The sequence below is a fragment of the Rana temporaria genome, chromosome 2, assembly GCF_905171775.1.
Source record: "Rana temporaria chromosome 2, aRanTem1.1, whole genome shotgun sequence".
NCBI classification, from domain to species: domain Eukaryota; kingdom Metazoa; phylum Chordata; class Amphibia; order Anura; family Ranidae; genus Rana; species Rana temporaria.
Genome location: NC_053490.1, coordinates 9000206 through 9288563, shown reverse-complemented (window position 1 = coordinate 9288563; position 288358 = coordinate 9000206). Strand labels below are relative to the sequence as shown.

Below are 288358 nucleotides of genomic sequence, written 5' to 3'. Positions count from 1 at the left end.
CGCCGTCGGATCTTAACTGCATATTTACGCTGGCCGCTAGGGGCGTGTACGCTGATTTACGCCTAGAAATATGTAAATCAGCTAGATACGCGAATTCACGAACGTACGCCCGGCCGACGCAGTACAGATACGCCGTTTACGTTAGGCTTTTCTCGACGTAAAGTTACCCCTGCTATATGAGGCGTACCAATGTTAAGTATGGACGTCGTTCCCGCGTCTAATTTTGAATATTTTACGTCGTTTGCGTAAGTCGTCCGTGAATGGGGCTGGACGTCATTTACGTTCATGTCGAAACCAATACGTCCTTGCGGCGTACTTTGGAGCAATGCACACTGGGATATGTCCACGGACGGCGCATGCGCCGTTCGTGAAAAAAGTCAATCACATCGGGTCACAAGTTATTTACATAAAACACGCCCCCCTGTTCCACATTTGAATTAGGCGCGCTTACGCCGGCCTATTTACGATACGCCGCCGCAAACTTACGGAGCAAGTGCTTTGAGAATACTGCACTTGCCCGTCTAAGTTGCGGAGGCGTAGCGTAAATAGGATACGCTACGCTGGAACAAAGATACGCTCGTCTACGAGAATGTGGCCCATACACTTTATTACCAAAAGTATTGGGACGCCTGCCTTTACACTCACATTACCCTAATGGCATCCCAGTCTTAGTCTGTAGGGTTCAATATTAAGTTGGCCCCGCCCTTTGCAGCTATAACAGTTTCAACTCTTCAGGGAAGGCCGTCCACAAGGTTTAGGAGTGTCTATGGGAATGTTTGACCATTCTTCCAGAAGCGTATTTGTGAGGTCAGGCACTGATGTTGGATGAGAAGGCCTCCGCTCCAATTCATCCCAAGGGTTTTCTATCGGGTTTAGGTCAGAACTCTGTCAGGGAAGCTAGTAGACCAGACTGTGTGACTGCACAGAGGAGACCAAAAAACGCATGTAGGTGAAATATAATAATAATTTATTAAGATAAGTGAACGCCGCAGAGTGAGACCGAGCCGCCGGGACCGAGCTGATCCGGCCCAGACCCGAGCCTTGCCCAATGTGGCCGAGTCCTGCCGACTCGACGAGTTTCATAGCAGGTCCCGCCCTCTGGAGCCTGGGCAACGCCTATGATGTACGTCCCACTGGTCCAATGCCGGGACCGTGGGACCTGTGACGTCCATCATAGACGCTGCAGACTCTAGAAGGCGGGAATTACAATGTGGCCGCCGCGCCACATCCCCTTTCGGCTCTTCTCTCCTCCCCTCACGGAATGACTGTCTGACTGCAATAGTGCCTGCTGTGACACCGCTGAGTGGAGGTAGGTCAGACAGCGCGCACACACAGTGTAATGTGTATGTAAATGTCTGTGTGTGTAGGTCAGGTCAGTGTAGGTCAGGTCAGTGTAGGTCAGGTCAGTGTAGGTCAGGTCTGTGTAGGTCAGGTCTGTGTAGGTCAGGTCTGTGTAGGTCAGGTCTGTGTAGGTCAGGTCTGTGTAGGTCAGGTCTGTGTAGGTCAGGTCTGTGTAGGTAGGTCACTACCGTCAGTGTAGGTAGGTCAGTGTATGTAGGTCACTACCGTCAGTGTAGGTAGGTCACTACCGTCAGTGTAGGTAGGTCAGTGTATGTAGGTCACTACCGTTTGTGTAGGCAGGTCAGTGTATGTAGGTCACTACCATCAGTGTATGTAAATCAGGTAGGTCAGTTTAGGTAGGTCAGGTAGGTCAGTGTAGGTAGGTCACTACCGTCAGTGTATGTAGGTCAGTTAGGTCAGTGTAGGTAGGTCACTACCGTTAGTGTAGGTAGGTCAGTGTATGTAGGTCACTACCTTCAGTGTATTTAAATCAGGTAGGTCAGTTTAGGTAGGTCAGGTAGGTCAGTGTATGTAGGTCACTACCATCAGTGTAGGTAGGTCAGTGTAGGTAGGTCACTACAGTCAGTGTATGTAGGTCAGTTAGGTCAGTGTATGTAGGTCACTACCATCAATGTAGGTAGGTCACTACCGTCAGTGTATGTAGGTCAGTTAGGTCAGTGTATGTAGGTTACTACCATCAGTGTAGGTAGGTCAGTGTAGGTAGATGACTACGGTCAGTGTAGGTAGGTCAGTTAGGTCAGTGTAGGTAGATCACTACGGTCAGTGTAGGTAGGTCAGTGTAGGTAGGTCAGTGTAGGTAGATCACTACGGTCAGTGTAGGTAGGTCAGTTAGGTCAGTGTAGGTAGGTCAGTTAGGTCAGTGTAGGTAGGTCACTACGGTCAGTGTAGGTAGGTCAGTTAGGTCAGTGTAGGTAGGTCACTACGGTCAGTGTACGTAGGTCAATTAGGTCAGTGTAGGTAGGTCACTACCGTCAGTGTAGGTAGGTCAGTTAGGTCAGTGTAGGTAGGTCAATTAGGTCAGTGTAGGTAGGTCACTACCGTCAGTGTATGTAGGTCAGTTAGGTCAGTGTAGGTAGGTCACTACCGTCAGTGTAGGTAGGTCAGTTAGGTCAGTGTAGGTTATCACTACCGTCAGTGTATGTAGGTCAGTTAGGTCAGTGTAGGTAGGTCACTACCGTCAGTGTAGGTAGGTCAGTTAGGTCAGTGTAGGTTATCACTACCGTCAGTGTATGTAGGTCAGTTAGGTCAGTGTAGTTAGGTCACTACCGTCAGTGTATGTAGGTCAGTTAGGTCAGTGTAGGTAGGTCACTACCGTCAGTGTAGGTAGGTCAGTTAGGTCAGTGTAGGTTATCACTACCGTCAGTGTATGTAGGTCAGTTAGGTCAGTGTAGTTAGGTCACTACCGTCAGTGTATGTAGGTCAGTTAGGTCAGTGTAGGTAGGTCACTACCGTCAGTGTAGGTAGGTCAGTTAGGTCAGTGTAGGTTATCACTACCGTCAGTGTATGTAGGTCAGTTAGGTCAGTGTAGTTAGGTCACTACCGTCAGTGTATGTAGGTCAGTTAGGTCAGTGTAGGTAGGTCACTACCGTCAGTGTAGGTAGGTCAGTTAGGTCAGTGTAGGTAGGTCAGTGTAGGTAGATGACTACGGTCAGTGTAGGTAGGTCAGTTAGGTCAGTGTAGGTAGATCACTACGGTCAGTGTATGTAGGTCAGTTAGGTCAGTGTAGGTAGGTCACTACCGTCAGTGTATGTAGGTCACGGGCCAGCCGGAAAAAAACAACAACCGGGTAGCGGTAAAATGAACGTTCTATTTTTCCATGCCGGTACACAGCACAGACAAGCAAACGGTTTTTTGGTAACACATAGATGGTTTTCACAAAAACAAGAATGTCTGTTATTATTGTGGTCGACTTTCCGTGAGCCAATCAGACGAGGACACAGCTGGCCGAACCGCGCATGGCCGCCCGCCACCGCACAGCGCACCGTCTGTAGCACAGAATTGCTGGCAGCAGCTCTCCAGAGCCACCAGTTCAGACAGCAAGATGCCGGAGGGCACAGTGAGGACGCATCTCCGAGATGATGGTACACGGAGAGAGACTCTGTGCAAAGCTCCCTACACACCGGAGGAATGTAATATCAACACATTTGTTCTCTCAACGTTCGTTAGATTTTCTGACGGTTCCTGGGGACACATTGGGCGTCGTTTTACCAGACAGATCAGAAAGATTGAAGGTTCGGAAAGTATTTATTATCCGATCGAACAAAATTCGAATTGTTGTTATTGTGGCCCTCAGTCTGGAAAAATCACTTGTATTGTACTGTAGCCAGGGCTGCCATCGAGGGGGGGGGGTACAGGAATTACACCTGTAAGGGGCCCGATGGTCCCCAGGGGCCCCCCTCCCGCCGCCATCCGGTGCTTCTCCGGGCTCTCCCGTGCCATCGGGGGCCCGGAGAGCGAATCGGTCGCCAGTCATCTCTATGACCGTCGGAGGCTCGGGCGCGACGTTATGATGTCACGCCTGGTCAGGGCAGCCATCAGAAATGTTTGGGCCCCTTACACAGCTTTAGACCTGGTCCCCCCCTGAGCCCGACCAACAAATATGCCCAGGGCTTGCCCACAGGCCATCCCATCTAATCCAGACACCAGCCCCCCCACCTGTACGCACTCAGCCCCCCTCAGTCCTGTATATATGTCACCCCCCCACACACCTGTATATGTCAGCCCCCCACCTGTTTATATGCCAGCCCCCCTCACACCTGTATATATGTCACCCCCCACACACCTGAATATGTCAGCCCCCCACCTGTTTATATGCCAACCCCCCTCACACCTGTATATATGTCACCCCCCCACACACCTGAATATGTCAGCCCCCCACCTGTTTATATGCCAGCCCCCCCCATACCTGTATATATGCCAGCCCCCCACACCTGTATATATCCCCCTACCTAGTCCCAGCTTGTTTTCACAAAGCTGACATGTTGCTGACACAGAGTACACCTTGAAGGAGAGAAAGAAGTGTTTTTCCTTTTCGCTCTTCCATGAACTTTATGTTTTTCTATGAACACTTTTATCACGGGCTTTTGACTCATTTGCATTTATATTTGGATTATTATTATTTATTATTCATCACAGTGTGGATCACACACACTTGAGCGCTGTTTTATATATAATTTTTGGTTTATTGGTTTAAACACGTTATATATACTTTTTCATATTGACACTTTTAGAACAGCAGCTGTGATTTCTACTATTGTTGTTGTCCTGAGCGCAGAGGTGTGAATCAATAGGGCGCCATTGTTTGATCACATTTTTTTCAATACAAATACATTACAACACATGACATCACTTCAGATTTTTTTTTTCTGTCGTACGAGAATTTTCATGACTTTAGTAACCTATTCAATTTCTACTTGTGACTATTAACCACTTAAAACGGGGGTTCACCCTTAGAGGGCACTTTTTCCCCTTAGATTCCTGCTCGTTTTGTCTAGGGGAATCGGCTATTTGTATTAAAATATGATCCGTACTTACCCGTTTTCGAGCTGCATCTTCTTCCGTCGCTTCCGGGTATGGGCTGCGGGAGCGGGCGTTCCTTCTTGATTGACAGTCTTCCGAGAGGCTTCCGACGGTCGCATCCATCGCGTCACGATTTTCCGAAAGAAGCCGAACGTTGGTGCGCAGGCGCAGTATAGAGCCGCACCAACGTTCGGCTTCTTTCGGCTACGAGTGACGCGATGGATGCGACCGTCGGAAGCCTCTCGGAAGAATGTCAATCAAGAAGGAACGCCCAGTCCCGCAGCCCATACCCGGAAGCGACGGAAGAAGATGCATCTCGAAAACGGGTAAGTACGGATCATATTTTAATACAAATAGCCGATTCCCCTAGACCGAACGAGCAGGAATCTAGGGGAAGAAAAAATTTTTTTTTAGAAATGGGTGAACTCCCGCTTTAAGGACCGCCTCCTGCACATATACGTCAGCAGAATGGCACGGCTGGGCACATGCTCGTACAGGTACGTCCTCTTTAAGTGCCCAGCCTCGGGTAGCGGGCACGCGCCTGCGACCCGGTCCGAAGCTCCGTGACCGCGGTACCCGCGGACCCGATCGCCGCTGGAGTCCCGCGGAGCTGAAGAACGGGGAGAGCCGCGTGTAAACACAGCTTCCCCGTTCTTCACTGTGGCGCCGTCATCGATCGCGCGTTCCCTTTTATAGGGAAACACAATCAATGACGTCACACCTACAGCCACACCCCCCTACAGTTAGAATCACAAATGAGGTCACACTTAACCCCTTCAGCGCCCCCTGTGGTTAACTCCCAAACTAAAATTGTCATTTTCACAGTAAGCAATGCATTTTTAATGCATTTTTTGCTGTGATAATGACAATGGTCCCAAAAATTTGTCAAAATTGTCCGATGCGTCCGCCATAATGTCGCAGTCACGAAAAAAATCGCTGATCGCCGCCATTAGTAGTAAAAAAAAAAAAAAAATTATAAAAATGCAATAAAACTATCCCCTATTTTGTAAACGCTATAACTTTTGCGCAAACCAATCGATAAACGCTTATTGCGATTTTTTTTACCAAACATAGGTAGAAGAATACGTATCGGCCTAAATTGAGGAAAAAATATATTTTTTATATATTTTTGGGGGATATTTATTATAGAAAAAAGTAAAAAATATTGGTTTTTTTTTCAAAATTGTCGCTCTATTTTTGTTTATAGCGCAAAAAATAAACCGCAGAGGTGATCAAATACCACCAAAAGAAAGCTCTATTTGTGGGAAAAAAAGGACGCCAATTTTGTTTGGAAGCCATGTCGCAAGACAGCACAATTGTCTGTTAAAGCGACGCAGTGCCAAATCGCAAAAACTGGCCAGGTCCTTTAGCTGCCTAAAGGTCCGGGTCTTAAGTGGTTAAGCGAAAAAAAGTCGTACGATCTTTGGATCGTGTGTACAGGGCATTAGATCTGTATATACTGAGACAGGTTACAGTTACTTGGTACAATCTTTCTAAATGAACCCCAACCTACCTCCTGACAAAGATGATTATCTAACCAAAGATAACAGCCCAAGCATAGTGAGCCCAAGGACACGGCTGTTGTAATACAAGATACTACCTATGAGATGCAGCTCTTTATTTATATTTATCTTGTTTTTATAGAAGCGATATTTTCCTTCATTAATATTAATCATTTCCCTCAGAATTAGATGTCAGGAATTGATGTTTATTGATTCTTTGTGTCAGAGGAGTCCTTTTATTGTTTTCCTGCAAACCTTCCAGACCACCGGCGTCACACCCCACAGGTAGGTCTGACACCTCATCCCTTTAAAACAGAACACATATGAATTACACAGGTTCTGTGGCCAATTAAGGTGGTAATTAGACTCATTTGGTGCCTTACCTGCATTAAATTAGCCTCAGAACCTGTGTAATTCATATGTGTTCTGTTTTAAAGGGATGAGGTGGCAACTCTAACCACAGGTGGCGGCATAGCGCGAGGGAAGCCAATCCCCGGTCACAGCGTGCGGTCAGTGTAACCCAGAGAAAGAGTCCAGGTGATGAGGACCTGCCTTCTGTGACCATCTCCCCATCACCATATTCAGCACCATACCCATCATCACCATATTCATGTGCCGTGTAGTATACACACCGTTACCGCAGAGATTCTCATCCATAAATCATCTGCTGCGGAATATGGAGAGTAATGTAGAGAACTAACAAGGAAATGGATTTGCAGAACACATGGTGTTGACTGAGGCAAACCTGGACTAAGCAAAATAACAACATGTTTAAAAGCGAAACCATGGGAAATTAGCATTTACCTTCTTCCTCCACTTCTTCCCCTCCCCTCCTCCGCTCCTGTCCTCCTTTCCTTACTCGCCTTCACTTCTAGCCCCCCTCTCCTTCCTCCCCTTCTCCTCTCTAGTCCCCACTCTTTCCATCCCTCCTGTCCCCCTCTCCTTCCTCACCTCCCTCCCATTCTGTCCCCCTCACCTCTTTCCCATCCTGTCCCCCTCTCCTTCCTCTACTTCTTCCTTCCTGTCCCCTCCTCACCTCCCTCCCATCCTGTCCCCCTCACCTCCCTCCCCTCCTGTCCCCCTCACCTCCCTCCCATCCTGTCCCCCTCACCTCCCTCCCATCCTGTCCCCCTCACCCCCCTCCCATCCTGTCCCCCTCACCTCCCTCCCCTCCTGTCCCCCTAACCTCCCTCCCCTCCTGTCCCACCTCACCTCCCCCCTCCTTGCCATTCTCAACCCCTCCTGCCCCCCTCTCCTTCCCTCCCCTCCTGCCCCCCTCTCCTTCCCTCTTCTCCTGTCCCCCCTCTCCTTCCCTCCCCTCCTGCCCCCCCTCACCTCCCCTCCTTGTCTCCTCAACCCCTCCTGCCCCCTCTCCTTCCCTCTTCTCCTGTCCCCCCTCTCCTTCCCTCCCCTCCTGTCCCCCCTCACCTCCCCCCTCCTTGTCTCCTCAACCCCTCATGTCCCCCTTACCTCCCTCCCCTCCTGTGCCCCTCTCCTTCCCTCCCTCTTGTCCCACTCATCTCCCTCCCCTCCTGTACCCCTCTCCTTCCCTCCTCTCCCTCCCCTCCTGTACCCGTCTCCTTCCCTCTCCTTCCCTCCCCTCCCTCCCCTCCTAGGGTGACCATGTGTCCCAGATTGCCCGAGACAGTCCCACATTTTGCAGGTCTGTCCCGGGCACCTTCATTCCAGGACAATACAGTGTCCCGGAATGAAACTGACACAGCCACCCCCCCCTCCCCGGGCCAATCTGATTCCCTCAAAAAAAGGCAGCCACATCACTGCTTTACTCACTGACAGTACTTGTCCTGGCCGGGAATGCCTGGAGGAGCACAATCCCCGCCCCCTGCTTGTGATTGGAGAAATCATAAATCCTGCCTCTTGTGTCCAATCACTGTGCTGTGATTCGTTACAGCACAAGCTGATTTTTGGGAAGGGGGGTGTCCCTGAATCCCTCCCTCCTGCCCCCTCACCTCCCTCCTCTTCTGTCCCCCTCTCCTTCCCTCCCTCCTGTCCCACTCATCTCCCTCCCTCCTGTCCCCCCTCACCTCCCTCCCTCCTGTCCCCCTCTCCTTCCCTCCCTTCTGTCCCACTCACCTCCCTCCCTCCTGTCCCCCTCTCCTTCCCTCCCTCCTGTCCCACTCATCTCCCTCCCTCCTGTCCCCCCCTCACCTCCCTCCCCTCCTGTCCCCCTCACATCACTCCCCTCCTGTCCCCTCACATCACTCCCCTCCCATCCCCCTCACATCCCTCCCCTCCCGTCCCCCTCTCCTTCCCTCCCTCCTGTCCCCTTCTCCTCCCCTCCCGTTCTGTCCCCCTCTCCTTCCCTCTCTCCGGTCCCCCTCACCTCCCTCCCCTCCTGTCCCCCTGACCTTTCTCCCCTCCTGTCCCCCTCACATCCCTCCCCTCCCCCTCACATCCCTCCCCTCCCGTCCCCCTCACAACCCTCCCCTCCCGTCCCCCTCTCCTTCCCTCCTGTCCCCTTCTCCTCCCCTCCCCCTCACCTCCCTCCTCTTCTGTCCCACTCATCTCCCTCCCTCCTGTCCCCCCTCACCTCCCTCCCTCCTTTCCCCCTCTCCTTCCCTCCCTTCTGTCCCACTCATCTCCCTCCCTCCTGTCCCCCCCTCACCTCCCTCCCTCCTGTCCCCCTCTCCTTCCCTCCCTCCTGTCCCACTCATCTCCCTCCCTCCTGTCCCCCCCTCACCTCCCTCCCCTCCTGTCCCCCTCACATCACTCCCCTCCTGTCCCCTCACATCACTCCCCTCCCATCCCCCTCACATCCCTCCCCTCCCGTCCCCCTCTCCTTCCCTCCCTCCTGTCCCCTTCTCCTCCCCTCCCCTTCTCTCCCCCTCTCCTTCCCTCTCTCCGGTCCCCCTCACCTCCCTCCCCTCCTGTCCCCCTGACCTTTCTCCCCTCCTGTCCCCCTCACATCCCTCCCCTCCCGTCCCCCTCACAACCCTCCCCTCCCGTCCCCCTCTCCTTCCCTCCTGTCCCCTTCTCCTCCCCTCCCCCTCACCTCCCTCCCCTTCTGTCCCCCTCTCCTTCCCTCCCCTCCGGTCCCCCTCACCTCCCTCCCCCTCACATCTCTCCCCTCCTGTCCCCCTCTCTTTCCCTCCCTCCTGTCCCACTCATCTCCCTCCCTCCTGTCCCTCCTCACCTCCCTCCCTCCTGTCCCCCTCACCTCCCTCCCCTCCTGTCCCCCCCCTCACCTCCCCCCTCCTTGCCTCCTCAACCCCTCCTGTCTCCCCCAATGTCCATTCCATCTTCCTCTCCTTTCTGTCTCCCTTTCCTCCTTTCCCCTCTGTATGAAGGTCTTCTCTCTGTGTTAGACATTTGTACTGCACATAATGAGATCATTTAACACAAATTCTGTCACGAGCATTCTGGGATTTGTAGTTCTACAGACAACAACATTTTCCCAGCTCATGCAATGTAAATGGGTAAATCCATCAGCTTTTCTTCTCTTTACCACTGAGCTCATCAAATATTAAATGTTGCGTTCTGTGACATTTATATATGTCTGGTTATGTCTCCAGCTAGTGGCTGTCTATATACCAGGTAGTGTATTCAGCATCCCTGCTGAACTGCTGAGATAAGATCAGTAAGCCATAAAATGCCCATCGGATAACTCAGCCCTCTGCAGTTACTTTGAAGCCCCATACACACTATCAGTTTTCCTGCTGGTTTTCTCTTCAGGTTTACCAAAACCATCTAATATCAGGTCAAACCTTAAGCGTTTCAATTTGAATGCAATCAGGCAGGCCCTTGTACTACATGGTTTTGGTAAACCTGAAGAGAAAACCAGCAGGAAAACTGATAGTGTGTATGGGGCTTAAGGCACACTGAGAGATCCGCAGTGCAAGAAATGACATCCAAAATCATAAAACATGACAAAGATTCCTATTAATGTCCAAAAAATGTACATCCCCCTGGAGAAGGGACCGACCGGATCCTCACCCCTGTGCCTAGGGAATGCGTTCTCTGTGTACACCGTGTCCTTGTTATTCACAGAGCCCGCTGTCTGTTCACCATCTGTCCTCCCCCCCTTCCCAGAATACACAACATCCACAACTGGACAGCTCAGTCATTTCTTTCTTTCTTTTCTCTTTCTTTCTTTCTTTCTTTCTCTCTTACTTTCCTTTCCTTTCTTTTCTCTCCTTCCTTCCTTTTCCTTCCTTTTCTTTCCTTCCTTTTCCTTCCTTCTTTCCTTCCTTCATTCCTTCCCTCCCTTCCTTCCTATCTTTTCCTTACTTCCTTCTTTCCTTCCTTTCTTCCTTCCGTCCTTCCCTTTCCTTCCTTCCCTTTCCTTCCTCTGTTCTCTTTTTTTCTTCCTTCCCTTTCTTTTCTTCTCTTTTCTTTTCCTTATTTTCCTTCCCTTTCTTCCTGTTGTTTCCTTCCCTTTTCTTTCTGTCCTTCCCTTCTTCCTTCCTTTTCTTTCCTTACCTTCCCCTTCCTTAATTGTACTTACTTTCTTTCCTTCCCTCCTTTCTTTCTTTCTTTCTTTCTTTCTTTCTTTCTTTCTTTCTTTCTTTCTTTCTTTCTTTCTTTCTTTCTCTTTCTCTCTTACTTTCCTTTCCTTTCTCTCCTTCCTTCCTTTTCTTTCCTTCCTTTTCCTTCCTTCTTTCCTTCCTTCTTTCCTTCCCTCCTTCCTTCCGTCCTTCCCTTTCCTTCCTTCCCTTTCCTTCCTCTGTTCTCTTTTTTTCTTCCTTCCCTTTCTTTTCTTCTCTTTTCTTTTCCTTATTTTCCTTCCCTTTCTTCCTGTTGTTTCCTTCCCTTTTCTTTCTGTCCTTCCCTTCTTCCTTCCTTTTCTTTCCTTACCTTCCCCTTCCTTAATTGTACTTACTTTCTTTCCTTCCCTCCTTTCTTTCTTTCTTTTTTTTCTTTCTTTCTCTTTCTCTCTTACTTTCCTTTCCTTTCTCTCCTTCCTTCCTTTTCTTTCCTTTTCTTTCCTTCCTTCTTTCCTTCCCTCCTTCCTTCCGTCCTTCCCTTTCCTTCCTCTGTTCTCTTTTTTTCTTCCTTCCCTTTCTTTTCTTTTCCTTATTTTCCTTCCCTTTCTTCCTGTTTCCTTCCCTTTTCTTTCTGTCCTTCCATTCTTCCTTCCTTTTCTTTCCTTACCTTCCCCTTCCTTAATTGTACTTCCTTTCTTTCTTTCCCTTTCTTTCTTTCTTTCTTTCTTTCTTTCTTTCTTTCTTTCTTTCTTTCTTTCTTTCTTTCTTTCTTTCTTTCTTTCTTTCCTTCCTTCCCTTTCCTTCCTTAGACTTCATAGACTGTGGCCATGCTAAAAGAGATGGTCAGAGACTGCAGGCTTGCTACAAGAGATGGTCAGTGACTATAGACATGTGCAATAGGCAGTCATCCATCCTTCTTTCCTTTCTCTCCTTCCTTTTCTTTCCTTTCTTCCCTTTCTTTATTTCCTTCCTTTTTTAGACTTCATAGACTGTGGGCATGCTACAAGAGATGGTCAGAGACTGCAGGCTTGATACAAGAGATGGTCAGAGACTGCAGGCTTGCTACAAGAGATGGTCAGTGACTATAGACATGTGCAATAGGCAGTCATGCATCCTTATTTCCTTTCTTTCCTACCCTCCTTTCTTTCTTTCTTTCTTTCTTTCTTTCTTTCTTTCTTTCTTTCTTTCTTTCTTTCTTTCTTTCTTTCCTTTTCCTCCCTTAGGCTTCATAGACTGTGGCCATGCTACAAGAGATGGTCAGAGACTGCAGGCTTGCTACAAGAGATGGTCAGAGACTGCAGGCTTGCTACAAGAGATGGTCAGAGACTGCATGCTTGCTACAAGAGATGGTCAGAGACTGCAGGCTTGCTACAAGAGATGGTCAGAGACTGCATGCTTGCTACAAGAGATGGTCAGAGACTGCAGGCTTGCTACAAGAGATGGTCAGAGGCGGCAGGCTTGCTACAAGAGATGGTCAGAGACTGCAGGCTTGCTACATGAGATGGTCAGAGACTGCAGGCTTGCTACAAGAGATGGTCAGAGACTGCATGCTTGCTACAAGAGATGGTCAGAGACTGCAGGCTTGCTACAAGAGATGGTCAGAGACTGCAGGCTTGCTACAAGAGATGGTCAGAGGCGGCAGGCTTGCTAAAAGAGATGGTCAGAGACTGCAGGCTTGCTACATGAGATGGTCAGAGACTGCAGGCTTGCTACAAGAGATGGTCAGAGACTGCAGGCTTGCTACAAGAGATGGTCAGAGACTGCAGGCTTGCTACAAGAGATGGTCAGAGACTGCATTCTTGCTACAAGAGATGGTCAGAGACTGCAGGCTTGCTACAAGAGATGGTCAGAGCCTGCAGGCTTGCTACAAGAGATGGTCAGTGACTATAGACATGTGCAATAGGCAGTTATCCATCAACCCTTCTTTCCTTACTTTCCTTCCTTCCTTGTTTAGACTTCATAGACTGTGGCCATGCTACAAGAGATGGTCAGAGACTGCAGGCTTGCTACAAGAAATGGTCAGAGACTGCAGGCTTGCTACAAGAGATGGTCAGAGACTGCAGGCTTGCTACAAGAGATGGTCAGAGCCTGCAGGCTTGCTACAAGAGATGGTCAGTGACTATAGACATGTGCAATAGGCAGTTATCCATCAACCCTTCTTTCCTTACTTTCCTTCCTTCCTTGTTTAGACTTCATAGACTGTGGCCATGCTACAAGAGATGGTCAGAGACTGCAGGCTTGCTACAAGAAATGGTCAGAGACTGCAGGCTTGCTACAAGAGATGGTCAGAGACTGCAGGCTTGCTACAAGAGATGGTCAGAGACTGCAGGCTTGCTACAAGAGATGGTCAGAGACTGCAGGCTTGCTACAAGAGATGGTCAGAGCCTGCAGGCTTGCTACAAGAGATGGTCAGTGACTATAGACATATACAATAGGCAGTTATCCATCAATCCTTCTTTCCTTACTTTCCTTCCTTCCTTGTTTAGACTTCATAGACTGTGGCCATGCTACAAGAGATCGTCAGAGACTGCAGGCTTGCTACAAGAGATGGTCAGTGACTATAGACATGTGCAATAGGCAGTCATGCATCCTTCTTTCCTTTCTTTCCTACCCTCCTTTCCTTCTTTCTTTCTTTCTTTCTTTCTTTCTTTCTTTCTTTCTTTCTTTCTTTCTTTCTTTCTTTCTTTCTTTCTTTCTTTCTTTCCTTCCTTTTCCTTCCTTAGACTTCATAGACTGTGGCCATGCTACACGAGATGGTCAGAGACTGCAGGCTTGCTACAAAAGATGGTCAGTGACTATAGACATGTGCAATAGGCAGTCATGCATCCTTCTTTCCTTTCTTTCCTTCCTTCCTTTCTTTCTTTCTTTCTTTCTTTCCTTCCTTTTCCTTCCTTAGGCCCCGTACACACGAGGGGATCTCCGCTGGAAACGGTCCGCCGGACCGTTTCCAGCGGAGATTCCTCCTCCAGATTTGGATCCGATGGCTTGTACTCACCATCAGATCAAAATCCGCGCGGAATTCTTCCGCGGTGATGTGTCGCGCAGTCGCCGCGATGATGACGCGGCGACGTGCGTGACGCTGGAAGGTAAGTACTTCCACGCATGTGTCGAATCATTACGACGCATGCGAGGGAGGGGAGCGGACGGATTGATCCGGTGAGTCTGTACAGACCACCGGATCAATCCGCTGGACCCGATTCAAGCGGATAGATTTCTTAGCATGCTAAGAAATTTATATCCGCTTGAAATCGATCCGGCCGAGAAATCTCCGCGGATAAATATCCGCTAGGCCGTACAGACGACCGGATTTATCTGCTGGAACTGATCCGCGGATCAATTCCAGCGGATAGATCCAGTGGTGTGTACGAGGCCTAAGACTTCATAGACTGTGGCCATGCTACAAGAGATCGTCAGAGACTGCAGGCTTGATACAAAAGATGGTCAGTGACTATAGAAATATACAACAGGCAGTCATACAACCATCCATCCTTCCTTACTTTCTCTTCTTTTCTTTCTTCCCTTTCCTTCCTTCCTTCCCCTTCTTTTCTTATGCCGCATACACACGATCGGAATTTCCAACAAGAAAAGTTCGATGTGAGCATTTGGTCGGAAATTCCGACCATGTATAGGCTCCATCGGACTTTTTCTGTCGGAATTTCTGACAACAAAAATTTGAGAGCTGAAGAAAACTTCTTGTCGGATATTCCGATCATCTGTATGCAATTCCGCCGCACAAAAAAAACATGCATGCTCAGAATCAAGCAGAAGAGCCGCACTGCCTATTGAACTTCACAGATCTTGTCTCGTCCTATGTCTTGTATGTCACCGCGTTCGTGACGGTCGGAATTTTGTGTGACCGTGTGTATGCAACACAAGTTTGAGCCAACATTCCGTCTGAAAAAAATCCATGGTTTTCTTTTATCGGAATTTCCGATCGTGTGTACCCGGCATTAGACTTTTTTATACTTTACTGTGCTACAAGTGATCATCAGAGACTGCAGGCTTGCTACAAGAGACGGCCAGTGACTATGGATATGCTACAATAGACAGAGAACCAGTGGCGGCTGGTGCATAACATTTTGGGGGGGGCGCAAACGAAAAAAAAAAAAAAACATCTGCAGCCACACTGTGCCCATCAAATGCAGCCACTGTGCCATCAATTGTCACCACTGTGCCATGCCATCAAACGCAGCCACTGTGCTATGCCATCAAACGCAACCACTGTGCCATGCCTTTGAATGCAGTCACTGTGCCATGCCATCAAACGCAGCCACTGTGCCATCAATTGTCACCACTATGCCATGCCATCAATTGTCACCACTGTGCCATCAATTGTCACCACTGTGCCCATCAATTGTCGCCACTGTGCCATCAATTGTTAACAATGTGCCCATCAATTGTTACCACTGTGCCCATCAATTGCTACCACTGTGCCATCAATTGTTACCACTGTGCCATCAATTGTAGCCTCTGTGCCCATCAATTGTAGCCACTGTGCCCCGCAATTGTCACCACTGTACCCCGCAATTGTCGCCACTGTGCCCATGTAAAATGCTGCCACTGTGACCTGTATGTGGCATCAATTGTTACCACCGTGCCCAGCAATTGTAGCCACTGTGCCCCGCAATTGTCGCCACTGTGCACAGTTAAATGCCCCCCCCCCCCCGCCTGGCACTTACCTTTCTCGGGTCAGCCATCCTCCTTCCACGTCCCTTGATGTCTTCTCCCGCCCTCAATGACGCTTTAGCCAATCAGGTTACCAATAACCAGAACTGGTGAACCTGATTGGCTGAGACGCCTTTCAGTCTTATCCAAGGTACGCACCGCCGGTACGTCCCGAGGATAAGCATTCAGGAAGCCAAATACAGCCTGAGGGCTGTACTCGGAAAGCCTATCAGAGCAGCTGGCTCTGAGGCCTCGTACACACGACAGAGTTTCTCGGCAGAATTCGGCGAGAAACTCGGTCAGAGCCTGATTCTGCCGAGAAACTCTGTCGTCTGTACACTTTCGGCCCGATGGAGCCGCCGAGGAACTCGTCGAGAAAATAGAGAACATGTTCTCTATTTTCTCGTTGTTCTATGGGAGAAGGCGGCCCGCCGAGCTCCTCGGCGGCTTCATCCCTGAACTCGACGTGTTTGGCACGTCGAGTTCCTCGGCCGTGTGTACGAGGCCTGATAGGCACTTCCACACAGCCAACCAGCTACCGTTATTCAGATGGCCGGCGTTCAGCATCCAGCCATCTGAATAGTGGGCGGCAGCGGCGAAAATACACAGATTCATGCAATGCATGAATCTATGTATTTCAGTGGCTGTGCGAGAGCCAGAGAGGGTGGCGCTCCGGGCGCCCTCTATGGACGAACCGCCACTGCAGAGAACAGCAAATGACCGTGACTAAACTTTAGAATGGGAAAGCAGCATGATTTCAGTGACTCAAGCCATATGATGATTGTTGGTGACAGTTGTGAAGGAAGGCCATGGGGGATCATGCTGGGGTCTCCCCTGTTAGCTGGACAGATATCACCAAGGACACTTCCAGTACATCCAGGATCACCAAGATCTCTGGGATTTCCAGGATTTCGTCTGGATTTTCCAGGCTTTCCAGGCTTTCTGTTTGTGTGTGCATCGGCATGAGTCTGCATGCATCAGTGCGTGTTGATGATACTGGATGTATTCTGAGTGAGTGAATAACTTTTATAGCACTACAAATGCGAACTGAATCGCCTCATGCGCTTGGTATCCATTTCCTTCTATTTAGCCTTCAGAATAGATGGGTCTTGAGTTTTTTCCTAAAGGCCAGGTGATTCTCTTCTATTCGGATATTAGTCGGTAATGCGTTCCACAGTCGAGGTCCTTGGACTGCAAATCTTCGTTCTCCTTTGGTCTTGTAGCGGGCCTTGGGGATTTGTAGTAAATTTTGGTTAGTGGACCGAAGAACGCGATTGGGGTTGTGGTATTTTATTTTTTCGCATAGATATTGGGGGGCGGTTCCTTGTACATATTTGTGCGTCAGGCAAAGGGTCCTTTACGGCCAGCGAATGGAGGGACCTCAGGGAGGGGGTGATTGATTCCCAGTTTTTTTTTCCTGTTACCAGTCGTGCCGCCGTGTTCTGGACGACTTGTAGACGGGCAATCTCGTATTTTGGGAGACCGAGGTAAAGGGAGTTGGCACAGTCGAGCCTGGAGTTGATTATTGTACCTACCACTACTGCGGTGTCTTTTCTGCAGTGTTCTCTGAAAGAAGAGGGCACCAGCCTTTGTAGTGACCAGATACCCTAGAACTAGATTTCTGTAATACTGAACTTGTCATTGTCTGCCTATTGCCAACCCAGATTTCCTGACCTGACTATTCTCTTCTTCCAGGACACGACCATTCTCTTGCCTGCCACCTTCCTCAGTCTCTGCCTTTACCTGACTTCTCTTGGCTGATGCATGTCTCGACCTCTGCCTGGACCTGACTATTCTCTTGGCTGCTGCCTGCCTCGACTTCTTCCTGGACCTGACTACTCTCTTGGCTGCTGCCTGCCTCGACCTCTGCCTGGACCTGACTACTCTCTTGCCTGCCACATGCTTTAACCTCTGCCTGGACCCGACTATTCTTTATCCTGCCACCTGCTTTGACCTCTGCTTATACCTGACTACTCTCTGGTTTGCCACCTGCCTTGGCTTCTGCCTGGACCTGACTACTCTGTTGTCTTCCACTTGCCTTGACCTTTGTTGGGACCTGACTACTCTCTTGCCTGCTACATGCTTTAACCTCTGCCTGGACCCGACTATTCTTTTGCCTGCCCCCTGCTTTGACCTCTGCTTAGACCTGACTACTCTCTGGTCTGCCACCTGCCTTGGCTTCTGCCTGGACCTGACTACTCTCTTGCCTGAAATGAAGAGGTGATACCGCTCTGAAAAAGCTGCTGATCCCTTGAGTGGCTCCCACCCTACTGAGGCCGACAGGTGCTGGCTCTGCACAAATGCATGGGATGGGAAAAAAATTCTGGACTGCCGCACTCCGTAAAACAACGTCTTTATTGGATAAAATCAAATCAAAACATGATCCAAAAACAGTGCAGTCGAAAATAGAAAGTGAACATTAGGGGAAAAAAATTGGCTAACTTTTCACATTGTGAGATGTTTACTCATGAGTAAGCATCTCACAGTAGTGATGGTTATGACACTTAACCACTGGGTATCGCTGAAGGGGTTAAGTGTGTCCTAGGGAGTGATTCTAACTGTAGGGGGATGGGCTATGTGTGACACGACAGTGATCACCGCTTCCGATTACAGGAAGCGGTGATCAGTGTCCTGTCACTAGGAAGACTGGGGAAATGCTTGTTTACATCAGCATTTCACCATTCTTCCTCTCCGTGAGACGATTGCGGGTAACCCTGAAGACATCGAGTCCGCGGGACCCGTGGTTGGGCTCATGGAGTTCGCGGCAGGCGCGCGTCCACAATGCCGCTTGTTAAAGGGGACATATATATATATATATATATATATATATGTCCTTTTGCCTGCCATGCTGCAGACGTATATCTGCATGCGGCGGTCGGCAAGCGGTTAAGTTACAACACACACAGTGTAGGAATTTAAATCAATGTTAATAATGCCGTACGTCTTACAGAAGATCGGCACGCTGTGAAATACGTTACTGTCAATAGTTACCAGAGGTACGTAGGTATCCATCATCCTGGTATTCCCTAAAGATATCAGTTTGTTTCCTCGCCTGTCCATCACTCAATGTACAGCAATCACTCTCCAGATTCTTCCAATCCTCTTCTCCGCAAGGCCGAGCCATAAATAATTCAAACGTGTCATTCCAGGCAGCTTCTCTCTGCCGTTAATTGATCCCACGCTTAAATATATATTTTTCCCGCAGCGCTGGGCAGATGTGCATTGTTCATGGTTCATCAACCCAACCCGTGACAAGAGCTCTTTAATGTGTCAAAATATGTTACGTTCTTATCCATCATGGAGCAGCGCAATGAGTCTATGTGGTCTGTACCAGGGGGTGAAGGAACCAGGCTGGGTTCAGTTTGCGGGATGTATAGTGAGTCCAGCAGGAAGTCTGCAAACCAGTGGCAGCTGGTGCTCAAAATTTTTGGCGGGGCGCAAACGAAAAAAAAAAAAAGAAAGAAAAATCGCAGCCTCACTGTGCCCATCAAGTGCAGCCACTGTGCCATCAATTGTCACCACTGTGCCATGCCATCAAACGCAGCCACTGTGCCATCAATTATCACCACTGTGCCATGCAATGTAGCCACTGTGCCATCAATTGTCACCACTGTGCCATGCCATCAAACGCAGCCACTGTGCCATCAATTATCACCACTGTGCCATGCCATCAAATGCAGTCACTATGCCATCAATTGTCACCACTGTGCCATGCCAAACTCAGTCAATGTGCCATGCCATCAAACGCAGTCACTGTGCCATGCCATTAAACACAGTCACTGTGCCATGACATCAAACGCAGTCACTGTGCCATGCCATCAAATGCAGTCACTGTACCATGCCATCAAACGCAGCCACTGTGCCATGCCATCAAACACAGCCACTGTGCCATCAATTGTCACCACTGTGCCATGGTATCAAACGCAGCCACTGTGCCCCTCAATTGTCGCCACTGTGCCAATTGTCACCACTGTGCCCTTTAATTGCAACCACTGTGCCCATTGTTGCCACTGTGCATGTCACTGTGCCCTTTAATTGTTGCCACTGTGCCCATTGTCACCACTGTGCCCATTGTCACCACTGTGCCCTTTGTCACCACTGTGCCCATTGATGCCACTGTGCCCATTGATGCCACTTTGCCCTTTGTCGCCTCTGTGCCCATTGTCGCCGCTGTGCCCTGTAAAATGCACTTACCTTACTCCTTCCACGTCCCTCGATGTCCTCCTCTCCCGCCTTGGTGACGCTTCAGCCAATCAGGTTACCGATAACCAGAATTGGGGAACCTGATTGACTGATCCGCGTAACCTATCTGAATCTAGCCCTGTCTGTCTTTGCTCCTTCCCGCTGCCTCTTGTGAAGGTTCTCCTCCAACTTTCTCCTGTGATGGAAGCCTTCTACATAGCTCCCAACTGTCCCTGATTTCGAGGGACTGTCCCTGATTTGGAACAAAGTCCCTCTGTACCTCATTCTACCTCATTTGTCCCTCAGTTTGGTCTGATCTATATACCGTATTTCCCCGAAAATAAGCCTGGGTTTTATATTAATTTTGTCAACAAAGGACACAGTAGGGCTTATTTTTGGGGTAGGTCTTACCATGTAATGTGCTGTCTTCTCTCCCCCCTCCCTCCCTGCCTGCCAGGAACCCCCAGCGTGAACTGAGTTAAAATTGCTCGTAAAATCCTAGAATCCACTCTATTACAGTACTAAATAATGTCCAATGTGTGTGTTTCTCTAATATAATTGTGCCAAATACCTTCGTTATAGCGCCGCTCTGCCCTTCTGTGATCTGCCGGAGCTCTCTTCCCTTCAATTATATTACAGAAACACACACATTGTACATTATATAATACTGTAATAGAGTGGATTATAACATTTTACAAGCATTTTAAACTAGGGCTTATTTTAGGGGTAGGGCTTATATTGGAGCCCTCCTGGAAAATAACGCTAGGTCTTATTTTCAGGGTACAGTGGAATCTCGGTTTAAGAGTAACTAGGTTTGAGAGCGTTTTGATTTGCGAGCAACTTCTTTCTTTTAATTCTGACTCGGTTTACAAATGTTGACTCGCAAGACGAGCAGAATTCAAGCTAAATAGGCCTGCAGTACCTCATTTGGCCTGAGGTACGGGGGCGCAGAAGCCGAGCAGAGCCAAAAATAGGCCTGCAGTACCTCATTTGGCCTGAGGCACGGGGGTGCATGAAATGAGCCGAAGTGTCCTTTGGCCTTTTTGGCCGTTTTCGGTGCTCTCTGGCGCCCCCCACCTCTGGTTGCATTCGGTATTGCATCCCAGAGAAGTCAATGCGCACTAAATTATTTTAGTTTCCATTGACTTCAATGGGGAAACTCACTTTGATATGCAAGTACTTTGGATTACGAGTGTAGCTCTACCCTCGGAGGAGCTGCTGGTTGTTTTGGGTGGCACATTTACCTCTTGGCTCTTCCGAATCCCTAGGGGTGAATGGTGCGTATAGCAATAGTAAAAGAATGTCCGCAACAAGTGTCTTTGCTGTGCTCTTTATTACTCAGCCGGGTAAAAACAATGAACTGGTGATGAAATGGATAGAGTTTGTAAGAAGAAGGAAAACAGCAGATTCAGGTGTAGTATTTGAAACAGTCCTGTTCCCAGAGGCGGCTCTTTAATTAGGCAAATTAGGAGGTCGCCTAAGGTCTCGCACTCAAAGGGGCCTCGCGGCCGCCTAACTTGCCCAATCCATTACCTAAGTTTTGGGGGACAGAGGACGTTAACGCTGCTGTGCTCAGGCAGCGTTAAGAGCCCTGACTCAGGAGCGAAGCTGCCAACATCCCTAACAGCCAGTGAATATAGGTGACCCCTTGTGACGTCAATGACCCAGCATGCCCTCAGTCAATGATGTCACAAGGGGGCGGGTTCACCAGGTGACATCACCGGGTGGCCCCCACCCCTTAGTTATTAAAGAGCAGGATCTGGAGGCCGCCTTGTTAAAGGAGGCTTTTAGATTCCGATAAGCCCCCTGCCCGAAGACCCCCACACCAACCGGCCAGGGTTGTGGGGAAGAGGCTATTGTCCTTGAATTCTGTTTCTCATCATGGGTGTGAGTGGGGCCCCATCTCAAGTTTTGACTAAGGCCTCACAAATCCTAGAGCCGCCTCTGCCTGTTCCCATATGTAAAACTTTCCACACCACTCCGGCCTGAGTGGGTTTAGTGTACCCGGACAGGCCTCTCTCACTGACCTGGCAGCTGGAGTATCATTTGAACATTTGTAGGATAAAGTCTTTGCCACAGGCCCTCTCTGGTTGCAGTTATGGAGGCAATCCTCCTTAGGTGAATTACGCCTGGATATCCTTCTTAACGTCGCCCAGGTACCGACTGACAGGTGATGAATCCTTCAGTGTCCAGCTACCTTGATCCCCGGTGGTTTGTCGAAACCCTTTTGGACCGCCAGCCTCTCATTGGCGCTCCTCAGACGGACTCCCCACGAACAGCTCTACCGCTTGGGATCCTCAAAGGTGGGAACCCAGTCGCGCTCAGAATTTCCGACAACAAATGTTCGATTGGGAACTTTTGGTCGGAAATTCTGACCGTGTGTAGGGTCCATCAGACATTTTCTGTCGGAATTTCCGACAACAAAAATTTGAGAGCTGGTTCTCAAATTTTCCGACAACAAAATCCGTTCTTGTAAATTCCAAACGTGTGTAGACAATTTTGACGTAAAAAAATGTCATGCATGCTCTGAATCAAGTACGAGACGGGAGCGCTCGGTCTGGTAAAACTAGTATTTGTAATGGAGATAGCACATTCGTCACGCTGTAACGGACTGAAAAGCACAAGGCTGAAAAACGCGAATCGTCTCTCACCAAACTTCTACTAACACGAGATTAGCAGGACCCCAAAGGGTGGCGCACTTGGTATGGAACTTCGGTTTTGTTGTGCCGTTGTACGTGTTCTTGACGTTCGCAATTTCCGACAACATTTGTGCGACCGTGTGTATGCAAGACAAGTTTGAGCCGACATCCTTCGGAAATGTATCCATGGGTTTGTTGTCGGAATGTCCGATCGTGTGTATGCGGCTTAACCACTTAAGGACCGCCTCCTTCACATTTACGTCGTCAGAATGGCACGGCTGGGCACATCCACGTACAGGTACGTCCTCTGCTAGTGCCCAGCCGTGGGTCGCGCCCGCGATCCGGAGTCCGCTGGAGTCCCGCGATCGCTCCCCGGAGCTGAAGAACGGGGAGAGCTGTGTGTAAACACAGCTTCCCCATTCTTCACTGTGGCTCCGTCATTGATCGTGTGTTCCCTTTTATAGGGATACACAATCGATGACGTCACACCTACAGCCACACCCCCCTACAGTTAGAAACACAAATGAGGTCACACATAACCCCTTCAGCGCCCCCTTGTGGTTAACTCCCAAACTACAATTGTCATTTTCACAGTAATCAGTGCATTTTAGATGCATTTTTTGCTGTGAAAATGACAATTGTCCCAAAAATGTGTCAAAATTGTCCGAAGTGTCCGCCATAATGTAGCAGTCACGAAAAAAATCACTGATCTCCACCATTAGTAGTAAAAAAAAAAAAATTAATAAAAATGCAATAAAACTATCCCCTATTTTGTAAACGCTATACATTTTGCGCAAACCAACCGATAAGCGCTTATTGCGATTTTTTTTGCCAAAAATATGTAGAAGAATACGTATCGGCCTAAACTGAGGAAAAAGTTGTTTTTATATATTTTTTTTATATATTTTTTTTATTAATAAAGGACTTTTTTCTAGGTGTGTGTGTTTTTTTTTTTAACTATTTACACTTGCTTCGTGAAATGGTAGAGGTACAATGTACCCCATTACCAATTCACATAGGGGGGGCAGGATCTGAGGGACCCCTGTTAAAGGGGTCTTCCAGATTCTGATAAGCCCCCCGCCCGCAGACCCCCACAACCACCGGGCAAGGGTTGTGGGGATGAGGCCCTTGTCCCCATCAACATGGGGACATCCTCCCCATGTTGAGGGCATGGTACGGTTCAGGAGAGGGGGGGGGCGCACTCTGTCCCCCCCTCTTTTCTGTGGCCGGCCAGGTTAACGTGCTCGGATAAGGGGTCTGGTGTGAATTTTTGGGGGAACTCCACGCCATTTTTTTAAAAATTTGGGGTGGAGTTTCCCTTAAAATCCACACCAGACCTGAAGGGCCTGGTAATGGAATTTGGGGGGACCCCCAGGCTTTTTTTTTAATGAATGGATTCGCTCTGAATTGCCAGAGCCGACAATTTATTATAGCAAAGCCGGTTTTAAAATATTTTTTTTCCTTTCAGAAATGACACTTTGTGCAGGGACAGTTCTATGTACTGGAAACATGCGCTATTTCACATGCTGACTTTACACCCCCCCAGGTACGAAATTTAAAGTAATATTACACTTTTATTGTTTCACTTTTAGCATTATTAAATTCACTGCTCCTGAAAAAACGGCCGTTTTTAAAACTTTTTTTGCATTGATACATGTCCCCTGGGACAGGACCCAGGTCGATAGAATCTTAAAAAAAAAAAATTTGACTCTTCATGTCTCTCTATTTCGAATCTTTTCTCTCTATTTCGAATCTTTTCTCTCTATGTCGAATCTTTTCTCTCTATGTCGAATCTTTTCTCTCTATGTAGAACACTATTGGACTAAGGCCTCGTACACACCACCGGATCTATCCGCTGGGATTTATCCGCAGATCAGTTCCAGTGGATAGATCCGGTGGTGTGTACGTCCGAGTGGATATTTTTCCGCGAATATTTTTCCGGCCGATGGATTTCCAGCGGATATAAAGCATGCTAAGAAATCTATCCGCTGGAATCCTGTCTTTATCTTCCAGCGTTGCGCACGTCGCCGCGTCATCATCGTACAACCATCAGATCAAAATCCGCCAGAGGATTTATCCGCGGGAACGGTCCGGAGGACCGTTTCCAGCGGATAATCCTCTCGTGTGTACGGGGCCTAATGGTTAAGGTTAGGCACATTCGACCACAAAACGAAAACGAAAATAAAGCATTTTTTATGTCGGATCTTTCGGTTTTATAACGAAAATACCTGAAATTCGGACGAAAATGCATTCGGACGAAAACTAATGCACATGTCTAATAGCTACGTGATTTCGTGCAGCCGAGCCGACCTGCCGCTGTATAACTGCGGCGGCTGGTCGGCTAGTGGTTAAAGAATGCAAAGCGTGAATGGGGCCTGGGGCTGGGGTATTGACCTATAGTTGAATTCCCCAGAGTGAACTTTCATACATAATCCATAACTTCTATTGTGATCAAGTTACCTTCCGAAAACGTGGTTATTATTGTAGGAGATACGACTTATTATGACTATATTACAAGATCTAGAAGGCTAGTAAGACACGATCTACAAATATTCATAGGCCCAGATTTTCAAAGACTTACGACGGCGTATCTCCAGATACGCCGTCGTAAGTCCGAATGGCCGCCGTCGTATCTATGCGCCTGATTCATAGAATCAGTTACGCATAGATTTGGCCAAGATACGAGCGGCGTAAGTCTCCTACGCCGTCGTATCTTGGGGTGCATATTTACGCTGGCCGCTAGGTGGCGCTTCCCTTGATTTCCGTGTCGAATATGTAAATGAGCAAGATACGCTGATTCACGAACGTACGTACGTACGTACGCCCGTCGCAATTAGTTACGCCGTTTAAGTAAGACATACGCCGGCGTAAAGATAAAGCTGGTCTCTAGGTGGCGCAGCCCATGCAAGGTATGGACGTCGGAACAAGCGTATCTTTTTACGTCGTTTACATAAATTGTACGTGAATGGGGTTACGTTCACGTCACAGGCATTGAGCCGGCGTATCTTTGGGCGTAAATACGGACGTGATACTGAGCATGCGCGCCGTTCGTTCAGGCCGTGCATCTACATGGGGTCACGCCTAATTTAACTACAACACGCCCACGGCCTGCCTACTTTGAATTACGCGCGCTTATGCCGGCCGATTTACGCTACGCCGCCGTAACTTAGGACGCAAGTGCTTTGTGAATACAGCACTTGCCTCTCTAAGTAGCGGCGGCGTAGCTTGAATAAGATACGCTACGCCCGCACAACGTAAAGCTGCCCTACGTGAATCTAGGCCATAGTATCATTCTGATAGATGATGTTGATTTGATTGGGTGTTCTCTGCCATGGACTTGCATCTGACTGGCCATAGAGTCCTCTTGAGATTTGGGGTAGCTAGCTTTGAGTCAGATACAGTATCTATCTCACAAAAGTAAGTACACCCCTCACATTTATGTAAATATTTTCTTCTATCTTTTCATGAGACAACACTGAAGAAATTACACTTTGGCCCAGATTCACGTCCAGCGGCGTATCTCTGCGGCGGTGTAACGTATCCGATTTACGTTACGCCGCCGCAACTTAGACGGGCAAGTGCTGTATTCTCAAAGCACTTGCTCCGTAAGTTGCGGCGGCGTAGTGTAAATCGGCCGGCGTAAGCCGGCCTAATTCAAATTTGGATCAGGGGGGCGTGTTTTATGTAAAACTACTGTGACCCGACGTGAATGACGTTTTTGCGGAACGGCGCATGCGCCGTCCGTGGAATTTCCCAGTGTGCATTGCTCCAAAGTACGCCGCAAGGACGTCATTGGTTTTTACGTGAACGTAAATGACGTCCAGCCCCATTCACGGACGACTTACGCAAACGACATAACTTTTTCAAATTTCGACGCGGGAACGACGGCCATACTTAACATTGGTACGCCGCACTTATGCCTCATATAGCAGGGGCAACTATACGCCGGGAAAAGCCTAATGTAAACGTCGTAACTTTACTGCGTCGGCCGCGTGTATGTTTTGTGTATCTAGCTAATTTGCATACTCAAAGTGGAATTCGACGGAAGCGCCACCTAGCGGCCAAAAAAAATGCAGTTAAGATCCGACGGTGTAAGAGACTTACGCCTGTCGGATCTAATGGATATCTATGCGTAACTGATTCTAAGAGTCAGACGCATAGATACGACGGGTCGGATTAGGACTTACGACAGCGTACATGGCGCTGCGCCGTCGTAAGTCCTTTCAGAATCTGGCCCTGTGTGTCTACAATGTTGTGTAGTGAGTGTACAGCTTGTATAACAGTGTACATTTGCTGTCCCTTCAAAATAAGTCAACACACAGCCATTAATGTCTAAACCGCTGGCAACAAAAGTGAGTACACCCCTAAGTAAAAATGTCCAAATTGGGCCCAATCAGCCATTTTCCCTCCCCGGTGTCATGTGAAGCAGGAACAAAGATCGTCTCTGGACAGCCGCACACTGAACAAATTGTAGCCTTTATTGAAAAAAGGACAGCACTACAAGTCACAGCAAAGTGGAATAAAATAAAACCCAACCTCTGACGCGTTTCGCACTATCACTAGTGCTTAGCACATAAGCACTAGTGTTAGTGCGAAACGCGTCAGTGGTTGGGTTTTATTTTATTTCACTTTGCTGTGACTTGTAGTGCTGTCCTTATTTTCAATAAAGGCTACAATTTGTTCAGTGTGCGGCTGTCCAGAGACGATCTTTGTTCCTGCTTTGCTAAGTGCGTTGCCTGCATCTGAGTTGTCTGCAACGATAGATGTTCGTCCGGGTTCCCACCTGGAGCAGCTATTACCCTTTCCCGGTGCCATGTGACTTGTTAGTTTTTCAAGGTCTGAGGTGTGAATGGGGAGCAGGTGTGTTAAATTTGGTGTCATCGCTCTCACTCTCTCATACTGATCACTGGAAGTTCCACATGGCACCTCAGGATCTGAAAAAAAAAAAAAGAATTGTTGCCCTAAATAAAGATGGCCGAGGCTATAAGAAGATTGCCAAGACCCTGAAACTGAGCTGCAGAACGGCGACCAAGACCATCCAGCGGTATAACAGGACAGGTTCCCCTCCCCCCGCCTCGCCATGGTCCACCAAAGACTTTGAGATCACGTGCTCAGCGTCATATCCAGAGGTCGTCTTTGGGAAATAGACGTATGAGTGCTGCCAGCATTGCTGCAGAGGATGAAGGGGTGGGGGTCAGCCTGTTGGTGCTCAGACCATACGCCGCACACTGAATCAAATTGGTCTGCATGGCTGTCATCCTACCCAGAAAGAAGCCTCTTCTAAAGATGATGCACAAGAAAGACCGCAAACAGTTTGCTGAGGACAGGCAGACTAAGGACATGGATTACAAAATAAATAAGTGATAAGCGCTCCAGGTATGTGATAAATCACAACCAAAGTATATAAGTAAATGAATGAACCACAATCGAAAAAGAATGAGTGACCAAACTCAGAGTGTGCAGTGCGTACCGAAAAATTATTGTGAGAGTATATATTCAGATACTGTGAAACCCTTTGGGGATGTCCAGTCCCCTATGAGTCTAAAAATCACTGTGATGTGCACACATATGAAAAATAAATATATAAAGAATATATATATAAAAATGTATAAAAATGTGAATATATGGATGTGTAATATACAACAATATACTGATAAAACAGTCTATTAATGGAGATGATGAGATGTTTCCATATTAAGATTTCTGTGTATAAGGCAGCAGTACCTCGTACATCCCCTGATGAAGTCACGAGGTACGTGACGTAACGCCGTAGGGAGTCGAAAGTCGAGATCGAGGAAAACACTCGCACAAGCCGGAGGCCATCGGACGTAAGGCGGCATTTTTAAACGCCACGTCTGCACTTTTATACAAACGCTGTTTGTCATTTTAAAGCGCCTTTTGTGCTACCTGCTTTTTGTTACAATAAATACTTTTGGATTCCTAACTTACTACACTATTGGAGGCAATCTTCTTTTCTCCCCACCCCATTGCTTCTCCTATTGGACCATCATTATTTGGATTATTTTGGGGAGAAAGGTGATCGGAGACCCGGAGGGTTATCACTATATGCACACATATAGCACCTTCATGGTAAGGGCACTACAACACCAATGAGGATTTTCAAACTGCTGCCTTATACACAGAAATCTTAATATGGAAACATCTCATCATCTCCATTAATAGACTGTTTTATCAGTATATTGTTGTATATTACACATCCATATATTCACATTTTTATACATTTTTATATATATATTCTTTATATATTTATTTTTCATATGTGTGCACATCACAGTGATTTTTAGACTCATAGGGGACTGGACATCCCCAAAGGGTTTCACAGTATCTGAATATATACTCTCTCACAATAATTTTTCGGTACGCACTGCACACTCTGAGTTTGGTCACTCATTCTTTTTCGATTGTGGTTCATTCATTTACTTATATACTTTGGTTGTGATTTATCACATACCTGGAGCGCTTATCACTTATTTATTTTGTTTTCCCTTTTTTGTGTTATGTGAACACTTTTAGATACAGCTGCCCCAGGTATAATTTATACACTATTTCTTCATATTTTGTTTACTCACAGTAGCGCATTGGAACTTATTATTTATTAAAGTGGGAGTTCACCCATTTCTAAAAAATTTTTTTTTCTTCCCCTAGATTCCTGCTCGTTCGGTCTAGGGGAATCGGCTATTTGTATTAAAATAGGTGCAGTACTTACCCGTTTTCGAGCTGCATCTTCTTCCGTCGCTTCCGGGTATGGTCTTCGGGAGCGGGCGTTCCTTCTTGATTGACAGCCTTCCGAGAGGCTTCCGACGGTCGCATCCATCGCGTCACTCGTAGCCGAAAGAAGCCGAACGTCGGTGCGGCTCTATACTGCGCCTGCGCACCGACGTTCGGCTTCTTTCGGAAAATCGTGACGCGATGGATGCGACCGTCGGAAGCCTCTCGGAAACCTGTCAATCAAGAAGGAACGCCCATTCCCGAAGCCCATACCCGGAAGCGACGGAGAGGATGCGTCTCGTAAACGGGTAAGTACTGCACCTATTTTTAAATAAATAGCCGATTCCCCTAGTAATAACGAGCAGGAATCTAAGGGGGAAAAGTGCCCTCTAAGGGTGAACCCCCGCTTTAAGGACATGGATTCAGGGCCAGATTAAGAACATCATGGGCCTGGTGCTGAGGATTTTGGTGGGGCCTTTTAGGCTGCATTCACACCTCCGCGACAAGTAACGCCGCGTACGCGGCGTATTTTGCCGCGTATAGTGTAACTTTTTTTTTACAAATCCTTCCTATTGCTTTGTATGGCCGAACGCCAATGCCGCCTGAAAAAAAGGGTCCGGGACTTTTTTTCATGCCGCAGGTGTACGGCGTCTATGAGATGTGAACCATCTCATAGACAGCAATGGGAATTCTCCCCTCCAGCGGCACGAGCGGCCGGCGTCGGGCGTTTTGTCGCGGAGGTGTGAATGGGGTGTAATAAATGATAAATAAATGCGTGGGAATGACATGAACGCAGCCCAGCCAAGGCAAGTGACCAAAGGCACAGAACCCAGAAGGAAGACCGGGTGAAGATGGAAGTGCCCGGGCCCCCGCCTGATTGATCACAGTGCAGCACTGGAGGGCTCAGTCTGAAAATTGAAGTGTACACTAATGTGCTAATATGCTGTGTATACTTGTACGTTGTGGCATAACCTACCCCAGGGCCTCTAAAAAGTAGTAATGTCAGGAAAGTTTACTACCGCTTTATTATCACAGGATCCCAGGAGTCTCTCATGGGGCCCCCTACTGACCCGGTGGACGGTGGCCCTTGGGCAGTGCCTAAGTGCACAGTTGCCAACATTTAAAAAATATTTTCAGGGACACTTTTTTATATAAGTGCTATATTTAGAGTAGCTGAGATCCCCGATGTTCCTCTATACATCATAGTAGTAATCACAAAATTAAAGGAGTACTAATAATGGGGCAGAACAAATATGAGAACTGATATTTCCTTTAGTTGAACTAACAAAAGTGTGTCCATTCTAGAGCTGGTAACATTGAGGATATTCAGTATAATTTTAAAGAACTGTTTTTGTGGGTAAGCGACATAGGGGAGGAGTATGGACGGTATATAAGTGGGAAGTATGTGCAGGTGAGGGAGAGGAATGTGAAGGGTCTAACAGTGGGCACTATGTACAGGAGAGGAGTACAAAGGGTACGGAAAAAAGCACTATGTACAGGAGAGGAGTGTGGAGGGTATGACAATGGGCAGTATGTACAGGAAGAGTGAGGGGGTATGACAGAGGGTAGTACGTACCAGAGAGAAGTGTGGAGGGTATGATGGGGCAGTATGTACAGGAGAGGAGTGTGGAGGGTATGACAGTGGGCAGTATGTACAGGAGAGGAATGTAGACGGTATGATAGTGGGCTCTATGTATAGGAGAGGAGTGTGGAGGGTATGACAGTGAACACTATGTATAGGAGAGGAGTGTGGAGGGTATGACAGTGGGCACTATGTATAGGAGAGGAGTGTGGAGGGTATGACAGTGAGCAGTATGTACAGGAGAGGAGTGTGGAGGGTGCGACAGTGGGCACTAAGTACAGGAGAGAAGTGTATGACAGCAGGCACTATGTACAGGAGAGGAGTGTGAAGGGTATGACAGTGGGCGCTATGTACAGGAGAGGAATGTGGAGGGTATGACAGTGGGCACTATGTATAGGAGAGGAGTGTGGAGGGTATGACAGTGAGCAGTATGTACAGGAGAGGAGTGTGGAGGGTGCAACAGTGGGCACTATGTACAGAAGAGAAGTGTATGACAGCAGGCACTATGTACAGGAGAGGAGTGTGAAGGGTATGACAGTGGGCGCTATGTATAGGAGAGGAGTGTGGAGGGTATGACAGTGGGCACTATGTACAGGAGAGGAGTGTGTAGGGTATGACAGTGGGTACTATGTATAGGAGAGAAGTGTGGAGAGTATGACAGTGGGCACTATGTACAGGAGAGGAGTGTGGAGAGTATGACAGTGAGCACTATGTACAGGAGTGGAAGGATATTTAGACTGCGTAGTGGTTAAGCGGGTCATACATGGATTGAAATTACGCCAATTATGCAGAGACCAGCTATAGTCAATCTATGTATGGGCTAGCTGGTTTTACACAAGTCAATCTATTAATCAACTTGAGTACAACTAGCCTGTTTTTTTTTCTTAAAACAATCAGTGCTGCCAGCTAAAGTTAGCAACACTGATCATTGTACGCACTGGCAGAACACAATAACACTGCAGGAGTGATTCCCCCATCCACAGGTCAGCAGGTGAGAGGGTGTGTGGGGACAGGCTGGGGAGAGATACTAGTCAGTGGCTGGGTATGCACTGGTAGTATCAGAGCCAGATACACACAGGTTACATACGCCACGATCGTTAGAGCGAGAACAATAATTCTAGTACTAGACCTCCTCTGTAACTCTAAACATGTAACCTAAAAAAATGTAAAGCATCGCTTAGGATACCAAAAAAAATTGTGCTAACTTAACTAACTAACTGTTTTTTTAATGAATGAAACATTTTTTTCCAAAAAAACATGTTTGAAAAATTGCTGCGCAAATACCGTGCTAGAGCTGCACAATTAATCGTTAAAAAAATCGTGATCTCCATTCAACCCCCCTGACGATCTTCAATGCAGAGTTTGCTGATTCTTTCATATAACAAGTGGAGAGACTTTCAGCTGTCAAAAGAAAATATCCGGGCAGTCTGCCAAGTTTTTAACAGGAAACATTGTAACTAACGCTTCCTTCTTAGATCAAAGAGATAAACTTCTGTGTGTAAAGAAAAAATCTGGGCAGTCTGCGAAGTTTGTAAACAACATGAAACATTGTAACTAAATTTAACCACTTAAAGTCCAACACTTGTTTCTTAAATTAAAAAGAAATATATTTTGCTAGAAAATTACTTGGAACCGCCAAACATTATATATATTTTAGCAGAGACTCTAGGGAATACAATGGCTATTGCTGCAATATGTTATGTCACACTGCATTTTCCCACTTCAATGAATAATAAAAAACATAAAAACAAAACAGTGAAGTTAGCCCATTTTTTTTTTGTTTTGTTTTAATGTGAAAGATGATGTTACGCCGCAACAATCGTGAGAGAATCGTGATCTATCTTCTAAGCAAAAAAATTGCAATTCTCATTTTAGCCAGAATCGTGCAGCTCTGTACCCTGCAACATAAAAAGTGCAAAGACCACCATAGAGTAATTTTCTAGCAAAAAACAAATGATGATTTTTACATGTAGTAGAGAAGTGTCAGAATTGGCCTGGGTGGCAAGGGGTTAATTACCATGAGTAATATACAAATAATTATTATAAGCACTGTGATCCTATCAGTCTGCAGAGTGTGTCAGCTTGTATTTATATTGGCCGCTCTGAATGTAGCTTCTGACAGGCTGTGCAAGCAGGCCCGTATCTCCGGAACCATAAATGATAGCCGTCCCATATTTTAACCAGTTGTGGGGTAGCTCTTCCCATGCCTACCCCCAAATGTAGGGTTTCTGTGACCTCTGGTCATCGAGCTACAACCCCCCAAATTCGATCTTAGAAAAAAAAAAATCTTAAAAAAAAAAAAAAAAAAAAAAAATATTTTTTTTTTTTGTGGGCAAATGGGCCTATCTTGAGAAAGGGGCCTGGAGCTGCAGCTCCATCAGCCCCATTGTTAATCCGGCCCTGCATGGATTACTGGAACCATGTCCTGTGGTCTGATGAGACCAAGATAAAGGTATTTGGTGTCAGATGGTGTCAGGCGTGTGCAGCGGCAACCAAGTGAGGAGGACAAAGACAAGTGTGTCTTCCCTACTCCAATCATGGTGGGGGGGGGGGGTCATGGTCTGGGGCTACATGAGTGCTGCCGGAACTGGGAGGCTACAGATCATTGAGGGAACCATGAATGCCAACATGTACTGTGACATACTGAAGCAGAGCATGATCCCCTCCCTTCAGAGACTGAGCCGCAGGGTAGTATTCCAACATGATAGCGACCCCAAACACACCTCCAAGACCACCACTGCCTTGCTAAAGAAGCTGAGGGTAAAGGTGATGGACTGGCCAAGCATGTCTCCAGACCTAAACCCTATTGATCATCTGTGGGACATCCTCAAATGGAAGGTGGAGGGGGAGGAGCGCAAGGTCTCCAACATCCACCAGCTCTGTGATGTCATCATGGGGGAGGGGAAGAGGACTCCAGTGACAACCTGTGAAGCTCTGGTGACCTCCATGCCCAAGAGGGTTAAGACAGTGCTGGAAAATAATGGTGGCCACACAAAATAATGATACATTGGCCCCAATTTGGACATTTTCTAGGGGGTGTAGGGGTGTACTCATTTTTGTTGCCAGCGGTTTAGACATTATTGGCTGTGTGTTGAGTGATTTTGAGGGGACGGCAAATTTACACTGTTATACAAGCTGTACACTCACTACACAACATTGTAGATACAAAGTGTCATTTCTTCAGTGTTGTCACATGAAAAGATACAAGAAAATAATTACACAAATGTGACGGGTGTACTTACTTTTGTGAGATACTTTATATATATTTGTAGCGTGTATAGTGAGAGTGTGTGTGTACGACACTGTCAGAAGAACAGAGAGGGTGCTGGAAGAAGCGAGCTCCTCTCGGCTCCCCGCTGGCTCCCGCAATCAGCAGCCAAACACACACTAAGCAAACACATTTAGCTGCTTAATGGAGAAATTGGCACCTGTCGCAGCTCTGTAATCTGCCCGCTTATCTCTCTCATTACCGCCTCTTACTGGCTCCACAAAAGCTTTTTATTTAATCATTCCACCTCGGGGGGCTGCGTGTTTGTCTGCCCACCCACCGCGCACAAAACTCCCTTCCCTCAAGCCTCGCGTTAATGTCGCACTCGATTGCTTCGCCGCATCGCTCTGCCAATTCATTTCCGATAAGGAATTAGCATACACTTTATCTGCAATTACCCTTGAAATTGATAGACTCTCCGCTCGGCACCCGGGAGGAGGGGGGAAGGGCTGCCAATGTAGGAGCCTAGCACCGTTAGTCTGGATTGTGCTCCAATCGTAATGTCCCAGTTACAGGCGGGCAGTGGCGGTTCGTCCATAGAGGGCGCTGGAGCGCCGCCCCCTCTGGCTCTCGCCCGCCACTGAGTCTAATAACATACATTCATGCATTGCATTGCATGAATCTATGTTATTGTTGCCGCTGCCGCTGGTCTATTCAGAGATAGCCGGAACTTGAGTGCCGGCCACCTGAATAACGGCGGCTGGTTGGCTGTGCGGAAGTGCCTATCAGAGCCAGCGGCCTTCCGAGTGCAGCCCTCGGCTCCCGGATGTCTTCTCCTCGGAACGTATGGGGGGTGCGTTGCTTGGATAAGACTGACGGCCGTCTCAGCCAATCAGGTTCCCCCGATTCAGGTTATCAGTAACCTGATTGGCTGAAGCGTCACCAAGGCGGGAGAAGACATCGAGGGACGTGGAAGGAGTAAGGTAAGTGCATTTTACAGGGCACAGCGGCGACAATGGGCACAGAGGCGACAAAGGGCACAGTGGCATCAATGGGCACAGTGGTGACAAAGGGCACAGTGGCATCAATGGGCACAGTGGTAACAAAGGGCACAGTGGTGACAATGGGCACAGTGGCAACAATTAAAGGGTACAGTGACATGCACAGTGGCAACAATGGAACAGTTGTGACAATTGGCACAGTGGCGACAATTGAGGGGCACAGTGGCTGCGTTTGATGGCATGGTACAGTGGTGACAATTGACGGCACAGTGGCTGTGTTTGATGGCATGGCACAGTGGTGATAATTGATGGCACAGTGACTGCGTTTGATGGCATGGCACATTGGTGACAATTGATGGTACGTCGTTTTACTAAGTCGTTCTTGAATACGACTTTACGTCAATGACGCACACGTCGGCGTCATTGACGTTTTCCGCCGAGAACTAAAGCATGCGCACTGGGCTTTTTGAAGCCCGGCGCATGCGCAGTTCATTAGAATCGGGGGCGCGCTTAATTTGAATACAAGCCGCCCCCTTGGAGATCCGCCAGGCTACGCCGGGGCATTTACCATCAGTTATCAGTAACCTGATTGGCTGAAGCGTCACCAAGGCGGGAGAAGACATCGAGGGACGTGGAAGGAGTAAGGTAAGTGCATTTTACAGGGCACAGCGGCGACAATGGGCACAGAGGCGACAAAGGGCACAGTGGCATCAATGGGCACAGTGGTGACAAAGGGCACAGTGGCATCAATGGGCACAGTGGTGACAAAGGGCACAGTGGTGACAATGAGCACAGTGGTGACAATGGGCACAGTGGCAACAATTAAAGGGTACAGTGACATGCACAGTGGCAACAATGGAACAGTTGTGACAATTGGCACAGTGGCGACAATTGAGGGGCACAGTGGCTGCGTTTGATGGCATGGTACAGTGGTGACAATTGACGGCACAGTGGCTGTGTTTGATGGCATGGCACAGTGGTGATAATTGATGGCACAGTGACTGCGTTTGATGGCATGGCACATTGGTGACAATTGATGGTACGTCGTTTTACTAAGTCGTTCTTGAATACGACTTTACGTCAATGACGCACACGTCGGCGTCATTGACGTTTTCCGCCGAGAACTGGAGCATGCGCACTGGGCTTTTTGAAGCCCGGCGCATGCGCAGTTCATTAGAATCGGGGGCGCGCTTAATTTGAATACAAGCCGCCCCCTTGGAGATCCGCCAGGCTACGCCGGGACACTTACACTCCGCCATCCCAACTTACGGAGCAAGTGTTTGGGGAATACAACACTTGCTCCTGTAAGTTGGGACAGCGGAGTGTAAGTGCCTTAAAGCGGTCCTCCACCCTAAAGTGGAGTCCCGCTGATCGGAACCCTCCCCCCTCCGGTGTCACTTTTGACACCTTTCAGGGGGGAGGGGGGTGCAGACACCTGTCTAAAGACAGGTATTTGCACCCACTTCCGGCCACACGATACGGGCGAAAGACGGGCATTCCGTCACATCCCGTCTGTCGCCCGTTGTGTGCTGGGAACACTCGGCTCCCAGCACACAGCGTGTGAGCCAATCGGCGGGCGCAGCGCGACTCGCGCATGCGCCGTAGGGAACCGGGCAGTGAAGCCGCAGCGCTTCACTTCCTGGTTCCCTCAGCGTGGATGGCGGGGGGAGCAGCAGAGTGACGAGCGATCGCTCGTGCTCTGCTGCGATCGGCGCTGGACTCCAGGACAGGTAAGTGTCCTAATATTAAAAGTCAGCAGCTGCAGTATTTGTAGCTGCTGACTTTTAATATTTTGTTCCCGTGGCACATCCGCTTTAAGCGCAGCCCACGGATTTTTAGAGAGAATATGGGCCATAGTGAGTCAGGTTGAAAAAAGACACAAGTCCATCCAGTTCAACCATGGCTGCATTTGAGGGGAAAACTGAATGCATTTGAGGGGCAAACTAGATGCATTTGAGGGGCAAACTGGATGCATTTGAGGAGAAAACTGGATGCATTTGAGGGGAAAACTGGCGGGATTTGAGGGGAAAACTGGATGCATTTGAGGGGCAAACTGGGTGCATTTGAGGGGCAAACTGGGTGCATTTGAGGGGCAAACTGGGTGCATTTGAGGGGAAAACTGGATGCATTTGAGGGGAAAACTGGCGGGATTTGAGGGGAAAACTGGCGGGATTTGAGGGGAAAACTGGCGGGATTTGAGGGGAAAACTGGCGGGATTTGAGGGGAAAACTGGCCGCATTTGAGGGGCAAACTTGCTGCAATTGAGGGGCAAACTGGCTGAATTTGAGGGGCAAACTGGCTGCATTTGAGGGGCAAACTGGCTGTATTTGAGGGGCAAACTTGCTGTAATTGAGGGGCAAACTTGCTGCAATTGAGGGGCAAACTGGCAGTGTTTGATGGGCACAGTAGCTATGTTTGATGGGCGCAGTGGCTGCAATTGATGTTTTTTATTTTTCAGTTTGTTTGCGCCCCCCCCAAAAAATTGTGATCACCAGCCGCCACTGCCCCTTATATATTTGTACATGGTGATCATATCCCCCCTTATTCTCCTCTTCTCAGGAGAGAATAAATTCAGTTCTTCTAATCTTTTCTCATAGCTGAGCTCCTCCATGCCTCTTATCAGTTTGGTTGCCCTTCTCTGCACTTTCTCCAGTTCCTGGATTTAGTGAGGTCAAGTTGATGTCCTGCCCCCCCCCCCCCCCCCATATCATACAAATTGACTGTCATAGAATGTAAGCTCAAATTTTTGCTTGGTTTTGGATAAAGTAGGAGAGAATTAAACACAATGTCAGGTATGTGTTCTGATTTCCTTTGGCTTCCTGTCCTGGAGACAAAACAGGAAATAAGAGGAAATCTCTCAAAAATTGTCAGCTGTCCTCAGAACATCCTCCTCTGATGACAACTGTACACATCTTTTTACATTCTTTCCATTTCCCTTTCATCAATTACATTTTTCCCTGTCTCACTAACAATAGTTACCAGAACAAGTAGAAGGGGAATGGGGACTCACACTCATCGGCCACTTTATAAGGTACACCTGTTCAATTGCTTAGTAACACAAATTGCTAATCAGCCAATCACATGGCAGCAACTCAATGCATTTAGGCATCTAGACGTGGTGAAGCATCAGAATGGGGAAGAAAGGGGATTTAAATGACTTTGGGCTAGATTCAGATAGCCCTGCGTAATTTAGTGCGGGCGTAGCGTATCTCCGATACGTTACGCCGCCGTAAATTAGGGCGCAAGTTCCGTATTAATAAAGACCTTGAGCCCTAAGTTACGGCGGCGTAACGTATGTGGGCCGCCGTAAGCCCGCCTAATTCAAATGGGGATGATGTGGGCGTGTTTTATTTAAATTATTGTTGACCCCGCGCATTTTACGTTTTTTTTACGAACGGCGCATGCTCGAAATTCCGCTGCAAATCGTCATTGCTTTCGACGTGAACGTAAATTACGTCCAGCCCTATTCGCGAACGACTTACGCAAACAATGTAAAAAATAAAAAATTTGACGCGGGAACGACGTCCATACTTAATATTGAGTACACCTCATAGAAGCAAGAGCAACGTTACGCCGGAAAAAGCTTTACACAAACGACGTAAAAAATTCCGCCGGGCGCACGTACGATTGTGAATCGGCGTATCTAGGTCATTTGCATATTCTACGCCGAAAACAACGGAAGCGCCACCTAGCGGCCAGCGTAAATATGCACCCTAAGATACGACGGCGTAAGAGACTTACGCCAGTCGGATCTTAGGCTAATGTCGGCGTATCTTGCTTTCTGAATACAGAAAGAAGATACGCCAGCGCAGCTTTGAATTTACGCCGGCGTATCTATAGATACACCGGCGTAAATTCTTGCTGAATATAGCCCTTTGAACGTGGCATGGTTGTTGGTGACAGACGGGCTGGTCTATGTATTTCAAAAACTGCTGATCTGCTGGGATTTTCACACACAACCAAAGAATGGATAGAAAAGGAGAAAATATCCAGTGAGTGGCATATGTGTGGAGGAAAATGCCTTGTTGATGTCAGAGGTCAGAGGGGAATGGGCAGATGATAGAAAGGCAACAGTACACAAGTGCAGAGCATTTTGCTTTTTCCCAGGGGGTTATTTTGATATTTCCACACCATCAATTTATTGTTTGGATAATAGCATGGCTCTGAGTATAGTATACTCCTATGTTTGGGTATAGCATGGCTCTGAGTATAGTATACTCCTATGTTTGGATAATAGCATGGCTCTGAGTATAGTATACTCCTATGTTTGGGTATAGCATGGCTCTGAGTATAGTATACTCCTATGTTTGGGTATAGCATGGTTCTGAGTATAGTATACTCCTATGTTTGGGTATAGCATGGCTCTGAGTATAGTATACTCCTATGTTTGGATAATAGCATGGCTCTGAGTATAGTATACTCCTATGTTTGGATAATAGCATGGCTCTGAGTATAGTATACTCCTATGTTTGGGTATAGCATGGTTCTGAGTATAGTATACTCCTATGTTTGGGTATAGCATGGCTCTGAGTATAGTATACTCCTATGTTTGGGTATAGCATGGTTCTGAGTATAGTATACTCCTATGTTTGGGTATAGCATGGCTCTGAGTATAGTATACTCCTATGTTTGGATAATAGCATGGCTCTGAGTATAGTATACTCCTATGTTTGGGTATAGCATGGCTCTGAGTATAGTATACTCCTATGTTTGGGTATAGCATGGTTCTGAGTATAGTATACTCCTATGTTTGGGTATAGCATGGCTCTGAGTATAGTATACTCCTATGTTTGGGTATAGCATGGCTCTGAGTATAGTATACTCCTATGTTTGGGTATAGCATGGTTCTGAGTATAGTATACTCCTATGTTTGGGTATAGCATGGCTCTGAGTATAGTATACTCCTATGTTTGGATAATAGCATGGCTCTGAGTATAGTATGCTCCTATGTTTGGGTATAGCATGGTTCTGAGTATAGTATACTCCTATGTTTGGGTATAGCATGGCTCTGAGTATAGTATACTCCTATGTTTGGGTATAGCATGGCTCTGAGTATAGTATACTCCTATGTTTGGATAATAGCATGGCTCTGAGTATAGTATACTCCTATGTTTGGGTATAGCATGGCTCTGAGTATAGTATACTCCTATGTTTGGGTATAGCATGGTTCTGAGTATAGTATACTCCTATGTTTGGATAATAGCATGGCTCTGAGTATAGTATGCTCCTATGTTTGGGTATAGCATGGCTCTGAGTATAGTATACTCCTATGTTTGGGTATAGCATGGTTCTGAGTATAGTATACTCCTATGTTTGGATAATAGCGTGGCTCTGAGTATAGTATACTCCTATGTTTGGGTATAGCATGGCTCTGAGTATAGTATACTCCTATGTTTGGGTATAGCATGGTTCTGAGTATAGTATACTCCTATGTTTGGGTATAGCATGGCTCTGAGTATAGTATACTCCTATGTTTGGGTATAGCATGGCTCTGAGTATAGTATACTCCTATGTTTGGATAGTAGCATGGTTCTGAGTATAGTATACTCCTATGTTTGGATAAAAGCATGGCTCTGAGTATAGTATACTCCTATGTTTGGATAAAAGCATGGCTCTGAGTATAGTATACTCCTATGTTTGGATAATAGCATGGCTCTGAGTATAGTATACTCCTATGTTTGGATAATAGCATGGCTCTGAGTATAGTATACTCCTATGTTTGGGTATAGCATGGTTCTGAGTATAGTATACTCCTATGTTTGGGTATAGCATGGTTCTGAGTATAGTACACTCCTATGTTTGGGTATAGCATGGCTCTGAGTATAGTACACTCCTATGTTTGGGTATAGCATGGCTCTGAGTATAGTATACTCCTATGTTTGGGTATAGAATGGCTCTGAGTATAGTATACTCCTATGTTTGGATAATAGCATGGCTCTGAGTATAGTATACTCCTATGTTTGGGTATAGCATGGCTCTGAGAATAGTATACTCCTATGTTTGGGTATAGCATGGCTCTGAGTATAGTATACTCCTATGTTTGGGTATAGCATGGCTCTGAGTATAGTATACTCCTATGTTTGGGTATAGCATGGCTCTGAGTATAGTATACTCCTATGTTTGGATAATAGCATGGTTCTGAGTATAGTATACTCCTATGTTTAGATAATAGCATGGCTCTGAGTATAGTATACTCCTATGTTTGGATAATAGCATGGCTCTGAGTATAGTATACTCCTATGTTTGGATAATAGCATGGCTCTGAGTATAGTATACTCCTATGTTTGGGTATAGCATTGCTCTGAGTATAGTATACTCCTATGTTTGGGTAATAGCATGGCTCTGAGTATAGTATACTCCTATGTTTGGGTATAGCATGGCTCTGAGTATAGTATACTCCTATGTTTCGGTAATAGAATGGCTCTGAGTATAGTATACTCCTATGTTTGGGTATAGCATGGCTCTGAGTATAGTATACTCCTATGTTTGGGTATAGCATGGTTCTGAGTATAGTATACTCCTATGTTTGGGTATAGCATGGCTCTGAGTATAGTATACTCCTATGTTTGGGTATAGCATGGCTCTGAGTATAGTATACTCCTATGTTTGGGTATAGCATGGTTCTGAGTATAGTATACTCCTATGTTTGGGTATAGCATGGCTCTGAGTATAGTATACTCCTATGTTTGGGTATAGCATGGCTCTGAGTATAGTATACTCCTATGTTTGGGTATAGCATGGCTCTGAGTATAGTATACTCCTATGTTTGGATAATAGCATGGTTCTGAGTATAGTATACTCCTATGTTTAGATAATAGCATGGCTCTGAGTATAGTATACTCCTATGTTTGGATAATAGCATGGCTCTGAGTATAGTATACTCCTATGTTTGGATAATAGCATGGCTCTGAGTATAGTATACTCCTATGTTTGGGTATAGCATTGCTCTGAGTATAGTATACTCCTATGTTTGGGTATAGCATGGCTCTGAGTATAGTATACTCCTATGTTTGGGTATAGCATGGCTCTGAGTATAGTATACTCCTATGTTTCGGTAATAGAATGGCTCTGAGTATAGTATACTCCTATGTTTGGGTATAGCATGGCTCTGAGTATAGTATACTCCTATGTTTGGGTATAGCATGGTTCTGAGTATAGTATACTCCTATGTTTGGGTATAGCATGGTTCTGAGTATAGTATACTCCTATGTTTGGGTATAGCATGGCTCTGAGTATAGTATACTCCTATGTTTGGGTATAGCATGGTTCTGAGTATAGTATACTCCTATGTTTGGGTATAGCATGGTTCTGAGTATAGTATACTCCTATGTTTGGGTATAGCATGGCTCTGAGTATAGTATACTCCTATGTTTGGGTATAGCATGGCTCTGGGTATAGTATACTCCTATGTTTGGGTATAGCATGGCTCTGAGTATAGTATACTCCTATGTTTGGGTATAGCATGGCTCTGAGTATAGTATACTCCTATGTTTGGGTATAGCATGGCTCTGAGTATAGTATACTCCTATGTTTGGATAATAGCATGGCTCTGAGTATAGTATACTCCTATGTTTGGGTATAGCATGGCTCTGAGTATAGTATACTCCTATGTTTGGATAATAGCATGGCTCTGAGTATAGTATACTCCTATGTTTGGGTATAGCATGGCTCTGAGTATAGTATACTCCTATGTTTGGGTATAGCATGGCTCTGAGTATAGTATACTCCTATGTTTGGATAATAGCATGGCTCTGAGTATAGTATACTCCTATGTTTGGGTATAGCATGGCTCTGAGTATAGTATACTCCTATGTTTGGGTATAGCATGGCTCTGAGTATAGTATACTCCTATGTTTGGGTATAGCATGGTTCTGAGTATAGTATACTCCTATGTTTGGGTATAGCATGGCTCTGAGTATAGTATACTCCTATGTTTGGGTATAGCATGGTTCTGAGTATAGTATACTCCTATGTTTGGGTATAGCATGGCTCTGAGTATAGTATACTCCTATGTTTGGGTATAGCATGGCTCTGGGTATAGTATACTCCTATGTTTGGGTATAGCATGGTTCTGAGTATAGTATACTCCTATGTTTGGGTATAGCATGGCTCTGAGTATAGTATACTCCTATGTTTGGATAATAGCATGGCTCTGAGTATAGTATACTCCTATGTTTGGGTATAGCATGGCTCTGAGTATAGTATACTCCTATGTTTGGGTATAGCATGGTTCTGAGTATAGTATACTCCTATGTTTGGGTATAGCATGGCTCTGAGTATAGTATACTCCTATGTTTGGGTATAGCATGGCTCTGAGTATAGTATACTCCTATGTTTGGATAATAGCATGGCTCTGAGTATAGTATACTCCTATGTTTGGGTATAGCATGGCTCTGAGTATAGTATACTCCTATGTTTGGGTATAGCATGGTTCTGAGTATAGTATACTCCTATGTTTGGGTATAGCATGGCTCTGAGTATAGTATACTCCTATGTTTGGATAATAGCATGGCTCTGAGTATAGTATACTCCTATGTTTGGGTATAGCATGGCTCTGAGTATAGTATACTCCTATGTTTGGGTATAGCATGGTTCTGAGTATAGTATACTCCTATGTTTGGGTATAGCATGGCTCTGAGTATAGTATACTCCTATGTTTGGGTATAGCATGTCTCTGAGTATAGTATACTCCTATGTTTGGATAGTAGCATGGTTCTGAGTATAGTATACTCCTATGTTTGGGTATAGCATGGCTCTGAGTATAGTATACTCCTATGTTTGGGTATAGCATGGTTCTGAGTATAGTATACTCCTATGTTTGGGTATAGCATGGCTCTGAGTATAGTATACTCCTATGTTTGGATAATAGCATGGCTCTGAGTATAGTATACTCCTATGTTTGGGTATAGCTGAGCTTGCTTGTTTATTGGATATCTCAGATTGGAAGATTATATCTACTTACATTCTGACAACATTTATATGGTTACCTTCTGTTCTTCGCGGGTTATCCGTATGCACCACCCCCTGATTGAGGCTAGAATACGAGGATACTCTAATTTATGAGCCACTGGTTCCTATGACTCCTTGTTACCAGAATTCCTCTCTTTCTGTGAGTCAACTCTTTTCCTACATTGGACAAAATTTCTTCTTTATATGTTGATCAAGACTGACTCTCTTGCAAGATAGTGAGACCCGCTTTCCTTTTTTCTTGTAACCAACGAATCCTGAATGTGTCCTGACGAAGCATAACGGCGAAACGTGTTGACGCACTTGGGCTCACATCGTATACTATGTATTTCTATGTATATGGTTTTTAACCTTTTTTCATGTCCCTTTTTACACCATGTATGTGCTTATGTCTTAATAAATATTACTTTTCTATATCCTTATTGTTTACTGTGCCGTCAAAGTCTGACCTGGGGTTACGGTTACCCTTCGGGTTCCTTCTTTTTGTATTTCCACAATTATTCATGGAGGACGCAATGTGAGTGCTCTCTTTTCTTATTCTTATGCCGCGTACACACGGTCAGAATTTCCGATGGAAAAAGTCAGACAGATTTTATTTCATCGGATATTCTGACCGTGTGTATGCCCCATTGGACTTTTTTCGTCTGAAATTTCGACCGGCTTAGAAAGAGAACATGTTCTCTTTTTTTTGGAAATTCCGTTTGTCTGTATGGAATTCTGATGGAGAAAAAAAACATGCATGCTCAGAAAGAATTTGACGCATGCTCGGAAGCATTAAACTTAGTTTTTCTAGGCCCGTCGTAGTGTTGTACCTCACCGTGTTTTGACGGACGGAATTTGATGTGTCCGTGTGTATGCAAGACAGCTTGAGCGGAATTCCGTCTGAAAAACCCGTCTGAGTTTATTCCGACGGAAGAACCGGTCGTGTGTACGCGGCATTACACTGCAACTTAAATAACCACTCGTTACACCCAAGGTATGCAGAATACCATCTCTGAGGCTACAATTGGCACAGGATCACCAAAATTGGACAACGGAAGATCGGAAAAACGCTGCCTGGTCTGATGAGCGTCGATGTCAGCTGCGACATTCAGATGGTGGGGTTAGAATTTGGTGTAAACAACAGAAATGCATGGATCCATCCTGCCTTGTATCAACGGATCAGGCTGGTGGTGGGGGTGTAATAGTGGGGGGAGGGGATATTTTCTTGGCACACTTTGGGCCCCTTAGTACCAATTGAGCATCGTTTATTCACCATGACCTACCTGAGTATTGTTGGTGACCATGTCCATCCCTTTATGACTCCAGTGTCCCCATCTTCTGATGGCTCCTTCCAGCAGGATAATGTCACCATGTCACAAAGATCAGATCATCTCACCACTGGACAATGAGGTCACTGTCCTCCAATCATCTCACCACTGCACTATGAGGTCACTGTCCTCCAATCATCTCACCACTGGACAATGAGGTCACTGTCCTCCAATCATCTCACCACTGCACTATGAGGTCACTGTACACCAATCATCTTATCACTGCACTATGAGGTCACTGTACTCCAATCATCTCACCACTGGACAATGAGGTCACTGTACACCAATCATCTCACCACTGGACAATGAGGTCACTGTACACCAGGGGTCGACAAATCCCGGGCGCCAGGTCGCCATGGCGACTAGAAATAGGGTCCTGGCGACTTGGCTTGGAAGGGGGGGCAAAAAAAAAAAAAAAAAAAAAAATTTTTTTTTTTTTTTTTTTAGCTGGCACCATCTGGTGGTGAGCCATTGGTATTACAAGTTATTACCACCAGATGTGTAAGCTGGCGCCATCTGGTGGTGGCCGTTGGTATTACAAGTTAAGTATTACAAGTTAAACAGCAATTCTAATGTAATTTTTCACTATTTTCACTGCCATCTTCTTCCCTCTAATTAGAACCCCCAAACATTATATATATTTTTTATCCTAACACCCTAGAGAATAAAATGGCGATCGATGCAATACTTTCTGTCACGCTGTATTTGCGCAGCGGTCTTGCAAGCGCACTTTTTTGGGGACAAAATTACACTTTTTTTAATAAAAAAATAAGACAACAGTAAAGTTATCCCCATTTTTTTTAATATTATGAAAGATAATGTTACGCCGAGTAAATTGATACCCAACATGTCAAGCTTTAAAATTACGTCCGCTCGTGGAATGGCGTCAAACTTTTACCCTTTAAACGTCGCCTATGGAGATTTTAAAAAAACTCTACAGGTTGCATGTTTTGAGTTACAGAGGAGGTCTAGGGCTAGAATTATTGCTCTCACTCTACCAATCGCGGCGATACCTTACATGTGTGGTTTGAACACCGTTTACATATGCGGTCGCTGCTCATGTATGTGTTCGCTTCTGCGCGCAAGCTCGTCGGGACGGGGCGCGTTTTCTGGCTCCTAAGTTTTTTAGCTGGCTCCTAGATTCCAAGCAAATTTGTCAACCCCTAGTGTACACCAATCATCTTATCACTGCACTATGAGGTCACTGTACTCCAATCATCTCACCACTGCACTATGAGGTCACTGCACTCCAATCATCTCACCACTGGACAATGAGGTCACTGTCCTCCAATGGCCTCCACACTCAACAGAACGGGAGATTGGCATCACTTTTTTTTCAATTTAACTTTATTCCTATCCCAAGGGGGCTAACAAGCCGTCTAAGTTTTATCATTGTCAGGTAACAGGTTCTCTTTATGGAGACATCAGCAGAGCAGACAGTTCCTATTTCAGCCACCAGACGGATTTGGGTCGGTGTGTTTACATTCCTTTCTTATTGTAACAGCCAAGCTCGTGGGCCAAGCGTGTCACTAGATAACCCAGACCTTCGTTCACAATGCGGCCGCACCTTGACGGGGATTCTGGGAGATCGCTGTGTCCACCCTGTAATCTTGTTCGGGCTGAAGTCAAACATTGGAGCGTAGAGGACGTTGTGTCCCTCGCATTCTTTCCCAGGCCGCCGGTTGCAGAGCGCAGGTTGTTTGTTTACGGTGAGGGGTGAACCCACTTTAAGCCTGACCTCTGGCTTTCCCTTCAGTCTTGCACAGTTGTACCGGCTCCTCTCCTGGACTGAAATGGCTTTCTCTGATTTCACTGCACACTGTGAGCTTCTCACAATTAGAAGATGCGGCAAGTCAGATAGAGCCTGTAAGCAGCTGTCAGTGATAGGGCAGTCTGGTGCTGCAAGAGCAAGTGGTAAAGTAATCATATGTGTTCATACTGCAGTCAAATTTTTATATTTTTTGTATGTATTGATGTTTAACACTTCTGCCTCTAGAGTGTCTCCATTCCAACACCATTTTGGAGGAGCCCTGTGTTCTGATAGGCCGCACGAGATCTCGAGAGATTTGGGCGACCATCTTTGTGTGGTTTCTTTTTATAGTAAAGCTCAGGCAGGTTTTTTTAGGAGAACACGTGTGGATGTAGATAGGGACAGAGACCCTGCTTGTGAGGGAGAGACAGGAGAAGCCAGGGAGAGTGTTCCGGCCTGTGAGGGATAGTTCAGGGGTCCTACGGAGTCCTGCAGTGGTAACCTTGGTCGGATGAAAGACTCCCAGCTGTGTTTACAGCCTCTTCCAATAAGCATTGTGTGCTGGGGTATATAATATACCATTAAGTGGGAAGTGCCTGTGATACTCAGAAAGCCACATCGCTTAGAACAACAGTATCTGTACTGCATATCTGTGCCTCCATGCCTGGAGAGGAACCATTTGCCGTTTGATTGTAAAGACTGTTACTACTACCGCCTCTCGGTAATAAACGTTACCTTGTTCAAAGAACTTTACGTGTGTCTCCCTCAGTGAATCGCCACACCCCTCACCCCGCTTACATTTCCGTCTCATTTTCTTGCTGCAGGACATCTAGCATCATCTAGAACTTCCCCCCCCAAGCCTGACAGTCCCTGGCCTGCCCCTTTTTTCATTTGAGTTCAATTTTAGTTCCTGACATCACAGGTGGGCGGTCTGTATACAAACATCCCCCATTCTGCACTGGTGGTTTCATCTTTGGCGCCGGGGATGCAGAGCACGTAGTGATCATGTGATCACAGGAAAGGCACGCCCTCCAAATGAAAGATTCTACTCGGCTTTCTCTAGGACAGGTCACCTCCTCTGACCTTCAGGTTTAGATAACAAAGGTCAGCCTGGCTTGCTCTTTGGTACCAAACCTGAGGTATGGGGCACCTGAAGGGCGGGGTTATTGCTTATGCCATACCACCCAACTTTTGAACTTGAGAATGACAAACATGATAGTGGGAGGGGCTTAAGGGCCTTGGTTAAACAAAACCTGCGTGCAGCTGGCCAGCTAAGACCTGTCCTAGGTTACTAATATGACTTACATGCATATACAGCTAGAACTGCTAATAACCTTAATACGTGTAGCGCTCACCCCCGAAGGAGCCTCTGATTAGTTTGGGATCGGTGTACCAAGTTGCCCTCTTAATTTTTGTCTAGGGGTGATACTTGTGAGTGTGGATAAAGAGTGAGTGTCCAGACATTAAATAAGTTTGAACACAGCTGGGCACTTAAAGAGGACATACATGTACGTGCTTGTGCCCAGCCGTGCCATTCTGCCCCCGTAAAATTTGTGCAGGAGGCGGTCCTTAAGTGGTTAAGAGGGCGTGGCAATGGGTGTGGCCTATGCCTGCATACTTTTGACGGTAGGTGTCCTTCATTGTCATCTCATGAAGTTGGGAGGTGTGCTTGATGGGTGGATATCCGTTAGAAGGACCGCCATAGAGGAGGTAACGCCCACATGTTACAGTATGGTGAGCCTCCATGATTGAGAGAACTGTAAACCAATGAGTGAAAGTGGTGGGCCAGGGGAAGTCCGGTTGAGCAGGAAAGGGCTAGATGATGCTGGACGTTCTCCAGCTCAGAAATGATTCTGCTACTATCTGACCTGCTGCAGCTTGTGATGCACATTGTCAGAACGAAGCTCACAGTGTGCAGTGAAATCAGAGTAAGCCATTTCAGTTCAGGAGAGGAGCCGGTACAAAATGTGCTGGAGCCCAGCTGAACATGGCCTGGAAAGGACTGAACGCTATTTCTATTACAAAAAGAACGCAGAATTAGTGGGCTTCGTTACTTGGCGCAGTCCCAGCATATTAACGAAAGGAGAACAGACATGGTTGTTTGGTCCACTTTAACCACTTCAGCCCCAGACCATTTGGCTGGCCAAAGACCAGGCCAGTTTTTGCGATTTCGCACTGCGTCGCTTTAACTGACAATTGCACGGTCGTGCGACGTGGCTCCCGAACAAAATTTACATCCTTTTTTCCCACAAATAGAGCTTTATTTTGGTGGTATTTGATCACCTCTGCGGTTTTTATTTTTTGCGCTATAAACAAAATTAGAGGGACAATTTTGACTTTTTGCCGTAATAAATATCCTCAAAAAATATATAAAAAAACAAAATTTTTCCTCAGTTTAGGCCGATACGTATTCTTCTACCTATTTTTGGTAAAAAAAAATCACAATAAGCGTTTGATTGGTTTGCGCAAACATTATAGCGTCTACAAAATAGGGGATAGTTTTATGCCATTTTTATTAATATTTTTTTTTTTACTAGCAAAGGCGGCGATCAACGATTTTTATTGTGACTGCGACATTACGGCGGACACATCGGACACTTTTGACATCATTTTGGGACAATTGTCATTTTTACAGCGACCAAAGCTATAAAAATGCACTGATTACTGTAAAAATGACACTGGCAGGGAAGAGGTTAACCTGTAGGGGGGCGCTGAAAAGGTTACTTGTGACCTAGGGAGTGCTTCTAACTGTTTAGGGGGTGTGGCTTGCCGTGACACGTCACTGATCGCTGCTCCCGATGACGGGGAATAGACGATCAGTGACTAGGAAGAACGGGGAGATGTTGGCCTGGATTCACATACATTGGCGCATATTTATGCGGGCGTAGCGTATCTAATATACGCTACGCCGGCGCAGCGCACAGATGCAAGCACAGTATTCACAAAGCACTCGCCCCCAGTCGCTGTTAAAGATACGCTGGGTTTCCTCGGCGTAAGCCAGCGTAGGTATAAGTGGGCGTGAGCCATGCTAATGAGGCGTGACCCCATGTAAATGAAGGACTGAGCGTCATAAAGTTACGAATAACGTACGACGCATGTGCCGTCCCGTGGACGCATCTCTGTGCGCATGCTCAGAATCACGTCGGAACTACTCCCTAAGATACGTCGAATCACTGCCTATGACGTGAACGTAACCTACGCCTAGCCCTATTCACGTACTACGTAAACGACGTAAAATACGACGGCTGTGTTCCCTTGTCCATACCTTTGCATGACTTGCGCCTCCTATATGGGGAATAACTTTACGCCGGACATAAGTCTTACGCAGAGCGCATATATTATGCGCCGGGCGCAAGTACGTTCGTGAATCGGCGTATCTCCCTCATTTGCATATGTGCATAGAAAATCTATGGGAGCAGCAAATGCGCCCAGCGTAAATATGCGCCCACGATACGCCGGCGTAGGCAAGTTACGTTGGTCGGATGAAGCCTATTTTCAGGCGTATCTCAGTTTATGGGCATGGCGCATAGATACGACGGCGCATACTTACACTCACGTGGCGTATCTCGAGATACGTTGGCGTAAGTGCTTTGTGAATCTGGGCCGTTGTGTTTACACTGACATCTCCCCCAGTTCTTCAGCTCTGTTACACAATCGCAGGGACACTGGCAGACATCGAGTCCGTGGGTCCCGCGGGCACAGCCACGGAGCTTGCGACAGGTTCTCTGGCGGCACGCGACCATACAGCCGGCAAATTAATGTGGATGTATATATACGCCCATTTGCACAGCCGTGCCATTCTGTCAACGTAAAAGTGCGTGCGGTGGTCGGCAAGCGGTTAAGAGTCACTTGAACATTTAGAAGGTCCCATTGTGTCCCGGAAAGACTGTCCATGTGCAGCTCTGAATCCCAATAATTCCCGGCGGACGGAGCTGGCGCAGAACACCCTCCGGGGAGGCGAGATATGCTCTGCAGGAATCTTACACACAAGCCACATTCTTCTCTCGTCCTTTCGGTTCTCACTTGTGAAATAGCTGGATGAAAACGTTCTGGGTTCGTCCCACTGTTCCCACAGAGACTCCCCCCTGTTCCCACAGAGACTCCCCCCCCCCCCCTCGTTCCTGGCAGCGATTCGCAGAAATTCCAGAGCGACAGATGCCGTTCAGGCCGGTTCGCCTTCCCTCCTTTTCATCTCTCTCATGTCTCTAATTGTTCCCATAATGACAGGCTGCGTCCTAGCGGAGGCTCCACCCTTTTTGCTGGCTGCAAGGATGAAAATCGCAGGGTCTCATTATTACGGGAGTTGTGATATTTTATAGCTGGGACTTTTCCAAGCCGCTTTTTCCAAACTCCGTCCCCACCTCGGAGGAGTAGTATAACCATCCTGCCCATACAGTGGGGATCGAAAGTTTGGGCACCCCAGGTAAAGCTTTATATTAATGTGCATAACAAAGCCAAGGAAAGATGGAAAAATCTCCAAAAGGCATCAAAATACAGATTAGACATTCTTATAATATGTCAAAAAAAGTTAGATTTTATTTCCATCATTTACATTTACTTTCAAAATGACAGAAAACAAAAAAATGGCATCTGCAAAAGTTTGGGCACCCTGCAGAGTTAATATCTTGTACTGCCCCCTTTGGCAAGTATCACAGCTTGTAAACGCTTTTTGTAGCCAGCCAAGAGTCTTTGTTACATACCTGGTTACCAGAGTCTGATGCAGGGTAGCCCCTCTTACGGCTCTGGTTCGCGAGCCACTGAATATGAGAACAGCGGACTCGGAGCACAGAGGGGTAGGAGTGCCGAGGTGGTGAAGAGAAGTCGCAGACGGACGGAACCCTCTTGATAGACGATGCTGAACGCAGGAGCGGAGGATGGGTCAGCGACCCGCGCGGAAGCTGCGACTACAGCGGCACAACAGGAGACAGTTCAGATATATTGGTTAGCAGGAACAGACAAGCCGGGTCACAATGGTTAGGCAGGAAGGAGATGGCTGAAGGGTAGTCGGTAATACAAGCAGGTGGATCTGGCAACGGAGAGGTCCAGCAGGCGGATGGTCGGACGGAGCCGGGTCGGGATTGGAGAGGTAGAGTAGCCGGGTTCAGAGATCAATCAGGATTTCAGGCAGGTAGGAGAACAACAGGTCTCAGGTAGGGATCCAAAGTCAGAACTGCAGATCAGGCAGATAAGACACTGTGCTGCTGAGGTGTTTAAATAGGGCAGCCTGCTGTTAATCACTGAAATCAGTCTGCACCATTAACCCTTAAGTGGCAGATCCATGACAGTCTTTCAATTCTTGTTTGAGGGATCTTTGCCCATTCTTCCTTACAAAAGTCTTCCAGTTCTTTGAGATATCTGGGCTGTCTGTCACGCACTGCTCTTTTAAGGTCTATCTATAGATTTTCAATTATGTTGAGGTCAGGAGATTGTGAAGGCCATGGCAAAACCTTCAGTTTACGCCTCTTGATGTAATCCCCTGTGGATTTTGAGGTGTGTTTAGGATCATTATCCATTTGTAGAAGCCATCCTCTCTTTAACTTCAGCTTTTTCACAGATGGCATCAAGTTACCATCCAAAATTTGCTGAAATTTTATTGAATCCATTTTTCCTTCTACTCGTCAAATGTTCCCTGTGCCACTGGCTGCAATACAACCCCAAAGCATGATTGATCCACCCCCATGCTTCACAGTTGGACAGAGGTTCTTTTCATTAACTTCTGTGCCCTTTCTTCTCCAAACGTACCTTTGCTCATTCCGGCCAAAAAGTTCTATTTTAACCTCATCGGTCCACAGAACTTGTTTCCAAAATGCCTCAGGCTTGTCTATATGTTCATTTGCAAAGTTCAAATGCTGATTTTTGTGGTGAGGACATAGAAGAGGTTTCCTTCTGATGACTCTTCCATGAAGACCATATTTATACAAGTATCTCTTTATAGTGGAATAGTGTACCACAACTCCAGTGTCTGCCAGATCTTTCTGGAGGGATCGTGCCGTCAAACGTGGGTTTTGAATTGCTTTTCTCACAATCCTGCGAGCTGTTCTGTCTGATATTTTTCTTGGGTGACCGGATACTGACAGGTTGTATGCTGCAAACTGTCAGTCGGTGACCACAAACTATCAAGTCTACCTGGGGAAGATTCAGGCAAGATTGTGTTACTGGGAGGATTCGCTCTACTATCCATGCTTTCAAGTACTAGGCCTGTGGCAGAGGTCTCATCACTAAATCCTAATCCTATTAGAGCCAAGTCTGTGGCAGAGACTTGTTCCTTCCCAGAAGTTCTGGTGACGCTCCGGCTGCCAGGCCTGTGAGAGGGACCTGTCCGGGGGCACTACACCCACTTCGGCTGGAGTGGCGACGAAGTAAAAGCTGCTACTAGAAGCAGGACTGCTTCAATCTATCCATAGGCCTGAATATGCAAAGTTCTCTCTTTTCACCAACCTATCCTCTCTACCTCAAGTTGATTGTTGGTCGTGTTGGGCCGCAAATAAAGCATTGAAAACGTCACCCTACTATCTGGACATTCCGTTATTGCTTTCATACCACCATCATCATACCTAGACACATCGTAGAGGTAACGTAATTACGCCCATCCCAAATCTAACCAGCGGCTCCTCCGGGGGTAGCGCTACACTTGTGTAGTGTCCGTAACCAATTGTGGACCTTGGGCGAAGGAGATGCAACAAAAACAAAGCTTTAACAAACTTCATCGGGCAAATGGCCTACGTACCCGCTACCCTTTCCTTGGCCTTCCCCTGAAGATCCAGCAAATTCCTTATGATTAACCACTTGGTTTCCAGCCCATAGTCAAAAGACGTCCTGTTTTTAAAGATGGATATCTCAGTAACGTAAGCTGCTGCCACAACTGAGGTATCCATCTTTAGTGCCGACGGTCCTGTACACGATAACGGCGGTCTCCGCGGCGGATTCGCCGCGAGATCGCCGTTATCGGTGGCGGGAGAGGGCCCCCCCCCCTCCCGCCGCTGTCCCGCGCCCTCCGCCGCTTACCGGAGCCGTCGGTAGCGGCGGAGGCGATCGGGACCATTCGGCAGCTGAGCGGGGACGAGACTGAAGGAAAAATCTCCTTCACCCGTCCTCATAGCTCTGCTGGGCGGAAGTGACGTCAAAACGTCAGTCCCGTCCAGCGTCTTAAAGCAACATTTTGTTTTTTTGTCATTTGAAAAAATGACATTTCCAAATTTTTTTTTTTCTTGCATTTTAGTCTAAATATGAGATCTGAGGTCTTTTTGACCCCAGATCTCATATTTAAGAGGACCTGTCATGCTTTTTTCTATTACAAGGGATGTTTACATTCCTTATAATAGGAATAAAAGTGATCAAATGTTTTTTTTTTTTTTTTTTTTTCAGTGTAAAAATTATTTTTTTTTCAGTGTAAAAAGTAATAAAATAAATAAAAATAAATAAGAAAACAAAAAAATTTTTTTTTAAAGCGACCCATCCCGACGAGCTCGCGCGCAGAAGCGAACGCTTACGCGAGTAGCGCCCGCATATGAAAACGGTGTTCAAATCACACAAGTGAGGTATCGCCGCGATCGTTAGAGCGAGAGCAATAATTATAGCCCTAGGCCTACTCTGTAGCTTAAAAAATGCAACCTGTAGAATTTTTTAAACGTCGCCTATCGAGATTTTTAAGGGTGAAAGTTTGACGCCATGCCACGAGCGGTCATAGCCGCTCACTGTAATAGCCTATCGAAACTTGACTTCCTTCTGACAAGTGGAAGAGCTTTTTCTTATTTTCTTAAACAGAATTCATCGATAAGTGGTCTCTGCCCACTGTAGTCACTTCAGTCGTCATTTAAAAAAATATACCCGTATTTTTCGCCGTATAAGACGCACCTGACCATAAGACGCACCTAGGTTTTAGAGGAGGAAAACAAGAAAAAAAAAAATCTTAACCAAATGATGTACCAACATATTTACCAGTGCCCATGAAATGCAGCCAGACCATTGCCAAAGAAATGCAGCCAGACCATTGCCAAAGAAATGCAGCCAGACCATTGCCAAAGAAATGCAGCCAGACCATTGCCAATATTGCAGCCTTACCTGTGCCATCGCTCGGGCTGCTCTACCCTTTCAGCAAGTGTCAGGACATGTGGGGCTGGCTCCTGTGTGTGGCTGGCTGGTTTGCTGGTGTGGATGGGTCACCCTGGGTGGCTGACTGACACCCTGGCCCTGCTGTGGGTATGTCGCTGTAGGTGGCTCATAGAAAAGGGGGGCATATAAAGAGGGGGGCACTAACAGACAGAGGGGGAGGTGGGCTGAAAGAGAAGGGGTCTGACTGACAGAGTGGGAGAGCGGCAGACAGAGGTGGGCTGACTGATATACCGTAATGGGAGAGGGGCTGACAGTGACAGAGGGAGCCCTCAGGAGACACAGCACGCCAGGCAGAGAAGCGGTACTCACACGTGCAGCGTGCAGCTTGATCGCTCACAGACCAACCCCGCCTCCACATTCGCCGCCGGAGCCAATCACAGACGCCCATGTCGGCCGCCCGGCCAATCACAGGGCGCTCGTCGCTGGGCTTGTGTCAGTCCACCCCTGCAAGTGCCGCTATATCGAGCCGGCCGACGGGGGCTGCATTTGTGCGGGTGGGGGGCTTTTTCCATAGCCCATAACACAGCACTGAGCTGGGGGGAGTTGCTGGCAGTGGTGGGGGCATTGACAGCGGCGGCAGGGGGCGGTGCCTGATGCACATTCGGCCTATAAGTGTCAAATGGTCCACATTTTCCACCATATTTTTGGGGGGAAAAAGTGCGTCTTATATGACGAAAAATACGGTACTACCCAACAGGCTGATGACGTATGAAGAAGCTTAAAGAAGACTTATTACTATCACAACTGATGGGAGCAATAGCAATATTAAAGTTCTTCATACTATTTCTATTCTGGATATGTATCTGGATGCTGGCGAGAGCCGAGGATCACCAGAGTGCTTAGAGCGGCACTCCAAGTTTGTTTATACAGGTTGATGATGTTCTTAGCTTTTACTGACTGGCATTAGGATTTCCTACTTATGTCTCAGTTTGAGTTATCTGAAGTATCTATCTATCCCCTACTGACCGTGACTCAGATTTGGAAATTCATGTCTTTATGGATAAAATCTCCTAATTGTTTGGCCAGGGGAGGGCTGGCAGCCTTAGGCCTGGGGGGCAAGTCCAGTCACGTGGCCCATTGAACCACCAAATCGGCTCACCGTTCATTTACACCACATTCCCCACACAGAGAGAGAGAGGGGGAGAGTGCTCCATATTGCCCCCAAAAGAGAGAGACCATTTGACACTGCCTGCCCAGAGAGAGAAAGAGACACACTGCTTGACACTTCCTGCACAGAGAGAGAGAGAAAGAGAGAGACCACTTGACACTTCCTGCACAGAGAGAGAGAGAGAGAGAGAAAGAGAGAGACTGCTTGACACTTCCTGCACAGAGAGAGAGAGACCGCTTGGCACTTCCTGCACAGAGAGAGAGAGAGACCGCTTGACACTTCCTGCACAGAGAGAGAGAGACCGCTTGGCACTTCCTGCACAGAGAGAGAGAGAGAGAGACCGCTTGACACTTCATGCACAGAGAGAGAGAGACCGCTTGGCACTTCCTGCACAGAGAGAGAGAGAGAGAGACCGCTTGACACTTCATGCACAGAGAGAGAGAGACCGCTTGGCACTTCCTGCACAGAGAGAGAGACCGTTTGGCACTTCCTGCACAGAGAGAGAGAGACCGCTTGGCACTTCCTGCACAGAGAGAGAGAAAGAGAGACCGTTTGGCACTTCCTGCACAGAGAGGGACCGCATGGCACTTCCTGCACAGAGAGAGAGAGAGAGAGAGACTGCTTGGAACTTCCTGCACAAAGAGAGAGACAGCTTGACACTTCCTGCACACAGAGAGAGAGAGAGAGAGAGAGAGAGAGAAAGAGACTGCTCCAACATTGCCCACAGTGCGAAGCGGTCACTCTCTGTGGTGGCAGTGAGAAGGGGTCACTCTCTGTGGGGGTAGTGCGAATCGGTCACTCTCTGTGGGGGCAGTGCGAAGGGGTCACTCTCTGTGGGGGCAGTGCGAAGGGGTCACTCTCTGTGGGGGCAGTGCGAAGGGGTGACTCTCTGTGGGGGTAGTGCGAAGCGGTCACTCTCTGTGGGGGCAGTGCGAAGGGGTCACTCTCTGTGGGGGCAGTGCGAAGGGGTCACTCTCTGTGGGGGCAGTGCGAAGTGGTCACTCTCTGTTGGGATAGTGGGAAGGGGTGACTCTCTGTGGGGGCAGTGCGAAGGGGTGACTCTCTGTGGGGGCAGTGCGAAGGGGTCACTCTCTGTGGGGGCAGTGCGAAGGGGTCACTCTCTGTGGGGGCAGTGCGAAGGGGTCACTCTCTGTGGGGGCAGTGCGAAGGGGTCACTCTCTGTGGGGGCAGTGCGAAGGGGTCACTCTCTGTGGGGGCAGTGCGAAGGGGTCACTCTCTGTGGGGGCAGTGCGAAGGGGTCACTCTCTGTCGGGATAGTGCGAAGGGGTCACTCTCTGTGGGGGCAGTGCGAAGGGGTCACTCTCTGTGGGGGCAGTGCGAAGGGGTCACTCTCTGTGAGGGCAGTGCGAAGCGGTCACTCTCTGTGGGGATAGTGCGAAGGGGTCACTCTCTGTGGGGGCAGTGCTAAAGGGTCACTCTCTGTGGGGGCAGTGCGAAGGGGTCACTCTCTGTGGGGGTAGTGCGAAGGGGTCACTCTCTGTGGGGGCAGTGCGAAGGGGTCACTCTCTGTGGGGGTAGTGCGAAGCGGTCACTCTCTGTGGGGGCAGTGCGAAGGGGTCACTCTCTGTGGGGGCAGTGCGAAGGGGTCACTCTCTGTGGGGGCAGTGCGAAGGGGTCACTCTCTGTGGGGGCAGTGCTAAAGGGTCACTCTCTGTGGGGGCAGTGCGAAGTGGTCACTCTCTGTTGGGATAGTGGGAAGGGGTCACTCTCTGTGGGGGCAGTGCGAAGGGGTCACTCTCTGTGGGGGCAGTGCGAAGGGGTCACTCTCTGTGGGGGCAGTGCGAAGGGGTCACTCTCTGTGGGGGCAGTGCGAAGGGGTCACTCTCTGTCGGGATAGTGCGAAGGGGTCACTCTCTGTGGGGGCAGTGCGAAGGGGTCACTCTCTGTGGGGGCAGTGCGAAGTGGTCACTCTCTGTCGGGATAGTGCGAAGGGGTCACTCTCTGTGGGGGCAGTGCGAAGGGGTCACTCTCTGTGAGGGCAGTGCAAAGCGGTCACTCTCTGTGGGGATAGTGCGAAGGGGTCACTCTCTGTGGGGGCAGTGCTAAAGGGTCACTCTCTGTGGGGGCAGTGCGAAGGGGTCACTCTCTGTGGGGGCAGTGCGAAGGGGTCACTCTCTGTTGGGATAGTGCGAAGGGGTCACTCTCTGTGGGGGCAGTGCAAAGCGGTCACTCTCTGTGGTGGTAGTGTGAAGGGGTCACTCTCTGTGGGGGCAGTGCGGTTTGAGCTGGCAACAAGGCAGCCTTTGCAGAGCATATCAGAGCAGCCCAGGGGACAAAGCACATCCCCGCCCCCTGGCCCAGCCCGCCCCTGCGATTGGCGTCCGCACTATAGCCGAATGGCGGCTACAGTGTGGACCTGCTTTGCCGGGAGGCCGTCAATAGATGTCCTCCCCTTCGCACGCTCCCCGAGTGCCTCTGCAGGGCGCGCGCAGCAAAAAAGTGCCACCTACTAATGCCCACGAGTGCCACCTATCAATGCTCACCAGTGGTGCCAATCAGTGTCTCATCAGTGCCACCTAGCAGTGCTGCCTATCAGTGTCACCTACCAGTGCCGATCAGTGCCCACCATTGCTACCCATCAGTGCCCATCCCTGCCACCTATCAGTGCCACCTATCAGTGCCCACCGGTGCCACCTATCAATGCCCTTCAGTGCCACCTCTCAGTGCCCACCAGTGCAGCCCATGAGTGCCAATCAGTGCAGCCTATCAGTGCAGCCTCATCAGCGTACATCAATGAAGGACAAAAATTACCTGTTTGCTAAATTTTATAACAAAATATAAACAGGTTTTGTATATTTTGTTTTAATTCTGTCATTTTTTAACAAGAAATAAAAACCGCAGAGATGATCAAATACCACCAAAAGAAATCTCTATTTGTGGGGGGGGGAAATCATTTGGGTACAGTGTTGTATGACCGCGCAATTGTCATTCAAAGTGTGAGAGCGCTGAAAGCTGAAAATTGGTCTGGGCAGGAGGGGGATTTAGTGCCCAGCAAGCAAGTGGTTAATTTAGGCTCCTCCATCTCAAGGACAAAACCTTCACTCACGTCCTGGAGCTTTTGAATCAAGTATTTGGAGCCCTGCAGTCCAGCTGTGATGGAAGCATCTAAGCTTGAGACTTGCATGGGTGTAATGTCCTTCAAGATGTGTTGGGCCACTGTAGCTTCATGCCTGGCTTGAAACGGATGTGCTAATAGAAGGAATATTTTTGGTTCTGCCCCAGATACTGATAACTCTGATGTTGGGGTTGTGCACCTGCCTGAATGCGGGAGATCTTGGGATGGGGCGTTGTAACACCATTCTTCATCTGCTTCTACAGAAGTCCCTTATATCACTTATCACTGTCTACTTCCCACTTGAGCCGTAGATCTCAAGGACACAAGTCCTTAATCCAGTGGCGGAACTTCCAGGGTCGCAGCTGTCTCACTTGCGACTGGTATTGAAACAATATATAATCAGCGCAATATTCAATCTAATAATGTGACATAAGTATATAAATGAAACAATCAATGTAATTAGCCTACTAATAGGCTTAACGTGATTGCTGTGTCTTTTTCTGTGCTCTTTATTACCCAGCCGGGTAAAAACATTAAAGCGGAGCTCCACCCTAAAGTGGAACTCACGCTGATCGGAAACCCTCCCCCCCTCCGGTGTCACACTTGACACCTTTCAGGGGGGAGGGGGGTGCAGATACCTGTCTAAAGACAGGTATTTGCACCCACTTCCGGCCACACAGTTTCGGGTTTACTGCGGGCAGAACGTCACCTCCCGTCCTCCCCCCGTTGTGCTCTGGGAACACTCGGCTCCCAGAGCAAAGCGGGAGCCAATCAGCGGCGCAGCGCAACTCGCGCATGCACCGCAGGGAACCGGGTAGTGAAGCCGGAGCGCTTCACTTCCTGGTTCCCTCACTGAGGATGGCGGGGGGAGCAGCAGAGTGACAAGCGATCACTCGTCCTCTGCTGCGGACGGCGCTGGACTCCAGGACAGGTAAGTGTCCTAATATTAAAAGTCAGCAGCTGCAGTATTTGTAGCTGCTGGCTTTTAATATTTTTTTTTTGTGGCAAATCCGCTTTAAGGCCCGGATTCAGATACGAGTTACGACGGCGTATCTCCAGATACGCCGTCTTAACTCTGAGTGTGCAGGGTCGTATCTATGCGCCTGATTCTTAGAATCAGTTACGCATAGATTTCCCTAAGATCCGACCGGCGTAAGTCTCTTACGTCGTTGTATCTTAGTTGCATATTTACGCTGGACGCTAGGTGGCGCTTCCGTATATTTACGCGTAGAATATGTAAATTAGGTAGAAACGCCGTTTCAGAAATGTACGTCTGCCCGGCGCATTTTTTTTTTTCGTAAAAAGCGCCATTTACGTGGGGTCACGAGTAATTAACATAAAACACGCCCACCTCCTCCACATTTGAATTAGGCGGGCTTACGCTGGCCCAGTTACACTACGCCACCGTAACTTACAGCGCAAGTTCTTTCTGAATACGGGACCTGCCGCTGTAAGTTACGGCGGCGTAGTGTATCTGAGATACGCTACGCCCGCCGAAAGATACGCAAATGTATCTGAATCCGGGCCTAAAACTTGTGGTGAAGAGTAGAGGTGAAGCAGAAGGAGAATTAGCAGACTCAGGCGTAACAATAGGGAAACAGTCCTGCTCCCAACAATACTTTGTATTCTTCACCACTCCAGCCAGAGTGGGTATAGTGTACCTGGACAGGCCTCTCTCACTGACCTGGCAGCCGGAGTATCACTCGAACTTGAAGGAAAAACCTCTGCCACAGGCCCTCCCTGTGATTATAGTTACGGAGATGATCCTCCTTGATAGAATTGCTCCAGGATCTCCTTCAGACAGTTTCAGGTACCGACTGACAGGTGACCAGCCTTTCAGTGTCCGGCTACCTTGATCCCCGGTGGTTTGTCGAGACCCTATTGGATCGCCAGCCTCTCATTGGCTCTCCTCAGATGGACTCCCCACCGAATAGCTATTTCGCTTGGGATCCTCAGGATTGGGAACCCAGTCGACCACTGGGCTCCCCGCCACAGCTCAGTTGTCCCGGACCAACATGGTCCCGGAACCAGGAACACCGCGTGGTCCCTTTCTAAATTTAACTAGCACCGGTACTTTTTAAGTAACCAGGCGCTACAAAAAGTACACTCGTGCCCCCTGCCTAGCCCTTCTGACCAAAACTATCCAAATTGCCCCCAACACCAGCCCCTTACTTGTTATGCCAGCTGTAGCCTGCTCCAGTGTATACATCCACTGACCCCCATAGACTTGCATAGTGTCATTGTCTAAGCATTGCAGCACCTGCAACCTGTTGGCTGCTGCCACTCTGCACGCAAGGGCAATTTGGCACTGGTGCCTTGCCCTGAAGCTGGTCCAGCTGCTTGCCACACAACCTGATGGGCCATCAAAAAGCAAGCCAGAGCCCCACATTCAGTCTGCAAGCTGTAGTTTGAGGACCACTGCTCCATAGTATGGAGTAAGCTTCTATGCCAGGTAGGGTTGCCACCTGTTCGGGATTCACCCGGACAGTCCAGGTTTTGAATCATGTGTCCGGGTTTCAGGCAGACTGAAACCCGGACACATTATTCTGACCGGGCTGTGGCTCCCCAAGTAACCAAAATAGTCACACTGTAGGCGGCTATCTGGGGGCACGTTCGGCATCACCGGGGGGGCAGGGCGATGATGTCAGGAAGAGCAATTTTGCCACACCCCCTGTTCGCTACGGCACGCTATGCGCACCACATTATTACTCTACTTGGGGCACCCAAAGGTGTCCCAGGCCGCTAAAGTGTTTGGGTTTGGCTTGAAGAAAAGGTGGCAACCCTAATGCCAGGGGGGCCCAACCTTTTGAAGAGCGAGGGCCACTTAAGTGACTTGGTAACCGGTTGTGGGCCACAATTAGCGGAGCGGGTGGATGGCAGCCCACTCTACTCTATAGAACCCACTCTACTCTATTTTTTTGCGGATCGGATTGGAGGTAGGCATTTGTAAATGGCCGTTTACATCTGCCACTCCTTAGAGGTGAATGGAGGGTCCGATTGGGTCAGACTGTGAAGGAATGTGATAATCAATGTCTATTTTCTTATGTGTTTACATGTTTCTATGCATCTTTTCTATACTATAAAGTCTAAATTTTACTTTGTATATATATAGAACTGCTTTTATAGACTTCCTTACTCAAAATGGCCGCTAGTAACACTCCCTCCCATCGAAACAAGAATGTAGCTGAAAGATGGTGTCTACCCCCCGCTGCCCACGCACTGAAGGAATGAGGAAACACAGGAGAGGACGAGCTCAACCAAACTTGGCACACCAAGTTCCTGCATTTCAGCCAACCAGATGTGCCTTTTAGAATGACCACAGTAGTGACGTATACTCTATTGTTCTTTGTGTATAAAAAGATTGGGCACCGCCCACAATAAACAGAGATGTGAAAGTGATTGAACTCGAGTTGACTCCGTGTGGTTACTTCTTACGTGCACATACATTCTAACTTTACAAATCAGGAGCAGCAGCAGAAATCCATCCTGAGCCCCATTGCGGCTCTAAACCATCACAGGACTGACTGGGTGAAAGGGGCCTAAGGCTGCTTTCACTCTGATGCACTGTTGTTTACCCACACCACAAGTGCACCACAGTTCATTTGTGACTTTCCTGCAGGTTAGCTGCCATAGACTTCTATTATATCCTGTAGGTGTGGTGCACTTTCAGAAAGCTCACCAAACTCACAGGTAATAGAAGTCTATGGCTAAGTGCAGGTAACCCGCAGGTGCACTGTTCTGCACCTGCGGATCAGTTTAAAAGCAGCCCAGTAACCACTGCAGAACAAATATGCCCATACAGTGGAACCTTGGTGTAACGGTCATCACCGTTTACGACCTTCCATCAACTACGACAGCTCATCTGACACACAGACAAACCAGCAGGCCTCCCATTTCCCAGAATAACGAGACTTGCTCTGTGTTCTCTGGTTTCAAATGAAGACAACTTTACTGGTTTCTTCTCAGCTTATATACAGTACAAGGCATGGAAGTATTCAAAGGGACAATGACATCTCCACCCCCCTAATCACACACTAAGGCTAATTACTAAACATTCCTTCATTAACAGCATAACAAACAAAACACCATCACACAATGATCTCCTTCCAATCCACATCCCCAGAAAGACGCTCTGTCTCCGACAAGTACATTCCACACATAAACAGTATTTAGCATACATAATTAGAGGTCTGGGAGCAGACCTGGATTAACACCTTTACACAAGGACAATGGAATGTCTTCCAGGCCCTGACTCAATTAGCATGTCACTAGTCAGGGCTAAGCATAGAAATTAGTCATAGAATATTCTTTGCAGGCATTAAGGAATATACTGTAAATCACTGTCCACGCCAAAACAATCCAACATGTGTACCCTATCTCCTGGCTCAATCTGTGCCCAAAAGTGACTCCTGTTACACTTGGTTTAAGAGTAACTTGGTTTGAGAGCGTTTTGATTTGCAAACAACTTTTTTTTTTTTAATTCTGACTCGGTTTGCGAGTGTTGACTCGCAAGACGAACATAATTCAAGCTAAATAGGCCTGCAGTACCTCATTTGGCCTGAGGCACAGGGGCGCAGAAGCTGACCAGAGCCGATAATAGGCCTGCAGTAGCTCATTTGGCCTGAGGTACAGGGTGCATGAGCCAAGAAAAGCCGAGCATTGGCCTGCAGTACCTCATTTGGCCTGAGGTACAGGGCGCATGAGCCAAGAAAAGCCGAGCATTGGCCTGCAGTACCTCATTTGGCCTGAGGTACGGGGGCACAGGAAACTAGCAGAAGTGTCCTCGAGCCTTTTTCGGCCATTTCGGCGCTCTCTGGCTCCCCCCACCTCTGGCCGCATTCGGTATTGCATCCCATTGAAGTCAATGCGGAAAAAATTTATGGGAAAACTCGCTTTGATATGCGAGTACTTTGCTTTGGATTATGAGCATACTCCTGGAACGGATTATGCTCGTAATCCGAGGTTCAACTGTATATACACTGTGATTTTAGTAATAAACCTACCTTAAATAACAGTATTCTATTCAATTCTATTCCATCCCAGAGCAGGAGGTCGCGGGCCACATCAGAGGGCTCCGCGGGCCACATCAGAGGGCTCCGGGCCACTGGTTGGGCACCCCAGTTCTATGCTAACCCCCACTGGCCAAAATAATATTCTTCTTCTTCTCTTTTTTTCTGCGTTTTTCAACATTTTAAAATGTTGTCTTATTTTTGACTTTGGAAACTTCTATGAGCTGTATGTTCCTCTTAAGAAATTACACCTCTCTCACAAGTTCTGGTGGACAAAAAAAACACATCCATCTGTCATGGGACTAGGAATGAATTGTTTGTCTGCAGCCTGGAAGGTATTTTTCCACTTTGTTCTTATTTAGGAATGTTTATTTATTGAGTAGTGTAAATCTTCCATGGTGGTGGGACAGACCAGGCTGAGATTTCACACACTGGAAAGTTGTTATCTCTTCTCTCCATCTAGAGATTGGGCAGAACTGAATTTTAGTGCCAAAACTTTTTTTTTCTTCATCTGCCTACTGTATGTACATCAGGATAAGTGTAATTACTGCAGTGGTGAACTACGACATGTCCAAACCATGATGGGACATTATAGCACAATGTGACAGAACCCACTGTCACTGTGTGTTTTGGAGGGGGCTGTGGGCTGGCCCCCTACCCAAAGACTTTGGCCCAGAAGAGACTGAGAGACTTGGGGACAAAGTGGCATTGAGATATTGTAATGTAATGTGATGCTAAATCCTAATTTTTTTGATAGAAATGTAGCAAGGTGCCACTTTGCGATGTGGCCGAAAGACTACAGTTTCTATTAAGAAGGAACTCAGCTCCCTCCGGTGGTCAATTGTTATACTGCCACCACTTGTTTGGTTTTATGACATTGCAACAATGCATTGTGGAACTTAAAGTTCAGGGAGATAACGACAGTCCAATGTATGCATTTACACTGTAAACCCTGACAGCAGGGCAGGCAATGGATGTGGCCTATGGTTCTTCCCCAGGTTGGTCACTAGATCCCCCATAGTTGGAGTGTGAGCTTTGACTTTATCAGTCACTGTGATTAAGTGCCAGTATTGCCCCTGTTAGGAGAGGGTCATTATGAGAAGGAAGTGATATATATATATATGTATAGCTTGTTGGGAAGCTAGGATGGTGCCCAGCTCAGCCATTACTGTAAGAAGTGGTCATCTGTACTTCCTGGGTTAAATCATCAAGGCTGGGGGGAAGCCAGGTGGTGCAAGAGGACTTTGCAGTATGAGACTACTCACCATCATACCTCCCAACTGTCCCTGATTTCAAGGAACTGTCCCTGATTTGGAGCAATGTCCCTCATTCCTCCTCATTTGTTCCTCATTTTGGTCTGATCTAAATAGATGTATGTAGCGCCCCCTTACTTTCATTATGGGCACTACGCTAAAGTTAGTGGGGAATGGGAGAGTTATTTTGCTCCCATTCACAATTTGCTAAATTTCCACCCCTGGGCGACAGGTGGCGCTAGAGGGGTTCTGGCAGAGCCACTTTTCCCCAGCAGCCAATTGGAGGAGTTTTCCCTCGCATGGCATGCTGGGGGAGGGTATATCTGTGGCAGACGCCATCTTTATTGGTTCTTCCCGCGGGTTCCAGGTGCGGCATCCACCTTTAGGGTGCGCGCATCCAACGGACCCCGGCGATGGCCTTCCAGGCCGGGGTCAAATGCTACGCGGAGTCCTATGTTGCTGAAAGGGGCCCCAGTGACTTGCTGGGTCCTCCGCTTTACTGAGAAGATCCCAGGCTGGGTGCCGCTCGATTGGGGGATCGGCTTGAGGAGAACCCGGAGGCAGGTGATCCAATAGGGCTTGAACGAACCATCGGGGATCTGGTGACCGGGACATTGACAGGTACACTTCAACTGTCACCCGGTGACCCTATTCTAATCTACTGGGAGGATCAGCTCAATATATTCAGCTCATCTAAATTACTAGGCCTGTGGCAGAGGCCCTAGAGCCAGGCCTGTTCCTCCCAGCAACTTCAAGTGACACTTCGGCTGCCAGCCTCGTGGCAGAGGTCTGTCCGGGGGCACTTCACCCACTCTGGCTAGAGTGGCGACGAACTGTGACTACTACTACTGTGTCACTGAGAGCAGGATTGCTCTAGTTCATATCCAGGCCTGATACCGCAATGTTCTCTATCGCTTCATCAACCTTTCCTTCCTATTCCATGTTGATGTTGGCTATGTTGGGCCTGAAATAAAGCATTTGAAAACCTTTCTTAGTTGACAGGACATTCGCTCACTACTCTGTTCATCAACTACACCCCTAGACAACACTAAGGAAACTTAATACGCCGATCCCAACAAAAACCAGCGGCTCCTTCGGGGGTAGTGCTACATGTATATAAAATGCATGTAGCGCTACAAATTCTATGATCTGATGTTTGAACACCACAAACACCCAGTTGGACCACACATCAATGCCTAGTGTTTTTCAACAGCTTTATTGATTTACACCTTCACATGCTCAAGATATGACCCCCCCCCCGGACATGTTTCACCCAACACTTAAGCTTCACTACCTCTACGATTAAGTCCAGGGGTTGGGTGAAATGTGTCCAGGTGAACTTGCTGGCTATTGGTGTGCGGTGGGGTGTGTTCCTGTCCAGTTTGGACCTTGGGGTGTTCAAGCTTTAACTGCTTGCCGACCAGCCGCCGCAGTTATACGGCGCAGGTCGGCTCGGCTGCGCGAGATCACGTAGCTATACGTAATCTCGCGAATCAGCCAATACGGGCACCCGCGATCGCTCTTTACAGAGCGAGAACCCGGGGAGCTGTGTGTGTGTAAACACACAGCTCCCAGTCCTGTCAGGGGGAGAAATGCTGATCTTCTGTTCATACAATGTATGAACAGCGATCTGTCATTTCCCCAAGTCAGTCTACCCCCCCTACAGTTAGAACCAGGGCTGTGGAGTCGGAGTCGGAGTCTGAGTCGGGGGAAATTTTGGGTACCTGGAGTCGGAGTCGGAAAACAATGCACCGCTCCGACTCCGACTCCTACTAAATTTAGATTGGAATTAAAAAAAAAAAAAGCAAGTTTAAATGTCCCAATTCACAAAAAGTTATAATTAATGACTTCTCTACTGTAAGAATAAAGACCAATGCATGCAGTGCCTCACGTAACCGCAAAACGAACACGTTAAGTGACCGTGAAGAAGCACGCTTTTCATGTGCTTCACTATATGGCACGCAACACACAATTAGGAGCTGCAATACTTATACTTTCCATAGTGTTGTGTTCTGCTTTTACAGGGAACGCATGTTAGAGAACCAGTAAGTGTCCAAATAAAAAAATTCCAACAGGAGTTTTATAAAGCACTAAAAGAAGTTGAAAAGTATGATCGCTCATCAAAACTTACTGTTGAAGAAGCCATCCTTGTTTATCCAGAGATCGTTAGTGATGTGGCCAGAATAGTTACTGCAATGCCACCCACCCAAGTCAGTGTCGAAAGATTATTTTCAGCCCTAAAAATAATAAAGTCTGACTTAAGAGCCTCTATAAAAGAGGATCTGGCAGAGGCAATTCTCTTCCTTAGAACTCTACATTGAATTGATTTGCATTTGCTAAGCCTAGAACTACATTTCAAGATTAATATAAACCATTTCTAGGTTTTACAGATTTTGTTTTTGGTTCATTATAGATAAGCTTTGTTTTTGTTCTAAAACAACCAAATAATGTGGTTTGTATTTTTGAACTGGTAAAAATCCTGTTCCTGATGTTTATGCCTGCCGCTACTATCCAGCCACTTGATTGATTAATATTTTTTTTTTTATAAAACTTTGTTTTCATTGTGTTTTGTCTTTTGCTTAAACTGTGCAATACAGTAGACTGTTGGCTTCCCAGCCAGTAGTCCTGTGGTAGGTTGCGTTTCTTTCCCTCAAGGAATGTATAAAATACATTCGCATATTAATACAGAGGAGTCGGAGTCGGGGAGTCGGAGTCGGAAGTACATAAAACTGAGGAGTCGGAGTCGGAACATTTATCTACCGACTCCACAGCCCTGGTTAGAACACACACAGGGAACATACTTAACCCCTTCCTCGCCCCCTAGTGTTAACCCCTTCCCTGCCAGTGGCATTTTTATGGTAATCAATGCATTTTTATAGCACTGATCGCTATAAAAATGCCAATTGTTCCATTAATGTGTCAAGTGTCCGCCATAAGGTCGCAGTACTGATAAAAATCGCTGATCGCCGCTGTAACGGTATGGCCCGTGATACCCAGAGACTTTTGAAGGATGCGGGGTACTCTTGTGCCAGCTTCACCAATGACTCTTGGGTCTAGGGTCATCCTATGTCCATTATGGGCATAGGATGACTGAGAACTGATATCTCGGATTACATGAGATGGGACATTAATGATAATTCATGTATTGCAGGAGATCTTGAAGTATTAAAAGTTGTTAATTCTGACCCCAACAGGTCAATAGAGTGACTCATTCAATGTGTAACATAGACTGTTGAGATGCTAATTAAGTCCACCTGGCTGTAGTGATGGGGCTTGCTGTGATTGCACTCTGTTGTCCATTGTGCTAATTACGTCTGCTCCTAAGATATTTCATTGTGTATGCTAATAACACTGTTTTGTGTGAAAATACTATTGATAATAGATGTGGAATGTGACTTGTCAGCTATAGTAATTGACTCCTGTCGATTCGGTGCCAGAAAGTCTGACCTTTCAGGTATAGTGAATTAGGATGTCAATTATGTTTAGTAAAGGAATGTGTTTAGTGTAACAGGTGAGGATAACTTGTCGCAGAGCCAGAATGTCTGGGTAATGACTAATAATTAGTGATGTCGCGAACCTAAAATTTCGCGTTCGCGAACGGCGATTGCGAACTTGCGCATATGTTCGCGAATTCGCAAACTGACATAGACTTCAATGGGCAGGCGAATTTTAAAACCCACAGGGACTCTTTCCGGCCACAATAATGATGGAAAAGTTGTTTCAAGGGGACTAACACCTGGACTGTGGCATGCCGGAGGGGGATCCATGGCAAAACTCCCATTTAAAATTACATAGTTGTCGCAGAGTCCGTTTTAATCCATAAAGGGCATAAATCACCCAACATTCATAAATTGTTTGGAATAACGTGCTTCAAAACATCAAGTATGATGTTATATCGACTAGTGTTGCTCACGAATATTCGCATTGCGAATATTCGTTACGAATATGGCATATTCTAATATTCGCGAATAACTCGAATTTCGCGGCCAATATTCGCTATTCCGAATATTCGTATTTTTTCTATTTTATTTTTAAAACAGATCACATCCTAGTGATCTCCATCGACGTCTAAAAGCATTGCTGGTATGATTAGAGACCCTGGGCCGAGTAGCTAAGCTGAGGCGATCCTTTTATGTTGCCGAATATTCGCAATCGCGAATATTCGATTTCCGAATATTCGCGAATACTTTCTCCGCCCTTCTTTTGCATCAGAGCCAATCAGAGTTCTCCTACCACAGTTGTCATAGGAGAGAGTGGAGTGTTTCTGTGCGTTTTTCCAGTGTATCACATCTTCAAAGAATTTTCCATCTTTTGTCCCGTGTCATTAGTGATGAGCCGAACATACCCGGGTTCGGTTCGCATCAGAACGTTCGAACAGACCGCGGGTCCGCACGAACATTTAGAACCCCATTGAAGTCTATGGGACTCGAACGTTCGAATTCAAAAACGATCATTTTAAAGACCAATATTCAATTTAATGTTGGTAAACGTCTTTCAGAACCCGGGTCTTGCCCCAGGGAACATGTATCAATAGAAAAAAATATTTTAAAAACGTCAGTTTTTCCGGAGCAGCGATTTTAATGATGTTTAAAGTGAAAAAAAAAAAATGAAAAATTCCTTCAAATATCACACCTGCTGTGTGTCTCTAGTAGTGGCACGTGTTTAGAAATGTCCCTGCACAACATTAAATTATTATAAGAACAAAGTAATTTAATACTGGTTGCGCACGTGCTGTGTGGGAACAATATCTCGATTATTTTAGGGGTGGTGGGGGGTGGCATTATCTTTTTGGGAAAGCAAAATTGTAGAAAAAAGGGCACCCCTCAAACATACTGTAATTGTAGCGCAACAAAGAGCCACGTGCAAAGTATTGCATCAAAAATTTTTATTAGGCGCCCCTGTTACACAGGGGCATAAAAATGTGTCCGTAGGCGCAACATAACACTGCAACCCCTCCCAATATCTGTAATTGGAGCGCAACAAGGAGCCACGTGCAAAGTATTGCATCAAAAATTGTTATTAGGCGCCCTTGTTACACAGGGGCATAAAAATGTGTCCGTAGGCGCAACATAACACTGCAACCCCTCCCAATATCTGTAATTGGAGCGCAACAAGGAGCCACGTGCAAAGTATTGCATCAAAAATTGTTATTAGGCGCCCCTGTTACACAGGGGCATAAAAATGTGTCCGTAGGCGCAACATAACACTGCAACCCCTCCCAATATCTGCAATTGGAGCGCAACAAGGAGCCACGTGCAAAGTATTGCATCAAAAATTGTTATTAGGCGCCCTTGTTACACAGGGGCATAAAAATGTGTCCGTAGGCGCAACATAACACTGCAACCCCTCCCAATATCTGCAATTGGAGCGCAACAAGGAGCCACGTGCAAAGTATTGCATCAAAAATTGTTATTAGGCGCCCTTGTTACACAGGGGCATAAAAATGTGTCCGTAGGCGCAACATAACACTGCAACCCCTCCCAATATCTGTAATTGGAGCGCAACAAGGAGCCACGTGCAAAGTATTGCATCAAAAATTGTTATTAGGCGCCCTTGTTACACAGGGGCATAAAAATGTGTCCGTAGGCGCAACATAACACTGCAACCCCTCCCAATATCTGTAATTGGAGCGCAACAAGGAGCCACGTGCAAAGTATTGCATCAAAAATTGTTATTAGGCGCCCCTGTTACACAGGGGCACAAAAATTGTGCCTTAGGCCACATGCAAAGTATTGCATCAAAAATTTTTATTAGACGCCCCTGTTACACAGGGGCACAAAAATTAGGCCTTAGGCCACGTGCAAAGTATTGCATCAAAAATTGTTATTAGGCGCCCCTGTTAAACAGGGGCAGAAAAATTAGGCCTTAGGCACTGGTGGCGGAGCACAGAAAAACAAAGTTTCTTACTAGCTAACAGCATGAAAAGTGAGGAGGAGAAGGATATTCCATCAGCAGCACAACAGGACAGTCACTCAGCATCAGCAGTCTCAAAGGGATCTGATATTTCAACACAAAATTCTTATTTAGTAACATCAGCATCAGGTGCTTGGTAGCCGGTGTTGATCCAAGCCTGATTCATTTTGATGAAGGTCAGTCGATCAACAGAGTCGGTGGAGAGGCGTACCCTGTGATCGGTCACAAAGCCTCCAGCAGCACTGAATGTGCGTTCTGAAAGAACACTGGATGCAGGGCAAGCCAGTAGCTCAATTGCGTACTGTGCAAGCTCTGGCCAGTGATCCATCCTCAAGACCCAGTAAGCCAGAGGATTTTTCGTGGGGAAGGTGTCCAAGTCGGATCTTGCCGCTAGGTATTCCCGGACCATGTAAACCAGCCGCTGGCGATGGTTGCTGGAACCGGTCAGACCTTGGGGCTGCGGACTAAAAAATTGTTTGAACGCATCGGTCAGACGGCCACCTTCTCCACCGCTCCTTCTCTGACTCACCGAAGCCTCAGCAAGACGTTGTCCAGGGCCAGGTTTTGGTAATCCCCCCGGTTCTGGGAACGCATTGCACAGACCCTTCTGCAAGGCCTCCCGCAGTAGTTTCATCTTCTGCTCCCTCTGCGATGGCAACATAAGATCCGTTACCTTACTCTTGTAACGTGGATCAAGGAGAGTTGCCAGCCAGTAATGATCCCTCTCCTTGATAGCACGTACACAAGGATCCTTACGCAGGCTTTGCAGGATCAGGGAGGCCATGCAGCGTAGGTTTGCAGAGGCATTCGGGGCACAGTCCTCTGGGTCACTGAGGACGACAGGATCCTCAGCCACCTCATCCCAGCCACGTAAAAGTCCACGTGTTCCTTGGGACTGTAAATGATCCCTTGAAGACTGCTGCTGTTGATGCTGAGTGCTAGGCTCCACCTCCATGCTGCTGATACAATCCTCCTCCTCCTCCTCTTCCTCATCCTCCTCCTCCTCTTCCTGTGTTCCAGGTGGGCAAGCAGGAACAGTATCTGGATAAAGGGGGCCTTGAGAGGTAAGGAAGTCCTCCTCTTCCTCCCTCTGTTCTGCCTCAAGGGCCCTGTCCATTATTCCACGTAGGGTGTGCTCCAACATGTGAATAAGCGGGACAGTCTCACTGATGCATGCACTGTCACTGCTCACCATCCTCGTGGCCTCCTCAAATGGTGACAGGACAGTGCATGCATCCCTGATCAAGGCCCACTGGTGTGGTGAAAAAAACCCAAGCTCCCCTGAGCCAGTTCTGCTGCCATATTGGCACAGGTACTCATTGATGGCCCTCTGCTGCGTGTGCAGCCGCTGCAGCATGGCCAACGTAGAGTTCCATCTGGTGGGCATGTCACAGATTAGGCGGTTCTTGGGCAGGTTGTATTCCCTCTGGAGGTCTGTCAGCCGAGCAGTGGCATTATATGACCTCCGGAAATGCACACAGACTTTCCTGGCCTGCCTCAGGACATCCTGTAAGCCAGGGTACCTGCCCAAGAACCGCTGCACCACCAAATTGAGAACATGCGCAAAACAGGGCACATGGGTGAGTTTTCCACGTCGCAGGGCAGAGAGGAGGTTGGTGCCATTATCGCTGACCACCATTCCAGGCTTCAGCTGGCGTGGCGTCAACCACCTCTGAGCCTGCCCCTGCAGAGCTGAAAGAACCTCTTCCCCAGTGTGGCTCCTGTCTCCCAAGCACACCAGCTCTAGGACCGCATGGCATCTCTTGGCCTGCATTCCTGCGTAGCCCGAAGGGTTCTCAACGAAGGTGAGATTGATTCCCAGGGTTCTTTCCCAGTCACAAGTCTGGCGGCCGTATTCTGAACGACTTGCAGACGGGAGATTTGGTACTTTGGGAGTCCGAGGTACAGGGCGTTAGCATAGTCCAGTCTGGAATTCACGATTGTTCCCACCACGACTGCTACGTCTTCTTTGGGGATAAATGGAATAAGTCTGCGTAGTAGGCGCAACAGATGGTGCGCTCCGCTGACTACTGACCCTATTTGTGCGTCCATTGTCATGAAGGTGTCGAAGATGACCCCGAGACTTTTGACTTTGGAGCTAGGGGTGATGATTTGGCCCAGAATGGGCGGGGGTGTCCAGGTTGTTGCCAGTTGACTCTTTCGGCTGGCGTGAAACATAAGGAGTTCTGTTTTTGAACTGTTGAGTTTAAGATAACTCTTAGTCATCCAGTTTTCTATTGAAGAGAGACATTTCTCTAAACTGGGATGATGATCCTTTTTGTTGCAGATGCGAAAATACAATTGCGTATCGTCTGCATAAGAGTGATAAAGTAGTTCTTGGCTACTGATAATATCAAAGAGAGGGCGAAGATAGATGTTGAAAAGCACCGGTGACAGGGGGGATCCTTGGGGGACTCCACATGACACTGTGCGCTTTTCCGACGTGAAAGAACCCAATTTAACTGTTTGTGATCGGTTTTCAAGAAAGGAAGAAAACCATGGTAAATCACCTTCTGCGACTTCTGCTACCTTGTTTAGTCGCATCAGTAACAGTTTGTGGTCTACCGTGTCAAAGGCTGCGCTTAGGTCCAGCAGAACCAGGAGACAAGATTCTCCTTCGTCTGCGGCCTCGAGGGCATCGTCCCATATTTTGAGTAAGGCCGTTTCTGTCCCGTGTCCGGGACGGAAGCCTGATTGTAATGGATCCAGTAGATTGTGGGTATCTAGATGCTGTTGCAGCTGTTGTACCACTACTTTCTCCATTATCTTGGAGAGAACATTTAGGCCTGTTATGGGACGGCGGTGAGTTGGGTCCTTGGGATCCAGGTTAGGTTTTTTCAAGATGGGCTGGATTGTGCCCTCTTTCAACAGGGATGGCACTGTGCCTTCCTTAAATGACTGGTTTATAAGCTGTGTGATGGGTGGTGCCAGGATGTCGGCACATTTCTTCAGCAGTTTGGTGGGGATTATATCATTGGGCGATGTGCTGTTCCGCAAAGCACCAATGATATTTTTTGTGGTATCGATGGAGATTGGTTCCAGAGGACGCCTTGGCAGCTGCTTTGCCAGACAAACTATAATCAGTCTGTGTGAGAGAGGATGAGGAGGATGAGGACGGCTTGGTCATCCACTCAACTAATTTCTCAGCATGTTGAGGCTCAACACGGCCAGCTCCCGAAAAGAAGGACGAGCGGCCACGGCCACGTGCTGAAGAGGATGCACCACATCCATCACCAGCGTTACCTCTAGATGCAGAGCCTGCTTGCCCTCGTGACTCTCTGCCTCTCTTTGTCCTTCCAGCCATAGTTATGCGTTCAGGTGTTATGTAACAAAATAGTCGCAGTCACACCAACTGCGTTCAGATGGTATTAAACAGCAACCACACAGTAAGAGCGACTTGGCTCAAGTGTTATGTAACAAAATAGTCGCTGTCACACCAACTGCTTTCAGATGGTATTAAACAGCAACCACACAGTAAGAACGACTTGGCTCAAGTGTTATGTAACAAAATAGTCGCTGTCACACCAACTGCGTTCAGATGGTATTAAACAGCAACCACACAGTAAGAGCGACTTGGCTCAAGTGTAAAGTAACAAAATAGTCGCAGTCACACCAACTGCGTTCAGATGGTATTAAACAGCAACCACACAGTAAGAGCGACTTGGCTCAAGTGTTATGTAACAAAATAGTCGCTGTCACACCAACTGCGTTCAGATGGTATTAAACAGCAACCACACAGTAAGAGCGACTTGGCTCAAGTGTAAAGTAACAAAATAGTCGCTGTCACACCAACTGCTTTCAGATGGTATTAAACAGCAACCACACAGTAAGAGCGACTTGGCTCAAGTGTAAAGTAACAAAATAGTCGCTGTCACACCAACTGCGTTCAGATGGTATTAAACAGCAATCACACAGTAAGAGCGACTTGGCTCAAGTGTTATGTAACAAAATAGTCGCTGTCACACCAACTGCTTTCAGATGGTATTAAACAGCAACCACACCTCTGGACCAAGGCCAAGCGAGAGGATTCAGCGAATCTTCCCTCTATTGCAATTAATCCCCCCCCCCGGTGACTGGCAACAATGGTTAAACTGCGATACTCTGCAGAGACTATTTGGGGTCTGAGACCATTCGCAACAGTATTACCAGCCGTCACCAAAAAGGCCTTAAAAATAGACCAACTTTTGAGATTCGATCGACGATCGACCATCAAAAATTTCAACCATTTAACCCAGCTCAAGCACATATCATGTGCTTTGATCAACACAAGATCGGCAGTAAAACACCGATCAGAAATCCACGATTTCTTACTACAAAACGATCTAGACTGCCTCTTTATCACAGAAAGCTGGCTCTCAGACGACTGCAACACCATTCTTGGAGAATTGGTGCCAGAAAATTATCGAATTATAACGGAAAACAGAATAGGGCAAAGAGGAGGAGGCCTGGGGGTGATTCATAAGTTTCATATTGCAATCACTAAGCCGGTCCTTCAAAATCCTCTTCCATTCATGGAAACTCTTACTCTTCAACTTCAAACTAACCCCCAGGAGACTGTTCACATTCTCCTCTGCTATAGGCCACCTGGGCCAAAATCGCAGCTTCTACCATCATTAACGGAGTTCATATCCACTTATACCCTTAACAGCAAACATCTTTTGCTGCTCGGGGACTTCAATCTGTGGGCCAACTCCTCACAGGATCCCATTGCGGATGCCTGCATCGATCACCTGGAAGGATTAGGACTACAGCAACTTATATGCGGACCCACGCATGCTTCAGGTCACACACTCGACCTAATTTTCAGACAAAATCTGAAAATAAACATTTTGGGAAATGAACCTTTGCCATGGACAGACCATGACTATGGTATACCAGAATACACCCTGACCGCTAAGACCCTTTTACAGTTAATACCCCCACATTAACCCTTAATAAATAATGAGACCACCACTTAATGTTGGAGTAAAAACTGGCCGTAGCAGCCTCCTTTATTTTAAATACTCTTTAAATAATAAATAACCAATAACATAACAACAAACACGTAAAATTCCTGAGATAATACCTCTCCTAAATGGTGTTGGACTTTGCAGGACCCACTAACCACTAAACTTATTCACACTTTAACTTTTTTAACCTTGTAACTCTTTATTTGGCACTGCGGTGTCCTAACCTCTGGTCATAGGCCTCAAGCCGAAACTGGCTCAAAGACGACCGTTGACCGCAGTGCCCCCAATTCACCAACCTTCCAGCTACATTAGTAGACTGGGAACTAGAAACCCCTTCAGAAACCATCCACCACTGGGTACTGGTGTCCATCTTTGGGGTAATATCTTCTCCTGCAAAGTCCGAAAAACACCCGCCACCAGCACCCGAAGGTAACACCTTACCTTCGGGCGCACCTCCACACCCTCATTGCTTGTTGTACCCCCTCCTCTAGGCGCAAAGCCCACATGTCAATCCCCACGTCCGTGAGGTGAACACCATCGCTCCTGAGGTAACGCCAAGGGTCAACCTCCAATTCCGGGTGCCGAACCACCAGCCCCCCGTTCCTTAGCACAAAACGCCCCACATTCCTGTTGAGCTTCCTGCGCGCACGATTCACCGCGTCTACCGACCTCGCCATCCTCCACGATGTCCTAGCCACCATGTCCGACCACACCACTACCGTCTCCGGGAAAGACAACCGGAGCCGCTGAAAATCGAATTTAATATCCCGCGCTATCTCCAGCATAGATCTCACCCCAAGATCATTGCCCCCAGCATGAATCACTAGCACATCCGGAGGTCTGTCCAAACGTGCCCATTTGTGTACCTCCGGCACAACTCTGCTCCATAACATCCCGGGGACCCCCAACCACCGTACCCTCGCCTCCTGTCTCGAAATCCCCAGTTGCCGACCGGTCGGGCGCGCCTCCGCCCGTTTTTCCCCCCGAACCACGTAAGAGTGGCCCAAAATCCAGACCAACAAAGGTCCAGTACCTGAAAGACAGTAAACAACAACAATAACTAACACATCCCCCAATACAGCGACCCCACGTTTCAAAACAGTCATCTAACTCATTTCCCCTTATCCCAACAACATCTCCCAATCCCTCAACGCAAATTTGCCACCAGCTGCGGCCTAACATATGAACGAAACCTCCTCGATTCCCACCTTCCTATCCTCTTTATTGCGTCCTCCCCTAGTCCATTCCTTGCCGCCTCCGTAGCAGCCCCAATCCTAAATGAATGAGCCGAGAACTCCCCTGCAACCAGGCCCAATTCCCCCAGACACTTCCTAAACACCGCCACAAACTGATATCTCGACAGCGGGGCCCCATTTTCGTGTACCAAAAAGGTGCCCCCAACCGCCGGGCGGATGTCCATATATTTCCGGACCAGCCCCACTGGGCAAAGTTCCGATCCTTCGATCGGGAACACCTGGACCGCTCTGCCCTTGCCACTCTGGTCCGTTTTGGACCTTCTGAGCCACAACGTGACCCCCTCCGGGGCCCAACTAACGTCCGATGCCCCCATGCCCCCTTGGACGATTTTCGACGGGCTCACCAGCTCGCCTATCCTAAAAGCCCCGAAAAATGCCAGCGCGAATGCCGCGCGAAACAATGTAACTTCAAAAACGGACGAACCCACTGTGCCCATCCTATCCATCAACCCTTTTAAAATGTCGAAAGACACAGGGCGGCGCGTGTCCAGCCGCCGCCCTTGCTTCCTGTACCCTTTCAGAGCCTGGTGCACCCAGAAATCCTTTGTAAAATCTGGCAACCCCTGCCACTTGAATAAAAACGCCAAACCGGCCAACTTCTTATCCAATACCGACTGAGACACTCCTGCCTCGATATTTCTGGACAAAAAGTACCACACCAACGTCCTCACCTCCGGTCCCGAGAGGTGCACCTCAGATTCCATTACCAAGCTACTCCATTCTACCCATACTTTTTCATAGGCCGCCCAAGTACCCGCACTCACCGATTTTTTAATCCAGGTGGAGATGATTCCAATGGAATCTGCCACAGCCACTCCGGACAGGGGACCCCTCGCTCCTCTGCTTCCGGCACCAACTCCCGGAACCTGTCCCACTGGAACCGAGACAAAGCATCAGCCACGACATTTTCAACCCCCGGTAAATGCACCGCATAAACAAACACATTCAGCTGCAGACACCGCAGTACCAAGTGTCTCAGGAGCCGAATCACTGGGGGAGAGGACGCGGTCACGCGATTTATCACCTGCACGACCCCCAGGTTATCCCCATGGAAGCGCACCTTCCGATCCCGGAAAGACGTGCCCCACAACTCAACCGCCAGCACCACTGGAAACAGCTCCAGCAGCACCAAATTTTTTGTAAAACCCGCAGCCAGCCAGGACTGAGGCCAGGGGCCCGCACTCCACTGTCCTTGAAAAAAGGCCCCAAAGCCTGATCCCCCGGCCGCGTCTGTGTACAGCTCTAGGTCAAAATTGCTGACCGGGCCAGACATCCACAAGGCCCTACCGTTAAAGGCCTCTAAAAAAGAGTGCCAGACCCACAGGTCCTCCCTGTGCTCCTTCACCAGCCTTACATAGTGGTTAGGCAAACTAACCCCTGCCGTGCTGGCCGACAGACGCCGACAAAAAATTCTCCCCATCGGGAGGATCCTGCAGGCAAAGTTGAGCTTCCCCAAGAGCGACTGCAGCGCTCTCAGTTGTACTTTACGCATGCCAATCATCCCCCTGACCTCCGCCTTGAGGCCCTCCAACTTGTCCGCCGGCAGCCTGCATTCCATAGCCTCGGAATCGATGACTATGCCCAAGAACTGAATGACCGACCTAGGCCCCTCCGTTTTGTCGGGCGCCAGTGGCACCCCAAAACGCTCCGCTATGTGCTCCAGCGTGGCCAACAAAACCGCGCAAACCTTTGACCCCGCCGGTCCAATGCAGAGAAAGTCATCCAGATAATGGATAACCGAATCCACCCCCGCCACGTCTCGTACCACCCATTCCAAGAAAGAACTGAACTGTTCGAATAATGCGCAGGACACTGAGCAACCCATGGGCAGGCACTTGTCCACATAGAATTCGCCCTCCCAGTGACACCCCAACAACCGAAAGCTGTCCGGGTGCACCGGCAACAGCCGGAAAGCCGCATCGATGTCCGACTTGGCCATCAACGCCCCCCGGCCGTACCGCCTAACCCAACTCACCGCCGCGTCGAATGAAGTGTAGCACACTGAACAATCCTCCGCATTAATCGCATCGTTCACCGACACCCCTTTTGGGAAGGAGAGGTGGTGTATGAGCCTGAACTTGTTTGGTTCTTTCTTCGGTACCACCCCCAACGGGGAAACCACCAGGCCTGCTAACGGAGGGGACTCAAACGGGCCACCCATTCGGCCCAACCCGACCTCCTTACGCAGCTTCTCGGAAACCACTTCCGAGTGTTGCATAGCTGAACGTAAATTTTTGGACATTGGCGGAATCACGGTCAAATTAGCAGGGATACGAAAACCAACTGTAAAACCCTCCTCCAGGAGCTGGGCAGCCGCCCTGTCCGGATACCTACCGAGAAACGGCAGCATCCTTTTCACCATCACCGGCGTGCTCCCTCTTGCCTGAAGGATCTCCGGAACGGCCCTTGCCCTGCTTGAAGCAGCGGGAAGAGGGGTGATTACCCCCACACCCGGAGCATTCATGCTTGTACCGGCACGACCCACCGAATTTGCAGTTTCCTTCGTTAAACTGCCAACAAACCCCCTTTTTCTTTCCGGCCGACTGTCCCAGGGAAGAGGCCCCGCCGGCCCCCCCCTGAAAAAACGGAGCCGACGTCCTCGGAGCCGTCATAAGCCGCATCCAAAGGCTAATGTCCTTCGCGTCCCACCGAATGTCCGGCCTAATCGCCCGGCGTTGCCTAAATTGCTCGTCATAACGAAGCCAACCCGTTCCCCCATAACAACGATAGGCCTCGCTAATCGCCTCCTGGTAGCTGAAGAGCGCCAAACAGTGTTCGGGGTTCTTCTCGCCAATCACGCTGGCCAAAATAGAATAAGCCTGCGACCAATTCGCAAACGTGCGAGGTATGAGCCGATACCTCCGCTTTTCCTCGTCCTCCTTTTTGGAGTCCTCTGGCTTCACCCTGTCCAAGTTGAATTTCTCCAACGGTAACAAAGCGAATATCTCCACATATTCGCTCTTCCAGATTTTTCCCGAACCTCTTGTTTCAAATGTGCCCCCAGCGGCGCATCATAACAAGTGTACACTTGCCCCTTTGCTTCATCCGCTAACCGCACCAAATCCCGCTTCTTGCCTGTGGCCCCTGCCGGCTCGGCAGTCCCTGCCGGCTGCGCCGCCGGTCCTGATCCCAAGCCACCCCCGTTCGCCTCCTTCTCAGTCGCCACTACCGCCGTTGGGGCAGCTGCCGCAGCCGCCGCAGCCCCCCCTCCCGGCCCCCAAGCCGCAGTCGGGCCCGCGGGGGCTCTGTCCCCCCCTTTTAGCTGGCTAACCAACGCCTCTAGCCCCGACAAAAATCTTTGCAACCCCGCATCCACCCCAGGATTCCCCACCTGTGCGTCCGTAACCTGGGAAGATGTCGCACTGCCCCCAGACACCGCAGGCACCACCGACCTATCCCGGGCCACCCCCACCCGGCCCCCAACAATCACATCATCACACCGTGAATTTGAAACAAATGTGGAAAAGGACTTACCGGGCTGCGTGGAAGCAATCCCATCAGCCGATCGTCTGGAATCCCTCGCTGTAGGCACCGTCCTGGGCACGACCTCCTCCTCCGAACCGGACAGCTCCCCATCCGACTGGTCCTCGCACAACCCCTCTTCCCCCGATGACCCCCCGGGCAGCTCGGTCCCGGCGGCCGAAGGCCCAGGGCCGGATTCGCTCTCCCTGCGGGCCCTGGACCCGTTAGCGGATTTTGCCGGCGCTTTCCTGCCAGGCGTAACTCTGCTGCGGTCTTCCTCTTGCCTTCTCCCCCTCGCCGTCTGGGCCTCCTGCAAGTGGCTAGCCGTAGCAGTTGAGGGGCTAGCCACCGTAATCTGGGATCCCTCTCGCCGAGGCCTGCTCACCGGGCCCGTCTCCACCTGCTCCACACGTCGGGCGGGCACGGCCGCCGCACCTGAGCCCCCCGGCCGTCCCCCCCTCTGTCCTAGGGTGCTTCTGGTCCCCCCTGCCGGGCCCTCAATGACCCCTGTAGCCGCCGCCGCCGCGCGTTTTGCGGGGGGGGCCCGATGGGGCCCTGTTCCTGCCGCCTTCCGACCGTACCTGGCAAGGGGATGTGCTGGGTGAATACCTGCGGGGGGGGCGCGACGAGCGCGACCGCGCGGTCCCCCGACCCGTGTGACTGGGCCCCGATGGCGCTGCTTCCCCACCGCTCTGAACAGTGTCCTGGCCCGTGTGACTAGGCCCCGACGCCGCCGCGCCATTAGCCGCCCCGCTCTGAGGGAGAAGTGCCCCCAGCTGACGCTGCAGCCATTCCTCCCCCCGCACCGCTGCTTCTGCCCTGAGCTGTGTAAACAGGGCCTCAATCCCTGCCATCTCGCCGCCCCTACCTGTGTCCCAACGATCGCTGGCAAAAATTATGCTGTTGCAGGCTGTACAGACCTTGCAACTTTGCTCCCCCACGCCTGTCTGCCCGGGAAAAAGGATGGTGGGAGATAGATATAATCTCCCCTCCCACCGCTCCTGCTCCTCCTCCCCCCCAGCTACCAGGGTTCTGTTAACCCTGTCATGGCCGGCCCTACGCTGACTTGCAGTTGGGCTCCGTGCCTCACTCCATGCAATTAGTTTCATAATTTCCAAAATTCCACCAGTTATAAAAGCACCCAAGCCGGTGACAATACACTGGGCTAGATCTCAGAAGAAGCTCCATTCGGAACTCTTCAAATCTACCTTGGGAAACCGAATCAAAACTATTCATCCTCAGTTAACAGCCTCAGATACACTGGATGCCATAAATGCAGCTCTGCTACAATCAGCCGACTTAGTAGCACCGAAACGCAAAGTCCGCATCCGGAAAAAAAAGTCTGGCTGGTTCAACAACCAGCTGTCCCTACTGAAGCAAGAGCGCAGAAGGGCGGAAGCCGCCTGGAAAAGAAGCCCTTCAGAAGATCACCTCATCATCTACAAGGCAATAACAACACAATATCATAAAGAAATCTTCAAAGCCAAGAAACATCATTTTTCTATGACGATTAACAGCGCCATGAACCGCCCCCGAGAACTCTTCAAGATGGTCACCCAGACCATGAATCCGGGATGTCTTGAAGTCCCCAATTCAGACACCCAAGAGTTCTGTAATGAACTATCGGATTTCTTCATCGACAAAATCGAAAGAATCCGGGTAAGTATTCTGCAAAATAATACCCCCCTCAGCCCCCTCTTCAATCAACTACAAAACACCAACAGAAACCTTCTACAATCAACTAAGTTCACTCTGGAACCCATCTCCATCGATACCACCAAAAATATCATTGGTGCGTTGCGGAACAGCACAGCACCCAATGACATCATTCCCACCAAGCTGCTGAAGGAATGCGCCGACATTCTGGCGCCTCCCATCACACAGCTTATAAATCAGTCATTTAAGGAAGGCATAGTGCCATCCCTGCTGAAAGAGGGCACAATCCAGCCCATCTTGAAAAAACCTAACTTGGATCCCAAGGACCCAACTCACCGCCGCCCCATAACAGGCCTAAATATTCTCTCCAAGATAATGGAGAAAATAGTGGTACAACAGCTGCAACAGCATCTGGATACCCACAATCTACTCGATCCATTTCAATCAGGTTTCCGTCCCGGACACGGGACAGAAACGGCCTTACTCAAAATATGGGACGATGCCCTCGAGGCCGCAGACGAGGGAGAATCCTGTCTCCTGGTTCTGCTGGACCTAAGCGCAGCCTTTGACACAGTAGACCACAAAATGTTACTGATGCGACTGGCCGAGGTAGCCAGAATCGCAGAAGGTGATTTACCATGGTTTTCCTCCTTTCTTGAAAACCGATCACAAACAGTGAAACTGGGATCTTTCACGTCGGAAAAACGCACGGTGCCATGTGGAGTCCCCCAAGGATCCCCCCTGTCACCGGTACTGTTCAACATCTATCTTCGCCCTCTCTTTGATATTATCAGTAGCCAAGAACTACTCTATCACTCTTATGCAGACGATACGCAATTGTATTTTCGCATCTGCAACAAAAAGGATCATCATCTCAGTTTAGAGAAATGTCTCTCTTCAATAGAAAACTGGATGACCAATAGCCATCTTAAACTCAACAGTTCCAAAACAGAACTTCTTATGTTTCACGCCAGCCGAAAGAGTCAACTGGCAACAACCTGGACACCGCCGCCCATTCTGGGCCAAATCATTACCCCTAGCTCCAAAGTCAAAAGTCTAGGAGTCATTTTTGACACCTTCATGACAATGGACGCACAAATAGGGTCAGTAGTCAGCGGATCGCACCATTTGTTGCGCCTACTACGCAGACTTATTCCATTTATCCCCAAAGAAGACGTAGCAGTCGTGGTGGGAACAATCGTGAATTCCAGACTGGACTATGCAAATGCCCTTTACCTCGGGCTCCCAAAGTACCAAATCGCTCGTCTGCAAGTCGTACAGAATACGGCCGCCAGACTGGTGACTGGGAAAAGGACATGGGAATCAATCTCACCTTTGCTGAGAACCCTTCACTGGCTGCCAGTAAAAGACAGAATTGTATTTAAAGCACTCTGCCTGACACATAAGTGCATCCATGGGAAGGCTCCGCAATATCTTTGCGACAAGATAGAACCTCACAATTCTAATCGCGTTCTGCGATCCACTGACCAAAATCTGGTCAAGGTGCCAAAAACCAAATACAAGTCCAAAGGAGAAAGAAGGTTTGCTTTTCAAGGTCCGAGACTATGGAACGCTTTACCAACCAGCGTTCGGTTGGAGGAAAACCACCTGACTTTCAGAAGACAGATTAAAACTCTGCTCTTTTGATGTTATGAGACACGAAACATCAAGCGCCCAGAGGCGATTCAGTTCGCATGTGCCGCGCTATATAAGTTTTTCATTCATTCATTCATTCACACAGTAAGAGCGACTTAGCTCAAGTGTAAAGTAACAAAATAGTCGCAGTCACACCAACTGCCTTTAGTTGCTATTAAGCAGCACACACGCAGTAATAGCGACTGCGGTCAAATGCGATTTAACAGCACGCACGCAGTGACACCGACTGCCTTTAGTTGCTATTAAGCAGCACGCACGCAGTAATAGCGACTGCGGTCAAATGCGATTTTACAGCACGCACGCAGTGACACCAACTGCCTTTAGTTGCTATTAAACAGCACGCACGCAGTAATAGCGACTGCGGTCAAATGCGATTTAACAGCACGCACACAGTGACACCAACTGCCTTTAGTTGCTATTAAGCAGCACGCACGCAGTAATAGCGACTGCGGTCAAATGCGATTTAACAGCACGCACGCAGTGACACCAACTGCCTTTAGTTGCTATTAATCAGCACGCACGCAGTAATAGCGACTGCGTTTCTGTGCAATTCAATAGCCCAGTTGCATTAACAGCGACTGCGCTTCTGTCCAAATAAATTGCACACGTGCAGTAACAGGTAATGCGTCTGTGTGTGCAATTAACTAGCACACGTTCAATAACACAGAATAATAATTTTAAAGTAAATCCCTAATGCAGGCAATAAAAAACGTTAGAGCACTGCATGTAGAACAATCTCCTGCCTGACAGATACTAATAGATAAACTAGATGAGCTGTACAGTTTATAAATATATTGACAACGCCTAAGGATGTTAATATATTCTCTACAAACTGTACTTTTAACTATACTTTCTACTCTATCTATCTATCTATCTATCTATCTATCTATCTATCTATCTATCTATCTGGTTAAGACACTGTGTCTCTATCTCTCTATCTCTCTCTGTCTGACTGACTGATCTTCTCTAGAACCGCCAACACACTACACTAGGCAGCCGTGCAGGCTGCCTTTTATAGTGGGGGGCGTGTACTAATCCCCCTGAGCCATAATTGGCCAAAGCCCCCTGGCTTTGGCCAATTATGGCTCTTCGTTTTTTGAGCGCTGTGATTGGCCAAGCATGCGGGACATACAGCATTCTTGGCCAATCATCAGCGCTCAACGCCCCAGTGAATTATGGGACGTTTTGCGTCATTCGCATTTGGCGCGAACGACCCGTTTTGTTCGATTTTCGACGAACAATCGAACGACCGATGTTCGATTCGAACATACGTTCGAATCGAACGCGGAGCTCATCCCTACGTGCAGGGCCGTCTTTAATATGGTTTGGGCCCTGGGCAAACATTTTTTTTGGGCCCCCCTCCAGCTTATTTTGGGCCTGGCTGGTTCACATGTATGTTTTGGCGGCCCTCATTTGTATAGGCACAGCAGCCCATTGATTTGAATGGGCTGCCATGCCTTCGTTTCCTGCAGAAAAAAGGTGCATTCAGCATTTTAAAAATACAGTTGCCTTGAAATCCATTCTGCTTTTGCACCATGCTACTTACCTGCAGTTCTTGCGCACACAAACGCACTGTGTTTTTAAAAGCGTGACCTAAACGTCTAAAAATGCAGAAAGTTTGACAGTGCGGGAACTGCAGATAAGTCACAGCAGACAGCAGAATGGACAGACAGTGCTGTATTTCAGTGCTTGATGGGCATAGGCGTGCCGTGTGTGCAGCCTATTACATGAGGCATGCGCTTTTCTTTGCAGGAAACACAGGCATTGTCGGCCCATTCAAATGAATGGGCTGCTGTGCCTGCGCAAATGTGGGCCGCCAAAACACATACATGTGAACCAGCCAGGCCCAAAATAAGCCCATCAAGCAGTTAAATACAGACAGTAATGCCATGTGCTCTGAGGCCTTACTCAGCCTGGACTGCAGGTCTGGTCTGTGATTTAAAGAGTTCCTCTATTTTACACATGGCATGGCATGGGGTCCCATGGTGCTAAAGCAGAATGGACAGGCGGTGCTGTGACCCCCATGCCATGCCATGTGTAAAATAGAGGAACTTTTTAAAACACTGACCAGACCTGCAGTGAATCATCAAATATTATAAAGACTTTGGGCACACTCTACAGAAAACTTCTATTTACAATATATAGATTAGCAAACAGTGACATACCTTGAGGAGCAGGACATGAAGAAGTCAGCCTCGGGAAGAGCAAACTGGGGATGTTATAAAATCACATTCTAATTCACTTTTATATACAAGCAGCACCCAGTGGCAGGAAGGCAGAAGTGCACGTCTAAAGGGAAGCCAGGGGTGCTGTACATTTTTTAAACACTGGGAAGGGAAGCAGTACTGTCACTGGCTGCCTGCCGCTGATGATTTTCAGCCTGATTTGTGGGCAGCACAGGGGCTTAACGGGCGACAGGGCCGCCATCAGGAATTATGGGGCCACTTACACAGCTTCAGGCATGGGCCCCCTGGAGCAGAGAACCGGGATGGGGGGGTGCTGCCGCCTGAAATTGAGAAGCAGGGGGGGGCTGCCGCGAATTTAGAAGCGGGGGACCCTTTACAAAAAAAGAAAGAAAGAAAGAAATAAAGAAAAATATATATAAAAAAAGGGGTGTAGCCATCCGGGGCCCTGGGGACCTCTGGGCCCTTTAATAAAAAGAAAAAAAGAAATAAAAAATATATATAAGGAATATATTTTAAAAAGAGGGTTGCCATCTGGGGCCCTGGGGACCTCTGGGCCCTTTAATAATGTTTTTTTAATAAAAATAAATTACAAAAAAAATAGGGTTGCCATTCAGGACCTCTGGGCCCTTTAATAAAAAATAAAAAAATATATATAAAAAATAAACATTTATAAAAAAAAGGGGGGTTGCCATCCAGGGCCCTGGGGACCTCTGGGCCCTTTAATAAAAAAAAATATATATAAAGAAAAATAAAAAAATAAACATTTATAAAAAAAATAAAGGGTGTTTGCCACATGGGGCCCTGGGGACCTCTGAGCCCTTTAATAAAAAAAAAAAAAAAATATATATATATATATATATATATATATATATATATATATATATATATATATATATATATATATATGTTTTTTTATAAAAAAAAGGGGGGGTTGCCATCCGGGGCCCTGGGGACCTCTGGGTCCTTTAATAATAATAATAATAATAATAATAACATTTATATAATATATAAAAATAAAAGAAATAAAGAAATATATAAAAAAATATTTTTTTTATAAAAAAAAGGGGGTTGTCATCCGGGGCCCTGGGGAACTACGGGCCCCTGGGGACCCCCAGACCTCTAAAAAAAATTGTCCCTTTAATAAAAAATAAAATAAAAATATATTAAAAAAAATTGTCCCTTTAATAAAAAATAAAATAAAAATATATTAAAAAAAATTGTCCCTTTAATAAAAAATAAAAATATATTAAAAAAAAATATTTTTTTTATTTAAAAATAAATAAAAAAAGGGGGATTGCCATCTGGGGCCCTGTGGGCCTCCGGGCCCCTGGGGACCTCCGAACCCCTAAAAAAAAAAAAAAAAAAAAAAAAATTTTTTTTTTTTTTTTTTTTAAAGGGGGTTGCTTTGGGCCCCCAACAGTGACAGGGCCCAGGGCACCTGCCCCATTTGCCCTGCGGTAAAGACGGCCCTGCCTACGTGTCATCATCATTTGCATTTCACCTCCTTAATGAGAATAATAACTGTTTAACATAAAGACATTTAAGAGATGTCAACGTAAACGGTTTACTTGTATTTTCCAAATCTATGGTTATTCAATATTTATTAAACTAATCAATATACAAATTGGTCAAAGTAAACCCTCAAATCTATATAATAATGTATTTATTTTATTAATACCTTGTTAGTTGCAGGGTCCATTACGTAAAACCACACGTTTTCCAAAGGGCAGGTGAAATTGAATGTTTCAAAATTTCGCAATCAATTTCGCATTCGCATTAGCGAAATTTCTCAAAAAAATTTTTTTGATAAAATATCACGAATATTCGATTTTAGCGAATATTTCACAAATATTCGGCTATATATTCGTGATATATCGCGAAATCGAATATGGCGTATTCCACTCAACACTAATATCGATCAGGTAGTGTAAGGCTTAGGGTTAGGGTTACAGATAGGGTTAGGGTAACAAATAGGGTTAGGGTTACAGATAGGGTTAGGGTTAGGATTAGGGTAACAGATAGGGTTAGGTTAGGGTTACGGTTACAGACAGGTTTAGGGTTAGAGATAGGGTTAAGGTTAGGGTTACAGATAGGGTTAGGGTTAGGATTACAGATAGGGTTAGGGTAACAGGGTTAGGGTAACAAATAGGGTTAGGGTTACAGATAGGGTTAGGGTAACAGATAGGGTAGGGTTAGGGTTACAGACAGGTTTAGGGTTACAGAAATGGTTAGGGTTAGGGTAACAGATAGGGTTAGGGTAACAAATAGGGTTAGGGTTACAGATAGGGTTAGGGTTAAGGTAACAGATAGGGTTAGGGTTACAGATAGGGTTAGGGTTAGGGTTACAGATAGGGTTAGGGTAACAGATAGGGTTAGGGTAACAGATAGGGTTAGGGTTACAGATAGGGTTAGGGTTAGAGTAACAGATAGGGTTAGGATTACAGATAGGGTTAGGGTAACAGATAGGGTTAGGGTAGGGTTAGGGTTACAGACAGGTTTAGAGTTACAGATAGGGTTAGGGTTAGGGTTACAGTCTGTAACCCTAACCCTAACCCTATCTGTAACCCTAACCCTATCTGTAACCCTAACCCTGCCTGTAATAGGGTTAAAATGACGTAGTTGTCACAGAGTCCGTTTTTAATCCTTAAAGGGCATAAATGATGTTATATCGATCAGGTAGTGTAAGGCTTAGGGTTAGGGTTACAGATAGGGTTAGGGTAACAGATAGGGTTAGGGTTAGGGTAACAAATAGGGTTAGGGTTACAGATAGGGTTAGGGTAACAGATAGGGTTACAGATAGGGTTAGGGTTACAGACAGGTTTAGGGTTACAGATAGGGTTAGGGTTACATATAGGGTTAGGGTTATGGTAACAAATAGGGTTAGGGTAACAGATAGGGTTAGGGTTAGGGTAACAAATAGGGTTAGGGTTACAGATAGGGTTAGGGTTACATATAGGGTTAGGGTTAGGGTTACAGATAGGGTTAGGGTAACAGATAGGGTTAGGGTTAGGGTAACAGATAGGGTTAGGGTTAGGGTAACAAATAGGGTTAGGGTTACAGATAGGGTTAGGGTAACAGATAGGGGTAGGGTTAGGGTTACAGACAGGTTTAGGGTTACAGATAGGGTTAGGGTAACAGATAGGGTTAGGGTTTGGGTAACAAATAGGGTTAGGGTTACAGATAGGGTTAGGGTAACAAATGGGTTAGGGTTACAGATAGGGTTAGGGTAACAGATAGGGTTAGGGTTACAGACAGGTTTAGGGTTACAGATAGGGTTAGGGTTAGGGTAACAGATAGGGTTAGGGTTACAGATAGCAAACAGGCGTGGAATGGAGCAGGTTACATCATTGCTTAAATATGACCACTATGATGTTACTACTATCTCGGGTGTCAGTGGTTGCTAAGAAAGCATCAGTTGCTTGCACCAGACTTCATGACTTAATTTCAAGATTGGGTATGGCTAAGGACGAGCTCAGCGTTTGAACATTTATCAGATCACCAAACGTTTAGGGCAAGACAGTGAAGTCAGTGGTTGGTAAGGACACGTCAGGTGCAAGCAGCTGCTGCTACCATAACAACCATTGACAGTCGGAAATTGTCATATTCATACATGCCGGATGCCCTAAACGTTCCACAATCAGGTGAACGTCCTAACACTTAGCTTGTAGGCAGGTATCCTATTGCAGTTTAGTTAGGTGCTGTCCCAGCTGGGAAGATTAGAGGTAATTATGTTTCCCAGGTTTTTCTTGGAGGGCTTCTTGGGTCCGACCCTCTGGTCCTGTGTGAAGGGACAGGGGTCTGGATCCCAAGCTGAGAGTTGGGATACCCTACAAGCTCATCCCTAGCCATAACCAAGCATGGGTCCGTCTCAGTAAACAAAGTCATGAGGTCTGGATGGATTTTCACAGCAATCTCCATGATTGTCTCCAGAAGTTGATCAGGTGTCCCTCGCTTCTCGGCCTTTTGGCTAAGATCAAGTGTAGTATCTGTTTTTATCAGTTGCCAGTAGATGGTGCTATGCTGACTGTCCCCAGTACCCGGCGAGGGGGAAAGGGATGGCAGTTGGCGGACGCTAAGCCTGCTGGCGCACTGCACTTTTAGTGTGATGAGTAAGGTGCTGGTCCTCGCACCGGCTCTGAAAGTGGGAGTGGGTGGACATGGACTTCTGGCTAAGTTCGCCTGCTCTCATGGGATCTCCCTTCGGGGGAGCCTCACCGAGGAGGGTTCTGTTTCGGCAGTCCCTCCGAGGATGTTGGGTCCTTGTGGTTTCGGCTGCTTGGACCATGTTGGGTCCATGTGGCTTTGGCTGCATGAACCACAGACTACTCTTTTCCCTGCCAGGAGCCTAACGCCCCGGGGGATCAGAGCCGGGCCAATTGACGATGCACCCCGTCACAGTTTTTTGTTTCACTCTTTATGTGTGTGAACATTTTTCCTGCACCGGGTGAAGTTTTTGGGTTGTGTTTTGCACGCCACAGGCTTTTCAATAGAAAAAAGGTGTCCCTTGCAAGTACCGAAACACATACATTAACCTGCTATGTTCGTACAACAGCCGGATGGTACAAACATAGCAAATCGTCATTGCAGGTTGCTTGATGATCACTGTGATCTTCTACAGTTTCTTCATAGGTATTATGTCATACATTGGGGGTTACCAAATATACTTGAGTATAAGCCGGCCCGAATATAAGCCAAGGCACCTAATTTTACCACAAAAAACTGGGAAAATGTATTGACTCGAGTATAAGCCTAGGGGGCCAGATTCTCAAAGGCGATACGACGGTGTATCTCCAGATACACCGTCGTATCTCTGTTTCTGAGCCCGGGTATCTATGCAAGTGATTCTTAGAATAATTTACGCATAGATACGGCGTAGATCCGACTGGCGTAAGTCACTTACACTGTCGGATCTTAGATGTAATTCCACGCTGGCCGCTAGATGGCGTTTACGACGATTTCTCATTTGTCTATGCAAATGAGCCTGATACGCCGATTCCCGAACGTTTTTGCGCCGCCTCGTCGTCGTTTACGTAGTTTCCGTAAGCGTAAACTTACCCCTGCTATATAAAGGATACGTTTACGAAGGTCCGTCGTATGCCATGTTAAGTATGGCGTCGGGACAGCGTCGTCTTTTTCCGTCGTTTTACTAAGTCGTTCGCGAATAGGGCTTGACGTAAATGACGCTCACGTCGGCTTCAATGACGTTTTCCGTCGTGAGCTGGAGCATGCGCACTGGGCTATTTTTATGGCCGGCGCATGCGCAGTTCGATCGGCGCGGGGGCGCGCTTAATTTAAATACAAGCCGCCCCCTTTGAATTACGCGGCCTTACGCCGGGCCATTTACACTACGCCGCCGCAAATTACGGAGCAAGTGCTTTGAGAATACGGCACTTGCTCCAGTAAATTGCGGCGACGTGGTGTAAATGGCTTACGCTACGCCGCCGTGGATTCTACGAGAATCTGGCCCAGGGTGTCCATCTGCATGCCTCACTGTGCCTCACTTTGCCGCACTGTGTCCATGCCGCACTGTGCCCATGCCGCACTGTGTCCATGCCTCACTGAGTTCATGACTAGACTGACGTTTAACATGGGAGTCTATGGAAGGGGTTCCCGGGTTTGAAAAATCGGTGCTCCCCAGCCGTAGGTCCCCTAGGCAACAAACTTGTAGAGGAGAAATGGGGATATGTGTGCCAAGATCTGGGTCCAGGGAACCTACGACCGGCCGGTACCGTGTCCCCAAAGTCACCTGAGAAATTACCGTTTAACCACTTGAGACCCACGCTATTGACAAAAGACGTCAACAGCGCGGCTCTCAAGTGCCAAGTGGATGTCTTTGGACGTCTTTTTAAAAGCATTACCCGTGCGCGCCACTGGGTGGCGCGCAGCGGGTAAACACTGTCCCGGCGAATCGCTGAAGAGCCGATGCGTGTACCTGGCGGCCGCGATGTCCGCCGGGTACACGTGATCGGCGGTGACACAGCAGGGACGTGGAGCTCTGTGTGTAAACACAGAGCTCCACGTGCTGTCAGAGGAGAGGAGACCGATCTGTGTCCCTTGTACATAGGGACACAGCATCGGTCACCTCCCCCAGTCAGTCCCCCTTCACACACAGTTAGAACACACCCAGGGAATACATTTAACCCCTTCCTCACCCCCTAGTGTTAACCCCTTTCCTGCCAGTCACATTTATACAGTAATTAGTGCATTTTTATAGCACTGATCGCTGTATAAATGTGAATGGTCCCAAATTTGTGTCAAAAGTGTCCGATATGTCCGCCGCAATATCGCAGTCCCAATAAAAATCGCAGATCGTCGCCATTACTAGTAAAAAAAAAAATCATAATTCTGTCCCCTATTTTGTAGGCGCTATAACTTTTGCGCAAACCAGTCGCTTATTGCGATTTTTTTAGAAAAATACGTAGAAAAATACGTATCGGCCTTAACTGAGAAAATTAAAAAAAAAAAAAAATGGGATATTTATTATAGCAACAAGTAAAAAATATATATTTTTTTTTAAATTGTCGCTCTTTTTTTGTTTATAGCGCAAAAATAAAAACCGCAGAGGTGATCAAATACCACCAAAATAAAGCTCTATTTGTGGGGAAAAAAGGACGTCAATTTTGTTTGGGAGCCACGTCGCACGACCGTGCATTGTCAGTTAAAGCGATGCAGTGCCGGAAGCTGAAATTTCGCCTGGGCACGAAGGGGGTTTATGTGCCCAGTAAGCAAGTGGTTAACATGGGAGTCTATAGAAGGGGTGCCCGTCTTTGAAAAATAGGTCCCCCGGATAACAAACTTTGCACACTTGTAGAGGAAGAGTGAGGCTACAAGTGTGCCAAGTTTGGGGTCCAGGGGACCTACGGCCGGCCGGTACCGGGTCCCCAAAGTCCGGGAGATCAGGCGCAAAAAGGTGACTGGAGTATAAGCCGAGGGAGGCACTTTCAGCACAAAAAAATGTGCTGAAAAACTCGGCTTATACTCGAGTATATACGGTATTTACTAAAGTCAAATCCACTTTGCACTGCAAGTGCACTTGGAAGTGCAGTCGCTGTAGATCTAAGGGGGACATGCAAGGAAAATAAAAAGCAGCATTTTTGCTTGTAAATGATTGGATGATAAATTCAGCAGAGCTTCCCCTCATTTCAGATCTTCTCCTGAGATCTACAGCGACTGCGCTTCCAAGTGCACTTGTAGTGCAAAGTGGATTTGACTTTAGTAAATCAACCCCCTTGTATGTACCTTTGTATCTCTCTCATTCATCCCATTGCATTGCTATTGTATCTTCTCACCTGCCCATAGCAGCTAATCACTCAGAACAGTCAAAACAGTCGATGCATATCTGGAGGTGACCTCAGCGACATGCAGTTATAGCGTGCCTGCCATCACCCTTAGCTAGACCGGGCACTGGAGGGTGCGTAACGGAAGCTGCTCAGTCAAGGTCGGGGTAGGCAGTTGATAGCTGGCTGCAGAAGGGCGCTCGCTGGGTCGTGGGTGGCGTATCGCGGTGTGAGCGGTGCATTGTGGGCTGGGAGGGACGGCTGACCTCGCTGTGAGCAGCAGGTGGCCATCATGTCTAATCTATTCGCTGCCTGGAGAACAAGGACAAGCGTGGAGCAGCGACAATATCTGCCGGCGCTGGTGGGGATTAGCACGCATGGAGGAGCATAAGTCTCTTTATATACATATCCGGAGACAATTCTTCATCCACCAGACTTAAAGGTGAACTCCGGCCTTCCCTTCAGTCTTGCACATGTAGCGCCTGTGTACTTTCTGTACAGGTGCTATTTTAAATTTAAAGGGGGGTGAGAGAGTTAGTTAGCTCTCATCCATTTGATTTGGCTAAATTGGGCCTCTGCTTTAGCTGGGCTGTGCTGTGGGTCCATTCTGTTGTTTCCGGGGTGTGATACCACCCCGGGGCGACGGGTGGCAGCAGTGGAGTCCAGGCTAGGGTGCTTCTTGCCAACAGCCAATAGGGAGGGTTTTTCCCTCGCGGGGCATGCTGAGGGAGGGTACTTCTGGAGTCGTCTTCTGGCTCTGGTGCCGGGTGTGGCGCCCACCTTCGGGGTGACCACACATCGCGGCCCCCGGCGAGATGGCCTACCAGGCCACACTACAATGTGTATTAGAAGCAGCAAGTCAGAAAGAGCCCCGCCTCACTTCCTGACATTTCTAGCGCTTTCCTTCCCAGCCTGAGTGTCCCTGGCCCGCCACTTTCATTCATTGGATTTCAGTTCTTTCAATCATTAAGGTTCAGCATCACATGCAGGTGTTACCTGCAGTAGTCTGCATGCAAATGCAGCCTGCCTAGGAATGCTTACTCATCCAGACGCCTCCAACATCGTCCCCTCCATGACAGCACTGTATATAGAACTTATTATAGGAAACAGTATTCTTACCTGCTTCTGAGCTGGAGTTAATGAGAAAGGCAATTCCAGCACATTTAGTAAAGAGAGGGCTGAGTGGGTGGGTCTAGATGGTCAACACACCCCCCAAAAATATATTGTAATTATAAGTGGTGTCTGGTGGACTGAATCTCCCACTAGCTTCCCCCATCTCTTGGGAACTCCAGCAGAGATCTCCTTGACTTAGCCCCGTGTTCCCACCCACAAGGTAGTTTTGGGTGGTTCCACCCACCAGCTCCTCCTGTTACATTTTCTATAATACAAGAGGGTGGGTCTGAAAGGTCAACTCACCCCCCCAAGAAAATATTTCAGTGATAGGTTGTGTCTGGTGGACTGAATGACCCACTAGCTTCCCCCATCTCTTGGGAACTCCAGCAGAGATCTCCTTGACTTAGTCCCGTGTTCCCACCCACAAGGTAGTTTTGGGTGGTTCCACCCACCAGCTCCTCCTGTTACATTTTCTATAATACAAGAGGGTGGGTCTGAAAGGTCAACACACCCCCCCAAAAAAATATTTCAGTGATAGGTTGTGTCTGATGGACTGAATGACCCACTAGCATCCTCCGTCTCTTGGGAACTCCAGCAAAGATCTCCTTGGCTTAGCCCCGTGTTCCCACCCACAAGGGAGTGTAGCGCCTGGTTACTTTCCGGAACCGGTGCTATGTTAAATTTAGAGGGGGTCAGAGAGTTAGTCGACTCTGACCGAGTTGATTTGTCCAAATTTGGGTCTCTGTCTCAGCTTTGGCTGTGCTGTGGGCTCATTCTGTCATTCTTGGGGTGTTGATTACACCCCAGGTTGACAGGTGGCAGCAGTGGAGTCGAGGATTGGGTGCTCTTACCCAGCAGCCTATCAGGAGGGTTTGGCCTCGCTGTGCATGTTAGGGGAGAGTATTTATGGGACAGACGCCATTGGGCTGGGTCCTTCTTCGTGTGTGGTGCCCAGCTTCAGGGTGACGATACCATGGCGCCCCGGCAAATTGGCCTTCCGGGCAGGGGTGCACGTGCCACACAGTGTTCCTGGTTCCGGGAACACGTTGGTCTGGAACTTCTGAGCTGTGGCCAGGCCCCAGTGATCGACTGGGTCCCTAAATCCAACAAGATCCCAAGCGTTAGTCCTGTTGGGGAAGCTGTTCAGTGGAAGTCTGCCTGAGGAGTGCCAAGAGAGGCTGGCGATCCAAAAGGGTTTCGACCATCCACCGGGGATCAAGGTGTCGTGGACATTACGTTACTACAACTTTCACCAAAACAAACCAGCAGCTCCTTCGGAGGTAGTGCTACAGGAGTTTTGGGTGGTTCCGCCCACCAGCTCCTCCTGTTACATTTTCTGTAATACAAGAGGGTGGGTCTGGAAGGTCAGCAACACCCCCCCCCCCCTAAAAAAAATATTTTAGTTATAAGTGGTGTCTGGTGGACTGAATCACCCAATAGCTTCCCCCATCTATTGGGAACTCCAGCAGAGATCTCTTTGACTTAGCCCCGTGTTCCCACCCACAAGGGAGTTTTGGGTGGTTCCGCCCACCAGCTCCTCCTGTTACATTTTCTATAATACAAGAGGATGGGTCTGAAAGGTCAACACACCCCCCAAAAAAATATTTCAGTGATAGGTTGTGTCTGATGGACTGAATGACCCACTAGCATCCTCCGTCTCTTGGGAACTCCAGCAGAGATCTCCTTGACTTAGCCCCATGTTCCCACCCACAAGGGAGTTTTGGGTGGTTCCGCTCACCAGCTCCTCCTGTTACATTTTTTATAATACAAGAGGGTGGGTCTGAAAGGTCAACACACCCCCCCAAAAAAATATTTCAGTGATAGGTTGTGTCTGATGGACTGAATGACCCACTAGCATCCTCCGTTTCTTGGGAACTTCAGCAGAGATCCCCTTGACTTAGCACGTGTTTCCATCCACAAGGGAGTTTTGGGTGGTTCCGCCCACCGGCTCCTCCTGTTACATTTTCTATAACACAAGAGGGTGGATCTGAAAGGTCAACACACCCCCCAAAAAAATATTTCAGTGATAGGTTGTGTCTGATGGACTGAATGACCCACTAGCATCATCCGTCTCTTGGGAACTCCAGCAGAGATCTCCTTGACTTAGCCCCGTGTTCCCACCCACAAGGGAGTTTTGTGTGGTTCCGCCCACCAGCTCCTCCTGTTACATTTTCTGTAATCCAAAATCCAAAATTGATCAGGGTTGGGGCACTGTGTGCAGACCTGGAAACTCCAGCACCCATAGTCCCCAGCAGTTTTAGGACACTGCTAGATGGTCTCACTCTTGAGCTTCTGCTGAAAATGGAATTTCGATTTTGGATGGAGTGTCCCTTTAATTACCCATATCAACTTCCTGCTAGTTCACAGACTGCCACTTGATTTATTTTTGTATTCATTAGTTACAGGAAATGGAGAGAAACCTTTGATTGGAGCAGCTGTACCCTGACCTTAGGACAAACCATCATCAACTTTTCACTGAAGCAAAATATTCACTTCCACGAGAAAGTCGATTTTGACCCTAATTGATGCCTGAGCAAGAATGGACCCATCCTTCTGGAGAGAAAAGTATATGGCGTTGTCAGGGAGAGTACTGTCAATACACAGTTAAGAACTGCACAGGCACCAAGATTTACATGATTACATTATTTTCTGAGCCAACATCTTAGTCCAGGAAGTAGATGGTGACCCTGGATGATGACTGAAAAAAGATGATGCCATCTGTCCAGGAAGTAGATGGTGACCCTGGATAATGCTTAAAAAAAGATGATGCCATCTGTCTAGGAAGTAGATGGTGACCCTGAATGATGCCTGAACAAAGATGCTCCATCTCAATCCAGGAAGTAGATGGTGTCCATGGACAATGCCTGAACAAAGATGGCCCCATGTCAGTTCAGGAAGTAGATTGTGTCCATGGTTGATGCCTGAAGAAAGATGGCCCCATGTAAGTTCAGGAAGTAGATAGTGTCCATGGACGATGCCTGAACAAAGATGGCCCCATATCAGTTCAGGAAGTAGATGGTATCCATGGACGATGCCTGAACAAAGATGGCCCCATGTCAGTTCAGGAAGTAGATGGTGTCCATGGACGATGCCTGAACAAAGATGGCCCCATGTCAGTTCAGGAAGTAGATGGTGTCCATGGACGATGCCTGAACAAAGATGGCCCCATGTCAGTTCAGGAAGTAGATGGTGTCCATGGACGATGCCTGAACAAAGATGGCCCCATGTCAGTTCAGGAAGTAGATGGTGTCCATGGACGATGCCTGAACAAAGATGGCCCCATGTCAGTTCAGGAAGTAGATGGTGTCCATGGACGATGCCTGAACAAAGATGGCCCCATGTCAGTTCAGGAAGTAGATGGTGTCCATGGCGGTGCCTGATCAAAGATGGTCCCATGTCAGTTCAGGAAGTAGATGGTGTCCATGGACGATGCCTGAACAAAGATGGCCCCATGTCAGTTCAGGAAGTAGATGGTGTCCATGGACGATGCCTGAACAAAGATGGCCCCATGTCAGTTCAGGAAGTAGATGGTGTCCATGGCGGTGCCTGATCAAAGATGGTCCCATGTCAGTTCAGGAAGTAGATGGTGTCCATGGCGGTGCCTGATCAAAGATGGTCCCATGTCAGTTCAGGAAGTAGATGGTGTCCATGGACGATGCCTGAACAAAGATGGCCCCATGTCAGTTCAGGAAGTAGATGGTGTCCATGGACGATGCCTGAACAAAGATGGCCCCATGTCAGTTCAGGAAGTAGATGGTGTCCATGGCGGTGCCTGATCAAAGATGGCCCCATGTCAGTTCAGGAAGTAGATGGTGTCCATGGACGATGCCGGAACAAAGATGCTCCATCTCAATCCAGGTAGTAGATGGTGTCCATGGACGATGCCTGAACAAAGATGGCCCCATGTCAGTTCAGGAAGTAGATGGTGTCCATGGACGTTGCCTGAACAAAGATGGCCCCATGTCAGTTCAGGAAGTAGATGGTGTCCATGGACGAAGCCTGAACAAAGATGACCCCATGTCAGTTCAGGAAGTAGATGGTAACTCTGGTTATATATATATATACGTTTTTTTATTTACCTATATTTTTCATTTTATGCACACTTCTTCATATATATACATTAGCTTATTTTTTTTTGTAGGTTTTGTAGTTTTTTAAATCTCAATTAGGTCTATGTTTTATATGGAACATCACTCCCTTTTTTAGAGGTTTTGTTACACATATGTTCATTAGATCCATATACACATGCCTCATTGTTTTAGGTAATTAGATGTGATTGTGTTATAATGGTGTGCCACCTCTTTTTCTCTGATCATGCACATGTAGCACTACCCCCGGAGGAGCTGCTGGTTTGTTTTGGGATGGCCTGTTACCTCTGTGACTCCGCCATCTAGGGTAGTGGATGAGAGCCGTAGTAATGGATTGTCTTTTCTTGTGCTTTTATTTACCCAACAAGGTAAAACAGTTGAACTTGGTGAAGAATGGAGGAATAGCAGAGATGGAGAACACAGATTCAGGTGTAGATAAAGGAAACAGTCCTGCTTCCAACGACAAACATTTACTTCGCCACTCCAGCCGGAATGGGTACAGCGCACCTGGACAGGCCCCTCCCACAAGCCTGGCAGTGAGAATGTCACTCGAACTTGGGGTTAAGGCCCTCCCAATGGTTGCAGAAAATAATGGTCCGAAGTCCTCCTGACTGGACTCAACACCTGGATCTCCTTCAGGTAGTTTAGATTAGGTTACCGACTGATAGGCGACCAACATCCAGCCTCTCAGTGTCCGGTTCCCCTGGTCCCCGATGGATGGTCAGGCCCCTATTGGAACACCAGCCTCTCTTGGCACTCCTCAGGCAGACTCTCCACCCAACAGCTTCCTCCAGCAGGACGGACAGCCCAGGACCTCTGTAGGCGGGACCCACTCGATTACTGAGTCCCCAGCGGCAGATCAAATGCTCCGGGCCAACATGGTCCCGAAGCCAGGATCTCTGCGTTGCACGCGCACCCCCCGGCCCGGAAGGCCATTATGCCGGGGCGCTGTGTAATGGCTACCCTGAAGGTGGGCGCCACACGAGGAGAAGACCCAGGAAGATGGCGTCTGTCCCATAAATACCCCTCCCCATGCACAACGAGGAAGCCTCCTCCTGATAGGCTGCTGGGAAAAAGTATCCAGTCCTTGACGCCACTGCTGCCACCTGCCGACCTGGGGTGGAATTGCACCCCAGGAACAACAGCATGAGCCCACAGCACAGCCAAGCTGGGACAGAAGCTCCAAATTTGAACTAATTAACAATGGTCAGAGTCACTTAACTCTCTGACCCCCTCTAAATTTCAATAGCACCGGTTCTGAAAAGTAACCAGGCGCCAGTTCTGAAAAGTAACCAGGCGCTACACACGCATGTGATTGTTATTTTCATTTTAATTAGATACAATTCACCATTCGTTGCTTCTTGATCATGTGACCATCATGCTTGAGTATTTATTTTAGCTGTGTGTCCTGTTTATTTTATTTTTTTGCTGTGGATTGTAGTGTATTATTCCTTTTACTAATAAAGACATTTTTCCTGGAGTGCGGCTGTCCAAATATCCTCTCCGTTCTTAACCCTGGTTGATGCCTGAACAAAAAAAGGTGCCATTCTTCTGGAGCGAAAAGTAGAGTACTGTGATCTTGTGAGGAATAATAAATACCTGGAAGTGTTACACTGACACAACATACATGTGCATAACATAAAAAATACAAGATGCTAGGTCTACTTTAAAATTCACCATCTTTGTGTAGCAACCTGAGGTTTAGGCAGGGTTGCTCCTAAATTTACCTGCCAGGAGTGCCTTAGCTAATTGTTAGGGATCAATTGATTTCTCCCTAAGTTTGGCCTTGTTGCATGTCAGAGGACTCTCCTCTGACATAATCCCCAGGCTCCATCACCATTGTGTTCCCTAAACACTCACAGCACAAATTGGCTGTTATCTTGTGGACTTCCCTGGAAGCTTTATCATCAGACTGGGACTGCCCTGCCACTGGAACATCTTCTGGACACACTTACCTGCTACATGCCTGCTTCATCCACCATCTTGTACGTGTTTTTAACCCCTATAGGGGATATCAAAAGTTTTATATTTCTGCACTTAGAGGCGCCTTGTTTGTTTTTCTCTACTCAGGCTGTGCCTGCTTTTTAACCAGTTCCCTACCGGGCCAATTCTGGCACTTCTCTCCTTCATGTAAAAATCATTGCTAGAAAATTAGTCAGAACCCCCAAACATTATTGGCTAGATTCACGTACGGCGGCTTAACTTTCTGCGGGCGTAGCGTATGTTATTTACGCTACGCCGCCGTAATTTAGATGAGCAAGTGCAGTATTCACAAAGCACTTGCTCCGTAAGTTGCGGCGGTGTAAATTGGCCGGCGTAAGCCCGCCTAATTCCAATGTGGAAGAGGTGGGCGTGTTTTATGTAAATGAATCGTGACCTCACGTAAATGACGCTTTGAAAGTACGGCGCATGCGCCGTCCGTGAAAGTATCCCAGTGCACATGCTCCAAATCACGTCGCAAAAAGTCAATGCTTTCGGCGTGAACGTAACTTACGCCCAACCCCATTTACGGACGAGTTACGCAAACAACGTAAAACAGGAAAAATTTGACGGCTGTCCGACGTCCATACTTAACATTGGCTGCACCATGTTTTTGGTGGTTTATCTTTACGCCTGAAAACGCCTTACGTAAACGGCGTATGTTTACTGCGACGGCCGTACGTACGTTCGTGAATAGGCGTATCTTGCTGATTTACATGTTCTAGGCGTAAATCAGCGTACACGCCCCTAGCGGCCAGCATAAATAGACAGCTAAGATACGACGGCATAGGAGACTTACGCCGGTCGTATCTTAGCAACATTTAAGCGTATCTCAATTTGAGCATACGCTTAAATATACGACGGCGCTGATTCGGACTTACGACGGCGTATCTACTGATAAGCCCGTAGTAAGTCTACCTGAATCTAGCCCTATATATATATATTTTATTAGACACCCTAGGGAATAAAGTGGCGGTCATTGCCACTTTTTATCTGGCACGGTATTTGCGCAATATATTTTTTTGGGAAAATAAAAATAACAAAACATTAAAGTAAGCCCAATTTTTTGGTATAATGTGAAAGATGATGTAACTTGTCACGCTTTAAAATTGCACACACTCGTGGAATGGCGCCAAACTTCGGTACTTAAAAATCTCCATAGGCGACGCTTTACATTTTTTTACAGGTTACCAGTTTAGAGTTACAGAGGAGGTCTAGGGCTAGAATTATTGCTCTCGCTCTAACGCACGCGGCGATACCTCACATGTGTAGTTTAAACACCGTTTACATATGTGGGCGGGACTTACGTGTATGTCATAACGTCACGCCCGGGCCTCCGACGGTCATAGAGATGTCACCGGAAATCTCTCCTCATCCGGTGCCCGCCGATTCGTTCTCCGGGCCCCCGATGGCACGGGAGAGCCCAGAGAAGCTCCAGATGGCGGCGGGAGGGGGGGCGCCTATAAGAACGATCAAGCGGCGGAACTGCCACCATGACCGTTCTTATGGTGCGCAGAATCGCCGGCTGAAAAGAAGGATATCTCAATGGTGCCTGTAGCTTCACCCATCATTCAGATATCCCCCCCTAAAGTCCAGGACGTCATATGACGTCCAGCGGTAGAGAAGTGGTTAAAGAAAATGAACTGTAGAACTTTCAGACTAAAGAAGGTGTTCAGTAGTTTAGGCAAGTGACGGGGAATTGTTGTATGCTCAGAAAATGCAGGTATAGTCAGGATTATACTGGTCACAGAGGAGAGAAAGACTGCTGGAGTTTAATTGATAGACCATTTTGGTGGTGGAGGGAGATGTATCCGGGCATGTGGAATCATGCGTGAGACACCGCAGACTCCTGCCCAGGATTGCGATATCTGGGGAAATATCGCCGCCATAAAACCTTTTCTTTCCATTAATAATTCATCACTACCACTTGTGAAATATTTATTGCACACGTTGGTGGGGAACGAGCAATGGCCCAGAATTCAGTGTACAGACAGGCACTGATCCGCCCCATCATCTCACTAACAACACTCAAGTCCAATGAACCCATACACAAGAATGTGTCCTATATACATCACAATCAAACATGACCGCACATCGGCACAAGCAGAGCAGCAGTGGTTGAGCCGGTAGTTCTGGTTGCTCTGGTCTATTGCATTAAATAACACATGGAAATGCTCCCTGGAAAGAACATTCAGGATCTATTGTGCTGTAGAGGGGATTTATTAAACGTGTATAGTTGGGGGGGGGGGTGGGGGGCTCTAAATTATATCTTGGACAGTCTTGTCTTTTTCAAGCTCCAGAGTCAACACAACTTATGGATGGGGTTGAAGGGGGGGGGGTTAAAATATTCCTTGGAGGCTCCTGATCTTCTCCAAGCTCCCGAGACAATCCAACTTATGGAGCGGGTTGGTGAGCTTTAGTATATTCCTTGGACAGTCCAGATCTTCTCCAAGCTTCCGAGACAATACAACTTATGGAGAGGGTTGGTGAGCTTTAGTATATTCCTTGGACAGTCCAGATCTTCTCCAAGCTTCCGAGACAATACAACTTATGGAGCGGATTGGTGAGGTTTAGTATATTCCTTGGAAGGTCCTGATCTTCTCCAAGGTCCCGAGACAATCCAACTTATGGAGCGGGTTGGTGAGGTTTAGTATATTCCTTGGACAGTCCAGATCTTCTCCAAGGTCCCGAGACAATCCAACTTATGGAACGGGTTGGTGAGGTTTAGTATATTCCTTGGACAGTCCTGATCTTCTCCAAGGTCCCGAGACAATCCAACTTATGGAACGGGTTGGTGAGGTTTAGTATATTCCTTGGACAGTCCTGATCTTCTCCAAGCTCCAGAGACAATACAACTTATGGAGCGGGTTGGTGAGGTTTAGTATATTTCTTGGACAGTCCAGAACTTCTCCAAGCTCCCGAGACAATACAACTTATGGAGCGGATTGGTGAGGTTTAGCTATATTCCTTGGACAGTCCTGATCTTCTCCAAACTCCGGAGACAATACAACTTATGGAGCAGGTTGGTGAGGTTTAGTATATTCCTTGGACTGTCCAGATCTTCCTGATTACTTGGACTGTCACAATCTTCTGAGTTAACACAAATTATGTAGGGGATTTGTGAGGTTCAGCAATATTCCTTGGACAGTCCTGATCTTCTTCAAGCTCCTGAGTCAACACAACTTATGGAGGAGGGGTGTTACAATATTCCTTGTACAGCCATGATCGTCTCAAAGCTCCTGAGCTAACAAAACTTAAAGAGTGGCTTGGTGAGGATCAGCAATATTTCTTGGACAGTCCTGATCTTCTCCAAGCTCCTGTGTCGACATAATTTATAGAGAAGGTTGACGAGGTTGGCTTTCGACATTCCTGATATTCTCCACATTCTTGATTCAGCACAGCTTTTGGAGGGGGACGGTACAATATTACTTGGACTGTCACAATCTTCTGAGTTAACACAACTTATGGTGAGTTGGTGAGGTTCAACAAATTTTCCTTGGATAGTCCTGATTTTCTCCAAGCTCCTGGGTCAACACAACTTATGGAGGGGGATGGTACAATATTACAATACTGTCAAGATCTTAACACAACCTATGTAAGGGGTTTGTGAGGTTCAGCAATATTCCTTGAACAGTCCTGATCTTCCTCAAGCTCCTGAGCTAACACAACTTAAAGAGCGGCTTGGTGAGGATCAGTAATATTTCTTGGACAGTCATGATCTTCTCCAAGCTCCTGTGTCGACATAACATATAGAGCAGGTTGACGAGATTGGCTTTGGACATTCCTGATATTTTCCACACTCCTGATTCAGCACAGCTTATGGAGGGGGTTGGGGGCCTACAATATTCCATGAACAGTCCTGATGTTCTCCAAGTTCCCGTGTCAACACAACTTATATAAATGTCTGTCTCTCAATTCAAGTTTTGCCACAAATACTATTCCTGATGCATCTCAACAGACCCTGTAATTTTTAAAAGTGTCCTGTGAATATTTATTTATTTACATTTGGCACCCAAAAAATAGAATGTCTTATATGTACAAAGCAGTGTGGTAATCCCAACGTCGGAATACTCAGGATGCGAGCCATACTGCCTAATGGTTCTGTAACGTCTCCAGTTTATAGTAACACAACACTGAGGGGAGAGACCGCCTGTCGGCATACTTGACTTTCAGTGGCCCTTGCTGTCAGTCCAGAAGATGTTGACTTTGTATAGCAAGAGTCAGACATGGCACTACGCTGAACAAATGGAGAGTTGGTGGTGCTTTAAGGCTTTTGGGGCATTTCTTGTTCCAGTCACCAAAAGATAAACAGTGCATCCAACACTTAGATTTACTAAAGTCAAAGGTCAGGCAATTTTATCCACTCCTTGTACCATCTGTTCAGAGAGCAAGGACCCAGTCCTGTCATCTGGAGCCCCCCCCCCCATACTCAAGGAGGACCCAGACTGCTGACCGTGGTGTAGCTGAATTTGGAAAGAGACGCCCCGGTGGCTATTATATCCTCCTCCGGTTCACGAAAACGCCGGCAAGGCTTGATGCAGCCTGCAAAGGTTCCCAGGAAGGCTTTGCGAAAACGCTTGTTCATGAAGCAGTAGATGATGGGGTTGACACAAGCAGACGTGTAAGACAAGAGGTGAATGAAAGAGATGGGGGCCCCAGAGAGGATTCTAAATGCGGACTCCTCATCGAAGGCCTTCCAGGTGTTGGCGACGTAGACGGGCATCCAGCATATGAAGAACATGGCCACAATGACAATCAGCATGCGGATGACCCTCTTCTTGGCCATGAGTTTGGCCTCCGAATTGTTGGCCCGTGCCCGGTCTATCTTGCTGCAGTTGCTGGGAGTCAATGTGGACATCTCCATGGTGTTGCGGCGTTTGTTCACTTGGATGTAGCAGCCGTCACCCTCGTCACTGTTGGCAGTTGACATTGTTGCTCCTGTCGCCAATCCATTTTTAAGAGCTAAACATAAGAAAAAAATGCATTATTATTAGAGCAAAAGCCTGCCCGTTTTTACAAAGGTAAAAATATAGAATAAGGAAATACTGTATATGTTTCTTTATGATAGCTTTGCGATATGTATGATTTCTGCAATAGGGAAATTGTGGAAAAGACAAAGATGATATGAAAATACTTTTCTGAGGGGATGGGTGTCACACACATTGCCTCCCCAATACAAGGCTAGGTCACCTCTGTGGCTTTCAGCCGCTAACAATTATGGGTTTCCACCCTAAGGTGGACCAAGTGATTGACCACCTTAGGTGGTCAAGTGATTGAGCAGATGGTCACTATGTCTAAGACAAACCCCCTGCTGGACTCCTCCGTGCCTGCTTGTGTCTCCAGCGGCCTTGACTCCAGTGACTCCTGTGTCCTCAGAGACCCAGTTGTGACTACAGCAACCCCTGTGACTCAAGACTCCTTTGTGACTCTGGCAAATCCTATGTCTTCAGCAACTTTTGTGACCTCTGTGTACTGCATCTCTAGTGTCTCTTGTGTCTCCAGTGACCCCAGAATCTTCATTGACCCTTGCTCTTCTGTGTCCCCAGTGATCCCAGCATCTCCAGTGACTTCTACACTATCTCTAGTGACTCCTGTGCCTCCATTGATCCTTGTCACTCCAGTGACCACTATGTTTTCAGTGATCCTTGTGACTCCAGCGACCCCTATGTCTCCAGCAACTCTAGTGTCTCCAGGATCTCCATTGACCCTGCACTCCTGTATCTCCAGTGACTCCTACACTTCTGTATCTCTGGTGACTCCTGTGCCTCCAGTGACCCCTGTGACTCCAGTGACCACTATGTCTTCATTGATCCTTGTGACTCCAGCGACCCCTATTTCTACAGAAACTCTAGTGTCTCCAGTGACCTCAGCGTCTCTGGTGACTTTAGCATCTCTCTTGACCCTGCACTCCTGTACCTCCAGTGACTCGTACACTTTTGTATCTCTAGTGACTCCTGTGCCTCCAGTGACCCTTGTGACTCCAGTGACCAGAGACTCTAGTGTCTCTGGTGACTCCAGCACCCCCATTGACCCTGCATTTCTGTATCTCCAGTGACTCCTGAGCCTCCAATAACCCTTGTGATTCCAGCAACCCCTATGTCTCCAGCGACTCTAGTGTATCCATTGACCCTGCACTCCTGTATCTTCAGTGACTCCTACACTTCTTTATCTCTAGTGACTCCTGTGACCACTATGTTTTCAGTGATCCTTGTGACTCCAGTCACCCCTATGTCTCCAGAGACTCTAGTGTCTCCGGTGACTCCCCATTGACCCTGCTCTCCTGTATCTCTGGTGACTCCTGTGCCTCCAATGACCCTTGTGACTCTATTGACCACTATGTCTTCAGTGACCTATGTGACTCCAGCCACCCCTATGTCTCTAGCAACTCTAGTGTCTCCAGCATCTCCATTGACCCTGCACTCCTGGATCTCCAGTGACTCCTACACTCAGTGCCGGCCCAAGACATTGTGCTGCCTGGTACCAAGAATTAAATGCTCCCCCCCCAAAAAAAATTACACCCACCAAAATGCCCCCACATCCATTATTTTATATCATGATAACTACAGTGGACCCATCATGGCTCTATACATGTATATAGGAGTATAAAAAGGACCTGTTATGGCTCTATTCATGCAATTAGCCCCACAGTGGAGCGGAGAGCAGAACAGGAGGAGCGGTCGGGCGGCAATTAGCCCCACAGTGGAGTGGAGAGCGGAGCTGGCGGAATGGGATGGCGGGCGGGCGCAATTTGCCGCCCCCCTGAAAGTGGTGCCTGGTACAATGGTACCATCGGGTCCCATGGTAGGGCCGGCCCTGCCTACACTTCTGTATCTCTGGTGACTCCTGTGCCTCAAGTGACCCCTGTGACTCCAGTGACCACTATGTCTTCAGTGACTCTAGTGTCTCCAGGATCTCCATTGACCCTGCACTCCTGTATCACCCAGTGACTCCTACACTTCTGTATCTCTAGTGACTCCTGTGCCTCCAGTGACCCCTGTGACTCCAGAAACCCCTATGTCTCCAGAAACTCTAGTGTCTCCAGGATGTCCATTCACCCTGCATTCCTGTATCACCCAATGACTCATGTGCATCCAGTGAACCCTTGTGACTCCAGAGACCCCCATGACTTCAGCAACCCCTATGTCTCCTACAACCCTAGTGTTTCAAGTGATCCCAACAAATTCCAGTGATTCCTGTATCTCCAGTGACTCCTCTTTCTTCAGTGACCCCAAGATCTCCAATGAATCTTCCCCGCCTGTGTCTCAAGGGACCCCTGTGTTTCCAGTGACCCTAGCATCTCCAGTGACTCCTGCTCTCCTGTGTTTCTAGTGATTCCTATTGTATGTCTTGAGTAACCCCAGTGTCTCTAGTGACTCCTGCTGGCCTGTGTCCCCAGTGACTCCTGTGTCCCCAGTGACTCCCGTGTCTCCAGTGACTCCTGTGTCTCCAATAATCCCTGCACTCCTGTGCTTCCACTTACCCCTGTGCTCCTGTATCTACAGTGTCTGCACAGCACTTCCAGTGACTCCACAGGTGTCACTGATTGTGTCTGGTTGATTTACTATAACTGGAGAATGCTAAATCTGGTGCAGGTGTGCATGTTAGCCAATCAGCTTCCAACTTCAGTTCAGATTGGTTTAATTAAGCTTTGACAAAAAAAAAACTGGAAGCTGATTGGTTTCTATTAGGAATGAGCCCAATGTTTGGGTGTTCACCTGTTTGCCGAATAGCGAACAATTTGGGGTGTTTGCGGCAAATTCGAAAGCTGCGGAACACCCTTTATAAGTCTATGGGAGAAATCAAAACTGCTAATTTTTAAAGGCTTATATGCATGGTATTGTCATAAAAAGTGTTTGGGGACCCGGGTCCTGCCCCAGGGGACATGAATCATAAAAAAAAAAAGTTTTAAAAATGTCAGTTTTTTCGGGAGCAGTACTTTTAATAATGCTTAAAGGGAAAAAATAAAAGTGAAATATTCCTTTAAATTTCATACCTGGGGGGTGTCTATAGTATGCCTGTAAAGTGGCACATTTCTCCCGTGTCTCTGCACAAAATGACATTTCTAAAGGAAAAAAAGTAATTTAAAACTACTTGGGGCTATAATGAATTGTCAGGTCCCGGCAATACAGATAAAAGTCATTGAAAAAAACGGCATGGGTTCCCCCACAGTCCATTACCAGGCCCTTTGGGTCTGGTATGAATATTAAGGGGAACCCCAAACCAATATTTTTAAAAATATGCGTGGGGGTCCCCCCAAATTCCATACCAGGCCCTTTAGGTCTGGTATGGATTTTAAGGGGAACCCCGCGCAAAAATAAAAAAAATGGCGTTGGGGTCCCCCCAAAAATCCATACCAGACCCTTATCCGAGCACGCAACCTGGCAGGCTGCAGGAAAAGAGGGGGGGACAAGAGAGCACCCCCCTCCTGAACCGTACCAGGCCACATGCCCTCAACATGAGGATGGGGACAAGGACCTTAATCCCCACAACCCTTTCCCGGTGGTTGTGGGGGTCTGCGGGCTCATCAGAATCTGGAAGCCCTCTTTAACAACGGGGACACCCAGATCCCTTTTTTTCCCTTTAGAAATGTCATTTTGTGCAGGGAAAAATGCGCCACTTTACAGGCATACTATAGACACCCCCAGGTACGCAATTTAAATTAATATTTCACTTTTATTGTTTCACTTTAAGGCTTCATTTCCACTGGCGTTTTTACAGCCACTTTTCTGAGCGTTTTTTACAGCTTAAAAACGCCTGTCCATGTTATTCTATGGCATCATGCCCACATAGGCGTTTTTGAGCTGCAAATGGCATAGGCGTTTTTGAGCTGTAAAAAAAACGCAGGACCAGGGCGTTCTGAAGCTCCAGAGTAGAGCTGTAAAAACGCCAGACGTTAAAAAACGCTCAAAAACGCGCGAAAACGCTCAAAAACGCGACCGCGGCATTTTTAAAGCTGCAGCTCACAAAAAATTTTTTTTTTTTTTTTTTTAACAAAATAAACATGGACAGGCGTTTTTAAGCTGTAAAAAAGGCTAACAACAGTGGCTGTAAAAACGCCAGTGGAAATGAAGCCTAAGCATTATTAAAATCACTGCTCCCGAAAAAAAAAAAATGTTTTTAAACTTTCCTCCTGGGGCAGGACCCGGGTCCCCAAACACTTTTTTTATGACAATAACTTGCATATTAACCTTTAAAACTAGCACTTTTGATTTTTCAAGTTCGTGTCCCATAGACTTTAACGGTGTTCGAACAAATATTTAGCCTGTTCACATGTTCTGCCGCAAACCGAAGGGGGGGGGGGGGGTTCGGCTCATCCCTTGTTTCTATGCAGAGCTGCACCAGATTTTGCACTCTCCAGTTTTAGTATATCAGCCCCCAAGGCCGGGTTCACATATGTGTGGCCCGGTTCCCAGTTAAGGTGCGAATTGGGTCCAATTTTTTTACCTGAATTTTTGCCCCGAACCGGACCCAAACACGCACAGGACCCTTTTGGAATTTGGATTGTGGCCGCTCCAGACCTGTGTGAATCGGCTCCATTAAGAGCCGGTCAGACTTGCATCTCATGTGAATTTGAGGCGGGGAGACTCCAGAGCATCTTGTCCCATGCAGTGACCCCAGAACATCCTGTATCATCCCGTCACTCCTGAGCACCTCCCTATCACCTGTATCTTCATGCAGCCCCTTTACTGTATCACTCCCTGAAGAAACATGACAAAGCACCTTGGAAGGTTCCCTGATGCCATTGGAAAGGGAATTCCATAGGGAGGCGACAACTAGGGTTGTCCCGGTACCACTTTTTTAAGACCGAGTACAAGTACCGATACTTTTTTTTCAAGTACTCGCCGATACCAATTACCGTTTTTTATTTATTTTATTATTTTTCTATTTTTTTTTTATTATTATTTATTGCATTTTTTTTAATTATTTTTTTAAGGGGGGGGGGGTGGACATAGGGTGACCACATTTCCAAACTGCCATTCAGGGACACCCCCCCTCTCTCACCTTCCCCCCAAAAAAGAGGAGGGGGGGCAGGGGGTAATGTAGTCTCGGGGTTGAAGGGGAATTTGTCAGGTGAATGTGCCACTTGCCACCAGATGCAGTGCCACCTATAGCCTGCCACCAGATGCAGTGCTGCTGTCACTCCCTCTGCATGAGCCACGTGTGTAAAAGGAAAGGAGTGGCATCACTATCTGGAGAGTGAAGATCACACCAGTCCCTGCTGGGTGCCAGAGATGGAGGAGGTGCCGGGGTGAGTGGGGACAGCAGTGCTGCACTAGGCGCAGGCCCCGCTCCTGACCTCACTGTCTGAGAGTAAATTGTCACTGGTTGCAAGATGCCAGGCAGCGCCGGCCCTGGCAACCAGTTCCCGAAATGTAGTTATTAGTTAGTAGGGGGTGGCTGTGTCCTCTATTTCATTCCGGGACATTGTATTGTCCCAGAATGAAGGTGCCCGGGACCCGGGACAGACATGTCTATTGCGGGACAGTCCCGGGCAATCCGGGACACGTGGGCACCCTAGGTGGACAGCGTCAGTGTGTTTTGTATTTGTTTTATTATTTTTTCTGTTATTTTATTATTTATTGCAATTTTTTTTTATTATCATCCCATGAAATTAAAAACAGCATTTTAGCTTGCACATGATTGGATGATAAAATCAGCAGAGCTTCCCGTCACTTCAGATCTACCCCTCAGATTTACAGCGACTGCACTTCCAAGTGCACTTTCAGTGCAATTTCAAGTGCACTTGTAGTGCAAAGTAGATTTGCCTTTCGTAAATAACCCCCAATATCTTTAACTTTCTGCTATAATAAATACCCCAATTTAAAAAAAAAAATCGCAATAATCGTTTATTGATTGGTTTGCGTAAAATTTATAGCGTTTACAAAATAGGGGATAGTTTTATTGCATTTTTAATATTTTTTTTTTTTTACTACTAATGGCGGCGATCAGCGTTTTTTTTTTTTTCGTGACTGCGACATTATGGCGGACACATCGGACACATTTTTGAGACCATTGTCATTTTCACAGCAAAAAGTGCTATAAAAAATGCACTGATTACTGTGAAAATGACAATGGCAGTTTAGGAGTTAACCACTAGGGGGCGCTGCAGGGGTTATGTGTGACCTCATATGTTTTTCTAACTGTAGGGGGGCGGGGCTGAACGTGTGACGTCATTGATCGTGTTTCCCTATATTAGGGAACACACGATCAATGAAGCTGCCACAGTGAAGAACGGGGAAGGTGTGTTTACGCACAGCTCTCCCCGTTCTTCAGCTCCGGGGACCGATCGCGGGACTCCGGCGGCGATCGGGTTCGCGGGTCCCGCGGTCATGGAGCTTCGGACCGGGTCGCGTGCACGCGCCGGCGGCGCGAGCGCGCGACCCCACGGCTGGGCTTAAAGGGCCACGTACAGGTACGTGGATGTGCCCAGCCGTGCCATTCTGCCGACGTATATCGGCGTGAAGGGGTCCTTAAGTGGTTAAAGGCGCATTACACAGGAATGGTCCATTGTTGTCACATAGCTCCCAACTGTCCCTGATTTCGAGGGACTGTCCCTGATTTGGAGCAATGTCCCTCTGTCCCTCATTCCCCCTCATTTGTCCCTCATTTTGGTCTGATCTCTATAGTTGTATATAAAATGCACTTTTTATCTTTCAAAAAGTGTTTTCAAGCACTAAACCTTTCATCTGATTTCTAAATTGCTGCATTTGTAAATTCCAAAAGCCAATATAAAGGGATATTAGTGGTAAAAAAAAAAAAAAAAAAAACACTTGAAGGTTTAGCCAATCTTGGCCCAGATTCAAGAAGCAATTGCGTCTGCGTAACCATAGTTACGCAGCGCAATTGCTTACTTGCGCCGGCGTTTCGAATGCTCCTGATTCAGGAACCTCGTTACGCCGACTGCAGCCTAAGATATGCCTGGCATAAGGCTCTTACGCCAGTCATATCTTAGGCTGCATTCTTACGATGGCCGCTAGGGGGCGTTCCCGTAGTGGTCAGCGTATAGTATGCAAATTGCATACTAACGCCGATTCACTACCCTACGCGAGCCCTGCGTACGCAGTTTACGTTGTTTCCGTTCGTCGGGTTTCGCGTAAGGCTCCCCCTGCTATTAGCAGGGGCAGCCAATGCTACGTATACCCGTCGTTCCCGCGTCGCAAAGTTTAAATTTTACGTCGTTTGCGTAAGTGAATCGTGAATGGCGCTGGACGCCATTTACGTTCACTTTGAAGCAAATGACGTCCTTGCGACGTCATTTACCGCAATGCACGTCGGGAAAGTTTCCCGACGGAGCATGCGCACTACGTTCGGCGCGGGAACGCACCTAATTTAAATGATCCACGCCCCCTACGGGATCATTTAAATTACGCGCCCTTACGCCGGGCATTTTTGAGGAGCGCAAACGCAAATTACGTGGCTACTGCTTCGTGAATGGCGCTGGACGCCATTTACGTTCACTTTGAAGCAAATGACGTCCTTGCGACATCATTTGCCGCAATGCACGTCGTGAAAGTTTCCCGACGGAGCATGCGCACTACGTTCGGCGCGGGAACGCACCTAATTTAAATGATCCACGCCCCCTACGGGATCATTTAAATTACGCGCCCTTACGCCGGGCATTTTTGAGGAGCGCCCGCGCAAATTACGTGGCTACTGCTTCGTGAATGAAGCGTAGCGCAGATAATTTGCGGGGGCGCAAGGCAAAAACGGTACGCTGCGTCTCCGTAAGAAGTGCGCAGCGGTACCTAAATCTAGCCCCTTGTTTTTTTTTGTACAATTCTCCTTTAAGGGGGCGTGGCAAGGGGGTGTGTCCTATGCCTGCATACTTTTGCTGATTGGTGTCCCTCATTCCCATCTAAAAAAAAAATTGGGAGGTTATGTTGTCACCATCAGGAAACCCACCCAGCCGCCTCTCAGGAAGGGGCAGCAAAGAGATTGTGGGAGATCAGCGGCACTGAGATGCAATAAAGGATAAAAAAAAAAAAAAAGTGGAAAAAATATTCTAATAAAAAATAAAAATAAATTCTAACGGTGTAATCTGATAACCTGTGATGGGCAATGGACCGGTCCTGGTGATGACAGAAATCTCCCCCCGCCACTTATCACCATAGTAATTTATTAATACGAGTATTGTGACTGAAATGGGTGGGGGGAGGGGCTGCAATCCATCTGTCATTCACCACCTGCTCCTTTCATACTTTGTGAATCTGTTCTTCTAAAATCTGCTTCCCACTGACATCACTCTGTCTCTATACATACTCTGATGGTGGTGGGGAGATCACTGATACATTGTTACGGTGACAGATCACTGATACATTGTTACATTCAGGGCCGCTTTCAGGGGGGTACAGGCAGTACACCTGTAAGGGGCCCAGAGGTCCCCAGGGGCCCGGGTGGCAACCCCCTTAAAAATAAAAAAATATATATATATATATATTTCTTTTTAGGGGTCCGGAGGCCCACAGGGCCCCAGATAGCAAACCCCCTTTTTTTATTTATTTTTTCTAAAATAAATATATATATATTTTTAATATATTTTTATTTTTTTACTAAAGGGCCATTTATTTATTTTTTAGAGGTCCGGAGGCCCCCAGGGCCCCGGATGGCAACCCCCCCCCCCCCTTTTTTTATCTATTTTTAAAAAAAAAAAAAAATTTTAATAAAGGTTTATTTAATTTTTTTTTATATATATATATATATAGATTTTTTGTTAAAGGGCCCAGAGGATTCATTTTTTTATTTTTATTAAAGGGCCCAGAGGTCTCGGATGGAAACCCCCCTTTTTTTGTAATTTCTTTAAAAAAATTATTTGTATATATATATATATCATTAAAGTGCCCCGAGGTCCCCATGGCCCCAGATGGCAACCCCATTTAAAAAAAATATATATATATATATATACATATTTTTTTTTTATTATATTATATATATATTCTTTTATTTCTTCTTTTTTTTGTAAAGGGCCCCCCCGCTTCTCAATTTCAGGCAGCACCCCGCCCCCCCCCCCCCCCCGGTTCTCTGCTCCAGGGGGCCCTTGCCTAAAGCTGTGTAAGGGGCCCCATAATTCCTGATTGCGGCCCTGGTTAGATCACTGACTGATACACTGATACATTGTTACAGTGACAGATCACTGATACATTGTTACAGTGACAGATCACTGATACATTGTTACAGTACACTGACAGATCACTGATACATTGTTACGGTGACAGATCACTGATACATTGTTACACTGACTGATACACTGATACATTGTTACAGTGACAGATCACTGATACATTGTTACGGTGACAGATCACTGATACATTGTTACAGTACACTGACAGATCACTGATACATTGTTACGGTGACAGATCACTGATACATTGTTACAGTACACTGACAGATCACTGATACATTGTTACGGTGACAGATCACTGATACATTGTTACACTGACTGATACACTGATACATTGTTACAGTGACAGATCACTGATACATTGTTACGGTGACAGATCACTGATACATTGTTACAGTACACTGACAGATCACTGATACATTGTTACACTGACTGATACACTGATACATTGTTACAGTACACTCAGTGGCGGTGCGTCCATAGAGGGTGCAGGAGTGCCGCCCCCTCTCTCTCCTGCACCCGTCACTCAAGTCAACAATACACAGATTTGTGCACTGCATGAATCCACGTATTGCAGCTGCCGCCCACTATTCTGATGGCCGGCCCCCTGGTGAGCGCCGGCCCTCCTGAATAACAGCAGTTGGTTGGCTGTGGAAGTGTCTATCAGAGCCAGCGGCTCCTATAGGCTTCCCGATCACAGCCCGTGGGCTGTAATCGGCTTTCAAATAGTTAACCAGGGGACTCACACGCTGTGCGTTCCCAGGTTAACACTGACACTCGTCTCAGCCAATCAGGTTCACCGGTTCTGGTTACCGGTCACCTGATTGGCTGAAACAACATCGAGGGCGGGAGAAGACATCGAGGGACCGTGGAAGGAGGATGTTTGACCCCAAAAAGGTGGTGGTATTTGAGGGGGCAATCTGGCAGCAATTTATGGGCACAGTGGCGACAATTAATAGCATGGCACAGTGGCGACAATTGATGGCACGGCACGGTGGTGACAATTGATGGCATGGCACAGTGGCGACAATTGATGGCACAGTGGCGACAATTGATGGCACGGCACGGTGGTGACAATTGATGGCACGGCACAGGGGCGACAATTGATGGCACGGCACAGGGGCGACAATTGATGGCACGGCACAGTGGCAACAATTGATGGCATGGCACAGTGGCAACAATTGATGGCATGGCACAGTGGCGACAATTGATGGCACAGTGGCAACAATTGATGGCACGGCACAGTGGCGACAATTGATGGCACGGCACAGTGGCGACAATTGATGGCACGGCACAGGGGCGACAATTGAGGGCATGGCACAGTGGCGACAATTGATGGCACGGCACAGTGGCGACAATTGATGGCACGGCACAGTGGCGACAATTAATAGCATGGCACAGTGGCGACAATTGATGGCACGGCACGGTGGTGACAATTGATGGCATGGCACAGTGGCGACAATTGATGGCACAGTGGCGACAATTGATGGCACGGCACAGTGGCGACAATTGATGGCACAGTGGCAACAATTGATGGCACGGCACAGTGGCGACAATTGATGGCACGGCACAGTGGCGACAATTGATGGCACGGCACAGTGGCGACAATTGAGGGCATGGCACAGTGGCGACAATTGATGGCACGGCACAGTGGCGACAATTGATGGCACGGCACAGTGGCGACAATTGATGGCACGGCACAGGGGCGACAATTGATGGCACGGCACGGTGGTGACAATTGATGGCACGGCACAGTGGCGACAATTGATGGCACGGCACAGTGGCGACAATTGATGGCACGGCACAGGGGCGACAATTGATGGCATGGCACAGTGGCGACAATTGATGGCACGGCACAGTGGCAACAATTGATGGCACGGCACGGTGGTGACAATTGATGGCACGGCACAGTGGCGACAATTGATGGCACGGCACAGTGGCGACAATTGATGGCACGGCACAGTGGCGACAATTGATGGCACGGCACAGTGGCGACAATTGATGGCACGGCACAGGGGCAACAATTGATGGCACGGCACAGGGGCGACAATTGATGGCACGGCACAGGGGCAACAATTGATGGCACGGCACAGGGGCGACAATTGATGGCACGGCACAGGGGCAACAATTGATGGCACGGCACAGGGGCAACAATTGATGGCACGGCACAGGGGCGACAATTAATGGCATGGCACAGTGGCAACAATTGATGGCATGGTACAGGGGCGACAATTGATGGCATGGCACAGTGACGACAATTGATGGCACAGTGGCTGCATTTAATAGCATGGCACAGTGGTGACAATTGATGGGCACAGTAGCTGCGTTTGATGGGCACAGTGATTTTTTTTTTTCGGTTGTTTGCACCCCCTTTTAAAATTTGGAGCCCCAGCTGCCACTGGTACACTGACAGATCACTGATACATTGTTAACCACTTGCTGACTGCCTCACGTAGATATACGTTGGCAGAATGGCACGGACAGGTAAAGCAACATACAGGTACTTTGCTTTGAATCTGCCGCCTAGCGGGTGCGCTGTGCCCGCAGGACCCGTGGACTTGATGTCCACCGGTGTCCCGCGATCGTGTCATGGAGAGGCAGAACGGGGAGATGCCTATGTAAACATGGCATGATGATTTCCCTGTTCTGCCTAGTGACAGGACACTGATCTACTGTTCCCTGTCATTGGTAGCAGTGATCTCTGTCGTGTCAATGGTAGCCCAGCCACCCCACAGTTAGAATCACTCCCTAGGACACACTTAACCCCTTCCCCGCCCCCTAGTGTTTAACCCCTTCCCTGCCAGTGTAATTTATACAGTTATCAGTGCATTTTTAAAGGAAAGATCGCTGTATAAATGACAGTGGGGTGGATTCAGGTAGGGGCGCGCACTGATACGGCGGCGCAGCGTATCGTCTTTACGCTACGCTGCTGTAACTTACAGGAGCAAGTGCTGTATTCACGAAGCACTTGCTCCGTAAGTTGCGGCGGCGTAGCGTAAAAGGGGCCGGCGTAAGCGCGCGTAATTAAAATGATCCGGTAGGGGGCGTGGATCATTTAAATTAGGCGCGTTCCCGCGCCGAACGTACTGCGCATGCGCCGTCCCTAAAATTTTCCGACGTGCATTGCGGTAAAAGACGTCGCAAGGACGTCATTGGTTTCGTTGTGAACGTTAATGCCGTCCAGCGCCATTCGCGGACGACTTACGCAAACGACGTAAAATTTTCAAATCGCGACGCGGGAACGACATCCATACTTAACATTGGCTGTGCCTCCTAATAGCAGGAGCAGACTTACGCCGAACAAGCCTTAACGCAAACGACGTAAAAAACGAACGCTGGGCGCACGTACGTTTGTGAATCGGCGAATCTAAGAAATTAGCATATTCTACGCCGACAACAACGGAAGCGCCCCTAGCGGCCAAAGTTATATTGCACACAATTCTACGCCGCCGCAATCAAGTTACGTCGGTGGAGGAAGCCAATTTTTTCAGCGTAACTGCCTTTGTGAATCGGCGTAACCCTACGCGGGCGCGGAATTTAAATTACGGCGGCGTATCTGGAGATACACCGCCGCAAAAGGTACCTGAATCTACCCCAATGATCCCTAAATGGTGTCAAAAGTGTCCGATGTGTCCGCCGCAATATCACGATTAAAATCGCTGATGGCCGCCATTACTAATAAAAAAATTATAATAAAAATGCCATAAAACTATCCCCTATTTTGTAGATGCGAAACCAATCTATAAATCTTATTGTGATTTTTTACCAAAAATATGTAGAATACGTATCGGCCTGAACTGAGGGAAAAAAGTTGTTTTATATATTTTTGGGGGATATTTATTATAGCAAAAAGTAAAAAATATTGCATTTTTTTCAAAATTGTCGCTCTATTTTTTTGTTTATAGCGCAAAGAATAAAAACCGCAGAGGTGATCAAATACCACCAAAAGAAATCTCTATTTGTGGGAAAAAAAGGACGCCGATTTTGTTTGGGAGTCACGTCGCACGACCGCGCAATTGTCAGTTAAAGCGACGCAGTGCCGAATCGCAAAAAGTGGCGCGGTCATTGGGCAGCCAATTTTTCCGGGGCTGAAGTGGTTAAAGTGCACTGATACATTGTTACAGTACACTGGCAGATCACTGATACATTGTTGTAGCGCTCAGCCTGCCGCCTTATAAAAATAGCCACTAATGCCAGCCTTGCCACTTCCATTCCCGGCCGTCTGCCCCGTCCTTGTGCCAATATCAGGTGACAGATTTCCTGGTAGTGAAGATTTACATGCCCAGCGCCAGATGAAGGTGAATAGAGGAGGCGGGATCCAGGAGATCACTTCTTTTTATTAGCAGTAGGCTGAGCGCTCCCACAATGTATCAGAGTGTAGACTGAGCGCCCCAACAATGTATCAGTGTGTAGACTGAGCACCCCCACAATGTATCAGTGTGTAGACTGAGCACCCCCACAATGTATCAGTGTGTAGACTGAGCGCCCCAACAATGTATCAGTGTGTAGACTGAGCACCCCCACAATGTATCAGTGTGTAGACTGAGCACCCCCACAATGTATCAGTGTGTAGACTGAGCGCCCCCACAATGTATCAGTGTGTAGACTGAGCACCCCCACAATGTATCAGTGTGTAGACTGAGCGCCCCCACAATGTATCAGTGTGTAGACTGAGCGCCCCAACAATGTATCAGTGTGTAGACTGAGCACCCCCAACAATGTATCAGTGTGTAGACTGAGCGCCCCCAACAATGTATCAGTGTGTAGACTGAGCACCCCCACAATGTATCAGTGTGTAGACTGAGCGCCCCCACAATGTATCAGTGTGTAGACTGAGCACCCCCACAATGTATCAGTGTGTAGACTGAGCGCCCCAACAATGTATCAGTGTGTAGACTGAGCGCCCCCACAATGTATCAGTGTGTAGACTGAGCGCCCCAACAATGTATCAGTGTGTAGACTGAGCACCCCCAACAATGTATCAGTGTGTAGACTGAGCGCCCCCAACAATGTATCAGTGTGTAGACTGAGCGCCCCCACAATGTATCAGTGTGTAGACTGAGCGCCCCCACAATGTATCAGTGTGTAGACTGAGCACCCCCACAATGTATCAGTGTGTAGACTGAGCACCCCAACAATGTATCAGTGTGTAGACTGAGCACCCCACAATGTATCAGTGTGTAGACTGAGCGCCCCAACAATGTATCAGTGTGTAGACTGAGCACCCCCACAATGTATCAGTGTGTAGACTGAGCACCCCAACAATGTATCAGTGTGTAGACTGAGCACCCCCACAATGTATCAGTGTGTAGACTGAGCGCCCAACAATGTATCAGTGTGTAGACTGAGCACCCCCACAATGTATCAGTGTGTAGACTGAGCGCCCCAACAATGTATCAGTGTGTAGACTGAGCGCCCCAACAATGTATCAGTGTGTAGACTGAGCGCCCCAACAATGTATCAGTGTGTAGACTGAGCGCTCCAACAATGTATCAGTGTGTAGACTGAGCGCCCCAACAATGTATCAGTGTGTAGACTGAGCGCCCCAACAATGTATCAGTGTGTAGACTGAGCACCCCCACAATGTATCAGTGTGTAGACTGAGCGCCCCAACAATGTATCAGTGTGTAGACTGAGCACCCAACAATGTATCAGTGTGTAGACTGAGCGCTCCCACAATGTATCAGTGTGTAGACTGAGCGCCCCAACAATGTATCAGTGTGTAGACTGAGCGCCCCAACAATGTATCAGTGTGTAGACTGAGCACCCCCACAATGTATCAGTGTGTAGACTGAGCGCCCCAACAATGTATCAGTGTGTAGACTGAGCGCCCCAACAATGTATCAGTGTGTAGACTGAGCGCTCCCACAATGTATCAGAGTGTAGACTGAGCGCCCAACAATGTATCAGTGTGTAGACTGAGCGCCCCAACAATGTATCAGTGTGTAGACTGAGCGCCCCAACAATGTATCAGTGTGTAGACTGAGCGCCCCCACAATGTATCAGTGTGTAGACTGAGCACCCCAACAATGTATCAGTGTGTAGACTGAGCGCCCAACAATGTATCAGTGTGTAGACTGAGCACCCCCACAATGTATCAGTGTGTAGACTGAGCGCCCCCACAATGTATCAGTGTGTAGACTGAGCGCCCCCACAATGTATCAGTGTGTAGACTGAGCACCCCCACAATGTATCAGTGTGTAGACTGAGCACCCCAACAATGTATCAGTGTGTAGACTGAGCGCCCCCACAATGTATCAGTGTGTAGACTGAGCGCCCCCACAATGTATCAGTGTGTAGACTGAGCACCCCCACAATGTATCAGTGTGTAGACTGAGCACCCCCACAATGTATCAGTGTGTAGACTGAGCGCCCCCACAATGTATCAGTGTGTAGACTGAGCGCCCCCACAATGTATCAGTGTGTAGACTGAGCACCCCCACAATGTATCAGTGTGTAGACTGAGCGCCCCCACAATGTATCAGTGTGTAGACTGAGCACCCCCACAATGTATCAGTGTGTAGACTGAGCACCCCCACAATGTATCAGTGTGTAGACTGAGCGCCCCCACAATGTATCAGAGTGTAGACTGAGCGCCCCCACAATGTATCAGTGTGTAGACTGAGCGCCCCAACAATGTATCAGTGTGTAGACTGAGCGCCCCAACAATGTATCAGTGTGTAGACTGAGCGCCCCAACAATGTATCAGTGTGTAGACTGAGCGCCCCAACAATGTATCAGTGTGTAGACTGAGCGCCCCAACAATGTATCAGTGTGTAGACTGAGCGCCCCAACAATGTATCAGTGTGTAGACTGAGCACCCCCACAATGTATCAGTGTGTAGACTGAGCACCCCAACAATGTATCAGTGTGTAGACTGAGCGCCCCAACAATGTATCAGTGTGTAGACTGAGCGCCCCAACAATGTATCAGTGTGTAGACTGAGCGCCCCAACAATGTATCAGTGTGTAGACTGAGCGCCCAACAATGTATCAGTGTGTAGACTGAGCGCCCCAACAATGTATCAGTGTGTAGACTGAGCGCCCAACAATGTATCAGAGTGTAGACTGAGCGCCCCCACAATGTATCAGTGTGTAGACTGAGCGTCCCCACAATGTATCTGTGTGTAGACTGAGCGCCCCCACAATGTATCAGTGTGTAGACTGAGCACCCCCACAATGTATCAGTGTGTAGACTGAGCGCCCCCACAATGTATCAGAGTGTAGACTGAGCGCCCCCACAATGTATCAGTGTGTAGACTGAGCGCCCCCACAATGTATCAGAGTGTAGACTGAGCACCCCCACAATGTATCAGTGTGTAGACTGAGCGCCCCCACAATGTATCAGAGTGTAGACTGAGCGCCCCCACAATGTATCAGAGTGTAGACTGAGCGCCCCCACAATGTATCAGTGTGTAGACTGAGCGCCCCCACAATGTATCAGTGTGTAGACTGAGCACCCCCACAATGTATCAGTGTGTAGACTGAGCGCCCCCACAATGTATCAGTGTGTAGACTGAGCACCCCCACAATGTATCAGTGTGTAGACTGAGCACCCCCACAATGTATCAGTGTGTAGACTGAGCGCCCCCACAATGTATCAGAGTGTAGACTGAGCGCCCCCACAATGTATCAGTGTGTAGACTGAGCGCCCCAACAATGTATCAGTGTGTAGACTGAGCGCCCCAACAATGTATCAGTGTGTAGACTGAGCGCCCCAACAATGTATCAGTGTGTAGACTGAGCGCCCCAACAATGTATCAGTGTGTAGACTGAGCGCCCCAACAATGTATCAGTGTGTAGACTGAGCGCCCCAACAATGTATCAGTGTGTAGACTGAGCGCCCCAACAATGTATCAGTGTGTAGACTGAGCGCCCCAACAATGTATCAGTGTGTAGACTGAGCGCCCAACAATGTATCAGTGTGTAGACTGAGCGCCCAACAATGTATCAGTGTGTAGACTGAGCGCCCCAACAATGTATCAGTGTGTAGACTGAGCACCCCCACAATGTATCAGTGTGTAGACTGAGCACCCCAACAATGTATCAGTGTGTAGACTGAGCGCCCCAACAATGTATCAGTGTGTAGACTGAGCGCCCCAACAATGTATCAGTGTGTAGACTGAGCGCCCCAACAATGTATCAGTGTGTAGACTGAGCGCCCAACAATGTATCAGTGTGTAGACTGAGCGCCCCAACAATGTATCAGTGTGTAGACTGAGCGCCCAACAATGTATCAGAGTGTAGACTGAGCGCCCCCACAATGTATCAGTGTGTAGACTGAGCGTCCCCACAATGTATCTGTGTGTAGACTGAGCGCCCCCACAATGTATCAGTGTGTAGACTGAGCACCCCCACAATGTATCAGTGTGTAGACTGAGCGCCCCCACAATGTATCAGAGTGTAGACTGAGCGCCCCCACAATGTATCAGTGTGTAGACTGAGCGCCCCCACAATGTATCAGAGTGTAGACTGAGCACCCCCACAATGTATCAGTGTGTAGACTGAGCGCCCCCACAATGTATCAGAGTGTAGACTGAGCGCCCCCACAATGTATCAGTGTGTAGACTGAGCGCCCCCACAATGTATCAGTGTGTAGACTGTGCGTCCCCACAATGTATCAGTGTGTAGACTGAGCGCCCCAACAATGCATCTTCTGACCTTCCTTCTGCCTCCTTCTCCTCCCTCGGCTTCCTCCTTGATTTTACCTCAACCTCCTTCCTCTCCTCCCTCTGCCTACTTCTTGTCCATCCTTTGACCTCCTTCCTGACTTCACATTTTCCTCCTTCCTGTCCTCCCCTCAGCCTCCTTGCTGTTTTCCCCTCAGCCTCCTCCTTGACCTAACCTCGGCCTCCTTCCTGTCCTCCCTTGACTTCCTCCTTGATCTCACCTCAACCTCCTTCCTCTCCTCCCTCTGCCTACTTCTTGTCTGTCCTTTGACCTCCTTCCTGACTTCACATTTTCCTCCTTCCTGTCCTCCCCTTGGCCTCCTTCCTGTCTTCTCCTCGGCTTCCTCCTTGACTTCAGCTTGGTCTCCTTCCTGTCCTCCCCGGACTCGTTCCTTTTTTGCCCTCTGCCTCCTCCTTGACCTAACCTCTGCCTCCTTCCTGTCCTCTTTCGGCTTCCTCCTTGACCTCACCTCAACCTCCTTCCTGTCCTCCCTTGGGTTCCTCCTTCTCCTAACCTCGGCTCCTTCCTGTCCTCCCTCGGCTTCCTCCTTGACCTCACCTCGACCTCCTTCCCGTCCTCCCTTGGCTTCCTTCTTCTCCTAACCTCGGCTTCCTCCTTGACCTCACCTCACCCTCTTTTCTGTCCTCCCTCGGCTTCCTCCTTGACCTCACCTCAGCCTCCTTCCTGTCTTCCCCTCAGCCTCCTCCTTGACCTAACCTCTACCTCCTTCCTGTCCTCCCCTTGGCCTCCTTCCTGTCTTCTTCTCGGCTTCCTCCTTGACTTCAGCTTGGTCTCCTTCCTGTCCTCCCCGGCCTCATTCCTTTTTTGCCCTCTGCCTCCTCCTTGACCTAACCTCGGCCTCCTTCCTGTCCTCCCTCGACTTCCTCCTTGACCTAACCTTGGCCTCCTTCCTGTCTTCCCTCGGCTTCCTCCTTGACCTCACCTCGGCCTCCTTCCTGTCTTCCCTTGGCTTCCTCCTTGACCTCACCTCGACCTCCTTCCTGTCCTCTCTTGGCTTCCTCCTTCTCCTAACCTCGGTCTCCTTCCTGTCCTCCCTCTGCTTCCTCCTTGACCTCACCTCAGCCTCCTTCCTGTCTTCCCCTCAGCCTCCTCCTTGACCTAACCTCTACCTCCTTCCTGTCCTCCCCTTGGCCTCCTTCCTGTCTTCTTCTCGGCTTCCTCCTTGACTTCAGCTTGGTCTCCTTCCTGTCCTCCCCGGCCTCATTCCTTTTTTGCCCTCTGCCTCCTCCTTGACCTAACCTCGGCCTCCTTCCTGTCCTCCCTCGACTTCCTCCTTGACCTCACCTCAGCCTCCTTCCTGTCTTCCCCTCAGCCTCCTCCTTGACCTAACCTCTACCTCCTTCCTGTCCTCCCCTTGGCCTCCTTCCTGTCTTCTTCTCGGCTTCCTCCTTGACTTCAGCTTGGTCTCCTTCCTGTCCTCCCCGGCCTCATTCCCTTTTTGCCCTCTGCCTCCTCCTTGACCTAACCTCGGCCTCCTTCCTGTCCTCCCTCGACTTCCTCCTTGACCTAACCTTGGCCTCCTTCCTGTCTTCCCTCGGCTTCCTCCTTGACCTCACCTCGGCCTCCTTCCTGTCTTCCCTTGGCTTCCTCCTTGACCTCACCTCGACCTCCTTCCTGTCTTCCCTTGGCTTCCTCCTTCTCCTAACCTCAGTCTCCTTCCTGTCCTCCCTCGGCTTCCTCCTTGACCTCACCTCAGCCTCCTTCCTGTCTTCCCCTCAGCCTCCTCCTTGACCTAACCTCTACCTCCTTCCTGTCCTCCCCTTGGCCTCCTTCCTGTCTTCTTCTCGGCTTCCTCCTTGACTTCAGCTTGGTCTCCTTCCTGTCCTCCCCGGCCTCATTCCTTTTTTGCCCTCTGCCTCCTCCTTGACCTAACCTCGGCCTCCTTCCTGTCCTCCCTCGACTTCCTCCTTGACCTCACCTCAGCCTCCTTCCTGTCTTCCCCTCAGCCTCCTCCTTGACCTAACCTCTACCTCCTTCCTGTCCTCCCCTTGGCCTCCTTCCTGTCTTCTTCTCGGCTTCCTCCTTGACTTCAGCTTGGTCTCCTTCCTGTCCTCCCCGGCCTCATTCCTTTTTTGCCCTCTGCCTCCTCCTTGACCTAACCTCGGCCTCCTTCCTGTCCTCCCTCGACTTCCTCCTTGACCTCACCTCAGCCTCCTTCCTGTCTTCCCCTCAGCCTCCTCCTTGACCTAACCTCTACCTCCTTCCTGTCCTCCCCTTGGCCTCCTTCCTGTCTTCTTCTCGGCTTCCTCCTTGACTTCAGCTTGGTCTCCTTCCTGTCCTCCCCGGCCTCATTCCTTTTTTGCCCTCTGCCTCCTCCTTGACCTAACCTCGGCCTCCTTCCTGTCCTCCCTCGACTTCCTCCTTGACCTCACCTCAGCCTCCTTCCTGTCTTCCCCTCAGCCTCCTCCTTGACCTAACCTCTACCTCCTTCCTGTCCTCCCCTTGGCCTCCTTCCTGTCTTCTTCTCGGCCTCCTCCTTGACCTAACCTCGGCCTCCTTCCTGTCCTCCCTCGACTTCCTCCTTGACCTAACCTTGGCCTCCTTCCTGTCTTCCCTCGGCTTCCTCCTTGACCTCACCTCGGCCTCCTTCCTGTCTTCCCTTGGCTTCCTCCTTGACCTCACCTCGACCTCCTTCCTGTCTTCCCTTGGCTTCCTCCTTGACCTCACCTAGACCTCCTTCCTGTCCTCCCTTGGCTTCCTCCTTCTCCTAACCTCGGTCTCCTTCCTGTCTTCCCCTCAGCCTCCTCCTTGACCTAACCTCTACCTCCTTTCTGTCCTCCCCTCGGCTTCGTCCTTGACCTCACCTCGACCTCCTTCCTGTCCATTCTTCTGCCTCCTTCCTGTCCTCCTCTCGGCCTCCTCCTTGACCTCACCTCAGCCTCCTCCTTGACCTCACCTCAGCCTCCTCCTTGACCTCACCTCAGCCTCCTCCTTGACCTCACCTCAGCCTCCTTTCTGTCTTGCATCCAGTATAATTAAGTATGACCCTTTTGCACCAAGCTCCACCCACAAGTGTCGGTATTCGGGAAGTTACCTTTGGCCTCTTTGTTCAGGTCCATCTCAAACTGGATCCCTCTGTAGAGCTCGTGAGAGATGAGCCCATAGGCCACGGTCATGACCACGCCGGGGATGAAGAAGAGCATGGTCAGCAGGATGACATACCTGAGGACACACAGAAACATATTGATTTACAGGACAGCCAGTCCTAGGTGGAACCCAAAAAATTCAGTCTTAAAGCCGATATAAAAAAAAGTCTCAAATATTGCAGTTGATTAATTCCATTATTAAATGTGTAGATTTAGTAGGAGGAGCCTCTTGCAGTCCCTGTACAATGAGGAGGAGGGGAGGAGAGAGCGCAGCCTGCACCTCCTCCCGACTCTCTCCTCCTCTCCTTGCCACTCCCAGCACTGGGCTGATGCCGTTGTCACTACTCCGGTCAGCCTTGTAGTAGAAGGAGCTTGCAGCGGCCCCATCCCTACAATACACACTGCGCCCAGGGAAGCCCCTCCCTTCGGCCCACCCCTTGTCCTGGCCCTGGTCACAACAGACAACAAATATATACTGGGGTGGATTCAGGTAGGGGCGCGCACTACTACGGAGGCGCAGCGTACCGTTTTAACGGTACGCCTCCGTAAATTACCTGCGCTACGCTTCATTCACGAAGCAGTAGCTACGTAATTTGCGCGGGCGCTCCGGAAAACTGGCCGGCGTAAGCGCGCGTAATTTAAATGATCCCGTAGGGGGCGTGGATCATTTAAATTAGGAGCGTTCCCGCGCCGAACGTAGTGCGCATGCTCCGTCGGGAAACTTTCCCGACGTGCATTGCGGTAAATGACGTCGCAAGGACGTCATTTGCTTTAACGTGAACGTAAATGGCGTCCAGCGCCATTCACGATTCACTTACGCAAACGACGTGATTTTGAAAAATCGCGACACGGGAACGACGGGTATACTTAGCATTGGCTGCCCCTGCTGATAGCAGGGGCAGCCTTACGCAGAAACCGACGAACGCAAACGACGTAAAATGCGAACGCCGGGCGCGCTTACGTTTGTGAATCGGTGTTAGTATGCAATTTGCATACTCTACGCTGACCACTACGGGAACGCCACCTAGCGGCCATCGTAAGAATGCAGCCTACGATACGATGGCATAAGAGCCTTATGCCGCGCAGATCTTAGGCTGCAGTCGGCGTATCCACCTTGCTGAATCAGGAGCAGTCGATACGCCGGCGCAAGTAAGCAATTGCGCTGCGTATCTATGGATACGCAGACGCAATTGCTTACTGAATCTACCCCACTGAAAACATAAGTGTGCACAGCCCTCTGCGTTAGAGTGTGCGCCTCAAAGCTTAAACACATATACTATACTGTCCGCCCTTTGCAGCTATAACAGCTTCACCTCTTCTGGGAAGGCCGTCTACAAGGTTTAGGAGTGTGTCTATGGGAATGTTTGGCCGTTCTTCCAGAAGAGCATTTGTGAGGTCAGGCACTGATGTTGGATAAGAAGGCCTGGCTCCCAGTCTCCACTCTAATTCATCACAAAGGTGTTCTATCAGGTTGAGGTCAGGACTCTGTGCAGGCCAGTCAAGTTCCTCCACCCCAAACTCGCTCATCCGTGTCTTTATAGACTTTGCTTTGTGCACTGGTGTGCAGTCATGTTAGAATAGGAAGGGGCCGTCCCCCAAACTCCTCCCACAAAGTTGAAATAGTCCAAAATGTCTTGGTATGCTGACGACCTAAGAGTTCCCTTCACTGGAACTAAGGGGCCAAGCCCAACCCCTGAAAAAAACAACCCGACACCATAATCCCCCCTCCACCAAATGATTTGGACCAGTGCACAAAGCAAGGTCCATAAAGACAAAGATGAGCGAGTTTGGGGTGGAGGAACTTTGGCTGGCCTGCACAGAGTCCTGACCTCAACCCGATAGAACACCTTTGGGATTAATTGAGTGGAGACTGTGAGGCCCCATACACACGACCAAACATGTCTGCTGAAACTGGTCCGCGGGCCAGTTTCAGCATACATGTTCGGTCGTGTGTAGGCGCGAGCGGGCCGGATTCCAGCAAACATTTGCCCGCCGGGCCTTTTCCCAGCAGACAAATATTCCTGGACTTGTTTTAAAACTGTCCGCTGAAATCCTGTCCGCTCGGACATGTACGGTCGTCAGTACAGACCTACCGTACATGTCCGAGCGCATTCGTCGAATAACTTTGACGCATGCGTGGAAGCATTTAACTGGCAGGCCCGCCCACGTCGCCGCGTCATTGACGCGGCGACACCGCGGACACGCCCCGCGTATTGTTTACGCGCGGATTTCTGTACGATGGTTAGTACAGCCATCGTACAGAAAGCCCCGGGGAGACATGTACGGTGAAAACGGTCCGACGGAACGCTTTCATCGTACATGTTTGCCCGTGTGTACCCGGCCTGAGCCAGGCCTTCTCATTCAACATTTCATGTGCGTGTAAAGGCAGGCGTCTCAATACTTTTGACATTATAGTGTATGTGTTTAGTGTGTATGCATGTGTATATAAACTGACAGTGTCACTAGAGCAGGGGACGGTGTCAGTAGGGCAGTGGGCGGTGTCAGTAGGGCAGAGGACGGTGTCAGTAGGGCAGTGGGCGGTGTCAGTAGGGCAGTGGACGGTGTCAGTAGGGCAGTGGACGGTGTCAGTAGGGCAGAGGACGGTGTCAGTGGAGCAGAGGACGGTGTCAGTAGGGCAGTGGACGGTGTCAGTAGGGCAGAGGACGGTGTCAGTAGGGCAGTGGGCGGTGTCAGTAGGGCAGTGGACGGTGTCAGTAGGGCAGAGGACGGTGTCAGTGGAGCAGAGGACGGTGTCAGTAGGGCAGTGGACGGTGTCAGTAGGGCAGAGGACGGTGTCAGTAGGGCAGAGGACAGTGTCAGTAGGGCAGAGGACAGTGTCAGTAGGGCAGAGGACGGTGTCAGTGGAGCAGAGGACGGTGTCAGTAGGGCAGTGGACGGTGTCAGTAGGGCAGAGGACGGTGTCAGTGGAGCAGAGGACGGTGTCAGTAGGGCAGAGGACAGTGTCAGTAGGGCAGAGGACGGTGTCAGTGGAGCAGAGGACAGTGTCAGTAGGGCAGTGGACGGTGTCAGTAGGGCAGAGGACGGTGTCAGTAAGGCAGAGGACGGTGTCAGTAGGGCAGAGGACGGTGTCAGTGGAGCAGAGGACGGTGTCAGTAGGGCAGTGGACGGTGTCAGTAGGGCAGAGGACGGTGTCAGTGGAGCAGAGGACGGTGTCAGTAGGGCAGAGGACAGTGTCAGTAGGGCAGAGGACGGTGTCAGTGGAGCAGAGGACAGTGTCAGTAGGGCAGTGGACGGTGTCAGTAGGGCAGTGGACGGTGTCAGTAGGGCAGTGGACGGTGTCAGTAGGGCAGAGGACGGTGTCAGTAAGGCAGAGGACGGTGTCAGTAGGGCAGAGGACGGTGTCAGTGGAGCAGAGGACGGTGTCAGTAGGGCAGTGGACGGTGTCAGTAGGGCAGAGGACGGTGTCAGTAGGGCAGAGGACAGTGTCAGTAGGGCAGAGGACGGTGTCAGTGGAGCAGAGGACGGTGTCAGTAGGGCAGTGGACGGTGTCAGTAGGGCAGAGGACGGTGTCGGTAGGGCAGAGGACAGTGTCAGTAGGGCAGAGGACGGTGTCAGTGGAGCAGAGGACGGTGTCAGTGGAGCAGGGGGCGGTGTCAGTAGAGCAGGGGGCGGTGTCGGTAGGGCAGAGGACGGTGTCAGTGAGGCAGAGGACGGTGTCAGTGGAGCAGAGGATGGTGTCAGTAGGGCAGAGGTTGGTGTCAGTAGAGCAGAGGATGGTGTCAGTAGAGCAGAGGATGGTGTCAGTAGAGCAGAGGATGGTGTCAGTAGGGCAGAGGATGGTGTCAGTAGAGCAGAGGACGGTGTCAGTAGAGCAGAGGACGGTGTCGGTAGAGCAGAGGATGGTGTCACAAGGGCAGAGGATGGTGTCGGTAAAGCAGAGGACGGTGTCGGTAGGGCAGAGGACGGTGTCAGTAGAGCAGAGGACGGTGTCAGTAGAGCAGAGGAGGTGTCGGTAGGGCAGAGGACGGTGTCAGTAGAGCAGAGGACGGTGTCAGTAGAGCAGAGGACGGTGTCAGTGGAGCAGAGGACGGTGTCAGTAGAGCAGAGGATGGTGTCAGTAGGGCAGAGGACGGTGTCAGTAGAGCAGAGGACGGTGTCAGTAGAGCAGAGGACGGTGTCAGTAGGGCAGAGGACGGTGTTGGTAGGGCAGAGGACGGTGTCGGTAGAGCAGAGGACGGTGTCAGTAGGGCAGAGGATGGTGTCAGTAGAGCAGAGGATGGTGTCAGTAGGGCAGAGGATGGTGTCAGTAGAGCAGAGGACGGTGTCGGTAGAGCAGAGGACGGTGTCAGTAGGGCAGAGGACAGTGTCAGTAGGGCAGAGGACGGTGTCGGTAGAGCAGAGGACGGTGTCAGTAGGGCAGAGGACGGTGTCAGTGGAGCAGAGGACGGTGTCAGTAGGGCAGTGGACGGTGTCAGTAGGGCAGAGGACGGTGTCAGTGGAGCAGAGGACGGTGTCAGTAGGGCAGTGGACGGTGTCAGTAGGGCAGAGGACGGTGTCGGTAGGGCAGAGGACGGTGTCAGTAAAGCAGAGGACAGTGTCAGTAGGGCAGAGGACGGTGTCAGTGGAGCAGTAGACGGTGTCAGTAGAGCAGGGGGCGGTGTCAGTGAGGCAGAGGACGGTGTCAGTGGAGCAGAGGACGGTGTCAGTAGGGCAGAGGTTGGTGTCAGTAGAGCAGAGGATGGTGTCAGTAGAGCAGAGGATGGTGTCAGTAGAGCAGAGGATGGTGTCAGTAGAGCAGAGGATGGTGTCAGTAGGGCAGAGGATGGTGTCAGTAGAGCAGAGGATGGTGTCAGTAGGGCAGAGGACGGTGACGGTAGGGCAGAGGACGGTGTCGGTAGAGCAGAGGATGGTGTCAGTAGAGCAGAGGATGGTGTCAGTAGAGCAGAGGATGGTGTCAGTAGAGCAGAGGATGGTGTCAGTAGGGCAGAGGACGGTGTCAGTAGGGCAAAGGACGGTGTCAGTAGAGCAGAGGATGGTGTCGGTAGAGCAGAGGAGGTGTCGGTAGAGCAGAGGACGGTGTCAGTAGGGCAGAGGACGGTGTCAGTAGAGCAGAGGACGGTGTCAGTAGAGCAGAGGACGGTGTCAGTAGAGCAGAGGACGGTGTCAGTAGGGCAGAGGACGGTGTCAGTAGGGCAGTGGACGGTGTCAGTAGAGCAGAGGAGGTGTCGGTAGGGCAGAGGACAGTGTCAGTAGGGCAAAGGACGGTGTCAGTAGGGCAGAGGACGGTGTCAGTAGAGCAGAGGATGGTGTCAGTAGAGCAGAGGATGGTGTCAGTAGAGCAGTGGACGGTGTCAGTAGAGCAGAGGATGGTGTCAGTAGAGCAGAGGACGGTGTCAGTAGGGCAGAGGATGGTGTCAGTAGAGCAGAGGATGGTGTCAGTAGGGCAGAGGATGGTGTCAGTAGAGCAGAGGACGGTGTCGGTAGAGCAGAGGACGGTGTCAGTAGGGCAGAGGACAGTGTCAGTAGGGCAGAGGACGGTGTCGGTAGAGCAGAGGACGGTGTCAGTAGGGCAGAGGACGGTGTCAGTGGAGCAGAGGACGGTGTCAGTAGGGCAGTGGACGGTGTCAGTAGGGCAGAGGACGGTGTCAGTGGAGCAGAGGACGGTGTCAGTAGGGCAGTGGACGGTGTCAGTAGGGCAGAGGACGGTGTCGGTAGGGCAGAGGACGGTGTCAGTAAAGCAGAGGACAGTGTCAGTAGGGCAGAGGACGGTGTCAGTGGAGCAGTAGACGGTGTCAGTAGAGCAGGGGGCGGTGTCAGTGAGGCAGAGGACGGTGTCAGTGGAGCAGAGGACGGTGTCAGTAGGGCAGAGGTTGGTGTCAGTAGAGCAGAGGATGGTGTCAGTAGAGCAGAGGATGGTGTCAGTAGAGCAGAGGATGGTGTCAGTAGAGCAGAGGATGGTGTCAGTAGGGCAGAGGATGGTGTCAGTAGAGCAGAGGATGGTGTCAGTAGGGCAGAGGACGGTGACGGTAGGGCAGAGGACGGTGTCGGTAGAGCAGAGGATGGTGTCAGTAGAGCAGAGGATGGTGTCAGTAGAGCAGAGGATGGTGTCAGTAGAGCAGAGGATGGTGTCAGTAGGGCAGAGGACGGTGTCAGTAGGGCAAAGGACGGTGTCAGTAGAGCAGAGGATGGTGTCGGTAGAGCAGAGGAGGTGTCGGTAGAGCAGAGGACGGTGTCAGTAGGGCAGAGGACGGTGTCAGTAGAGCAGAGGACGGTGTCAGTAGAGCAGAGGACGGTGTCAGTAGAGCAGAGGACGGTGTCAGTAGGGCAGAGGACGGTGTCAGTAGGGCAGTGGACGGTGTCAGTAGAGCAGAGGAGGTGTCGGTAGGGCAGAGGACAGTGTCAGTAGGGCAAAGGACGGTGTCAGTAGGGCAGAGGACGGTGTCAGTAGAGCAGAGGATGGTGTCAGTAGAGCAGAGGATGGTGTCAGTAGAGCAGTGGACGGTGTCAGTAGAGCAGAGGATGGTGTCAGTAGAGCAGAGGACGGTGTCAGTAGAGCAGAGGATGGTGTCAGTAGGGCAGAGGACGGTGTCAGTAGGGCAAAGGACGGTGTCAGTAGAGCAGAGGACGGTGTCAGTAGAGCAGAGGATGGTGTCAGTAGGGCAGAGGATGGTGTCAGTAGGGCAGAGGACGGTGTCAGTAGGGCAAAGGACGGTGTCAGTAGAGCAGAGGACGGTGTCAGTAGAGCAGTGGACGGTGTCAGTAGAGCAGAGGATGGTGTCAGTAGGGCAGAGGACGGTGTCGGTAGAGCAGAGGACGGTGTCAGTAGGGCAGAGGATGGTGTCAGTAGGGCAGAGGACGGTGTCGGTAGAGCAGAGGACGGTGTCAGTAGGGCAGAGGATGGTGTCAGTAGGGCAGAGGACGGTGTCGGTAGGGCAGAGGACGGTGTCAGTAGGGCAGAGGATGGTGTCAGTAGGGCAGAGGACGGTGTGAGTAGGGCAGTGGAAAAGGTTTCGGCTATCAAACAATTAAAGAGACCCCGATACTCACCGGAAGGATAGACAATGGCAGAAAAAGTTGTAAGACATTTATAGGCAACATACATACCCGATATCTTGTATGGTTTTCTTTTTAATGTTGTTTTATGTAACTACTTTGTAATTAAATTATATATTTTTTACTATTCCTGTCTGTGTTGCCTATAAAGTCTGACCATTGGTTGCTTTCCTTAAGCAATTTTGTCTTTATCACATGAATAGAGCCATGACAGGTCCTCTTTATACATGTATAAAGCCATGACGTGATTTTTTTTTTTGGGGGGGGGGAGGGGCAGCATTTCATTCTTGGTCCCAGGCAGCACAATGTCTTGGGCCGGCACTGCCCCTGGGCATTCACCCGGCCCTAGGCTCCTGCCTAGCTTGCCTTGTGGGAAATCCAGCTCTGGCTTGCGTTCTCCAGTTATACGTATTTCTACCGTTCCTCTCTTTGTTTACTAAGAGAAGCTTATCTGCCATCCGGTAGAGGTGCTGATGTCCTTGTCCCCACCTCATTCCCCGACCCACCGTCCCCTCCCCCGGGAGACCGCCGCAAAGTACACAACTAGGAGCTTATCAGAGAAGGAAGGAGGAAGGTGTGCAATGTACGATCCTTCACTACTCACCTCTCCCCCGGAAACACCAACCTCTGTAGGTCACACACTATTATTATTATACATTTGTATAGCTCTGACATATACCGCAGTGCAGAGAGGCCCGGAGCAAAAAACCCACAGCATAGGCGCAGGGCCGGCCATGACGGGGTTAAAGGAAAGCCCTGCCATGGTCAGTGGGAGGGGTTGCAGTGAAGGAGAGCGGTGGGAGGGGAGGTTATAAATCACCCTCCCACGCTTCCCGGGCTAAGCAGCACGAGGGGCGAAGTTTGCTGCTGGGGACTCTGTGCTCTGCCAGAAACGTCCGGGGAGAGGTAGGCCGCGACCGGGGACTTTATTTGCGGGCGGGACATAGGCGCTGCTGGGGATCCATTGCTCTGCCAGTAGATACCAGGGAGAGGCAGGCCGCGACCGGGGACTCTATTTTCCGGCGATCGGCGGGTGTTAGGGGCGCTGCTGGGGCCTGTTGTTCTGCCAGAGACTTCCGTTAGAGGCAGGCCGCTACCGGGGGCTATATTTTCGGGCGATCGGCTCCAGGGACAGGCTCTGCTGGTGTGCTGGCTCTGCCTAAAAAAAAAAAAAAAAAAAAAAAAACGAGCGCTGCTAGGCCGCAGCCGGGGGCTCAATTTTTACCCAGCTGCCTGCTACTATGTCTGGGGTTGAGGCTATGCTCGCCCAGCTTAGGGAGGAGACAGATCGCCGCGGTGAGGGGTGGCTCCAGTCCATGCTGGGGCCGCTCCTGCCACAGGGGGATGCCAGGTCGGTTTCACCCGTCCGGGGGGGGGGAGGGGGGCACCTCAGAAACACATGGGCCTCGGCCTGCGGAGCGGGGCAATGTGACTAGATCACCGGGCCGGGGGGGGGGGGGGGGGACACCCCGCGTTCACGGGTGTCCCGGCCCCCTGTGCGTTATTCACCCGGACCATCCACCCGGTCCCATAGGAGGGAGGGCAGCCCCATCCGGGCCCCCTCGGGCCCCCCAGCGAAACGTGCAGCGGCGGGGGGGCGCCAGGAGAAGACCATTGAGCGGCAGCGTGGGGCAGGGAGGGGGCGGCCAGGGGGCTCTTCTGCGGCGGCCAGGTCCGCTCGGCGAGACGATCGGAGGGATGCGGGCTCCAACCCCGGTTTTGCACCGGAGGGCCGAGAGCCTCAGCAACGCACATCGGTCCCTGCGGTGGCTAGCTCCCCAGCATCCGCGGCTAGCCACCTCCAATCCAGCCCCGTGGTGAGGGAGCGTGGGGGAGGGGAAGACGGCAGAATGTACGAGGCACCAAGGAAAGCAACGAGGAAGTCGGTTCACGGGTCCAGGGTGCGCAGCGAGAGCGAGTCCAGCTCTGGGCCCACGGCTCCCAGGCCCGAGTCGCCTGGTGGGCTTTCATCGGGTGAGGAGGGTCACCCTGGAGATCGATCGGAAGGGGAGCTGTCGGAGGAGGAAGTCGTGCCCAGGACGGAGGTCGCAGCGCGGGAGCCAAGCCGGACGGCTGATGGGATTGCTTCCAGACAGCCCGGTGAGTCGTTTTTGGCTTTGTCTTCTAATGTACAGAATGTGGGGGTGTCAGTGGGGGGACGGGGGGGTCCCCGTAGGCGTTTAGGGGTGCCCGCAGGGGCGAGTAGTGGGGGTTCGGGTGCCTTGGGGGAACAGTCGGGAGAGGATGGGGGTTTGCATCGGTTTTTGGTGGGTTTAGAAGCATTGGTGAGCCAGCTGAAGGGGGGGAGCAGCCCCGCCGTTAGCCCCGCGGCAGCATGGGGTCCGGCGGGGGGGTCCGGGGTCACGTCACCTGCAGTGGCGGTCGCCGTGTCGGGGCCAGTGGTGCCTGTGGACAAGGGGCAAGAGGTAGGGGCGGTGGCAGCGGGTAATGGGGTGCCGCCTGCGGATAAAGGAGATGCGGGGGTCGATTCCGCAAAGAAGAGGGATTTGGTCCGGTTGGCGGACGCAGCTAAAGGGGAGGTGTATACCTGTTATGAGGCACCGCTGGGTTCACATTTGAAGCCAGAGGTGCGGGAAAAGATTTGGAAGAGCGAATATGTAGAGATATTTGCGTTGTTACCGCTGGAAAAGTTTAACCTTGATAGGGTTAAGCCGGAGGAGTCCAAAAAAGAGGACGAGGAGAAGAGGAGGTATAGGCTTATACCTAGAACTTTTGCGAACTGGTCGCAGGCATACTCGATCATGGCGAGCGTGATCGGCGAGAAAAACCCCGAACACTGTTCGGCGCTTTTTAGTTACCAGGAGGCGATTAGCGAGGCCTACCGGTGCTACGGGGGCACTGGGTGGCTCCGGTATGATGAGCAGTTCCGGCAACGCCGGGCTATCAGGCCGGATATTAGGTGGGACACTAAAGACATCGGCCTTTGGATGCGGCTTATGTCGGCCCCACGGACGTCCACGCCGTTTTTTCAGGGGGGGGCCGGTGGAACCTCTTCCCCAGGACAGTCGGCCGGAAAGAAAAAGGGGGTCTGCTGGCAGTTCAACGAAGGAAACTGCAAGTTCGGAGGGTCTTGCCGGTTCAAGCACGAGTGCTCCGGCTGTGGTGGCAATCACCCCTCTTCCCGGTGTTTTAAACACGGCAAGGGCCGTTCCGGAGATGCTTCAAGTAAGAGGGAGGACTCCGGTGATGGTGGAAAGGATGCGACCGTTTCTCGGTAGATATCCTGACAGGGCGGCCGCCCTGTTGTTGGAAAGGGGATTCTCCGTGGGTTTCAGCATTCCGTGCAAGTTGGCGGTGGTCCCCCCGGTGGCTAAGAATTTGCGTTCCGCGTTACAACATCCGGAGGTGGTTTCGGAGAAACTGCTGAAGGAAGTGGCGTTGGGCAGGATGGGGGGCCCATTTGTTTCGCCTCCCTTGGACGATTTGGTGGTTTCACCTTTGGGGGTGGTGCCTAAGAAGGAGCCGAACAAATTCCGGCTCATTCATCATTTGTCGTTTCCAAGGGGGGGGTCGGTTAACGACGCTATCAGCATGGAGGAGTGTACGGTGAGCTACACCTCCTTTGACGCTGCGGTGGGCTGGGTTAGGCGGTATGGCCGGGGGGCCTTGATGGCCAAGTCGGACATTGAGGCGGCGTTTCGGCTCCTGCCGGTCCACCCGGATAGTTTTCGGCTTTTGGGTTGCCATTGGGGTGGGGAGTTCTACGTAGACAAGTGCCTACCGATGGGCTGCTCCATTTCCTGCGCGCTGTTTGAACGGTTTAGTTCTTTCCTGGAGTGGGTGGTTCGGGATGTGGCTGGAGTGAGCTCCGTGATCCACTATCTGGACGACTTTCTCTGCGTTGGACCGGCGGGGTCACGGATTTGCGCAGTGTTGTTGGCCACGCTGGAACACATTGCGGAGCGTTTTGGGGTGCCGCTGGCGCCCGAGAAAACGGAGGGTCCGAGATCGGTCATCCAATTTTTGGGCATTGTAATTGATTCAGAGGTGATGGAGTGTAGGTTGCCACTGGACAAGCTGGAAGGCCTCAAGGCTGAGATACAGGAGATGGTTGGTTTGCGGAAAGTGCAACTCCGAGCGCTACAGTCGCTCCTGGGGAAGCTAAACTTTGCGTGCCGCATTCTCCCCATGGGGAGGGTTTTTTGCAGGCGCCTTTCGGCGGCCACAGCGGGGGTCAGGTCACCCAGGCACTATGTGCGCCTGGGGAGAGAACATAGGGAGGATTTGTTGGTGTGGCACTCCTTTTTGGAATCCTTCAATGGCAGGGCATTGTGGATGTCCGGTCCGGTTAGTAACTTTGACATGGAGTTGTTCACGGATGCAGCCGGAGGCGCAGGTTTTGGGGCATACTTTCAGGGGCAATGGAGTGCGGGCCCTTGGCCTCAGGCCTGGTTGGAGGCGGGGTTCACAAAGAACTTGGTGCTGTTGGAATTGTTTCCGGTGGTGCTGGCAGTAGAGTTGTGGGGGGCGGCCTTCCGGGACCGGAAGGTGCGGTTCCATGGGGACAATCTGGGGGTGGTCCAGGTGATCAACAAAGTTACGGCGTCCTCTCCTCCAGTTATTCGGCTATTACGGCACCTTGTGCTGCGCTGTTTGCAGATGAACATATTTGTGTATGCGGTGCATTTACCGGGGGTGGAGAATGTAGTGGCTGACGCTCTGTCTCGCTTTCAGTGGGACCGGTTTCGGGAGCTGGTGCCGGAGGCAGAGGAGCAAGGGGTACCCTGTCCGGAGTGGCTTTGGAGGATTCCGTTGGAATCGTCTCCAGTTGGATCAAAAAGTCGGTAAGTGTGACCACTTGGAGGGCTTATGAGAAGGTTTGGGCAGAATGGCAGGCTCTGGTCAGGGAGGCCGAGGTGGACCCGGCCGGTCCTGAGGTCAAGGGATTGGTGATTTATTTCTTGGCCAGGAACATGGAGGCCGGGGTGTCTCAGTCCATGTTGGACAAAAAATTGGCCGGCTTGGCTTTTCTGTTTAAGTGGCAAGGGTGTCCGGACTTTACGAAGGACTTTTGTGTCCGGCAGGCCCTTAAAGGTTACAGGAAACAGGGGCGTCGGGCGGATTCCCGGCGCCCAGTGTCGTTTGAAATATTGAAGGGTATTATGGGAAAGTTGGGGACAGTTTGTTCATCCCAGTTTGAGGTGTTATTGTTCAGGGTGGCGTTCGCGTTGGCGTTTTTTTGGAGCTTTTCGAATAGGGGAATTGGTTAGCCCCTCGAAGACGGTACAGGGTGGCATGTTGGCCGGTGATGTGGCATGGACGCGAGAAGGGGTGAAAATGTTACTACGTCGGTCCAAGACGGACCAGAAAGGGAAGGGAAAAGTGGTGCGAGTTTTCCCTATTGAGGGGTCGGAATTATGCCCTGTTAGGGTGGTGCAGGAATTTTTGGACGTACGGCCGGAGTTGGGCGGGTCTTTTTTGCTGCATGAGGATGGTACGGCGTTGTCGCGGTATCAATTCGTGACGGTGTTTAGACGGTGCCTGGGGGCTTTGGGCCTTGTGGCTCAGGAGTTCTCGGCGCATTCTTTTCGGATTGGGGCTGCGACGGAAGCGGCCCGTTGTGGCTTGGATGAGGAATTGGTGAAGAAGATTGGCAGATGGGAGTCCAGGAGGTTTCGACTATATGTTAGGCCCCAGCTCCTGGTAGAACTAGGGGTGAGTGGGGGTGCAGGTTAACATACGTCCCAAGAAGGTTAAGGGGCCACTTCCAATGTTGGTGGGAGTGGAACGGGGGTTTTTTGGTTAAGGGAACATGTTGGGGTCGGGGATGGGGTTCGTCTCCCGATGGGACTTATTTGTGATGGTTTTCTTACTTGCTGTCTTTCAGGTGCGGGACAAGGGCTGGTCTGGATAATGGGCCACTCCTTCGTTCATAGGGGGGCGGCAAGAGCAGATAGGCGACCGGACGGTCGACAGCTGGGGATCCCAAGACAGGAAGCGATGGTGCGGTGGTTGGGGTTCCCGGGGATGTTGTGGAGCAGGGTGGTGCCGGAAGTGCACAAGTTTGCACGGTTGGATCGCCCGCCGGATGTTTTATTGATACATGCGGGGGGCAACGACCTTGGGATTCGTACTATGTTGGATGTCGCACGCGACATCAAATTCGATTTTCTGCGAATTCGCATGTCCTACCCGGATACGGTAGTGATATGGTCCGACATTGTGGGCAGGTCAACATGGCGGATGGCCAGATCGTGGGAAGGCGTGAACAGGGCCAGGAGGAAGATCAATCGGGACGTGGCTAAGTTTGTGATCAGGAATGGGGGCTTGGTGGTTAGACACCCTGAGCTGGAGGTGGATATGTGGAGGTATCAGCTGAAAGATGGAGTACATTTGACCGACGTGGGGATTGACATGTGGGTGTTGGGCCTGCAAGACGGGATCCAGCGAGCGTTGAGGGTGTGGAGGGGCGCCCAAAGGTAAGGAGTTACCTTTGGGTGCTGGTGGCGGGTGTTTTGGACTTTGCAGGAGAAGAAAGTACCCTAAAGTGGATGCCATTACCCAGAGGTGGTATGGGTTCTGAAGGGGCTGGTAGTCCAGTCTACCAAGGTGTAGCTGGGAAGGGGTTAATAGGGGCACTGCGGTCAGGTAAGGTCGTCTCTGAGTCAGGTTTTCGGCTTGAGGCCTAAGACCAGTTTTAGGTATCGCAGTGCTCATAAAAGTTTTAGCATGGTTAAAATGGTTTAATGTGCCTGCAAAGTCCAGCACCAGTAGTGTTAATATTGTGTTTCAGGTTTACTTATGTTTATGTGTGGAAATGTTATTTAATGTGCTTTAATATTTAAAAAAGGTTATTTAAAAATAAATGGAGGCTGCTACGGCCAGTTTTTACTCCAAAGATTACAGTGGTGGTCTCAGTTATTTATTTAAGGTAAAAGTTGAGTAAAATGTGGGTCTTAGCAGATAAGGGTGATGTATTTATACCATAGTCAAGAGAGGCCCGGAGCAAAAAACCCACAGCATAGGCGCAGGGCCGGCCATGACGGGGTTAAAGGAAAGCCCTGCCATGGTCAGTGGGAGGGGTTGCAGTGAAGGAGAGCGGTGGGAGGGGAGGTTATAAATCACCCTCCCACGCTTCCCGGGCTAAGCAGCACGAGGGGCGAAGTTTCCCACCCACCCTCCCTTTTTTGCTGGTTGGTTGTAGGGGGCGATTGGTTTACGGGGGTAAAAATGGGGATGTGATATGGTGTTTGTGGTCTGGGGTGCTTTCCTGTTTTTTCTTTTTTCTGTCTCTCCACACAGGTGCGAAGTTATGATGTCGTGGCGGCGGCGGGTGTTTTGGACTTTGCAGGAGAAGAAAGTACCCTAAAGTGGATGCCATTACCCAGAGGTGGTATGGGTTCTGAAGGGGCTGGTAGTCCAGTCTACCAAGGTGTAGCTGGGAAGGGGTTAATAGGGGCACTGCGGTCAGGTAAGGTCGTCTCTGAGTCAGGTTTTCGGCTTGAGGCCTAAGACCAGTTTTAGGTATCGCAGTGCTCATAAAAGTTTTAGCATGGTTAAAATGGTTTAATGTGCCTGCAAAGTCCAGCACCAGTAGTGTTAATATTGTGTTTCAGGTTTACTTATGTTTATGTGTGGAAATGTTATTTAATGTGCTTTAATATTTAAAAAAGGTTATTTAAAAATAAATGGAGGCTGCTACGGCCAGTTTTTACTCCAAAGATTACAGTGGTGGTCTCAGTTATTTATTTAAGGTAAAAGTTGAGTAAAATGTGGGTCTTAGCAGATAAGGGTGATGTATTTATACCATAGTCATGTACAGAGAACACTGAGCCAGACACATCAGTCTCTACCAGAGGAGCTTACACTCTAATGTCCCCTCCCCACAGTCACATCAGTCTCTGTACCAGAGGAGCTTACACTCTAATGTCTCCTCCCCCCACAGTCACATCAGTCTCTGTACCAGAGGAGCTTACACTCTAATGTCCCCACCCCCCTCCCACAGTCACATCAGTCTCTGTACCAGAGGAGCTTACACTATAATGTCCCCTCCCCCCACAGTCACATCAGTCTCTGTACCAGAGGAGCTTACACTCTAAGTCCCCTCCCCCACACAGTCACATCAGTCTCTGTACAGAGGAGCTTACACTCTAATGTCCCCTCCCCCCCACAGTCACATCAGTCTCTGTACAGAGGAGCTTACACTCTAATGTCCCCTCCCCCCACAGTCACATCAGTCTCTGTACCAGAGGAGCTTACACTCTATTTGTCCCTTCCCCCACAGTCACACACTACTATTATTATTATACATCTATATAGCTCTGACATATACCGCAGTGCTGTACAGAGAACACTGAGCCAGTCACATTAGTCTCTACCAGAGGAGCTTACACTCTTAGGCTCCATTCACACCTAGGCGTAGGGCGTACAGGCGTTTTTACAGGCGATTTTTACCGACGTTTTTGTCGCGCGTATATGCGCGTTTGCGCGCGTTTTCGCACAGTGGCGTTCGACGTTTTTGTACTTTGTCTTTTTCCATATTAGCCAATAAGAAAAATGATCATCCCTGACATCACTTGTTGCTCTCCTAGGAATTTTGTATTCCTCTTCCTGGGATTTCAGCAACACAGGCGTCAAAACGCTTGTACAAGCGCGTGTTTACGCGCTAAGGCTCCATTCACACCTAAGGCTCCAGTCTCTACCAGAGGAGCTTACACTCTAATGTCCCCTCCCCACAGTCACATTAGTCTCTGTACAGAGGAGCTTACACTCTAATGTCCCCCCCCCCCCCCCCACAGTCAAATCAGTCTCTGTACCAGAGGAGCTTACACTCTAATGTCCCCTCCGCCACAGTCACACACTATTATTATTATACCTTTATATAGCTCTGACATATACCGTAGTGCTGTACAGAGAACACTGAGCCAATCACATCAGTCCCTGCCCCAGAAGAGCTGAAGAATAGTAGAATAGTATACAACGTAGGTATAGATTGTCTCTGTACACACTATGACCATGAAGGATGCCAGGAATAACTTACCATGCCTGCTGCACTTGGTTATTGGGCCACCTGAGGCGGCACTGGTAGCCCTCGATGTTCTCCTTCTTAGTGAAGGCCACCAGCCTGTTGTAGACCAGGTATGGGATCATGATGATGATGGAAAGGATCCAGGTGGCAGCGATCACCTTGTAGGCGTGGGAGCGGGTCTGCCATACACGGGACTGCAGGGGGTTGCAGATGGCACTGTAGCGTTCAATGGCGATGGCCACGAGGTTGAAAGTGGACACACTGACAGAGATACCTGTACAGAGAGGAAACAAGGGAACTGCTCAGCACTTGAACTGATAGGTAGTTTCACAAACACACGGCCAGTCCTCAGCCAACAATGTATGATTTGGGGCCTGCGTTGATTGGCCTTTGTTTGCATCAGAACTGTTTCTACCACCGTACAAGCCAATGAGAAATGTACGCTGGCTTGAAGCAGCTTGATGCAGGTCATAGATGGTCAACTGCAAAATCGAAATAGGCAAACTGTGCAAACTGCAGGCCATAGGAGGTCAACTGCAGGTCAGAAGGAGGTCAACTGTAGATCGAAAGGAGGTCATAGGAGGTCAACTGTAGGTCATAGGAGGTCAACTGTAGGTCATAGGAGGTCAACTGTAGGTCATAGGAGGTAAACTACTGATTATAGCAGGTAAAGTGCAAGCCATGGAAGGCCATCTGCTGGTCAGAAGGAGGTCAACTGCAGATCGGAAGGGGGCTAACTGCAGGTCATAGGGGTGTCAGTTACATATCACAGCAGTTCGACTACTGGTCATAGTAGGTGAAGTGCAGGCCAGACAGAGGTGGACTGCAGGTCATAGGAGGTCAACTGCACATCGAAATAGGCCACCTGCAGGCCATAGGAGGTCAACTGCAGGTCATAGGAGGTCAACTGCACATCGAAATAGGCCAACTGCAGGCCATAGGAGGTCAACTGCACATCGAAATAGGCCAACTGCAGGCCATAGGAGGTCAACTGCAGGTCATAGGAGGTCAACTGCAGGTCATAGGAGGTCAACTGAACATCGAAATTGGCAAACTACAGGCCATAGGAGGTCAACTGCAGGTCAGAAGGAGAAAAAACTAAATTTGAACAAATATTAATAGATGAACAAAAAACAAAAACGATATAAGATATATGATTTATTACTCCCTTCCGGATCTCTTATGCCCCGTACACACGATCTGAATTTCCGATGGAAAAAGTCAGATGAAAAAATTTCGAACATGCTCTAATTTTTCACAAAGTTTTTAACGTTGCCGTTTTTTCACGTCGTAAAAAATGGTCGTGTGTGGGCTTTAACGACGTGAAAAAACCGCGCATGCTCAGAAGCAAGTTATGAGACGGGAGCGCTCGTTCTGGTAAAACTAGCATTCGTAATGGGGAGATGGCACATTCATCACGCTGTAACAGACAGAAAAGCGTGCATTGTCTTTTACTAACAGGAAATCGGCAAAAGCAGCCCAAAGGGTGGCGTCATCCGAATAGAACTTCCCCTTTATAGTGCCGTTGTACGCGTTGTACGTCACAGCGCTTTGCTAGAGCATTTTTTTTTCCACGATCGTGTGTAGGCAATGCCGTTTTAACGATTGGGTTGAAAAAAAAAACGTCGTTTTTTCTAGACCATTAAAAATGTCATTTTTTTAGAACCCGAAAAACGGTCGTGTGTACGCGGCATCAGAGTTAACAGCAATGAAAAAATGGGAACAGGAAATAGGGAGACCAATATCAGAGATAGAATGGGAGAAAATATTTGCAGCAATACATAAAAAACATCTATAGCAACTAAACATCAAGAGAGACATTATAAAATAGTAATGAGATGGTATTGGAGCCCAGTAGCATTAAATAAAATAAATAACGTTAATACAGAGACTTGCTGGAGATGCATAGCAGGAAAATGAACCATGGACCACATCTGGTACGGCTGTCATCTGGTGAATAGTATTTGGATTAAAATATATGAAATATATCAGAAAGTATCGGGAGTAGAGGGGGCTCCAAGTATAGAGATCTCGGGCCAGATTCACGTAGATCAGCGGATCTATAGATCCGCTCGATCTACGTGATTTTAGATCCGCTCCCGCAAGTTTGAGAGGCAAGTGGCTAATTCACAAACCACTTAACTCCAAACTTGCGGCGGCGGATCCTAAATCCCCCGGCGGAATTCAAATTCCGCGGCTAGGGGGAGTGTACTATTTAAATCAGGCGCGTTCCCGCGCCGATTTAAATGTGCATGCGCCGTCCGGGGAATTTCCCGGCGTGCATTGCTCCCACTGACGTCACTAGGACGTCAATGGTTTCGACGTGAGCGTGGCTTGCGACGCGCGTGTTTGTGAATCGGCGTACGCAAACGACGTTAGAAAATTCAAATTTGACGCGGGAACGCCGGCTATACTTAACATTGGCTGCGCCTGATAAAAGCAGGGGTAAGTATACAACGTTCGTGAATTTGCGTATCTCGCTGATTTACATATTATTCAAGGTAAATCAGCGGGAACGCCCCCGGCGCCATCTTTAAATCGAAAATAAGATCCGACAGTGTAACACATTGTAACACTGTCGGATCTAAGCCCTATCTATGCGTAACTGATTCTATGAATCAGGCGCATAGATAGGACCAGTTTATGTCAGAGATACGATGGTGAATCTGGCCCCTCATTGCTATCCCTAATGACAGAATCAGTATTAAAAATTAAAACGGATATTTTTCACCACATGACAATGGCAGCCAGAAGAACAATAATAATGCCTAAATGGAGAGAAATTAAAAGCCCTACTACAACAGAATGGATATGTGAAATGAACAAAATAGAATATATGGAAAGACAGATAAGAGAAGAAGGATATATAAAGACTCAAATGCCAGGAATATGGCAAAAATAGGATGAATTTCGGTCCTCGAGAAGTATGGTAGAATATCTATAAATGGAAAATAACAAGTGAATAACAAGTGAACCCTTTATGGCAGTGGTTCTCAACCATTCTAGTGCTGTGACCCCTTGATAAAATTTCCCAAGTTGTGGGGACCCCTAACAGTAAAATTATTTTCGTAGCGTGAGTTGTCAGCACCCAAGGCAAGACAAGTAATTTGTGCCTCTAACCCACGGACATTTATCGCTCCCTGAGTCCTTTTAATGTCAAAAATAATCGCAGGCAGTAATACTCACTGTGTCTCCGACTTTGTGGGGTCTCGCAGCAGTGACACCTATGCCGAAATCAGGATAGGGCCTCCTCCAGCCCCTCCCACTTCACATTCCTCACCAGTCAGCTGACCTCTAGTCTTTGCCCCCCAGCCATGCCATGAATTGAATGGGCGCCTACATAGAGCCTGAGTGGGCAGCTGAGGGCTCCAGAAACAGCCCAGCTGGGCGGCCACAGGCTCCAGGCATAGCCCTGCTGGGTGGCTGCAAAAAGGCTGGAAAAGCGGTGCAGGTTTCAGGGACAGCTCAGGATTCGGTGACCCCTGGCAAATCAACATTTGACCCCCAAGGGGGTCCCGAACCCCAGGTTGAGAACCACTGCTTTATGGGGACATAAAATAAAACAGGGTTTGACAAATTTGCTTGGAATCTAGGAGCCAGCTAAAAAAGTTAGGAGCCAGAAAACGCACCCCGTCCCGACGAGCTTGCGCGCAGAAGCGAACACATACGTGAGCAGCGCCCGCATATGTAAACTGCGTTCAAATCACACATGTGAGGTATCGCCGAGATTGGTAGAGCGAGAGCAATAATTCTAGCCCTAGACCTCCCCTGTAACTCAAAACATGCAACCTGTAGATTTTTTTAAACGTCGCCTATGAAGATTTTAAAGGGTAAAAGTTTGTCGGCATTCCATGAGCGGACGCAATTTTGAAGCATGACATGTTGGGTACGAATTTACTCGGCGTAACATTATCTTTCATAATATTAAAAAAAATGGGGATAACTTTACTGTTGTCTTATTTTTTAATTAAAAAAAGTGTTTTTTTTTCCAAAAAAGTGCGCTTGTAAGACCGCTGCGCAAATACGGCGTGACAGAAAGTATTGCAACGATCGCCATTTTATTCTCTAGGGTGTTAGGATAAAAAATATATATAATGTTTGGGGGTTCTAATTAGAGGGAAGAAGATGGCAGTGAAAATAGTGAAAAATGACATTAGAATTGCTGTTTAACTTGTAATGCTTAACTTGTAATACCAAAGGCCACCACCAGATGGCGCCAGCTCACATCTGGTGGTAATAACTTGTAATACCAACGGCTCACCACCAGATGGCGCCAGCTCACAAGCCAAGTCGCCAGGACCCTATTTCTAGTCGCCATGGCAACCTGGCGACCGGGATTTGTCGAGCCCTGAAATAAAAGCTGAAAGAAGAGGATATAGGGAGACATAAAGGGGGAGATAAATGCTCCCCCCCTTTTTTTTGGGGGGGGGGGTGTGAATGGGTATGGTAGAGAATAGGAATATGTGAGTGTGAGTGTAGTAGTTATTTAAGAAAATAAGCTAATAGATAATAATCAAGGTTCTTTTTTAATACAGAATAAGAAGGAATAAACACATATTGTAATGAATCTTGTATAACTGTAAAAATGTTGTATAAACGAATAAAAAAAAGAATAACAGTGAAGTTAATACTACAACATACAAAGACATTGTAGACAATCATGTGCTCCCAGCCTTGTGGTAACAGTTTGGTGAAGGGCCTTTTCTGCTCCAGCATGATTGTGCTCCTGTGTACAAAGCCAGCTCCACAAAGACAGTTGGACCAGTTTGGTTTGAAGGAACTCATGTGTCCCTGACCACAACCCTCCCGAACAGCTTTGGTATGAGTCGGAATGCTGATTGTGAGCCAGGTCTTCTCATCCAACATCAATATCTAACCTCATAAAAGGGTGTCAGCTCCATAAGGACATTGTTTGGTGTGGGGGAACTAGAGCAGCCTTTCTGAACCGCTTCTGAACCGTTTCAGCACAGGGGAACCCTTGAAGTAACTTTCTGGTCTCAGGGAACCCCTGCTAAAAATGACTATATCTACAAATCATTATACATTTGTGTGATGGTCTGTGGGAATAATTCCCCTTACACCTGTGGTCATTGGAAAAGATTATCCCCTTAGGCCCCGTACACACGGTCGGACCGAACCGATGAGAATGAACCGAAGTTCAGTTTCATCGGACCAAACCGACCGTGTGTAGATGGTTAGTACAGAAAAGCATCGGTTCAAAACCCGCGGATGCTCAGAATCAAGTCGACGCGCATGCTTGGAAGCATTGAACTTCGTTTTTTTCAGCACGTCGTGTGTTTTACGTCACCGCTTTCTGACCCGATCGGTTTTTAAACTGATGGTGTGTACACACATCAGACCATCAGGCCACTTCAGCGGTGAACCGATGAAAACGGTCCGGCGGACCATTCTCATCGGTTTTGTCTGACCGTGTTTACGGGGCCTTACAGATAGCTAAAAAGACCAGTGGTGTCAGTGGGAACTTATCTGAGAGGCAGAAATGGCTTATTACTCAAGGAACCCCAAACAACCTCTGGAAGAACCCTAGGCTTCCATGGAACACTGTTTGAGAATAGCTAGAGTATCCTTGACCTCAACCCTACTACATTAACAGCTTTGGGATGAATTGGAATGACCATTGTAAGCAAGGTCTTCACATCCAACATCAGAATCTGACCTCACAAATGGTGGCCAGCTCCATAAAGACATGGGTTGGTGTGGAGGAACTAGAGTATCCTTGACCTCAACCCTACTGAACAGCTTTGGGATGAAGTGGAATAACCATTGTGAGCCAGGTCCTCGCATCCAACATCAGAATCTGACCTCACAAATGGTGGCTAGCTCCATAAAGACATGGGTTGGTGTGGAGGAACTAGAGTATCCCTGACCTCAACCCTACTACCCTAACAGCTTTGGGATGAATTGGAATGACCATTGTAAGCAAGGTCTTCACATCCAACATCAGAATCTGACCTCTCAAATGGTGGCCAGCTCCATAAAGACATGGGTTGGTGTGCAGGAACTAGACTATTCCTGGCCTCAACTCTACTGAACAGCTTTAGGATTAATTGGAATGACCATTGTAAGCAAGGTCTTCGCATCCATCATCAGAATCTGACCTCACAAATGGTGGCCTGCTCCATAAAGACATGGGTTGGTGTGGAGGAACTAGAGTATCCCTGGCCTCAACCCTACCGAACAGCTTTGGGATGAAATGGAATAACCATTGTGAGCCAGGTCTTCGCATCCAACATCAGAATCTGACCTCACAAATGGTGGCCAGCTCCATAAAGACATGGGTTGGTGTGGAGGAACTAGACTATCCCTGACCTCAACCCTACTACCCTAACAGCTTTGGGATGAATTGTAATGACCATTGTAAGCAAGGTCTTCACATCCAACATCAGAATCTGACCTCACAAATGGTGGCCAGCTCCATAAAGACATGGGTTGGTGTGGAGGAACTAGAGTATCCCTGTTCGTAACCCTACTACCCTAACAGCTTTGGGATGAATTGGAATGACCATTGTAAGCAAGGTCTTCACATCCAACATCAGAATCTGACCTCTCAAATGGTGGCCAGCTCCATAAAGACATGGGTTGGTGTGGAGGAACTAGAGTATCCCAGGCCTCAAATCTACTGAACAGCTTTAGGATTAATTGGAATGACCATTGTGAGCCAGGTCTTCACATCCAACATCAGAATCTGACCTCACAAATGGTGGCCAGCTCCATAAAGACATGGGTTGGTGTGGAGGAACTAGAGTATTCCTGACCTCAACCCTACCGAACAGCTTTGGGATGGGTTGGAATGCTAATTGTGAGCCAGATCTTCTCATCCAACATCAGCCCCTGATCTCACAAATAGTGGCCAGCCCCATAAAGACATGGTTTGAGCAGTTTGGCGTGTAGGAACTTGGGAGTCCTGACCTCAACCCTCCTGAACACCTTTCATATGAATTAAAACACCTGATAGGACCTCACAAATGTTCTTTTGGACGAATGGTCTCAAATCCTTAGAGACACACTACAAAATCTTATAGAAAGTTCTCCCAGCAGAGTGGAGGTCACAAAAAGGGCCAACCTCTTTTATTGCCCATGGTTTTGGAATGAGACGTCCGACAAGCTCCTGTAATTGTGATGGCCAGGGGTCCACAACCAGGCCCGGATTTCCCACAAGGCCACCGAGGCCAGGCCTCGGGGCGGCAGGGTGCCAAGGGGCGGCAGCGGCATGGAGTCCCCCGACGCCCGGAACATACAGTTAATGGCAGTAAGTTGCTTTCTAGCAGGACTAAATGTAGTGTGGGGGAATCCGCTCGCTCGTTAACAAGTGATTGCGGCGAGGTCGCCGAAATCACTTGTAAAATGTGTGCTGCCGTCCGTCCCCCCCCCCCCCCCCCACACACACATACCTCTCTCTGCTGGCTCTGTCTTCAGGACTCTGTCCTCCCCCCAGCCGCCGAGTCTGTCTCCTGTCCCCGCCGCCGCCGATGTACACAGTGAGCTGTGCTCCTCCCATCTCAGCTGTGACAGGAGTTCTAGCACAGTGCCAGGACTCCTGTTTTGGAGGTGACATGGTCAATAAAGAGAACCTGTCACCTCCAATTGCTATCACACAGGGAAGTGTTTTCTCCTGTGTGATAGCAATAAAGTTAAGTGGAAAAAATTGATTAAAAAAATTTAAATAAAAAAATACTAAGAAATAATAATTAAATTAATAAAATAAAAAGTAATTAAAAAGTAAAGAATAAGAAAAATAATATTAAAAATAATAAGAAAATTAAACAATAATAAGAGAGTAAATGACAAATAAAAAAAAATAAAAAAAAGGGATTAAAAAGTAAAAAAAAAAGAAACAAAAAAGATTTAAACTAACCATGCTGCCCCTGCCACCCGGTTGCCATTCTCTGTTGATTTGGGGGGGGGGTAGTTTAGTTGGCGGGGAGGGGGTGCATTGCGGAACCTGGCCTTGGGGCGGCAGGGAGAGCAAATCCGGCCCTGTCCACAACCTTTGACTATAAAAATGGCAGAGGATTTGTTCTCACCCATGAAGTAGGCAGCCGTCTTGCAGATGACCTCTCCAAAGATGAAGTCGCCCATGAGGTTGGGGATGAGGGTGAAGGGCATACACAGAAGAGCTACCATGATGTCACTGACAGCTAGAGAGAGCAAGAAGGAGTTGGTGATGGTGCGTAGGCGTTTGTTCATGACCAGAACGATGATGATCAGTGTATTTCCAAAGACGCTGAGAAGGAAGATGATGCAGTAGAGGAGAATCCGCACCCAATTCAGATCTGAAACAACAAAATCTTTCATTAATCCAAAAATATACTAAGATGAAGGAACATTAATTGCCATTTGTTAGGTGGCAATCTGCCACTGAAAGAACTCCATTTCATTGATACACAATAATCGAGAGTCTGCTGAAGAAAAAAACAAAGTCAAGTCTTCTCTTGCTAAAGTCAGATGAAAAAAAAAATGGGGGGGGGGGGGGGGGGGGGGTTGGGCGGGCCCCTGCATTTAGGGCCGGACTGGGAATAAAAACCAGCCCTGGAAAAAAATTCATACCAGCCCCACAGCATTATTATACCAGCGTAACAGCACAGCGTCATTATTTTCTTGTTCATGAAAGGGAAAACCATACATTTTAAAGCACATTTGAAGAGTGTATTATATATAGATGAGACAGATATGAAAACACATAGGGCCAGATCCAGAGAGAGAGTACGCCGGCGTATCTACTGATACGCCGGCCTACTTTCAAATTATCCGCGTCGTATCTTTAGTTTGAATCCTCAAACCAAGATACGACGGCATCTGGGTAAGATCCGACCTCCCTGCCTTCTCTTCCGCCTCCATAATTTCTCTACTTCTCTCAACCTTTCTCCCCTCCTTCTCTCCTTCCTCCATACTTTTTCTTCTTCCTTCCTCTATTCTCTCCTTCCTCCATCCCTTCTCTCCTTCCTCCCTCTCTTCTCTCCTTCCTCCATCCTTTTTCTTCCCTCCCTTCTCTCAATCCATTCCTTTCTTTTTTCCTCCCTTCTCTTCTTCCTCCATTCTTTCTCTTCTTCCTTTATCCCTTCTCTCCTTCCTTCCTTCATTCATTCCTTCTCTCCTTCCTCCATCCTTTCTCTCCTTAATCCCTTCTTTCCCCTTCCTCCATCATTTCACTCCATCATTTCACTCCATCATTTCACTCCCTCCTTCTCTTCCTTCCGGTCTTCTTTCTTACTTCCTCGTTTCCCCTTACTCCACCTTTCTCTCCTTAATCCCTCCTTTCCCTTTCTCCTATAATTTCTCTCCTTCCTCCTTCCCTTCCCTCTGTCTTCTCTCCTTCCTCCCTGTCATTTCCCTTTCCTCCATCCTTTCTCTACTTCATTCATCCCTTCTCTCCTTCCTCCCCCTCTTCTCTCCTTCCTCCATCCTTTTTCTTCCCTCCCTTCTCTGCATCCGTTCCTTTCTTTTTCCCTCCCTTCTCTTCTTCCTCCATTCTTTATCCCCTTCCTTCATTTTTTCTCTCCTTCCTCCATCCCTTCTCTCCTTAATTCCTTCGTTCCCATTCCTCCATCATATCACTCTCTCCTTCTCTTCCCTCCTTCCTCCTTCCTCCCTGTCTTCTCTCCTTCCTTTCTCATTTCCCCTTACTCCACCTTTCTCTCCTTAATCCCTCCTTTCCCCTTCCTCTATCATTTCTCTCCATCCTCCTTCCCTTCCCTTCTTCCTCTGTCTTCTCTCCTTCCTCCCTGTCCTTTCCCCTTCCTCCATCCTTTCTCTACTTTGTTTATCCCCTTTCTCCTTCCTCCATCGTTTCCTTAATCCCTTCTTTCCCCTTCCTCCATCATTTCTCTCCCTCCTTCCTCCCTCTCCTTTCCCTCCTTTCTCCCTGTCTTCTCTCCTTTCTTCCTCATTTCCCCTTCCTCTGTCCTTTCTCTCCTTCCTCCTTCCCTTCCCTCCTTCCTCTCTGTCTTCTCTCCTTTCTTCCTCTGTCCTTTCTCTCCTTCCTTCCTCCTTCCCTTCCCTCCTTCCTCCTTCCCTTCCCTCCTCCCTCTCTCACTTCTCTCCTTCTTCCCTCCTTTCCCCTTCCTTCATCCTTCCTCTCTTTCCTCTGTCCCTTCTCTCCTTAATCACTCATTTCCCCTTCCTTCATCTCCTTCTTCCCTCCCTTCTATCCTTCCACCACCCTTTCCTTCCTCCATGCCTTCTCTCCTTCCTCCATTCTTTCTTTCCTTCCTTAGCACACTCATACTTAGTAGTGCGTTGTTGTACATCATGAGTACCTGAGTTAGATCAGTACCAACTCCCCTCTGAAATCTGTGGACATCCTCACCCCTTCTCAGAACCCTTTTCGATAAAGGAAATGTTTCTACATCATTAAAGTTATTATGTTATACCAATTCCTGATTAGAGAAGTGCGTAGACAGCCCTTTCCCGGTCTCTTCTTGTAGTCCCGTCACGTTCAATGCTCAGGTCACGAGAGGATAAAGAGGAACTGAACCGCTGAAATACCGAGAACTGTTTCATCTACCAACATGTTTGTACTTTTGTTGACCCAGACTGCAGAACCAGGAGGGTAATACCGTAATTCACCATCGCCATGCTTTGTGAAAACACCAACACCAGCCTGCCCAATAGACACCTACTGCTATTTCTAGTCCTTTCTGTAAGGTAGTTAAAGTTAGCAGTAACTTTCCAAATCTACATGAATTTAATTTATGGACACGTCACAATATACAGAAACAGTATCATTTTACAGAAAATCTCCACATTTTGTCATTATAAATCCCCAGTCAGGTACAGACTTTGCCTAGGCTAAGTACTGCAGGCAGGAGGAAGCATTTCCTCAGTCTCCTCTACACCGGTGATCAGACAATACATTATAACTTTGTAGCAAGTCACAAGGTGGAAGGACAAGGCGGGGGCCTGATCCGTGCCGGACATTTGTGAACACAGTCAGGAACTGCACAGGCACCAGGATGTACATGATTGCGTCCTCTCTGAGCTGACATCTCTGTACAGTAAGTAGATAGTGACCTGAGATGGTGCCTGCACAAAGATGGCTCCATCTCAGTGTAGAAAATAGATGGTGACCCTGGACGATGCCTGAACAAAGATGGCTCCATCTCAGTACAGGAAGTAGATGGTGACCCTGGACGATACCTGAACAAAGATGGCTCCATCTCAGTCCAGGAAGTAGATGGTGAACCTGAAAGATGCCTGAGCAAAGATGGTTCCATCTCAGTCCAGGAAGTAGATGGTGAACCTGGACGATACCTGAACAAAGATGTCTCCATCTCAGTCCAGGAAGTAGTGACCTGGCATGGTGCCTGAACAAAGATGGCTGCATCTCAGTCCAGGAAGTAGATGGTGAACCTGGAAGATGCCTGAGCAAAGATGGTTCCATCTCAGTCCAGGAAGTAGATGGTGAACCTGGACGATACCTGAACAAAGATGTCTCCATCTCAGTCCAGGAAGTAGTGACCTGGCATGGTGCCTGAACAAAGATGGCTGCATCTCAGTCCAGGAAGTAGATGGTGAACCTGGAAGATGCCTGAGCAAAGATGGCTCCATCTCAGTCCAGGAAGTAGTGACCTCTCATGGTGCCTGAACAAAAATGGCTCCATCTCAGTCCAGGAAGTAGATGGTGAACCTGGACGATGCCTGAACAAAAATGGCTCCATCTCAGTGCAGGAAGTAGATGGTGAACCTGGAAGATGCCTGAACAAAGATGGCTCAATCTCAGTGCAGGAAGTAGATGGTGAACCTGGAAGATGCCTGAACAAAGATGGCTCCATCTCAGTCCAGGACGTAGATGGTGAACCTGGACAATGCCTGAGCAAAGATGGTTCCATCTCAGTCCAGGAAGTAGATGGTGAACCTGGACGATGCCTGAGCAAAGATGGCTTCATCTCAGTCCAGGAATTAGTGACCTGGCATGGTGCCTGAACAAGGATGGCTCCATCTCAATCCAAGAAGTAGATAGGGACCCTGGATGATGCCTGAACATTAGAGGTGCCACCTCATTCCTTAAAACCCGAACACATATGAATTACACAGGTTCCGAGGCTGATTTAATGCAGATAAGGCACCAAGTGTGTTTAATTACCACCTTAACCAGCCACAGAACCTGTGTAATTAATATGTGTTTGGTTTTAAATGGATGAAGTGGCAACTCTACTGAACATGCTCCATTTCAGTCCAGGAAGTAGATAATGACCCTGGTCAATGCCTGAACATAGATGACTCCATCTCAGTCCAGGAAGAAGATGGTGACCCTGGTCAATGCCTGAACAAAGATGACTCCATCTCAGTCCAGGAAGTAGACAATGACCCTGGTCAATGCCTGAACAAAGATGACTCCATTTCAGTCCAGGAAGTAGATGATGACCCTGGTCAACGCCTGAACAAAGATGACTCCATCTCAGTCCAGGAAGTAGATGATGACCCTGGTAAATGCCTGAACATAGATGACTCCAGCTCAGTCCAGGAAGTAGATGGTGACCCTGGTTAATGCCTGAACATAGATGACTTCATCTCAGTCCAGGAAATAGATGGCGACCCTGGTCAATGCCTGAACAAAGATGACTCCATCTCAGTCCAGGAAGTAGATGGTGACCCTGGTCAATGCCTGAACAAAGATGGCTCCATCTGAGTCCAGGAAATAGACGATGACCCTGGTCAATGCCTGAACAAAGATGGCTCCATCTGAGTCCAGGAAATAGATGATGACCCTGGTCAATGCCTGAACAAAGATGACTCCATCTCAGTCCAGGAAGTAGATGATGACCCTGGTCAATGCCTGAACATAGATGACTCCATCTCAGTCCAGGAAGTAGATTATGACCCTGGTCAATGCCTGAACAAAGATGACTCCATCTCAGTCCAGGAAGTAGATGGTGACCCTGGTCAATGCCTGAACAAAGATGACTCCATCTCAGTCCAGGAAGTAGATGATGACCCTGGTCAATGCCTGAACATAGATGACTCCATCTCAGTCCAGGAAGTAGATGGTGACCCTGGTCAATGCCTGAACAAAGATGGCTCCATCTGAGTCCAGGAAGTAGATGGTGACCCTGGTCAATGCCTGAACAAAGATGACTCCATCTCAGTCCAGGAAGTAGATGATGACCCTGGTCAATGCCTGAACAAAGATGACTCCATCTCAGTCCAGGAAGTAGATGGTGACCCTGGTCAATGCCTGAACAAAGATGGCTCCATCTCAGTCCAGGAAATAGATGATGACCCTGGTCAATGCCTGAACAAAGATGGTGTAGTCCTTCTAGAGAGAAAAGCAGATGAAGGCATTGTAAGGAGGAGTAATATGATCTCTCTAGTCCGCACACCTGCTGAGGCCATCATAAGAGGGTCTCACCACCTCTGAGGGCATTTTCTAGAAGAATACAGTAATCAATGTACAGACACCACTAATCCCAGCACGTCCGTTTTCACAGACATTCCTCCAGTGATGTTACACCTTTATTAGGCCTTGTAAATCCGATTGTTCTAAAGTACGGGAAGAGCAGAGAGAAGAATAAACAATTTTCATGAGGACCAATTTCACAGCTCATTAGACACAGCAGATCTTCTGGGAGAGAAGCCGGCGGAGTTCCTTTCATTGGAAAGCGTCTTTGTTTGTCTTCGCTTGAGAGGAGTCTAGATTTGAATCAGGAGGGCACAACTCACAGCTGGTACTAAAGCTAAACTCCGGGATAAGCAAATGTTGTCTAAATTCAAGAGGCACATGTATTCTTTTTTCACTCGATACAAATTAGTGACGTGGAAGAAAAGAACCATTTCTTTGTTAGTTACGGTACATCTGCGTGACTCATCCCAGTTTGCGCAGCGGTTAGTCAGTTGGTATTTTCATCGAAATGGAGAAAGAACGCTTCCCGAGTCATTCACCATAGTAAGAGGAGCTGAGAACCAAGAGACGGAAAGAGTGGAGCGGGAGACCAAGGCCATTCGAGGCACAGAGAGAAAATGTATCAAAAGGAAAATGTTACTGGCTGAGCTCCAGGCAAGCGGTTAAATACACCATAGAAATAAATGTCTATGAATGTTCTTATTTATCCAGGTCATGGTATATCTAATAGTAGTAGTCATATTCAACGAGACTTGTTCTGTAATGTGTTGTAGACATTTCATAGCATCTCCAAGCTAGTTCAGCTCCAGTGAGTGTGAGGAAGATACCCCAACATGTCCCTTACATTGGTGATCAGTGGGAAGAATGTTCCTTACATTGGTGATCAGTGAGAAGAATGTCCCTTACATTGGTGATCAGTGGGAAGAATGTTCCTTACATTGGTGATCAGTGAGAAGAATGTCCCTTACATTGGTGATCAGTGAGAAGAATGTCCCTTACATTGGTGATCAGTGAGAAGAATGTTCCTTACATTGGTGATCAGTGGGAAGAAGGAGGAGGACACACCCAAGGAGCTCTCTGAGAGATCCAACCTTTTTTTCAAGCCTGGGCCTTGCCTGCTAGCTTGGCCCAGGAATAATGCCTGATCCTGGGGGAGGCCCTGGGACGGATGCCCCTGATGATACGGGGCCTAGTGAGGAGGAGGAGGTGGTGCAGGATCTGACTGTGGGTCCAGGCCCTGGTGAGAATACGGATGTATTCAGACAAAAGGTAATTGATCGTTTTCGGGCGATCGGAAGAGCGGAGGAGAAACTTAAAAGTTTGAAAGCTGAACATAAAAACTTCAAAACTAAGTACTTCCAGGCCTGGAGTAAGAACCGTTCAGCCATGAAGCCTGAGCTACAAGAGATGGAGGAGAAAGTGAAGGTACAATCTTTACTATTGGAGAAGTTAAAAGATAAAAGTGGAGCTTTTTCAGAAAAATTTAAAAATGAGAGGAGATTTGCCAGCCAGACCTCTGTGGATCAGCGGCAGTCGCAAGTTACAGACAACCCGGGTCCATCTGCCTCTGCGCCTCTCCCCCCATGTCAGGCTGGGGAATCGCCAGCGGCAACCAGCCAGGGGGTTGAGGGTCAACATGGCACCTTACGTTTCATCCAGCAGATGGAGTCACCCCTAAGGGCAGACAGGTCTGCTGGTGAGGCATCAGAAGTCGCTGTGGAGTCGCAGAGGGGTCGCAGACCAGCACTGGTGGAGAAATCCCAGTGTACTGTGCAGCCGCTTTCCAACATGTCTGCCCCTCCAGCTGCAGTGAGTGGTGTCCCGGCTAAAGTGGACGGTGTCCCGGCTAAAGTGAGTGGTGTTTCTGCTGTGGAGAAATCCTCTGCAGACATGAAGGGAAAACCCCTGGCAGAGGTGTCACCAGCCCACCAGAGCAGTATGGATAGATCTACATCATGTGCCCTGCAAATGGATTCTGTTGTGACTGCTGGGATCTGTGGTTCTACAACCAAGATGGCTGCCAGCTCCAAAGAGCCAGTTTCAGCCTCACCTGGGCTGACTGATGCAGGTGGGGGAGGGGAGCAGCACAGTGCAGCATGTGGAGTGGAAGCAGCGATGGAAGCCTCCTGCACTGGTTCTCCTGTTGCTGGATTACAACAACCTTCACCCTGCTCAGTTGACAATCCTGCCCTGATGGAGAAGAATCTGCCTGGAGGTGAAGTGTGTGTGGATACCGCTTTGAATGTGGACACGGCAGGAATTATTAATGTGCCAGGAAATAATGACCGTAATATTATTGATGAAGCAATGGATGTGGTGGGTGGTGGTGAAGGGGTTAACAATGACATTTTTCCTCCTGCTCAGCAGAGGAAAGACTCAGCTGTGCAATCATCTGCCAAACGCACAACTGGACCCTCTGCAGGGAGGTTTGTGAACAACGGCAGCTATGCAGCAGTTTTGGGGAATCGCACCAAGGAGGGTGGGGGGAATGGTGCAAATGTTGGTGGTCACAATTTGGAGGGGTTTAGTGGTGGGATGGTTGGTGGGTATAAGAGAAGAAACGTGGTCCAGTTGAAGTGGGAGGGGGAGGGGACCCCACCAGTAAGGGGGAGGGTGGCAGAGTTGATCCTGGAAATGGGGTTCAAAGTCGCTGACATTTTTGCTTTGATTTGTCCCGTTGGGAGTTGGGAATTTGATTTATCCTTTGTAAAGCCTGAGGGTCTGGATTTATTTTGGGAACGTTTTAGGGGGCGCAGGGACCTTCCGCAGTGGAATGGTTGGATGCCAAAGGTGGTTTCCAGGCAGCCTCTAATAAAATCAGTGACGATCCTCGTGCGTAATGAATCCATCCCAGAGGCTGATTTGGTAGTATGGTTACGCCGATATGGTGAGGTCCTCGCTCCACTGCGGAAGGTCCTTGATCAGCATGGGATATGGACAGGGGCCTGGACAGTGTCACTAAAATTGGGGGTACAGGGAAATGTTGTTCAACATCTGCCCTGTTCAGCCTTTCTGGGGAGGGACAGGCTGACCATTTTTTACCAGGGTCAGCCTAAGGTGTGCAATAAATGTGGTGACAAGGGCCATTTTGCCTCCACCTGCACCCGCAAGAAATGCTCTTTGTGCCAGGAGCTCGGCCATTTGGCTAAAGACTGTACTGACATTCGGTGCAATTTGTGCCAAAAACTTGGTCACCCCTACAGTCAATGCCCGGAGGCATTACATAACCTGCCAGGGTTGGAGGCTGAGCTGCAGAGGCTGGATAAGGAGGATGAGGCCACTGAAACTCTTGTTGTCCCTCCTGTGTCTGTGACACCTGTTTCTGTTCCCCCTAGTGATGTGGTCCCTGAGTCTGTTCCTTCTGTGTCTGTGACATCTGTTTCTGTTCCCCCTAGAGATGTGGTCCCTAAATCTGTCCCTCCTGTGCCTAATCCATCTATTCGTAGATCCTCCAGACTGGCGGAGGCTGCTGGGGGGGCAGGTTTAGCGGATCTTCCCACTCAGCCTCCAGTCCCTGCCCCTCGGCAGCGCAAGCGTGGTCAGGGGAATGTGGGGGTGCTGGATGGGGGTGGGGCTGATGGAGGGGTGTCCATACCCCATGTCTCACATTCAGTTGATGGGGATTCAGATGAGGAGGGGTGGGAGACGATCAGGAGGAAGAAAAAAAAGAAGAGAAAGGCTAGAAAACCAGTCGTCTCTTCCTCAGAGTCGGATCCAAGAGGGGTTCCCCTTGGTAACACCTTTTCTGTGTTGTCGGGTGATGAGATGTCTTTGTCTTCTCCCTTATCATCTATGGATGAGGGGGAGTCACGTAGTTTGAAGAGAGCGGTTTCTGGTGATGAGAGTGTGGTGAAGGTCAAGAAACGACTACCCCAATCATCCTGATGGCAGTTCCCCCTCCGATAAAGGTGGCGACCATTAATGTCGCCAGCATTAAATCTGCAAGAGCTCGTGATATGGCCTTATTTTTGCTCAGCGAGTTTGATGCCGAGATTTTATTTTTGCAAGAGACCTGGCTCCATACTTTGGCCGATGTCCATCTGGCAAAAAGGGAGTGGAGATGCGGTCCCTCCTTTTGGTCTCTTGCGGCTGAGCCCTGCAGCGGAGTTGCGGTACTTTTTAAAACCGATATGGTAACGTGCCGGCGGGTAATTGAGGTAGAAATAGGTAGATGCATGGTGTTGGACGTTTCTGTTAGGGGGCATGACCTGCGCCTGATCAATATCTATGGGCCGCAGTCAAGGTGGGGCAGGAAATGCCTCCTCACAGAGATCAAGCCCTTCCTTTTTACGTCCCAGCAGGTTGTCTTTGGAGGTGACTTTAACACCATCATTAGGCCTGAAGACAGGAGAGGCTCCATAGACAGGCTGGGATACGATAGCGTTTTTCTTAGAGATATGGTGAGACAAGCAGGCCTGGTAGATGTGCATATTAAGCACTGCCCTGGCAGCACGGGATTCACATTTCAGAGAGGGAATAGTCAGAGTAGGATAGATAGGTTTTTTTTAAAAGAGAACTCTGCTTTCTCGGCTCCTGAGTTGAGGGCGGTGGAGTTCTCTGACCACTGTATGCTGTCTGTGACTCTGAATGCCTCGGACACTCCACCCAGGGGAAGGGGTACCTGGAAAATGAATTCTGCTCTCCTGGAAGATGTAGAGGTAAGACAATCCTTTGAGGATTTTTTTCAGGCACAGGTTTCTATTCTGGACTTTTGCAGCAGTAAGTCAGAGTGGTGGGAGCTTGTGAAACAAAGGGCAATTGGACTTTTCAAGGCCATAGGTAAGAAGAAGCAGCTTGGTATGTACATTGCCTACCAGCATTTGCGGAGGAAGCTTGATCGTCTTGTCTCGTATGGAGGAGATCCAGGGGAGATCTCTGAGGTGAAGTTTCTTCTTAGGAAGTGTCAATACGACCGGCGTGCCTCCTTGGTTCTGGAGAGGGATTATGGAAAATATCACTCGCCTGATCCTTACCAGAACTGTAAGCAAGGCATAGCAGTTAAGACGGTCATAGGCCTGAGGGATGGTACGGGTTCCCTGGTGAAGTCCAGATCAGGGATCCTGGAGATCTTCAGATCATATTACGCTGACCTTCTGGGAAGAAAGGACCTTTGTCGGGACAAGATGGAAAGCTTTCTGGATTCTACTCCAGGATTGGGAAATGGTACATTGCCTTTGATGGATTTGACAGAACCAATTTCAGCGGATGAGGTAGTTCATGCTATAGACAAGCTGGCTACCAAAAAATCGCCTGGGCCAGATGGGTTGACAGCTGAATTCTACAAGTGTTTTAAGTCCATTCTGGCTCCTTTTTTAGCAGAGGTTTATAACAGCTGTCTAGAAGAGGGTTCGCTCCCTCCCTCCATGAGGCAATCCGCTGTGATTCTTCTGTCAAAAGGTAAAGACCCCTCAATGATTGAGAACTGGCGCCCCATCAGTCTTCTCAATGTTGATAGAAAGATCTTGGCGAAGATTCTTTTTTGGCGCTTGTCGTCAGTGGCAGGCGATTTGTTGTCCAGTCATCAGCACTGCTCAGTCCAAGGTAGAAGCACCTTTTCAGCGATTTTAGCTGTCCGGGAGGCTTTGGAACGATGCAGGGCTGCTGGATGGAGAAAGTACTTGCTGGCACTTGATCAGGCGAAGGCTTTTGATAGAGTCAATCACGAGTACCTGTATTTGCTACTTGGTAGATACGGCCTGCAGGGGAGGTTTATAGATTGGCTGAAGACATTATATAGAGGGGCTGAGAGCTTCCCACTGGTTAATGGTTGGGTTGGACGGCCTTTTGGGGTTGGCTCTGGTGTGCGCCAGGGATGTCCTCTGAGCCCCCTGCTATATGTATTCGCAATTGACCCCTTCATAAAAAGGCTAGAGTGTGGATCGTTGTGTGGGGTGCCTTTGGGCATTGCTGGTGTGCCGCCCTTGAAGGTCGTGGCCTACGCCGATGATGTGTCTGTTATTGTCTCTGGGACGGAGGAGGCGCAGGAGGTGGTCTCTATGATAGAGCAGTACACGGAGGCCTCTGGTTCTAAAGTCAACCATGAAAAGAGTGAAGTTTTCTGGATGGGTGAGGAGGGTGAAAGCTTCGAACTTCCGGGTGCCTTCCCAGAGCCCCAGCAGGAAATTAAAGTGTTGGGCATCAAATTTGGTCCTGGTGACTATGGTCATCGAAATTGGGAAAGCAGGTTGGTGTGTGCCAATGCCAAAGTAGCAAGCTGGAAGAAATGGAGGCTTTCCTTGAGGGAGAGGGTTGACTTGATCAAAACGTACCTGGTCCCAATCTTTTTATATGTCAGCTTCGTCTGTATCTTGCCATCATCTCTCTATGCAAGGGTGTACAGCTGTTTTTTCCAACTGTTATGGGGAAATAGGCTGAACCTGATCAAACGCAATGTAACTTACCTGTCTAGGCGGGAGGGTGGCCTAGGAATGGTCAACCCAATAGTTTTCTTTTCTCTGCTCTTTTTAAAGTACAATCTTGGTAACATGCTAGCAGAGAACCCGCCAGGATGGGTGGGTATTTTTCAGTCTTGTTTTAGGCCTTTTCTGCGATGCTGGGAAGATGGCGGGCCAGTGAAAAGTCTGAGAGTCCAACATGGCAAGCTCCCGGCTTATGTTGCCCCGTGTCTGAAAATACTTCGGCAGTGGCAGGTGACAGCGGAGGATATCAAGTCCCTCCCCAGGAAGCTTCTGGAGAAGAGAATTTTGAGCTCGGCTTTCAGTGTGTCACTGGCCTTAAGGGATTGCCCAGGCTCTGTAATGAGGGAGGGATTGCGTTTAATCAATTTAGAAAGAATCCCTCTGAAGTTTAGGGATCAAGCTTGGCTCGCTTTCCATGGAAGGCTCTATGTGAGAGGGAACCTGAAGAATCGCTCTGTAGATGATCGGGATTGTCCTAGAGCGGAGTGTGTTGGTAAAGTGGAGTCTATGGACCACTTTTTGCTGCAGTGTCCCTTTAACATAGAGGTGTATAAAAGGGTGGGGAGGGCTCTAGGCATTCCCTTTTTCTATCGCATGAGTTATGCGGAGTGGGTGTACGGGGCATTCCCGACTTGCTGGGATTTTGATTTCAATACACTTTTTCTAGTTAGTATAGTTGTCCGTTACTTCACATGGAATGCACGGTGCCAGATTACCCTGCGGAAGAAAGTCCTCTCTGTCGAGGTGGTGGTGCACGATATTCTGGGTGAGGTTGGGAAAATTCGGGGTCTTGAGAAGGGCAGGGAACCTCGGGCAGTCTGGAAGAGGGCGTGGAGGAATATCAGACCTGCCTTTGGTGAGCTGCCCGTCTCTGAGTGAGGAGTTCTTTTCCTTTTCTGTCTCTTTCACTCCCTTAGCTTTTGTTGGTTAGTATCTTTTTGAAGAAGGGCTGCATGCATAATGGGTGCGGGTTTGTTTCTTGACCTTGTAGGTTTGTCTGGTGTAGTGGTGTGAGTTGTAGTAGGATTTATTTCACCAGTGGTTACATAATTTTTGCTTTGCTGTAAAGTCTTTTGTTTGGGAGCAGATTTGCTATATTTATTTTCATTTATGTAAATATGTATATATTTATGTATTTTTTATATATAGTGATTTTATGCTTTTTGTTTGCAAGACTTTTAATAAACAAAATTGGGAAGAATGTTCCTTACATTGGTGGTCAGTGGGAAGAATGTTCCTTACATTGGTGATCAGTGGGAAGAATGTCCCTTACATTGGTGATCAGTGGGAAGAATGTTCCTTACATTGGTGATCAGTGGAAAGAATGTCCCTTACATTGGTGATCAGTGAGAAGAATGTTCCTTACATTGGTGATCAGTGGGAAGAATGTTCCTTACATTGGTGATCAGTGAGAAGAATGTTCCTTACATTGGTGATCAGTGGGAAGAATGTTCCTTACATTGGTGATCAGTGGGAAGAATGATCCTTACATTGGTGATCAGTGAGAAGAATGTCCCTTACATTGGTGATCAGTGAGAAGAATGTCCCTTACATTGGTGATCAGTGGGAAGAATGTTCCTTACATTGGTGATCAGTGAGAAGAATGTCCCTTACATTGGTGATCAGTGGGAAGAATGTTCCTTACATTGGTGATCAGTGGGAAGAATGTTCCTTACATTGGTGATCAGTGAGAAGAATGTCCCTTACATTGGTGATCAGTGAGAAGAATTCTCCTTACATTGGTGATCAGTGGGAAGAATGTTCCTTACATTGGTGATCAGGGGGAAGAATGTTCCTTACATTGGTGATCAGTGAGAAGAATGCTCCTTACATTGGTGATCAGTGAGAAGAATGTCCCTTACATTGATGATCAGTGGGAAGAATGTTCCTTACATTGGTGATCAGTGGGAAGAATGTCCCTTACATTGGTGATCAGTGAGAAGAATGTCCCTTACATTGGTGATCAGTGGGAAGAATGTTCCTTACATTGGTGATCAGTGAGAAGAATATTCCTTACATTGGTGATCAGTGAGAAGAATGTTCCTTACATTGGTGATCAGTGGGAAGAATGTCCCTTACATTGGTGATCAGTGGGAAGAATGTCCCTTACATTGGTGATCAGTGGGAAGAATATTCCTTACATTGGTGATCAGTGAGAAGAATGTCCCTTACATTGGTGATCAGTGAGAAGAATGTCCCTTACATTGGTGATCAGTGAGAAGAATGTCCCTTACATTGGTGATCAGTGAGAAGAATGTTCCTTACATTGGTGATCAGTGGGAAGAATGTTCCTTACATTGGTGATCAGTGAGAAGAATGTTCCTTACATTGGTGATCAGTGGGAAGAATGTCCCTTACATTGGTGATCAGTGGGAAGAATGTCCCTTACATTGGTGATCAGTGAGAAGAATTCTCCTTACATTGGTGATCAGTGAGAAGAATGTCCCTTACATTGGTGATCAGTGGGAAGAATGTCCCTTACATTGGTGATCAGTGAGAAGAATGTCCCTTACATTGGTGATCAGTGGGAAGAATGTCCCTTACATTGGTGATCAGTGGGAAGAATGTTCCTTACATTGGTGATCAGTGAGAAGAATGTTCCTTACATTGGTGATCAGTGAGAAGAATGTTCCTTACATTGGTGATCAGTGGGAAGAATGCTCCTTACATTGGTGATCAGTGGGAAGAATGTTCCTTACATTGGTGATCAGTGGGAAGAATGTTCCTTACATTGGTGATCAGGGGGAAGAATGTTCCTTACATTGGTGATCAGTGAGAAGAATGTCCCTTACATTGGTGATCAGTGGGAAGAATGTCCCTTACATTGGTGATCAGTGAGAAGAATGTCCCTTACATTGGTGATCAGTGAGAAGAATGTTCCTTACATTGGTGATCAGTGAGAAGAATGTCCCTTACATTGGTGATCAGTGGGAAGGAGGAGGAGGACACACCCAAGGAGCTCTCTGAGAGATCCAACCTTTTTTCAAGCCTGGGCCTTGCCTGCTAGCTTGGCCCAGGAATAATGCCTGATCCTGGGGGAGGCCCTGGGACGGATGCCCCTGATGATACGGGGCCTAGTGAGGAGGAGGAGGTGGTGCAGGATCTGACTGTGGGTCCAGGCCCTGGTGAGAATACGGATGTATTCAGACAAAAGGTAATTGATCGTTTTCGGGCGATCGGAAGAGCGGAGGAGAAACTTAAAAGTTTGAAAGCTGAACATAAAAACTTCAAAACTAAGTACTTCCAGGCCTGGAGTAAGAACCGTTCAGCCATGAAGCCTGAGCTACAAGAGATGGAGGAGAAAGTGAAGGTACAATCTTTACTATTGGAGAAGTTAAAAGATAAAAGTGGAGCTTTTTCAGAAAAATTTAAAAATGAGAGGAGATTTGCCAGCCAGACCTCTGTGGATCAGCGGCAGTCGCAAGTTACAGACAACCCGGGTCCATCTGCCTCTGCGCCTCTCCCCCCATGTCAGGCTGGGGAATCGCCAGCGGCAACCAGCCAGGGGGTTGAGGGTCAACATGGCACCTTACGTTTCATCCAGCAGATGGAGTCACCCCTAAGGGCAGACAGGTCTGCTGGTGAGGCATCAGAAGTCGCTGTGGAGTCGCAGAGGGGTCGCAGACCAGCACTGGTGGAGAAATCCCAGTGTACTGTGCAGCCGCTTTCCAACATGTCTGCCCCTCCAGCTGCAGTGAGTGGTGTCCCGGCTAAAGTGGACGGTGTCCCGGCTAAAGTGAGTGGTGTTTCTGCTGTGGAGAAATCCTCTGCAGACATGAAGGGAAAACCCCTGGCAGAGGTGTCACCAGCCCACCAGAGCAGTATGGATGGATCTACATCATGTGCCCTGCAAATGGATTCTGTTGTGACTGCTGGGATCTGTGGTTCTACAACCAAGATGGCTGCCAGCTCCAAAGAGCCAGTTTCAGCCTCACCTGGGCTGACTGATGCAGGTGGGGGAGGGGAGCAGCACAGTGCAGCAAGTGGAGTGGAAGCAGCGATGGAAGCCTCCTGCACTGGTTCTCCTGTTGCTGGATTACAACAACCTTCACCCTGCTCAGTTGACAATCCTGCCCTGATGGAGAAGAGTCTGCCTGGAGGTGAAGTATGTGTGGATACCGCTGTGAATGTGGACACGGCCGGAATTATTAATGTGCCAGGAAATAATGACCGTAATATTATTGATGAAGCAATGGATGTGGTGGGTGGTGGTGAAGGGGTTAACAATGACATTTTTCCTCCTGCTCAGCAGAGGAAAGACTCAGCTGTGCAATCATCTGCCAAACGCACAACTGGACCCTCTGCAGGGAGGTTTGTGAACAACGGCAGCTATGCAGCAGTTTTGGGGAATCGCACCAAGGAGGGTGGGGGGAATGGTGCAAATGTTGGTGGTCACAATTTGGGGGGGTTTAGTGGTGGGATGGTTGGTGGGTATAAGAGAAGAAACGTGGTCCAGTTGAAGTGGGAGGGGGAGGGGACCCCACCAGTAAGGGGGAGGGTGGCAGAGTTGATCCTGGAAATGGGGTTCAAAGTCGCTGACATTTTTGCTTTGATTTGTCCCGTTGGGAGTTGGGAATTTGATTTATCCTTTGTAAAGCCTGAGGGTCTGGATTTATTTTGGGAACGTTTTAGGGGGCGCAGGGACCTTCCGCAGTGGAATGGTTGGATGCCAAAGGTGGTTTCCAGGCAGCCTCTAATAAAATCAGTGACGATCCTCGTGCGTAATGAATCCATCCCAGAGGCTGATTTGTTAGTATGGTTACGCCGATATGGTGAGGTCCTCGCTCCACTGCGGAAGGTCCTTGATCAGCATGGGATATGGACAGGGGCCTGGACAGTGTCACTAAAATTGGGGGTACAGGGAAATGTTGTTCAACATCTGCCCTGTTCAGCCTTTCTGGGGAGGGATAGGCTGACCATTTTTTACCAGGGTCAGCCTAAGGTGTGCAATAAATGTGGTGACAAGGGCCATTTTGCCTCCACCTGCACCCGCAAGAAATGCTCTTTGTGCCAGGAGCTCGGCCATTTGGCTAAAGACTGTACTGACATTCGGTGCAATTTGTGCCAAAAACTTGGTCACCCCTACAGTCAATGCCCGGAGGCATTACATAACCTGCCAGGGTTGGAGGCTGAGCTGCAGAGGCTGGATAAGGAGGATGAGGCCACTGAAACTCTTGTTGTCCCTCCTGTGTCTGTGACACCTGTTTCTGTTCCCCCTAGTGATGTGGTCCCTGAGTCTGTTCCTTCTGTGTCTGTGACATCTGTTTCTGTTCCCCCTAGTGATGTGGTCCCTGAGTCTGTTCCTTCTGTGTCTGTGACATCTGTTTCTGTTCCCCCTAGAGATGTGGTCCCTAAATCTGTCCCTCCTGTGCCTAATCCATCTATTCGTAGATCCTCCAGACTGGCGGAGGCTGCTGGGGGGGCAGGTTTAGCGGATCTTCCCACTCAGCCTCCAGTCCCTGCCCCTCGGCAGCGCAAGCGTGGTCAGGGGAATGTGGGGGTGCTGGATGGGGGTGGGGCTGATGGAGGGGTGTCCATACCCCATGTCTCACATTCAGTTGATGGGGATTCAGATGAGGAGGGGTGGGAGACGATCAGGAGGAAGAAAAAAAAAGAAGAGAAAGGCTAGAAAACCAGTCATCTCTTCCTCAGAGTCGGATCCAAGAGGGGTTCCCCTTGGTAACACCTTTTCTGTGTTGTCGGGTGATGAGATGTCTTTGTCTTCCTCTTTTTCATCTATGGATGAGGGGGAGTCACGTAGTTTGAAGAGAGCTGTTTCTGGTGATGAGAGTGTGGTGAAGGTCAAGAAACGACTACCCCAATCATCCTGATGGCAGTTCCCCCTCCGATAAAGGTGGCGACCATTAATGTCGCCAGCATTAAATCTGCAAGAGCTCGTGATATGGCCTTATTTTTGCTCAGCGAGTTTGATGCCGAGATTTTATTTTTGCAAGAGACCTGGCTCCATACTTTGGCCGATGTCCATCTGGCAAAAAGGGAGTGGAGATGCGGGTCCCTCCTTTTGGTCTCTTGCGGCTGAGCCCTGCAGCGGAGTTGCGGTACTTTTTAAAACCGATATGGTAACGTGCCGGCGGGTAATTGAGGTAGAAATAGGTAGATGCATGGTGTTGGACGTTTCTGTTAGGGGGCATGACCTGCGCCTGATCAATATCTATGGGCCGCAGTCAAGGTGGGGCAGGAAATGCCTCCTCACAGAGATCAAGCCCTTCCTTTTTACGTCCCAGCAGGTTGTCTTTGGAGGTGACTTTAACACCATCATTAGGCCTGAAGACAGGAGAGGCTCCATAGACAGGCTGGGATACGATAGCGTTTTTCTTAGAGATATGGTGAGACAAGCAGGCCTGGTAGATGTGCATATTAAGCACTGCCCTGGCAGCACGGGATTCACATTTCAGAGAGGGAATAGTCAGAGTAGGATAGATAGGTTTTTTTTAAAGGAGAACTCTGCTTTCTCGGCTCCTGAGTTGAGGGCGGTGGAGTTCTCTGACCACTGTATGCTGTCTGTGACTCTGAATGCCTCGGACACTCCACCCAGGGGAAGGGGTACCTGGAAACTGAATTCGGCTCTCCTGGAAGATGTAGAGGTAAGACAATCCTTTGAGGATTTTTTTCAGGCACAGGTTTCTATTCTGGACTTTTGCAGCAGTAAGTCAGAGTGGTGGGAGCTTGTGAAACAAAGGGCAATTGGACTTTTCAAGGCCATAGGTAAGAAGAAGCAGCTTGGTATGTACATTGCCTACCAGCATTTGCGGAGGAAGCTTGATCGTCTTGTCTCGTATGGAGGAGATCCAGGGGAGATCTCTGAGGTGAAGTTTCTTCTTAGGAAGTGTCAATACGACCGGCGTGCCTCCTTGGTTCTGGAGAGGGATTATGGAAAATATCACTTGCCTGATCCTTATCAGAACTGTAAGCAAGGCATAGCAGTTAAGACGGTCATAGGCCTGAGGGATGGTACGGGTTCCCTGGTGAAGTCCAGATCAGGGATCCTGGAGATCTTCAGATCATATTACGCTGACCTTCTGGGAAGAAAGGACCTTTGTCGGGACAAGATGGAAAGCTTTCTGGATTCTACTCCAGGATTGGGAAATGGTACATTGCCTTTGATGGATTTGACAGAACCAATTTCAGCGGATGAGGTAGTTCATGCTATAGACAAGCTGGCTACCAAAAAATCGCCTGGGCCAGATGGGTTGACAGCTGAATTCTACAAGTGTTTTAAGTCCATTCTGGCTCCTTTTTTAGCAGAGGTTTATAACAGCTGTCTAGAAGAGGGTTCGCTCCCTCCCTCCATGAGGCAATCCGCTGTGATTCTTCTGTCAAAAGGTAAAGACCCCTCAATGATTGAGAACTGGCGCCCCATCAGTCTTCTCAATGTTGATAGAAAGATCTTGGCGAAGATTCTTTTTTGGCGCTTGTCGTCAGTGGCAGGCGATTTGTTGTCCAGTCATCAGCACTGCTCAGTCCAAGGTAGAAGCACCTTTTCAGCGATTTTAGCTGTCCGGGAGGCTTTGGAACGATGCAGGGCTGCTGGATGGAGAAAGTACTTGCTGGCACTTGATCAGGCGAAGGCTTTTGATAGAGTCAATCACGAGTACCTGTATTTGCTACTTGGTAGATACGGCCTGCAGGGGAGGTTTATAGATTGGCTGAAGACATTATATAGAGGGGCTGAGAGCTTCCCACTGGTTAATGGTTGGGTTGGACGGCCTTTTGAGGTTGGCTCTGGTGTGCGCCAGGGATGTCCTCTGAGCCCCCTGCTATATGTATTCGCAATTGACCCCTTCATAAAAAGGCTAGAGTGTGGATCGTTGTGTGGGGTGCCTTTGGGCATTGCTGGTGTGCCGCCCTTGAAGGTCGTGGCCTACGCCGATGATGTGTCTGTTATTGTCTCTGGGACGGAGGAGGCGCAGGAGGTGGTCTCTATGATAGAGCAGTACACGGAGGCCTCTGGTTCTAAAGTCAACCATGAAAAGAGTGAAGTTTTCTGGATGGGTGAGGAGGGTGAAAGCTTCGAACTTCCGGATGCCTTCCCAGAGCCCCAGCAGGAAATTAAAGTGTTGGGCATCAAATTTGGTCCTGGTGACTATGGTCATCGAAATTGGGAAAGCAGGTTGGTGTGTGCCAATGCCAAAGTAGCAAGCTGGAAGAAATGGAGGCTTTCCTTGAGGGAGAGGGTTGACTTGATCAAAACGTACCTGGTCCCAATCTTTTTATATGTCAGCTTCGTCTGTATCTTGCCATCATCTCTCTATGCAAGGGTGTACAGCTGTTTTTTCCAACTGTTATGGGGAAATAGGCTGAACCTGATCAAACGCAATGTAACTTACCTGTCTAGGCGGGAGGGTGGCCTAGGAATGGTCAACCCAATAGTTTTCTTTTCTCTGCTCTTTTTAAAGTACAATCTTGGTAACATGCTAGCAGAGAACCCGCCAGAATGGGTGGGTATTTTTCAGTCTTGTTTTAGGCCTTTTCTGCGATGCTGGGAAAATGGCGGGCCAGTGAAAAGTCTGAGAGTCCAACATGGCAAGCTCCCGGCTTATGTTGCCCCGTGTCTGAAAATACTTCGGCAGTGGCAGGTGACAGCGGAGGATATCAAGTCCCTCCCCAGGAAGCTTCTGGAGAAGAGAATTTTGAGCTCGGCTTTCAGTGTGTCACTGGCCTTAAGGGATTGCCCAGGCTCTGTAATGAGGGAGGGATTGCGTTTAATCAATTTAGAAAGAATCCCTCTGAAGTTTAGGGATCAAGCTTGGCTCGCTTTCCATGGAAGGCTCTATGTGAGAGGGAACCTGAAGAATCGCTCTGTAGATGATCGGGATTGTCCTAGAGCGGAGTGTGTTGGTAAAGTGGAGTCTATGGACCACTTTTTGCTGCAGTGTCCCTTTAACATAGAGGTGTATAAAAGGGTGGGGAGGGCTCTAGGCATTCCCTTTTTCTATCGCATGAGTTATGCGGAGTGGGTGTACGGGGCATTCCCAACTTGCTGGGATTTTGATTTCAATACACTTTTTCTAGTTAGTATAGTTGTCCGTTACTTCACATGGAATGCACGGTGCCAGATTACCCTGCGGAAGAAAGTCCTCTCTGTCGAGGTGGTGGTGCACGATATTCTGGGTGAGGTTGGGAAAATTCGGGGTCTTGAGAAGGGCAGGGAACCTCGGGCGGTCTGGAAGAGGGCGTGGAGGAATATCAGACCTGCCTTTGGTGAGCTGCCCGTCTCTGAGTGAGGAGTTCTTTTCCTTTTCTGTCTCTTTCACTCCCTTAGCTTTTGTTGGTTAGTATCTTTTTGAAGAAGGGCTGCATGCATAATGGGTGCGGGTTTGTTTCTTGACCTTGTAGGTTTGTCTGGTGTAGTGGTGTGAGTTGTAGTAGGATTTATTTCACCAGTGGTTACATAATTTTTGCTTTGCTGTAAAGTCTTTTGTTTGGGAGCAGATTTGCTATATTTATTTTCATTTATGTAAATATGTATATATTTATGTATTTTTTATATATAGTGATTTTATGCTTTTTGTTTGCAAGACTTTTAATAAACAAAATTGGGAAGAATGTTCCTTACATTGGTGATCAGGGGGAAGAATGTTCCTTACATTGGTGATCAGTGAGAAGAATGTCCCTTACATTGGTGATCAGTGGGAAGAATGTCCCTTACATTGGTGATCAGTGAGAAGAATGTCCCTTACATTGGTGATCAGTGAGAAGAATGTTCCTTACATTGGTGATCAGTGAGAAGAATGTCCCTTACATTGGTGATCAGTGGGAAGAATGTTCCTTACATTGGTGATCAGTGAGAAGAATGTTCCTTACATTGGTGATCAGTGAGAAGAATGTTCCTTACATTGGTGATCAGTGGGAAGAATGATCCTTACATTGGTGATCAGGGGGAAGAATGTTCCTTACATTGGTGATCAGTGAGAAGAATGCTCCTTACATTGGTGATCAGTGAGAAGAATGTCCCTTACATTGGTGATCAGTGAGAAGAATGTTCCTTACATTGGTGATCAGTGGGAAGAATGTTCCTTACATTGGTGATCAGTGAGAAGAATGCTCCTTACATTGGTGATCAGTGAGAAGAATGTCCCTTACATTGGTGATCAGTGAGAAGAATTCTCCTTACATTGGTGATCAGTGGGAAGAATGTTCCTTACATTGGTGATCAGGGGGAAGAATGTTCCTTACATTGGTGATCAGTGAGAAGAATGCTCCTTACATTGGTGATCAGTGGGAAAAATGTCCCTTACATTGGTGATCAGTGAGAAGAATGTCCCTTACATTGGTGATCAGTGAGAAGAATGTTCCTTACATTGGTGATCAGTGAGAAGAATGTCCCTTACATTGGTGATCAGTGGGAAGAATGTTCCTTACATTGGTGATCAGTGAGAAGAATGTTCCTTACATTGGTGATCAGTGAGAAGAATGCTCCTTACATTGGTGATCAGTGGGAAGAATGTCCCTTACATTGGTGATCAGTGGGAAGAATGCTCCTTACATTGGTGATCAGTGAGAAGAATGTCCCTTACATTGGTGATCAGTGAGAAGAATGTCCCTTACATTGGTGATCAGTGGGAAGAATGTTCCTTACATTGGTGATCAGTGAGAAGAATGCTCCTTACATTGGTGATCAGTGAGAAGAATGTCCCTTACATTGGTGATCAGTGAGAAGAATGTCCCTTACATTGGTGATCAGTGAGAAGAATGTTCCTTACATTGGTGATCAGTGGGAAGAATGATCCTTACATTGGTGATCAGTGGGAAGAATGTCCCTTACATTGGTGATCAGTGAGAAGAATGTCCCTTACATTGGTGATCAGTGGGAAGAATGTTCCTTACATTGGTGATCAGTGGGAAGAATGTTCCTTACATTGGTGGTCAGTGGGAAGAATGCTCCTTACATTGGTGATCAGTGAGAAGAATGTCCCTTACATTGGTGATCAGTGAGAAGAATGTCCCTTACATTGGTGATCAGTGGGAAGAATGTTCCTTACATTGGTGATCAGTGAGAAGAATGCTCCTTACATTGGTGATCAGTGAGAAGAATGTCCCTTACATTGGTGATCAGTGAGAAGAATGTCCCTTACATTGGTGATCAGTGAGAAGAATGTTCCTTACATTGGTGATCAGTGGGAAGAATGATCCTTACATTGGTGATCAGTGGGAAGAATGTCCCTTACATTGGTGATCAGTGAGAAGAATGTTCCTTACATTGGTGGTCAGTGGGAAGAATGTTCCTTACATTGGTGATCAGTGGGAAGAATGTTCCCATTTAAAAAAAAAAAAACATTCGGCCGTGAATGCAAACGATAGTGCCATCATGTAATGACTGATAAATCGTTCAGTGGACATAAATGAATACATTTTTTTGTTTGTTTTTTTACATATACCTAGTGCAGACAGCTCAGACAGGAAACACATTAACCTTTCAATTTATTGTTCGTTCGGCAGAAAATTTCCAAACTTGTCCTTCGTTTATTCGTCTCAAAAACGTCCCAACGATTATCGATTTTGTGCCCATTGTCAGGGCTGGGCTCAGCCCTTCCTTCTCTGAGCTGGCCACTCAGCTGTCATCTCCTATCTCTCCACAGTGACTCACCTGTTGATGATCCTGCTCGTCAGTCCTGCCTACTTAAGTCTTCCAGTTCAGTTGCTCTATGCCTTCACCTTGGTCAACATCACAGAGACTTTCTCCTGCGTTTCTGTTGAAGACTTTCCTCGGCTGATATCCCTTCTGGCTCCAGATCCTGCTTGCTGTTCTACTACGTATATCTCTGGCTCTCTGACATTTGGCTTGGCTGACTATCCGCTCGGGTTCCTGAACTCTGGCTATTTTTTGACTACGCTTACTCTGTTTATCTTTTTATTATTATTATTAAACAAGTGTGATTTAACTGTACTTCTGTCTTGGTCTAATTCATGATTTCTGACACCCATTAATGCGGAGTTCCAGCCTTTTTATGTTTAATAAAATTCAGCAGCTACAAAAAGTGTAGCTGCTGACTTTTAATAAACAGACACTTACCTGCTCCACATTTCAGCGATGCGGCCGCCCCGGAGCTCCGCTCCTCTCCCCCCCTCTCCGCCAGCACCTCCATTCTAACTGTGGGCACCTGGCCGTGACAGCTTTCAGCTTCACGGCCGGGCACGCACTGCGCATGTGCGAGTCATGTTGCGCCCTAGGATGGACAGGCGATCTTCTTGGACCTGTCACGTGTCTCAGGAATAGGGATGAGCCGAACACCCCCCTGTTCGGTTCACACCAGAACCTGCGAACACACCAAAAGTTTGCAGAAAGGGAGAAGGAAAGGCGCACCAGCCTCGTGTACTACCGTTTGGCAAATTTTAATGGAATAATAAAATAATGAAAACTACTCACAAACATGAAATGATAAAAGGCTTGTCAAACGATAATTGAAATACCCCTCAAACCACACTCCAGACTGTAGGGGGGGTGGCGAGGTGCGTTGCTGCTGGCTGACGCGTTTCGAGGTAACAGAGAAGAGGTCTCTGTTACCTTGAAACGCGTCAGCCAGCAGCAACGCACCTCGCCACCCCCCCTACAGTCTGGAGTGTGGTTTGAGGGGTATTTCAATCGTCGTTTGACAAGCCTTTTATCATTTCATGTTTGTGAGTAGTTTTCATTATTTTATTATTCCATTAAAATTTGCCAAACGGTAGTACACGAGGCTGGTGCGCCTTTCTTTCTCCCTTTTTGTCTTCTATCAGGATTCCCCCATCCATGAAGGGCAGCAAGGCCTCTGTCACTATGGTTTTTTTGGACATCTAAGGAGAACTGTTTGTAGACATCTGACTAATTATCAAGGATCCCACTTGTGCGCAGGAGTTTGTGTTTTTTGTCAGTACACCAAAAGTTTGTGTGAACTTTAGAACCCCATTAAAGTCTATAGGACTCGAACATTTGAAATCTAAAGTGCTAATTTTAAAGGCTAATATGCAAGTTATTGTCCTAAAAAGGGTTTGGGGACCCGGGTCCTGCCCCAGGGGACATGTATCAATGCAAAAAAAGTTTTAAAAACTACAGTTTTTTCTGCAGCATGCTTAAACTGAAACAATAAAAGTTAAATATTCCTTTAAATTTCGTACCTAGGGGGGGTGTATAGTATGCCTCTGAAGTAGCGCTTGTTTCCCGTGCTTAGAACTGTCTCTGCACAAAGTGTCATTTCTGAAGGAAAAAGAGTCATTTAAAATCACTCGCAGCCAGGGCTCGAGTCCTGCGGGAACGTGTGGGAACGACGTCCCTGCACTTTTTTCACAGCAGGAACGCACGTTCCCCCTGCAGGACTCGAGCAGAGAATAGGTGGGAATGCAGTGTTTACTTAGTGAGGGGCGGGGGGGGGGCACACACTGGGGGGTGTCAGGCCGGTGCCCCCCCTCCGACTGAAGCGGAGACTGCAGGCAGGTTAAGCAGCGGAGCGGCAGGCGCCCACCCCCCGCGTGACTGAAGAGACAGTGAGGCTGAGCGGGCGGGTTCAGAGACAGTGGGCGGGATTAGGCAGCGGCGCGCAATTTTTAGAAAACAAGCGGAGAGAGGAGCCTGAGGTAGTGTGGCTTTGCGGGGGTGCGAACCGCACTGTAGTGACACCCGGCAGATCCCTCCCTGCTCTCCGTGCTCTGATCAGTCTCGGCACAGCCGAGTGAAGCGGCCCGCCTCCCCCTCCTCCTGTATGTCTACACAGGGGGAGGAGATCCGACAAGTCCACGAGTGCTGTCTGGCATGTCCCGATCATCAGAGGTACATAAGGGTTACTGAATGGGGGGGAATCTGTACTTAATGGGGGGGGGTATGTACTGAATGGGGGGGGTATGTACTGAATGGGGGGGAATCTGTACTTAATGGGGGGGGGTATGTACTGAATGGGGGGGAATCTGTACTGAATGGGGGAGTATGTACTGAATGGGGGGGGATGTGTACTGAATGGGGGGGGGATCTGTACTGAAGGGGGGGATCTACTGTACGGGGGTGGGTCTGTACTGAATGGGATGTGTCTTCACTGTAGGGGGTCTGTGTAACATGCAGGGGGTCCATAACTGTTAGGGGGGGTGTCTGTGTAACATACAGGCGTCCAGAGCTGTGGGGTGCTGTGTAATGTAAAGGGGTCCAGAGGTACAAGGACTGTGTAATGTAAAGGGGCCCAAAGGTGCTGTGTAATGTAAAGGGGCCCAGAGGTGCTGTGTAATGTAAAGGGGCCCAGAGGTGCAAGGTGCTGTGTAATGTAAAGGGGCCCAGAGGTGCAAGGTGCTGTGTAATGTAAAGGGGTCCAGAGGTGAAGGGTGCTGTGTAATGTTAAGGGGTCCAGAGGTGCAGGGTGCTGTGTAATGTAAAGGGGCCCAGAGGTTTAGGGTGCTGTGTAATGTAAAGGGGTCCAGAGGTGCAGGGTGCTGTGTAATGTAAAGGGGTCCAGAGGTGCAAGGTGCTGTGTAATGTAAAGGGGTCCAGAGGTGCAGTTGTGGAGACCTAACCTACCTAAGACAGTGTTGTATCACAGTGGCTTAGCTATGTTAACTGTCTGACGTTTTTGCTTCCTGGGGGGGGGGTTAATTTACAATGGTATTCAGCAATGAGGGGGTTAATGTACTTCCACTGATGCATTGGTGACCAGTGGCAGGTAATTAACCCCTTTGTGCTGCATTAGTGACACCAGTGTCAGTGTTTATTACCCCTATTTGGTGCAGCATGAAAGGGTTCATGAACACTGACACTGGTGTCACTAATGCAGCACAAAGGGGTTAATTACCTGCCACTGGTCACCAATGCATCAGTGGCCAGTGGTGCATTTGATACTACCCACCCCATACACTCCGCACCCCTCTCATCTACATACCACCCACCCCCATAATTGTTTATTTTTTTGGTGGGGGAGTGGATCTTGGGTGGGAGTTCCCACACTTTTTTCCCCAGGACTTGACCCCCGCTCGCAGCTATAATGAATTGTCGGCTCCCGGCAATTCAGAGAAAAGTCATTGATAAAAAAAAAACATATATTGGAGTTCCCCTTAATATCTGTACCAGACCTGAATTTGGTGGGACCCCCACGCATTTTTTATTCTCAATGACTTTCAATGCCTTTTCTCTGTATTGCCGGGAGCCGACAATTCATTAGAGCCGCGAGTGGTTTTAAATGACTTTTTTTTCTTCAGAAGTTACACTTTGTGCAGGGACAGTTCTAAGCACGGGAAACATGCGCTACTTTAAAGGCATACTATACACCCCCCCCCCCCTTCAGGTACGAAATTTAAAGGAATATTTCACTTTTATTGTTTCACTTTAAGCATTATTAAAATCACTGCTCCTGAAAAAACGGTTGTTTTTTTGCATTGATACATGTCCCCTGAGGCAGGACCCGGGTCCCCAAACACTTTTTAGGACAATAACTTGCATATAAGCCTTTAAAATGAGCAGGGGGTTGCGTGGCTTTTCGAATTTGCAGCAAACACCCTAAATTGTTTGCTGTTCGGCGAACAGGCAATGTTTGAGTTGAACATAAGTTCGACTCGAACTCGAAGCTCATCCCTACTCAGGAGATTGCCTAGAGGAAGGGGCCGCCTAGGCGGCCCGTAGATGAAAGTAGGAAGTGGGACAGGAAGTCCCACTCCTACCAAAGCCCCCACTCCCCCCCCAAAAAATTACATGCCGGGAGAGCACAGTGATTATTGCTAGCACCTATAACAATCGCATGTAAAATCCGGCAGGCTGGTTGAACCCAAGTTGATCGATCAACTTAAATTACGTTCAGCCTGCCCATACATTGCTTGAACCGTCTATGGCTGGTGTTAGGCTGCGTGTGGATGGATCTAAGGAGGTATGCCAATGCATAAAGCGCCATGTGAAAAAGAACACTCCTCCTGTTGCGATCCCCAGTAGTGGCCCCATTGATTTCGTGAGGACTCAGTAGAGAGGATGTAGTGACGTATATAACAACCTGCTCAAAGGAGCATAAAGGTGTTTGGAAATGAGCACACCAATAACACTAAACCATACAAAAGTTAATTTTCTAAATATAATGGAGCAGTTGCCTAAATGCGAGAGTGGCTGCTATAATCCCAACGTCTCACATAAACACCTCGTGCCAACTTAATAAGCATAAATTAACAACAAAAAAAGCCGCCTTGTGAAACGGTCACGATGGCGGGGCCTGCTAATTATTTCTGTTTGTTTTAGACTTAGCGGACGTGATGTTCTTTTGTTCTTTGTGGTCCTTGAACCAGGTGTGATTGTTGCTTTGATTAGCGCAGCCTCTCATAATTCACCTATATAGGATTGGTAAAGCAAAGCGTGGCTTTGTGTAAGCTTATGTGCCAAGTGAATTTCATTGGTAGTACATGGAGATATCGCAGCGATTGGACGCTTGCCCTATCTACCTCTGTGTTCTCAATTTATGCCGATTTGTGCTTATTTTTATGAGCGCAAGGCGTTTATGTGAAGTGATTGGATTATAGCAGCTACTCGCGCATCTAAGCCAGTATTTCTTTCAGTGTTGGCACCCATTAAAATGCTACAAAATCTCAAGGAACCCCAGACTAACCACTTAAGGACCGGACCAATATGCTGCTAAATGACCCAAGGGGTTTTTACAATTCGGCACTGCGTCGCTTTAACAGACAATTGCGCGGTCGTGCGACGTGGCTCCCAAACAAAATTGGCGTCCTTTTTTCCCCACAAATAGAGCTTTCTTTTGGTGGTATTTGATCACCTCTGCGGTTTTTATTTTTTGCGCTATAAACAAAAATAGAGCGACAATTTTGAAAAAAATGCAATATTTTTTACTTTTTGCTATAATAAATATCCCCCCAAAAACATATATAAAATATTTTTTTTCCCTCAGTTTAGGCCGATTCGTATTCTTCTACATATTTTTGGTAAAAAAAATCGCAATAAGCGTTTAAAGATTGGTTTGCGCAAAATTTATAGCGTTTACAAAATAGGAGATAGTTTTATTATTTTTTTTTTTTTACTACTAATGGCGGCGATCATCGATTTTTTTGTGGTGGACACTTCGGACAATTTTGACACATTTTTGGGACCATTGTCATTTTCACAGCAAAAAATGCATTTAAATTGCATTGTTTATTGTGAAAATGACAGTTGCAGTTTGGGAGTTAACCACAGGGGGCGCTGTAGGAGTTAGGGTTCACCTAGTGTGTGTTTACAACTGTAGGGGGGGTGTGGCTGTAGGAATGACGTCATCGATCGTGTCTCCCTATAAAAGGGATCACTCGATCGATGCAGCCGCCACAGTGAAGCACGGGGAAGCCGTGTTTACACACGGCTCTCCCCGTTCTTCAGTTTCGGGGAGCGATCGAGACGGAGCGGCTATAAACGAATAGCCGCGTCGTCGTCCCGGATCGCTCCCCGCGGGAATCCGACCGCCCCATGTAGCGGGGGAGGTCCCGATCGGACCCCTGATCCACGTCTAGGCAAGGACGTACATGTACGCCAATGTGCCTGTATGTGCCATTCTGCCGACGTACATATACATGCGGCGGTCGGGAAGTGGCTAAAATATCTAAGAGTCGCAAAAAAAAACTTGAAGCTGAACTCGAGCTTTTGTTACACTCTACAGTGGAAACTCGGATTACGAGTATAATCTGTTCCAGGAGAACGCTCGTAATCCAAAGCACTCGCATATCAAAGCGAGTTTCCCCATTTAAGTCAATGGAAACTGTGATACATTTGCCTATATGTCTCAGTTTAATTCTCCCTGCTTGCCATTGTGATTACCATCCGGTTATTGAAGTGCTAATGTCCCCTCACTATTTCTAAAGGTTAATTGATCTATTGTGTTGTGTGAAGGAGATCTGTGTTTAAGTGGCTTGTGTTAATTATGCTGATTGCTTCATTGTGGTAATTATCTCTCTATATGCGGTGCCGAACCGGCTAGATACTGATTAGTTCAAAGAAATATCTTTATTTCAAAGGAGCTGTATTGAAGACCCCCCACTGTGTAAGAGGGGGGCGGAGATTTGTCATTGTAACAGTTTTGGAAATGACATATAAGCTGTGTGTGTTATAACATTAAACTCGGTGTTGTTCCAGCAGTAAGCTTGGCATGTGTGGCTTTCTGGGCGACTCCAGGGATATTCCTTCTCGTGGAATATTGGGGTGATTTTCGTTATGGGAAGAAGGGAACGTTGACGGGGATATCATACCAATACCGTCACAATTGGTTGGCAGCGGTGGGATTTTTCCCTTCTATTCCCCTTCACACCCGGATTCCAAGCAGACACTGGAAGAACTACTGGAAGTTCGTGGAAGGATTGCTAGCAACAAAACCAAGCGGGTCATCATAGCAGAATCAATGGAGATAGACCAGGAGGACGGGATTGCAGCAACGCCAGCAGTACAAGAGATGGAGACACCCGTGATTCAGGAGGAGGAATCGCCAGCCAACAAGCTAATGAGAGAGAAGCTAGCGTGGTTCGGCCCGAACCCAACGGCAGATGTGGTGCTGAGAGTGATGGACCTGTTAGCGAAGGAGGCTAAAGAAATAAGAGACGCAGAACTACAGGAGGATAAACAAATAAGAGACGCAGAGCTACAGAAGGATAAACAAATAAGGGACGCAGAACTACAGTTAAAACTGGCAGCAGTCCAACAAGCAGCCGCACCTTCTCCGAACAGTGAGTACAGCACAGCAGACACAAGGAAGATTCCGTTTAGCGCTTTTAAAGCTTTTGATGAAAAGGACTGTGAAATTGATAACTACCTGGCGGATTTTGAGCGACAATGTAACCTGCACCGAATAGCTAGAAGAGAGTGGGTTGCAATATTGTCAGGCAAACTGTCAGGCAAAGCTTCTGATGCTTTCCGGACCGTGCCAGATCAGGATATCCATAGCTACGCCAGGGTTAAAGAAGTGCTCCTGGCTCGTTATGCAGTAACCCCAGAGTCCCACCGACAGAAGTTCAGGGACTCACGCAAAACCACGAAAGACTCTTACGCGGAATGGGCATGCCAGTTGTCCCTGTCGGCCTCTAACTGGGTTAACAGCAGCCAGGCCACCACCGCAGAGGACATTTTGCAACTAATGCTCCTGGAGCAATTTTACAATCACATCCAGACGGACGTCAATGATTGGGTGAGAGATCGCAGGCCCATGACTCTACCAGAGGCCGCGAAGTTGGCGGATGAATATGCGGATACTCGCAAGACAAACCAGGTCACACCACGGGTACAACCTCCACAACCAACGGCGCCCTCACACCCACCCGCCGCTAGATACCAACCGCCTAACAGACCGATGACATCTAGCCCTCGCTACCCACGCCAGGAGGACAACGAACAACGCTGCTTCCGGTGCAAACAGTTGGGTCACTTCAAGCTGAATTGCCCCATGAATGACAACACCAGGTCAAATTGGTCTCAACCTGGGTACCGCCCACCAGCAGCAGCCCATTGTGTAGACTCGGCTTGGGATCCCCAGGAGCTGGGTCAGGAAGAACCATTGGGCACCCCTTACGAAGCCCTCATGGTACAATCTGTTATTACGGACAACAGGGAACACCATTGTCAGCTGGTCATGGGCGACAGCCATGAGCCGGAGGGGCCTTGGAGGGAGCTGGGCAGAAAGAGGCACCGCCAGCTACCCTCCAAGAAGAAGAGGTCCTGGAAGTCATATAACCAGCGGACCTGGGAGGAGAAGAAGCGACTGGAGGAGATGGAATCGCAGCGGGCGCCCCAGATGCGGGCCGAGATGTTCGCCAAGGGCCCACCGGTGGCCCCTTACACCACCACCCAGTTCCTGATGATGAAGGACCACGTGGAAAGCCTGCAGGACCTGAGCAAGCAGGATCTGATCCGTGAGTACATAGAGCTGGAGGAGTGCATAAGCCGCATGGAGGAGGAGAACAACCACCTGAGGTCACAGCGGGCTGACCCCCCCAGGCTCCATGAACTGGAGATGGAGCTGGAGAAGCTCAAAGAGGAGAACCGGCGGCTGCGGAGGGAGCAGGGGGTGGCTGACCTTATGGGGCTCTGAGTCCCCTCCCCCCCCCCCCCCGGACTCTGAGCACCGGTGCTACAGCATTTCAACAAATATAACTTTTTCTTTTTATGAATCTCCTGTGACTGTCACTTCAGAGCCATAACCTGCCCCTCCCATAGCGGGACACCTAGATGGCGGCGCACAGACCCATTCGCCGTCTTCACACTGACTTCTGGTGACTTTGCAGATCGCACAAAGACTTGGGGACTGACCGGCGTGTGATCTGACGACCCGGTGGCATACCTGAGTCTGAAGCAGTTGCCAAGGGAGGTCAGTCATGCCAAACGGAGTTAACCTCGGACTAAAAGCTCTAAACCTGTCAACCCTACTGGACCAGGGAAGGTCCAACCGGGTTTTCCGGAGCAGGGAGAAAAAGGGGGGCCATTGTGATACATTTGCCTATATGTCTCAGTTTAATTCTCCCTGCTTGCCATTGTGATTACCATCCGGTTATTGAAGTGCTAATGTCCCCTCACTATTTCTAAAGGTTAATTGATCTATTGTGTTGTGTGAAGGAGATCTGTGTTTAAGTGGCTTGTGTTAATTATGCTGATTGCTTCATTGTGGTAATTATCTCTCTATATGCGGTGCCGAACCGGCTAGATACTGATTAGTTCAAAAAAATATCTTTATTTCAAAGGAGCTGTATTGAAGACCCCCCACTGTGTAAGAGGGGGGCGGAGATTTGTCATTGTAACAGTTTTGGAAATGACATATAAGATGTGTGTGTTATAACATTAAACTCGGTGTTGTTCCAGCAGTAAGCTTGGCATGTGTGGCTTTCTGGGCGACTCCAGGGATATTCCTTCTCGTGGAATATTGGGGTGATTTTCGTTATGGGAAGAAGGGAACGTTGACGGGGATATCATACCAATACCGTCACAGAAACAAAAATAATTTGTTCCGCATTGACTTCAATGGCATGCAATACCGCATGCGGCCAGAAGCGGGGGGTGCCGGAGAGCCTCGGAAACATCCGAAAGGGGGACCCCACGACTGAACTCTGAAAAACCTCGGAAACTGAGTATTTGCGTTTGGCTCTGCTCAGCTCTGGCGCCACCCCCCACCTCAGGCCAAACGCGGTATTGCACACCGCTTTGGCTTGAATCCCGCTCGTTTTGCGAGACAACACTCGCAAACCGAGTCAGTTTTTTAAATACAACGCTCGTTAACCGCTTCAGCCCCGGACCATTTTGGTGGTCAATGACCGGACCACTTTTTGCGATTCGCACTGCGTCGCTTTAACTGACAGTTGCGCGGCCGTGCGACGTGGCTGCCAAACAAAATTGATGTCCTTTTTTTTCCCCACAAATAGAGCTTTATTTTTGTGGTATTTGATCACCTCTGCGGTTTTTATTTTTTGCGCTATAAACAAAAAAAAGCGATAATTTTTAAAAAAATTCAATATTTTGCTATAATAAATATCCCCAAAAATATATAAAAAAAATATTTTCCACAGTTTAGTCTGATACGTATTCTTCTACATATTTTTGGTAAAAAATCGCAATAAGCGTTTATTGATTGGTTTGCGCAAAACTTATAGCTTCTACAAAATAGGGGATAGTTTTATGGCATTTTTATTAATAATTTGTTTTTTACTAGTTATGGTGGCGATCAGCGATTTTTATCGGTACTGCGACATTATGGCGGACTTTTGACACAAATATAGGGACCATTGTGATTTTTACAGCGATCAGTTCTATAAAAATGCACTGATTACTGTAAACATGACACTGGCAGTGAATGGGTTAACCACCAGGTGGCGCTGCAGGGGTTAAATCAGTACTAGGAAGTGATTCTTACTGTTAGGGCTACACGTGACAAATCACTGATGAACGTTCCCGATCACGCCACTGCCCTTGTCGACTTGGCACTGGGCGGCAAATTTAAAGGGACGTACCTGTACGCCAATATGCCTGCCCATGACATGTTGTCGACGTACATCGGCGTGCGGCAAGTGGTTAACCACGTTACTCGAAATCTGAGGTTCCACTGTACATAGTTTGTTTGGGCCAAGCTGGCCCAAACGATTGATGTCCCTCACTAACGTGAGACTACTAGATATGTGGTATAAAGTGTACAGTATTAGCTGGATTCAGGTAGATGCACGCATTTTTACGGCGGCGTAGCGTATCGTATTTACGCTACGCCACCGTAAGTCAGAGAGGCAAGTGCTTTATTTACAAAGCACTTGCCTCCTAAGTTAGGGCGGCGTAGCGTAAATAGGGCCAGCGTGCCTAATTCAAATTAGAATGAGGGGGGCGTGTTTTATGTAAATGGGTGGTGACCCGACGTGATTGACGTTTTTTTACGAACGGCGCATGCGCTGTCCGTGTACATATCCCAGTGTGCATTGCTCCAAAGTATGCCGCAAAGACGTATTGGTTTCGACGTGAACGTAAATTACGTCCAGCCCCATTCACGGATGACTTACGCAAACAACGTAAAAATTTCAAATTTCGACGCGGAAACGACGTCCATACTTAACATTGTTATTTGTTCGACTAACTTTACGCCGGAAAAAGCCATACGTAAACGACGTAAAAAAAAATGCGGCGGGCGCACGTACGTTTCTGAATCGGCGTATCTAGGCATTTGCATATTCTACGCTGAACTCAACGGAAGCGCCACCTAGCGGCCAGCGTAAATATTGCACCCTAAGATACGACGGTGTAGGAGACTTACGCCGCTCGTATCTTAGCCTAATTTAAGCGTATCTGGTTTCCAGAATACGCTTAAATTTAGGACGGCGTCGATTCAGAGTTACGACGGCGTATCTACTGATACGCCGGCGTAAAGCTTTCTGAATCTAGCTATATGTACCTAGCTGAGGCTACATACAGCATACTGCACCGGGTTTGGGTTGGAGCCGAGACCTTCCAGTCTCATACCCAGAACACAGTAGAGTCTATCACAGCGGTGCTCAGCCATTCATAGAAAGCGATGTATTCTAGCAATGTATACAATGCTTCCTCTGATTGGCTGAGTCAGAGATGTGTACTGATGATGTTACAACCTCTGAATCAATCAGAGGAAGCTTTGTATTCTATTGTTTTTGAGGTATGAGACTGGAAGTCTCGGCTCCAACCCGGAAACACAGTGCTGTAGGCTGTATGTAGCCTCAGCTACATACATTGACGTGAAAAAGTATTCATACCCCTTGAAATTTCTCACATTTTGTCATGTTACAACCAAAAACTTATTTTATTGGGATTTTATGTGATAGACCAACACAAAGTGGCACATAATTGTGAAGTGGGAGGAAAATGATAAATGGTTTTCAAAATGTTCTTACAAATAAATATGATCAGAGACGGAGTCTATGGGGTAGATTCAGGAACGATTTACGCCGGCGTATCCATAGATACGCCGCGTAAATTCAAAGCTACGCCGGCGTATCTATTTTCTGTATTCAGAAAGCTCGATACGCCGACATTAACCTAAGATACGACTGGCATAAGTCTCTTACGTCATCGTATCTTAGGGTGCACTCTCACGCTGGCCGCTAGGTGGCGCTTCCGTAGTTGTCAGCGTACAGTATGCAAATTACATACTTACGCCGATTCACAAACGTACGTGCGCCCGGCGGTAGTTTTTTACGTTGTTTGCGTAAGTCGTTTTCGTCGTAACGTTGCTCCTGCTATTAGGAGGCGCAGCCAATGTTAAGTATGGACGTTGTTCCCGCGTCGCGATTTGAAAATTTTACGTCGTTTGCGTAAGTCGTCCGTGAATGGCGCTGGTATTACGTCTAAACCAATGACGTCCTTGCGACGTCATTTACCGCAATGCACGTCGGGAAATTTTAGGGACGGCGCATTCGCAGTACGACGCGGGAACGCGCCTAATTTAAATGATCAACGCCCCCTACCGGATCATTTGAATTGCGCGTGCTTACGCCGGCCCCTTTTACGCTACGCCGCGGCAACTTACGGAGCAAGTGCTTTCTGAATACAGCACTTGCTCCTGTAAGTTACGGCGGCGTAACGTAAAGACGATACGCTGCGCCGCCGTATCATTGCGCGGCCCAACGTGAATCTACCCCTATGTTTGTTTAGCTTCCATGCACCCTGTCTCTGCTCAGACACATCCATAGAAAATCCTTTAGCCATTATTCATATTGTTGTTTGTATTTAACTAATCCTGTTGGAGGGATGTCCTGTATTGTCACATCCTGTGTTGTCCAATCCTTATATGGTCATTTCCTGTGTGGGAGGTCACATCCTGTGATGTCACTTCCCATCGAGGAAGTGATTGGCTGCTGGAGCCATCACTTCCTGTTTGTGAAATCTTTTGTTTTTTACGAATAAAAGAGCCAGGCTCACTGCTCCCTGGAGGAGTGATGATGAGATGAGGACGAAGGTATGGTCATGTCTGTTCACTGGGGATGAACGGGAAATAGAATGATTGGTAAGATGCATTATATCATTAGACGAAATGTGTGCACAGGAGAAATGCTGTGCGCTCAGCGTACAGCCAAATTTCACTAACAGTACCAACCTTATTAGAGTTACTGCAAATGGGCAGTAGACAGAAATAGGGGTGGCTCTATATGGCCTGGGAAGTACACAGTCTCCTGCAGTGGCGGTTCGTCCATAGAGGGCGCCGGAGCGCCGCCCCCTCTGGCTCTTGCACCGCCACTGAAATAAATAGATTCATGAATTGCATGATCTATGTATTTTCGCCGCTGCCGCCGATTATTCACATGGCCGGATGGTGAGTGGCCCGGCCACCTGAATAACGGCTAGACATGTGCAGACTGGAATATTTAGTTTCGTTTTTTCGTTTTCGTTTGGAAAATAAATGTATTTAGTTACTCCCGAAAATCGTTTTGATTTATTTCGTTTTTCGTTGGGGAATAGCTTTCGTCCGAAAATCCAATAATACTTGGTTTCTGTCGAATGGTCAAAAGAATATTCGCCGGAACGTCGAATCTTTGTTGGTTTCTGTCTAATAGTCAAAAAATATTCGACGGAACGCCGAATCTTTACGTCGAATCGTACATTTCCGTTTCGAATATTCCGCCTACAAGAATTCTAATGTTGTATGACTAGTAATAATGTCGAATCTATTCTCTATAATGTCGAATCTATTTTCTCATAAATCGAAATCTATTCTCTGTAATGTCGAATGTATTATTTCTATAGTGTCGAATCTTTTCTCTATAATGTCGAATCTTTTCTCTATGATGTCGAATCTTTTCCCTATAATGTCGAATCTTTTCCCTATAATGTCGAATCTTTTCTCTATAATGTCGAATCTTTTCCCTATAATGTCGAATCTTTTCTCTATAATGTCGAATCTTTTCTCTATGATGTCGAATCTTTTCTCTATAATGTCGAATCTTTTCTCTATGATGTCGAAATCTTTTCCCTATAATGTCGAATCTTTTCCCTATAATGTCAAATCTTTTCTCTATAATGTCGAATCTTTTCTCTATGATGTCGAATGCAGTCGGTAAACTTCTATTCCGCAGAAGTGTTTGTCCATTGGCCGGGTGCCTGGCAGTCACTTAATGTGTAAATTAGGGTCTATTGGTCTGGAAAACGCAAACCATAATTGGTTAGAGAACCGGCGGAAAGGCCGCGTTCTGAGAGCCGCCATCAATGATTCATGACTTGAACACAGTGTAAGGTCGTTGGTGGCGAACCCCCGAGCTTCTGTTCGGGGACCAGCGCCATTAACTTGCTTATAAATTATATAAAAGCCAGGATGAAATGCGCCGTATCTGTGTCTGCAGATGGCACTACACTATGCTAGTTACTATAGAGCCTGGGGCAAAGTGAACCCGACTTACATTCTAAGAACTGTATATGTTACCTGATCTATGAGGCTCCTTCTGGAGAAATGTCAACGTCTAAATTTTAGTGCTTAACCACTTAAGCCCCCGGACCATTAGGCAGGTAAAGGACCAGGTCAGTTTTTGCGATTCGGCACTGCGTCGCTTTGACTGACAATTGCGCGGTCGTGCGACGTGGCTCCCAAACAGAATTGGCGTCCTTTTTTTCCCACAAATAGAGCTTTCTTTCGGTGGTATTTGATCACCTCTGTGGTTTTTATTTTTTGCGCTATAAACAAAAATAGAACGACAATTTTGAAAAAAAATCAATATTTTTTACTTTTTGCTATAATATATATCCCCCAAAAAAATATATAAAAAAACATTATTTTTTCTCAGTTCAGGCCAGTGGTTCTCAACCTGGGGGTCGAGACCCCCTCGGGGGTCAAATGATGATTTGCTAGGGGTGACCAAATCCTGGGCTGTTCCTGAGGCCCGCACCTCTTTTGCAGCCACCCAGCAGGGCTGTCCCTGGAGCCCACAGCTGCCCACTCAGCCTCTTTCCAGCCGCCCATTCAGTTCACAACATGGCTGGGGGGGGCAGAGACTCTAGGTCTGCTGACTGGTGAGGAATGTGAAGTGTGAGACATAGTGGGTTAGATTCAGATAGAGATACGACGGCGTATCTCCTGATACGCCATCGTATCTCTGAGTTCCGTCCGTCGTATCTATGCGCCTGATTCATAGAATCAGTTACGCATAGATCTCCCTAAGTGACTTACACCGTCGGATCTTAGGCTGCAATCTCACGCTGGCCGTTAGGTGGCGCTTCCGTTTGTATACGCGACAAATATGCAAATGAGGAGTTACGACGATTCAGAAACGAACGACCGCCCGGCGCTTTTTTTTTTACGTCGTTTGCGTTCGGCTTTTTCCAGCGTATAGTTACCCCTGCTATATGCGGCGTATCCTATGTATCCTATCCTATCCTATGGCCGTCGTTCCCGGGTCGAATTTTGAATTTTTTACGTCGTTTGCATAAGTCGTGCGCGAATACGGATGGACGTAATTACGTTCACGTCGGAAACATGCGGCGGTCGGATTCTTGTGGGGAGCGATCCGGGACGACGGCGCGGCTATTCGTTTATAGCCGCTCTGTCGCGATCGCTCCCCGGAGCTGAAGAACGGGGAGAGCCGTATGTAAACACGGCTTCCCCGTGCTTCACTATGGCGCTGCATTGATCGTGTGATCCCTTTTATAGGGAGACTCAATCGATGACGTCAGTCCTACAGCCACACTCCCCATCAGTTGTAAACACACACTAGGTGAACCCTAACTCCTACAGCGCCCCCTGTGGTTAACTCCCAAACGGCAACTGTCATTTTCACAATAAACAATGCAATTTAAATGCATTTTTTGCTGTGAAAATGACAATGGTCCCAAAAATGTGTCAAAATTGTCCGAAGTGTCCGCCATAATGTCGCAGTCACGAAAAAAATCGCTGATCGCCGCCATTAGTAGTAAAAAAAAAAGAATTAATAAAAATGCAATAAAACTATCCCCTATTTTGTAAACGCTATAAATGTTGCGCAAACCAATTGATAAACGCTTATTGCGATTTTTTTACCAAAAATAGGTAAAAGAATACGTATCGGACTAAACTGAGGAAAAAAAAAATTATATATGTTTTTGGGGGATATTTATTATAGCAAAAAGTAAAAAATATTGCATTTTTTTCAAAATTGTCGCACTATTTTTGTTTATAGCGCAAAAACTAAAAACCGCAGAGGTGATCAAATACCACCAAAAGAAAGCTCTATTTGTGGGGAAAAAAGGACGCCAATTTTGTTTGGGAGCCACGTCGCACGACCGGGCAATTGTCTGTTAAAGCGACGCAGTGTCGAATCGCAAAACCTGGCCTGGGCATTTAGCAACAAAATGGTCCGGGGCTTAATTGGTTAACACGCCCCCTAGCCGCGGAATTTGAATTCCGCCGGGGAATTTACGATACGCCGCCGCAACTTTAGAGGCAAGTGCTTTCTGAATAAAGCACTTGCCTCAAAAACTTGCGCCGGTGGATCGTAAATCAGATAGGTTACGCGGATCTTTAGATCCGCGTAACCTATCTGAATCTAGCCCAGTGAGTAACACTACCTGTGATTATAGTTCCATTAGTCACTTCTCTACTTTAGGTGTTTTTCAGATTTGGTGTTTACAAGACTAAAACAGTTTTTTTTGCTAGAAAATTACTTAAAACCCCCAAACATTATATATATTTTTTCTAACACCCTAGAGAATAAAATGGCGATCATTGCAATACTTTTTGTCACACCATATTTGCGCAGAGGTCTTACAAGCGCACTTTTTTTGGAAAAAATTCACTTTTTTGAATTAAAAGATACGACAGCAATAAATTTGGCCCAATTTTTGTATATATTGTGAAAGATAATGTTACGCCGAATAAAATAATATGATGGGACACTATTCCTTCTACTAATACTAAGAGTGGAACACTATTCCTCCCACCAATACCAGTGATGGGACACTATTTCACTAACAGCAATGATAGGACACTATTCCTCCCACTGATACCAATAATAGAACACTAATCCTCCCACCAATACCAAGGATGGGACACTATTGTTCCCACTGATACCAATGACATGACACTATTCCTCCCACCAATACCAGTGATGGGACACCATTCCTCCCACTGACACCAATGATGGGACACAATGCCTACCAATGACACCAATGTTGAGGTAAAATTCCTCCCACTAAAACCAATGATGGGACACTATTCCTCCCACTGATACCAACGATGGGACACTATTCCTCCCACTGATACCAATGATATGACACTATTCCTCCCACGAAAACCACTGAAGGGACACTATTCCTTCCACTGAAATCAACGATGGAACACTATTCCTTCTACTAATACTAAGAATGGAACACTATTCCTCCCACCAATACCAGTGATGGGACACCATTCCTCCCACTGACACCAATGATAGGACACTATTCCTCCCACCAATACCAATGATGGGACACTATGCCTACCAATGACACCAATGTTGAGGTAAAATTCCCCCCACTAAAACCAATGATGGGACACTATTCCTTCTACTAATACCAACAATGGAACACTATTCCTCCCACCAATACCAAGGATGGGACATTATTCATCCCACTGATACCAAGGATGGGACACTATTCATCCCACTGATGCGACACTATTCCTCCCACTAAAACCACACCAAAGGGACACTATTCCTTCCACTGAAACCAACGATGGGGCACTATTCTTTCTACTAATACTAAGAATGGGGCACTATTCCTCCCACCAATACCAGTGATGGGACACGATTCCTCTCACTGACACCAATGATAGGACACGATTCCTCTCACTGACACCAATGATAGGACACTATTCCTCCCACTGATACCAATGTTGAGGTATAATTCCTCCCACGGGGCCATATTCTCAAACAAGTTACGTAGGCGTATCAACAGATACGCCTACGTAAGTCCGTTTCCTATGTTTAAGTGTATTCTCAAACTGAGATACACTTAAACATGCCTAAGATACGACAGCTTGCGCCGTTGTATCTTAGGCTGCAATATTTACGCTGACCGCTAGGTGGCGGTCAGCGTAGAATATGCAAATGACTAGTCACGCCGATTCTCGAACGTACGCTTGTAGTGTTTTAACGTCGTTTCCGTAAGCGATACGCGGCGTAAAGATAAAGATGCCCCCTAGGTGGCGTACTCAATGTTAAGTATGGCCGTCGATCCCGCGTCGAAATTTCAAAATTAAACGTCGTTTACGTAAGTCGTCCGTGAATGGCGCTGGACGCCATTTACGTTACAGTCAAAACAAATGACGTCCGTGAGACGTCATTTAGCGCAATGCAAGTCGGGTAATTTACCCGACGGAGCATGCGCATTACGATCGGCGCGGGAGCGCGCCTAATTTAAATGATCCACGCCCCCTGCCTGGATCATTTGAATTAGGATGGCTTACGCGGGTGGACTTTACGCGATGCCGCCGCAAGTTTACAGGTAAGTGGTTTGGGAATCCGGCACTTGCCACTTAAACTTGCGGCGGCGTAACGTAAAGTACATACGTTCCGCCGCCTGAAATGTATGAGAATATGGCCCACTAAAACCAACAATGGGACACTATTCCTTCCACTGATACCAACGATGGGACACTATTTCTTCTACTAACACTAACAATGGGGCACTATTCCTCTTCCTACTGTCAACAGGCATTATGTATTTTTTTTTACTCCTACTGACCACTAAGCCTGAAACAGTAAACCCCTTTGTTTAAAAAAAATTGGAGACCCTTGGTGTACAGTATACTAAAATTCAAGCAATGCTCCATCGTAACCAGAATTGTGGGGGTGATTGTAGACTGCGGATATTGCTATCTTTTTTAATTTAACGTGGTCTTGGATGGCTGCACTCTTACCACTTTCCACAGCCAGGTGCGGAGCAAATTTCTACGGGGTCCCATTTGCCATTGCAGCAAAAGACTATACAGAGCACTCTGGCAATCCCCTCCCCCGTTGTCCTTCTCTGTAGCTCAAGCTGCATTTCTTCCTGCAAGTCCAGGCCTCCATACCCTCCCGGGGGTTGGAAGAAGACCTTGTAAGAGCCTGTGCATTGAACCCATGGTCTGCGGATTGGGGGTGCAGTGCTCTGCAGTAGGGGATGAGCACAGGTTTGGTCTGAATTTAGGTTCGGACTGCACCAGGAAGCAAGCCGTCACTCCTGCCAAACCAGCACCCAATCAGTAAATGCACATTGATCAATAAATCGGCTTAGCTACAGCTGCTACTTTCGGCAAAAAGCAAGAGCAAAAACTGGATTAAGCCTTTTACCGCTTCCCGACCGCCGCATGTACATATACGTCGGCAGAATGGCACGTACAGGCACATTGGCGTACCTGTACGTCCCTGCCTAGACCCCCCCCCCCCCGCTACATGCGGCGGTCGGAAACCCGCGGGGAGCAATCCAGGACGAGGGCACGGCTATTCGTTTCTAGCCGCCCCCTCGCGATCGCTCCCCAGAGCTGAAGAACGTATGTAAACACGGCTTCCCCGTGCTTCACTGTGTCGGCGCATCGATCGAGTGATCCCTTTCATAGAGAGACTCGATCGATGACGACAGACCTACAGCTACACCCCCCTACAGTTGTAAACACACACTAGGTGAACCCTAACTCCTACAGCGCCCCCTGTGGTTAACTCCCAAACTGCAACTGTCATTTTCACAATAAACAATGCAATTTAAATGCATTTTTTGCTGTGAAAATGACACTGGTCCCAAAAATGTGTCAAAATTGTCCGAAGTGTCCGCCATAATGTCGCAGTCACGAAAAAAAACGCTGATCGCCGCCATTAGTAGTAAAAAAAAAAAAAATAATAAAACTATCCCCTATTTTGTAAACGCTATAAATTTTGCGCAAACCAATCGATAAACGCTTATTGCGATTTTTTTTACCAAAAATAGGTAGAAGAATACGTATCGGCCTAAACTGAGGAAATTTTTTTTTTTATATATATATATGTATGTTTTTGGGGGATATTTATTATAGCAAAAAGTAAAAAATATTGATTTTTTTTTCAAAATTGTCGCTCTATTTTTGTTTATAGCGCAAAAAATAAAAACCGCAGAGGTGATCAAATACCTCCAAAACAAAGCTCTATTTGTGGGGAAAAAAAGGACGCCAATTTTGTTTGGGAGCCACGTCGCACGACCGCGCAATTGTCTGTTAAAACGCCGAATTGTAAAAACCCCTTGGGTCATTTAGCAGCATATTGGTCCGGTCCTTAAGTGGTTAAAAGGAGACATGCGTTGCATCACATCATATTACTTTTCAGATGGACTATGCATTATTAATATAAGGACCATAGTACACTGTGTGCCTGCAGCAGTAGGACTCTATTACAATATATTGAATCCTGGGGCACGCTGCCCAGCTGGGATATAATGAATATCTCGACACGCAAGTTCAATGCTAATGCTGCGTACACACGATCGGAATTTCTGACAACGAATGTTCGATGTGAGTTTTTGGTCGGATATTCCGACGGTGTGTAGGCTCCATCGGACATTTGCTGTCGGAATTTCCGACAACAAATGTTTGAGAGCAGGTTCTCAATTCTTCCGACAACAAAAGTTCTTTTGTCGGAAATTACCGATTGTGTGTAGCCATTTCCAACGCACAAAAGTGCTGCGCATGCTCGGAAACCAATTCAACGCATGCTCGGAATCATTGTGTTTAATTTTTCTCGGCTAGTCGTAGTGTTGTATGCAGGGGCGGACTGACCATTCGGGCACTCGGGCACTGCCCCGAGGGCCCCATGCCACTAGGGGGCCCCATCAGGCTAGCCAGCCTCAGTAAAACCATTAGATTATAGCTTCCCCGCCTCTCCAGTACCTTTTCAGTGTGTGTATGTGTATTCTGTGTGTATGTATACTGTGTATGTGTATTCTGTGTGTATGTATACTGTGTATGTGTATTCTGTGTGTATGTATACTGTGTATGTGTATTCTGTGTGTATGTATACTGTGTGTGTACACTGTATGTATGTGTGTGTATGTATACTGTATGTGTGTATACTGTGTATATTGTGTGTGTATACTGTGTATGTATACTGTATCTGTGTGTATACTGTGTATATTGTGTGTGTATGTATACTGTATGTGTGTATACTGTGTATGTATACTGTGTGTATGTATACTGTGTATGTATACTGTATGTGTGTGTATACTGTGTATGTATACTGTGTGTATGTATACTGTATGTGTGTGTGTACTGTGTATGTATACTGTATGTGTGTATACTGTGTATGTATACTGTGTGTATGTATACTGTATGTGTGTGTATACTGTGTATGTATACTGTATGTGTGTGTATACTGTGTATGTATACTGTATGTGTGTGTATACTGTGTATGTATACTGTATGTGTGTGTATACTGTATGTATGTGTATACTGTGTATGTATACTGTATATATTGTGTGTGTATACTGTGTATGTATACTGTATGTATGTATATACTGTGTATGTATACTGTATGTGTGTGTATACATGTGTATGTATACTGTATGTATGTGTATACTGTGTGTGTATACTGTGTATGTATACTGTATGTATGTGTATACTGTGTATGTGTTCTGTATGTGTGTGTGTGTATACTGTATGTATGTGTATGCTGTGTATGTATACTGTATGTGTGTGTATACTGTGTATGTATACTGTATGTGTGTGTATACTGTGTATGTGTTCTGTATGTGTGTGTGTGTATACTGTATGTATGTGTATACTGTGTATGTATACTGTATGTGTGTGTATACTGTGTATGTATACTGTATGTGTGTGTATACTGTGTATGTGTTCTGTATGTATGTGTATACTGTGTATGTATACTCTGTGTGTGTGTATACTGTGTATGTGTTCTGTATGTGTGTGTATACTGTGTGGCCCCATAATCTCCTATTGCCCGGGGGCCCCATGAGATGTCAGTCCGCCCCTGGTTGTATGTCTCTGCGTTCTTGACCATAGGAATTTCCGACCAACATTTGTGCGACCGTGTGTATCCAAGACAAGTATGAGCGAACATCTGTCGGGAAAAAAAAACAATTTTGTTGTCGGAAATTCCGATCGTGTGTACGCGGCATAAGGGAAAGTCAGATACTGTATATATATATATAGATCAGGTGGACATCCTGGGAAGATGGAGAGAAAATGGCTTGTTTCCCTATAACTTAACCACTTAAGCCCCGGACCATTATGCAGGTAAAGGACCTGGACAGTTTTTGCAATTCGGCACTGCGTCGCTTTAACTGACAATTGCGCGGTCGTGCGACGTGGCTCCCAAACAAAATTGGCGTTCTTTTTTTCCCCACAAATAGAGCTTTCTTTTGGTGGTATTTGATCACCTCTGCGGTTTTTATTTTTTGCGCTATAAACAAAAATAGAGCGACAATTTTGAAAAAAATTCAATAATATTTACTTTTTGCAATAATAAATATCCCCCAAAAAATATATATTTCCTCAGTTTAGGCCGATACGTATTCTTCTACCTATTTTTGTTAAAAAAAAATTAGCAATAAGCGTTTATTGATTGGTTTGCGCAAAAGTTGTAGCGTTTACAAAATAGGGGATAGTTTTATGGCATTTTTATTAATATTTTTTTATTTACTAGTAATGGCGGCGATCAGCGATTTTTTCACGACTGCGACATTATGGTGGACACATCGGACACTTTTGACACATTTTTGGGACCATTGTCATTTTTGCAGCGAAAAGTGCTATAAAAATGCACTGATTACTGTGAAAATGACAATGGCAGTGAAGGGGGTTAATCACTAGAGGGGCGCTAAGGGGTTAAGTGTGCCCTAAGGGAGTGATTCATACTGTAGGGGGGCGTGGCTGTAGGTGTGACGTCACTGATCGTCGTTCCCTATGCCAGGGAACAGACGATCACTGACACTGCCACACAGAAGAACGGGGAAGGTTTGTTTACACACAGCTCTCCCCGTTCTTCAGCTCCTGTGACCGATCGTGGGACACCGGCGGCGATCGGGTCCACGGGTCCCACGGGCGCGTTCACGGAGATTCGGACTGGGTCGCGTGTGCGCGACCCACGGCTGGGCTCTTAAAGGCGACGTACCTGTATGTGCCTGTGCCCAGTTGTGACATTCTGCCGACTATATCGTCGGTAGGAGGTCCTTAACCACTTAAGGACCCATTCACGCCGATATACGTCAGCAGAATGGCACGGCTGGGCAGATCGACGTACATGTACGTGGCTCTTTAAGCCCGGTCGTGGGTGCGTGCACGCGACCCGGTCTGAACCTCCGTGACCGTGGCCGCAGGACTCGTGGACCCGATCGCTGCTGGAGTCCCGCGATCGGCCCGCGGAGCTGAAGAACGGGGAGAGCTGTGTGTAAACACACCTTCCCCGTTCTTCACTGTGGCTCCATCATTGATCGTGTGATCCCTTTTATAGGGGGACACAATCAATGACGTCACACCTACAGCCACACCCCCCTACAGTTAGAAACACAAATGAGGTCACACATAACCCCTTCAGCGCCCCCTTGTGGTTAACTCCCAAACTGCAGTTGTCATTTTCACAGTAAACAATGGGCCAGATTCAAGAAGCACTTGCGCCCGCGCAACCATAGGTTGCGCGGCGCAAGGGCTTACTTGCTCCGGTGTAACGAGTGCTCCTGATTCAGGAACCTCGTTACACCGACTGCAGCCTAAGATCTGACAAACATAAGCCTCCTTATGCCTTCACATCCCAGGCTGCATTCTTGCGTTGGCCGCTAGGGGGCGCGGCCATTGTGTTCGGCGTATAGTATGCAAATTGCATACTACCACCGATTCACAAAAGTTGCGCGGGCCCTGCGCACGCAAGGTACGGAGTTTCCGTACGGCGACTTTAGCGTAAGGTTGCTCCTGCTAATAGCAGGGGCAACCAATGCTAAAGTATAGCTGCGCTTCCCGCTCGTGAAATTTAAATTTCACGTCGTTTACGTAAGTGAACCGTGAATGGCGCTGGACGCCATTCACGTTCACTTAGAAGCAAATGACGTCCTGGCGACGTCATTTGCCGCAATGCACGTCGGGAAAGTTTCCCGACGGAGCATGCGCTGTTCGCTCGGCGCGGGAGCGCGCCTAATTTAAATGATTCCCGCCCCCGGCGGGATCATTTACATTAGGCAGCCTTACGCCCGGCTGTTTAGCATATCGCCCGCGCAATTTACGGAGCAACTGCTCCGTGAATCGCGGGCAAAACGCAATATTTGCGTGGGCGCAGAGAAAAATCTTTGCTCTTTGCCCGCGCAAATATTGCTCCATTCTACCTGAATCTGGGCCAATGCATTTTTTGCTGTGAAAATGACAATGGTCCCAAAAATGGGTCAAAATTGTCCGAAGTGTCCGCCATAATGTCGCAGTCACGAAAAAAAATCGCTGATCGCCGCCATTAGTAGAAGAAAAAAAATATTAAAAATGCAATAAAACTATCCCCTTTTTTGTAAACGCTATAAATTTTGTGAAAACCAATCGATAAACGCTTTTTGCGATTTTTTTTACCAAAAATAGGTAGAAGAATACGTATCGCCCTAAACTGAGGAAAACAAATAATGTTTTATATATTTTTGGGGGATATTTATTATAGAAAAAAGTAAAAAATATTGAATTTTTTTTCAAAATTGTCACTCTATTTTTGTTTATAGCGCAAAAAATAAAAACCGCAGAGGTGATCAAATACCACCAAAAGAAAGCTCTGTTTGTGGGGAAAAAAGGACGCCAATTTTGTTTGGGAGCCACGTCGCACGACCGCGCAATTGTCAGTTGAAGCGACGCAGTGCCGAATCGCAAAATGGGGCCTGGTCCTTGGCCTTGGTCCGGGGCTTAAGTGGTAAATGAAGATGCAACATTTAGCATAGCGACGCAGTGCCGAATTGCAAAAACTGGCCGGGTCCTTTAGCTGCCTAAAGGTCCGGGTCTTAAGTGGTTAAAGCACCAGGTTCTGACAAAGGAACCCGTTTTGCCCGGATTGGGAAAAAATGTCAGATTGCCTTTCACCGGTAATAGATAAAAGGTTTTCATATGCTTGTTATAATACACAACAGTCCTACTTCTGAGTCACCTCTCTTCAGAATTCTGCTGTTCCCCTACAACTGCCCACTACCATATACAGCCTCCAAATCAAAGGACAGGGCTTACCACCCTGGCACACATGCAAGTACAGTTGTGCTCATAAGCTTACACACCCTGGCAGAATTTATGATTTCTTGGCCATTTTTCAGCGAAAATTACAAAAAAACTTTTCTCTCACTCATGGTTGGTGTTTGGCTGAAGCCATTTATTATCAATCAACTGCGTTTACTCTTTTTATATTATAATGACAACAGAAACTACCCAAATGACCCCGATCAAAAGTTTACATACCCCGATGATTTTGGCCTGATAGCATGCACACAAGTTGACACAAAGGGTTTGGAACGGCTATTGAAGGTTACCATCCTCACCTGTGATCTGTTTGCTTGTATTTAGTCTGTGTGTATAAAAGGTCAACGCGTTTTTGGACTCCTGACAGACCCTTGCATCTTTCATCCAGTGCTGCACTGAGGTTTCTGGATTCTGAGTCATGGGGGAAAGCAAAATAATTGTCAAAGGATCTGCGGGAAAAGGTAGTTGAACTGTATAAAACAGGAAAGGGATAAAAAAAGATACCCAAGGAATTGAGAATGCCAATCAGCAGTGTTCAAACTCTATTTAAAAAGTGGAAAATTAGGGGTTCTGTCAGTGTTGCCAACCGACCAGATTGAAATTACTGGCATGACACCTGAAATTTACTGGCATTTCACAAACGTTTCTAAATTACATTTTTAGGTGCAAATTTCAGTATTTAGGCTACAAACAAGTACAGTGGGAAAATAGCAATGTGATTTAAGGTAGATATTAAAGCGGAACTCCACCCTAAAGTGGAACTCACGCTGATCGGAACCCTCCCCCCCTCCGGTGTCATATTTGACACCTTTCAGGGGGGAGGGTGGTGCAGATACCTGTCTAAAGACAGGTATTTGCACCCACTTCCGGCCACACAATCTCAAGCAGAATGCAGGCATGACGTGACCTCCCATCCCCCCCTTTGTGTTCTGGGAACACTTGGCTCCCAGTACACAGCGGGAGCCAATCGGGAGGCGTAGCGCGACTTGCGCATGCGCCGTAGGGAACCGGGCATTGAAGCCGGAGCGCTTCACTTCTTGGTTCCCTCACCGAGGATGGCGGGGGGGTGGGGGAAGCAGAGTGGCGATCCCTCGTCCTCTGCTGCGGACGGCGCTGGACTCCAGGACAGGCAAGTGTCCAAATATTAAAAGTCAGCAGCTGCAGTATTTGTAGCTGCTGGCTTTTAATATTTTTTTTTTTCAGCGGACATCCGCTTTAAGGTAAAAAAAACATATTTTTGTTATTTTTCATATAATAAGGGCAAATTATTTAGTCACATCACCCCCTGCCTCCATCCCCCTCTGCGGTGCCACCAACAACCCCTGTCTCCATCACCCACCCTCTGCGGTGCCACAATCCCCCTCTGCGGTGCCACTAATACCACCTGCCTCCATCCCCCTCTACGGTGCCACCGCAGTCACCATCACCCCCTGCCTTCAATCTCCATGCGCAGTTCCAAGCCGAACCGATCTCGGCTATTTTTAAGCCCTGTACACACAGGCAAGAATCTTGTCAGGAAAAAAACGTTGTATTCCCGGACGAGATTCTTGGCAAGAATCTCTTGCCGCCCAAGTGTACACATTCACCTTTTAAAAGAACCGCGGTTCTCTTGAAAGGCAAGAACTCGGTGACGTCATCGCGTACGACAAGCATGCGCTCGTCACATTCGATGCCGTCGCCGCCATCTTGCTTCACCCTACCTATACCGTGAAAGCTCAAAATGACTTCTACGCATGCGCGGGTTTTCACGGCGACAGGTAAGTATACACACTCTCGGGTTTCTCGTCTGGAAACAGGCAGACGAGAATCTCGATGAGAAAAAAGAGAGCAGGTTTTCTTTTTTCTCGTCGAGATTCTTGCCAAATTTACAGACGAGAAACCTGAAAGACTCGTATACACACGAACGGTTTTCTCGGCAAGAAGCAGTTTTCTTGCTGGTTTTTGCTGAGAAAACTGGTGGTGTGTACGAGGCTTAACTGGCACATTCCTACAACCATGGACATTTACGAATGGGGGAAAAAATTGCCTGTTTTTTACGAATTGTCAGTAAAAATACAGACGGTTGGCAACACTAGATTCTGTTAAAACCAAACCACGGTCAGGTAGACCAACTAAAATTTCAGCACAACTGCCAGGAAAATTGTTTGGGATGCAAAGAAAATCCCACAAATAACTTCAGGTGAAATACAGGACTCTCTGAAAACATGTGGTGTGGCTGTACAAGATGCACAATAAGGAGGCACTTGAAGAAAGATGGGCTGCATGGTCGAGTCGCCAGAAGAAAGTCATTACTATGCAAATCTCACAAAGTATCCTGCTTACAATACGCCAAACAGCACAGAGACAAGCCTCAAACCTTCTGCCACAAAGTCATTTTGAGTGATGAGACCAAAATTTAGCTTTTTGGCCACAACCAGAAACACTACATTTAGAGAGGAGACAACAAGGTCTATGATGAAAGGTCCACCATCCCTACTGTGAAACACGGAGGTGGATCTATGATGTTTTGGGGATGTGTGAACTACAAAGGGACAGGAAATTTGGTCAAAATTGTTGGCAAGATGAATGCCGTATGTTATCAAATAATACTGGAGGAACATTTCATTCATCAGTCAGGAAGCTGCGCATGGGACATACTTGGACATTCCAACATGACAATCATCCAAAACACAAGGCCAAGTCCCCCTGCCATTTGCTACAGCAGAATAAAGTGAAGGTTCTGGAGTGGCCATCTCAGTCTCCTGACCTCAATATCATTGAGCCAACCTGGGGAGATCTCAAACGTGCCATTCATGCGAGACGGCCCAAGAATTTACAGGAACTGGAGGATTTTTACCAAGAGGAATGGGGAGCTTTACCATCTGAGAAGATAAAGAGCCTCATCCACAAACACCACAAAAGACTTCAAGCCATCATTGATGTTAAAGGGGGCATTACACAGTATTTAGTACTTTTGATCGGGGTCATTTGGGTAGTTTCTGTTGTGATTATGATATAAAAATAGTAAACACAGTTGATTGATAATAAATGGCTTCAACCAAACACTGACTATGAGTGAAAGCAAAGTTTGTGTTGTCATTCATATTTTCTGAAAAATGGCCAATAAATCAATACTTTTCTCAGGTTATGTAAACTTATGAGCACAACTGTAACACCTATGTAATCTATCTATCCCCTTGCCCCTATTTCCTGTCCTGGGAATCTTCAAGATCCCTCTTGGCCTGCATGACAAGGCATTCAATACACGGCACCTTGGGAACAAAATCCAAGCACTTCAGTTCATTAGGAACTTTACCTGGTTGACGGCCTATCAAACACAACCATAACCCGGGGATATTTCAGCTGCCACCCACACCAATGCTTGTCTTTTTTTGGGCTTCATACACATTCTTTTAGATAATGACATTCAGATGAGTTAATTATCCCCCAGACGTCCTGACTCCGACAATAAGCTATTCACCTGCATAATACACATTCCTATGTCAGACGTTCTGTCTCCGACAATAAGCTATTCACACCTGATACACAATACACAGACGTCTGACCTTTACAGACTTAATTAGTACAATAGACACAAAACAGTATTAGCATCACACAATGGAAGGTCTTTCAGAAACCAGACTAAAATTAACACCTCAACAGTCCATTGACCTGTTCATAAGGAACAACTTGTAATAGTTCAAGATATCCTGCAAAACATGAATTATCATTTCTCAGTCATCCTATGCCCAAAAGGGACTCCCGTTACAGCCTGCATGACAAGGCATTCAATACACGGCACCTTGGGAACAAAATCCAAGCACTTCAGTTCATTAGGAACTTTACCTGGTTGACGGCCTATCAAACACAACCATAACCCGGGGATATTTCAGCTGCCACCCACACCAATGCTTGTCTTTTTTTGGGCTTCATACAAATTCTTTTAGATAATGACATTCAGATGAGTTAATTATCCCCCAGACGTCCTGACTCCAACAATAAGCTATTCACCTGCATAATACACATTCCTATGTCAGACGTTCTGTCTCCGACAATAAGCTATTCATACCTCATACACAATACACAGACGTCTGACCTTTACAGACTTAATTAGTACAATAGACACAAAACAGTATTAGCATCACACAATGGAAGGTCTTTCAGAAGCCAGACTAAAATTAACACCTCAACAGTCCATTGACCTGTTCATAAGGAACAACTTGTAATAGTTCAAGATATCCTGCAAAACATGAATTATCATTTCTCAGTCATCCTATGCCCAAAAGGGACTCCTGTTACAGCCTGCGTGACAAGGCATTCAATACACGGCACCTTGGGAACAAAATCCAAGCACTTCAGTTCATTAGGAACTTTACCTGGTTGACGGCCTATTAAACACAACCATAACCCGGGCATATTTCAGCTGCCACCCACGCCAATGCTTGTCTTTTTTGAGCAACCCAAGACCCAATTTCAACATGAATTCCGGCCCACTGGCAACACTTGAACTTATACTGTAAATTGATTCTTCTGGGAACATCTCAGACTTTGCATTCTTTCTGGACCGATGGGAACAGGACCTTCAAATATTTCTCTCACCTACATCGGGATCCAAACTATATAAGCTTTGTTAAGTAACAGGTACCAGGAATCTGGGTAGAAAATCCTTACCTGCTAATATTACATCCCTACACTACAGTAGCACCCTCCAAGGTAGGTGCCACATTGGGTAAATGTAGTTATCAGCTCCCCTGTAATCAGTGGAGCTGCCTGTGATTGGTCTGGTCTGCTCTGAGTTGCACAGGCTGAGGGTTTGTCTACTTCCCCCTGTTTTCTGCATGGTTCTGGAAAGTCGTGAGCTGAGAGGGTCAAACCTACAGTATGACTATGTATGTGATCGCAGTCAATCCCTGCGGGTGTGTGCCTAGATAGTGACTGGGAGTGAGCATAAATAGTCTGGAGCCTGGGTTCTTGTCTAGAAGGAGGAGACCCCAGCCTGAAGGGCAGCAGCCCTTCCGGGTAAAATAGATGAGCTTTTCTACTGCACATTAACCGCTTAAGGACAGATGCATGCCTTTTTACGTCGACAGAATGGCACGGCTGGGCAAATGGGCGTACAGGTACGTCCCCTTTAATTTGCCAACATGTGGTCGTGCGCACCGTCGTGCGGGCGAGACCCGCGGACTCGATGTCCGCCGGTGTCCCGCGATCGGGTCACAGAGCTGAAGAATGGGGAGATGTAAGTGTGATGTGGAAGTGACAATCCGCAACTTGTGGCAGGTGATGTGGCAAGTGACAATCTGCAACTTGTGGCAGGTGAGGTGGCAAGTGACAATCTGCATCTGGTGGCAGGCAAGTGGCATTCCGCAACTTGTGGCAGGTGACAGGGCAAGTGACAATCCGCAACATGTGGCAGGTGATGTGGCAAGTGACAATCTGCAACTCGTGGCAGGTGATGTGGAAGTGACAATCCGCAACTTGTGGCAAGTGACAATCCGCAACATGTGGCAGGTGATGTGGCAAGTGACAATCTGCATCTGGTGGCAGGCAAGTGACATTCCGCAACCTGTGGCAGGTGACATGGCAAGTGACAATCCGCAACATGTGGCAGGCAAATGACATTCCCAAACGCATGGCAGGCGACGTGACAAGTGACAATCCGCCAACGTGTGGCAGGCGACGAGGCAAGTGACAATCCGCCAACGTGTGGCAGGCAAATGACATTCCCAAACGCATGGCAGGTGACGTGGCAAGTGACAATCCGCCAACGTGTGGCAGGCGACGTGGCAAGTGACAAGCTGCATCTGGTGGCAGGTGGCGTGGCAAGTGACACACTCGGGGCTCCCACTGATTCTGCATTATGGCGAGTTGAACTATTTCATTTTATATTACAATGTAATATTAGAAATAATGCGCTTCAATCTTCCTGACACCATACCAACTTTGGTGCCGTGATCATTGAAGCGCCACCACCAGCCATTTCCCTGATAAATTGCCCCCCCAAAAAAAATTCTGGTAGTGCCCCTCCCGAGACTCTGGATCCGCCCCTGCTAAACACACTGACAACCAAGAATCAATGAGGGCCAAAATGCACCGAGGATGTTGATGAGAGAAGAACTCATCTCCTCCTACAGTATTACAATTTATTTATTTTTTAATATCTGTCACCGTCATCTTTTTCTTAAAGCGGGGGTTCACCCTATTAAAAAAAAAAAAATTTTTTTTTTTTATTCTAGCATAAAATTCGGCATCGTAGCGTGAGCTACAGTATGCCGGTCTTACATTTTTTATCCCCGTACTCACTGTTTAATCCTACCTAGACGATTCCGACTGCCCACGGGGAATGGGCGTTCCAATCCAGACGGAAGGTGATTGACGGCCGGCTCTGGCGCGCCACGCTTCTCCGGAAATAGCCGAAATAGGCTTGGCTCTTCACGGCGCCTGCGCATAGCCTGTGTGCAGGCGCCGTGAAGAGCCGAGACCTACTCCGGCTGTCTTCGGGGAGCGTGACGTGCCAGAGTCGGCCGTCAATCACCCTCCCTCTTGCTAGGAACGCCCATTCCCCGCGGCAGACGGAATCGTCTATGTACGATTAAACAGTGAGTACGGGGATAAAAAATGTAAGACCGGCATACTGTAGCTCGCGCTACGATGCCGAATTGTATGCTGAAATTTTGTTCAGCAGGGTGAACCACCGCTTTAACCACTTAAAGACCTTAGGTGTTTTTCAGATTTGGTGTTTGCAAGACTAAAACAGTTTTTTCTGCTAGAAAATTACTTAAAACCCCCAAACATTATATATTTTTTTTTTCTAACACCCTAGAGAATAAAATGGCGGTCATCGCAATACTTTTTGTCACACCGTATTTGCGCAGCAGTCTTACAAGCGCACTTTTTTTGGAAAAAATTCACTTTTTTGAATTAAAAAATAAGACAACAATAAATTTGGCCCAATTTTTTTATATATTGTGAAAGATAATGTTACGCCGAGTAAAATGATACCCAACATGTCACGCTTTAAAATTGCGCCCGCTCGTGGCATGGCGTCAAACTTTTACCCTTAAAAATCTAGATAGGCGACGTTTAAAAAATTCTATAAGTTGCATTTTTTGAGCTACAGAGTATATATTATGGCTATAATTATTGCTCTCGCTCTAACGATCGCGGCGATACCTCACTTGTGTGATTTGAACACCGTTTTCATATGCGGGCGCTACTCGCGTATGCGTTCGCTTCTGCGCGCGAGCTCGTCAGGACGGGGCGCTTTAAAAAATAATTTTTTTGTTTTCTTATTTAATTTTATTGATTTTATTATTTTTTAGACTAAAATATAAAAAAAAAAAAAATGATCACTTTTACTTTCACTTTTATTCCTATTACAAGGAATGTAAACATCCCTTGTAATAGAAAAAAGCATGACAGGTCCTCTTAAATATGAGATCTGGGGTCAAAAAGACCTCAGATCTCATATTTAGGCTTAAATGCAAAAAAGAAAAAAAAAAATTGTCATTTAAAAAAATGACAAAAAAAAATTGTCTCTTTAAGAGGCTGGGCGGGACTGACGTTTTGACGTCACTTCCGCCCAGCAGAGCTATGAGGACGGGTGGGGGCCATCTTGCCCTCACTCAAGTCCTCACTCTCCAGGCGGCAGCATCGGATCTCCTCCGCCGCTACCGATGGCTCCGGTAAGCGGCGGAGGGCGCGGAAAAGCGGCGGGAGGGGGGGGCCCTCTCCCGCCACCGATAAAGGCGATCTCGCAGCGAATCCGCCGCGGAGACCGCCGTTATCGCTTACACGGCCGCCCGCTGAAAACATGGATATCTCAGTTGTGGCAGCTGCTGCCGTTACTGAGATATCCATGTTTAAAAACAGGACGTACATTTACAATACGCAGGTTTTTTTGCAGAGACCAAATAAATACAAGACCTCGTGTCCAGGGCATGTGAACCTGGCACTACGCCTATTCTGGGCGGGTTCAGTCTGGGAGATTTTGCTGAAACACGTGTCAGCCATGTGTAGTGTGTGGTGTCCCGCGGTGCTCGGGGTCATTGTGGTATCCGTTATTAATCCTGAAATGGAGATAAATCCCCCGAGTGTGGAGGCCCCGTGTAATCCCTTCATATCCCCTCTGTTTATTTGTTTATCTTTTCACTATTACACTTTTCCAGCATAATGTAGTACAAGGGGATGGTTGTCACAGTCGTTGCACTGACATTCTTGGTGACGCAAGGATCGACACACCATCAGGAGGGACACACAAGGTGCATAGGGACAAATATGGGATTGGGAGGTCTGCTCCGTGAAATATAGTCCCACTTTTATTACTTTACAGCTGTAGCTTTTCACTGTTTACTTGCAACAAGTCCATACCTCCCAACATTTTGAGATGGGAATGAGGGACACCTACTAACAAACGCATGTAGGCATAGGACACGCCCCCTGTCACACCCCCTTAAAGAAGAATTAACAAAAAAAAGGTTAATTAAATCCACAAGGGCTTTTTTTTACCACTACTATTCCACTTAGGCCCGCTGTTCTGCCGAATAAGTTCCGCCCGGCGAATAAGGACCCCCCTGTACTGCGCAGGCACCCAGGTCTGTCGCTATAAGGCAGGCAAACCAAGCAATTGCTTGGGGCCCCCGAGCTGGCCTGGGGCCCCAAGCAGGGCCCTTGCTTACCGCCCTTGCCGTGCTTCCTACAGCCGCCTGAGAGCTCTATAGAGAGCCTGCAGCACTGCTGCCAGCCTGCCTCGAGTCGTCACTTCCCCTTCTCTGTGTAGCGTGGCCGAGCAGCTCCTCTTCCTTCCTCCTGTCAGTCCGGACTCCAGCTGGGTACCGCGCGGTACAGGAGATTCAGTTTCCTGTTCCCGGCCAGACTGACAGGAATTGCACACTGAGTGCTCACTTCCTGTCAGTCCGGCCGGGAACAGGAAACTGAATTTCCTGCCGCGAGGTACGGACCCGCTAGGGAGGGGGGGCCTGGGGGGGGGGAGTAAACAGAACATAGGGAGGGGGAGGGGGGCTCGGGGGGGGGGGTAAAAAGAACATAGGGAAGGAGGGCCCGGGGGGAGTAAAAAGAACACGGGGGAGTAAAAAAAACATAGGGAGGGAGAGGGGGGTGTAAAAAAACATAGGGGGGGGGAGTAAAAAGAACATAGGGAGGGGGGAGTAAGAAGGACACAGGGAGGGGGAGGGGGGAAGTAATAAAGACACGGCCCATGTTTTTTTACCCCCCTATGATTTTTGTAACCCCCCCATGTTCTTTTTACTCCCCCCCCCTCCCTCCCTGTGCGTTGGGGGGGGGTTGGGGGGTCTCCATGTCCATTTTGCTTGGGGTCCCCAAACTCCTTCAAACAGCCCTGCAGGCGCCGCAGTACAAACGAGCCTCCAAAAATAGCGGAACATGTAGAGCTGAGAGTCAGCTCTACACGCTGCATGCGCAATCACTATCACACATGCCGCACGCTCCCGATTGCTAGTGCTAATCTGCAAGGGGGCGGGGATGATTTTAACAATAAAAGCACACAGCTCAAGAAACTAGCTGCCTGCACCCAAAGGAGACAACCAGCTTCCGTTGACATCAGAGAAGAAGATGGTGACCCAGGACTGGTGTGTGCAACCAAGTGGTGGATCACGGCAGTACAACGCTGGGCTTGTGAGTATGTCAATTCAGGATAAAAAGGTAAGAAGATACTTTAAAAAAAAAACTTCAATAGGGGGACATGGGGGATAAAGTTCTCCTTTAACTAATCAGTAAACGCTTATTGCCATTTTTTTTACCAAAAATATGTAGAAGAATACGTATCGGCCTAAACTGAGGAAAATAAAAAAATTATATATTTTTTGGGGATAATTAATATTGTAGCAAAAAGTAAAAAATATTGGGCCATATTCTGAGTAAAGTTACGATGGAGTATCTCAGGATACTCCGTCGTATCTCTCTTTTTTGGCCAGTGTATCTATGCGACTGATTCTTAGAATCATTTTCGCATAGATACGCTGAAGATCCGACATGTGTAAGTCACTTACACGGTCGGATCTTAAATGTAATTACTCCGCCGGCCGCTAGGTGGCGTTTGCGTTCAGGTCTCATTTGTTTATGCAAATGAGCCTGATACGCCGATTCCCGAACCAATTCGCGTCGCGTAACCGTCGCTTACGTCGTTTGCGTAGGCGTAAGGTTACCCCTGCTATATGAGGGGTAACCTGACGCCAGTCCCACGTAGGCCATGTTAAGTATGGCGTCGGGTCCGCGTCGTGTTTTCCCGTCGGGTACGTCGTTTTACTAAGTCGTTCTTGAATACGACTTTACGTCAATGACGCACACGTCGGCGTCATTGACGTTTTACGCCGAGAACTGGAGCATACGCGCTGGGCTATTTTAAGCCCGGCGCATGCGCAGTTCGTTAAAATCGGGGGCGCGCTTAATTTAAATAATGGATATACGCGGGATACGCCGGGCCAATTACACTCCGCCGCCCCAATCTACAGAGCAAGTGTTTGGGGAATACAGCACTTGCTCCTGTAGGTTGGGGCGGCGGAGTGTAAATGGCTTACGCGCCGCCCGCCTACTTTCTTTAAGAATATGGCCCATTGCATTTTTTTCAAAATTGTCGCTCTATTTTTTTTTATAGTGCAACAAAAAAAAAAGGCAGAGGTGATCAAATACCACCAAAAGAAAGCTCTATTTGTGGGGAAAAAAAGGACGCCAATTTTGTTTGGGAGCCACGTCGCACGACCGCGCAATTGTCAGTTAAAGCGACGCAGTGCCGAATCGCAAAAACTGGACAGGTCCTTTACCTGCATAATGGTCCGGGTCTTAAGTTGTTAAACAGCAAGGGGTGTGGCCTTGACAGGAAGGGGTACGGTCATATTTAAATTAGGGGGTGCACAAGTTTAGTCAGGCCTAGGGCAGCGAAAAAACCTAAATACACTACTGCGCGATCGGGCTTTTGCCCGGCCTAACTAACATAGGAATTCCATCATAAAAGAGTAAAAGAGAACATGTTCTCTATCTAAATTCTGATGGAATTCCTCGGAAAAAAGTCAGATGGGGCATACACAAGGTCGGAATTTCCGATGAAAATAGTCTGTCTGACTTTTTCCATCGGAAATTCTGATCGTGTGTACGGGGCTTTAGCCTTCAAAAACAGCATGGCCCGGATTCAGAAAGGAGTTACGTCGGCGTATCTCCAGATACGCCGTCGTAACTCTGAGTGTGAGGCGTCGCATCTCTGCGGCTGATTCATAGAATCAGATACGCCTCACTGTTGCCTAGATACGAGCGGCGTAAGTCTCCTACGCCGTCGTATCTTGGAGTGCATATTTACGCTGGCTGCTAGGGGCGCTTTCCTAGATTTACGCGTAGAATATGCAAATGAGCTAGATACGCCGATTCAGAAACGTACGTGCGCCCGGTGCATTGATTTACGTCGTTTACGTAAGGCTTTTTCTGGCGTAAAGTTACCCCTGCTATATGAGGCGTAGCCAATGTTAAGTATGGACGTCGGCACAGCGTAGAATTTTGCGTCGTTTGCGTAAGTCGTACGCGAATAGGGCTGTGCGTAAGTTACGTTCACGTCTAAAGCATTGACTATTTGCGGCGTAATTTGGAGCATGCGCACTGGGATACTTTCACGGACGGCGCATGCGCCGTTCGTTAGGAACGTCAATTATGTAGGGTCACGATTAATTAGCATACAACATGCCCCCTACCAGCCTACTTTGAATTACGCGCGCTTACGCTGGCCCATTTACGCTACGCCGCCGTAACTTAGGACGCAAGTGCTTTGTGAATACTGCACTTGCCTCACTAAGTTACGTCGGCGTAGTGCAAATGGGATGCGCTACGCCGGCATAAAGATACGCCGCCGTACGTAATTCTAGCTACATGTAGACATTCCCGTTGCTTATCCTTTAAATGTACCAAACGGTACACAGGTGTCACTCCACCGCGTCATTGAACTATTAAGGCACATCTAGCGTAAGACCAGAATGTATTTTTAATATAAAAACATCATGTGACCGACATATGGACAAATTATAACGTGTGACCGAAAGTCGACCTACCGCAATAAAGCGCGGCCCAGACATTTCCGCTTTGTTACCTCACATAAAGCACTTGGCCGCAGCTGACACTCCGAATTAAAGCAGACCTTGCACCTGCCAAACCAAACCATTCTCCATATGCCGGTTATTTTCCATCCAGGATAAATAGATTGCAAGCCCAGCAAATTGTGCAATGTCCTATCTCCTCTTCTGCTACATGACCCCTGCTGCCATCTTCTTTTCTTCATCATCAGGAGCAGCGTTGCCAACCCTCCGTATTTTTACGGACAGTTCGTAAAAACGGGCACTTTTTCTCCCCCCGTTCGTAAATGTCAATGGTTGCGGAAATGTGCCAGTAAAAATAGCCGAGTTCGGTTTGGCTTGGAACCAGGGCTTTTTTTCTCAGACAATAGGTGCAGGAACTCCCCTGTGACGGTATTGGTATGATATCCCCGTCAAACAGTCCCTTCTTCCCATAAAAGAAATCACAGAAGCATCCATACATGAGGCAAGGCTTAAGGCTGGAACAACACAGAGTTTTAATAGTAAAAAACAGAGCTTATATGTGGTTACAACTGTTACAATGACAAATCTCCGCCCCCCCTTACACAGTGGGGGGTCTTCAATACAGCTCCCTTGAAATAAAGATATTTCTTTGAACTAATCAGTATCTAGCCGGTTCGGCTCCGCATATAGAGAGATAATTACCACAATGAAGCAATCAGCATAATTAACATGAGCCACTTATCTAATCACAGTAACCAGTAAACACAGGGCTAGAACAATTAACATTTGAAACAGGACTGGCTGCAGAAGGGTAAATACCATTAACAGCCTTAAACAAGCAGGGAGGATTAACCTGAAGCATATAGGTAAAAAGTCCTTCACAATGGCCCCCCTTTTTCTCCCTGCTCCGGCAAACCCGGTTGGACCTTTCCTGGTCCAGTAGGGTTGACGGGTTCAGAGCTTTTAGTCCGAGGTTAACTCTGTTTGGCGTGACTGACCTTCCTTGGCAACTGCTTCCGACTTAGGTATGTCACCGGGTCGTCAGATCACACGCCGGTCAGTCCCCAAGTCTTTGTGCGATCTGCAGAGTCACCAGAAGTCAGTGTGAAGACGGCGAATGGGTCTGTGCGCCACCATCTAGGTGTCCCGCTATGGGAGGGGCAGGTTATGGCTCTGAAGTGACAATCACAGGAGATTCATAAAAAGGAAAAGTTATATTTGTTGAAATGCTGTAGCACTGGTGCTCAGAGTCCGGGGGGAGGGGAATCAGAGCCCCATAAGGTCAGCCACCCCCTGCTCCCTCCGCAGCCGCCGGTTCTCCTCTTGGAGCTTCTCCAGCTCCATCTCCAGTTCATGGAGCCTGGGGGGGTCAGCCTGCTGTGACCTCAGGTGGTTGTTCTCCTCCTCCATGCGGCTTATGCACTCCTCCAGCTCCATGTATTCACGGATCAGCTCCTGCTTGCTCATGTCCTGCAGGCTTTCCACGTGGTCCTTCATCATCAGGAACTGGGTGGTGGTGTAAGGGGCCACCGATGGGCCCTTGGCGAACATCTCGGCCCGCATCTGGGGCGCCCGCTGCGATTCCATCTCCTCCAGTCGCTTCTTCTCCTCCCAGGTCCGCTGGTTATATGACTTCCAGGACCTCTTCTTCTTGGAGGGTAGCTGGCGGTGCCTCTTTCTGCCCAGCTCCCTCCAAGGCCCCTCCGGCTCATGGCTGTCGCCCATGACCAGCTGACAATGGTGTTTCCGGTTGTCCGTAATAACAGATTGTACCGTGAGGGCTTCGTAAAGGGGGCCCAATGGTTCTTCCTGACCCAGCTCCTGGGAATCCCAAGCCGAGTCTACACAATGGGCTGCTGCTGGTGGGCGGTACCCAGGTTGAGACCAATTTGACCTGGTGTTGTCATTCATGGGGCAATTCTGCTTGAAGTGACCCAGCTGTTTGCACCGGAAGCAGCGTTGTTCATTGTCCTTCTGGCGTGGATAGCGAGGGCTAGATGTCATCGGTCCGTTAGGCGGTTGGTATCTAGCGGCTGGTGGGTGTGAGGGCGCCGTTGGTCGTGGAGGTTGTACCCGTGGTGTGACCTGGTTTGTCTTGCGAGTATCCGCATATTCATCCGCCAACTTCGCGGCCTCTGGTAGAGTCATGGGCCTGCGATCTCTCACCCAATCTTTGACGTCCGTCTGGATGTGATTGTAAAATTGCTCCAGGAGCATTAGTTGCAAAATGTCCTCTGCGGTGGTGGCCTGGCTGCTGTTAACCCAGTTAGAGGCCGACAGGGACAACTGGCATGCCCATTCCGTGTAAGAGTCTTCCGTGGTTTTGCGTGAGTCCCTGAACTTCTGTCGGTGGGACTCTGGGGTTACTGCATAACGAGCCAGGAGCGCTTCTTTAACCCTGGCATAGCTATGGATATCCTGATCTGGCACGGTCCGGAAAGCATCAGAAGCTTTGCCTGACAGTTTGGCCTGACAATATTGCAACCCAGTCTCCTCTAGCTATTCGGTGCAGGTTACATTGTCGCTCAAAATCTGCCAGGTAGTTATCAATCTCACAGTCCTTTTCATCAAAAGCTTTAAAAGCGCTAAACGGAATCTTCCTTGTGTCTGCTGTGCTGTACTCACTGTTTGGAGAATGTGCGGCTGCTTGTTGGACTGCTGCCAGTTTTAACTGTAGCTCTGCATCTCTTATTTGTTTAGCCTCCTGTAGTTCTGCGTCTCTTATTTGTTTGTCTCTTATTTGTTTAGCCTCCTTCGCTAACAGGTCCATCACTTTCAGCACCACATCCGGCGTTGGGTTCGGGCCGAACCACGCTAGCTTCTCTCTCATTAGCTTGTTGGTTGGTGACTCCTCCTGAATCACTGGTGTCTCCATCTCTTGTACTGCTGGCGTTGCTGCAATCCCGTCCTCCTGGTCTATCTCCATTAATTCTGCTATGATGACCCGCTTGGTTTTGTTGCTAGCAATCCTTCCACGAACTTCCAGTATTTCTTTTAAGCAGGGTGTAGCAGCCTTCCATTCACTGTTCCCAGTGTCTGCTTGGAGTCCTGGTGTAAGGGAGAGTAGAAGGGAAGATCCCGCTGCTGCCATCCAATTTGTGACGGTATTGGTATGATATCCCCGTCAAACAGTCCCTTCTTCCCATAAAAGAAATCACAGAAGCATCCATACATGAGGCAAGGCTTAAGGCTGGAACAACACAGAGTTTTAATAGTAAAAAACAGAGCTTATATGTGGTTACAACTGTTACAATGACAAATCTCCGCCCCCCCTTACACAGTGGGGGGTCTTCAATACAGCTCCCTTGAAATAAAGATATTTCTTTGAACTAATCAGTATCTAGCCGGTTCGGCTCCGCATATAGAGAGATAATTACCACAATGAAGCAATCAGCATAATTAACATGAGCCACTTATCTAATCACAGTAACCAGTAAACACAGGGCTAGAACAATTAACATTTGAAACAGGACTGGCTGCAGAAGGGTAAATACCATTAACAGCCTTAAACAAGCAGGGAGGATTAACCTGAAGCATATAGGTAAAAAGTCCTTCACATCCCCTTTTCCGGGTCACTTGTTTTCTCCGCCCCTACCCACCTCCGAGCAACGTCTCTTGGTTCCATCCCCTACCCACCTCCGAGCAACGTCTCTTGGTTCCATCCCCTACCCACCTCCGAGCAACGTCTCTTGGTTCCATCCCCTACCCACCTCCGAGCAACGTCCCTTGGTTACATCCCCTACCCACCTCCGAGCAACGTCCCTTGGTTCCATCCCCTACCCACCTCCGAGCAACGTCCCTTGGTTCCATCCCCTACCCACCTCCGGGCAACGTCCCTTGGTTACATCCCCTACCCACCTCCGAGCAACGTCCCTTGGTTCCATCCCCTACCCACCTCCGAGCAATGTCCCTTGGTTCCATCCCCTACCCACCTCTGAGCAACGTCCCTTGGTTCCATCCCCTACCCACCTCCGAGCAACGTCCCTTGGTTACATCCCCTACCCACCTCCGAGCAACGTCCCTTGGTTACATCCCCTACCCACCTCCGAGCAACGTCCCTTGGTTACATCCCCTACCCACCTCCCAGTACCGCCCTTTTAGACAATACAGAACCAAGTATCATTTTGTTGTGCTAAGTAATTTGAATGAAATTCGGTTTCCCCTTCAGCCAGCAACAATAGATCCCCCTAACAATGTACCACCCACAACAAAATCCCCCCCCCAGCAACAATAGATTCCCGGCAGCATCAACAGATCTCCGCACAGCCAGCATTAATAGACTCTCTGGCTCTCTGGCAGCCATCAACAATAGACCCATCCCCCAAAAGTAGATCTCCTTCAGCGACAATAGACCCCCCTGCAAAAATAGATCCCCTCCAGCTAGAATAGATCCGCCAGCAGTGAGCATCAATACCCTGCAGCACACCCCAGTACCCCTTGACATTACATACAGTCAGTCCAGGAGGTGCCGGGAACTGCGTTCCATCGCGTTCCCGCTGAAAAAAGCCCTGCTTGGAACTATGCATGGAGATTGGAGGCAGGGGGTGATGGTGGCTGCGGTGGCACCGCAGAGAGGGATGGAGGCAGGGGGCAATGGAGGCAGGGGGAGATTGGAAGCAGGGGGAGATTGGAGGCAGGGGGTGTTAGTGGCAGGGGGTTATTGGAGGCACTGCAGAGTGGGGTGATGGAAGGGGATGTTGGTGGCAGAGGGGGATGGAGGCAGGGGGTGATGTGACTAAATAATTTGCCCTTATTATATCGAAAATAACAAAAATGTTTTTTTACCTTAACCACTTAAGCCCCGGACCAATATGCAGCTAAATGCTCAGAGGTGTTTTTACAATTTGGCACTGCGCTGCTTTAACTGGTAATTGCGCGGTCATGCAATGTTGTACCGAAACGAAATTTGCGTCCTTTTCTTCCCACAAATAGAGCTTTCTTTTGGTGGTATCTGATCACCTCTGCAGTTTTTATTTTTTGTGCTATAAACAAAAATAGAGCGAAAATTTTGAAAAAAATGCAATATTTTTTACTTATTCTATAATAAATATCCCCCAAAAATATATAAAAAAAACATTTTTTTTCCTCAGTTTAGGCCGATACGTATTCTTCTACATATTTTTGGTAAAAAAAAATCGCAATAAGCGTTTATCGGTTGGTTTGCGCAAAATTTATAGCGTTTACAAAATAGGGGATAGTTTTATTGCATTTTTATTAATTATTTTTTTTTTACTACTAATGACGGCGATCAGCGAGTTTTTTTTGTGACTGCGACATTATGGCGGACACATCGGACAATTTTGACACATTTTTGGGACCATTGTCATTTTCACAGCAAAAAATGCATTTGAATTGCATTGTTTATTATGAAAATGACAGTTGCAGTTTGGGAGTTAACCACAGGGGGCGCTGTAGGAGTTAGGGTTCACCTAGTGTGTGTTTACAACTGTAGGGGGGTGTGGCTGTAGGTCTGACGTCATCGATTGTGTCTCCCTATAAAAGGGATCACACGATCGATGCAGCCGCCACAGTGAAGCACGGGGAAGCTGTGTTTACATACGGCTCTCCCCGTTCTTCAGCTCCGGGGAGCGATCGCGGGGAGGCGACTAGAAACGAAATAGCCGCCCCCTCATCCTCGATCGCTCCCCGACGATTTCCGACCGCCGCATGTACCGGGGGGGGGGTCCCGATCGGACCCCCGACCCACGTCTAGGCAGCGACGTGCGGGCACGTCGTTCTGCCTGTCCGTGCCATTCTGCCTACGTATATGTACATGCGGCGGTCGTTAAGCGGTTAATATCTACCTTAAATCACATTGCTATTTGCCTAGCTACTTGTTTGTAGCCTAAATACTGAAATTTACACAAAATTTCATTTAGTAACTTTTGTGAAATGCCAGTAAAAACTTGGCTGCGCCAGTAAATTTCGGGTGTCGTGCCAGTAAATTTCAATCTGGTAGGTTGGCAACACTGATCAGGAGCCAACTGTCTCCTCCTGGTTCTTGAAGCCTGATAGCGCCACATTTCAAGCATAGGCAGATGGATATCTGGCGCCATGCCTCTAACATTTCATTCATCAAGTAGCCCTGGTGTTGGAGCCGTTCCAAATGTCCAGTCTCTACAGCAGGGGTCTCAAACTCAAATTACCTGAGGGCCACAAGACAAGTTTTCATATGCCATGGGGGGCCGCATGCAAACTTTCAAACTTCAAAAACAACAGTACTGGTGTCAGCGAGCGCATTATTACCACCAGCACTGGTGTCAGCGAGCGCATTTTTACCACCAGCACTGGTGTCAGCGAGCGCATTATTACCACCAGCACTGGTGTCAGCGAGCGCATTTTTACCACCAGCACTGGTGTCAGCGAGCGCATTTTTACCACCAGCACTGGTGTCAGCGAGCGCATTATTAAGTCAGGGTTTGACAAATTTGCTTGGAATCTAGGAGCCAGCTAAAAAAGTTAGGAGCCAGAAAACCCACCCCGTCCCGACGAGCTTGCGCGCAGAAGCGAACACATACGTGAGCAGCGCCCGCATATGTAAACGGTGTTCAAACCACACATGTGAGGTATCGCCGCGATTGGTAGAGTGAGAGCAATAATTCTAGCTCCTCTGTAACTTAAAACATGCAACCTGTAGATTTTTTTAAACGTCGCCTATGAAGATTTTAAAGGGTAAAAAAGTTTGTCGGCATTCCACAAGCGGACACAATTTTGAAGCGTGACATGTTGGGTATGAATTTACTCGGCGTAACATTATCTTTCATAATATTAAAAAAAATGGGGATAACTTTACTGTTGTCTTATTTTTTAATTAAAAAAAGTGTAATTTTTTCCCAAAAAAGTGCGCTTGTAAGACCGCTGCGCAAATACGGCGTAACAGAAAGTATTGCAACGATCGCTATTTTATTCTCTAGGGTGTTAGGATAAAAAATATATATAATGTTTGGGGGTTCTAATTAGAGGGAAGAATATGGCAGTGAAAATAGTGTAAAATGATATTAGAATTGCTGTTTAACTTGTAATGCTTAACTTGTAATACCAACGGCCACCACCAGATGGCGCCAGCTCCAAAAAAAAAATATTTTTTTTTTTTTTTGCTCCCCTCACTTCCACCCTGCCTGCGGGCCATTTATAACTGGTCCGCGGGCCGCAAATGGCTTACTTTGAGACCACTGCTCTACAGCCTTGCAACCTTCTAGGGCAGCCTTTCTCAACCTTTTCAACACAAAGGAACCCTTGAACCTACCTTCCTGTCTCAGGGAACCCCTACTAAAAATTACGATATCTCCAACTCAAGAAACTTTACGAAGATAGTTTGTAGGGAGAATGCTCCTTACACTTGTGGTCATTGGGAAGAACTACCCCCTTATAAATACTATAAAAGAACAGTGAAGAGGCAGAAATTGCTCATGGCTCAAGGAACCCCTAGCAACCTCTGGAGGAACCCTAGGGATCCATGGAACCCTGGTTGAGAAACCCTGTTCTAGGGTGTGTAATGTGTATTCCTAGAAGGCTAGGGGTAGAGAAGGTCTACGTCACCTAAAAGAATCTTGCGACATACAAAATAATATAGGTATTTACAAAAAAACAGGAAGCAAATATGTAAGAGGAAGAGGGTTGGAAAGAAAAGAGAGCTTTACATTTAGTGAATTGACAGCTTTAAGAAGGAATTGGGCATGCCCCATGATGAAAACTTCCTTTATTCATCACCAGAAGCCAACTGTCTCTTCCTGGTTCTTCCAAGCCTAATGGCACGACACCAGGCGTTAAGCATAGGCCGACGGAGATCTGGACGGATATCCTTTATATTACATGCCCTGGTGTCTGGAGATGTTGTGAGAGTTCGGCCTCTATGACCCCTAAGAAGATGTCATTTTTGATGAAACGCATCGGGTCCAGCTCCTGCCGAGGTCATTGCATGCCATTTTGGATTGTATCTTAACAGAGCTGTAAACATCTACAGTGGGGATCGAAAGTTTGGGCACCCCAAAAATTTGTATTAATTTGCATAACGAAGCCAAGGAAAGATGGAAAAATCTCCAAAAGGCATCAAATTACAGATTAGACATTCTTATAATATGTCAAAAAAAGTTAGATTTTATTTCCACCATTTCCACTTTCAAAATTACAGAAAACAAACAAATGGCGTCTGCAAAAGTTTGGGCACCCTGCAGAGTTAATATCTTGTACTGCCCCCTTTGGCAAGTATCACAGCTTGTAAACGCTTTTTGTAGCCGGCCAAGAGTCTTTCATTTTTTGTTTGAGGGATCTTTTCCCATTCTTCCTTACAAAAGTCTTCCAGTTCTTTGAGATTTCTGGTCTGTCTGTCACGCACTGCTCTTTTAAGGTCTATCCATAGATTTTCAATTATGTTGAGGTCAGGAGATTGTGAAGGCCGTGGCAAAACCTTCAGTTTACGCCTCTTGATGTAATCCCCCGTGGATTTTGAGGTGTGTTTAGGATCATTATCCATTTGTAGAAGCCATCCTCTCTTTAACTTCAGCTTTTTTCACAGATGGCATCAAGTTACCATCCAAAATTTGCTGAAATTTTATTGAATCCTTTTTTCCTTCTACTCGTGAAATGTTCCCTGTGCCACTGGCTGCAATACAACCCCAAAGCATGATTGATCCACCCCCATGCTTCACAGTTGGACAGAGGTTCTTTTCATTAAATTCTGTGCCCTTTCTTCTCCAAACGTACCTTTGCTCATTCCGGGTAAAAAGTTCTATTTTAACCTCATCGGTCCACAGAACTGGTTTCCAAAATGCATCAGGCTTGTCTATATGTTCATTTGCAAAGTTCAAACGCTGATTTTTGTGGTGAGGACGTAGAAGAGGTTTTCTTCTGATGACTCTTCCATGAAGACCATATTTGTACAAGTATCTCTTTATAGTGGAATAGTGTACCACAACTCCAGTGTCTGCCAGATCTTTCTGGAGGGATCGTGCCGTCAAACGTGGGTTTTGAATTGCTTTTCTTACAATCCTGCGAGCTGTTCTGTCTGATATTTTTCTTGGTCTTCCAGATCTTGCTTTAACTTCCACTGTTCCTGATGACTGCCATTTCTTAATTACATTCCGAACAGAGAATATTGACATCTGAAAACGCTTTGCTATCTTCTTATGTAAGTGTTCTGTACATTTTAATAAATCTGTTTATCATCATTGCTTGGTGTGTTTCCACATATGTGCAAAATTTGAGAGAGACGGCTAGTCCAAGTGGAGTCCACTCATACCAGAATTGAGGGGATATGAGCAATCCATCCATGGAAAATGTACAAAGGACCTGGGTCACCGGAGGGTTGTTTACTTATCCCTGCTCTTGTGACCAGGGGTGGGCTGACAACTCATGGGGCCCCCGGGCAATAGGAGATTATGGGGCCCCCAGGCAATAGATTATGGGGCCACACAGTATACACACACACAGAATACGCATACACACACTGAAAAGGTACTGGAGAGGCGGGGCAGCTATAATCTTGTGATTTTTAGACCAAAAGGATGTCGGTAAGGGACATTTCAGGGACAGATGTAAAAAAAATGATTTTTACATACTGTCCCTGGTTTTACTGAGGCTGGCAACCCTAATGGGGCCTTCGGGTAGTGCCCGAGTGCCCGAATGGTCAGTCCGCCCTTGCTTGTGACTCATTAACATAAGGTATTTTGGTCCACATTCTCTGGTTAAATTACCTATACTATCTATGGTAGTGGACACTATGGGCCAGATTCTCGTCCAGCGGCGCAATCGGTAGCGCGCAATCGCGGTAACGGCGCATGGGCGCGCGCAATCGCGGCACCGTAACGCGCGTGGGCGCGCGCACCGGCGGCAACGGCGCGCGGGCACGTGCAGACGCCACTCTGGCGCCAAAATGGGACATTTAAGCAATCTGAAACCTTGGCCTCTTGCTGTTCGGTCTATAGCGTTCCTTGAGACCACCTGTACCTGTTACCTCTGCTTGAAAGTGCAATTCATTGCAAATGGCACCCCAAAAAATTGTAGAGTAGAGCACAAGGCACTGCAGTATACGGCACATATACCGTGTGTAGTGGTGACTAAATTTTTAAAAAGGGTCATGCTAGTCTCTGATTTGCTATGGCACTATGGCTTAATAAATGAGCCGCTTTAATGCAGCAGGTTAATGCATGCCATAACGCACATTCATGCTTGCGTATTCACACACGTCAATGAAGCTTTGAAGTGTGGGATACTAAAGTCACCCTGGACATTACTGAAGCTGATGGAGGATTTTACTTTTCGTTATCTTCCAACTTTTTTACTACTTTCCCTTCCTCCCAACCGTGTTTAGTCTTCTCTAAGCAGACAAGTGGTGTGGATTCTCGCTCTCACCTTCCCAGTACTATAAGCCTGTGGCAGGCTGCCCATCGCTGGATGCATACCTGACACATCAGCTGCATTCTGTCATTTCGCACAGCCCTGACATCACAGCGGTGGCTCGTGGCCAATCGGCTTCCTGCATTCTGCGTCTTTCTCTCTCTCGCTTGTCAGAACATTGCCAGTTCTGGATTCCAGCAGGGGAGAGAACTAAATGACTGCAGCAGCACATCAGAGTACACACTGACAGGAGCACCGAGGACCAGAGGCGTCTGCTACATGGGAGGGGAATGCGGGAGACAGTGACAGGTCCTCTTAAAGGGAATTCATCCTTATCATGTTATTATCATGGTGCAGCACTAAGGCTGCATTCACACTATAGCGTACTGAATCGCGGCGTTTTGTCCCGCGAATTGCGGCGGCAAATAGCGGCGTTTTGTACCGCGATTCGCGGCGGCAAAACGGCGCGATTGTGAATGCAGCCTGTGACCCCCTCTATGGAGATGGTTCACATCTCCTAGCCGAACGCCGAAAGACGCCTGAAAAAAAGGTCCGGGACCTTTTTTCAGGCGGCAGGCGGCAGGCGTCCGGCGTGGAGATGTGAACCATCTCCATAGAGGGCAATGCTAAAGCATCCCTCTGGTGTGTCGGGGCGTATATCGATATATCGTACATATGATTCCTCTATATAGATCTTTATATCACTAGAGGGGTCACCAGCAGGAGGAAGGAGGTCCTGATTCCTCTATATAGATCACTAGAGGGGTCACCAGCAGGAGGAAGGAGGTCCTGATTCCTCTATATAGATCTTTATATCACTAGAGGGGTCACCAGCAGGAGGAAGGAGGTCCTGATTCCTCTATATAGATCTTTATATCACTAGAGGGGTCACCAGCAGGAGGAAGAAGGTCCTGATTCTTCTATATCAGGGGTCTCAAACTCAAATTACCTGAGGGCCACAAGACAAGTTTCCATATCCCATGGGGGGCCGCATGCAAACTTGCAAAGTTCAAAAACAGTACTGGTGTCAGCGAACACATTATTAACCCTGACCACTACACTGCACACTGACCACTACACTACACACTGACCACTCACCATCAGGGTACAGCACATCAGGGCACAGCACACATGAGTGCACATCAGGGTACAAAGCCCAGCACATCAGGGTACAAAGCCCAGCACATCAGGGTACAGGGAACATCAGAGCACAGCACATAGGGGTACAGCACAACAGGCCACATCAGGGTGCACAGCACATCAGGGCATATCAGGACAGGGCACATGGCACAGTGCAGGACATGGCACATCAGGACACAGCACATCAGGACAGGGCACATGGCACATCAGGGTACAGGGCACATGAAACAGCACAGCAGGGTACAAAGCCCAGCACATCAGGGTACATGGGGCACATCAGGGTACATGGGGAACATGGCACATCAGGGTACATGGGCCACATCAGGGTACATGGGGCACAATCACAGCACATCAGATCACATGGGGCATATCAGGTCACATGGGGCACATATGAGCACACCAGGGCACATGGGGCAGATGAGAGCACATCAGGGCACAATCAGGGAACATGGGGCACACCAGGGAACATGGGGCACATCAGGGCACAGCACATCAGGACAGGGCACATGGCACATCAGGGTACAGGACATGGCACATCGGGGCACAGCACATCAGGACAGGGCACACGGCACATCAGGGTACAGGGCAAATGAAACAGCACATCAGGGTACAAAGCCCAGCACATCAGGGTACCCTATGTACCCTGATGTGCTGGGCTTTGTACCCTGATGTGCTGTTTCATGTGCCCTGTACCCTGATGTGCCACGTGCCCTGATGTGCTGGGCTTTGTACCCTGATGTGCTGTTTCATTTGCCCTGTACCCTAATGTGCCATGTGCCCTGTCCTGATGCGCTGTTCCCTGATGTGCCATGTCCTGTACCCTGTTGTGCCATGTGCCCTGTCCTGATGTGCTGTGCCCCATGTGCCCTGATGTGCTCTCATGTGCCCCATGTTCCCTGGTGTGCCCCATGTTCCCTGGTGTGCCCCATGTTCCCTGATTGTGCCCTGATGTGCTCTCATGTGCCCCATGGCCCATCAGGGTACATGGGCCACATCAGGGCACAATCAGAGCACATGGGGCATATCAGGGCACATACAAGCACAACAGGGCACATGGGGCACAATCAGGGAACATGGGGCACATAAGAGCACATCAGGGCACATGGGGCACAGCACATCAGGACAGGGCACATGGCACATCAGGGTACAGGGTACCATGATGTACAGAGCCCAGCACATCAGAGTACATGAGGCACATGCGGGTACATTGGGGCACATGAGGGTACATACGGCACAAGCAGGGCACATGAGAGCACATCAGGGCACATGAGAGCACATCAGGGCACATGAGAGCACATGATGGCACATCAGGGCACATGGGAGCACATCAGGGCACATGAGAGCACATCAGGGCACATGGAAGCACATCAGGGCACATGAGAGCACATCAGGGCACATGAGAGCACATCAGGGCACATGAGGGCACATTGGGGCACATGAGGGTACATGGGGCACAATCAGGGCATATGAGAGCACATCAGGGCACATGAGAGCACATCAGGGCACAATCAGGGCACATGAGAGCACATGATGGCACAATCAGGGCACATGGGAGCACATCAGGGCACATGGGAGCACATCAGGGCACATGGGAGTACATCAGGGCACATGAGAGCACATCAGGGCACATAAAAACACATCATGGCACATGAGAGCACATCAGGGCACATGAGGGCACATCAGGGCACATGAGGGCACATCAGGGCACATGAGGGCACATTAGGGCACATGAGAGCACATCAGGGCACATGAAAGCACATCAGGGCACATGAGAGCACACCAGGGCACAGGTCAGCATTTACTTGTTGTTTTCTTCAAAGGCAGAGTAGCGCAGGAAGCGTCTGTCATAAGTTCACTTGTCTATCATGTCACGCTGCTACTCCCCGGCAGCCCCCCCCCCCTCTCTTCTCGTCCATCTCAGATAATGTCACAAGCAAATGGGGATGGACGAGAAGAGAGGGGGAGGGGCCGTCGGGGAGTAGCAGTGTGACATGAGAGACAAGTGAACTTATGACAGACGCTTCCTGCGCTACTCTTCATGCACCTCGATCTACACTTCCGCGGCACCCACGGGCCATTTAAAACCGGTCCGCGGGTCGCAAATGGTCCGCGGGCCGGTACTTTGAGACCACTGTTCTATATAGATCTTTATATCACTAGAGGGATCACCAGCAGGAGGAAGGAGGTCCTGATTCCTCTATATAGATCTTTATATCACTAGAGGGATCACCAGCAGGAGGAAGGAGGTCCTGATTCCTCTATAGATCTTTATATCACTAGAGGGATCACCAGCAGGAGGAAGGAGGTCCTGATTCCTCTATAGATCTTTATATCACTAGAGGGATCACCAGCAGGAGGAAGGAGGTCCTGATTTCTCTATATAGATCTTTATATCACTAGAGGGATCACCAGCAGGAGGAAGGAGGTCCTGATTCCTCTATAGATCTTTATATCACTAGAGGGGTCACCAGCAGGAGGAAGGAGGTCCTGATTCCTCTATATAGATCCTTATATCACTAGAGGGGTCACCAGCAGGAGGAAGGAGGTCCTGATTCCTCTATATAGATCCTTATATCACTAGAGGGGTCACCAGCAGGAGGAAGGAGATCCCGATTCCTCTATATAGATCTTTATATCACTAGAGGGATCACCAGCAGGAGCAACGGGTCCTGATTCCTCTATAGATCTTTATATCACTAGAGGGGTCACCAGCAGGAGGAAGGAGGTCCTGATTCCTCTATATAGATCTTTATATCACTAGAGGGATCACCAGCAGGAGGAAGGAGGTCCCGATTCCTCTATATAGATCTTTATATCACTAGAGGGGTCACCAGCAGGAGGAAGGAGGTCCTGATTCCTCTATATAGATCTTGATATCACTAGAGGGGTCACCAGGAGGAGGAAGGAGGTCCTGATTCCTCTATATAGATCTTTATATCACTAGAGGGATCACCAGCAGGAGGAAGGAGGTCCTGATTCCTCTATATAGATCTTTATATCACTAGAGGGGTCACCAGCAGGAGGAAGGGGGTCCTGATCCCTCTATATAGATCTTTATATCACTAGAGGGATCACCAGCAGGAGGAAGGAGGTCCTGATTCCTCTATATATAGATCTTTATATCACTAGAGGGATCACCAGCAGGAGGAAGGAGGTCCTGATTCCTCTATATAGATCACTAGAGGGATCACCAGCAGGAGGAAGGGGGTCCTGATCCCTCTATATAGATCTTTATATCACTAGAGGGGTCACCAGCAGGAGGAAGGAGGTCCTGATTCCTCTATATAGATCTTTATATCACTAGAGGGATCACCAGCAGGAGGAAGGAGGTCCCGATTCCTCTATATAGATCTTTATATCACTAGAGGGATCACCAGCAGGAGGAAGGAGGTCCTGATTCCTCTATATAGATCTTTATATCACTAGAGGGGTCACCAGCAGGAGGAAGGAGGTCCTGATCCCTCTATATAGATCTTTATATCACTAGAGGGGTCACCAGCAGGAGGAAGGAGGTCCTGATTCCTCTATATATAGATCTTTATATCACTAGAGGGATCACCAGCAGGAGGAAGGAGGTCCTGATTCCTCTATATAGATCACTAGAGGGATCACCAGCAGGAGGAAGGGGGTCCTGATCCCTCTATATAGATCTTTATATCACTAGAGGGGTCACCAGCAGGAGGAAGGAGGTCCTGATTCCTCTATATAGATCTTTATATCACTAGAGGGATCACCAGCAGGAGGAAGGAGGTCCCGATTCCTCTATATAGATCTTTATATCACTAGAGGGATCACCAGCAGGAGGAAGGAGGTCCTGATTCCTCTATATAGATCTTTATATCACTAGAGGGGTCACCAGCAGGAGGAAGGAGGTCCTGATCCCTCTATATAGATCTTTATATCACTAGAGGGGTCACCAGCAGGAGGAAGGAGGTCCTGATTCCTCTATAGATCTTTATATCACTAGAGGGATCACCAGCAGGAGGAAGGGGGTCCTGATTCCTCTATATAGATCTTTATATCACTAGAGGGGTCACCAGCAGGAGGAAGGAGGTCCTGATTCCTCTATATAGATCTTTATATCACTAGAGGGATCACCAGCAGGAGGAAGGAGGTCCTGATTCCTCTATATAGATCTTTATATCACTAGAGGGGTCACCAGCAGGAGGAAGGAGGTCCTGATTCCTCTATATAGATCTTTATATCACTAGAGGGATCACCAGCAGGAGGAAGGAGGTCCCGATTCTTCTATATAGATCTTTATATCACTAGAGGGGTCACCAGCAGGAGGAAGGAGGTCCTGATTCTTTTATATAGATCTTTATATCACTAGAGGGATCACCAGCAGGAGGAAGGGGGTCCTGATTCCTCTATATAGATCTTTATATCACTAGAGAGGTCACCAGCAGGAGGAAGGAGGTCCTGATTCCTCTATATAGATCTTTATATCACTAGAGGGGTCACCAGCAGGAGGAAGGAGGTCCTGATTCCTCTATATAGATCTTTATATCACTAGAGGGGTCACCAGCAGGAGGAAGGAGGTCCTGATCCCTCTATATAGATCTTTATATCACTAGAGGGGTCACCAGCAGGAGGAAGGAGGTCCTGATTCCTCTATAGATCTTTATATCACTAGAGGGGTCACCAGCAGGAGGAAGGAGGTCCTGATTCCTCTATAGATCTTTATATCACTAGAGGGGTCACCAGCAGGAGGAAGGAGGTCCTGATTCTTCTATATAGATCTTTATATCACTAGAGGGATCACCAGCAGGAGGATTTGGTCTGATCAACCAAAACACATTAGTGAAGGATATCATCTAAAGACTACGGCCCGGATTCAGATACAATTGCGTATCTATCGGCGGGCGTAACGTATCTCAGATACATTACGCCGCCGTAACTTAGGGCGCAAGTTCCATATTCAGAAAGAACTTGCGCCCTAAGTTACGGCGGCGTAGTGTAAATGTGTCGGCGTAAGCCCGCCTAATTCAAATGTGGATGATGTGGGCGTGTTTTATTTAAATTACTTGTGACCCCACCAGTGGCGTCACTAGGGTTGGTGTCACCCGTTAGGGTAAAACATGGTGTCACCCCCCCCCCCCCCCTGTCTAGGCTGCCCAGCACCAAGCAGGCAGTGCACGGGCACGGGGCGCACCCCAAACCAGCCCCTGTAAATGATAGTATAGGGCAGTATAGTGGCAGGTTAGGGTAATATAGAGTGGTATAGTGGCAGGTTGGTGTAGTGGGGTGGTATAGGACAGGTTAAGGTGGTATAGGGCATGTTGGGGTGATATAGGGTAGTTTGGGGTGGTATAGGGCAAGTTAGGGTTGCATAGGGCAGGTTGGGGTGGTATAGTGCAAGTTAGGGTGGCATAGGGCAAGTTGGGATGACATGGGAAAGGTTGGGGTGGTACAGGGCAAGTTAGGGTGGCATTGGGCAGGTTGGGGTGGTATAGGGCAAGTTATGGTGGCATAGGGCAGATTGAGGTGGTACAGGGCAAGTTAGGGTGGCACAGGGCAAGTTGGGGTGGCATGGGAAAGTTTGGGGTGGTACAGGGCAGGCTGGGGTGGCACAGGGCAGGCTGTGGTGGCACAGGGCAGGCTAGGGTGGTACAGGACAGGCTGGGGTGGTACAGGGCAGTCTGGGGTGGTACAGGGCTGTTTGGGGGGGTACAGGGCAGGCTGGGGTGGTATGGGGCTGTTTGGGGTGGTACGGGGCAGGCTGGGGTGGTACAGGGCAGGCTGGGTGATACAGGGCAGGCTGGGGTGGTACAGGGCAGGCGGGGATTGCACAGGGCAGGCTGGGCATGTCAGCTAAAAAAAAAAAAAAAAAAACGGGATGGTGTCACCCCTGCCGACCGCACCCCCCTAGCAACGCCTCTGGACCCCACATATTTGACGTTTTTTACGAACGGCGCATGCGCCGTCCGTGAACGTGTCCAAGTGCGCATGCTCCAAATTACGCCGCAAACTGTCAATGCTTTCGCCTCGAACGTAACTTACCTACAGCCCTATTCGCGAACGACTTACGCAAACAACGTAAAATACGACGCTGTTCGTGCGTTTCCGACGTCCATACCTAACATGATTTACCCCTGCTTTATGAGGGGTAACTTTACGCCGGAAAAAGCCTTACGCAAACGACGTAAAAAAATGCGCCGGGGGGGACGTACGTTTCTGAATCGGCGTATCTACCTAATTTGCATATTCCTCGCGTAAATCTACGGAAGCGCCACCTAGCGGCCAGCGTAAATATGCAGCCTAAGATACGACGGCGTAAGAGACTTACGCCGGTCGGATCTTAGGGATATCTATGCGTAACTGATTCTACGAATCAGGCGCATAGATGCGACAACGCAACTCAGAGTTACGACGGCGTATCTGGAGATACGCCGTCGTAACTCGTATCTGAATCCGGGCCTACCTGTTTAGTTATAGCAAACTGTTAACTGGGTAACTGGCTCCATTAGACGGTGTAGCAGTTATTAGAGAGAGAGATGGGTGAGGCTTGGCAAGGAGGTGCCTCAGTGTGAATATCTTACTGGGGGAGATCCCTTTGCTGTGTGCTTACACAGGTCTGCATAGCCATTACAATTTGATTTGTATTTATCTGTTAGGAGCTAGGCCGAACCCGCGGCCTTTCCTATGGGCGAGACCTGCGGAGCTTGTACTCGATCAAAAATATTTTGATCGATCAAAGAAATTAACGATTAACCCCTTAACGCCCGCCGCACGACTATTTACGTCCGCGCAATGGCACGGACAGGCAGAAGGGCGTATGTATACGTCCTTGCCTTCTAGCGGGTGGGGGGTCCAATCGCTGCGTGCGGCGGGCGGATCCCCTCGGGGAGCGATCCGGGACGACGGCGCGGCTATTCGTTTCTAGCCGCCCCCTCGCGATCGCTCCCCGGAGCTGAAGCACGGGGAGAGCCGTATGTAAACACGGCTTCCCCGTACTTCACTGTGGCGCCGTATCGATCGAGTGATCCCTTTTATAGGGAGACTCAATCGATGATGTCAGTCCTACAGCCACACCCCCCTACAGTTGTAAACACACACTAGGTGAACCCTAACTCCTACAGCGCCCCCTTGTGGTTAACTCCCAAACTGCAATTGTCATTTTCACAATAAACAATGCAATTTAAATGCATTTTTTGCTGTGAAAATGACAATGGTCCCAAAAATGTGTCAAAATTGTCCGAAGTGTCTGCCATAATGTCGCAGTCACGAAAAAAATCGCTGATCGCCGCCATTAGTAGTAAAAAAAATTAATAAAATAGACCCCGCCCACAACGAGAAACAATAGATCCACCCCAGCATTAGTAGACCCCTGTTGGCAATAATCGATTCTTCAGCAGCCAGCATCAACAGACCCTCCATCGTCCAACAATAGACCACTTCCTCAACAGTAGATTCCTCCCAGGATCAATTGAACCCCCTACCCAAGCAACAATAGATCCTCCCGCAGCCAGCATCAATAGATCCTCCAGCATCAACAGATCCTCCAGCATCCAACAATAGACCACTTCACCAACAGTAGATTCCTCCCAGGATCAATTGAACCCCCTACCCAAGCAACAATAGATCCTCCCGCAGCCAGCATCAATAGATCCTCCAGCAGCCGGCATCAATAGACCCCCTGCATCAACAATAAAACCCTTTAGCAAAATTTACTATGCCCCCCCCAAGCATCAATAGACCCTCCAGCAGCCAACAACAATATACCACTTCCTCAACACTAGATCCCTCCCAGCAGCTATTGAATGCCCCCCCCCCCACAGCATCACTAGACCCTTCAGCAGCCAACAACAATAGGCCACTTCCTATTGTTGTTGGCAGCAATTGAACCCCCCTACAGGCGACAACAATAGGCCCCTTCATCAACAATAAAACCCTTCAGCAACAACTTACTATCCCCCCCAAGCATCAATAGACCCTCTAGCAGCCATCAACAATATACTACTTCCTCAACACTAGATCCCCCTTAGCAGCTATTGAACCCCCCACAGCATCAATAGACCCTCCAGCAGCCAACAACATTAGACCCCTCCATCAACAATGAAAACCATCAGCAACAATTTACTATCCCCCCAAGCATCAATAGACCCTCCAGCAGCCAACAACAATATACCACTTCCTCAACACTAGATCCTTCCCAGCAGCTACTGAACCGGCCCTCCCGCCCCCAAACCCACAGCATCATCAGACCCTCCAGCATCCAGCAATAGGCCACTTCCTCAACAGTAGATTCCTCCCAGCAGCAATTGAACCCCGTACCCCAGCAACAATAGATCCTCCAGCATCAATAGACCCTCCAGCAGCCAACAATATACCATGTCCTCAACACTAGATCCCTCCCAGCAGCTATTGACCCCCCCCCCCCCCCCCACAGCATCAACAGACCCTCCAGCATCCAGCAATAGGCCACTTCCTCAACACTAGATCCCTCCCAGCAGCTATTGAACCCCCCTACCCCAGCAACAATAGACCCTCCAGCAACCAGCATCAATAGATCCTCCAGCAGCCAGCATCAATAGACCCTCCAGCATCAATAGATACTCCCAGCCGGCGGCATCAATAGACCCCTCCATCAACAAAACCCTTTAGCAACAATTTACTATCCCCCCCAAGAATCAATAGACCCTCCAGCAGCCAACAACAATATACCACTTCCTCAACACTAGATCCCTCCTAGCAGCTATTGAACCCCCACCTTCACGGCATAAATAGACCCCTCCCTCAACGGTAGAACCCTCCCAGCAACAATTTACTATCCCCCCCCCCCCCAGCATCAATAGACCCTCCAGCAGCCAACAACAATAGACCACTCTCTCAACACTAGATCCCTCCCGGAAACTATTGAACCCCCACAGCAACAATAGATTCTCCAGTAGGCAGCATTAGTAGACCTTCAAGCACACCTTGACACCCCTTGCCATTAATGCATTCAGTGCTGGAGGTGCCGGAACTGCGGCACTGTGTATATGAGGCTTTTCACCATACAAGCCATTAAGATTACTCCATTGGGGGTCATTGGGGGGAAATAATGCCCCTTACACTGGTAGTGGCCAATCAGAAGAATGTCCCAGATTCAAGAAGCAATTGCGCCTGTGTAACCATAGTTACGCAGGGCAATTGCTGACTTGTTCCGGCGTAGCGAATGCTCCTGATTCAGGAACATCGCTACGCCGACTGCAGCCTAAAATCTGCGTGGCATAAGGCTCTTATGCCACGCAGATTTTAGGCTGCATTCTTGCGTTGGCCGCTAGGGGGCGCTCCCATTGTGATCTGTGTATAGTATGCAAATTGCATACTAACACCGATTCACAACGTTGCGCGAGCCCTGCGTACGCAAATTACGTAGTTTGCGTACGTCGGGTTTCGCGTAAGGTTACACATCCTAATAGCAGGCGCAGCCAATGCTATAGGATACCCACGTTCCCGCGTCGCCATATTTAAAATCTACGTCGTTTGCGTAAGTGAATCGTGAATGGCGCTGGACGCCATTCACGTTCACTTTGAAGCAAATGACGTCCTTGCGACGTCATTTGCCGCAATGCACGTCGGGAAAGTTTCCCGACGGAGCATGCGCTCTACGCTCGGCGCGGGAGCGCACCAAATTTAAATGATTGCCGCCCCCGGCGGGATCATTTACATTGCGCGCGCTTACGCCGGGCAATTTTGCCAGCGCGCCCTCGCAATTTACGGAGCTACTGCTCCGTGAATCGAGGGCAGCGCAAAATATTTGCGGGGGCGCAGGGCAAAATCGTTGCCATGTGCCTCCGCAAATAAAGCGCAAATGTACCTGAATCCGGGCCAGTGTCTTCTTACATGCTGGCCAGAATCGCACTCTTGCAGGTCATGCTTCTGGCTCTGCCAAGTGGTGATGAACCTGGAAGCATGCAGGCATCATCAGATGGGAGGTCCGGTTACCCAGAAGTCCAGGCACCCCAAGCCCAGGCTGGAGGAACCCTGATTGAGAACGGCTCCACCATACATTTCCAGATCCCATCTTTCTGAAACAATCCAAAAAATGAACAGATATCGAGAATCGTAGATCCTCATGGGAGTCACTGGTCAAACACTTCCAACATCTGTTATTAGTTTTACTATAATTTAACCACTTAAGCCCCGGACCAATATGCAGGTTAAGGACCCGGACAGTTTTTGCAATTCGGCGCTGCGTCGCTTTAACTGACAATTGCGCGGTCGTGCGACGTGGCTCCCAAACAAAATTGGCGTCCTTTTTTCCCCACAAATAGAGCTTTCTATTGGTGGTATTTGATCACCTCTGCGGTTTTTATTTTTTGCGCTATAAACAAAAATAGAGCGACAATTTTGAAAAAAATTCAAAGGACCAGATTCAGAAAGGAGATACGCCGTCGTATCTCTGAGTGCGGCGTCGTATCTATGCGACTGATTCATAGAATCAGTTACGCATAGATTTCCCTAAGATCCGACCGGTGTAAGTGTCTTACACCGTCGTATCTTAGTTGCATATTTACGCTGGCCGCTAGGTGGCGCTTGCGTATATTTACGCAAGGAATATGCTAATTAGGTATTTACGCCGATTCAGAAACGTACGTCCGGCCGGCGCATTTTTTTACGTCGTTTACGTTCGGCTTTTTCCGGCGTAAAGTTACCCCTGCTATATGAGGCGTAGCCAATGTTAAGTATGGACGTCATTCCCACGTCGAGTTTTGAAAATTTTACGTCGTTTGCGCAAGTCGTTCGCGAATAGGGCTGTACGTAAGTTACGTTCACGTCGAAAGCAATGACGATTTGCGGCGTAATTTCGAGCTTGCGCACTGGGATTTTTCACGAACGGCGCATGCGCCGTTCGAAAAATACGTCAAATACGCGGGGTCACATGTAATTTAAATAAAACACGCCCACATCATCCCCATTTGAATTAGGCGGGCTTACGCCGGACAACATACGCTACGCCGCCGTAACTAAGGGCGCAAGTTCTTTCTGAATACGGAACTTGCGCCCTAAGTTACAGTGGCGTAACGTATCTGAGATACGTTACGCCCCACCTAAAGGTACTCCAAAGTATCTGAATCCGGCCCAATATTTTTTACTTTTTGCTATAATAAATATCCCCAAAAATATATAAAAAAAACGTATTTTTTCCTGAGTTTAGGCCGATACGTATTCTTCTACATATTTTTGTTAAAAAAAAAAAAATCGCAATAAGCGTTTATCGATTGGTTTGCGCAAAATTTATAGCGTTTACAAAATAGGGGATAGTTTTATTGCATTTTTATTAATAATTTTTTTTTTTACTAGTAATAGCGGCGATCAGCGATTTTTTTCCATGACTGCGACATTACGACGGACACTTCGGACAATTTTGACACATTTTTGGGACCATTTAGCCAGATTCAGATACAGTTACGCCGGCGTATCAGTAGATACGCCGTCGTAACTCTGAATCTACGCCGTCGTAAATTTAAGCGTATTCTGGAAACCAGATACGCTTAAATTAGGCTAAGATACGAGCGGCGTAAGTCTCCTACGCCGTCGTATCTTAGGGTGCATTATTTACGCTGGCCGCTAGGTGGCGCTTCCGTTGTTTGCAGTGTCGAATATGCAAATGAGCAAGATACGCCGATTCACGAACGTACGTGCGCCCGTCGCAATTAGTTACGCCGTTTACGTAAGAGATACGCCGGCGTAAAGATAAAGCTGCTCCCTAGGTGGCGCAGCCCATGCAAGGTATGGACGTCAGAACAGGCCTATCTTTTTACGTTGTTTGCGTAAGTCGTACGCGAACAGGGCTGGACGTAATTTCCGTTCACGTCGAAACGGCGTACTTTGGAGCAATGCACACTGGGATATGTCCACGGACGGCGCATGCGCCGTTCGTGAAAAACGTCAATCACGTCGGGTCACACAACATTTACATAAAACACGCCCCCCTGTCCCACATTTGAATTAGGCGGGCTTACGCCGGCCGATTTACCCTACGCCGCCGCAACTTACGGAGCAAGTGCTTTGAGAATACAGCACTTGCCCGTCTAAGTTGCGAAGGCGTAACGTAAATCGGATACGTTACGCCGCCGCAAAGATACGCCGATCTACGAGAATCTGGCCCAATATTTTTTACTTTTTTCTATAATAAATATCCCCAAAAAATATATAAAAAAAACAATTTTTTTTCCTCAGTTTAGGCCGATACGTATTCTTCTACATATTTTTGGTAAAAAAAAAAAAATCGTAATAAGCGTTTATCGATTGGTTTGCGCAAATTTATTGCGTTTACAAAATAGGGGATAGTTTTATTGCATTTTTATTAATCATTTTTGACACATTTTTGGGACCATTGTCATTTTCACAGCGAAAAGTGCTATAAAAATGCACTGATTACTGTGAAAATGACAATGGCAGTGAAGGGGTTAACCACTAGGGGGCGATAAGGGGTTAAGTGTTCCCTAAGGGAGTGATTCTTACTGTAGGGGGGCGGGGCTGCAGGCGTGACGTCACTGATCGTCGTTCCCTATATCAGGGAACAGACGATCAGTGTCACTGCCACACAGAAGAACGCGGAAGGTGTGTTTACACTTGCCTCTCCCCGTTCTTCAGCTCCTGTGACCGATCGCAGGACACCGGCGGCGATCGGGTCCCGCGGTCACGGAGTTTGGGACCGGGTTGCAGGCCGGTCAAGTTCCTCCACCCCAAACTGACCATCACCAATAAAGCAAGGTCCATAAAGTCATAGATGAGCAAAACATTCCCATAGACACTCCTAAACCTTGTGGACGGCCTTCCCAGAAGCGTTGAAGGTGTTAGAGCTGCAAAGGGCGGGGCCAACTCAATACTGAACCCTCCGGACTAAGACTGGGAGGCCATTAAAGTTCATGTGCGTGTAAAAGGCAGGCGTCCCAATACTTCTGACAATATAGTGTATCTTCATAGGGAAAGTATGTTTTTTTAACCACATGGCCCCCCACGCTATAACTGAATGGCGGCTACAGCTCCTGCGGGGTGCGCCATGTGATCACCGGAGTCACTGAGACTCGGGAAATCACAGATCCGAGAAAGGGGGCCGATTACCGGCTTATGTGAAAGGGACATCGGCCTCGTGTGCCGCCAGTACCCCCTGCTCGTGCCACCTACAAGTGCCCACCAGTGCCAACTATCAATGCCCACCAGTGCCACCTATCAATGCCTCATCAGTGCCACCTAGCAGTGCTGCCTATCAGTGCCCATTACTGCCACCCATCAGTGCCCATTACTGCATTACTGCCACCCATCAGTGCCCATTACTGCCACCCATCAGTGCCACCTATCAATGCCACCTTTTAGTGCCACTTCTCAGTGCACACCAGTGCCAACTAGCAATGCCCACCAGTGCCACATATCAATGCCTCATCGGTGCCACCTAGAAGTGCCACCCATCAGTGCCCATTACTGCCACCCATCAGTGCCCATTACTGCCACCCATCAGTGCCCATTACTGCCACCCATCAGTACCCATTACTGCCACCCATCAGTGCCCATTACTGCATTACTGCCACCCATCAGTGCCCATTACTGCCACCCATCAGTGCCACCTATAAATGCCACCTTTTAGTGCCACTTCTCAGTGCCCACCAGTGCCAACTATCAATGCCCACCAGTGCCACCTATCAATGCCTCATCAGTGCCACCTAGCAGTGCTGCCTATCAGTGTCCATTACTGCCACCCATCAGTGCCCATTACTGCCACCCATCAGTGCCCATTACTGCATTACTGCCACCCATCAGTGCCCATTACTGCCACCCATCAATGCCACCTTTTAGTGCCATTTCTCAGTGCCCACCAGTGCCAACTATCAATGCCCACCAGTGCCACCTATCAATGCCTCATCAGTGCCACCTAGCAGTGCTGCCTATCAGTGCCCATTACTGCCACCCATCACCACCTCCGAGCACCATTCCTTGGTTCCACCCCCTACCCACCTCCGAGCACCATTCCTTGGTTCCAACCCTCTACTTACCTCTAAGCACCATTCTTTGGTTCCACCCCCTACCCACCTCTCAGTAATGGATACAGAACAAAGTATCAATTTCTGGTGCTAAGTAATTTGCTAATGATAGGAAGTAAAATAGATTCCCTGTAGCCAGCAACAATGGAGCTCCCCCAGAAACAATAGACTCTGAACAGCTAGCAACAATATACCCCTCCCTCAACAGTTGATGTCTCCCAGCAACCATTGTCTCCTAGTAGCATAAGAGCCCCCCCCCAGCAACAAAAGATTCCCAATTAGCGACAACTGACCTCCCCAGCAACAATAGACCCTCCCCCTGTATAAATGGATCGCCTCCAGCAACAATAGATCCCCCAGCAGCAAGCATTAATAGACCCTCCAGTAAACCCCAGCACTCCTTGCAATTACATACATTCAGAGCTGGAGGTGCCGGAACTGCGTTCCCCCGCGTTCCTGCTGAAAAAAAGCCCTGCCCCTCCCACTCTGGAGGTCCCAGTATGTGTTGCACACTGATGTGCAATGGCCTCCGGTGAGGGAGGCCGGCCTCATTCATGGTGAGATCTTCTACAGCAACTCCAGAAATAGTCCAGATAATTCAGAGCGCGACGCACACGGCGCTAATTGACTTTAAACTTTAAAACGTAAATTTTCCAGAGAGCGCCCCCAGGGACTTGCTTCTTATTAAAGAACATCCTCTATTACTTCAACCTCCCAGAGGGCAAATCAGCCTCCATTACCTCCATCTGTAGAAAGGGCAGAACAACCTCCATTACCTCCACTCCTCATCACCCTATAAGAGGAGTATAGCCTCTATTACCTCCACCCTTCAGAGGGCAGTATAGCCTCTATTACCTCCACCCTTCGGAGGGCAGTATAGCCTCTATTACCTCCACTCCTCATCAACAGCCTTTATTAATTCTATCCCTATAAGAGGGCAGTATAGCCTCTATTACCTCCACCCTTCGTAGATCAGTATAGCCTCTATTACCTCCACCCTTCAGAGGGCAATATAGCCTCTATTACGGCCACCCTTCGTAGATCAGTATAGCCTCTATTACCTCCACCCTTCGTAGGGCAGTATAGCCTCTATTATCTCCACCCTTCGTAGGGCAGTATAGCCTCTATTACCTCCACCCTTCGTAGGGCAGTATAGCCTCTATTACCTCCACCCCTCTGAGGGTAGTATTAAGCAACAGAAAAGCCTCTATTACCTCCACTCAACTAAAGGACAGAACAGCCTCTATTACCACCACCCCATGGAGGGACAGAACAGCCTCTATTACCACCCCATGGAGGGACAGAACAGCCTCTATTACCACCCCATGGAGGGACAGAACAGCCTCTATTACCACCCCATGGAGGGACAGAACAGCCTCCACCACCACCTGTAGAAGGAGAGAACAACTTATAGAAGAGGTAAAGAAGCCTCTATTCTTCCCACCTCATGTGGGGGCAGAACAGCCTTCTATTGCTTGTTGAGGGACAGACCACCCTTTATTACCTCTACCCTGCGGAGAGACAGAACAGCCTCTATTACCAACAGAAGAGGCAGGACAGCCTCTATTACCCATAGAAAAGATAGAACAGCCTTCATTACCAGTAGAAGGGGCAGCCTCTATTGATTTCACCTTATTGAGGGACAGACCTCAACCCCATCGAGTGACAGAGCAGCCTCTATTACATGTAGAAGGGGCATAGCCGCCTCTATTACCCATAGAAGGGATAGAACAGCCTCTATTACCCATAGAAGGGATAGAACAGCCTCTATTGCCCTTAGAAGGGACAGAACAGCCTCTATTACCCATAGAAGGGATAGAACAGCCTCTATTACCCATAGAAGGGACAGAACAGCCTCTATTACCCATAGGATAGACAACAGCCTTCATTATCAGTAGAATGGAAAGAAAAGCCTCTACCACCTGTAGAAGAGACTTTATTTATCATCATTCATAGAAGAGGCAGAACAACCTCTATTACCCATAGAAGAGGCAGAACAGCCTCTATTACCCATAGCAGAGACAGAACAGCCTCTATTACCCATAGAAGAGGCAGAACAGCCTCTATTGCTTCCACGTTATTGTGAGACAGACCAACATCTATTACCTCTACCCCACTGAGGGAAAGAACAGCCTCTATTACCCATAGAAGGGACAGAACAGCCTCTATTGCCAGTAGAAGAGACATTACAGCCTCTATTACCCGAAGAAAGGACAGAGCAGCCTCTATTACCCGAAGAAAGGACAGAGCAGCCTCTATTACCCATAGAAGGGACAGAACAGCCTCTATTACCCATAGAAGGGACAGAACAGCCTCTATTACCCATAGACAAGGCAGAACAGCCTCTGTTATCCACAGAATGCACAGAACAGCCTCTATTACTCATAGAACTGACAACAGCCTTCATTATCAGTAGAAAAGCCTCTACCACCTGTAGAAGAGACAGAACTGACTTTTTTGATCATCATTCATAGAAGAGACAGAACAGCCTCTATTATCGATAGAAGAGGCAGAACAGCCTCTATTGCTTCCACCTTATTGAGGGACAGACCAACATCTATTACCTCTACCCCACTGAGGAGCAGAACAGCCTCTTCTACATGTAGAAGGGACAAAACAGCCTCTATTACCCTTAGAAGGGACAGAACAGCCTCTATTACCCGTAGAAGGGACAGAACAGCCTCTATTACCCTTAGAAGGGGCAGAGCAACCTCTGTTAACCACAAAAGGTGCAAAACAGCCTCTAGTACCTGTAGAAGGTGTAAAACAGCCTCTACTACCTGTATAAGGGGCAGAACAGCCTCTACTACCTGTATAAGGGGCAGAACAGCCTATATTACCCTTAGAAGGGACAGAACAGCCTCTATTACCCTTAGAAGGGACAGAACAGCCTCTATTACCCTTAGAAGGGGCAGAACAGCCTCTATTACCCTTAGAAGGGGCAGAGCAACCTCTGTTAACCATAAAAGGTGCAAAACAGCCTCTATTACCCTTAGAAGGGACAGAACAGCCTATATTACCTGTATAAGGGACAGAACAGCCTCTATTACCTGTAGAAGGGACAGAACAGCCTCTATTACCCTTAGAAGGGACAGAACAGCCTCTATTGCCCTTAGAAGGGACAGAACAGCCTCTATTACCCATAGAAGGGATATAACAGCCTCTATTACCCATAAAAGGGACATGACAGCCTCTCTTACCCATAGAAGGGACAGAACAGCCTCTATTTCCAGTAAAAGAGACAGCACAGCCTCTAATACCTGTCAAACAGAACAGCCTCTACTGCCCATAGAAAAGAGAGGGCAGCCTTTATTGCTTCCACCCTATTGAGGAATAGACCACCCTCTATTACCTATACCCTGTGGGGGGACAGAACAGCCTCTATTACCTGTAGAAGGTGCAAAACAGTCTCTATTCCTAGAAGGTGCAAAACAGCCTCTATTACCCATAGAATAGGCAGAACAGCCTCTATTACCCATAGAATAGGCAGAACAGCCTCTATCACCCATAGAAGAGGCAGAACAGCCTCTATTGCTTCCACGTTATTGTGAGACAGACCAACATCTATTACCTCTACCCCACTGAGGGAAAGAACAGCCTCTATTACCCATAGAAGGGACAGAACAGCCTCTATTGCCAGTAGAAGAGACATTACAGCCTCTATTACCCGAAGAAAGGACAGAGCAGCCTCTATTACCCGAAGAAAGGACAGAGCAGCCTCTATTACCCATAGAAGGGACAGAACAGCCTCTATTAATTATAGAAGAGGCAAAACAGCCTCTATTAATTATAGCAGAGACAGAACAGCCTCTATTATCGATAGAAGAGGCAGAACAGCCTCTATTGCTTCCACCTTATTGAGGGACAGACCAACATCTATTACCTCTACCCCACTGAGGAGCAGAACAGCCTCTTCTACATGTAGAAGGGACAAAACAGCCTCTATTACCCTTAGAAGGGACAAAACAGCCTCTATTACCCTTAGAAGGGACAGAACAGCCTCTATTACCCTTAGAAGGGACAGAACAGCCTCTATTACCCTTAGAAGGGACAGAACAGCCTCTATTACCCTTAGAAGGGGCAGAGCAACCTCTGTTAACCATAAAAGGTGCAAAACAGCCTCTAGTACCTGTAGAAGGTGTAAAACAGCCTCTACTACCTGTATAAGGGGCAGAACAGCCTCTACTACCTGTATAAGGGGCAGAACAGCCTATATTACCCTTAGAAGGGACAGAACAGCCTCTATTGCCCTTAGAAGGGACAGAACAGCCTCTATTACCCTTAGAAGGGGCAGAACAGCCTCTATTACCCTTAGAAGGGGCAGAGCAACCTATATTACCCTTAGAAGGGACAGAACAGCCTCTATTACCCTTAGAAGGGGCAGAACAGCCTCGATTACCCTTAGAAGGGGCAGAGCAACCTCTGTTAACCATAAAAGGTGCAAAACAGCCTCTAGTACCTGTAGAAGGTGTAAAACAGCCTCTATTACCCTTAGAAGGGACAGAACACCCTCTATTACCTGTATAAGGGGCAGAACAGCCTCTATTACCTGTAGAAGGGACAGAACAGCCTCTATTACCCTTAGAAGAGTCAGAGCAGCCTCTATTACCCTTAGAAGGGACAGAACAGCCTCTATTGCCCTTAGAAGGGACAGAACAGCCTCTATTACCCATAGAAGGGATATAACAGCCTCTATTACCCATAAAAGGGACATGACAGCCTCTCTTACCCATAGAAGGGACAGAACAGCCTCTATTTCCAGTAAAAGAGACAGCACAGCCTCTAATACCTGTCAAACAGAACAGCCTCTACTGCCCATAGAAAAGAGAGGGCAGCCTTTATTGCTTCCACCCTATTGAGGAATAGACCACCCTCTATTACCTATACCCTGTGGGGGGACAGAACAGCCTCTATTCCTAGAAGGTGCAAAACAGCCTCTAATACCCGTAGACAAGCAGAACAGCCTCTTTTACACACAGAATAGACAACAACCTTCATTATCAGTAGAATGGACCAAAAAGCCTCTACCACCTGTAGAAGAGGCAGAACAGCCTCTATTAATCATGGAAGGGACAGAACAGCCTCTATTACCCATAGAAGGTGCAGCGAAGCCTCTATTACCTATAGAAGGAGCAGGACAGCCTCTATTGCTTCCACATTATTGTGAGACAGACCACCATCTTTTACCTTTACCCCATTGAGGGGCAGAACAGCCTCTTTTGCCCATAGAAGAGACAGGGCAGCCTTTATTGCTTCCACTTTATTGAGGAACAGACCAACATCTATTACCTCTATTACCCATTGAGGGACAGAACAGCCTCTATTACCCATTGAGGGACAGAACAGCCTCTATTACCCATTGAGGGACAGAACAGCCTCTATTACCCATTGAGGGACAGAACAGCCTCTATTACCCATGGAATAGACAGAACAGCCTCTATGCCACATACAAAGGGCAGAACAGCCTCTATTACCATAGAAGGTGCAAAACAGCCTCTATTATTCATAGAAGGTGCAAAACAGCCTCTATTACCCATAGAAGGGACACAACGGACTATTTTACCCACAGAATAGACAACAACCTTCATGATCAGTAGAAGGGACAGAACAGCCTCTATTACTCATAGAAGGGACAGAGCAGCCTCTATTACTCATAGAAGGGACAGAGCAGCCTCTATTACTCATAGAAGGGACAGAGCAGCCTCTATTACTCATAGAAGGGACAGAGCAGCCTCTATTACCCATATAAGGGACAGAACGGCCTCTATTACCCATAGAAGGGACAACAACCTTCATGATCAGTAGAATGAACAGAAAAGCCTCTACCACCTGTAGAAGAGACAGAACCGACTCTATTGATCATCATTTATACAAGAGGCACAGCCTCTAATACCTGTAAAATCAAAAGAACAGCCTCTATTACCCATAGAAGAGGCAGAACAGCCTCTATTGCTTCCACCTTATTGAGGGACAGACCAACATCTATTACCTCTACCCCACTGAGGGGCAGAACAGCCTCTTCTAAATGTAGAAGGGACAGAACAGCCTCTATTACCTGTAGAAGGTGTAAAACAGTCTCTACTACCTGTATAAGGGGCAGAACAGCCTCTATTACCCTTAGAAGGGACAGAACAGCCTCTATTACCCTTAGAAGGGACAGAACAGCCTCTATTACCCTTAGAAGGGACAGAATAGCCTCTATTACCCTTAGAAGGGGCAGAGCAACCTCTGTTAACCATAAAAGGTGCAAAACAGCCTCTATTACCCTTAGAAGGGACAGAACAGCCTCTATTACCCATAGAAAGTACAGTAGAGCCTCCCTTACCTGTGACGGAGACATTCGGCATTTTATTGCGCCCCGGGAGGTCACAGCTGAAGTTAAATCCCTGCAGGCCACCTGTGAGGTTGCCGGTGACATTGCCGGTGAGGTTGGCGCTGGATAATCTGCCCAGCAGGTTTTGCCGGCAGAGCAGCTCTTGCAGAAAAGTGGCGTTGGCCCCCATTCGGTCCATCCTCCCTGGTCCAGGCTCTCCGGAAAGCTGACGGACAGCGCTCGCTTCCAGCCTCCCCCCCGGGTTGCTTCCCCTCAAGTACTTTTCTCCACTTTAAAGCTTCACTTCAGCTGTCACTGTCACTTTGCTGTCACTTTGCCCCCATCACCCAGCCAGCAGCGGGTAGCAAGTGGCACATGCGAGGATCAGCCACAGACTGGGCTGCGCTCTGTGTGTGTGTGTACAGGGGCAGGGGATGGGACTGATAACCATTGCATATTCCTTCACATTCATGCACAAATAAAAGGATGCAGCGCAAACCTCCTGCAGCACCGCAGCTCCCCCCTCTGGCTAAACGCTGGAACTGCACCTGCCCTCCGCTGTCAGTGGAAAGCTCTCTAATTGAGTTACGCAATGACAGGAGTTACAACGGTATTGTTGTCTGACCGCTGTCAGCAGCGCCGATTGACCGCTGTCAGCAGCGCCGATTGACCGCGCTGATTGCATTTCTTAAAGGGCGCGAGGGATTAGAGTAACCTGTCTGCCGATACAGGAAATTCCCGCACATTGCTCAGCAGTTTTCATCAGTGAGGCATTCATTTATAGGGGGAGGGGTCAGCAAAAAGGCCCCCCCGACGCGAGCTACACCAATCAGGTTGCGACCATTTACTGCGAACTTTGCGGCATATCACACCTCATTTAGATGATTTATAAGCATTTCATTATAATATCCTCTATGACATGTGTAAATATTGTAATTGTATTTCAAAGAACTACCGTATTTATCGGGGTATAGCGCGCTCCCGCATATAGCGCGCACCCCTAAAGTTGCCCGAATTCCTGTGGAAAAAAAGATGTTTTGTACTTACAGTTTTGGTGTCTTGCGCGGCGTCCATCGGCGGCTTCGTCGGGTCGGGCGTCCGTCTGCGGCTTCGGGTGTCCTCTTCGTCGGGTCCGGCGTCCTTCTGCGGCGTCCTCCCCGCTCGTTTCCCGTGCCAAGTTTGAATACTGCGCCGACATATACCGAGCGCAGTACACTCGTGTATCGTCGGGCGGGCTCGGCAACTCTCGCGCTGATGTTCTGTACGCTCAGGACGTCAGTACGAGAGGCGCCGAGACTGCCCGACGATACACGAGTGTACTGCGCTCGGTATATGCCGGCGCAGTATTCAAACTCTGCGCGGGAAAGCGGGTATCGGCGTATATCGCGCACCCACGATTTTGCCCTGATTTTCAGGGCAAAATAGTGCACGGTATACGCCGATAAATACGGTATATTTTATAAATACATATTCAATTATAAATGATAAATATTGAATTGTAATTGTATTATATTCAAAAGAAATATATATTATATATAAATATTCAATTATAAATATTATTAGCAATTTTAAATATTGGATTGTAACTATATTATAACTATATATTACTGTGTGTGTATATAAATATTACAATATAAATGCAAATAGAACTTATAAATCGTATTATATATTAGAAATATTATTAGAAATATATTATATATTATATGCAATAGAAATATAGGGCCAGATTCAGGTAGAAGTGCGGCGGCGTAACGTATCATAGATACGTTACACCGCCGCAAGTTTTCATCGCAAGTGCCTGATTCACAAAGCACTTGCGATGAAAACTACGCCGGCGTAAGCCCGCTTAATTTAAATGGGTGTGTGCCATTTAAATTAGGCGCGCTCCCGCGCCGGACCTACTGCGCATGCTCCGTTTCGAAATTCCCGCCGTGCTTTGCGCGCCGTAACGTCATTTTTTCGAACGGCGACGCGCGTAGCGTAATTCCGTATTCACGGACGGCTTACGCAAACGACGTGAATTTTTACATTTCGGCGCGGGAACGACGGCCATACTTTAGACAGCAATACGATTGCTGTGTAAAGTTAAGGCACCAAAAACGACGACTAACTTCGCGACGGGAAACTAGACTAGCGGCGACGTAGCGAACGCGAAAATCCGTCGTGGATCGCCGTAACTCCTAATTTGCATACCCGACGCTGGTTTACGACGCAAACTCCCCCCAGCGGCGGCCGCGGTACTGCATCCTAAAACAATTACACCTGTCGGATCTTAGGGATATCTATGCGTTACTGATTCTATGAATCAGTCGCATAGATACTCTGAGAGATACGACGGAGTATCTGAGATACTCCGTCGTATCTCCGCTGTGAATCTGGCCCGTAGGGCCAGATTCTCAGATACTCCGTTGTATCTCTCAGAGTATCTATGCGACTGATTCCTGGGGCCAGATTCACAAAGAGATACGACGGTGTATTATCTACAGATACACCATCGTATCTCTGACTTACACTGGTCCTATCTATGCGCCTGATTCATAGAATCAGATACGCATAGATAGGACTAAGATCTGACAGTGTTACACTGTGTTACACTGTCGGATCTTATTTTTGATTTAAAAATGGCGCCGGGGGCGTTCCCGCTGATTTACCTTGAATAATATGTAAATCAGCGAGATACGCAAATTCACGAACGTACGCGGACCCGACGCAGTCTTCTTACGACGTTTCCGTAGCGGCTTTCCCGTCGTATACTTACCCCTGCTTTTATCAGGCGCAGCCAATGTTAAGTATAGCCGGCGTTCCCGCGTCGAATTTGAATTTTCTAACGTCGTTTGCGTACGCCGATTCACAAACACGCGCGTCGCAAGTCACGCTCACGTCGAAACCACTGACGTCCTAGTGACGTCAGTGGGAGCAATGCACGCCGGGAAATTCCCCGGACGGCGCATGCGCATTAAAATCGGCGCGGGAACGCGCCTGATTTAAATAGTACACTCCCCCTAGCCGCGGAATTTGAATTCCGCTGGGGGATTTAGGATCCGCCGCCGCAAGTTTGGAGGTAAGTGGTTTGTGAATTAGCCACTTGCCTCTCAAACTTGCGGGAGCGGATCTTAAATCACGTAGATCGAGCGGATCTAAAGATCCGCTGATCTACGTGAATCTGGCCCATAGAATCAGTTACGCATAGTTAGCCCTAAGATCCGACAGGTGTAATAGTTTTATACTGTCGGATATTAGGATGCAATACCGCGGCCGCCGCTGGGGGGAGTTCGCTTCGTAAACCAGCGTCGGGTATGCAAATTAGGAGTTACGGCGATCCACGATGGTTTTTCGCGTTCGCTACGTCGCCGCTAGTCTAGTTTCCCGTCGCAAAGTTAGTCGTCGTTTTTGATGCCCTAACTTTACACAGCACACGTATGTGCTGTATAAAGTATGGCCGTCGTTCCCGCGTCGAAATTTGAAAATTTTTCCTTCTAGCATAAGACGTCCGGGAATACGGAAGTACACTACGCACGTCGCCGTTCGAGAAAATAACGTCACTTTGCGCAAAGCACGGTGGGAATTTCGAAACGGAGCATGCACAGTAGGTCCGGCGCGGGAGCGCGCCTAATTTAAATGGCACACGCCCCTTTGAATTACGCGGGCTTACGCCGGAGGCCGCCGGCGTAGGTTTTCATTGCAAGTGCTTTGTGATCAGGCACTTGCGATGAAAACTTGCGGCGGTGTAACGTATCTATGATACGTTACGCCGCCGCACTTCTACGTGAATCTGGCCCATATAGTGTGTGTGTATATATATATATATATATATATATATATAAAATGATATATTATATATAAATACTAAATTATAAATATTCTTAGACATTTTTAATATTGGATCACACATATATATATATATATATATATATAGTTAGTTACAATCCGATATTTAACATTTCTAATAATATTTATAATTGAATATATATTTCTATTGAATGAATATGATAATTTATATATATATATTACAATATAAATGCAAATAGAACTTATAAATCGTATTATATATTAGAAATATTATTAGAAACATATTATAAGCAATATATATATATATATATATATATATTGGGGCAGATCCACAAACAAATTACGCCGGCGTATCTATGGATACGCCGCGTAATTTTTTAAATGCTCCGTCGTATCTTGTTTCGTAACCACAAAACAAGATACGACTGCATCTGGGCTCGATCCGTACATCTTAGTACGCCGTCGGATCGTAGTTGCATTTTTTCCGCCGGCCGCTAGGTGGCGTTTCCGTCGATTTCCGCCGTCGAGTATGCAAATTAGCTAGATACGGCGATCCACGAACGTACAATCCGGCCGGCGCTTTTTTTTTACGTCGTTTGCGTTCGGGTTTTCCCGGCGTATAGTTACCCCTGCTATATGAGGCATACTCAATGTTAAGTAATGCCGTCGTTCCCGCCTCGCATTTTGAATTTTTCAAGTCGTTCGAGAATAGGGCTTTGCGTAGAATGACGTCAACATCGTAAAGCATTGGCTTGTTGCGGGCTAATTTCGAGCATGCGCACTGGGATACCCCAACGGACGGCGCATGCGCTGTTAAAAAAAAAAACGTAATTTACGTCGGGTCACGACGTATTAACATAAAACACGCCCCCATCACATCAATTTGAATTGCGCGCCCTTACGCCGCCTAAGTTACACTACGCCGCCGTAACTTACAGCGGAAATTCTTTCAGGATACCAAAAAAAAAACTGTAAGTTGCGGCGGCTACGCCGGACGGAAGAATGCGCCGATCTAACTGGATTTGCCACAGTGTGTGTGTATATATATATATATATATATATATATATATATATATATATATATTTATATATTTATGTGTATATATATATATATATATATATATATATATATATATATATATATATATATATATATATATATATATATATATATATATATAAAATTATATATTAGACATTTTTAATATTGGATCATATATATATATATATATATATATATATATATATATTCATATTCATTCAATAGAAATATATATTCAATATAAATATTCAATTGTGAATATTGTTAGAAATGTTAAATATTGGATTGTAACTACATATTACTGTGTATGTATATGTATATATATATATATATATATATATATATATATATATATTTTTTTTTTTTTTTTCAATAGAAATATATATTCAATTATAAATATTATTAGAAATTTTTAATATTGGATTGTAACTATATTATAACTATATATTACTGTGTATGTTTATATATATATATATATTACAATATAAATGCAAAAAGAACTTATAAATCGTATTATATATTATAAATATTATTAGAAATATATTATATATATATATATATATATATATATATATATATATATATATATATATATATATATATATATATATATATATATATATATATATATATATATACACAGTGATATATATATATATATATATAAAATGATATATTATATATAAATACAAAATTTTATAAATATTCTTAGGAAATTTTTAATATTGGAATATATAAATATATATATATATTAATTATATTCATTTAATAGAAATATATATTCAATATAAATATTCAATTATAAATATTATTAGAAATGTTAAATATTGGATTGTAATATTATATTTATTATGACTATATATATATATATATATATATATATATATATATATATATATATATACACACACACACATTTTTTTTTCATTCAATAGAAATATATATTCAATATAAATATTCAATTATAAATATTATTAGAAATGTTTAATATTGGATTGTTACTATATTATAACTATATATTACTGTGTGTATATATATATATATATATATATATATATATATATTACAATATAAATGCAAATAAAACTTATAAATCGTATTATATATTAGAAATATTATTAGAAATATATTATATATTATATGCAATATATATATATATATATATATATATATATATATATATATATATATATATATATATATATATATATATATATATATATATATATATATATATATATATATATATATATATAAAAAAAATGATATATTATATATAAATACTACATTTTATAAATATTCTTAGGAAATTTTTGATATTGGAATATATATATATATATATATATATATATATATATATATATATATATTTTTAAAGGTGTTTATTTATAGATTTTGCAATTAGACATAGAATTCACAATACAATGCAAAATAACAGAAAAAGAAAAAAAGAGGGGGGGGGGGGGGGGAACCCGGATTAACAAAAAATGTATGTTAAATAAAAGTATACATATATATGCAGAAGGGCCTGGGAGACCCAGTAAAAGACATTTATATGACCTAATAGGCAAACATACCAGCCCAGAACCCTGAGAAAGGCATCTCCCCCATTTCCGCCCCATACCGTATATAGGGAGCGAGAGGGCGACAACCGCCCCAAACCGTATATAGAGGGCGAGAGAGCGACAACCGCCCCATACTGTATATAGGGTGGCGAGATAGCGACAACCGTCCCATACCGTATATAGAGGGCGAGAGAGCGACAACCGTCACATACTGTATATAGAGGGCGAGAGAGCGACAACCGTCCCATACCGTATATAGAGGACGAGAGAGAGACAACCGTCACATACCGTATATACAGGGCGAGATAGCGACAACCGTCCCATACCGTATATAGAGGGCGAGAGAGCGACAACCGTCCCATACCGTATATAGAGGGCGAGAGAGCGACAACCGTCCCATACCGTATATAGAGGGCGAGAGAGCGACAACCGTCACATACCGTATATAGAGGACGAGAGAGCGACAACCGTCCCATACCGTATATAGAGGACGAGAGAGCGACAACCATCCCATACTGTATATAGGGGCGAGAGAGCGACAACCATCCCATACTGTATATAGAGGACGAGAGATCGACAACCGTCCCATACCGTATATAGAGGATGAGAGAGCGACAACCGTCCCATACCGTATATAGAGGGCGAGAGAGCGACAACCGTCCCATACCGTATATAGAGGGCGAGAGAGCGACAACGTCCCATACCGGATATAGAAGGCGAGAGAGCGACAACCGTCCCATACCGTATATAGAAGGCGAGAGAGCGACAACCGTCCCATACCGTATATAGAGGACGAGAGAGCGACAACCGTCACATACCGTATATAGAGGGCGAGAGATCGACAACCGTCCCATACCGTATATAGAGGGCGAGAGAGCGACAACCGTCCCATACCGTATATAGAGGGCGAGAGAGCGACAACCGTCCCATACCGTATATAGAGGGCGAGAGAGCGACAACCGTCCCATACCGTATATAGAGGGCGACAACCGTCCCATACCGTATATAGAGGATGAGAGAGCGACAACCATCCCATACTGTATATAGGGGCGAGAGAGCGACAACCGCCCCATACCGTATATAGAGGACGAGAGAGCGACAACCGTCACATACCGTATATAGAGGACGAGAAAGCGACAACGTCCCATACCGGATATACAGGGCGAGAGAGCGACAACCGTCACATACCGTATATAGAGGGCGAGAGAGCGACAACCGCCCCATACCGTATATAGAGGACGAGAGAGTGACAACCGTCCCATACCGTATATAGAGGACGAGAGAGCGACAACCGCCCCATACCGTATATAGAGAGCGAGAGAGCGACAACCGTCCCATAGCGTATATAGAGGACGAGAGAGCGACAACCGTCCCATACTGTATATAGAGGGCGAGAGCGACAACCGTCCCATACCGTATATAGAGGACGAGAGAGCGACAACCGTCCCATACTGTATATAGGGGCGAGAGAGCGACAACCGCCCCATACCGTATATAGAGGACGAGAGAGCGACAACCGTCACATACCGTATATAGAGGACGAGAGAGCGACAACCATCCCATACTGTATATAGGGGCGAGAGAGCGACAACCACCCCATACCGTATATAGAGGACGAGAGAGCGACAACCGTCACATACCGTATATAGAGGACGAGAGAGCGACAACCATCCCATACTGTATATAGGGGCGAGAGAGCGACAACCGCCCCATACCGTATATAGAGGACGAGAGAGCGACAACCGTCCCATACCGTATAGAGAGGGCGAGAGAGCGACAACCGCCCCATACTGTATATAGGGTGGCGAGAGAGCGACAACCGTCCCATACCGTATATAGAGGGCGAGAGAGCGACAACCGTCCCATACCGTATATAGAAGGCGAGAGAGCAACAACCGTCCCATACCGTATATAGAGTGCGAGAGAGCGACAACCGCCCCATACCGTATATAGAGGACGAGAGAGCGACAACCGTCCCATACCATATATAGAGGGCGAGAGAGCGACAACCGTCCCATACCGTATATACAGGGCGAGAGAGCGACAACCGTCCCATACCGTATATAGAGGGCGAGAGAGCGACAACAGTCCCATACCATATATAGAGGGCGAGAAAGCGACAACCGTCCCATACCGTATATAGAGGGCGAGAGAGCGACAACTGCCCCATACTTTGCTACACTTTCCATTTGGAATAAATGAAAAATATAGTTTGGTGGTGAAAGGGTTAAATCTCATTGACAATAACATGTTCTTCCCGGAGCCGTACCCCTATTAGATCCGTATTCTGATCCTACAGCCTGAATTCACAAAGTTCACACACAAGGACGCGGTTAGGCAAAGAAAGGGTTCATATATGAAAGGGAAAACATTCCACCTGGCAGTGAAAGGGTTAAAAAAACGAGGAGGGTTAAAAAATGTGTTTTGGCGCTGAAAGTGTTAAAAACGAAAATAAAAACATTGTGATTTGGCGGTGAAAGGGTTACAAATGTAGAAATAATTGGGGTGTAGTAATAATAATAATAATGAAGAGATCTGGGACTGAAAGGGTTAAATCTCATCCACGAGAACATCTTCTATTAGATCCGTATTCTGATCCTACAGCCTGAATTCACAAAGTTCACTAATAAGGACGTGGCCCCTTTAAGAAAAATCGGCAGTTATTTTCATCATGAGATAAAAAAAAAAAAAGGAGGTCACATGACTCTGCACTGTGATGTCATCTAAGGCGGTGCAGAGAGGGCTTCTGTTGCCATGGTTACCATTGATGTCATCGGCTGAGCCAATATAAGGCGGTGCGGAGGGGAGGCAGCAGAAGCCGAGTAATCACTGACCAGTGAAGACGTGTTTCTAATCTCTCCTGAGATTTTTCTTGTGATTTGATTCGATTTAATTCGATTCGATTTCATTGCGATTTCTAATTCTCGTACATTTAAAGCGCGTTTCTTTATTCTTAATAATGAGACAATTTAAATGTAAAAAGCTTTTTTCTCTGAAAAACACCAAAGAGAAGCCCAGCGAAGGAAGGGCGGCTGTGGAAGGAGGAGGTATCAGTGACCAGCCTGCAGATACCCCCAAAAAGCCCTCCAAAATGAAGAGGAGCCGGGCGTTTGTACGCGGCTGTATCAGAGCCGTCGTTGGATGTCTCGGTCTCGGCTGTAAAGCCAAAAGACATCACCGGGATACCGACACCGAGATTGGTAAGTACTATGGATAGTGATAGATACAAAATGTACTGTACAGGGAGGAGGAGGGGGAGGAGACATGTACAGGGAGGGGGAGGGGTCATGTACAGGGAGGAGGAGGGGGAGGAGACATGTACAGGGAGGAGGAGGGGGAGGAGACATGTACAGGGAGGGGGAGGGGTCATGTACAAGGAGGGGGAGGAGTCATGTGTACAGGGAGGGGTCATGTACAGGGAGGAGGAGACATGTACAGGGAGGGGGAGGAGTCATGTACAGGGAGGAGGAGGGGGAGGAGACATGTACAGGGAGGGGGAGGAGTCATGTACAGGGAGGAGGAGACATGTACAGGGAGGAGGAGACATGTACAGGGAGGGGGAGGAGTCATGTACAGGGAGGGGGAGGAGACATGTACAGGGAGGAGGAGGGGGAGGAGTCATGTACAGGAGGGAGGAGTTAAGCCTCTATGTGATCTTTATGCCCTCCCCTCTGTCACATACAAAGCTCCTCCCAGTGTCTGTGGGTTATTTATAAAGAAACGGTTTCTAGCGGAATTCCAAAGGAAGAAAATCCATCGATTGAACAAAAATCATTTCAATTCCCGGCATGCTGGGAGAGCCAACTGTCACACTGGTTGTGCTCTCAACCCAACTGTCATTACGGATCACATGGGCAGCATTATGACAGTTGGAGATTAAACAGAGACCAAGATGGATACATTGTAATACAAGGATAAATGTCTGATTATTGTTTAAAAAGCACAGGCACTGGGATGGAGATTATTATGTGACAGAGGAGGAGAGATACAGATCAGGGAGAGTGAGAGGTGACAGAGGGGGAGGGGGAGGAGACATGGAGAGAGAGGAGACATGGAGGGGGAGGGGACATGGAGGGGGAGGGGTGAGGAGGAGGGGAGGAGACATGTACAGGGAGGGGGAGAAGACACAAGGAGAGCTGCAGATAGCAGTGTATGATGGAGCCACGTACTAACTCCGGGGCCAGGACACATAAAACACCCCCTCCCCCCATATGTACACATGTATAGGGATTTTCATGGACATTGATGGTTTTTGTCCTGTAAGAAGAAATCTGCAGATTTTTAAACCAAGAAAAGCAAACAGTAATTCTTGGCGCTGTATACAGAGAGCCCCCTCCCCCTCCCCTTTATACAGAGAGCCCCCTCCCCCTCCCCTTTATACAGAGAGCTCCCTCCCCTTTATACAAAGAGCCCCCCCCTCCCCTTTATACAGAGAGCCCCCTCTCCCTTATACAGAGAGCCCCTCTCCCCCTCCCCTTTATACAGAGAGCTCCCTCCCCTTTATATAAAGAGCCCCCCCTCCCCTTTATACAGAGAGCCCCACTCCCCTTTATACAGAGAGCCCCCACCCCCTCCCCTTTATACAGAGAGCCCCCCTCCCCTTTATACAGAGAGCCCCCTCCCCTTTATACAGAGAGCCCCCCTCCCCTTTATACAAAGAGCCCCCCTCCCCTTTATACAAAGAGCCCCCCTCCCCTTTATACAGGGAGCCCCCCCTCCCCTTTATACAGAGAGCCCCCCTCCCCTTTATACAGGGAGCCCCCTACCCTTTATACAGAGAGCCCCCCTCCCCTTTATACAGAGAGCCCCCCTCCCCTTTATACAGGGAGCCCCCCTCCCCCCTCCTAACTGACTTTTTTTTTAACAAGCTTTGCATTCCCCTCATTACAGGCTGGGCTGATCCCCTCAGTGCCAACCAACTGCCAGAAATTGCCAACATGGACATTGTAGCCAACATAAAATAAAATGGTGATGTCTTTAGGGTGCAGGTGGTGTAATCTGCAGAGCTGCGCTCCCCAACAATTACAGTCCAGGCCTGTCCCTGATTGGTTGATATAGAAGAGGCCAGAACTTAAATATAATTATTGGGAACTGCAGTGCAGAAGATCACTCCGTCTGCACCCCAAAGGCCTTAAATAGAGCCTTTATGCCCCTCCCCCCCTGCTGAACAAATGGGGCCCCTAGTAGGTCCCTGCAGGGCTGTGCTGTAAAGCAGCTCCCACAGACAGTATCTATTTCATCATTTGCCTGGAATTCTGCCTAACACTCCGCCCACACTGGCCGATTTGGAATGGCCGGTAGAAGTGCTGTGATTCCAAATCATGGGAAAAGGGGGGGCAAGAATTTGGATTACATTATTCTTAATGGCACCCCAAACATAGCAAGATCTTGTCACCATTGTCACATGACAGAATCGCATGGAAATAGATCCAAAATGTGCAGGGGACTATTTCTTCACTTTGGGGTGCGGCGGAGTAATCTGCAATACATCAGTTCCCGGTCCCCAGCCTCTTCTATATCAATCCACCGCAACAATTCGAGGGATTACAATAAAAGAGTAAAAGAGGCCGAGTGTTTAATAATCAGAAACAGAAGCCCTGCAGATTACTCCCCCGCACCCGGAAGTGAGGAATCAGTTCCCTTTCTGACTCCATTCATTTTACTGGGTCGGCATGAAGGCCAGGCAACCAACATTTTTATATGAAGGCCAACATTAGTCATCCCTGTGTCCCTGTCATGTCGGGTTTATTTATTTCCCCTGACATTGGGATTTGGAACTTTTTCTCTCTATAATTTGATGTTGTATAAAAAATATATAAAATGTAGATGAAGTGAAGTGAAGGTGCTAAATCTGATTCTTCTTTTTATTGCAGATGTACGCAGTATTTACTGCACAGACAGCTCACAAGGCAGGACTGCCCCAGTGAGCGAGACAGAATATGAAAGCTACATTGAGACTCCACCAGCATGTGACGTTCACACGGAGACTCCACCAGCATGTGACGTTCACACGGAGACATCAACAGCATGCAGCGTTCACACGGAGACTCCACCAGCATGTGACATTCACACGGAGACTCCACCAGCATGTGACGTTCACACGGAGACATCAACAGCATGTGACGTTCACACGGAGACATCAACAGCATGTGAAGTTCACATGGAGGCATCAACAGCATGTGACATTCACACGGAGATGCCACAAGAATATGGCGTTTACACGGAGACTTTGCCAGAATGTGATGTTCACACGGAGACTCCAAGGAACCAAGGTACGGATGTACCAATACAGGTCCACACAGTGGTGGCGGATGCCACTCCAGCAACGGGAGGGTCATCCCATCAGCCCTCCCAGGGACCAGGTACAGCTTTACCAACAGAGGTCCCCACACTGGTGGCAGCGGCCACTGCAGAAACCAGAGGATCTTCTAATCAGTCCTCCCAGGGACCAGGTACGGCTGTACCAACACAGGTCCCTACACTGGTGGCGGCGGCCACTGCAGTAACCGGAGGGTCTTCACATCAGCCCTCTATGTCTCTTTCTGCAGCTTCTGAATCACCAACTATCAATGTGGTTGGACTAACAAGACAATTAGCTGTTCCTAGAAGAAGACTCAACAAAAAGTCTAAGAAACCATGCCAGGGACCAGGTACAGCTGTACCAACACAGGTCCCTACACTAGTGGTGGCTGACACTCCAGTAACCGGAGGGTCTTCCCATCAGCCCTCCCTTTTCATTTTTGATGCTTCTGAATCACCAACTATAAATGTTGTTGGTCAAAGACCATTGGCTGTTCCTAGAAGAAGACTCAACAAAAAGTCTGAGGAACCCTCCCAGGGACCAGGTACGGCTGTACCAACACAGGTCCCTACACTGGTGGCGGCTGCCACTCCAGTAACCGAAGGGTCTTCCCATCAGCCCTCCCTTTTCGACGCTTCTGAATCACCAACTATCAATGAAGTTGGTCAAAGACCATTGGCTGTTCCTAGAAGAAGACTCAACAAAAAGTCTGAGGAACCCTCCCAGGGACCAGGTACGGCTGTACCAACACAGGTCCCTACACTGGTGGCGGCTGCCACTCCAGTAACCGAAGGGTCTTCCCATCAGCCCTCCCTTTTCGACGCTTCTGAATCACCAACTATCAATGAAGTTGGTCAAAGACCATTGGCTGTTCCTAGAAGAAGACTCAACAAAAAGTCTGAGGAACCCTCCCAGGGACCAGGTACGGCTGTACCAACACAGGTCCCTACACGGGTGGGGGCTGCCACTCCAGTAACCGGAGGGTCTTCCCATCAGCCCTCCCTTTTCGTTTTTGATGCTTCTGAATCACCAACTATAAATGTTGTTGGTCAAAGACCATTGGCTGTTCCTAGAAGAAGACTCAACAAAAAGTCTGAGGAACCCTACCAGGGACCAGGTACGGCTGTACCAACACAGGTCCCTACACTGGTGGCGGCTGCCACTCCAGTAACCGAAGGGTCTTCCCATCAGCCCTCCCTTTTCGACGCTTCTGAATCACCAACTATCAATGAAGTTGGTCAAACAAGACGATTGGCTGTTCCTAGAAGAAGACTCAACAAAATGTCTGAGGAACCCTCCCAGGGACCAGGTACGGCTGTACCAACACAGGTCCCTACACTGGTGGCGGCTGCCACTCCAGTAACCGAAGGGTCTTCCCATCAGCCCTCCCTTTTCGACGCTTCGGAATCACCAACTATCAATGAAGTTGGTCAAAGACCATTGACTGTTCCTAGAAGAAGACTCAACAAAATGTCTGAGGAACCCTCCCAAGGACCAGGCACGGATTTACCAACACAGGTCCCTACACTGATGGTGGCGGACACTCCAGTAACCGAAGGGTCTTCCCATCAGCCCTCCCTTTTCGATGCTTCTGAATCACCAACTATCAATGAAGTTGGTCAAACAAGACGATTGGCTGTTCCTAGAAGAAGACTCAACAAAATGTCTGAGGAACCCTCCCAAGGACCAGGCACGGATTTACCAACACAGGTCCCTACACTGGTGGTGGCGGACACTCCAGTAACCGGAGGGTCTTCCCATCAGCCCTCCATTGTTGATTTTGGAGCTTCTGAATCACCAACTATCAATGAAGTTGGTCAAACAAGACGATTGGCTGTTCCTAGAAGAAGACTCAACAAAATGTCTGAGGAAACCTCCCAGGGACCAGGTACGGCTGTGCCAACACAGGTCCCTACACTGGTGGCAGCTGCCACTCCAGTAACCGAAGGGTCTTCCCATCAGCCCTCCCTTTTCAACGCTTCTGAATCACCAACTATCAATGAAGTTGGTCAAACCAGACGATTGGCTGTTCCTAGAAGAAGACTCAACAAAAAGTCTGAGGAACCCTCCCAGGGACCAGGTAAGGCTGTACCAACACAGGTCCCTACACTGGTGGCGGCTGCCACTCCAGTAACCGGAGGGTCTTCCCATCAGCCCTCCCTTTTCGACGCTTCTGAATCACCAACTATCAATGAAGTTGGTCAAACAAGACGATTGGCTGTTCCTAGAAGAAGACTCAACAAAATGTCTGAGGAACCCTCCCAAGGACCAGGCACGGATTTACCAACACAGGCCCCTACACTGGTGGAGGCGGACACTCCAGTAACCGGAGGGTCTTCCCATCAGCCCTCCATTGTTGATTTTAGAGCTTCTGAATCACCAACTATCAATGAAGTTGGTCAAACAAGACGATTGGCTGTTCCTAGAAGAAGACTCAACAAAATGTCTGAGGAACCCTCCCAAGGACCAGGCACGGATTTACCAACACAGGTCCCTACACTGGTGGAGGCGGACACTCCAGTAACCGGAGGGTCTTCCCATCAGCCCTCCATTGTTGATTTTGGAGCTTCTGAATCACCAACTATCAATGAAGTTGGTCAAACAAGACGATTGGCTGTTCCTAGAAGAAGACTCAACAAAATGTCTGAGGAAACCTCCCAGGGACCAGGTACGGCTGTACCAACACAGGTCCCTACACTGGTGGCAGCTGCCACTCCAGTAACCGAAGGGTCTTCCCATCAGCCCTCCCTTTTCAACGCTTCTGAATCACCAACTATCAATGAAGTTGGTCAAACCAGATGATTGGCTGTTCCTAGAAGAAGACTCAACAAAATGTCTGAGGAACCCTCCCAAGGACCAGGCACGGATTTACCAACACAGGTCCCTACACTGGTGGCGGCGGACACTTCAGTAACCGGAGGGTCTTCCCATCAGCCCTCCATTGTTGATTTTGGAGCTTCTGAATCACCAACTATCAATGTAGTTGGTCAAACAAGACGATTGGCTGTTCCTAGAAGAAGACTCAACAAAATGTCTGAGGAACCCTCCCAGGGACCAGGCACGGATTTACCAACACAGGTCCCTACACTGGTGGTGGCTGCTATTCCAGTAACCGGAGGGTCTTCCCATCAGCCCTCCCTTTTCGTTTTTGATGCTTCTGAATCACTAACTGAGGTCAAACCTGCAAAAATAAGACAATTAGCTGATCCTAGAAGAAGATTCAACAAAAAGTCTAAGAAACCCTCCCGGGGATCAGGTACGGCTGTACCAACACAGGTCCCTACACTGGTGGCGACTGCCACTCCAGAAACTGGAGGGTCCTTTCATCAGCCCTCCATTTTTGGAACTTCTGAATCACCAACTATATCTGTAGTTGGTTAAACAAGACGATTGGCTGTTCCTAGAAAAAGACTCAACAAAGAGTCTGAGGAACCTTCTCAGGGACCAGGTACGGCTGTACCAACACAGGTCCCTACACTGGTGGCGGCTGCCACTCCAGTAACTGAAGGATTTTCTCATCAGCCCTCCATTTTCGTTTTTGGAGCTTCTGAATCACTAACTGAGGCCACACCTGCAAAAATAAGACGAATTGATGTTCCTAGAAGAAGATTCAACAAAAAGTCTACAAAACACTCCCGGGGACCAGGTAAGGCTGTACCAACAAAGGTCCCTACACTAGTGGCGGCTGCCACTCCAGAAACTGGAGGGTCCTTTCATCAGCCCTCCATTTACGTTTTTGGAACTTCTGAATCACCAACTATAACTGTAGTTGGTCAAAGACCATTGGCTGTTCCTAGAAAAAGACATAACAAAGAGTCTGAGGAACCTTCTCAGGGACCAGGTACGGCTGTACCAACACAGGTCCCTACACTGGTGGCGGCTGCCACTCCAGTAACTGAAGGATCTTCCCATCAGCCCTCCATTTTCGTTTTTGGAGCTTCTGAATCACTAACTGAGGCCAAACCTGCAAAAATAAGACGAATGGATGTTCCTAGAAGGGGATTCAACAAAAAGTCTACGAAACCCTCCCGGGGACCAGGTAAGGCTGAACCAACACAGGTCCCTACACTAGTGGTGTCAGCCAATCCAGAAACTGGAGGGTCTTCCCATTAGCCCTCCATCATTGTTTTTGGAGCTTCTGAATCACCAACTATCAATGTAAATGGACAAATAAGACAATTGGCTGTTCCTAGAAAAAGACTCAACAAAAAGTCTGAGGAACTCTCCCAGGCACCAGGTATGGCTGTACCAACACAGGTCCCTACACTGGTGGCGGCTGCCACTCCAGTAACGGAAGGATCTTCTCATTAGCCCTCAAGTTTCGTTTTTGGAGCTTCTGAATCACTAACTGAGGCCAAACCTGCAAAAAGAAGACGAATGGATGGTCTTAGAAGGAGATTCAACAAAAAGTATAAGGAACTCTCCCGGGGACCAGGTACGGCTGTACCAACACAGGTCCCTACACTAGTGGCGGCTGCCACTCCAGTAACCGGAGGGTCTTCCCATCAGCCCTCCATTGTTTTTTTTGGAGTTTCTGAATCACCAACTATCAATGTAGTTTGTCAAACAAGATGATTGGCTGTTCCTAGAAAAAGACTCATCATAACGTCTGAGGAACCCTCCCAGGGACCAGGAACGACTGTACCAACATAGGTCCCTACACTGGTGGCGGCTGCCACTCCAGTAAGCGGAGGGTCCTCCCATCAGCCCTCCACTGTTGTTTTTGGAGCTTCTGAATCACCAACTATCAATGTAAATGGACAAATAAGACGATTGGCTGTTCCTAAAAGACTCAACAAAGAGTCTGAGGAACCCTCTCAGGGACCAGGTATGGCTGCCACTCCAGTAACCAGAGGATCTTCCCATCAGCCCTCCATTTTCATCTTTGGAGCTTCTGAATCACTAACTGAGGCCAAACCTGCAAAAATAAGACGAATGGATGTTCCTAAAAGTACGAATGTACCAAAAGAGGTTATTAAATGGAGAGCCTTCTAATCAGTCCCCCCAGTGGCCCGATATGACTGTAACAACCCAGTACCCTACACTGGTGGCGGTTGCCACTTCAGCAACTGAAGAGTCTTCCCAGGAACCAGATAAGGCCGTACCAAGACAGCTCTCTGCATCAACGATTCATCTACTGCGCTCACCTAAAAGGTATTTCCAATTTTTCAGCCACATTTTTTACACCTTCTTTATATTTGTTACGTGTTCCCATTCACATAGCACAGCTTTAAGAAGAATATAAAATATGCTGCTCACCATTAAAGGAGGAACCCCATGGAAAAAATTCATGAATTAATACAAATAAACATGGCCACCCAAAATCCAGACCCTTACTGAGCATGCACCCTGGCAGGCCAGGAAAGGGGGGGAGGGGGGTGAGCATGCACCGCCCTCTTCTCCGCACCCATACCAGGTCACATGCCCTCGACATGGGGAGGTGCCTTGTCATGGGGGAGGGGGGTCCCCCTTTGCAAGGACACTCCCCATGTTGGGGGCATGTGGTCTAGTATGGCTCAGTGGAGGGGGGTGCACGCTCATCCCCCCCTTTCCTAGCCTGCCAGGCTGCATGCTCGGTTGGGGTTCTGGTATCAGATTTGGGGGTGCCATGTATTTTTGTCGTTTTTCCCACGCGATTCCTTCCTTTAAAGGTGAGCAGAAAACTTTATAATCTTTATGAAGTTTTACTCTGTGATGAGAACATATAAGAGATATAAAGTAGGTGTCGTCCCAATATGGCTGCAAACGTGGAAATACCTTTTAGGTGAGCGTCAAAGAATTAGCGCTGGTGCCCCATTCAAATGGTCACCCTTCAGACGCCCATAAAACCAGCAGAGGCCGGCCAGCAGACCTGGGCGCGGTAGGTGGAGCTGGTAGCGGCTCCACAGACAATCATAGACAATGATGATGGACCATCAGGACATCCACCATACTGGGAATAGACTCTCTACCATCTATGAAGAGCCTGGCTTCCACATTCTAGTGAGTTGTCCTCATCCACCATACTGGGAATAGACTCTCTACCATCTATGAAGAGCCTGGCTTCCACATTCTAGTGAGTTGTCCTCATCCCCCATACTGGGAATAGACTCTCTACCATCTATGAAGAGCCTGGCTTCCACATTCTAGTGAGTTGTCCTCATCCACCATACTGGGAATAGACTCTCTACCATCTATGAAGAGCCAGGCTTCCACATTCTAGGGAGTTGTCCTGTCCCCGTCTGTCTACATTTCACACTCATGGCGAGTTCATGTCCTCTTACATAAGACAGAGCTTATCCATAGAGACACTATACAGAGCAGAGGACATGGATTTCTCCCACTCCACACAAAGGACACGAGGAAAACACCAACTTCCCTTTATAGGTGGAGTTCTGATTTAAGATCGGGCAGCACAGAGGCTTAGTGGTTAGCACTTCTGCCTTGCAGCACTGGGGTCCTTGGTTCATAGCCTGACCAGGACACTGTCTGCATGGAGTCTGCATGTTCTCCCTGTGCTTGTGTGGGTTTCCTCCTACAGCCCAAAGACATGCTGGTAGGTTAAATGGCTCCATTCAGTGGCCCAAGATGGCTGCTTCTCCTCCCAAGAGCTTTGAGTGGAGATCACTGATTTACCCCGCTCAGCGGGGGCGGGCCTCAGAAAACAGAGGCCTCATATGGGCAACACAGAGGCTTAGTGGTTAGCCTTGCAGCACTGGGGTCCATGGTTCAAATCCTGACCAGGACACTATCTGCATGGAGTTTGCGTATTCTCCCTGTGCTTGCGTGGGTTTCCTCCGGGTACTCCGGTTTCCTCCCACACTCAGGTTGGTGGTGCAGTGGTAAGCACAGCTGCTTTTCAAGCAGAAGACTCGGGTTCGATTCCCGGCCAACTAAATCTCACAAGATGGCTGCCTCACCTGGTAAGTGTCACCCCTCCCCCTTTTCCCATTATATCTGTATATACAATATTCTCTCTATAGTACTGTGCAAAATATTTATTCAGGTGTGAAAAAATGCTGTAACCATAGGAGTCATGGGATCCCTTCCTATCTATGTCCTGATCGGAGATCACTATGAACCTACCATAGGAGTCATGTGATCCCTTCCTATCTATGTCCTGATCGGAGATCACTATGAACCTACCATAGGAGTCATGTGATCCCTTCCTATCTATGTCCTGATCGGAGATCACTATGAACCTACCATAGGAGTCATGTGATCCCTTCCTATGTCCTGATCCGAGATCACTATGAACCTACCATAGGAGTCATGTGATCCCTTCCTATCTATGTCCTAATCGGAGATCACTATGAACCTACCATAGGAGTCATGTGATCCCTTCCTATCTATGTCCTGATCAGAGATCACTATGAACCTACCATAGGAGTCATGTGATCCCTTCCTTTCTATGTCCTGATCGGAGATCACTATGAACCTATCATATGAGTCATGTGATCCCTTCCTATCTATGTCCTGATCGGAGATCACTATGAACCTACCATAGGGGTCATGTGATCATCATATTTACGGATGCCCTATTAACCCCCAGAATCAGTGTCAGCGGACGCACTATTAACTCCCAGCATCAGTGTCAGTGGACGCACTATTAACCCCCAGCATTGGTGTCAGCGGACGCACTATTAACCCCCAGCATCGGTGTCAGCGGACGCACTATTAACTCCCAGCATTGGTGTCAGCGGACGCACTATTAACCCCCAGCATTGGTGTCAGCGGACGCACTATTAACCCCCAGCATCGGTGTCAGTGGACGTACTATTAACCCCCAGCATTGGTGTCAGTGGACGCACTATTAACTCCCAGCATTGGTGTCAGCGGACGCACTATTAACCCCCAGCATTGGTGTCAGCGGACGCACTATTAACCCCCAGCATCGGTGTCAGTGGACGTACTATTAACCCCCAGCATTGGTGTCTGCGGACGCACTATTAACCCCCAGCATCGGTGTCAGCGGACGTACTATTAACTCCCAGCATTGGTGTCAGCGGACGCACTATTAACCCCCAGCATTGGTGTCAGCGGATGTACTATTAACCCCCCGCATTGGTGTCAGCGGACGCACTATTAACCACTTAACGACCGCCGCATGTATATGTACGTCCACAGAATGGCACGTACAGGCATATGGGCGTACATGTACGTCCCTGCCTTTCCGCGGTCGGGGGTCCGATCGGAACCCCCCCCCCCCGGTACATACGGCGGTCGTTTCTATCGTGGGAGCGATCCGGGATGAGGGGGCGGCTATTCGTTTCTAGCCACCCCCTCGCGATCGCTCCCAGCGAATCCGCTTCCTCCTCTGCCCGCCCTGCCTGTGTAAGTGTAAACACTGGCAGGGAGGAAGTGATGTCATCTCTCCTCTGGCGGTCTTTTTCGTCCGGATCCAGAGGAGAGAAGACATCAGTACAGTGAGTTGCACCAACAGCACACTGACACAGTACACATAGGCACATAAACATAAACCCCCCCCCCCCCCCCGATCACCCCCCGATCACCCCCCTGTCACAGTGTCACTGATTGCAGTGATCATTTATTTTCTGATCACTGCATTTAGTGTCATTTGTGACAGAAAAAAGTGTTAGGGCAGTTAGCTTTAGGCCCCTTTAGGTCCAGGGTAGCCCCCTACCCCCCCCCCAATAAAGGTTTAACCCCTTGATCACCGCCCTAGTTAACCCTTTCACCCCCTATTGCCAGTGTCACTAAGCGATCGGTTTTCTGATCGCTGTATTAGTGTCACTGTTGTCGCTAGGTAGCTAGTTTTTTGAGGTTCGCCGCCAGGTTTCTATAGCGTTAGGTACCCCCATAAATAAAGGTTGCCCTGATTGCCCCTAGAGTTAACCCTTTCACCAGTGATCACCGTATAAGTGTCACTGGTGACGCTGGTTAGCCAGTTAGTTATTTAGTTATTTTAGGTTCGCCGCCAGGTTTTTAGAAAGCTTCAGGTACCCCCATATATTACCTAATAAAGGTTTTAACCCCCTGATTGCCCCCTAGTTAACCCTTTCACCAGTGATCACTGTATAAGTGTTACGGTTGACGCTGGTTGGTTAGTTTGCTGTTTATAGCATCAGGACACCCACCGTATATAACCCAATAAAGGTTTAACCCCCTGATCGCCCGGCGGGTGATATCAATTAAATTTTAGCGTCAGTCAGGGTCTGCGTCGCCCCAGGCAGCGTGAGGTTAGTGCCAGTAACGCTTACACCCACTCGCAAAGCATACACCCCCCTTAGTGGTATAGTACCTGAACGGATCGATACCTGATCTGATCAGATCTATACTAGCGTACCCAGCAGTTTAGGGTACCCCAAAAACGCATTGTTAGCGGAATCAGCCCAGATACCCGCTAGCACCTTCATTTTGCCCCTCCGCCCAGCCCAACCCACCCAAGTGCAGTATCGATCGATCACTGTCACTTCAAAAACACAAGACACATAACTGCAGCGTTCGCAGAGACAGGCCTGATCCCTGCGATCGCTAACAGTTAGTTTGGAAGCGTTTTCTACGTTTGCTTTTCTACAGTCAGGTGCTTTTTTTACCTGTGAATCCTTACTATTGTACCACTAAATTTAGAGCCCAAAATGGCAAAGCGAATGTACAATAGTAAGCAGGCCTACGAGTTCATGAGCATGACAGATAGTGAAGAGGAGGTCACGCATCTGACAGATTCTGGCTCAGAATACGATCCCGTTTACGACAGCGGCTCCATGCCAGATAGCTCTGACGACGAAGTTGTGGTCCCTGCTAAGGCCAGGCGTACCCGACCCCGTTCTGATGTTGTTGAGCAGCAAGAACCGCAGGACCCTTGTATGGAGCAGAGAAGTACTAGCGCCGCTATTCCTTCTGGTGAACTGGCAAGCCCCAGCGGCCTAGTACACCCTGGTCGTTCATCCAGCACTTCAGTATCACGTGGTGACGTGGCGAGTCCCATAAGTGCAGTTCAAGCTGGCGAGGTGGCAAGCACAAGTAGTGTCCCGCTGCCACCAAGAAGAAGACAAAGACAGGCCCGTCGTGCCCATAGTGCCCTTCCTGCAGAATTCACCTATCCTGATTGGGTCCCCACCACTTCTGTACTTCCCCCATTCACTGGCCAACCCGGTATTCAGGTGGATACAGTTGATTTTACGTCACTCGATTTTTATTCGCTGTATTTCACGGAAGATCTCTATGGATCTATTGTGGACCAGAGTAATTTATATGCTGGTACCTACATCGCCGCTAATCCCCAGTCTCTCCTTGCCAAAGAATGGAAACCACTTACGGTTTCCGAATTTAAGACCTTTCTGGGCCTTACCCTCAACATGGGCATACACCCATTTCCGGAGTTGCGGATGTATTGGTCCACACATCCAATTGACCATATGCCCGTGTTCTCTGCTCACATGGCCAGGAATCGATACGAGGCGATCCTGCGGTTCCTGCATTTCAGTGACAATGCACTTTGTCATCCACGTGGAGACCCTGAATTTGACCGGCTCTACAAAATTCGGCCCCTCATAAATCATTTCAACGAACGTTATGCAGCCTTGTTTAATCCCCAGCAAGTTGTATGCGTTGATGAGTCCCTGATTAAATTTGCTGGCCGCTTGTCTTTCAAACAGTTCCTTCCCAGCAAGCGTGCCAGATACGGGGTCAAGCTCTATAAGCTCTGTGACAGGGCCACAGGCTACACATGGAGCTTTAGGGTTTATGCGGGCCAAGATAGTGAGGTAGAGCCGGAAGGATGCCCAGATTACATGGGGAGCGCTGGCAAGATCGTGTGGGACTTGGTGTCACCCTTATTCGGAAAGGGGTACCACTTATACGTGGACAATTATTACACCAGCGTGCCACTTTTTAGTCACTTGTTTGATCGTCAGATTGGAGCATGTGGCACCGTGCGACCTAATCGCCGGGGCTTTCCTCAGCGGCTTGTAGATGCCCGTCTTAGGCTGGGGGCGAGAGCCTGCTGCAGGTGTAATAATTTGCTCGCTGTGAAGTGGCGGGACAATAAGAATGTTTTCGTTCTTACCACCCTTCACGCAGACACGACAGTACAAATTCGTACGGCGACTGGTGTTGTGGAGAAACCCCTCTGTGTCCACGAATATAACCTTAATATGGGAGGGGTGGACCTCAACGACCAGTTAATGGCGCCGTATCATATTGCCCGTAAGGCAAGACGCTGGTACAAAAAAGTGTCTCTATATTTATTCCAATTGACTTTACTGAATGCTTATGTCTTATACAAAGCTTCAGGACGAAATGGATCCTTCCTTCAATTCCAGGAGGAGATCATCACAGAACTCCTGTATCCAGGCGGCTCTGCACCTCACCAGCCCCTACCAAATGCAGTAAGCCGACTGCATGAGAGGCATTTTTCGTATGCCCTCGAGAGTACCCCTACCCAACGAGCCCCCCAAAGAAAATGTCGTGTCTGTACCAAGCGCGGATTTAGGCGTGACACCCGTTATTTTTGTCCCCAATGTCCTGCCGATCCTGGTCTTTGTATTGGTGAATGTTTTGAACGCTTCCACACACGAGTGAAGTATTAGCGTAGGGTAAAACATTTCACAGGCTAGGCACACTCACACAGGGTCTCCCAAGATGCCATCGCATTTTGAGAGACCCAAACCTGGAACCGAAAAGTTGAACAGTTACAGTTACAAAAAAACGTGTTAAAAAAAAAAAAAAATTACAAATAAAAAACACAAAAAAAATATAAAATAAAATAAACAAAAATAGTTGTTTTATTGTTCTCTCCCTCTCTATTCTCTCTCTATTGTTCTGCTCGTTTTTACTGTATTCTATTCTGAAAAGTTTTATTGTTGTTATGTTTTTTTCATGCTTGCTTTTCAGGTATGTAATTTACTTTACTGTTTTCAGGTACGCCATTCAGCTGTTGCGCGGACTTATTTATCTTGACAGCAACAGCGTTTGCTCCCACGATATATAAAGCCGTGACTCCAGTGCTGTAGGAGGTGATTTCACCACCACAGTTAAAAAAAAAGAGCATATATGCCGAAGCATGGGGGCATTAGGGGTCGGAGGAGCGATTTTGCTCCTAATGCCGCGTATATACGGTCGACATTCCTACGGAGGCTTTCCCGTGGAAAAGTCTGACCGTGTGTACGCGGCATAACTTTTTTGCCGGAGGATGCCCCCCATGCTTCGGCATATATATATTTTAGGCACAGGTTGCGTTAAATGTTTTATTTATTACTATGTTTTTTTTTTGGTATTTGCTTTGCAGGTATGGTATGATCTTAGGCCCCATACACACGATAGAATTTATCCGCGGATACGGTCCAGCGGACCGTTTCCACGGATAAATCCTCTCAAGGATTTCCGCGGATTTCTATGCGATGGCGTGTACACACCATCGCATTGAAATCCGCGCCGAAATCCTCTGGCGATGACGTGTCGCGCCGTCGCCGCGATTATGACGCGGCGACGTGCGCGACGCTGTCATATAAGGAATTCCACGCATGCGTCGAATCATTACGACGCATGCGGGGGATCCCTTCGGACGGATGGATCCGGTGAGTCTATACAGACGAGCGGATCCATCCGTTGGGATGGACTCCAGCAGATGGATATGTTGTGCATGTCAGCAAATATTCGATCTGCTGGAATCCATCCCAGGGGAGATATATCCGCGGAAACAGATCCGCTGGCGTGTACACACCATAGGATCTATCCGCTGAAACCCATTTGCTGGGATTTATCTGCGGATGGATTCTATGGTGTGTACGGGGCCTTACTGTTATACTGTAATGTTACTTTGTTTTAATGTTAACCATCATTTGCTTAGCAGGTACGCCATTCAGTTGCAGCGCGGATTTATTTAGCGCGACAGCAACAGCGTTTGCTCTCACGATATATAAAGCCGCGACTCCAACGCTGTATTAGGTGATTTCACCAACACAGTTAAAAAAAGAGCATATATGCCAAAGCATGGGGGGCATTAGGGGCGGAGGAGCGATTTTGATCCTAATGCCGCGTACATACGGTTGACATTCCTACGGAGGCTTTCCCGTGGAAAAGTCTGACCGTGTGTACGCGGCATAGAAAAGTCTGACCGTGTGTACGCGGCATAACTTTTTTGCGGGAGGATGCCCCCATGCTTCGGCATATTTAAATGTATGCCCATCATTAGAAGTGGGTGGATGAAGGGAGGTATTCTAATGGTGGGCATACCCACCGATTAATCTTTTTTTCGTTCAGCCAACAGGCTGCATGAAAAAAAAAGATTACAATGCATTTCCAACAAGAACCATCAACGTACTGGTATGTTGCTGGACTTTGAATGGTTATACCAGAATGATGCCTGCGGGTTTAGGCATCATCTTGGTATCATTCTTTTCAGCCAGCGGTCGGCTTTCATGGAAAAGCAGTCCTAGCGGCTAATTAGCCTCTAGACTGCTTTTACATTCAGTGGGAGGGAATGTCCCCCCCCCCCCCCCGGATATAAACAGCGCCATTGGGAAATTGGGAAAGCATTTTATCACACCGATCTTGGTGTGGTCAGATGCTTTGAGGGCAGAGGAAAGATCTAGGGTCTAATAGACCCCATTTTTTTTTAAAAGAGTACCTGTCACTAACTATTGCTATCATAAGGGATATTTACATTCCCTGAGATAACAATAAAAATGGTAAAAAATAAGTAAAATTGAAGGAACAGTTTACAAATAAAATACAAAAAGCTAAATAAATATATATATAAAAAAAAAAAGCATCCCTGTCCCCCCGACAACTGCCCCATACCGTATATAGAGGACGAGAGAGCGACAACCGCCCCATACCGTATATAGAGGACGAGAGAGCGACAACCGTCACATACCGTATATAAAGGGCGAACCGTCCCATACCGTATATAGAGGACGAGAGAGCGACAACCGTCACATACCGTATATAGAGGGCGAACCGTCCCATACCGTATATAGGGGGTGAGAGAGCGACAACCGCCCCATAGCGTATATAGAGGACGAGAGAGCGACAACCGCCCCATACCGTATATAGAGGACGAGAGAGAGACATCCGTCGCATACCGTATATAGAGGGCGAACCGTCCCATACCGTATATAGAGGGCGAGAGAGCGACAACCGTCACATACCGTATATAGAGGACGAGAGAGCGACAACCGTCACATACCGTATATAGAGGGCGAACCGTCCCATACCGTATATAGGGGGTGAGAGAGCGACAACCGCCCCATACCGTATATAGAGGACAAGAGAGCGACAACCGCCCCATACCGTATATAGAGGACGAGAGAGCGACAACCGTCACATACCGTATATAGAGGGCGAGAGAGCGACAACCGTCACATACTGTAAATATCACATTATAAATGCTGATAGAAATTATAAATCTTATTTTATATCAGAAATATTACTATAAATGATAAATATCTAATTGTAATTATATTATATGCAATGGAATTATATAAAAAATATAATATTGTAAAAATTCTTAGAAATGTAAAATATTGGAATATATTATATAATATACGTATTATATAATATATTTATTATAAATATATATTATATATAAATATTACATTAACTTATAGGGTGGTCAGCAAAACCTGACCGGTCATAAATATTATGAGGCAGATTCACGTACAATTGCATGGGCGCAGCGTATGTGAGATATGCTACGCCGCTGTAACTTACTTTTCAAAGCTTTGAATCCAAAAAGGATTCGCGCCGTAAGTTACGGCGGCGTAGTGTATCTCTCGCGGCGTAACGGCGCGTAATTCAAAACGGAGAGTAGGGGGCGTGTTTCATTTAAATGAAGCACGTCCCCGCGCCGAACGAACTGCGCATGCGCCATCCCTAAATTTCCCGCCGTGCATTGCGCTAAATGACGTCGCAAGGACGTCATTGTTTTGACGTGGACGTAAATTACGTCCAGCCCCTTTTACGGACGACTTCCGCAAACAAAAAAAAATATTTTCAAATTCGACGCGGGAACGACGGCCATACTTAACATTGCGTACGCCACCAGATAGCAGCTTTAACTGCCGGAAAAAGCCGAACGGAAACGACGTAAAAAAATGCGACGGCCGCTCGTACGTTCGTGGATCTTCGGAAATAGCTAATTTGCATACTTGACGCGGATTACTACGGGAACCCCACCCAGCGGACGTTGAAAAATTGCATCTAAGATCCGAAGGCGTACGAAGACGTACGCCTGTCGTGTCTTGTTTTGAGGATTCAAAACAAAGATACGACGCGGGAATTTTGAAATTACGCCAGCGTAACAATAGATACGCCGGCGTACTTTCTTTGTGGATCTGCCCCACAGAATATAACTGGGACTGGATTTTTAAGGTAAGTTGATCCGGGGAAAATCCGATTGCCTCTCGGGGGATCAGGAAGGAATTTTTTCCCCTGCTGTAGCAAATTGGATCTCATGCTCTGCTGGGGTTTTTGCCTTCCTCTGGATCAACTGTGGGTATAGGATTGGGTATATGTGATTGTATGATATTATTATTATTATTATTATTATTATTTTTATGGTTGAACTGGATGGACTTAAAGTGGATGTGCCATGGGGAAAAAATATTAAAAGCCAGCAGATACAAATACTGCAGCTGCTGACTTTTAATATTAGGACACTTACCTGTCCTGGAGTCCAGCGCCGTCCGCAGCAGAGGATGAGCGATCGCTCGTCTCTCTGCTGCTCCCCCCCGCCATCCACGCTGAGGGAACCAGGAAGTGAAGCGCTGCGGCTTCACTGCCCGGTTCCCTACGGCGCATGCGCGAGTCGCGCTGCGCCCGCCGATTGGCTCACACGCTGTATGCTGGGAGCCGAGTGTTCCCAGCACAAAACGGGCGACAGACGGGAAGTCAGAAAAACCCGTCTTTTGCCCGTAGCGTGTGGCCGGAAGTGGGTGCAAATACCTGTCTTTAGACAGGTATCTGCACCCCCCTCCCCCCTGAAAGGTGTCAAATGTGACACCGGAGGGGGGGCGGGTTCCGATCAGCGCGAGTTCCACTTTAGGGTGGAGAACCGCTTTAAGTCTTTTTTCAACCTGACTAAGTATTCTGCCCTACTGACACTGTCCTCTGCCCTACCGACACCGTCCTCTGCTCTACTGACACCGTCCTCTGCCCTACCGACACCGTCCTCTGCCCTACGGACACCGTCCTCTGCCCTACCGACACCGTCCACTGCTCTACCGACACCGTCCACTGCTCTACCGACACCGTCCACTGCTCTACCGACACCGTCCTCTGCTCTACCGACACCGTCCTCTGCTCTACCGACACCGTCCTCTGCTCTACCGACACCGTCCTCTGCTCTACCGACACCGTCCTCTGCTCTACCGACACCGTCCTCTGCTCTACTGACACCGTCCACTGCCCTACCGACACCGTCCTCTGCTCTACTGACACCGTCCACTGCCCTACCGACACCGTCCTCTGCCCTACCGACACCGTCCTCTGCTCTACTGACACCGTCCACTGCCCTACCGACACCGTCCTCTGCCCTACCGACACTGTCCTCTGCCCTACCGACACCGTCCTCTGCTCTACCGACATCGTCCACTGCCCTACCGACACCGTCCACTGCCCTACTGACACCGTCCTCTGCTCTACTGACACCGTCCTCTGCTCTACTGACACCGTCCTCTACCCTACTGACACCGTCCTCTGCCCTACCGACATCGTCCTCTGCTCTACTTATACTGTCCTCTGCCCTACTGACACCGTCCTCTGCCCTACCGACACCGTCCTCTGCCCTACTGACACTGTCCTCTGCCCTACTGACACCGTCCTCTGCTCTACCGACATCGTCCACTGCCCTACCGACATCGTCCACTGCCCTACCGACACCGTCCACTGCCCTACTGACACCGTCCTCTGCCCTACTGACACTGTCCTCTGCCCTACCGACACCGTCCTCTGCTCTACCGACACCGTCCTCTGCTCTACCGACACCGTCCTCTGCCCTACTGACACCGTCCTCTGCCCTACTGACACCGTCCTCTGCCCTACTGACACCGTCCTCTGCCCTACTGACACCGTCCTCTGCTCTACTGACACCGTCCTCTGCTCTACTGACACCGTCCTCTACCCTACTGACACCGTCCTCTGCCCTACTGACACCGTCCTCTGCCCTACCGACACCGTCCTCTGCCCTACCGACACCGTCCAATGCCCTACTGACACCGTCCTCTGCCCTACTGACACCGTCCTCTGCCCTACTGACACCGTCCTCTACCCTACTGACACCGTCCTCTGCCCTACTGACACCATCCACTGCCCTACCGACACCGTCCTCTGCCCTACCGACACCGTCCTCTGCTCTACCGACACCGTCCTCTGCTCTACTGACACTGTCCTCTGCTCTACTGACACCGTCCTCTGCTCTACCGACACCGTCCTCTGCCCTACCGTCACCGTCCTCTGCCCTACTGACACCGTCCTCTGCTCTACTGACATCGTCCACTGCCCTACTGACACCGTCCTCTGCTCTACTGACACCGTCCCCTGCTCTACTGACACCGTCCACTGCCCTACCGACATCGTCCTCTGCCCTACTGACACCGTAGGCTAAGTTTATATTTTTACAGTGATGTTTGTTTTATTATAGTTTTCTAAATTTTCATTACTATTTAGTTAGGCCTTGCTAGTTCACTTCTTTCTTTTTTTTAACTTTGATCTCTTTCATGTTGTTCAGGTAGATCTCCATCTCTCAAAGGGTTGCCTACTCCTGCACTAGAGGGAGCGTCTATACACATACAATACACCTATATACATACTCCTCAGGGGTGGTGCTATGATGGCCGATAGAAGAGAGGTGGGAACATCCCGCCATACATCAAGTGCAGGGTTATTGACAGCAACCTATTCACACAATTTCTACAAAGTACTTCTGGTAATATTTGTAACTAGCAGAAAAAAAAATGATGAAAAACGAGAAAACGCATTCATATGACATAAATTGCATTAACCACTTAAGCCCCGGACCTTTAGGCAGGTAAAGGACCTGGCCAGGTTTTGCGTTTTCGGCACTGCGTCGCTTTTACTGAGAATTGCACGGTCGTGCGACGTGGCTCCCAAACAAAATTGGCGTCTTTTTTCCCCCACAAATAGAGCTTTATTTTGGTGGTATTTGATCACCTCTGCGGTTTTTATTTTTTGCGATATAAACAAAAATAGAGCGACAATTTTGAAAAAAAAATGCAATATTTTTTACTTTTTGCTATAATAAATATCCCCCAAAAATATATAAAAAAAATTGTTTCCTCAGTTTAGGCCGATTCGTACTCTTCTACCTATTTTTGGTAAAAAAAACGCAATAAGCGCTTATCGATTGGTTTGCGCAAAATTTATAGTGTTTACAAAATAGGGGATAGTTTTATTGCATTTTTATAAAAAATAATATTTTTTACTACTAATGGCAGCGATCAGCGATTTTTTTCGTGACTGCGACATTATGGCGGACACTTCGGACAATTTTGACACATTTTTGGGACCATTGTCATTTTCACAGCAAAAAAATGCATTAAAAATACACTGATTACTGTGAAAATGACAATTTCAGTTTGGGAGTTAACCACTAGGGGGCGCTGAAGGGGTTAAGTGTGACCTCATCTGTGTTTCTAAGTGTAGGGGGGCGGGGCTGGACGTGTGACGTCATTGATCGCGTTTCCCTATATCAGGGAACAGACGATCAATGACAGCGCCACAGTGAAGAACGGGGAAGGTGTGTTTACAGGTGTGTCTTCAGCTCCGGGGACCGATCGCGGGACTCCAGCGGCGATCAGGTCCACGGGTCCCGCGGCCGCAGAGCTTCGGACCAGGTCGCGGGCGCGCGCCCGCGACCCACGGCTGGGTACTTAAAGAGGACGTACAGGTACGTGCTTGTGCCCAGCCGTGCCATTCTGCCGACGTATATCTGCAGGAAGCGGTCCTTAAGTGGTTAACACGCATTCATAAACGCACTGCAACAGACCTAATGAGCCTAAATGGGCCGTTATTAATAAATGGTATTGTTTTTCTTGCTGAGTAACGCGCAGTGTTAGGGAAGGAGATCGAGCGTAATCCGCCTCCTACCGAGGCAGTGTTGGCACTCGATGTGGAATTGGCGTAACAAATCGCTATTAGAACGGCGTTGGCAGGTCTTCAGGATGAAATCAATGGATCTGTGTAATATTTCCATGTTATTGTGACATCCGCTGCGCGTCTTCGCTTTATTCCGATCCCCGGCTGCTCTATCAATCGATGACGGTACAAATATAAAAAAGAATTTAATATTTCAAACAGCATTTTCCTAGCCGGCCCGTCTGTGCGCAGCTCTGGAATAGATGAGGTCTGCGTGCCGAGAATCTTCTACTCATTACTCAGCAAGGAAAAAAAAATATCTATTTCATAATATCGGCTCATTCATAAACATACAGGGCATTGAAAAAGTATTCATACCCCTTGAAATTTTCCACATTTTGTCACGTTACAGCCAAAAACTATGGTTGTCCCGGTACCACTTTTTTGAGACCGAGTACAAGTACCGATACTTTTTTTTCAAGTACTCGCCGATACCGATACTTTTTTTAATGTCATGTGACAGTGGGGCTGGGGTCTGCCAACCTCCTTCCACGGTCCCTCGATGTCTTCTCCCGCCCTCTATGACGCTTGTTACCGGTAACCAGAACCGGTGAACCTGATTGGCTGAGACGCCTGTCAGTGTTAGCAAGGGAACGCACCCCCCCCTCCGTGCGTCCCCTGGATAACTATTTGGAAGCCGATTACAGCCTGAGGGCTGAAATCGGAAAGCCTATCGGAGAGCCGCTGGCTCTGATAGGCACTTCCAAAGCCAACAAGCTGCCGTTATTCAGATGGCCGGCGCTCACCAGGGGGCCGGGCCATCTGAATAGTGGGTGGCAGCAACAATACACAGATTAATGCAATCTATGTATTGTTGATCAGTGGCGGTGCAGGAGAGAGAGGGGGCGGCGCTCCTGCGCCCTCTATGGACGCACCGCCACTGACACATATATAAAACTATTTTAAAATTAATCTAGCTCAGTACCTTTCCAGATTCCACATTCAGCCGGGTACTGCTCTCTAGGGGGAAGCAGAGAGCACAGCACACTCCTCTGCATTTTACTTTCACTTTTGAAGCCGATGGAGCTTCTCACAGTGCCAATGCATAGTTCGGCAGGAGACCAGAAGATCGGGAGATCGGGCTCATCTGACAGCCCTTCTCTCCCCTGACCCCACGGCACACAATTAGTGCAGCTCTGTAATGAACTAGTACAAAGATGACAAACTCCATTTCATTATGGGCCACATTGCATCATGGTTGCCCTCAAAGGGCCGGTTGGACCTGTAAGGTTAGATGTCCCCCCCCCCACCCTCCCCTACATCACAGTGTACTCCCCTTCCCTGGTGCTGCTGTCAGGAAGAAGCTTGGGCTGATTCAGAAAGTGCAGGGTCTGCAAGAGGACCAGAGGAGGGCTGGAGTCAGCTGCCAGAGTCTGCTGAAAGCAGAGGGTGCTGTGCCTGCACAGAAGGATGCAGGATCTGTAGGAGTTCTGTCCTCTCTGCTGACGACTGCTGAGATGGGGGGGGGGGGGGTCAATGACCAGCTTCTCTGGGGCTGCATGGAGAGGCTCAGGATCTGGTGGAGGAGTTCTGTCCTCTCTGCTGCTGAGACCAGGTGTGGGTGGAGACATTTGGGGGGGGCTCCAGATGCAGGAAAGGTGCGAAGTCCACACGAAACGGCCTAGAGGGCCAGATTTGGCCTATGGGCCTTGTGTTTGACACACGTGAACTAGTATGTCCATTTAAATGGTTAGTTCACCTTTACCAAATTACTTCCTACGCAGGCAAGGGGCCCCTGCAGATAAAAAACAAAAAAATTATTTTGACTGGTTCTCTTTAACTTTTGTCTGCCTGTTTCTTCTTGGAATAGGGAGATCGGGAAAAGGATCCGTCTATAGGAAGAGACTTCTCTGACAAAGAACATATGGGCACGTTGGCCAAATTTTCTCAGGAAGACGAGCCTCTCCAGGGCCCCCCCATGGAAGGCACCTCAGCTGGGACCTCAACACCCAGTTGCGTTATGTATCCTCGTCAATTATACAATAACTCATGGAGCGTTAATGAAGACCTCTGGCCCACCAGTCCCTTGTACAAGCCCAGCGCGGAGCAAAACAAGTGGCGTCATGACGTCCTCAACAAGAGCTGTGTTTCTGAGGTTTCCGTGAACCATGACCCATTCAGCATCAGTGAAGGCAAGGTTGAACCCACATGGGACAGATCGCGATCCTTTGATACATCATGGACGTCCGATGACAAAACCAAAGCCACACGAAGGATGTTGGAGATCTTACCCACCGCTGACTCCAACACGCCAAGGTTCTTACGCGACGGCTTCATAGACAGTCACTGCCACCTGGACACGGTCTTCTCGCGGCTGCAAGATGACAAAACCAAAGCCACATGAAGGATGTCCAATGCTGTTCCCAAATAAAATTGTCCTTTTTCCCCCCCACAAATAGAGCTTTCATTTGGTGGGACTGGATCACCACTGCGTGGTGTGTTTTTTTTTTTCTCTTTCGTTCATGGACGGACACAGCATCTTATTCTTGACATTAGGGGTATTAGCCTTCTATTAGGAGAGGACTAGGCAGAAAAGCATGGTAAGTGTTAAACATACATCTAACTGTACAGTACTGCCCTGGGGAGGCGGTCCCTCTAGGTACAACCCCTCTCCCTGCATCATGCAGCCTCAGTTTTTTTCTGCCTAGCACAGGAGAATGACATGGCTCCTTTTTGGGCCCATGTGGCCTGGGGATTTTTAAAGATTTTTCATTTTACTTTTTCTGCACTTTTGATCCTGAGATCTACTATCAACTGCCGACTGGGTGACAGGCTGGATCCTTGTAGTCCCCCCAGTTCGGCCATCGAGCGTGCGCTCTGGCAGGGTGGTGTGGCTGGGCATTCCTGGGAGGTCGATTAGGGGGTTCCCGCCCTTCCTTTCCTCTCTTCCTGTCCTTTCCCCCTTCCCATGCTCTGTGGAGCTGGGTCTGTTGTACTGACCGGGAGTCCTCCGGGGGGGGGGGGGGGTCTCCGTGACCTGGATGGGGGCTGTGCGGGGTGCCCAAGGTCCGCTCTCTGTGGGGGGTGTTTGTGCCATGGGGGGGGCCTCCGCACTGAGGCCTAGCATAGCTTTTCCTCAGAAGCACTCGGTGGCCATTTTGGTGGCATCCGGCGCCATTTTCTTGTAGTACCACATGCTTTGTACAGGGACGGCTGGCGGATATTTTCTTGTAGTCCCGGCTCGGCTTTTGCTTTTTTTTTTTTTTTTTTAAAGCCTATGGCGTGTGAACACACCCAAAAAACTTCACCCGGTGCAGAAAAATGTGCACACACATAAAGAGTGGTCACAAAAACGTGCAGACGGGTGCAACGCCTAGTGGTCCTCCTGTGAAAAAGGACCCAAACCCTAATTCCCCGGGGCGTTAGGCTCCAGACGGGGACTGAGGTACTGTGGTCCAAGCAACCGAAGCCGGAAACAGAACACTCCCAGTACTAGGTGGGGCTCCCCCCGAATAGAGACCCCATGAGAGCAGGCGAACTAAGCCAGAAGGCCATGTCCACCTACTCCCAAGACGTTCAGGGCTGGCCCGAGGACCGGCAACCTACTCTACTCCTACTCTACTTAACATTGGTACGCCGCATGTACGCCTCATATAGCAGGGGTAACTTTACGCCGGGAAAAGCCTAACGTAAAAAGGCGTATCTGTACTGCGTCGGCTGGGCGTACGTTCGTGAATTTGCGTATCTAGCTGATTTACATATTTCTAGGAGTAAATCAGCGTACACGCCCCTAGCGGCCAGCGTAAATATGCAGGTAAGATCCGACGGCGTAAGAGACTTACGCCTGTCGGATCGAATAGAAATCTATGCGTAACTATTCTCTGATTTTCTTATCATTACTACTTAATAATCCTGTTGCTTATTTAACCATATTCTTTGATTCTCTAGTGTTGGGTTTTCAATGTATTCCCTTTCGGTATTCGCCAATTCCTCCCTTATCCTATTCTCCCATTCTCTTGATACCTTTTTAGTTTTTGCGACTTGTTGAATGCATAGGCCCCTAAGAAATGCTTTCGGTGCATCCCACATCACTCCTCGTGTCGTAGTTCCTTCATTGAACTCTATGAACTCTTTTTAGTTTCCCTAATATCTCCTCTGGTTCCCCGATTAGTTCAAACCGATTTTTCATACCCTACTAGGCAGTGCTGTATTATGGCCTAGGCCGACAAGGCCAAGGCCTAGGGCGGCACTTTGCGGGGGGCGGCAAAAAAGCCTGTCCTAATCCCATCCTGTCCCTCTGTCCTCATCCCATCCTGTCCCTCTGTCCTCATCCCATCCTGTCCCTCTGTCCTCATCCCATCCTGTCCCCATCCCATCCTGTCCCTCTGTCCTCATCCCATCCTGTCCCTCTGTCCTCATCCCATCCTGTCCCTCTGTCCTCATCCCACCCTGTCCTCATCCCACCCTGTCCCTCTGTCCTCCTCCCACCCTGTCCTCATCCCACCCTGTGCCCCTGTCCTCATCCCACCCTGTCCCCGTCCTCATCCCACCCTGTCCTCATCCCACCCTGTCCTCATCCCACCCTGTCCCCCTGTCCTCATCCCACCCTGTCCCCCTGTCCTCATCCCATCCTGTCCCCCTGTCCTCATCCCACCCTGTCCTCATCCCATCCTGTCCCCCTGTCCTCATCCCACCCTGTCCCCCTGTCCTCATCCCACCCTGTCCCAATGTCCTCATCCCACCCTGTCCCTCTGTCCTCATCCCACCCTGTCCCTCTGTCCTCATCCCGTCCCTCTGTCCTCATCCCATCCTGTCCCTCTGTCCTTATCCCACCCTGTCCCTCTGTCCTCATCCCACCCTGTCCGTCTGTCCCCCTCCCACCCTGTCCCCCTGTCCTCATCCCACCGCGTCCCTCTGTCCTCATCCCTTGAAAATGACAGGCCGGGTCTTAAAAAGGAAGGGGTGCGTCATATATAAAGTAGGGGGTGTGCGAGTTTCGTCAGGCCTAGGGCAGCACAAAACCTAAATACACCCCTGCTACTAGGCCTATTCCCCTCTAAATTGACCATAATTGTCACCAATGAGTGATCTGATGCCCCTCTGGGCTGGTATTCTATTTCCTTTATAATTTGAGAAGCTTCTGCATTACCCAATACCAGAGCTGGACTGGGACAGAAATTTGGCCCTGGACTTCATTCAGACTGGCCCACTTTGACAGGTCTCTCCCATGGCACCCCCCCGGCCACCCAAGCCCCCTCTCCCCCTTCACTAGCCACTAGCCCTTCTACTTTATTACAGTAGAACGGCTGGTACTGGTAGGCAGTACCAGTGGGGAAGCTAGACATTAATTCACCCGGGGCAAAGAATCAGTTTGGTGCCCCCCCTTATGGGACAAGATTAGGCAGAAGTGAGAAACTCCCAGGCCATAGCTATTGAATCAGCTGTCTGTCCCCTCCCCCATGCTCCTCTGTCATCCCCCCTGCTCCTCCCCCTGCTTCTTTGTTCCCCCCAGGTGAGCGCTGCGGGGAGGGAGAGACAGAGGAGCAGAGGGGGGCGGCAGTCCGCTGTCACTGAAGCCGGCCCACTGAGCCATCGGCCCACCGGGAAACTCCCTGTAGTCCCAATGGCCAGTCCATCCTTTCCCAATACTAAATCTATCCTTGAGAGTGTGGTATAGGAGCTAGAATAACAGGAGTATTGCAACACCTCTGGGTTTCTCACTCGCCATACATCAAACAATCCTACTCATTAACACTTTAACCTGGTATGATCCTCTTGCAGTCCCTGCACAGCAGAGCTCAAAGCAGGGAGGGGAGAAACAGCACAAGGGGCCAGTTAGGTGTATTGCAGTGCAATGGGCATGCTGATAGGAGAAACGGAGAGAGGAGCTCATCAGTCTGCCGCTTCTCCTCTCATCATCCTGTCACCGGGTGAGGAGGAGACCAATACGTGAAAGTGAAACTGCAGCAGAGCACACCTCTGTATTTCATTCTATTCTTGGGCTTCTGCTTTAAAATAATGTAAACTATAGGCAGGCCGTACTGAGTTATCCTCCTTAGTAAAACCCATCACACTGGCTTGTATTCTGTCTTTGGAAGCAGCAGGGAGAAGTTTCATTTCATACATTGTCCCGATATTGCTGGTATCCTTTAGGGCCCATCAGGGCCGCCATCAGGAATTATGGGGCCCCTTACACAGCTTCAGGCATGGGCGCCCCCCCTCCGCCCATGCCTGAAGCTGTGTAAGGGGCCCCAGAGAACCGGGGGGGGGGGGGGTGCTGCCGGCTCAAATTGAGAAGTGGGGGTGCTATGCGGGGCCCTGGGGACCTCTGGGCCCTTTAATAGAAAATAAAAATACATATATATATAAAAAAGGGGGGGGATTGTCATCCAGGCCCCTGAGGACATCTGGGCCCTTTAATAAAAACAAAAAAATAAAATAAAAATAAATAATTTATAAAAAATAAATAAAAAAGGGGGGGTTGCCATCCGTAGCCCTGGGGACCTCTGGGTCCTTTAATAAAAAATAAAAATACATATATATATATATATATATATAAAAAAAAAAAAAGGGGGGGTTGTCATCCGGGGCCCTGGGGACCTCCGTGCCCCTGAGGACATCTGGGCCCTTTAATAAAAACAAAAAAATAAAATAAAATAAAATAATTTATAAAAAATAAATAAAAAAAAAGGGGGGTTGCCATCCGTAGCCCTGGGGACCTCTGGGCCCTTTAATAAAAATACATATATATATATATATATATTAAAAAAAAAAAAAAGGGGGGGGGTTGTCATCCGGGGCCCTGGGGACCTCCGGGCCCCTGAGGACATATGGGCCCTTTAATAAAAGCAAAAAAATTAAATAAAAATAAATAATTTATGAAAAATAAATAAAAAAGGGGGGGTTGCCATCCGTAGCCCTAGGGACCTCTGGGTCCTTTAATAAAAAATAAAAATACATATATATATATATATATATAAAAAAAAAAAAAAAAAAAAAAGGGGGGGGGGTTGTCATCCGGGGCCCTGGGGACCTCCGGGCCCCTGAGGACATCTGGGCCCTTTAATAAAAACAAAAAAATAAAATAAAATAAAATAATTTATAAAAAATAAATAAAAAAAAGGGGGGTTGCCATCCGTAGCCCTGGGGACCTCTGGGCCCTTTAATAAAAATACATATATATATATATATTAAAAAAAAAAAAAAAGGGGGGGGGTTGTCATCCGGGGCCCTGGGGACCTCCGGGCCCCTGAGGACATATGGGCCCTTTAATAAAAGCAAAAAAATTAAATAAAAATAAATAATTTATGAAAAATAAATTAAAAAAAGGGGGGGTTGCCATCCGGGGCCCTGGGGACCTCTGGGCCCTTTAATAAAAAATAAAATTACATATATATATATATAAAAAATAAAAAAAGGGGGGGTTGTCATCCGGGGCCCTGGGGACCTCCGGGCCCCTGAGGACATCTGGGCCCTTTAATAAAAACAAAAAAATAAAATAAAAATAAATAATTTATAAAAAATAAATTAAAAAAAGGGGGGTTGCCATCCGTAGCCCTGGGGACCTCTGGGCTCTTTAACAAAAAATAAAAATACATATATATATATATATATATATATATATATATATATATATATATATATATATATATATATATATATAAAAAAAAAAATTAAAAAAAGGGGGGGTTGTCATTCGGGGCCCTAGGGACCTCGGGGCCCCTGAGGACATCTGGGCCCTTTAATAAAAACAAAAAAATAAAATAAAAACAAATAATTTATAAAAAATAAATAAAAAAAGGGGGGTTGCCATCCGTAGCCCTGGGGACCTCTGGGCCCTTTAATAAAAAATAAAAATACATATATAGAAAAAAAGGGGGGGGATTGTCATCCAGGGCCCTGGGGACCTCCGGGGCCCTGAGGACATCTGGGCCCTTTAATAAAAACAAAAAAATTAAATAAAAATAAATAATTTATAAAAAATAAATAAAAAAAGGGGGTTGCCATCCATAGCCCTGGGGACCTCTGGGCCCTTTAATTAAAAAAAAAATACATATATATATATTAAAAAAAAAGGGGGGGATTGTCATCCGGGGCCCTGGGGACCTCCGGGTCCCTGAGGACATCTGGGCCCTTTAATAAAAACAAAAAAATTTAATAAAAATAAATAATTTATAAAAAAAAAAAAAAGGGAGGGTTGCCATCCGGGGCCCTGAGGACCTCTAGGTCCTTTAATAAAAACAAAAAAATAAAATCTATATTAAAAAAAAGGCGGGCCCCTTACAAAAAAAATAAATTAAAAAATAACAAATAATAAAAAAAATTATATATATATATATATATATATATATATATATAAAGGGGGGGTTGTCATCCGGGCCCCTGGGTACCTCCGGGCCCATTACAGGTGTACTGCCTGTACCCCCCTGATGGCGGCCCTGGGGCCCATTTACAGCTTTGTGGTACCACACTGTGTGCCAACACATTACACATGCCTTTGTTGCACTGCCATTCATTTTCAATGTCATCCCACTGCATTATATAACCAATGATGTGTCCCCTTCGATATTTGGGGCCTTGGAGGCCTATTGTGTTCAATGGGCTGCCTTTACCCAACATATGTTGAAAAGAAATGCACTATAAAAATAAGTGCTATATATTTGAAATGTAAGAGGTTGCTGCTTGACACCAACTGTTATTAGCAGACCAAAATAAAGCAAAAATAAATAAATGTGATGCGCTACCTCTTTAAAATTGATAAACTTACTTCAAAAATGTGAACATATAATCATACATTTATAATGGTGCCCCTAGTGGGAGTGTTGAATACAGCACCTAGTCGTATTACAACACAAATGTGTGTAACCAGTGACCTCTAGTGGACAAATGAAATATAACACATTATATGTCAAGAAAAAAGTCCTTATATTGATATCTTCTGTGAATAAATTGCTATCCTCACGCAATCCAGCGGTCAGTGGCGGCTGGTGCTCAAAATTTTTGGGGGGGCGCAAAGAAAAAAAAAATTGCAGTCTCACTGTGCCCAAACGCAGCCACTGTTACATGCCATCAAACGCAGCCACTGTGCCATCAATTTGCACCACTGTGCCATGCCATCAAATGCAGCCACTGTGCCATCAATTTGCACCACTGTGCCATGCCATCAAATGCAGCCACTGTGCCATCAATTCGCACCACTGTGCCATGCCATTAAACGCAGTCACTGTGCCATGCCATCAAATGCAGTCACTGTGCCATCAATTTGCACCACTGTGCCATGCCATTAAACGCAGTCACTGTGCCATACATTGTCACCACTGTGCCATACATTGTCACCACTGTGCCATGCCATTAAACGCAGCCACTGTGCCATACATTGTCACCACTGTGCCATGCCATTAAACGCAGCCACTGTGCCATCAATTGTCACCACTGTGCCATACATTGTCACCACTGTGCCATGCCATTAAACGCAGCCACTGTGCCCTTTAATGGTCGCCGCTGTGCCAATTGTCCCCACTGTGCCCTGTAAATTGCTTTCTCCCCCCCCCCCCCCCGCCCGGCACTTACCTTTACTGGTTTTAGGCATCCACGTCCCACGATGTCTTCTCCCGTCCTCGATGACTGACAGGCGTCTCAGCCAATCAGGTTACTGGTAGCCAGAACCGGCCAACCTGATTGGCTGAGACGCCTGTCATCTTATTCAAGGGGCGTACAGTCTGTGCGCTCCGAGAATAAGCTTCCGGGACCCGAGGGCTGTATTGGGAAAGCCTATCGGAGCCGTTGGCTTTGATAGACATTTCCGTACAGCCAACCAGCTGGCGTTATTCAGATGGCCGGACATGAGCGCCGACCATCTGAATAACAGCGGCAGCGGCGAAAATAACATAGATTCGTGCAATGCATGAATCTATGTTATTTCACTCAGTGGCGGTGAGAGCCAGAGGGGGCGGCGCTCCAGCGCCCTCTATGGACAAACCGCCACTGCCAGCGGTGAATACTAGTAAATGAGTGACTTGACACCAAGTGGACCCTCCACCAGTCACACTATGCGCTCACGTCCCAAAGCGGCCCGCAATTAGGCCAAGTAGCGCCTTCCCCCTTTAGGGGTCTCAATCCAGTATCTCTTAACCACTTCAGCCCCGGAAGAATTTACCCCCTACCTGACCAGAGCACTTTTTGCGATTCGGCACTGCGTCGCTTTAGCTGACAATTGCGCGGTCGTGCGACGTGGCTCCCAAACAAAATTGACGTCCTTTTTTTCCCATTCTTCCCATTTTTTTATTTTTTGCGCTATAGGGGGAAGCCACAGGGGGTTTTGAAGGCCATAGGGAAGGCTGGCATGGCCCCTATCCCTTTGGGGCTGAGATGACACCCTACTGGTGCCTGACCTTTGTTGCAGTGGCACTGCGCTGGAGGTGGACGGCACTGCGCTTCTGGGAGTAGGCCGCTTCTCAACGCCAGCACCCCTTCTGATGTGTTTAGGGGACCTCCGCTATAAAAGAGTGCTCTAATGTGTTTGGGGGACCTCCGCTATAAAGGAGGGCTCTAATGTGTTTGGGGGACCTCCGCTATAAAAGGAGGGCTCTGATGCGTTTGGGGGACCTCTGCTATAAAAGGAGGGCTCTGATGCGTTTGGGGGACCTCCACTATAAAAGGAGGGCTCTGATGTGTTTGGGGGACCTCTGCTATAAAAGGAGGGCTCTGATGCGTTTGGGGGACCTCTGCTATAAAAGGAGGGCTCTGATGTGTTTGGGGGACCTCTGCTATAAAAGGAGGGCTCTGATGTGTTTGGAGGACCTCCGCTATAAAAGGAGGGCTCTGATGCGTTTGGGGGACCTCTGCTATAAAAGGAGGGCTCTGATGTGTTTGGGGGACCTCTGCTATAAAAGGAGGGCTCTGATGTGTTTGGAGGACCTCCGCTATAAAAGGAGGGCTCTGATGCGTTTGGGGGACCTCCGCTATAAAAGGAGGGCTCTGATGTGTTTGGGGGACCTCCGCTATAAAGGAGGGCTCTGATGTGTTTGGGGGACCTCTGCTATAAAAGGAGGGCTCTGATGCGTTTGGGGGACCTCTGCTATAAAAGGAGGGCTCTGATGCGTTTGAAGGACCTCCGCTATAAAAGGAGGGCTCTGATGTGTTTGGAGGACCTCCGCTATAAAAGGAGGGCTCTGATGTGTTTGGAGGACCTCTGCTATAAAAGGAGGGCTCTGATGTGTTTGGAGGACCTCTGCTATAAAAGGAGGGCTCTGATGTGTTTGGAGGACCTCCGCTATAAAAGGAGGGCTCTGATGTGTTTGGAGGACCTCTGCTATAAAAGGAGGGCTCTGATGCGTTTGGGGGACCTCTGGAATGAAAGGGTAACCTCATGTGATTGAGGGAATGCTGATATGAACTGGGGGGGGGGGGGTTTGATGTGAACCTCTGATATGGGGGGGGGCTCTGATGTGTTTGGGGGATATCATCAGGAAAACATTTATGGGGGGGGCTGGGGTTCTTTACTGTTACTCAAATCGTTCAGGGGGTCAGTCCTGCAGATATCTCCCAGGTCATTGTTCTCTGGTATCCACCTGCCCATGTTTGACCAGCGAGCCATCAGCACCCAGATCTACCAACGTGCGACTCTGCAGGGTACATGCCATGGGCCGGATTCATAAAGAAGATACGAAGGCGTATCTCCTGATACGCCGTCGTATCTCTGAGTCCGGCCAGTCGTATTTATGCGCCTGATTCATAGAATCAGGTTACGCATAGATCTCCCTAAGATCCGACAGGTGTAAGTGACTTACACCGTCGGATCTTAGGCTGCAATTCTAGGCCGGCCGCTAGGTGGCGATTCCATTCCGGTCGGCGTAGAATATGCAAATTAGTCTTTACGCCGATTCACGAACGTACGCTTGCCCGTCGCAGTAAATTTACGCCGTTTCCGTAAGAGATATGCGGCGTAAAGATGAAGCTGCCCCCTAGGTGGCGTAGCCAATGTTAAGTATGGCCGTCGTTCCCGCGCCGAAATTTGAAATTTAACGTCGTTTACGTTAACGTCGAAACCAATGACGTCCTTGCGACGTCATTTAGCGCAATGCACGTCGGGAAATTTTAGGGACGGCGCATGCGCAGTACGATCGGCGCAGGAACGCGCCTGATTTAAATGATCCACAAAAGTATTTGACCCCCCTGCTGATTTTGTACGTTTGCCCCACTGACAAAGTAATGATCAGTCTATAATTTTATCGGTCGGTTTATTTTATCAGTGAGAGACAGAATAACAACAAAAATATCCAGAGAAACACATTTCAAAAAGGCTATTCATTGATTTGCATTTTACTGAGTGAAATAAGTATTTGACCCCCTTCGCAAAACATGGCTTGGTGGAGAAACCCTTGTTGGGCATCAGAGGTCAGACGTTTCTGGTAGTTGGTCTCCAGGTTTGCTCACATCTCAGGAGGGATTTTGTCCTCTTTGCAGATCATCTCCAAGTCATTAAAGCGGTAGTAAACCCGCTGTCTTTTTTTTAACCTGAAAAGCAAAAGCCATAATGAGCTAGTATGCACCGTGGGGGTGGTGTTCTCCATGTATGACAGTGGGGGGATGGCGTTGTCCATGGATGACGGTGGGGGGATGGCGTTGTCCATGGATGACGGTGGGGGGATGGCGTTGTCCATGGATGACGGTGGGGGGGTGGCGTTGTCCATGGATGACGGTGGGGGGGTGGCGTTGTCCATGGATGACGGTGGGGGGGATGGCGTTGTCCATGGATGACGGTGGGGGGATGGCGTTGTCCATGGATGACGGTGGGGGGGATGGCGTTGTCCATGGATGACGGTGGGGGGATGGCGTTGTCCATGGATGACGGTGGGGGGATGGCGTTGTCCATGGATGACGGTGGGGGATGGTGTTCTCCATGGATGACGGTGGGGGGGTGGCGTTGTCCATGGATGACGGTGGGGGGGTAGCGTTGTCCATGGATGACGGTGGGGGGGATGGCGTTGTCCATGGATGACGGTGGGGGGGATGGCGTTGTCCATGGATGATGGTGGGGGGGATGGTGTTCTCCATGTATGACGGTGGGGGATGGTGTTCTCCATGGATGACGGTGAGGGATGGTGTTCTCCATGGATGACGGTGGGGGATGGTGTTCTCCATGGATGACGGTGGGGGGATGGTGTTGTCCATGGATGACGGTGGGGGGGATGGTGTTCTCCATGTATGACGGTGGGGGATGGTGTTGTCCATGTATGACGGTGGGGATGGTGTTCTCCATGTATGACGGTGGGGGATGGTGTTCTCCATGGATGACGGTGGGGGATGGTGTTCTCCATGTATGAGGGTGGGGGATGGTGTTCTCCATGGATGACGGTGGGGGATGGCGTTCTCCGTGTATTACGGTGGGGGATGGTGTTCTCCATGGATGACGGTGGGGGGATGGTGTTCTCCATGGATGACGGTTAGGGTTGGTGTTGTCCATGTATGACGGTAGGGGATGGTGTTGTCCATGTATGACGGTGTGGGATGGTGTTCTCCATGGATGACGGTGGGGGATGGTGTTCTCCATGGATGACAGTGGGGGGGTGGTGTTCTCCGTGTATGACGGTGGGGGATGGTGTTCTCCATGTATGACGGTGGGGGATGGTGTTCTCC

At 48.0% G+C, this 288358-nt stretch overlaps 2 protein-coding genes, 1 non-coding gene and 1 pseudogene across 3 annotated transcripts; 2 read left to right on the top strand and 2 right to left on the bottom strand.

Moving 5' to 3' along the window:
- Positions 1-77397: 77397 nt before the first annotated feature.
- LOC120928811 lies at positions 77398-81150 on the bottom strand. Its single transcript, XM_040339822.1, has 2 exons — positions 81012-81150; positions 77398-78411 (listed from the first exon to the last, which is right to left on the bottom strand). Exon 2 carries the CDS (start codon positions 78239-78241, stop codon positions 77429-77431), a length of 813 nt encoding a protein of 270 aa, XP_040195756.1. The 5' UTR covers positions 78242-78411; positions 81012-81150; the 3' UTR covers positions 77398-77428.
- Positions 81151-90444: 9294 nt separating this feature from the next.
- LOC120929985 lies at positions 90445-90573 on the top strand (annotated as a pseudogene).
- A 12303-nt stretch (positions 90574-102876) lies between these two features.
- LOC120928810 (cholecystokinin receptor-like) lies at positions 102877-243400 on the bottom strand. The gene is made up of 5 exons (XM_040339821.1): positions 242998-243400; positions 150899-151147; positions 142866-143127; positions 126799-126926; positions 102877-105917 (listed from the first exon to the last, which is right to left on the bottom strand). The coding sequence occupies exons 1-5, from the start codon at positions 243182-243184 to the stop codon at positions 105385-105387; spliced, it is 1359 nt and encodes a 452-aa protein (XP_040195755.1). The 5' UTR covers positions 243185-243400; the 3' UTR covers positions 102877-105384.
- A 19086-nt stretch (positions 243401-262486) lies between these two features.
- On the top strand, positions 262487-262558 carry TRNAE-UUC. Its single transcript has one exon. It is a non-coding gene; the product is annotated as a tRNA-Glu (tRNA).
- The last annotated feature ends 25800 nt before the right edge of the window (positions 262559-288358 follow it).

What these genes read in the sequence shown, in the direction of transcription:
- LOC120928811 (XM_040339822.1), bottom strand. Translation starts at nt 78,241, where the DNA reads ATGGAATCTGAGGTGCACCTCTCGGGACCGGAGGTGAGGACGTTGGTG.
- LOC120928810 (XM_040339821.1), bottom strand. Translation starts at nt 243,184, where the DNA reads ATGGACCGAATGGGGGCCAACGCCACTTTTCTGCAAGAGCTGCTCTGC. An exon ending in GACGGCTGCCTACTTCATGG is followed by an intron (nt 143,128 to 150,898) that starts GTGAGAACAAAT and finishes CTCTCTGTACAG; the next exon opens with GTATCTCTGTCAGTGTGTCC. An exon ending in AACCAAGTGCAGCAGGCATG is followed by an intron (nt 126,927 to 142,865) that starts GTAAGTTATTCC and finishes GTGTGTCCTCAG; the next exon opens with GTATGTCATCCTGCTGACCA.